The sequence below is a fragment of the Antennarius striatus genome, chromosome 16 (genome assembly GCF_040054535.1).
Source record: "Antennarius striatus isolate MH-2024 chromosome 16, ASM4005453v1, whole genome shotgun sequence".
Classification (NCBI taxonomy): Eukaryota; Metazoa; Chordata; class Actinopteri; order Lophiiformes; family Antennariidae; genus Antennarius; species Antennarius striatus.
This window is the reverse complement of record NC_090791.1, coordinates 6,544,654-6,759,757: the sequence shown is the minus strand read 5'-3', so window position 1 is coordinate 6,759,757 and position 215,104 is coordinate 6,544,654. Positions and strand designations below refer to the sequence as shown.

General features: G+C 41.6%; 13 protein-coding genes, 1 long non-coding RNA gene and 1 other non-coding gene across 23 annotated transcripts; 8 read left to right on the top strand and 7 right to left on the bottom strand.

Annotated features, from left to right (window-relative positions):
* The first annotated feature begins 2,312 nt into the window (after positions 1–2,312).
* On the top strand, positions 2,313–3,967 carry LOC137609926 (pleckstrin homology domain-containing family F member 1-like). Its single transcript, XM_068337287.1, has 2 exons — positions 2,313–2,654; positions 2,996–3,967. Exons 1-2 carry the CDS (start codon positions 2,411–2,413, stop codon positions 3,520–3,522), a joined length of 771 nt encoding a protein of 256 aa, XP_068193388.1. The 5' UTR covers positions 2,313–2,410; the 3' UTR covers positions 3,523–3,967.
* A 2,609-nt stretch (positions 3,968–6,576) lies between these two features.
* LOC137610153 (pleckstrin homology domain-containing family F member 1-like) lies at positions 6,577–7,744 on the top strand. The gene is made up of 2 exons (XM_068337625.1): positions 6,577–6,847; positions 6,978–7,744. The coding sequence occupies exons 1-2, from the start codon at positions 6,601–6,603 to the stop codon at positions 7,460–7,462; spliced, it is 732 nt and encodes a 243-aa protein (XP_068193726.1). The 5' UTR covers positions 6,577–6,600; the 3' UTR covers positions 7,463–7,744.
* Positions 7,745–12,413: 4,669 nt separating this feature from the next.
* Positions 12,414–17,176, top strand: wbp11 (WW domain binding protein 11). 2 transcript variants are annotated; one of them, XM_068336447.1, is made up of 12 exons: positions 12,414–12,593; positions 13,239–13,325; positions 13,401–13,432; positions 13,519–13,612; positions 13,818–14,014; positions 14,117–14,250; positions 14,344–14,504; positions 14,609–14,839; positions 15,059–15,184; positions 15,280–15,558; positions 15,698–15,883; positions 15,990–17,176. In XM_068336447.1, the coding sequence occupies exons 2-12, from the start codon at positions 13,262–13,264 to the stop codon at positions 16,658–16,660; spliced, it is 2,175 nt and encodes a 724-aa protein (XP_068192548.1). In that variant the 5' UTR covers positions 12,414–12,593; positions 13,239–13,261; the 3' UTR covers positions 16,661–17,176. The 2 variants fall into 2 exon arrangements, with proteins under 2 accessions (XP_068192548.1, XP_068192549.1); XM_068336448.1 differs by lacking the exon at positions 12,414–12,593 and having other exon boundaries at positions 13,252–13,325; positions 13,401–13,431; positions 13,517–13,612.
* A 439-nt stretch (positions 17,177–17,615) lies between these two features.
* On the top strand, positions 17,616–22,636 carry ddx47 (DEAD (Asp-Glu-Ala-Asp) box polypeptide 47). Its single transcript, XM_068337074.1, has 12 exons — positions 17,616–17,751; positions 17,956–18,049; positions 18,354–18,542; positions 18,635–18,706; positions 18,936–19,054; positions 19,374–19,445; positions 19,563–19,679; positions 19,790–19,936; positions 21,091–21,228; positions 21,318–21,388; positions 21,570–21,699; positions 22,281–22,636. The coding sequence occupies exons 1-12, from the start codon at positions 17,623–17,625 to the stop codon at positions 22,461–22,463; spliced, it is 1,461 nt and encodes a 486-aa protein (XP_068193175.1). The 5' UTR covers positions 17,616–17,622; the 3' UTR covers positions 22,464–22,636.
* An 888-nt stretch (positions 22,637–23,524) lies between these two features.
* LOC137610272 (myosin-10) lies at positions 23,525–68,586 on the top strand. 2 transcript variants are annotated; one of them, XM_068337805.1, is made up of 42 exons: positions 23,525–23,751; positions 24,725–25,102; positions 30,791–30,947; positions 46,448–46,475; positions 48,208–48,310; positions 48,888–48,917; positions 51,002–51,094; positions 51,509–51,572; positions 52,044–52,142; positions 52,554–52,697; positions 52,802–52,897; positions 53,225–53,343; positions 53,473–53,625; positions 54,320–54,493; positions 54,622–54,795; positions 56,531–56,645; positions 58,688–58,881; positions 59,138–59,259; positions 59,403–59,472; positions 59,685–59,845; positions 60,352–60,460; positions 60,604–60,735; positions 60,821–61,027; positions 61,131–61,268; positions 61,377–61,500; positions 61,661–61,832; positions 62,375–62,587; positions 62,669–62,813; positions 62,900–63,106; positions 63,485–63,589; positions 63,678–63,830; positions 63,915–64,163; positions 64,254–64,466; positions 64,549–64,761; positions 64,849–65,010; positions 65,094–65,222; positions 65,354–65,442; positions 65,921–66,044; positions 66,241–66,449; positions 66,547–66,655; positions 66,938–67,110; positions 67,201–68,586. In XM_068337805.1, exons 2-42 carry the CDS (start codon positions 24,758–24,760, stop codon positions 67,352–67,354), a joined length of 5,970 nt encoding a protein of 1,989 aa, XP_068193906.1. In that variant the 5' UTR covers positions 23,525–23,751; positions 24,725–24,757; the 3' UTR covers positions 67,355–68,586. The 2 variants fall into 2 exon arrangements, with proteins under 2 accessions (XP_068193906.1, XP_068193907.1); XM_068337806.1 differs by lacking the exon at positions 48,888–48,917.
* A 4,749-nt stretch (positions 68,587–73,335) lies between these two features.
* Positions 73,336–77,352, top strand: LOC137610341 (serotonin N-acetyltransferase-like). Of its 3 annotated transcripts, none has more exons than XR_011038461.1 (6): positions 73,336–73,458; positions 73,678–74,047; positions 74,421–74,575; positions 74,658–76,076; positions 76,723–76,866; positions 77,213–77,352. XR_011038461.1 is itself a non-coding variant. In XM_068337930.1 (4 exons), exons 2-4 carry the CDS (start codon positions 73,894–73,896, stop codon positions 75,024–75,026), a joined length of 678 nt encoding a protein of 225 aa, XP_068194031.1. In that variant the 5' UTR covers positions 73,336–73,458; positions 73,678–73,893; the 3' UTR covers positions 75,027–76,493. The 3 variants fall into 3 exon arrangements, 1 of the variants encoding a protein (XP_068194031.1); XR_011038462.1 differs by having other exon boundaries at positions 73,350–73,458; positions 73,831–74,047; XM_068337930.1 differs by lacking the exons at positions 76,723–76,866; positions 77,213–77,352 and having other exon boundaries at positions 74,658–76,493.
* Positions 77,353–77,393: 41 nt separating this feature from the next.
* LOC137610342 (uncharacterized) lies at positions 77,394–80,803 on the bottom strand. Its single transcript, XR_011038463.1, has 3 exons — positions 79,385–80,803; positions 78,071–78,176; positions 77,394–77,532 (listed from the first exon to the last, which is right to left on the bottom strand). It is a non-coding gene; the product is annotated as an uncharacterized lncRNA (long non-coding RNA).
* A 1,949-nt stretch (positions 80,804–82,752) lies between these two features.
* evplb (envoplakin b) lies at positions 82,753–97,664 on the bottom strand. Its single transcript, XM_068337675.1, has 22 exons — positions 97,519–97,664; positions 95,345–95,444; positions 93,011–93,165; positions 92,720–92,843; positions 92,511–92,639; positions 92,388–92,429; positions 92,126–92,287; positions 91,740–91,847; positions 91,544–91,639; positions 91,340–91,450; positions 90,843–90,989; positions 90,574–90,728; positions 90,389–90,486; positions 90,105–90,271; positions 89,820–89,998; positions 89,402–89,540; positions 89,095–89,288; positions 88,827–88,977; positions 88,616–88,699; positions 88,395–88,523; positions 88,179–88,271; positions 82,753–87,996 (listed from the first exon to the last, which is right to left on the bottom strand). Exons 1-22 carry the CDS (start codon positions 97,551–97,553, stop codon positions 84,493–84,495), a joined length of 6,102 nt encoding a protein of 2,033 aa, XP_068193776.1. The 5' UTR covers positions 97,554–97,664; the 3' UTR covers positions 82,753–84,492.
* Positions 97,665–100,500: 2,836 nt separating this feature from the next.
* LOC137610198 (probable ATP-dependent RNA helicase DDX5) lies at positions 100,501–105,574 on the bottom strand. Of its 2 annotated transcripts, none has more exons than XM_068337682.1 (13): positions 105,414–105,574; positions 104,617–104,788; positions 104,406–104,502; positions 104,197–104,330; positions 104,027–104,092; positions 103,793–103,934; positions 103,541–103,701; positions 103,257–103,429; positions 103,059–103,169; positions 102,903–102,964; positions 102,748–102,807; positions 101,397–101,618; positions 100,501–101,237 (listed from the first exon to the last, which is right to left on the bottom strand). In XM_068337682.1, exons 1-13 carry the CDS (start codon positions 105,458–105,460, stop codon positions 100,834–100,836), a joined length of 1,851 nt encoding a protein of 616 aa, XP_068193783.1. In that variant the 5' UTR covers positions 105,461–105,574; the 3' UTR covers positions 100,501–100,833. The 2 variants fall into 2 exon arrangements, with proteins under 2 accessions (XP_068193783.1, XP_068193784.1); XM_068337683.1 differs by having other exon boundaries at positions 101,003–101,237; positions 101,384–101,618.
* Positions 105,575–106,907: 1,333 nt separating this feature from the next.
* Positions 106,908–148,278, bottom strand: smurf2 (SMAD specific E3 ubiquitin protein ligase 2). The gene is made up of 19 exons (XM_068337681.1): positions 147,666–148,278; positions 131,258–131,296; positions 129,673–129,781; positions 125,352–125,485; positions 123,437–123,502; positions 123,024–123,108; positions 122,722–122,805; positions 122,002–122,216; positions 120,627–120,711; positions 118,386–118,544; positions 118,208–118,255; positions 114,123–114,324; positions 112,723–112,826; positions 112,385–112,499; positions 111,984–112,162; positions 111,380–111,638; positions 111,088–111,289; positions 109,457–109,532; positions 106,908–109,187 (listed from the first exon to the last, which is right to left on the bottom strand). The coding sequence occupies exons 1-19, from the start codon at positions 147,715–147,717 to the stop codon at positions 109,088–109,090; spliced, it is 2,313 nt and encodes a 770-aa protein (XP_068193782.1). The 5' UTR covers positions 147,718–148,278; the 3' UTR covers positions 106,908–109,087.
* Positions 148,279–150,417: 2,139 nt separating this feature from the next.
* Positions 150,418–154,664, bottom strand: kpna2 (karyopherin alpha 2 (RAG cohort 1, importin alpha 1)). The gene is made up of 11 exons (XM_068337684.1): positions 154,615–154,664; positions 154,273–154,376; positions 154,051–154,191; positions 153,834–153,922; positions 153,474–153,742; positions 153,295–153,389; positions 151,879–152,142; positions 151,498–151,731; positions 151,199–151,381; positions 150,974–151,120; positions 150,418–150,893 (listed from the first exon to the last, which is right to left on the bottom strand). The coding sequence occupies exons 2-11, from the start codon at positions 154,327–154,329 to the stop codon at positions 150,801–150,803; spliced, it is 1,572 nt and encodes a 523-aa protein (XP_068193785.1). The 5' UTR covers positions 154,330–154,376; positions 154,615–154,664; the 3' UTR covers positions 150,418–150,800.
* A 907-nt stretch (positions 154,665–155,571) lies between these two features.
* Positions 155,572–176,913, bottom strand: LOC137610196 (nucleosome-remodeling factor subunit BPTF-like). 4 transcript variants are annotated; one of them, XM_068337677.1, is made up of 31 exons: positions 176,178–176,913; positions 174,290–175,112; positions 172,599–172,819; positions 171,519–171,686; positions 171,143–171,334; positions 169,114–169,308; positions 168,879–168,964; positions 168,357–168,709; positions 167,989–168,120; positions 167,707–167,836; positions 167,338–167,473; positions 166,964–167,242; positions 165,348–166,845; positions 165,022–165,146; positions 164,734–164,862; positions 164,492–164,642; positions 164,285–164,408; positions 163,966–164,206; positions 162,911–163,041; positions 162,725–162,824; positions 162,430–162,638; positions 161,327–162,290; positions 159,835–161,231; positions 159,675–159,757; positions 159,368–159,593; positions 158,781–159,262; positions 158,483–158,659; positions 158,153–158,345; positions 157,865–157,949; positions 157,602–157,788; positions 155,572–157,186 (listed from the first exon to the last, which is right to left on the bottom strand). In XM_068337677.1, exons 1-31 carry the CDS (start codon positions 176,686–176,688, stop codon positions 157,171–157,173), a joined length of 9,744 nt encoding a protein of 3,247 aa, XP_068193778.1. In that variant the 5' UTR covers positions 176,689–176,913; the 3' UTR covers positions 155,572–157,170. The 4 variants fall into 4 exon arrangements, with proteins under 4 accessions (XP_068193778.1, XP_068193777.1, XP_068193779.1 ...); XM_068337676.1 differs by having other exon boundaries at positions 155,572–156,381; XM_068337678.1 differs by having other exon boundaries at positions 155,572–156,381; positions 159,865–161,231.
* A 2,891-nt stretch (positions 176,914–179,804) lies between these two features.
* Positions 179,805–179,886, top strand: trnas-aga (transfer RNA serine (anticodon AGA)). The gene has a single exon. It is a non-coding gene; the product is annotated as a tRNA-Ser (tRNA).
* Positions 179,887–181,027: 1,141 nt separating this feature from the next.
* Positions 181,028–204,414, bottom strand: grb2b (growth factor receptor-bound protein 2b). The gene is made up of 6 exons (XM_068337513.1): positions 204,277–204,414; positions 202,465–202,718; positions 187,299–187,396; positions 186,070–186,192; positions 183,777–183,945; positions 181,028–183,135 (listed from the first exon to the last, which is right to left on the bottom strand). The coding sequence occupies exons 2-6, from the start codon at positions 202,540–202,542 to the stop codon at positions 182,941–182,943; spliced, it is 663 nt and encodes a 220-aa protein (XP_068193614.1). The 5' UTR covers positions 202,543–202,718; positions 204,277–204,414; the 3' UTR covers positions 181,028–182,940.
* Positions 204,415–206,755: 2,341 nt separating this feature from the next.
* mchr1b (melanin-concentrating hormone receptor 1b) lies at positions 206,756–208,188 on the top strand. The gene is made up of 2 exons (XM_068336321.1): positions 206,756–206,822; positions 207,158–208,188. The coding sequence occupies exons 1-2, from the start codon at positions 206,756–206,758 to the stop codon at positions 208,186–208,188; spliced, it is 1,098 nt and encodes a 365-aa protein (XP_068192422.1).
* The last annotated feature ends 6,916 nt before the right edge of the window (positions 208,189–215,104 follow it).

The window sequence follows — 215,104 nt, the reverse complement described above, 5'->3', positions numbered from 1 at the left end:
CATAGGTGGATCATAGGTACTTTTACTCCACTGGAGCATTTCTGTTTGTCTTCTCCACGGCTTACCTACAACAGAACTTGTTCATATTCTCCTACCCAGTGAAAATCATTTATAATAGCTTAACCATTATTTAAAACCACGAGGACTACCTGAAGACGGGTGGTCCTCAGCTTACGAACAGTCGCCATTAATATGCGCCGCCATGTCTGACTATTGTCCTGCAGTTCCGCTTTCTGCCACAGCCTCCGTGGGGGGCAGCACTGCTGTGTTCACACAGCTCCAACACTCATCTCACTTCTTGTTGTTTGTTGTCGTCTCTTTGAGCATCTCAAAGCATCAAGGTTTGTAACTCGGAGACTTTACTCTTTATCATGGTTGATGAAGCAAAGGCTAGTGAAGATAGTGGTCGTCTCTATGACGACAGCTCTGACTCTGACCCACAGAAGCTCCTTCCTCCTCCTGCACCCCAAAGGTAAGCTACATGCTAAGGTATCGTAGAGTGGCTGTAAAGACGTAAACAAAGGGGATCCACGTATCTGTTATCACAGAAAAACATTACAATATTGGTAATAATAAGTGTCCTGGATATATAGCCCTGCCATCAGTCACAACCCAATATTTACACAACTGGTGTGAATGTGGTGTGAATCGCTGTTTTGACAGGGTATGACCACTAGATGGCGATGTTGTTGCAATAATAATAAAACAACAGTATTGATAACAATAATAACTGACAAAGGCAGGCTGATCCATCCAGTAGAGTGAGACACCACCAGCCGATGAAGCAGACAGAGGTCACCGATAGCCGATGATCCACCACACAAAGGCCTGAGAGAGAACAGGAGAGGGAGGGAGAGGGAGAGAAATAGAGAGAGCAGGGGTGACAGTGGTACTACAGGGATCAAAATGGCAGAGGATTAATGAGAGGCATGGGCCTAAAAAAGAAAAGAAATCCTAGGACTCGTCAGCAGGACTAGGCTGAACCTAAACACTGAGACTGCCCCCCCAAAATATTAGTTATATGTTAGAGAGAACAGATATGTTTTGAGTGTAGATTTAAAGATTTCTACGGATTCAGACTTTCTAATATCGAAAGGGAGATTATTCCAGAGGATATGTGTGATGCTCAATATTCTTATACGTTTTAATCTTTTAAATCTGTCCTCCGTGATGACATAGCGCTCTGTATGCTGCAAATTTGATCTGTGCTTTGATAACTTATCTGTGAAGTGTGAAATAGTCATGACATGAAGAGACCTGTGGCTGATCGTTCTAACCTGGTGTTACTTCTTGATCTATAGTGTTCCAGCAAGCCTCTGTGCCTCCCAGTGTATCTAATACGATAGCATCTAGCCAAACAAGTTTGACATGGACTTACAGGTGTAAGAAGTGTGTCTGTTTTCTCATTTCTTTTCCTGTATTTACATATAGTTAGGACAAAGGGACTATTTTTGTTACTTGATTATTCAAAATCCAAAGCCTAAAAGCTGCAATCATCTACCAGAACTATCATTTGCCATTTGTGCCAAGTTATTTCTTGTATTAAATAGTCAAAATCCTGGATTGGTGTCACTACTCTCAGTCAGAATGTTTGTCTACTTGTAGCCCCCTGGGTTTTTCCACTAACAGAAAGAAAACATGGCTGAGTGATTACTGGAAGTGTGTTGTTATATCTGTATAATATACGGTCAGTGTCTGTTTACTGCAGGAAAAACTGCCCTGGCAGAAAAAAACACATGTGAGTTTGACAGGAGATTCATGAAGGGTTTTCCACTCAGCCACTGGGTGAACTTGTTCAACCTGTCTAACAATTTCTTCATCTTTTTTTTGCTGGCTAGCCTATGATGGAAAATTACAACACACTTTTTAGTTTTACTGTAATTCACAAACAAAGACTGCAAGAAAGTGTATTTGTTTTAAGCATATGTCAGTTCAGACCCATCTACCAAACAATTTATATCAAGAACTGCTGAAAGAAAAGACACTCATCGCCCTCAATGAGTTGCACTTGGGTTTGAGGTCCCGTTGTAGTCTACCGCCATCATTAACTCAAAATTTCAAGACTCAAATGTGTGTCTCATATGAAGAGACACACATGATGAAAAGCAAAAGGCTGCACTTTAAATTTTCACTACCTGATCATGTTTTCATGGAAATCAGCTTTGGAATGATGTTATTATAAGCTTAGAATTTGCAAAAATAACTTTTTGACTTCCTGGATTTGTATAATTTCAGCATATAATTTAGCATTCTGCAAAATGCTGATCCAACCCATTCCTGACAACACATTCGTTGGAAAGTCCCACGTGACGTCATCTCAGCTGTTGAAAAAGTCACTGAGCCTGAGTTGCGGCAAACACTTCGTCACTCTGGTGCTCTGAGAGCGAGAGAAGCCCGTTGACTCTCCACGATGGACCAGGTAGTGTTTGATAAGGAGAACTATAATCGAATTAAAGCAGTGGAAAAAACTTTTGGTGCATCAGGGAAGCCCCTATCCAAACCAGGTCGGTTCCTGGTGGGTCAGGGTTGTCTAATGAAGCAGGGTCGTCGAAAGCCAGAAACCAAGGTTTTCTTCCTCTTCAACGATGTTCTTGTGTACGGCAGCATCATTCTATCTGGACGCTTGCACAAAAAGCTGAAGATAATTCCTCTGGGTAAGAACTTTATCTCTAAATATGTACTTTTCATTGCCTTCACTTTGCCATTTCAAATCATTTAATGGGTTAGATAACAAATAAATACATAAGTAGATATTTACTTTAATTATCCCAGACTGGAAAATTCAAACATTGCAGCAGCATAATAATATGTAATTGATCATTGTGACCCAATACTAAAATGGAGACCAAAGAATATGACAAAAGCCTTTAAAATAAAATGTTTGCGGACGACCATCACCACAAATTCTTGTACCTCCATCATATTAAAGCGGCTGCAGAATTTTCAAAGAAACTCCTCCAACATTGAACTCATATTTCTTTCACTGTCATTTCAGAAAACATCTTGCTGGAGGACATGGAGGACAGTTCGGTGCTGAAGAACCAGTGGCTCATCCGTACGCCGCGCAAGTCCTTCTTTGTGTCTGCCCATTCGAACGAGGAGAAGGAGGCCTGGATTGAACATATCAATCTCTGCCAGTCAAACCTGTTACAGGCTGGCACCCTCCGAGGTTCTGCCTTTGCCTCAACCTGGATCCCAGACCGAGTTACTCACAAATGCATGCGCTGTTTCCACAACTTCTCACAAACCAAGCGTCGCCACCACTGCAGGAAATGTGGCTTTTTAGTGTGCAATGCGTGTTCTAAGAAGAGGATGTTGATCGAGCACATCCATGCCACAAAGAAACTCAGGGTCTGCAAAATTTGTCACGCTCAGAACCAGGAAGATGAGACTGCTCGCCGCAGGGGAGACAGTGCCGGAAAGAATAGTTTAGAGGGTGAAGATATGCTGTCCAGTGATGAAGAAGATGGAGAAGAGATGTATGAGAACTTTCTGGAATCTGGCTGGCTAAAGCGCCTGTGAAATTAAAACACAAAGACTTTCACTGCTCCGCCACTTTTGGATTTTATGCTCAGATCTGCCCACCGACTCCTTACTTCTCTGTGTTGTGTAAAGACACCTTATAAGAAAATATGTTAGAGTTGGTTATCTGTGTCTTTTTTTATGTGTTGTATTTCTGTTAGGCACTGAATATTGATCGTTTTGCATCCTCGCGGAGGATTGGTGAATAACAAGATGAAGGATGTTCAAGAATCCTTTTAAATGACACAGAAGTGTGTTGGGATTCTATCCATTAAATCACATGTGAATAATGTACATAGTTCCTAATGTTAAAACTAAATGTTAAAGAGTTAAATTATTTGATGTCTGAGAATGTCTAGAAACAAAATGTATTCGCTTTTTGTTAATCAAATGAACATGTGTTATGTGCTTTTTATATGGAAGAAAAATTAAATAAAATGATAAATTGAAATATGAATGTGGTTTTTTTTTTAACCTTTTGTAAAGTGATTAATGATATCACGGTTTCTGTGTCTTTGAGTCATTACATTTTCATTTCAGAAGTTTGATATCTATGTCTGGAACAATCAAATAAAGAAAGGAAGAAAGAAAGAAAGTCAACTTTAATGATCTCCTATGGGGAAATTATCTTTACACTCTATGCATTACACTCTTTACAGTCACAGGCATATAGACATACATTGTTGTGTAGAGGCCCCTGAACAAACACACTAGTGGCCTGTAGGCACGCAATCACAGCAAACAGTGTAGGGCGAGACAGAATGAAGAGTCACGTGAGAGATCGCGCCCCAAATGAGCAGCTTGTGGGGTGGGACGGCGTCTTGCTCAAGGGCACCTTGGCAGTGGCTGGGAGGTGAGCCGACACCTCCCACCGTCAGCTCGCACTCCGGAGGATGTCTTGGCGGGAGCAGGAATCAAGCCAACGATAGCTGGGCGATGGCTGGTCTTCAAGACGTCTGCTCTACCGCTGAGACACTGCCGCCCCCAAAAGAATACAAATATCGGTCACATATGGCGGAAAATTTCTGCTTGTGTCACAGCTGCACCTTTAGAGACTGCCTGTCAATACTTCTGTGTTTTCCTTTTCCCCTGTTTCGCAGTATTTGTCTGACGCAACTTGTTTCCTCAAATGCTCTCTCTCTCTCTCTCTCTCTCTCTCTCTCTCTCTCTCTCTCTCTCTCTCTCTCTCTCTCTCTCTCTCTTTCTCTCTCTCTCTGTTTGGAGCAGGGGACATGGAGACTAGAGCCTCTGTTTTTAGTTTGATAGGTATCAAAAGATTAGATGCTTTCTTTGGTCAGAAAACACACAGTACTGTTGAAAATCCTACCGTTGTTTGTTTTTAAGATGTGAATTTTTTATTTCCTATATTTCCTATATATTTATAAACTAATATATACTAGAGTGAAAAATTTACCCCATTGAGGGATCAGTAAAGTATAATAAATGCTAAATATCAGTACCTGTTTTTAAGTCATGGGGATTTTACTGATTAACAGGAAAATAACTTTTACTTTAAACATTCCAAAAGAACTGTGGACCTTAAAAGAAAATGTACATATTACACAAGCAGCTTTGAAATACTGTCCAACAGAGTACAGTTCCTCATATTTTCAATTCTCAAGAGATTCACGAAAGGAAATGACAACAACTAACTTTGTCCTTTCAAACTGTGACCTCAACAGTAATCCACTTCCTTCAGATCAACCTTCAAAGATCACCATGATATGAATGAATGACAATCTATCAACAATCAACAACACTGAATTATTCTCAAATAGAGAAAACAAGATGCTACACAGTTAGTGAACGGTCTGCTGAGCCAGATGTTCATGGTAAGCCGCTGCAGTGCCACTAACAGCATTTAGCATTAGTGATGTAATAAAGACCCCCAAATCTGAAAATGTATGACCAAGACTAAAGAAGGAAGAAAACAAACTAGGAAAGTCTGAATTAGTTCAGTTTACAGTAAGAGATCAATGATCACAGGTGTTTCTCAGACGCTTCACACCCATTCAGGTCAGAGTGACTGAACAAAACAAAGATGGCCCCGCTGACTGGAAGTGTTTTGGTTCATTGTGTCGTATCTGCCTGTTGGTATGTGGGCTGGAGAGAAAACTAGGTGAACTCCGTAGGGGATAGATTTTTAAAGCAAATATGCTGTGGGTTTCTCCAGGTGACAGTAAGTTGTCGTGATGTGTATTCAAGATATGGCTCAAGATTCATGCTTGCTTCGTTCATTTTTTCCGCATTTAAATTGTCACAAAAATACATATGTTGGCAAAAAAATGAAGTTTAATCAAATGACAATGTACTGCTCATATACAGCAATGTAGCTAGTTAATGAAATATTGTAGTGTTCAATCAAGCAATCAATCAATCAATCAACTTTTATTTATATAGCGCTTGATCACATCAACAGACATTTCAAAGCGTTTTAACAGACAGAAAAACCCGACGGAACCCTCCAGAGAAAGCATAAGCGACGGCGGCGGAGAAAAACTCCCTCATTGAGGAAGAAACTCCGGGCTGGACCCGGACTCTGGTGGGTGGCCATCCGCCTTGACCGGTTGTGTGGAAAAGAAATACAATGAAGATAAGGACAGAGTAAGAGAAATAGAGAGAGTGGCAGATAGGTTAGATAGAATCTGTGTTGGTTGTTTAAACAGATTTATTTACAGTAGTTGCTTGTGGGCTGTACGGTGGCGCAGTGGGGAGTGCTGTTGCCTCACAGTCAGAAGATTCTGGGTTCAATACCATTTGTAGTTTATATGTTCTCCCCATGTCTGCGTGGGTTCTCTCCAGGTTCTCTGGCTTCTTCCCACCTCCAAAAACATGATATTTAGATGAATTGATCCCTCCAAATTGATAGCATTGTGTGATGCTGTCTTCTTATCTACAAACTATAAAAAAACATTCTACATTTGTCTTTTAATACTGATCCAATCTTCTTTTTTGCTAATGTTTTATTAAGGAAAGTCCCATGTGACGTCATCTCTGTCTTTAAAAACTCACTCAGCCTGACCTGCAGCAGTTTGTCACTCCAGTGCACTGAGAGTGAGAGAAGCCCATTGACTCACCATGATGGAGCAGTCAGAATTTGATAAGGAGAACCATAAGCGAATTAAAGCGGTGAAGAGATCATTTGGTGCATCAGGGAAGTCGCTATCTAAACCAGGTCGGATCTTAGTGGGTCAGGGATGCCTGCAGAAACAGAGTCGTCGAAACCAGGAGACAAAGGTTTTCTTCCTCTTCAATGATGTTCTCGTGTACGGCAGCATCGTTCTGCCTGGACGCTTGCACAGGAATCTGATCATAATTCCTCTGGGTGAGAAATTTGTCTGTAACTTTGTCACTATTCACATAATGAATGTATAATTGCTCATGATACAGTATATTGCTTCTGGGTGTCAAAAGAGGAAAACGTTTTCATGCATTTCTTAATGCTTTAATTTCAGAGAACATCCAGTTGGACTTTGTGGAGGACGATGTAGTACTGACTAGTCAATGGCTCATCCGTACGCCAAGCAAGTCCTTCTTTGTGTCTGCCCATTCACATGAGGAAAAGGAGGCCTGGATTCAACAGATAAAATCCTACCAGTCAAACCTGTTCAGGAGTGGCAGATTGCAAAGTTCTGTCTTTGCTGTCACGTTGATCCCAAACCAGGTCGCCCACAAATGCATGCGCTGTTTCAGCATCTTCAGGGCAACCAAACGTCGATACCACTGCAAAAAATGTGGCTTTTTGGTCTGCAAAGCATGTTCCAAACACAGAATGCTGCTCACGCACATCAACCCCACAAAGAAAGTGAGGGTCTGCAGAACTTGCCACATGAAGAAAGAGGAAGATGAAAGTGCTCGCTGCAGGGGGGATAGTGCTGGAAGGAGCAGTTCAGAAGATGAAGACATGACGTCCAGTTATAGCAAAGCTTTCTCAAATTAACCTCACCCTGACTGCTCCACCACATTACGTGTTTACTCTGATTCTGCATCCAAAAACTCATTCTGTGCTTGCCATGCCAAAATCTATTTACCGTGTTGGATGCTGCTTCTCTAAGACTTTTAATATTTTAAATTTCCCAGTTTGGGATAAATAACGTAAATCTATCTATGTACTTATTTAAGTTCACTATTCCTGTAGTGTTAGTTAGGTACTGAGTACTAATTTAAATTGTATCCTCACAGAGGAGTGGATAATGAAAATGAATCATGTTGAATGTGATTGATGAACAATAAAACTCACAGGAAACAGCTGAATAATTTGTCCATGTTGTGATAATTTGAGTTTTGACTCTTTTTCTCTCACAGTTTTAACATTCTTCTTCCTCATTGAAAACTCACTAGTAGGATTACCATTATGGAATGTTCAATTATGGAACAAATATAAAGCACAGAATCCTGGAAATCATTCTACTTCAGCTTTTTATTGAAACATTTCATTATTTCAGAATCAGAGTTTCATACACATTATACATGTTATACACGTTTTACTCGAGTGCGATCAGAGTACTGAACACAGCACTCCGAAAGTAAAGGTTTACATGGTGGAAGTCCGTCCCAGTAAGGAACCCAGTGCAATGCCCTCGTCACAGTTGCTGCTACTGAGCCCTCTGCAGCACAGTACATTGTACAATCTTGAGGGCTCATTGTAAATATATTCTCATAATTGCTTGTTTTTGTACCTGTTTTGTTTTTGTTCTGTTTTTGTGTTCATAGTTACTTTATACTTGTTTTGCATTAAGTATCATTTCAAAATATAAATATATATCCTGAGATAGAGGTAGTCGGATGTGATCAGCGTCCAAGAGAGAGTGGGTGTGGTTCCTGGAACTGTGCCAAGAAGAGATTTTTATCGCTGGTGTTTTGTTTTACAGGTGTGTTCAGGACCTGAGCAAAACTGGCTATGGCAGAACTCCATGTGAGACTGGATGGAACAGCTATATAATCTGTTCATTTGAATTGAGGCTAAGAGAACCCACAGTGTTAACACCCCAAACTGATCCTATTTATGCTGACCCGCTGGTCTCTGAGAAAGCAAAGGTGGAATAGTGATTGCTACACTGCAAAAGCAAAGGGGAGAACCATCTGAAGCCAAAACCACAATTCCAGGGGTTGGTCACCTCCACAAGACCTCAACCTATGGATCATACTATTGGCAGCCCTGTTTGAACCATCATGTGGACGAAGTTGGAATCCACTTTGGCTTGATGGAAGGAGGAAGGTGAAATATTCACACATCAGCTTGAAGTTTACAAGCGGACAAAGCAAATAATAAATGGAAAGAAGTTACGATCAGCATGATGACACAACAAAATGACAATACCTGATTAATGAAGGAGGCGCAGGGAAACATTCAATCAACATGTCAGTCAAAGCTTTGGCTCACAACAAACATGCATTCCATCTGTCTCACATACACATGCACACACAAACACACACACGCTATGCTATAACACATGAGGCCATTAACTCTACAGAACTTTATAACACACAGGGATGTTCTGTGTTTCTGTGTTCTCGCTGCTGTAATAACACAAATCTAGTTTGCAGAGCTCACCTGGTTTAACATCTGTCTAAAAGATTTACACACTTCACCTGATCAAGGATGAAGACTTTTACCTGCAGCCTGTCCTCCAGAGGAATCGTGCTTTATCAGAGATCCACTTCTGCTGATATACCTATGAATACTCATGCTGACAAACATGCATCTTAAACACTGGCTCTAGATCAACTTTGTCATTTGAGAGTCTTACTGAAAAGAAATGATTTTTTTTTATGGTAAGATGTTTGTGTCGTAACTAATCTTAAACAAAATTGATCTGTTTATGAAAATTTTCTCTGTCTTCCGGTGCTTTCCTAATATATAGAATTATTGATAACCTCAAACAAATATGGAGTGGATATTAAGGAGAAATATAGCAAAAAAAAAGGTCTACATTTGGATTGCAAATAAATCCCTTGAGGCCTGTAACAACACATTGTAAAATTTTAAAAAAGTTTGCTTTTAGTCTGAATTGCAATATCACTTCAAAATGTCGGTTGATGTGATTAAGAGCTTTATACATAAAAGTTGATTGATTGAACTGAGCTTAATATTCACTTCAAGATGGAAGCACAGATTAAAAAAGACATTTGGATATTTTTCAATACACACCAACTGGCAAGCTTTCTGTCCAGTCACCTCAGTCGTCAGGTTTTCAATATACTGTAATCTTTTCTTTTTATACATAACGCCATCTTTCATGCATGCTGTGTGTCTCTGTGCCATAAACTTCATTTAGCAGTCAATGTGAGCTGTGTAGCAGCAGCAGGACCAGGTAGGCCTTCAGAGCGCTTCAGGGCTGGCTGTGATCTGTCTGTTTTTAGTTAAGAAATTCTTGGTGAGTCATACTTCATGAGTGAGTTATGTTTTGATTGGAGAGCACCTTTTTCTCGTATCACACCACCACTCAGCTATGCAGTGCTTGTGATACAACAAGTTTGATGATCAAATGAAACGACAGATACTCAAAATATGTACATAGCAAAGAAGCAGATCCCTAACATTACAGAGAGGTGGCAGTTTACCAAAATATATTTTGAATTTATGGAGTAATCTTTTATTTTTTGATGACACATTTCCTGATATAATTTCTTTTTCACCTCACTCTTAATCACCCTCAATCTGTCTGACTCATCTGTTGATGGACGGAAAAAATAAAGAAATAAAGAAAATAATAACGAGATGCACACCTTCATGGTTCAAACACATTAATGCGTTTTATTGGTGTATTAAAATGTCAAATCCACACTGTTCTTTGCAGATATAAATGCATGTGGGCCTTGGTAGGGTAATTTTGAACTGCTACTTTCAACAATAGTTTAAAAAAAAAACAGCTGTCACTCAACTAGACAGGTAGTTGTATGAGGAAGTTTGTTTTCACAAATTCTTTTTAGAAGGAAGGAGGCGGCTTGATTGATAACTTGAACTAAGGTGTGTTAATTTCCATCAAAAATACCAGACTTTTCTTGACAAGAAGATTACAGAAAAACAAACTTGGTGAAACTTTCCTGGTATAATGCCCTGACCTCATTCTACTGTCGATTAAATGTCTTATGCAGGGCACCATACAGTATTCAAAAAGTCACTTCAAAAAAAAACAATCAGCTGCAAGATGAAAGACAGGCATCATAAATTAAGTAGGTTTTATGAGGACAATGTATTTAATTGATACCCCCCATTTGTTTATGCCAAGGTTTTAATTTTCCAATGCGGTTAATTTTCCAGTAAGGTTAATCAGTATTTAAAGAATAAAGGGCATTGGGTGAGTTGTTTCTTTGTCAGATCTGTTTGACTGTTCTTACACGGAACAAGGAAACTAAATGTTATTGAAAACTTACAACTTTACACATGGTAAACATGAATCAAGCTGCCCCAGTCTTTATACAGTATTTCTTTGTCTAAATGCTACAGGTACCACATTATATGATTTACAGCTGCCTTTTGTATTGTGTGGAGGTGTCACGATGCTGACACCTGATGTTCATAATGTGGGGTTGCATTGTACTATAGAATGTGTTTAAACGGAAGCCCTCAAGACATCACTGAAACATAATGTAATGAGTTCTCATTTGTCACAGTCCTAAACATAGAATATTATGTGCTATATTCAGGGTTGGTTAATGTTGTTTTGGAGGTTGCATCATTTAATTCTTCCAGTAATTAAAAATATCCATAAACAATTAAGTCTGACATAAGGATCAGAGAGGTTTTCAATTCAAAGTATAACATGAGCATGAAGAGAGAGAAGGTTTGTGCAGAATGCTGCACCTCAACTGTAATAATTACCTGTGGATTGTGCACTTTCATGTGGAGCATGAGGAAGTGGCTTCTGTCATTTCATTGCTTCTCATCTCTCACTTGATGTTGTTTTTCTTATTTCATCCCTTCACTTGAGGTGGGATTTGTCTTCATTGTCTTTTACATAAATAGTTGAATTCCACAGATTTGACTCCCAAGGCAATTTCTGATTTTTCTCTCCTGTACACTTCACTCCTCCTTGAGTTTTCCTGCTGTAGTTTTCATCTTTTGTGGTTTAATAGAAAGGTCTGAAGGAAAGATTTGTATATGTAGCCCTACTCAGTGAAGAATGGGAGACCCATTAAGAAACCTCTCTCCCTCCTAGCTGCCTCTTAAGATGATCTTGGTGAAGGATCGCAGAGGCTGAAGCTGCTGAGACACTGAACAGTAAGCTCCTCTTCATCAGAGGTTATCTGAAGTCACTGAGCGAAGGAAGACTGAACTGACTGGAATAAGCTTTACATGACTGAATGAACTCATTACACTGCTGAAAATAACTGCAACTTCTTTTTAAAACAGGAGAACACATTTTACTGACTTGCTGTTTTACAGTCCAGCAACACATATCTTTTTTTCTTGTTAAAATGAGTCTCAATATATACTTTTTGTTGTATTTTATATATTGACGTTTTTGATTTTCAGTAAAGAAACTTCAGTGAATCAAAGCTGACAACGAGCTCGTCTTCAGTTTGACGCATTACCACAGGACGGCGCTGTGCTGTCATCGGCGGGTTTACTGGTTATCACAAAAGTAATGAATTTAGTGATATGTTAATAGCAAAGAAAGGTGTGTCTGTGTGTGTGTGTGTGTGCGTGTGCGTGTGCGTGTGTGTGTGTGTGTGCGTGCGTGCGTGCGTGCATATGCATCATTATGCACAAGAATTACATTACATTTTTATATTATACTGTGTGTATATATATATATATATATATATATATATATATATATATATATATATATATATATATATATGTTTTCTTTTTTTAAAGCTCTAGTTTCCTTTGAAACCAGTAAGAGGCGCATTGTGATGACATCACAGCAGCCGTCCTTTCTGCTCTTGCGCGCGGTTGTAAACATGGCGAGCTGGTGTGGCTAACGATGCCGTAATATGCATTCAATTCTGAATGGTTTGACTTTATCCTTCAGAGCTTAAACTACAATTTTTTAATTCATTCACTATACTCAGAAGTGTCGACAGGGCGCTGCGCTCTACGGAGTTTAATTGAATCCGAGGTAAAATCTGGTTTTAGCTTTTGAAATGCTCGTAATGCTAACGTGGCCTAGCTATAAGTGAAAACTAATTTTTCCGACCAATGTCAGCCAACTGAGGCATGGCTGCACAAGATTGAGACATTTATCACTGGCTTATGAGTGGCAATTCACTTAAGATAGTCATTTGATTTGTATTTCGTGGAGAGAGTTTTCATTGTGTAATCATAAGTTGGGTAGCAGTGTTGGCTTGTAGCTAAGAGCTACAATGGCTAACCCTCACAATCAACACTGTCAACACATACTTGGTGCTAAATGGGTTACATTTTTAGCGACACCTTTTCTCTGTTTGCAAACAGGATTACTCAGATTTCTGAACAGATTTCGGTAAAAGTTTGTGGAAGGATTGTTTCAGAAAATTTTCGTCCCAGTCTGACTGAAAAGCCAGATTCGGATTTTATCCACCCTCTATAGTCAACATTGCGAGTGTTATCACTTAAAGGGTTAATCGACGTTTTCTCTGAGGTGGATGGAAAAATTATACATATTTAGGGGACTGATGTAGATCCATAGAAAAATCTTCTGTTCAGAGTGGTGACAAGCTTTTTTAAAAGATTCTAGTTGATTGATTATATGTGTCACCATCAATGGATTTTTAATGCTTTGCAGGGTGCAGAAAACACACCGGCACTATGGGGCGACGTTCGACCTCCTCCACCAAGAGTGGGAAATTTATGAACCCCACCGACCAGGCCAGTAAGTACTGAACATGATGTAGAAGAAAAATGTGCCTGATATCAGAATGATAACTAGTGTTGTTCTACTTTACAGGAAAGGAGGCCAGGAAAAGGGAGTTAAAAAAGGTATTAATTGTCAAAGCAAATGCAAACTGTGCTTTCTTTGTACAATGTTAATAATGTTTTGCTTCATTCTTAACTACTCCAAATAGAACAAGAAGCAGAGAATGATGGTGAGAGCGGCAGTGCTAAAGATGAAGGACCCCAGACAAATCATCCGAGACATGGAGAAGCTGGATGAGATGGGTGAGTGTCTAACTTTGTTACATTTTCTAAGTCAACAACAAATTCTAATGCTTTATTAGTTTATGATTTTCATGTCATTGGATTTAAGTCTGTTTTTACTTTTGCATCACTAATTTATTCCAAGAAAAGAAAAGAAACTATTCTGAAAATATTTCAAATAATTCACTTCTGTCACTGAAAAATCAGTTTTTTTGTAATGCTTCAGAGTTCAACCCAGTTCAGCAGCCCTTGCTGAATGAGAAGGTTTTGCGGGACAAAAGGAAGAAACTACGAGAGACTTTTGAGCGTATTGTCCATCTGTATGAGAGAGAGAACCCCGAAACCTATAAGGAGCTACGGAAACTGGAATTAGACTATGAGACCAAACGAGGGCAGCTCGCTCTCTATTTTGACTCTGTCAAGGTTTGTTTATGTCTGGATGTATGCTTCTTATTTTATGGAGAATATACTGAGGCTTTGTGGGGCCGCCATTAAAAATCACCAGTGTTATGTTCTTTTTTACAGAATGCAGAGTCAGTTGAAGTGGATAGTATCCCTTTGCCAGATATGCCTCATGCGCCATCAAATATCCACATCCAGGATATTCCACTACCAGGAGCACAGCCTCCCTCCATACTGAAGAAAGGCACATTGTTTGGGTAGGCATTATTCTCCATCTCTAAGTGGTTTCTATAGGAATTCTCGATACATAAAGCTCCTGTCAGGTAATTCTCTTCTTTCATGTCTCTCAGTAAAGGACCTCTTTCATCTGGACCGATTTTGGCATCAGTGCCAGGTGTGCCACGTTTACCACCAGGCAAGAAACCCCCTGGACCCCCACCTGGACCCCCACCTCCACAGGTCCTGGCTCTGTATGGCATTCCTGCTCGACAAAACTACACAGCAGACCTGGGTAATATGCACAACACTGCTGTATTCCTAAATCTTATTATTCTCTTAAAAACACAACCTATTTGTGTCGTTGCTCAACTTCCTGTTTATTTTTTTCCTGAGCAGAACCTTCCATTCCTGGTTTTGAAAAGGACCCTGCCGGGGAGTTGGGAAGAGATCGAGACAGCGGTAGTGACAGCGATAGAGATCGGGACGATGAAGATGATGATGAAAGCGACTCTGAGGAGGACAGCGAAGACGAGAGAGATGAAGGAGGAGACGGTGACCAAAGAACGAGTGCTGGCAGGCAGGATGATGAAAGAGAAGAAGATAGAGACCGGAGTGAAAGACATACTGGTCAGTGCTACAGAGGTGGCTCACTCTGTTTAGCAAATCTTCATCTTTTGACAGTTTCCTTAATTTTATCAAATGATTTGGGGTTTCTGGTGTAGAAGTTAAGTTTAAAAAAATGTTATAGGTTTGGGTATATCACTCAGAATTGTGTGAATCTGTACTATTTGGGTTCTTTCAGTAATGAACTGTCTTTGTGAATATGTTAATGTCAAACCACTTTAGGTCGCAGTGTACGTTTCGCAGACATGCCTGCAGACTCCTCCCGTGACGGAAAGCGGAAGAAAAAGAGGTTGGTGAAAAGGACGAAGGCCATCACTCCCCTGCAGGCCATGATGTTAAGGATGGCAGGTAATGACTCATGTCTCCCCTGTATAATGGAAGTTAGCACATCTAGTTTTCTATTTCTGTTGACATGATTCTGATTTTTTTTTTTTAATCTTCAGGACAGTCAGTTCCTGAAGAGGAGGAAGAAGAAGTAGAGGAAGAATACACAGATGAGTCAGACAGCTCAGATGTTGAAGACAGGGGACCAGTAGGGGACAACCAACCACACATCATGGCTAATCAGCGCCTGCCACCTCCTGCTGGGCCTGTAGGACAGCCGGGTCCCCCACACCTGCAAGGTCCACCAATGACTGGTCCTCCACCAATGGGTCCACCCCCCGGTCCTCCAATGAGACCTCCGGGTCCTCCCTCTGGTCCTCCTCCTGGTCCACCACCAGGTGAATTAAAACATTTACCAGTTCAGTGTTATGATTCACCTCTACACACTAGAATAGAACAAGTCCCTGACCCTGTTTCTCAGTTTTGCCGGTCAGGCTCTTTGTCCACGTATTAATTACTAAGACAATTCTGTTTCAGGTGCCCCCCCATTCTTGAGACCTCCTGGTATGCCTGGAGGCCTGAGGGGTCCAATGCCTCGTCTTTTACCACCTGGACCTCCGCCAGGTCGTCCCCCAGGCCCTCCACCGGGTCCTCCTCCTGGCCTGCCTCCAGGTCCCCCGCCACGAGGACCCCCTCCTAGACTACCTCCGCCAGCACCACCAGGTAGGCAAATGTGTACGCTGTAGTACTTATTAACACATGTAATCATAATTGAAGTGCACAGAAGAGTGTGTCTTCATTAAAATAAGTCTCTTGTTATATTTTACAGGTATCCCACCTCCTCCTCCAAGAGCAGGAGGGCCCCCACGCCCACTGGCTCCACCACTTGCCCTTTTTCCTCCGCCTCTCACCGCAAATGTGCTCAGTGCTCCTCCTAGCATTGTCCAGCGACAAAAAGGCCCGGGATCCAACCCAGATGGTTCACAGAGCAACATGCCACCCCCTGCCATGCCAATGCGACCGGGTGTCATGCAGATGCCTCCTCCACCGGGGACAGCTGCCGCCGCTGCAGGTGGCAATCCCGGCAGCAACCCTGCTGGCCACCACCACGCAGCCACCATCGAAAAGCGAGCCAGTATCACCTCTGTGGCAGCGGCTGGAGGCAGTCTGGCAGCAGGTGGTGGTTCTGGTGGAGCCACCATCTCTGCTAAACCTCAGATCATCAATCCAAAGGCAGAGGTCACCCGCTTTGTGCCCACAGCGCTTAGGGTGCGTAGAGACAAGAGCGGAGCAATGCCCGGTGCAACAGTTGGCCCTCTGGAGAAAGCAGGAGGAAGGAGAGGAGATGAAGGCATGGGAGGGGGGCAGAAACAGCAGGTATCGGCCGCTCACATGGGCTTCATCAACCCTGCCCAGATAAGCGCTGTGTCTCAGCCCACCATGAAGACTAAAGACCAGGTGTATGAAGCCTTTATGAGGGAGATGGAGGGCCTCCTCTGAGGCTCAAGAGAGAATTGGAGCAGAATATTAAGTGCACTCTGGAAAAAAAAGGAGTGCATTAGCTCTGTGTTTAATGTGCTGAAGTGTAGAGGTAGCTGTCGTCAAGCCAGTCAGCTATATCAGTCTCTCTTTAGTAAGACAAGGATAGGCTACTCTATCATTTTGTTTTAATCTGAACCTTTATTTGTCGTGTCACAGAATGTGAATTTATTTCAGAAATCTGATTCCTTATTATGGAAATTGGTCACTTTTTCATTAGACGAGAGCACAATTCTCTGCACTCAAAACCCTGTTTTGCCAGACAATACCAAGTGTTCTTTCTTTTGTGTATGGGTTGTTTTTTCAAACATGTATTATGTCCCGCTAGTTATTTTTTATTTCGACATGACCAGAAACAGCATTCTGTATGATTTAATGGCTGACTGTTTTATTGGTGAACTCTTTGCCATGTTGGATATCGAAAATAAATATGTTTGAAACCATTTGCTGCAGCTAAATAAACACAATTAACTGTAACTCTGCGAGTTCTCTTGCAATATATCAAAGCAAATAAGGGCAACACGTGGATAATCATATTCATACTGAATAGTTTTGCAGTTGGGAGATGTAGTAGAGTGATATTGATGTGGGATTGCAGGGCTGTCCTTTGGGGGTGGCAGCACAGGTTGGGGAGTAGTGAGGGTGGAGCTTTAACCTTTGACCTGTATATATATATGTGTCCTCCAGGTGTTAAGGAAGTGGGTGTGTAGGTGTGTGCAGTAAAGATTGAAGCTAAAAACGTACCTCCCGACTCTGTTCCCTTTTTCTTATAATATCCCAAAGATATTACAGGAGAATAAGCTTTTCTAAAGCTTTTTAGCAAGAAGTAATGAAGAACAGCAACTCCCATCACTCTTTGCGAATTTGGTCTGAATTTGCTTCCGCATCTGCGCAGTGTGCAGTGACTACACGGGGCATAAAGCATGGCGGACGTTGTGGAAAGCGTGAAAACGAACAGCGATGAAATACTAGAAAATTCGAGTTGTGATGATGACAACAGTCAGTTTAACAGTGTTGAAAACGACGAGACTGTGAAGACCTTCAAGGATTTGGTAGGAAAACTTCATTATAGTAAGAATAATGACGATTGTAGCGACAAGTAGCAGCGGTTTACAGTAGCAGTTTGAGCTAGCTAAACGTAACTCGGCTATTATCGCTTGTTTTTTGTCAAATGTAATTGGAATATTATACTTTCCGTACAAATATGATTTTGAATCTAAACTGTTTAAGGTTTCGACTTGATGTTTTGCTAACAGGGTGTTACTGAAGTTCTCTGTGAGGCTTGTGATCAGCTGGGATGGAAGAGTCCAACGAAGATTCAGATAGAAGCTATACCGGTAGCCCTGCAAGGTAAATGGAACCCTTCTGTTTAGCTTTAAAAAGGTTAATACGTAATTATTTAATTGTTTTTAATGATGCACGTACACATAGACAGCATTTAAATGTTGGATTTTGTTACACTGAACATAAATCTAAATACATTCATTTATGTGTTTACTGGCCACTGATCCAAATGGAGGGGTTAAATGCAAAGAAATTTCCTTATTCAGAATTAAACTGAAGCACCGCGGTGGGTCAAATGTTAATAGCTACATCCGTCTTCTATCCACTACAGATTAGTAACCTCTGTCTATACCTTCTTTGTGAACTTCAGGGAGGGATGTTATTGGCCTTGCAGAGACCGGCTCAGGAAAGACCGGTGCCTTTGCTCTGCCCATCCTTCAGTCACTGCTGGCCTCGCCCCAGAGGCTTCACACCCTTGTCCTCACACCCACCAGGGAGTTGGCATTTCAGATATCGGAGCAGTTTGAGGCCCTGGGCTCCAGCATTGGTGTAAAGTGCGGTAGGTGTTTCTTTTATTATAAAGTAGTTTACAGTTATGCAGATGTCTTTCTTGTGGTCAGGTGTCTGAAACTTGTCTCTTTTATGATGCAGCCGTCATAGTCGGGGGGATTGATATGATGTCCCAGTCTTTGGTATTGGCTAAAAAACCACATATTGTAATTGGTAAGACCAGTTGGTATTTTTTCCAAGTTTCTCATGTCTTGTGTCTTTTTTGCTCAGAACGATGTGTTTAAAATAATTTCTTTAACATTACAGCAGTAACACCTTCCATTACTTTATTTATAGGAAAGCTATATATCTGCGTCAACATCAAGTCACCTCAGTGTTCATGTATTTATACCACTGATCATTTCAGCATGAATGTAATGATGTAAATTGAATGCATTTACAGCCACACCAGGCCGGTTAATCGACCACATGGAGAACACTAAGGGCTTCTCTTTACGAGCTCTGAAGTTTCTGGTCATGGATGAAGCAGACAGAATCCTCAACATGGACTTTGAGACTGAGGTGTGTTGTTAGAAAAGCTTGATGCTGCTGATTTCATCAAAAATTCAAAATTTGTGATTATACATGTAATGTATAATCACAAATACATACATGGAGGATTATCATAAAGGTATTATCTGTATGGTGTAATCGTCTCACATCTGCATAATGTCTATAAGTTTTTATTTAAAATGTTTTTTCTGAAAGTCAGTGATGGCATCTATAATTACTCTAAAGAAAAAACATTGCTTGAGTGGAAATGTTGCTTCTTTTGTAATGTTTCAACCAAACTGATGAACAACTGAAGCTGATAGTTCAAGTTTTATTTTGTTCTTTGTAGGTGGATAAAATCCTGAAGGTGATTCCCAGAGATAGACGGACCTTCTTGTTCTCTGCCACCATGACCAAAAAGGTAAATAATCCTATCTTTTTTCTACCAATGCAGAAGGTTTACGGTAAAAAAATGAATTTGATTTCATTTGAAGAGTTTGAATTGTTTTTCTCATGCAGTTTTTCATTTGCTTCACAGGTGCAGAAACTCCAGAGAGCAGCTCTGAAAGATCCTGTGAAGTGTGCAGTATCCACTAAGTACTCAACAGTCGACAAACTACAGCAATACTATATCTTTATACCATCAAAGTACAAGGTAAGGTCATACATCCTGCAGCCTCTCCATTCTGTCACTGGAACACTCATTAAGAGTATTTATAAGATAAATGTTGAAGTGTGTGTGTGTTTGTGTTTGTTTTGTTGCAGGACTGCTACTTGGTGTCCATCCTGAATGAACTGGCTGGAAACTCCTTTATAATATTTTGCAGCACTTGTAACACTGCCCAGCGGGTGGCGCTGTTGTTGAGGAATCTTGGTATTACAGCTATCCCTCTTCATGGCCAGATGAGTCAGGTAGACCTTCAGTGGAACACACACACACATCTAGTTGATCACTGGAGCTCAGTTTTTATCCTCTGAACTCTTTGCACCAAGTATAAACTTTGATGTTTGATAACGTTGATTTATTTCAGAGGGGCAGTGTTTCACGTGAATCATTTGCATGTTCTGTTCCTGTCTTTGACACATTTTATGAAATATTTCATATTCTGAATTTTCTCACTGATGAGCACCACAATTCACAAATCCACAGATTATAAAGCAGCAGTGATTTAGAATAGTACTGAGTCCAATGGTCCTTTTTTAATTCAGTGAAGCCTCCAAAAGTGCCCATGCAGAAAAATCAAGAACCATTCTGTATTCACAGAGAAATGAAAACCGTTTCTTCTTCTTCTTTTTTTAAACAACCTTTCTCATAATGTTAGAGGGTATGAAAAAAAAAACTTCAGGATGGCTCCAAACCACTGACATTAAGTTTCATAGGAACACATTCATAGAGTCGGGGTAATACTGATGACAAACCAGCCAGAACAGGGACAGGAGAGAAAACATAACCTCCGATAATAAATGGACTGAGCTGTTACCTGAATCCTTCCCAATAAAAATCACATAAAAGTCTTTTCCTCTTTTGTTTTGAACACAGCAATCAAAATTTTTCCTGGTGTACTCTGGGAAATTGTGTTTGACCTTCTTTGCTGTGCTCCATTTCTATAGAAGGAACAATCAAGATTTTAAACTGATAACAGAAATCGTCATTAGTTACAGCCTCAACGTATTTCACTGACAAGCATCAACGGATCAGATCAGATGCATTGTTGTCAGGAGTATTACAAGTACAGTAGATGAACCTCTTTGAATCAGACGTGAGACCACCAAAATCTTTTTCACATCTGTGAGACATTCTCGCTTTTACTGGCTGTGATAAACCCGTCTTCTACTACAGATAAGTAGTAAAGGTATGTCTGGTGGTTCATTTGGATGGTAGAACAGCATCCTTCTCTGATTCTGGGACATAAAACTTCAGGAACGTGATGTGACAACTGCTCCTATCATCATAAAAATTAATATGATGTAATGACATGTCATTCATAGAGTAACATGCTATTTAGTCTTTGCGAAACATTAACAATAGTATTACACACTGACTGGATCTTGTTTTAAAAAATCAGAATAAACGTCTTGGATCGCTAAACAAGTTCAAGTCAAAGTCTCGATCGGTGCTGCTGGCGACCGACGTGGCGTCAAGAGGACTGGACATCCCTCATGTTGACTGTGTCATCAACTACGACATCCCCACTCATTCTAAGGTACCTCTTGGTGATGGTATTCACGTTTATTTGGATTTTATCAGATGATTTGTTTGAATTGATTTCTGGATCAATTTCTGCCCTCACAGGACTACATCCACCGAGTGGGACGTACAGCCAGAGCAGGGCGTTCTGGGAAATCCATCACTTTTGTCACTCAGTAAGAACTTTCATTACTCATTGATGACAATGCTGCCATGCCTCTGTCTTAATTAAAATGTTGTTTTCTGTTATCCAATCCAGTGTCTTTATCTGCCTTCCTTTTTAAGTCGTGCATTTCTGCTCACGCTTGTGTGAAAATAAGTTGACAGCAATGAGCAGATACGTTCTCTCTATGTCAGGTATGACGTGGAGCTTTTCCAGAGAATCGAGAGCTTGATAGGGAAGAAACTTCCTGCTTTCCCTACCCATGAAGAGGAAGTGATGATGTTGGTGGAGAGAGTGAGCGAGGCCCAGAGATTCGCCAGACTGGTGAGTCATCTCAGCTGCGTGATCGCATCGATCCCAGACAAACCTAAATTCAAACTGAGTATTATTCATTGTAACAGCTGGAGGAAAATGGGATAAAGTTCATTTTAATAAGAATTTAGAAGATCAATTTTCTTTTTTTTCTTCTTTTTTTTTGTATTTTACATATTTGGCACAGTAGCAGAAGTATATAAATATTGTATGCCTGGTTCTTATGTCATCAATGGCAAAACACAAATTAGATTTATTAGATTGCTGCTGTAGGAAAGTTAACTTCAGTTTATTCATCAGTGACGTTGACCTAAGACACTAGACATTTAATGTCATGTGAAATGGGTCTTGATGGTGTTCAAATGTTAGAAATGGTCCTTAATCCTGTCATCAACAAATGTTTACTTTTGTTTTTTATGTGAACTTAGACTTGTTAAATGCAAAAACAATAAGAACAGCCAGTCAGTTCATATGAACATGAAGATCAACTGAGTTCTACTGTTGATCCGTCTCAACGAAGAAAAGGAATATCAAAAAGAAAATCAACCCAATAAACATTAAATTAAGAAAAATAACCGTCTCATCTTTTTCAGGAAATGAAGGAGCAGGGTGATAAAAGGAAAAGGCCCAAAGTAGGAGATGGAGATGACGATGACACAGAACAAGCAAGCGGAGTGAGGAAGAAGGTTAAAGGAGGACCAGGAGGAAGAGGAGGAGGTGGAGGACGAGGCGGGATGAATAAAAAGGGCAGAGGAGGCTGGAGAGGCGGACGCTGAAGCCGCCAACATTAAGAGACTGTACTTCGACGCCATGCCTCTGTAGTATTGTGTTAATTATGAAAGCGTGTTTTTTGACATTTATTATGGAAACAAACTATAATAATCACAGCAAATATTTCCTCTTTGCTCTCTTGAGACTTTTCCATTTGAAATAAACATACCTCAGTAAACTGTGATTGTGTTATGTATGATTACATCTTACAAAGCGGTGATGTATTGTAATTGTCAGTGTTTGTGTGTTCGTCCGTCCTTTAGTCCACCATGTATTTTCACAACCGTTGCAGATAGGATGATGAAAGAAAAAGTACATTACTCTGGCAGCAAAGGGGATGAAAATTGGATCACAGTCTTGACCTTGAAAAACTAGGTCAAGGTCAAATTTTCACTTTTGTGCCTTTTTAGGTACACATCTCTGAAACCTGATGATATATAATCACAAAACAAAAAGCATTTTCGGGAACCAGGGGCACAAAAATGTGTAGGTCAAGGTAACATTTTGAATTCAGGGGTGTTGCTGTCTCTGACTGCCTTGTTTTATCTGTACTAGTTTAGTTTCAGGAGGTGGGGGGGATTAATTTCAAACATTTTCTTAGTCTCTCTTCGAATATTTGTTAAGAATGAAGATCTGTGATGATCCAGTAGGAATCAGAATGTCCAAAAAGCAACTTCCAATTTTTATTTTGGAAGTTATTGGTGATTAAATTGGAAATACTGTACTCTATACAGTACGTATTTTACTTTAGTGTTATTTGCATCAAATTGGAGGTTTGGTTAATTCCAGCCAATGAAGGAGGAGGGCAGAGAGAGAACGCAAAGTGAGGGTCCAATTGTCGGTGGGGCGCCTCTGGTGGGTGGGTGGAATGCATAGATATGTGTGGAATAGATTTTAAAAGAACTTGCCGCTCTGTAAAGGCCATTTAAATGTCTTTCCTGACGCATTTGTCTGTGAATCAACAGTATTCTGTGTTCCGACACCACCTGAACCCAACCCACGTCAGCACCTCGGGGACCCATTCCACCGTGTCGTGACGCGGTGTATTGATCCGCGTGGTCATTCTATGAGAACATAGTCCGTCGTAGGCGGGAGCAGCAGCGGTCACGGCTCTGTTTAGGAGGGGCCTCGGTTGGGGAGGCAGGTCTGACTGTGGCGCATACCGAACCCCGGATACATGCCCGCATTTCAATTGCGTGTAGCCGCCAGTTGCGCACAAGGGTCGCGCCAGGGGGATATAGGACAGCTCGGAGAACCGGACCTGACCGCTGCTTCGCGTCATCACACCACCAGGTGAGTCATGTCTGTCAGGTATCAGCGCGCGTGGCGACTGATTCCATCACCGAGGATGGAAACTTAGTTAAACCGGATTAATTGGTTAACTTTGTTAAGAACCTGACCCTCAAACCGGCACCGCGCTGACCGCTTTTTTTTTTTTTTTTTACACCTTGACGCATCCTAATGAGGTAAACTCCCAGAAAACAGTCGAGCTGGACCGAACCGGGTCTGAAATGTCTCTGAGGAGAACTTCCATGGGTGGACTTTATCCTAAGGGTCTCTCTCCGGTGATAACGGGACCCTCAGCGGCCAGCGCCATTCATCATATCGCTGCACATTCCGGCTGAAGCAGCTCATTGGGATAAACGCGTTAGTGTAGTTGTGCAGGTTTAATTACCTCATATTTTTATATTAGACATGCAGTAATCACCCCCCCCCCCCAGGGGGGTTGTTTCTGTCTTGTGGAGACTTGCCAATGCACAGTCATTGTAGCCGTTGTATAATCTTCATCTGTGCAGCTCCATTATTATCAAGACATGATTATGTACCGCATCAGGTTATTTTGTATTCAGCAATATTTCTATAAGAGCACCAAGAGAGCTAATCACGATGTGGCTACGACCCAAATTTTTTCTATCCTACGCAGAATGCGTATATACATGCGCATTACTTCAAGTGGAGTCGTGCAGAGCTGCAGCCCTATAATAAAAATGAAGCGCAACTTTTAATTCCAGTCACCGCTCGATAAATACCGCGATCGAAACTGACACCATGGACCGTCTCCTTCTCAATGGTTTCTGTTCATATCCTCTGTTATAGAATGATCATTATGATATTTGTCGTAATTACATGGGAAATTCTAATACTGGAAAAACTTTATTGAGGCTGTAATAATCACAATTGGTGAAGTCTTACTTGATTAAGTTGTGGAGTCCATCTCTGGTATTTTTTGTTTGTTATTTATGACTTTAACCCTTTTGTGTTCTAGGTAGCCACTCAGCTCTGGTAAACCCAAAGTAAGATGTCTCATCGGAGTGGGCAGGAGGACCCAGAGCGGTACCTGTTTGTGGACCGGGCTGTGGTTTACAACCCAGCCACGCAGGCGGACTGGACGGCCAAGAAGCTTGTGTGGGTCCCCTCAGAGCGCCATGGCTTTGAGGCGGCCAGCATTCGGGAAGAACGTGGGGAGGAGGTGTTGGTGGAGTTGGCTGAGAATGGCAAAAAGGTGGCTATCAACAAGGATGACATCCAGAAGATGAACCCGCCCAAGTTCAGCAAGGTGGAAGACATGGCCGAGCTCACCTGCCTGAATGAGGCGTCTGTGCTGCACAATCTGAAGGACCGCTACTACTCTGGGCTTATATATGTGAGTGGCTTCAACCTGGACCCTTCAAAGATTGTCTGTGTATTGATGTTTCATACTCTCAACACTGGGAATGATTAACCTTAAAACTCACAGATCCCCTGGGTGTCACAACTTTACAGAATGTCAGTCTAGCTGTTATTGTGAAATGAAGGGTGTCTTTTCTGCTTCGTTGCTTTGAACTTCTATCCATCTGTCTTTAGCAGTGTTACGTCATTAAGATCTCTTATCTATCTATTTTTGCTAGGGTAATAGAGAATGCATTGCACTTCTGTTGTTAGAAATTAATCTTGACAACGGACATGCGTACACGGACATAATGTGAGTGAGAGAGTGAGTGAGTCTTTTTAAACATTGCCAGGCCTTTACCTCCTCTGATCATCATTTTCTTTGGTGCCTCTGGGTTAGATATACTCAACCCCCTTGTAGCTTCTCTCTCACCTCAGCTACCATCGCCCCTCTTCCATCTAAACTCATGGTTTTAGTTTGTTTTAGTCTTGAGCCATTCTCTGTTTGTGGACCTTGTTTGCTTACAGAGATGGGTTGACCTACATCAGTCACTTCTTTTGAAATCTCAGTGGATAAAATTAGATGCATTTGGCCCTAAATTGGCTGGTTATTCCTGCCGGTCATAGGTATCAAAAGTCTAAGACTACAAACAAGTATTGATAATGTCTTTCATTTACATTCTGATCGGTCTGTCACCACTCCTGCCCCCTCTCAGCACTCACCATTTGTTTATTAATGAGGACTTTAACACAAACTCTACTATAACACGCTGGATTCTTTTGATCGATCGTCCTCGCCTTGTTGTACACAAATTCGCGGGTTTAGCTTGTAAAAAAACAATATTTTGTTTTTCATTGGACGAGAGGAGGTCATGACCCGAGTGCATATTTAATGATCGGGAGCGTTCGGGTCACTTTGGCTGGCGCTGCTCCCTAGCGGAAATAGCGAGCGCCGCTAGCAAGCGACAAAGTTTTAAGTTTTAGCCTTTTTTCCGTAAAAATAAGAACGCCACTGTTGCTACACAGTCTAAAAACCTTCTAGCCAATCTGGAATTTACTTCGCCTATGGCGAAGTGGCGAATGGCTAGCGCAAGCCCAGCGATTGCCATTGGATATACTTTCTTGCCTGATCTTGTGATGGTTTGTCACATCTCTGAATTTATCACAGGCGATGTCTGTGTTGCTGTGTTGAAGCATCGAGTTTCTCTGCTGAAGGATCTGCTCTGTGATGTTCTAGTTGTGATCTTGACCCATTTAGTGACATGTTTTCCAGGAATAGAATGTGGGTTGGTTTTCACCTGAGAGACTCTGGTTCAGGGACTGCAGGCCAAAGAACAATTATTTATCCCCCTAGTCACACATCACGGTAAAACATCATTATTGGCTTTAGATTTTCTTTTCCCATCCAGGTATTTTCACATTTTGCATGCTTTAAATTTGCATTCCAGTTCTCTCCTGCATTCCTCTTCATTTTCTGTCATACCACGGTGTCGTGGCTTCTACTTTTTGGTGGTTCAGAATTGGCTTTGGAGTTAATTTGCCCCGTGGCCAAGAGGAATTGAAAACATGTGTCCGACTGTTTTGGTTTTCTATCAGGAAGAGAATTTTCCCATTCAGTATACCCTTATAATAAGAAACTGCCTATGTTCTAACTTTTTCCAATGTGTTTGACTTACCCCCAAAGCACAGCTGCATCCACTGCAGACATAATATAAAGCCTCCCCCAGGCTGTGGTCTTACTGCAAGTTAATGCGAACACTTCCTTGTTTTAACTATAGTGTGAAAATCATGTAGTAGATCTTTTTGAATCTTCTAGTTTATATGTGTACGTTTACTTTTTTCAGGTTTGGTCTTCATGGATCATCAATGCTGAAGTCCTTCGTCATTAAGTCATTAATTTAATCTCAGTTATTTAAGTCATTCTGCTCATTGTCTTCCTTCTGAGGAGGCTTGTTTTAAAAGCATAAACAAATCTGACCAAAATTAGAACTGAGTTTTTAAAGAATTATCAAAGGTGTGATCATTCTCTGTCTTTCTATCCTCTCTCTCTTTCTCTGTCTTCCTCATTATGTTTTTGTCTGACTCATAATCACACAATCGCACAGGTTCACAGGCCAGCCACAGAAACCTTGAGGCTTAGATTTTGAGCCAGGATGAGTGAATGGTCTATCTTCTGCTGGCTCGCTCCATCACCCCTTCCCCATCTGACGGCTCCATACGTGTGAAGTCACTCAACCTGCTTGGCTAACTCAGTTACTGTTACGGTTTGCTATCTGTGAGGTGGTGAGTCACAGGCTTACCAGAATGCTACATGCTAGCGGGGCTACAGGCAGGCCTTTGTGTCATCAGATAAGCTTCAGCTGTCAGAAAGCCTCAGCATTCTTCCATGGCAAAAAGATTGTGCGTCTGTCGGCCTCCTGCCGCCCACTTCAGCTCTGTTGCTGCTCGGTGTCCATCCTGTCTGCAGCGACTGTTTCCCACACGCTGTCTTTGCCTCGCTGTTACGGACACCAGCGATATCCACTCTGTGTTTTGTATCTGGATCATACCTGATTTAATATTTCATGCCATTTTGAATGCTTCTATGATTCAAATGTTTGTAATATAAAATCGTCCCACTTATTGATTTACTCGTATTCTGTATTATAACACTGGACCTGTAAACCGGGCAGCAAACTAAATCAAAATCTCACTTTCCTTCCTTGAGGGTTTTTATGTGTTAGAATTAAAATAACATGCTGACCTTGTTTCTGTGGGACATTATGAGTATCCTAATCTAACCTTGGATTTCTCTTTACTTTTCATGTAATCACAATGTTGACACACAGTAAAAGTTTGACTGGCTGACATTGAATAAGTAGGTTGTGGTATTATTTTTTTTACCACATCATCCATTCCTAAACTATGCTCTGAAATGTATAAAGAATGTCAAACATGATAGATTTGCAGAAAATCAGAAGATGTTTTTCTGCTGTCGGTGTGATTTTAACATGATCAGACATTTAAATATTCTGTTCATGCTTCAAAAATCACAAGGAATGATCATGAATTTTTGAAACGCTATGATGGAAGTGGTCGCGGCCTCTTATTAGTGACATCGAGGCTGCATCTGCACATGGATTGCCCTTTCCAGCCTCTGCAGTGGAGCTGCACCACGTATCCATGCTGCCTGACGGATCAGAGATGGCAGATGGAATGGGCTGTTGTGTCTGCTGTTGGCTGTGTGTTGCTCAGCTGTTACTAGGCCACGGCATCCCATCTCCTGGATCTGATTTCAGAGTGGAAACATCACCTTGTCTTTCCTGGACTGGGCTAGACATGCTGGCTTGGCAGGCAGTGTTGAGGTAGACATATGCTCTGTGAGCTGGCAACAGTAGTAGTAAATGTTCTATACTATGATGATCCTGGAAAATCATTCAACAAGCATGTAAGTTAGGAGAGAGAGTTCCTGCACAGTTCTGTTACTTGCAGAAACATTTTAGACTTGGCGATTCAAGCATTTGTCTTACTTCTTCAGGGAAAACAGAGGGACAAATTACATGCCAATTCGATGAGCCAACCACCCAGCAACATGCAATAAGTACCGTTCTACATGCTTTGTTTCATTTTGAAGGCACTTTTGTGTAATTGGCTGCTCATATTGAGGAATTAATAAGAGACCCCCAAATGACGTCCACTGTCAGTTTCAGTCTCTGCTGTCTTTGCAGATTGTTTCCCAAGCAGACACTGATGTACAATTTCAGCCCTGTTCAAGAAGCACATTCCTGCATTAGTGCTCTGTGCAGTTTTATCCTAATTAAAGTTGCATAAGAGAAACAGTGCAACATATAACAATGTCCCCTGTAGCCCTTTAGCTCTCTGAGACTGCCCAGTTTGAATATACAGTCCAGGTATCCCTGCGGCTTCACCAGCTGCCTCCGTGCTGCTTGTTGCAGCGCCAAAGAGAACCGAACAGACCCTTTTTTATAGCAGCTCTAGGTTTCACATAAGGGTGAATTAATTTTTCATTACCCTCGAAAAGGAGAGTGTAGAGTTTGAATTACGGCAGACCTTCTGTCTTTCCTTCCCTCAGGTTGAAAGCAATTGACAGGGAAGGCTGAGGATATGGTTCCCGGTTTGTCACACCTCTTCTTCTGACTGGATTGGATCCGAGAGAGTCCTGTCACCTGGACTCCTCTTCATTCCTTCCTTCCTCACCATTTTTTCTCACCATTCTAAATTCCCACCAAGATCCCAGACTCTCTCCAGCGCCTCGCTGCTTTGGTGCCTCACTCTGCGTATGATCTGATATGAAGTCATCCCCAGTGGACATAGTATTACTAATTTACTTCACTTTCCTGCTTTTAACCAATGCTCTTTAAAACAGAGGCTCAGTCATTCATTACAGACTGCAGCTTGGAGAGAACATGCGTCTTTTTATGAACTCAAAGTGCCATGCTAGGACTCACTCCTCACCACAAACATTTCACAGATTGCCCTTCTACGTTTCCCTTTTCTCCGAGTTCTCTGATTTTTGTTTGTTTGTTTGTTTTTTGTGATGGAAGTGTTCCTGGTAAGTAAACGTCACTGTAGAGTGTATTTGTGGTGCGGTTGGAGACAGAACAAACAGACACGTCTGTCATTGTAACCTTGAAATGGGCCGGCTGCCTCTGATTCCTGGGGCCTCAAACCAGATGGGCCCGATTGCTTTATAACATGCATCAAGCATGTGTCTGGACACGATAAATGTCAGTTGGTTGGTGATGGATTGTATTATCTATTGGACAATCGCTACTTTACTGACTGGTTTCCAACTTTAGGACTTCAGTATTAATATGACCCTCCTGTACTCCTCTTCCAAATTAAGTTCTACACATATTTGTATGTATTTTCATGCTGCTTTAGTTAAAGAGCACATGTAATGAATACATACAGCTGATGGATGAGATAAGCAGAAGTTGATATTTGCACGGGATTCTAGGATTAGCTGCACATACCAGTGATGAAAGTCATTGTGCCAAGAAGCAGCTCTTTCCTTGTGTCTTCTATACGTGGTAAATAAAGCCCATGTAACATCTGCAGAATGCTGTGGGGCCGTGGCCCCAGCAGGGCCTCACGCTTAGTCCAGATGGCTTTGTTGCCTGGTTGTGTCAGTCTGAAGCACAGCTTACTAGTGATCATACCACGCATATTCCCTGGAGAGAGATCTTAGGGCTAATTACACAGCTAACTGCATCACAATTCGTAATAGACCAGGCTAAACGTTTCCAGTGGAAGCTACTTGCTTCATCTTAATAACATTCACACACTCTTTGTTCACATTATGTCGCGCTGTATTTGTTTAAAGGCTGTCATTAGGACTCTCAGGGCGTTGTGTTTCTTGACAGGAAACAACAGTGTGTCGGTCTGTTCAGTGTTTCATTCACTCAGCCTGCCCTGTGTCTGTCACTGAGCTGCATGCCTGCTGTGATGATGTAAGCCCCTAAAAAGTGGGTAACGACAGGTCCTGCTTTACAGGCTGATTTAAAACACCAGACACATGCAGGTTCAATTGGAATGTAACAGCCATTTGTGTTTTGAAGTTTGTCTTTATGTCTGCTTCAAGTTCTTTCTACTGTATTTTACACCTCTTCAGATGCAGGTTCTTTCTTTACTTGGTGGTTTTTCATTTTCTCTTTTTTCTGGTTTGTGTGCTTCATCGCAGACATACTCTGGCCTGTTTTGTGTGGTGATCAACCCCTACAAGAACCTTCCCATCTATTCAGAAAACATCATTGAGATGTACAGGGGAAAGAAGAGGCACGAGATGCCTCCACACATCTACGCCATCTCTGAGTCAGCATACCGCTGCATGCTACAAGGTACGATCAAGTTTTATCTTGCTGTTTTGATCTTCTGTGTTAGATTTATGAATATGCTACCCCATGGAGATCTTAAATCATTATGTATTATATCTCCAGGAAAATGCAAACATAAACAGACAGTCAGTTGACAGGCAAAATTGTAGATATTGGTATTTATGGGTGCAACTGAACTGGAAACTGACGTGGGTTGTGTTTGCTCTTTTTGTCCCGAGTTTAGCTCACTTGCAGGCAGCAATGGGCTCGACCGCATAACCCAGCAGATTAGTGTGTGAGAAAAGTGTGTGAATTGTGTGAAAGGTTATAACGTCAAAGACGATGCAACACTGTTGAGACCTTAAGAGACCTGTTTATATGGTTTTCATGGTATTGTGTGGTAAAGCATTCATTCAACTTCATTGATTTTTTTTTACCTGAAATGGAGAGATGGGTGACTCTGCAAACTCGCTGCCAATAGAGAGACTCTCTGGAAGACTTGTTGATCCCATGCAGGAAACTGGGAACTATGCCGGCAGTCTTGACAGTGCAAAATGTCAAAACCCAGTATTGTCCTCCCACACCACACCACAACCCCTCAGTAATTCCCGCAACACCTGCTTTGGACAGGAAGCGGCATTAATTACTTCTTCTTTTTTCATTTTGAAATAATAAGTTTGATTTTGCTCATTTGTTATTATTTATTGTGGTGCTCTCTATTTTCTTTTTGTACCCAGTCGATTGAATACTGCAGGTAATTGATGGAAAGCAGATTTTCTGATACCTGAGATTAAGAGCCTTTAATAGAAACACAGAGAAACAACCCTGGTGAGATCAGTTCATCCGGCACCAGCCTTCAGGTTGTCATTAACGTCACATGCTGCTGTGATCCTGCACACGTGTCTTCATCCTAAACTTGGTCGATCCATCAACTGGAAGATGATTCATATGCAAACTCTGACTCACACATAATTTGCCATCAAAGCATCACAGCCCCGTCCTGCCCCCTGCCTTCTCAAAGATGTGTGACAGGTGGAACCAAGCAGAATCCAAAAATACCTCCTTTGCGTTTATAAAGAACTTTGGAATAAAGGCAAACCAGTCCTGCCGTGAAAGAAGGACTATGGGTGACCTTTGCAGCTGCAATCATGAAGCTCCAAGAACTGCGTTTGTTGACTGATGTGCTGGAGGCTCCCTGTCATTACTTATCCTCTAGCTGTGTTCTGGGCTCTAGTCTCAGCTGCCTGGATCTCCACACTGCTCTGAATTTGATGGGAACCTTGGGCCGATCAGAACCAGAAAGTGAACAGTCAATTGTCAACATCTGACTCAGGACCAAATTGTGTGTCTGGTGAATGCTAACACTTCAGTGGTCTGGAATATTTTCTCCTGTTATCATCCCTTTTGTTCTACTCTTTATATTCTCCTGCACTAAAAATAAATATAGTGGGAGTCAGAATGGCATACCCATCCCATTATCTTTCTACAGGACATCTCTTTTTTTGGGCACTATTCTTTCCTCAGGACTTGTGTCTCTAAAAAGGGGAGGGGGTTCAGAGCAGACAATGTCATGGGGTCATTGCGGTCCCAGTTTTCCTACCACACTGTGCTAAATTCTATGAGCTGAGTCATTGTCAAATGCTCATAGTTGTCTGAGTAGCTCATTACCCGCTGCAGGCCTCTTGAGCAAGGGTGTATCAACATGGATACCTGTGTGTGTGTGGAGGGGGGGGTCTCACATAGTGATTTTTGAGCTACAACAATGCAGGACTTTTTGTGCTTTTGATCTCCTTCACCTGTAGCATGTGGCTAATTTCCTGCTCTGGCTTTTCAAAAGCCTCACAACTATTGAAAACCCTTATTTCCCACTCTTTAGTAATTGCCCCTCTTTTCTCAGTGATCGCTTTTCTCTTTTCTTTACCTACTCATTCCGTCAGACTCCTCTATTCTGTTTTTCTTTCCTTCACCCAGAATGTTCTGGCTTGAAAAGTAAAATTCCCCACATCCTTGAAGGCGTTTTGGTCGCCTTTCACCCAACATAAGAAACACAAACCACAGCTCTACTGGAGGCTTTGTGGTGGCTCTAGTTGCTTTGCTCCTTCTTCTCCTACTTTTGATCCGGAAACACGGGAGGACAAGTGTTTGGAATGTCCACCTTTTCCCCACTAGTCCCCATCTGGGTACAGTCAGGGTTGCCATGGTTAGACCTCCGTTTGTCTCTTATGTCACCCCTCACCCAGCAAGACCACACCTGTCTGGACTGGGTCCAGATTTATTTGTTGTGGATTTGCTTTGTGTTGTGTTTTTTTCCACGTACCTCATCCATTAGTTTTTCTGTGTCTGTGTAGTACTGTTATTTCTCTGTGAGATGGATTAGATAGCCCTGCACCCAGGTGCATTTTTGCTGCAGTATTTGTGCAGAAATCTCAAATCCTTAATGGGATGAATCTTTATTTTTGAATGGCTTATACACATTCACACGAAGACTTGTGCCAATCTTGCAACACAAGTTATGGCTGTTGAAATATGATACGGTTAAATCAGAAATCAGGAGCAGCAAAGATAGCAGGGAGAGAAAGCAGATATCAGATATTTTGGTTTCTTACAGGTTGGTTTTCTAACATTGCTGCTCATGTCCTCGTTATTGAGATGTGGATACTGTAAAGAGAATCCTGTATGTGCTGGAACTATACTGATACTGCAGTATTTATTTCTGTGCCCTAAAGTAGAGAAATGTTCCTAGAAAACCTAACTACACACATTTGTACAAATATCATAACTAGTAGAGAGGGCTGTACTAAATATTTTGAGTCCAGTGACAGTCATAGGTGTCGCCTCACCTGATGCACAGATATTCGTAGATATGAAACATAATATCCACCAGAGAACCGAAGGTAAATCAACCAACAGTTAGTTAAGTGGAAAACATCTTGAACTCTGATGCAACAGGGAAACTCATGCTGAGAGAATGTAGAAGAGAAGAAGACATGCCGAAGGACTTAATGTGGAGGGAATAAAAAGATTTTTTTAAAAAGAGGGCAGACTTCTACAGACACGATTACCAGGATGGGTAGTAGAGATTTAAGAATTAAGAGAGGAGAATCGAACATGTAGGAGAAAGAGGGAATCAGGCAAATGCAAGAGGGGCAGAGAGGAGAGAGTTATGGGTGAGACAGAGCAGAGGGTACAGGGGGAAGATAGAGGGGGTGGCCAGCATTGTACCTCACAATGGGGGCTTTGTGCAGTCTGAAGGGGGCTGGCAGTGTGTGTGTGTGTGTGTGTGTGTGTGTGTGTGTGTGTGTGTGTGTGTGTGTGTGTGTGTGTGTCACAGTGCTCGTCTCTGGGAAATTAGGCCTCATTTTGGAATAGTGAGAGCCGGAGAAGGGGGCTCGGTGGAGGGCTAACCAAGGGACTGAGTGACAAGACAGGTGTGCAGGTTAATGGGTGTACTTTGTGTGTGTGTGTGTGTGTGTGTGTGTGTGTGTGTGTGTGTGTGTGTGTGTGTGTGTGTGTGTACGCGCGTGGGTCAGATGTTCTTTGACAGACAGCTTTGCAGGGATTGAAATGATGTTTCTGTTTGTTGATTGTAAACGATTTTCTGATTTTCATTCCTCAGTATACAGATATAGATCACAGACTAAGTGTGAGTGTTAAGAAAGTAATCTGTACACACACACACACACTGTGCTCGTCAGTGACAGCGGAGACACGATGATTTAAGGTGTCTGCCATGTATTGCCCTCATTCTTGGACAGTGTTATCATGGCAGACACATAGCTCTGATACCTCATGCCAGCATGATAGATTGGGTTACCCGTGACTGTGCTCTCGCCGACACCCATAACCTTGCAAACCCGGCCAGGGTGAAAAGCAGCTGGGTGATTGGTTGCCTGACCTGCTGCATCACTCTCTTTTATGAGCAACTGATGACATGAGTATATTCATTAATGTGTTCTCCTAACATAGTCAGAAAAGTCCGGCGCTTCTTCAAATCTCATCTGCATTTTTAGGCAGTTTATTTTTGTTTCATCCCCGCTTGTCGCAGCTACAAAGTTTTGATGCAAATATAAGAGTTTCATTACGTTTCCGTTTTAGTATAAAATTTTATGTTCTTTCACTGCCCTCATAAAAATTAGCGCCACACATTTTGTGACCACACCCCTGCTGCCATTTATTTGTCTAGATTTATGTGGGGCTGCAGCCTTAGGTCTGCGATATGAGAGGTGCCAGCATAAACACACATGTGCTAAAACAGCCTTGTCCTGTTGGATTATGGTGGGCCTAGACATGACAAAGAGCCACTGTGGGCCAAACAAGCCACCCCACGGCTGCCATCTGCAATCGATTACATTGCCAAATGCTCCCTGCCATAACTCCTGTGACTGCTTCCTGTTCCCTTTCATTGGTTTAAAGGCAACACCCAAAAGCACAAGGCTAATTTTACACTTGTGGTAAGCATTCTGTGGTGCAGCATTCATAATCTGTTAACACAAACAAAACTGTGTGTATGTGAGAGACATAGCGCAAACTGCAGTTCAAGCCATCCTCTGTCTGGAGCGCATTTGGGCGATAACTACACTGATAATGTGGATTGTGTGACTGCAAGGTGTCTAATGCTTAACAAGAGTTCATCCTAAGTAGGCGAGATGAAAAACCAGAGAGCTGTGTAACTTTCTTGTCATCTAATTTTACATAAGTACATTGGGAAAGAATTGACATCCACATGCCAGTCTTTTTCCTGCAGGATGGTAGCATACCACACTCATTCATGGGAGGGAAAACATTTACTCAGCTCACATACGTCATTACATTTTTGTCATTAGATTCTCAGCCAGAAAACTTTACAGACTGCAGTGAACCACTGTGAATTCAAACCGTACAGGAAGTAATGTTTCTGTAAGAACTGAATGCAAATTTACAATGATGATGAAATTCAAACTAGGTTTTGTAAAAAGATGCGACAGCTTTGATAGGTTGATGAGGATAACAGAACTGTTATAATATGGAGAAATTGCTTAATTGCACTTGAGTTTAGGACTGACATACATTGAAAGCTTAACTAGGCTAACGGGCAATGTTATGAATAGTTTTGTGTGTATCAGAAGCACAAAAAAGACTTAAAATCCCTTTACTATTGTGGGAAACTGAGAACATGTGCGTCTGTGACCTGCTGACGTCTGGTGTGACGTCTGTGTTCGCTGAACTACATGTGCATTGTTTCACTTGTGCATACTGCTTTTCCTCTGCACCAAGCACAGTATGCAGGTACTACAGCTGTTTAAGCTTTATGGATCTGTCTCAAACCCAGCCTCACCAGATGTTAAAGTTCCAACTATTGGCTCCCAACTCGAAACTTGAACCATGGATATCCATTCCTGGAACTCATATGTTGTCTCTGTCTCTGCTGTGCCGCCATATAGCTGACATGCATTTTCAAAGCAACACACATGAACTACGGCTCACACAAGGGGAATAAACAGATTAGATTTCAAAGGCTCTTCAAATTATCCCAAGAATGTTTGCCCAGAATCTCTCCATGAGAAAAATGTGGGACCTGGTGCTACACCTCTCCTTCCTCTCAGTCGCTCTGTCTTTCTTGATACCTGTTTATCTCTTTCAGACTTTTCTCATTTCACCTGAGATCAGAAGCATTTTAAAAATGTGACTTTTGGGACTTGAGCACAGAAGGCCGTTCTGACTGAGCATCCAGCTCAGACATTGTCCTACAAGTCTAATTCAGATCCACTGACAGGCTGCTGAGAGGCTGAATTTAACTAAACAAGAGACACTAGGAAACACTAGGATCCTTTTATAACAGCCAATTCCCATGAATACCAAAATTTAACATCACAAACTTCCAATCTATTCAATCTAAGTATTAATATGTGATCCTTCTTGGAAAATATTCGACCCCTTGTTTTCTCTCTCCACTCTACCCATGAGTGGATCAAGGTTTATTTGGCAGTAAGTGAGCATTTTATCCTTAAAGCTGATGTGTTGGATATAGGAAGAGGGCAAGTAGGAGCTTCCTTGTGACTTTTACATGGTCAAAATTATGACAACTTGGTAGGTAAGAGCATCTTATAACGGCAGGTTGCGTTGGGTGTTTCTTGTCTGCTGTGATTGGCGCTGATCAAAAGTGGTCTAAGGAAGAACAACTGGTGAGCCAGCAGGGTCATGGGTGACTCCACATGTGAACATCCAGACATACCTTCCATGGGCACGTAAGCGCCAGACGTGGACCAATGAATAATGGAATAGAATGGTTTGAGGAACACAACAAGGTCAAGGTATCTTTGCACCCTCCAAATTGCCCAGATCTCAATCCGAACAAGCTTCTGTGGGACTTGTTGGACTGGCAAGTTTGATTCATGGAGAACCAGCTTTACAATTTATAGCACTTAAAGGCTCTGCTGCTAATGTCTGGGTGACAGATACCACAAAGGTCTGGTGGACTCCATGCTTCGATGAGTGAGAGCTGCATTGGGAGCAGAAGGGGTCACAATATTAAGCATGTGACTGTAATATTATGTGGTCTTTAGTTTGTTTAAGCTGTTGCAACACTGAAGTGTAAAGGAGAAATGTGTGATTTTATGTGTGGTTTCTGTTTCTTTGCTGGTAGTGCTTGTCATGTAACCACTGAACACTCCGGGAAGCTTAGAAACAACCTTGTGCAAAACCCTTACTGTCACATCCGTCCATGTTTAACAGACAAGTATGTTTTAGTTACTGATTTTCTTCTCTAACCTCCCCACAAAAAGTTACACATTGAAAATGATCAAAGTGTTATAATTACTATTGAATTTATTTAATAGAGATAGAGAGTAGAGGAAAGGGCGCTAACAGATGGCGTGCATGTGCACATCAGATTTTATGTGTGGCCTTCATTTTAATGATAGTTCAAAGCCAGTGATATCATAGACATTTTTTTAAACTCGCATCAAAAAATTTGGGTCGAGTTAATTTTTCAAAACAAGTGAAATGGACATATGGCGAACATGAACGAAGATCTTCTGTTTCGTAAGGATCAAGTGACGCATCTAAGTTATGTAGTGAAATCACAATGTGTGAACATCAGTGTTTTAGAGAACTGCACACTTTGTCAGGTGGTCCCCGTTACACTTTGCTGTCATTTCCGAAAGGCTGGGGATGTTCGCTAACGTACAAAGACAACCTATTTCTGTCTGTGATCTCAGCTGCCAACTGTCGTCACTTCCCTGGAACCGAATCACAAGTATTGAAGCACACTAAGGATTTAATGTGCAAGTGTGTCAGCGGGCAACGCCATGTTATTTATAACTTTGTCGGAGTCCCCTGTGGTACTCTGATCTGTCCCTCTGCTATCACCATTTTTCCTTGCTCGTTTTTCTCCCACCACACCCTTCTCGTCTCATCTGGCCAGCCTGGGAAGGTTTCATTTGTGCCAGATGCCCAGGCAGCTTGTCTGACTGTCGAGAGGATTTAGAACTTTCTCCACCCATTTGTTCTGTCTTTGATGGTGTAAAAATCACACATCCCTTTTGTGAAAGCTGCATTTTTCTCTTTTCCCTGTCAACACATTTGTCAAGCGTAAGGCTGTGCAGCTAATGATGAAATATAGAAGTAATTACCATAAAATCTCCATATTTTCATTCCACCACAACTTCCCCTGAATCCCTCTTAACACCACTTGTGCTGCACCACCAGTCTGCTGAAAACAAAGCTTGTTCCACACCCAAGAGGCCCCAGCGCTGGTAGGGAGGGACCCAGGGGCATCCGAATTCCAGCACATAACACTCACACACACACAGACACCCACAAACACACACACACACACACACTTTCACACACGCAAATGGCCAGTCAGCTCAGAGGGACTTTCTGGCCTTCTGTTCGGAGGCTCATGAATGACTATGAATGCCTCCCTGGCAGCTGGTTCAACAGCAGTACAGTGAATAACGCAGTTGATCTGTTTAGTCACTCAGCAACTCTAAATGGCCATTTGACCTGAAAAGTGCATTGTAGTAAATAAAGAGTTTTATCCGTCAGCCAATATATATGAAATACTGTAGCTCTTCACCACAGCTCACATTTTAAATGGACTTCAATTAATTATTAAAGGACTTTTCAGTTCTGTTTTTTTTTAAAATCTTGCTTAAACTGTCTCTGTCTACCTCCTCAGCACCCATAAGACATTAAGTCTGATTTTGAAAGGATCGTAATAGCATCCTGAATTAAACTCTTTTTGGGCAGAGTCCTCTTGTCATCTCTGTTGACATTTCACAGTACCGATTGGGTCTTGACATACAGTACATGCTAGTGATATTGTTACGAAGCTTATGTTAAAACAAAATCTTTCTCACTTTAGTTGATCTTTCATACTCGACAGACTGAAGAACATTTGCGTGCTGCTTTAACATAAGTGGATGGGGAAAGTATTTCCATGCATTTTTGCAAGTTTTTTTGTTACCTTTATATTACCCAAAAGACATTTTAACTGATGTTTTGGCACTGATTTCTACAATGAGGATTGTAATTTATGTGTGTGTGTGTGTGTGTGTGTGTGTGTGTGTGTGTGTGTGTGTGTGTGTGTGTGTGTGTGTGTGTGTGTGTGTGTGTAGCCTTAAAAGTATGCCACCAATAAATCATTTCCTTTTATTTCCTGAATTAACTAACATTAACACCAGGGGTCTGAGATTAACACCCAGAAAGGAGCAATTGTAGAGAGAAAATCTCAGAAGGTATGTGCCATTCTGGCAGGAAGTAATTTGAACCAACCATCCACCATTTTTACAATACTTTTACACCAGTGGAATCACCATATGCATGAGAAGGGAGGTGTGTGTGCACTTTTTTGTTTAGCTGAGAGTGAATCTCACCTCAAATAACGGTTTGTAAGTGAGCAGCCTACTGGCTATCACTCAAAATGTCTTATATGTTTGAAGTCGTTGCCGTGGTTTTAGGATTTTCACTGTGTGCAGTTGTACTTTACAACTTCTTTTATGAAGCAAACTGAAAAAGCTTGAACTCCAGGGTGGAAAAAATGTGTTATATCCAGTTGTAAAGACCCCAGACGAAGAGTATGTAATCAAGCCAGCTTCTGTTTTTCCAACACTGTTCTCTGTAGCTTCATCTTCCTGATCAGAAAACTGTTTCAAATCAAGTTTAGCCTCTCAATTATTGTCGTTCAGTGTTATGACAAATGAGTTTAATGAGAATGCATGTAAAATAATCATGCATTATTTCACAGCCGACTGCTAAGAATGTTTGTGAATACTGAAGTTTGGTTTGAGCACAGTGTGGAGAATGATTTTGCTGGTTGTGGTTTGAAGTCCTTAAATGTTTGCAGTAGTCTAAAGCCAAATTTTCTACCACCACATCATTATAAACAGGAAAAATGAGACTGCTCAGCCTTTGGTAACCATTACAGATGTTAACGTCACTGTTCTGGCATGCTCTTACTCTTTAACTGTAAAAATTGTCACATTAATGCAATTGGTGCAAAACGTTCCATGATGCACATGTTAGCTGTCACACGATACCCCAACACTAAAGGGTTAAATGTCAGGCTTAATTTGTTTTTGGAACACCAGCACGCTGCTTAAAATCACACGTCAGAGTGTCGTTGTTCTGTCGATTTTGTATTGTTCAGTGTGAACAAAAAGCCTTTGTAGAGAAGGGACTTTGTTTTGGTGCTGTTGCCTGATCTGTGTGAAAGTGGCGTCTGAATGGTATCCCCATGTAAAAATGAAATGAATAGATCATCACATGTACAGTACAAGTATGAAAACACACTGAGAAACTGACTGATAATTGGTATAGGGTACCCAGGCTGTACACGGTTAAATTGGGGCAATAATAAAGGGTCACGATGAAGTTTGGGGCTTGTTGAAACAGAGGGAGAGGGGGAATGCTCTGGAATGTGAAGAATGAGGGTTTGTTTAATCCTCACAGGGAATAAATTATTAGCAGCAACAGGAACCTTGCCGTGCAGCCCCATTCTCCTACTATTGGGGATCTGAAGCAAGATGTATGCGAGTATTGGTTCTGGTTTTGTGCGACCAACTTTAATTAATTACGTTAAATAACTTCAGCGTCACCGTAGTAACCAGTAACGGCTGCTGCATTAGTTGTAAGTGTTGGATTTCACTCCAGTGAATGAATGTATGTCACTAGGGAAATAGTTATATGTCTGAAAGTTGATTTTTCCTGTGTTGTCATTAAGGTTAACATTTAGCATGTATTTAAGTTGACACTGAACTTTGGTCCAACTGAAATCCTAATGAATGATTGGGCCAACTTATTTCCATTTCCCATTAGCCTCGCTTAAATGACAGGCAGTGAGTTTTTGTGGTGGAAATAACATTGCAACCAAATGTTCTGATGATGTGTGCAAATGTAAAACATCTGCTGGTGTGGAAAGTGATTGTACTCTGTAGTAACCTAAGTGAACTGAGTTTGCATCATTCATCGGGTGAGGGATTCAAAAATGAGAGCAGCAAAGAAAAAGGAAAACATAACTAGGGTAAAGACTATGGGATGGAGGGAAGATCTGAAAGGGAAGAGTAACCCCACTTTCGCCACCATTGCCTCCTGGGTAAATATGAACCAGTTGATGGTTGTCGTGGTGATCTGGGATGTAGCAGCTGCCAAGTGGGCCAAGGTGGGAGCACAAAACACACCCACTAATATCACAGGTCACTAATAAGTGCAAAGTGAATTTTATAAAATATATCTATCTCAAAAGTAACAAGTTGAATAAGACTCATGTATAAAAGCTCATAACAACACATTTATAAATACCAGGCTCAGATACTGGGTTCAGTCAACTCCATCTCTGAATGTGACCTCCAGGGGGGCATGATAATATCACTCCCTTCTCTTGTGAAGACTATGAGGTACACAGAGGATAATGATGCTGGTCCAGAAATGCTTCCATTCCTCTCCACGGAAGCAGAACTGAAACATCTTTCTGTAAACACAATTTGAAAGAGAGACTGGTGTGAAAGATATTTTAAAAAGTAGCCCCCATTCAATCTGAGCTTTTGCTCATCAGGGACGTTGAATAAAGCCGGCGCGAGCAGCAGTGAGCACACACTAACAGGTTCAATCAGTACAGGAGGTCTCAGAAACAATCACACCATGTCAGACCCGATTCGCATTATTAAATCCGTACTGCTTTCAACAGTGCTGTCTCCAACTATTTAGATTAAAGCTGATATCTCAAAATGTTATAGAAGTAATATTGGATCTGTTAATGGTTCGGCCCGCTATATGTACAGTATGAATGAGCATAGTGTTACATTAAATGCTATATAAATCAGACGTTTAACATCTGCTAGAATCTGTTTGTCTACTGCTTCTCCAGCTCGTTCCTGACATCAAACATGACCGAGTAGGAAAAATATGAAAGACAAAACTGTCCCATCAATGGGAAATTAGTTAATCATATATTTTTTTTATTGATTTACCTATTTACATAAACTATGCATGATCATTTCAGTGTGAAAAGGGTTTAAGAGTCTACACAAAAATTAAAGATAAACTGAATGGGTACTAAACAGGAAGATGAAGGGATACTTTTTGTTGTATTGCCTCTCACGGCAGTGGAAGTTGCCTGATAGCAGTCTGATTGCTTTCTACCTGATGGACATTTGTTTAATGGAAAACAAAGTTTTGTCAAAACTTCCTTTTGGGTTCTGGGAAGTTAAGTTTGTGTCTACTTTGTGTCTGACTGTGAGCATGAATGGAATCCTGAAGAGTATGGTGGATTAAAGGCATGATTTGCAGAAAGAGCCAACAGGTTTCGATGTGGAGCTGATAGGTTTCTTCAGAGGGATCAGTGGCCAAATGAAGGGTATAAAGAGAGAATCGGAGGTAAGCTGGGTAAATAGATGTCTGAGCAACAGAGAATGAACTGAGAACATCGAAAATTGTAATGCATTCCAAAGGGGATGTGTATTTCTGTTTCTTTTTTTTTTATCTTCACAATTTTTGTTCGGCTATTCCTTTCCTATCAGTCAGGTGCTGGAGCCTGTGTACATGTTCCTCGACCACATACACACTGTAACACATCCCAACCTCCATTTCAACATTCATCTCTTCTGTAATTTTCTTTCCAGGGACCAATCTGCCACATCAGTGACCTCATCAGTCAACGGGGGTCAGCTGAGGTCACCTTATCTTCCCCGCTAACCAGCTATGTCATTGTAATGAGACACAGGCGCACACTTGAGTATCTTCACAGATTTTGAAAGGCAGTCACGCAGTTTTTCGGAAATTCCTTTTGTCTTTGTGTTGTTGGTTCGTCCATTGAGCCGTGGTATCTGTTCCTGCTCATCCAGCTGCAATTCCAAACAAATAACTGCTGCTGGAGGGATAAAGCACAGTTCCCGTACACCAGAAGAAACAAATGTTCTTCAAATGTTGTTTATTAAGGCCCAGAACAACACTTGAGGTAATTGTGTGAGCATTCGGGCTGACTATATTTGTTGGGGACTTGAAAGGAGAAGCTGGGGAAGTTTAGCAATTGTGTATTTGGTTTTCATATTCATGATAACTCACGCAGCGTTGCGTGCCAAGGCCCAGTGAGACTGCATGTTGTTGTGATGAAAATCTGTGAGACTAATTAGCTTCAGGCTAATGTAGATGCGACTGAGAAACACTTATCGGTAATGGCTCCTCCACCTTCTTACTACTGGCCGAAATGTAGATTTTGTTACCAAACAGCATGTGCTGTTCTGTAAATATATAAAAGCGATTATAATAAGCAACTTGTTTATTAAGTAACATGGTATAGTAAGTCCAAAATGTGAAAATAGTGACAAAGAAATAAATGTGCAGTGGATCATAGAACTTGCAGATAATCACAACTTTGCTCTCTTTTTATTACTTAAAAAAACAGACAACTTTTCCCCAAAGTCTTAAAGAAAACATTATAAAGATGCAAGTTGCAATATAAACAAGAACCAATGCAGTCAGAGACTGCAACATCCCACGACACCCCTGAACAGTAACAGTTCTGTACAGGACAGTCAAAATGCAGGAGGATTTATTCATCCAGTGCCCATGAATATATGTCAGATACTTTACAACATGCCCCATTCACAGCTTTATTTTCTCACCCTTATGTTGTTTGCTAGTATGCTTGTCATTCCGCTTTTGTGCCAAATGACATTGGAGATTTCATAAAACTTATTCACAGCATCAACTGACAAACTAGGTCCTTCCATTCTTGTGACCTGTCACCTCTGGTGGAAAACAGAGGAAGGCCAAGGGTTGTCTGGGTTTGAAGATTTCAGATTCCCTGTTTTCACAAAGCTGACAAAAATGGTACAGATTGTGAGAATTATCAAGAATACATGAAGAAATAACAATTAACCTCCTGATGTGACTTCAGTATACTCTATTTTCACCTCAGACTTTCAAAAGCTCCACATTGCAAGTAATTAAACTTCTGTGCAAGTCTCCATGGCGCCATGGCGTCATCAAGGGAGATGACACCAGTTAAAAAGAGCAGCTCATCCAACACAGGTGTGCATCGTTCCTGTGAAATGTCATGTCAGCATTCATCATTTTTGATAAGAAAAAAACAAGTAATTTCTGGAAAAAGAGAAGAGCCAGTCTGTCAATGATGAAATGTCTCCAGGTGCAAAAACACAAACCAAAAGCCAAACAGTATGTGTCACCAGCTTTCGTTACCCGCAGGATATTCACACTTTAGTGCAAGAATAAATGGTCATTTGTGTGATGAAAGATAAGACCTTTAAGTCTGTCTGAACTGTCTGAAAGCTGACCCACGTCAGCAAGTTAATGAGTTATAGAAGACAATACTCACCGCAGTGGATGCTGCAAGTGAATATGATCTGTCAGAGGGCCAAAGAGCTATTTTACTATATAGAGAGAACTATATCTAAGGATTTCCAGGTTTCAGATTCAAGGGGAAAAAATGAGGACATTTCACCAAACACTTCATTTGTCTTGTGTCCCTATATATATTATCTCATACAGTATAACATCTAATGGTACATTAGTTCCCCGATTCCACAGCAATGCAGTTGAGAAAAATGTGAGTGCAGGGTGGCCCCATTCCCTTCAGTTTTACTGAGTTTAGGAATGTGGAGTTGTGCCCAAATTTGCCTATTTCAGGAAATGAAAATTTTTCTCACTTCCTGCCACAAGAATGTCAGCCAATCGATGGACAGCAGGGGGACTCACTCTCTGACAGCGGCAGGAAGCATCATTTAAATCAGATCTGTCGTCGTCTCGCTTTTTAATGAGTTTAGAGGAACCGAAACACTGAAAAGAGATGATGTTTGTCTACAGAGCTCCTGTATACCCGTCACCTCTGACCTGTGCCACTGACCCATCAGGCAGGGTCATTTCAAATACATCACCTGTCTCTTAAAAAACTGATGTGATATCAGGGTTCATCCACCACATTAACCTTACTGAACAACATGTGTTTTTTGTCACATTTTTTTCAGTGATTTTATGAGGTTGAATAATAAAAATAGTAGATTTATTGAATGCTTAGGCCTATTTGAAACTACCGTAGAGTTTTAAAATCATATAGGTTGAATTTAAATTAATAAATTATTGTATTTGGATAGAACATGATGGAGTTAGCAAAATTTTTAGTTTTTTACTTCAACATTTTGGGGCTTTTTCTTAATTTGTTCATTCAACATACAGTATTTTACAATCTCATGAGATAATTTGTTCATGGTCTTTATGAAGAAACCACTTCAATAGAATTAATATATGTAAAGTTTTTATATTTCATTGATTTGAACACATTTGGAATGAAAGGATTTTCTTGATGAAGGGTTACTTTCAAAACCATTTGCTCTTGACAGAAAATGTCTGATAATTTGTAGAGAAATTTACATAGTAGCACCTCCCCTCTCATTATGAAACAAATACACTGTGTACATACTGTTTTCCTGTGGGTATCTTAAATTATGGTATGCTCTGATTTTTTATTTCTGTCAGCAAATAAACAGGTCAGATCCATGTCGGTCCTGGTCGTTGCTGCTCTTTGTAGTGCGCAGCGGGACTTTTGGAGTTAAGGGTTCACACTTGAGTGGGCAGAGATAATCCTGTCATCTGGAAGTGGGTCTGAATTCCTCTGATGAAAGGTGTCAGGGCTTTGGTTACTGGTATGGGTGTCGGTTTACTGCCGTTACGCAGCATGGCTCTGTCGTTGTCTGGATGAAGGAGGCTGAAGAATGGTTCATTGGCCGTAAAATGTATTGTTGGCACAAACACACTGTAGATTAATGAGAGCCCGGCGTCCATGTAGCAACATCTCAGTTTTTCCTATTATCCTCTGAAGAAATGAACACACTTATGTCAGAATTGATTCTACTGTTCAGTCTGACCCAGCATGCTGTAGCCACCCACGGAGGCTGCTGATGGTGCTTCCTAAGTCAACAAACAGAAGTTTAATCACATTTTGATGTCCAAAATCCAACCGCATCATTCTGTTTCAAGTGAAAGAAATGGTCAAGGAAAGATTCTAACTGATTTTTTTCTCTTAACAGATCGCGAGGACCAATCAATTCTTTGCACGTAAGTAGTGTTTTTTTCTCTCTCTCCTGGAGTGTATTCTCTCTTGTTTCTAGTAACGCAGCAGCTCCACGGGCTGGAAAATTGGAGATCAAGATTCTATATGTGCACCTCTGTCCAGTTATTTCATGTGAAGGCAGTGCTAGAAGCCTTTTCTTGATGTTGAATTGCTTACCTACAACAAATCCAAGGGTAGGAAGGAAGAAACAAACATGAAATAGAGAGTTGTTGGATGGACTGTCACTTTTTCAGTAGATAGTGGTTGTGTCTCCGTAAAATATTGTTTTCTAAATCTCCTTTTATGTTTCTCTCATCTTGAGTCAATTGGCCAACTCCCATTATCTCGCTGTTTTATTTAAAGACTAGTTTCATAGACTTCTTTCTGGGCACTGGGCCACAAAAGTTCTACCCAGTACTACTGGAGTTATGAGTGCGGTTGGGTGCCTTGCCTTCGTCTGCTTTGACAGAGTAATTAAGTGCCGCGCTGTTGGTCTTTGGTTGTCGTAACCGATGAACTACTGCATAATCCATTCCAAATTGTGAAAACAACACCCCCTGTTGTTGAGAATGGAGCCATTTCAACTTTGTCGCCTCGTTATTTAAGTTTGGTGAAGCTGTTAATCACAGTAAAGACATCTACACTGAATTAGGTACAACACACATGCAAGTAAAAAATCATTATTGAAGAAGCTACAGAGGCAACTTTGTAAAAGCTTCGCTAATGTATTAGGAATGCGAACACACACATCCAACAGTCAATGACTGCCAAGTATCTGAGCAAAAAGCCCAAATGGACCATGAGTTAAAATCAGTAGGTCTGAGTTGGAGTTTATATTTTACCAGTTTTCCAGCGTGTCAGGACACAGCATGTGTTAGTGAATAGAAAGACATGTCCTCAATATCCCTGTCGTTAAACTGAGACGTGGGATCATCCTCAGGTGCACTGCAGTGGTTTGGGTCAAAAGATATGGTTGTGACTCAGATTCATCAACTCATTTTGACAAATAACAAATATCCTGAGATTATCACTATTGGGGGGGGAAAAAATCTCAGATGGTTGTTCAACAGAAAAGAGTGTGAGACCTATAGGCTTTGTCTGTATGTTAGAGGAACCGCCCATTGAGTTCCAGGGCAGCAGCTAAAAGTGCAGTGCTCTTTGTCAAAATAGCTAATAACCAGCTAGACTAAAGCCACTGGTATGCAGCTAGTGTTGCTGGCCAGGCCTCGGTGTTGGCCCTGGTTTTTGGGGTACTGAGTCCTGACTGTGGCAGCTGTGGATGGTCATGCCTGAACAGAGCCATCATTAGAGAGAGCCCAAAAGCTTGGAAACTTTGGACGTCAGCCCACCAAACTGAAGGGTTCTTCTGTCAACAACGAAAAGCTTGATGGATGTTCAATCTTTCCTTCTTTCTGTCTTTATTATTTCCTCTGGGTTCGTCCATCCACTCTTTACCAGTGTAATGAAGAGGAAGACCTGTTTTGGAAGAGGATTTGCATGCCTCCTAAATTTTAAACAACTTATATAGATTTTTCCTTTTAATGTTGCTATGACTCACAGCTGTAAGCCTGCAGTTCATGATTGCAGAATGTTGTGATTACTTATAGGAACTAATGAGGAATGCAAAAACCAAAGTTGAAAATGTGTTTGTTGATTTTCTCTTTTTTGTTCTTCATGGAATCACACTTTTGCTCCCTCTGCGCGAGTCAACACACTATCCATCACATTTGTTTTCAGAGGTGAATCAGGCGCTGGCAAGACGGAGAACACGAAGAAAGTCATCCAGTACCTGGCCCACGTTGCCTCCTCACACAAAGGACGCAAAGACCACAACATTCCTGTGAGAGCTGCACTGCCTACATGTTTCCTTCTCTTCTCTCCTCTAATCTTTGCTAATAGTCCATCATTTAATTTCTTTTTAAAAAAACTTAGAGGCATCTTTTGAACCCTTATATGTTCTTATTCCTTTTGTGCAGGTTAGTTAATGCCACAGTATTAGAGGATAAATACGCCTCTCATATCTGTCCATCAGCCCATTATCTTAGCTTAGCACAAAGACTAACGCAATGCCTAGCAGTCCTGGTAAAGCCTGATTTGATTAAACAAATCACATATAAGCCTTTATTTGTCTCCATATATTTGTTTAATCAGTGCATAAATCTGTTGCTAATCTAACTCTGCTAGAAAGCAAATAAGCGTGCTTCCCCAAATGTCAGTCAATGAAAGTAATAATATTATGTAGTGGCACAAGTCACATATGGTGTAGTAATCTACTGCTAACCTGCTTAATGTCATCCAATGCCATTTTGTGCGTCCTGATGCTGAGCTAATGTACTGTGGTTCTGTTTCCTGTGGCTTGTGTCTGACATGAGCGCTTCAGGATCTAACACTTGCATTTGTCTATCCATAACAAACAGCCCGAATCTCCCAAAGCATTCAAGCTCCAGGCAAGTGTATCTCCTGCTTTCTCAAACAGAGTGTGGTGACTGTTGTGTGTACGTGCATGCCCCTCTATAAATCTCAGCTGCTTCTCTAATGATGTTGACGGATTAATCTGAGCTTCTCTTTTTATGAGGTATTTGTTTGTGCTGGCTCAGTCTCCTCACATGATTATTGAAGCCCAGTGAATCAGCCGTTAAAACAGCAGGGTGTGATATTAAAACACTTTGTTCTATCACTTGGTTTCTGGTTGAGCAGTTTATTTATTGATAGCTGCAAATTGAGAAAATTTATCGGAAGCACTCGTCAAGAAACCTAAACAAAAGTATTAAAAACATTTTTGCATTAAATGCTAGCTAATGATGAACCCAGTAGCGTTTTTGTGGCCTGTTGGCCCTTTATGTTTTTACATGGGGACATGGACTGTAAAACCAATTGGAAAATCAAACCATGGCCACACTGATCATCACTCTCATATCTTTTATGCTCATCTTTTACATTTTATTATAGTAATTATGTTGTTCTTTACGAGCACATGTAAAATAGAAATATCAAATATAAATCATCCTTGAAATGACGCTTGATAAAATCTTTCATATGTATATGCATGTTTTTCATTGGCAATGAATTCCAGATGCATGTGCGTAGTTTCAGTGGTATTTCATAAATAATCGGCCTTTTCTTCATCCCTGGTTGTGATAATCTCATTTGCTGCCCGGTCAGTAACTAGACTAAGGGAAGCTTCTGTGTTGTTGTTGCCTCACCTGCAGATTATAATCCACAGTGTTTTGTCCTGGAGGAAACACAAATCAGACTCTGCTGACATTGTTCTTATTTTGTCTCACCATTGTCTTTCTTTCCTGCTTTCTATGAAACATGATACATCCAAACTTGACTCTTCATTGTTGAATTTATCTATCGACCATTTGTTTTCCCTGAATCAACTCCCTGGTGTTTCTTTGTCTTCTGTAAAACTAGCACCAAAATCCTGGGTCTCAAGTGAAACCTTTGACCTGGACTTTTAGGCCCACGCAGTCTTAATGAATGCCTGTTTAAAACACTGCATTTTAGCATCTGAGAGCTAGCAGCTGTAACTCGAGGCTTGAGTACTCCCCTGTTGGTGAACGCCATCCACACTGACCTCCTTAATGCTGCTTCCCCTCCTGTGTTGCATTATGGTTCCTCTGAGCACAGGCCAGAGGAATGTAGAACCAGGAATCGAGGCAGAACGAAGATGTGGTGAGGGAGACAAGTTTACAGGGGGTGAGTAGAGGAGAGACGTACAAGTGTAGAAGAGGTAAAGCAAACCACAAAGGGCCAGACTTTCATATTGTTATCAGTTAGGAAGTCATGACCGCCTGTTTGTGTCTCTACTGAAGGCAACTGAAGTTCCTCTCAACAGCTAATTCTCACTGGCCTAAAGCATCACTCCAAGGAGTGTGTTGGAGACAGAACAAGACTGGGTCTGATATTCTATAGAAGCTATTTCTGTACGCCCAGTGCCCTGGAGAGAAGAGATTGTGTCATTTGTGGAGAAACTGGAGGTTTCATGAGCTGCAGGGAATGTCCCAACCACCAGTTCACCCACATTTTTGAGATTTAAGAGGAGGCCATCATTACTGTCGTAGTCATACAGCCTTTTGATATATAAGGTATATCATCACAACCATAGGAATGCCTGGGCTAGAAGAAGGCTCTCTCCAATCTACCCAAAAGCAAAAACTCACTGTAGAGCATTTGTCAGAACACCCAAACTATACGGCTTTTGCGGCTTCACAAGTTCCTTCGAACTATTTGGTAATCTTGGTCCATTAACATGTCGAGCTCCCCTGACAAAAATCACATTGTCCTGCAGTTGACATTAGTAAATCCAGCAGAGCCACAAGGAACTGCTGACTGTCTGAGAGATTGGTTTGGCAGATAACCTTGACCACATTTTTTCCAACGAAGAACTGATTTTGCCTCATCAGCTTATGTATGTCTTGGCAGACAGAGAAAAATGTGCTAAATAGTGATAAAAGCTTCATTACATGGTGCCAGGCGTTGAAGGTTTGACGGCCAGTAGACCTCTTACCTCTTTCTTTCTCCACAGGGTGAGTTGGAACGCCAACTCCTGCAAGCCAACCCCATTCTTGAATCCTTTGGCAATGCTAAGACAGTGAAAAACGATAATTCATCTCGCTTTGTGAGTCTACAATTCCTATTAAATCATCATTCTCTGACTTTAATTGATTGTGCAGGTGCTCTCCAGAATGAAAATAGATTTATCCTGTTCCAGTTTCACAATTAATAAAAATTGGGGAATCAAAAGTGTAGCTATTTTACAATATTGGAATGCACTAAACACATACATTCACATTTATGGACTGGAAACCTCAGACATGCCTGAGATTTTTTTGTGACCTGTCAATCTAGCTTCTCCTAATATAGAAATTATATTGTCCACTGTATCCACATTGTGATTTTTAAAATACATCAGTGTCTGAAGGGAGAAGAAATATACGACCCATACAGCGAAATCAAAGGCTTCTTAATGTGTATTTAAGTGTCAACCAGCCAAACTGCTGTTTTTAACACATACGTGTCTTGTTTCCTGCAGGGGAAGTTCATCAGAATCAACTTTGATGTCACGGGCTACATTGTTGGGGCCAATATTGAAACATGTATCCTCATTACTGGGAGAGGCTTAAGGAACAGGAGGTCAAAGGATTGTTTCAAACACAGTTGGAGTGTAGAGCTGTGGTGGAACCACGGTTTATGCTGACCTCAAGAATACCATTCTGCATATTTCTCAGACACCGCCAGAACCATGTATTTTTGTTGGTCCTCCATTTTTATTCAGGTTTATTTATGCTTGGTGAGATATTAAATGGAAAGTCCTTAGGATAACACTTGTAGATAAAGATTTGATACCCTATGATTTCTATTAAGACTTTATGAAAAGAAATGGTTTTGTTTTTGAAAACACTTCATGAAAAGTGCTTTCCTGTCCAGCTTTGTGTGATAGTGGTTAGATAAAATGACCTGTTCTACTGTGCAGAAATTTTACTATCTGTTTTTTAACTCACTTTTTTTCACTTGCCTTCCTATTTTTATGATGTCATAACCTGGGAAGTACTTAACATTTTCTTCAGACCTTCTGGAGAAGTCGAGGGCCATTAGACAGGCCAAAGATGAGAGGACCTTCCACATTTTCTATCGCCTGCTGGCTGGGGCTGGGGAGCATCTGCGAAGTAAGCATCTGACAACTGCTATGAGAAGTTAAAGCAGAGAACAGTCAAATGGAGGTTTCTTGTTTGTACTAATTTGCTTCAGGCAAGCAACAGAGCTAAAGGAAGCTGGTTTTAATTTGCATCACGTAAATTTTCCATGTTGATACGTTGATTCCTGAGGATTTAAAAAATGTTTAGACATTTCAAGCCAGCACTTTTTGCATGTTTCTCTGAAATAGGTGATTCAAAAGTCTGCAGGATATTTTCTTTACTGATCCACTTTCTGTAGAGCAGGGCTGGGCAGGTACTGTATTTTCCAGATGAATGTAAGAATAATGCCAAAATCCGCATACAACATGGTTTTAATGCTCATTAAAAAACAGAATTTGATTAAAGTAAGTCAAAAAATACTGTTGTTCTCTCCATTTCTAGCGGACCTGCTCCTCGAAGGCTTCAACAACTACCGTTTCCTGTCAAACGGTAACATTCCCATCCCTGGCCAACAGGACAAGGATAATTTCCAGGAGACAATGGATGCCATGCACATCATGAGTTTCTCCCATGACGAGATTGTCTGTGAGTAGTACAATACTTCCAGATGTGCCCTAAAATGTAATGTAACCTCATTCTCGTCTTTCTACAATTACATTCCATCTCCACCATTACCTTTTCCCTTCCAGGCATGTTGAAAGTAGTTTCTGCAGTGCTGCAGTTCGGAAACATTGTCTTTAAGAAAGAGAGAAACACCGATCAGGCCTCTATGCCCGAGAACACAGGTAAACACCCAGTATTCACACAGTTGTGTCAGTCAGCAGGAAAAACAATCTGTCCAAAAAATTTCCCCTTCTGGAATTATTAAAGGGTTGATTATTATGTTGATTGTTATTATTTGGGGGTCTCAGCCCAGCCAGGACCGTTGAGTTTCTGTAATTTATTCTAGGTTGGTGGAATGCTTTCAGATTTACTGTTTTGATTTAATAATGTGAACATAGCATCAGACCTACGTCTAAGTTCTGGTGACTGTACACAACACAAAGCTGGAGCCGTGTAATGTACATGTTGTGAATAATAAATTTCTCACTGTCTAATTCCTTGTGTCCCAGCGGCACAGAAACTCTGCCACCTGCTTGGGATGAATGTCATGGAATTCACCAGAGCTATTCTTACCCCAAGAATCAAAGTGGGACGAGATTATGTCCAGAAGGCACAGACCAAAGAACAGGTAACTGACCATTTAGCTCTGTCAGTGAGGGCTGTGCATTCATTACTATTGAATAGCTGAAAACATCCAACCTGCTTCAGCTGGTTTGATGTCATAGCATGATAACGATGACTTCTTTCTTCACCCCAGGCTGACTTTGCTGTTGAGGCCCTGGCCAAAGCCACCTATGAGCGTCTGTTTCGCTGGCTGGTGCACCGCATCAACAAGGCTCTGGATAGGACCAAACGACAGGGGGCTTCTTTCATCGGCATCCTGGACATTGCTGGGTTTGAGATCTTTGAGGTGCGGATTGTTGTGTTTTAATTTCCACAACATACAGAAATAGGTGATGTTCAGGCAGACGGCCAGAAGTTGGCAGATCTGGTCAGGGTTGAGTTTTTTCTGTCACTGAGGATGTTAGCCTGTAAAAGCCGTTATTGTTTCCACTGCCTCCATTGTGGGAACACATGTGAACAGGGAGGTGACATCATAGGACACCATGGTCTCATCTGTATCCAGTCTCAATCCTCTCACCTTTTCCACAAAGTCTATAGAGTTCTGTATATGGAAGGGATTATTCCCCACTAACTGGGCTAAAATGGTGGCTACATGTTTGGTGAAGTTGTATGTGATGCTGCTGACGGATATGTCTGAGGGCGACTCTTTGTTTTTGAATTCTGTGGAGGCCATACATGCATGGAATGGCTTCCCCAGGGTACAGGTGAAGGTACTGCAGGCAGTTTATAGTTTCATCCTTCTGAAGCTTCTATAGATAATCCACAGACTTCTTTTTGTAGCTGCTGGTTAGATCGTTCTTCAGGGACTCATCAGTGCTGCTGTCTCTGAGTAAAGACAGTACCTTGCCATGGTAATCTGTCGTTTTCAGGATTACAATCAATCTATCAACTTTTATTTTTCAAGCACTTAATCACATCAGCAGACCTTTCAAAGCGCTTTTACAGACAGGGAAACCCAACAGATTTCTGCTTCTTTTCAGCTGAACTCCTTCGAGCAGCTGTGCATCAACTACACCAATGAGAAGCTGCAGCAGCTCTTCAACCACACCATGTTCATCCTGGAGCAGGAGGAGTACCAGAGGGAGGGCATCGAGTGGAGTTTCATCGACTTCGGCCTGGACCTGCAGCCCTGCATTGACCTCATTGAGAGACCTGTAAGTATTTTCCATCTGTCTGTGGGACTCTATGTGTCTTCACATGCGTCTAGTTAGATATATAAGTACTGTTATTGATCCCCATGGATTTTTGGGAATGTGTTATACAAACTGTGTTTCCTCCTCAGACAAACCCACCTGGTATCCTCGCTCTGCTGGATGAGGAGTGCTGGTTTCCCAAGGCCACCGATAAAACCTTTATAGACAAGGTGCTGCAGGAGCAGGGAACTCACACCAAGTTTCAGAAGCCACGTCAGCTGAAGGACAAGGCTGACTTCTGCATCATTCACTATGCTGGCCGGGTATGGATTTCAAACCATTAAAGTGTCTCCTGTTCTGACGGCTCTCTTGGGAACTCTAGCTCATTGGATGTTCTGCTTCCTTGAAAGCAGCTCATAAAAAGTGCAAAAATGCTCAAACATAGAGATCAGCTATTCCACGTCTTGATTTTAAGATTTTTTGGGGGGCACAGACTTGTCCGAAGCCACCATGAACCAGGTCATTGCCTGAGAACAATGGTCCAGTTGTCGTACTGCTGCTGTAGGAAGCCCACATCTGGTTCACATTGGTGTGTTGTTGGGTCTTTGGTGTCTCGTGGTTACATAAGAGCGTTTCAACTTTTCCCTGATGTGATGGGCTGCCGTCTGCAAAGAAAAATTACAGGCCTCTGCATTCCAGAGAGGATGCTTGACAGTCACTCTGTGAAAGTTGATATCATCCGCTGAGTGATTGTATTTATTTTTATTTACCTGCATCTTTTTCTTTTCTCCCACATTTGTATGAACACAAACCTGAGCTTTACCATGACAAACAAGTAAAAGCCTGAGAAACTTCCAATATTTGACTTTGAAACCAGCAATAAATTTAAACTTCGTTAAATAAATCCTCCATGACAAATTGAAAATAAGTACAAACACTCCAAGTTTGCTTTTCCAGGATTCTGATGAAACCCATCTGGAGATCTTACATTCCTGATCTCAGGTTGCCGGCTGTGTCAGTTAGTTCCTATGCTCTCCTCTGATCCAACATTCTTCACATACATTAAATGTTTTCTAAACACACATAAGACTCATTCTATCAACAGAGTATGGTCCATCAACAGCTTTCGGTACCGCCAGCCAAACATCAAGAGTAAATGTGATTTTTTTTTTTTTTAAGGCCAGCGACACCTTTTTTCTCCTTCGCTGTGTGAGTTAAATGGTACTCAATAATAATTAGTAATTGTAATTAATGATTAGTAGTGTAATTAGTATTGTAGTAATTGTAATTAGTAGTACAAGCAGAGCTGTTTAAATAGCTGCGCAAACACGCGCAGGCACACCTGTATTTTTAAAAGGAAGAGGAGATAACACAGGTTCATCTGGAATAATTAAGGGATTAAGTGCAACCTTTTTGTGTCTTTCTCATCATTTTGGAACCAGATAACATGCTATTCAATAAGATGAAGGGAATCAGACTCTCTAAACTTCATCATTCACTTTAGACTAGTTCCTTCAGACTGTTTAAACAGATCCCAAAGTCTATATATTAACTCTAGTCCTCAGATGGATGAGGCACAACCCAAGAATTATGCTTATTATGTCGGCATTGTCTGTCACTGATTTTTGGGAATTCACCTCTCTATAGAGTGCAAAGCACATCTGGTATGACATGTAAGGTAAACAGCTGCTTGGTATTAGGAAACACTGTTTGAGAACAGGTGAGCCAAACTGCTCTGACTGGTGAAAAAACAGACCAGATACACCTTGAGTCCCCTCAAGGTGTCTATTTAGATCATTTCATCTTTTACACTGGGCGGTAGCTGTAAGATGGAAAATGACTGGATGACAAAGAGCAAAAATCATGAATAAATTAGTCTTTTTTGACCAAATTATAGCTAGACATGTATAGTCATTGTTGATGTATACATTATATGAAACACAAGTGTAGGTTATTAATTTTTTCATTGGTTGAGATAAGTATGTGTTTTAGATTTTCAATGCAGGAGACTTTGTTGTCTGACTGAAATAACACTTGAGAATCTCCCTCTTTGTTCAGGTGGACTACAAAGCTGATGAATGGCTCATGAAGAACATGGACCCCCTGAATGACAATGTGGCCACACTGCTTCACCAGTCAACCGACAAGTTTGTGGCCGAACTCTGGAAAGACGGTGAGTTTATTCATGTTTTCCTTTGTCCCGGTACATCCTAATGTACTGCATAAATAATCTTGAAACTACCTTCATCAATCAGGACTACTCCAGTATTGGATAACCTGTCGTTAGATTTAGGGCAGACGTACATGTTCCTCTCCAGATGAACCAGAGCGTGTGATCTAGCACGTTTACAGCTTTGACCAAATGACTGGAAGGGTTTTTCAGTCTGTTAAACACATGCATTGTTTGTGCTGAAATGCTGAATGAGATGATGATCATACCTTCTAAACATCATCTTGTTAGCATTGCCACTGTGAGGCTGATGTTGCTAGCATTTAACTCAAAAGTTCTGTGTGAGCTTCATGAAGTGCAGGAGATGCATTTAGTGCTACTCCTGTATTATCTTTATCTGTTGCTGTTAATATCTCAATCACATTATCTTTATGATCCTAATTTTAAGTTTTCTGGGTTTGTTAATTTGTTTGTTTGTTTGTTATAATCATTGAGAGATCAGATGGAACACAAGATGATCACATAAGACATTATACTAATCTTATTCCTGATCAGTGATTTGGTATTCCAGCAGCTTTTATCATTGTTACACGCATGTTGTGATAGTCCTACTCTTCAGTCTCCTTTTCTATTTTAAACACTAATCTAGGCTTATATATGTTTTTGTGTGTGGATGACTGATGCGTGTTGTTTGCATGTTTGCTCTTTTTTTCCTCTCTCACTCTCCTGTCTTCTTCCTCTGTCCATGTTTCTGTTGCTGTAGACATACAGACGTTTCAGAGAGCCTCTTTCTATGACAATGTGTCTGGGCTCCATGAGGCTCCAGGTGAACAATAGTAACATTCAACCTCTGTGTACCGGCGGCCTCTCCTCATCCTCTGCACTGGAGGGTTCTTTGCATTCCTGTAGTGTCCTGGTTGCACTGTTCTACTGTCTAGAAGCTCCCATCTGGCTTTGCATGGCTTCCTGTTGTATTTAAAACCTCTCACATTGAAGCCCTTTGGATTGCTGCCATTAAAATAGTCCAACTATAGCTTGAATAACAGGTCATGCAAGACATTTGTTTTTGTGATGGAGGAAAAAAAACATTTTTGTTTTCTCCTGCAGACTGAATTCCATCTTCTCTGCCTTCAGTAGTCTGAACCCAGAGCATGTGCTTCAGAACAAACAGCAGATGGACTGAAATTTTCCCAAAATTAGCTCTGAGGAAAAGAGGTAGTGAATGTAAAATTGATTCAACATTCTATTTAGTTCTTATAGAGATAAGGACTGGAATACATGGAACCTGAAGATCATACATCTCATTCGAGTCTGTGTCGTGAGGACAGGTCCGCCCGTCACAACGTGATGGTATCACAAGACAACAATCTGCATCGTGCCAGCACAGGCAGAAGAAATATAGATTAATACTCTTAGATTTTAATAATTTATGTGAAATAATTCCAGATAAAATATGTAAAAAGATTTTTTTGTGAGAAAAGAAATGCTGTCAACACATTTTTCAGAGCTAAATGATGCACGTTGTGTATATTATGGTAAGTAACATAGCATGAAATTAAAAGGAAAAATGCATATCCATTCATACAGTGTATCCAAAAAGAATTCTTGTAAAATGTGCATTTGAAATCATTGTTGAGTGAAATTTTGTTCAGCAGCAGACTAGCTGATGGAATCCAGCTCTGTTTGGCAGCCTGTTACGTTGCCTCAAATATCAAACCTGCTGCTGGAGGAACATTGTCTGTCTCCATTCTGTATCAGAAAAGAGCAAATCCTGCTCGGTTAAACACGTGAAGTTTTCTTTTCTTAGTTAACCTGGTGAACATCCAAATACTTTTGCATTTAAGCTCCAATGAAAGACTCACTTCAAGGGCATTTTTTTGGCTTTTCTCTTTTCTACATTCATGTAAATGAGACACTTTGATGAATTTTACATTCATCCGTAAATTCAGCATCACAAAAGCCGCATCAGTTACCTTCACATCCCTGCATTAATATAGTCATCTCTGTCTCTCCCTCTTTGGTTCTTCTTCATTCTTCATCATCAGTGGACCGAATCGTGGGTTTGGACCAGGTTGCGGGCATGAATGAGACAGCATTCGGTGCTGCTTACAAGACCAAGAAGGGCATGTTCCGCACTGTGGGACAGCTGTACAAGGAGCAGCTATCAAAGCTGATGGCCACACTGAGGAACACCAATCCCAACTTCGTCCGGTGCATCATCCCCAACCACGAGAAGAGGGTGAGTTCAGAGATGGTCACAGTGAATTAACGAGAGTTGGGTTCACATTCACTTTCAGTTGCGACTATCTTCATACAACAGTATATCCTGAGTGTGGACTTACTTATGCAACTTCATTATAGGTGGTGCAATGTTTGCCACAGATGTTATTTAAATGCAAATTAAAATGTGAACTGTTCAGTCTGAAGTTTACTTACACAGAACTTAGTTGATGTAAAATCATGCTGCGTGTCTTCTCCTCTTCCCCCTTCTGCAGGCAGGCAAACTGGATCCTCACCTGGTCCTGGATCAACTGAGGTGTAATGGTGTGCTTGAGGGGATTCGCATCTGCAGACAGGGCTTCCCCAACCGCATCGTCTTCCAGGAATTCAGACAGAGGTGAATCTTTATCAAGTCACTGTGACCATGATCTCTCCCACCTTTGTCTCGCTCTTGTCTTTGTAATTGTAGCTAGTAGGGATTCAACACTGACTTAGTGATGGTGTGTCTTTATAATGTTTTTCCTCCTGCTCCACGTCCAGGTATGAGATCCTCACTCCTAACGCCATTCCCAAGGGCTTTATGGATGGCAAGCAGGCCTGTGAGAGAATGGTAAGGTTTAGGATCTCGCTTTGGGGCAAATAATCTCCATTACCGTCTCACACCCACAAGGCCCACATTTATAACAATTGTCTTAATACTTTTTTCTGTTTTATTATAAAAAAATAGCATGACATGAATAAATATTATTAATTTGAGGTAGCCGTTAAAATCCTTCAGTTAGGTCCAGTGTCCCCCTCACCATTCTCTTCCTGTCTGTGTAGATTAAAGCCCTGGAGCTGGATGGAAACCTGTTCCGCATTGGCCAAAGCAAGATATTCTTCAGAGCTGGAGTTTTGGCCCATTTGGAGGAGGAGAGGGACTTGAAGATCACCGACATTATCATTTACTTCCAGGCCGTCTGTCGGGGATATTTGGCACGCAAGTAAGAGAATGTCTACCACTACTCTCTGCACCTTTACAAACCCTGATAAAGACTTTAGCAAGACAGTTTTGCATAAAATAAAAGGACATCGGTGTGATTTATTGACATGTGTGTGACCCATAAGTAGGAGATTTCAAAAGCCGCTAGAAGCAGGTAGCTTTAACTCTAAATCCAGGAAAAAGAGTCCTTTGAACAAAGCACAAGATCAACCACTGTGTGACAGGGAAGGTAAATGATTCCTGTTGCCATGTTATTATAGTTACAGCTCTTGTGATTGAACAACACCAACATACATAACCCAAAGAATCATCTTTTGGAGTGACCACCATTGCTTTGTTCTGTGTAAATCTCTCCATTGCAATGATATTCTTCAATCTCTAAGTAGAAGGAGATATTGATTCACTCAAAACTAACTTTAAGCGTTGTCCATCATTTGTCATTTCTGCATGTTTGATGACAGAATGTAGACTTTGAGATTAATCAATCACTTTATTCTGTTGTGTCAGGGCCTTTGCTAAGAAGCAGCAGCAGCTCAGTGCTCTAAAGGTTCTCCAGAGGAACTGTGCTGCATACTTGAAGCTGCGTCATTGGCAGTGGTGGAGACTCTTTACCAAGGTGTGTGCTTGTGTGTTGATGTTTGTGTGAATGCTGCTAAGATTGGTTTTACAGTTTCTGACCTCCAGAGGTCAGCAATCTCCTTTCACCTCGTTGGAGTGATGAGTAGAGGTCAACCATTAAAACGTCATCTGCACCTGCAGGTTAAGCCTCTGCTGCAGGTGACCAGACAGGAGGAGGAGATGCAGGCCAAAGATGAAGAGCTGGTTAAAGTCAAGGAGAAACAGACCAAGGTGGAGGGAGAACTGGTCGAGATGGAGAGGAAACACCAGCAGGTCAGGTTTCAGCCATGCACTGTAGTATGGTCAAAAAGATGTAAAGTTCATCACGACTCAATGATTTGTTTTTATTTATGTGTAGTTAATGGAGGAAAAGAATATCCTAGCAGAACAGCTGCAGGCAGAGACAGAACTGTTCGCAGAGGCCGAGGAGATGAGAGCTCGCCTGGCTTCCAAAAAGCAAGAGCTGGAGGAGATCCTGCATGACCTGGAGTCCAGGCTGGAGGAAGAAGAAGAGAGGAACCAGAGCATGCAGAATGAGAAGAAGAAGATGCAGACACATATCCAGGTGGGTCTCGGGGATGTGGAAAATATGTGTTAACTTTTCCTGTAATTACTATTTTAAGTGATATAAATAAGAGTATGTCTTTATTCTGGTGTGTTGTCTGTAGGACCTAGAAGAACAGTTGGATGAAGAAGAGGCTGGTAGGCAGAAACTGCAGCTGGAGAAAGTGACAGCTGAAGCCAAAATGAAGAAATTCGAAGAGGACATTTTACTACTTGAAGACCAGAACTCTAAGTTACTTAAGGTGAGAGAGAGAAGGGTCTGAAGGCTACGGGTTCAAAGCTGTGGGTAAATAAGCTTAAATAAGAAGAGATGACTTGTGTTCTAACCTGTCTGCGTCTGCTGTTTTTAGGAAAAGAAGCTTATAGAAGACCGAATCAATGAGATGACCTCAGTGCTGGCTGAAGAGGAAGAGAAAACCAAGAACCTGGGAAAAGTCAAGAACAAGCAAGAGATGATGATGGTCGACCTGGAGGGTAAACTTTTAAACTAAACTAAAGCCTTTGCACAGAACAAATAGCTTTGTATCAATTTTTGTTATCTGTTTTCAACAGCAGATCTATTAATATTTTATTCATGTCGCACCGTGACATTTCTACACATTCAACAACATTCCTGTACCGTAATTTAATCTAGAGAGACTGAAGAAGGAGGAAAAAACACGTCAGGAACTGGAAAAGGCTAAGAGGAAACTGGATGGGGAGACGTCTGACTTCCAGGACCAAATAGCCGAGTTTCAAGTCCAGATGGAGGAGCTGAAGAGTCAGCTGAGCAAGAAAGAAGAGGAGCAGCAGCTGATGCAGGCTAGGTAGGGCAAAGTGGCACCACCATCGAAAGACAGGGTGTTATTAACGTCCTTCTCTCTGACATGCTGTGGAATCATTCATGTCACGTGTTGCATTGCAATGTGACTGTGACGTGTAATTTGTTATTAATTGTCCTAGTATTCAGGTCATAAGATTTATGAAACAGTGATCATTACAGCACCGTGTTGTATTTCTCACATATGCAAAAGTAATGAGTGGTGTGAAGAAATCATTTTTCAAACAATTAAAAGCCTTTTCCAGTGTCACATCACTGATATACAGTATTTATCAAATGGATGATGCATCCCTCAATCCTGCGAGAAATTTAAAAGGAGCCAGCTGTCACAAGAGTCCATTAGTCCTTTGCCCCTATATCAAGATAGGATGACTAATTCTAAACTCCAGCAGTTTCCTCTGACTTCGCCCTAACCAGAACCAGGGTTATAAATACACTAGCAAATGCTCTAGATTTCCACATTAGCACTAATTTATACCTAAACAAATGTGTAACTGTACCTCTAATGTTTCTCTCGATGGCTGACAGGAATGAAGATGAGGTTAGCCAGAAGACCAACGCTTTGAAACAGTTGAGGGAGCTGCAGGCACAGCTGTCCGAGCTACAGGAAGACCTGGAATCAGAGAAACTGGCCAGAAACAAGGCCGAGAAACTTAAGAGGGACTTGAGTGAAGAGCTTGAAGCCCTGAAGACTGAATTGGAGGACACGCTCGATACAACCGCTGCTCAGCAAGAGCTGAGGTCCCCTACTCTGCTTGTACTGTTCTATCAAAGGCAGACGGCCATCTAACTAAATAATAATTGTGATATTCTTCTTTGCAGGACCAAGCGTGAACAGGAAGTCGCAGAGCTGAAGAAGACAATTGATGAAGAGACTAAAAATCACGAAGCTCAGATCCAGGAGATGAGACAGAGACACGGAGCCTCTTTGGAGGAGCTGTCTGAACAGCTGGAACAGGCCAAAAGGGTAACTCACCGTGTTCCACTGACAGTCTAATATCACAGGATTAATGTCAGGAAGTCACTTATCATCTGGTTTGTCATTATGTTCAGTTCAAAGCCAATCTAGAGAAAACTAAGCAGAGCCAGGAGAACGCCAATAGGGAGCTGGCCACTGAGGTCAAAGGTCTCCAACAGGCTAAGATGGAGTCTGAACACAAGAGGAAAAAACTGGATGCTCAACTGCAAGAGTTCATGGCCAGAGCCACTGAGGGAGAGAGGGCCAAGGGAGAACTGTCTGACCGCACACACAAACTGCAGGCGAGTGGAGGAGATGCAAAAAATTTAAATATATTCACGTCTCCGTAAATTATTCAAGAGTGGATTGATTTAGATTTACTCTACCCCAGAATAATTGGTAATTTCTTGATTGTCATTTATAAAATGGAAATGATGGGGCGGGGGGGTGCCCTCTTTAGTATCAATTTGTATGAATGAATGAAACAATCAATCATTAAATATATTAATGTTCTCTTCATGGGGAAAATGTTTTGGTTAGTTTGGTTATTTTTAGATAAATTACTTTATATAGTGTTTAATAACCGTTTCTTGGTGAAAACACAGGATTTCTTTCTGAATTAAGATCTATATTTCTTGTATTGATAACCTTTTTGAACTCTTTTTGATCTCTCAATGCAGACGGAGTTAGACAATGTGTCGGCCATTTTGGAAGATTCTGAGAGGAAGGGTATCAAGTTGGCCAAAGATGTTGCTGGCCTAGAAAGCCAGCTGCAAGACACACAGGTGACCTAGAGGATCTATGGGATTTCTGGATCCACACTCAGTGCGTCTGTTCTAACTAACTCCTTTTAAAACATTCCATGTTGTGTAGGAGCTGCTTCAGGAGGAGACACGTCAGAAACTAAACCTCAGCAGTCGTAACCGGCAGCTGGAGGAGGAGAAGAATGCTCTACAAGAGCAGCAGGAGGAGGATGAGGAGACACGAAAAAATTTGGAGAAGCAGACGTTGACACTACAAGCCCAGGTCGGACATGAAGTCTTTGGTGTGGGAAATGATGTTCAGATCGTGTTTTTATTTGTTTTTGTTCTTTTCTCTTTTCATTGGTAGCTGTCAGACAGCAAGAAGAAGCTAGAAGATGATGTTGGAACAATAGACGCTCTGGAGGAGACAAAGAAGAAGCTGCAGAAGGACCTGGAACTTGCTAGCCAGCGCCTTGAAGAGAAAACCATCGGCTTTGAAAAGATGGAGAAGACAAAGACCCGTCTGCAGCAGGAGCTGGATGATCTGACTGTTGACCTGGATCACCAGAGACAGATCGTCTCCAGCCTGGAGAAGAAACAGAAGAAATTTGACCAGGTGAGGATGAATGTTCTCTTGACTTTTACAAGTGTGTCTCCTGAAAAGCAGATGGAATATTTTCAAATTTGCAATCTTCTTCCTGTGTAGATGCTGGCTGAGGAGAAAAACATCTCTGCCCGTTACGCAGAAGAGCGAGACCGAGCCGAAGCCGAGGCCAGGGAGAAGGAGACCAAAGCTCTGTCCATGACCAGAGCTCTGGACGAGGCGCTGGAGGCCAAAGAGGAGCTGGAGAGGGTGAATAAGCAGCTTCGTGCCGAAATGGAGGATCTGATGAGCTCCAAGGATGATGTGGGCAAGAACGTGAGTGTTAGGATTAAAACAGGATTTCTATGATGTTTGAGCTGTCGTCTGACCAACCGTCTGCTTTATCGCCTCTCCTCAGGTCCACGAGTTGGAGAAGTCCAAACGCACTCTGGAGCAGCAGCTGGAGGAGATGAAGACCCAGCTGGAAGAGCTGGAGGATGAGCTGCAGGCCACAGAAGATGCCAAACTGCGTCTGGAGGTCAACATGCAGGCCATGAAGGCCCAGTATGAGAGAGACCTTCAGGGCCGAGATGACCAGAATGACGAGAAGAAGAGAGCGCTGGTCAAACAGGTGCAGAGCAAAACATCATGTAAAACATCATGTTTAGCAGCAGTTTAGTTCCACCATGCAAACTACTTGTACCCCCCCCACACACAGGTGCGAGAGATGGAGGCGGAGTTGGAGGATGAAAGGAAGCAGAGAGGTTTGGCTGTAGCTGCGAAGAAGAAGCTGGAGATGGATCTGAAGGACATAGAAGGTCACATAGAAGGAGCCAACAAAGCTCGAGATGAAGCCATCAAACAGCTGCGCAAGTTACAGGTCTGGATCGAATTGCTTCTGTCTGAGTCCGACACGCTGGCATCAGCCAGCAGCCGTTCTCAGCCGTGTGTTTCCTCCTGCAGGCCCAGATGAAGGATTACCAACGGGAGCTGGAAGACGCTCGAGCGTCTAGAGACGACATTTTCGCCATATCTAAGGAAAATGAGAAGAAGCTGAAGAGTCTGGAGGCTGAGATTGTCCAGCTGCACGAGGTACTGGAATGAGTCTGCGTGGCTGATGTGCTGCATGGATCCGTTGTGCAGATCCATGTAGCACATTTTTACATGAAATGTTTTTTGCATTTAATGTAATAATAAATGCAATAATTGACCTCCCCTTGCAGGACCTGGCAGCCTCTGAGAGAGGACGGCGTCACGCAGAGCAGGAACGGGATGAGCTGCAAGATGAAATCTCAAACAGCACCTCTGGAAAGTAAGGCCCCCCCTCCCCCCATAACCCCTCACCTCCATCACCATGTGACCACACATCTGACTCATTTCATTGTTGAATTTGTCTTTCAACATGCAGCAGAGCTAACTCTAGCTGTTTGGCTCTGCTTTGTCATAACTAACCGTAGGTAGTGGATCCAAGTAATGTCCGAGGTCTAATGTTCTATAATTTTTAGATTCGTAGTGCTCACTGAAGATTCACTGCTGTGAGATAACAAATACTAAGAATGGTGCCGACTTGAGCTAAGATCAAATAAGATGAGATCTGGGCTTAAAACAAACCTTGGTACTAATAATACTACTTAAAAGTCTCCCACATGCAGTGAAGCAAAACATTCCAGAGCAGTTTACATCACATCTGTGGATCTGTAGCCGGTTCATGGGGTATTTTTGGGGTCTGGGTCAACATACAGAGGTGATGAATGTCGTCACATTGTCAACTGTTTGACTTTGTGCTTTAGATCTGCTCTGATGGATGAGAAGAGGAGGCTGGAGGCTCGCATCGCTCAGCTGGAGGAAGAGCTGGAGGAGGAGCAGGGCAACATGGAGCTGCTCAACGACCGCTTCAGAAAGACATCCATGCAGGTTGGTTTATGCTGGAATAGAAGTGGAATAATTGGGGAATATCATCATCAGTTTATTTCTATTTTCATATTACCAGAAACTTCCAACTTGTCTTTGTGAAAAACAAATACACATCATTCCCAGCTGTGTACACAATGGTTGTCTTCATAGTTGTGAAGATGAGGAATGAAGTTCTCCTCTCCTCTCTCCTCCTCAGGTGGACACTCTGACTACAGAATTGAGTTCCGAGCGCAGCACAGCCCAGAAGAGCGAGAACGCTCGTCAGCAGTTAGAGCGTCAAAACAAGGAGCTGCGGGCCAAACTGGCCGAGCTGGAGGGTTCTGTGAAGAGCAGGTTCAAGGCCTCCATCACCGCCCTGGAGGCTAAGATAGTACAGCTGGAGGAGCAGCTGGAGCAGGAGGCCAAGTGAGAAATCAATACTCTAATTGCCTTTGTTTGCATAAATGACCTCATTTATGTCCAACTGTTTAAAAGAAACACAAATTTTTGTTCTGTGCTGAAGGGAGCGAGCCGCAGCCAACAAAATTGTGAGAAGAACTGAGAAGAAGCTGAAAGAAATCTGCATGCAGGTGGAGGATGAGCGACGACATGCGGACCAATTTAAGGAACAAGTATGTTGGATGGTGTTGACGTTAAAACACTGCTAGAATTAGTGGTTTTCATGACTTTACTCCACCCTTTGGTTTTAAAAGACAATAGGTGTGGTGACCTTCAGGGCAACTCTCCTCACAGCCAGTTCTCAGCCTCAACTGCTTCTCTAATTACATGTCTGTAATTATTCATAACTCGTATTACAGTCACATTTCTATCGTCCTCATAAGAACCCAAACGTGGATTTGAGTATGTTTTTCAGTTCTAATCAGCGTATGTTTTCTCTTGTCATGTGTGTGCAGGTGGAAAAGGCTAACTCTCGTATGAAGCAGCTGAAGCGCCAGCTGGAGGAGGCAGAGGAAGAGGCCACGAGGGCCAACGCCTCACGGAGGAAACTGCAGAGGGAGCTGGATGATGCCACTGAGGCCAGCGAGGGCCTGAGCCGTGAGGTTCACACACTGAAGAACCGCCTCAGGTGTGGTAAAACATGTACCGTGGTTATGTCAACAGTTTTTAGACCTAAATTAGATGAGCAGACTCTTTATCTCTGCTCCTCCTCCTGCAGGCGTGGGGGTCCCATTAGCTTCTCCTCCAGTCGCTCCGGCAGACGTCAGCTTCAGGTGGAGGGAACTTCCTTGGACCTCCTCTCTGACGATGAGCTGGAAAACAAGACCACTGACAGCAACGCCAACGAGACGCCAGCAGCCCCGCCGGAGTAAAAGACAGCCTTCATCTCTGCTCTCCCATCTATGTATTACCTCTCAGCCCCCCCCAAAAAATATGTGGCGTCTCCCAGCTTGAATTGGGACCCTCAACTTGTCCCTGTAACCCAACATTAGCAGACACCAGCAGCTGGACCCCCTTCCTCCCAGCCTAAGGCTGAAATAGGCACTGCTCGGCCTTACCTCTCCTCAAGTCAAGAGCTGTTGAATGGCAGCATGCATGAATAGAGACTGCTTCAATAACCTGAATGGGAGAAAAGCTGTATCACAGGTAGACGTGCTTTTCTTCAACAAGATGCAGATGAATTGCACAAGCACAATCCAATCCATTCATGCACATGTTAAAAACACAAAACCCGTCTGCTTGACTCAGTCCAGCGAACGCACATGTCTGGATGATCTTCATCCTCCACTGGACCAGTGTTAACCCATCCAACAATCTTCCAAATGCTAACATGATAGCATTTCAGTATTTGAACCAATAACAGAATCGACCCTCTGCCTTTATGTTTTCATCAATCTACCTTAGAGAGTATGTCCTTCATATTAATCAGTTTAGTTTAGTTCTCTTAGTTTAACTCTAACTAAATAGTATTTCTCCAATCCTGTCCTAGGATTATTTGCTTGCATATGAATATAAAAACGTGTCTGTAAGCCGCCTTGTTACCTCTGCGTTACAAACGTTGCTCTCCTGACAGTATTGGTTTCTCAGATATTTTGACAGTAGGTCAAGTGTTGACTTGTAATTTTGGTGTGAGTGTTGAAATCAGCAGTCATGCATGTTCCTTTGCTTCCTTCTTCTGTGCCTTCCGCTCTCAAACCCATTTATGCCACATACACTGTTCATATATTGAACCATCTCATGAAGAAACTTTCAGAAAATAGAAATTTGCATATGTAGTAAGATTTTAGTGAAGAACTGATTTTATTTGATTTGTACGTTGTGCTCCATCTTTTGCGTCACCATCATGATGGACATGTCAAATTGTGCAGGATTCTTTGTAGGTGGGTGCTATGACTTTTCTTATCGATAACTTTTTTACATTTGAGTTATTAAGATTTAAAAACAATCCAATAGACATCATCTATATTTATATGCTATTGTATACAGTACAAACTCCATATTTCAAGAAGCTCTGTATTGCACATCAATGTACTCCCAATGCTCATTATGACGTGTACAGTTTATGAGTTAATAGGAGCTTTATAATACATTAAAGTCTAATGGAGCCAAATCTGTCTTGTGTGTTTTATTCCACCTCCACAACTCCCTTTAGACTTGATGGATAGCTTCACATTTTGTTTTAATCAGGAGCAGAGGTGGACACAGATGAACAGTCATAGGTGTAAGAGCCGGAGGGGATGGGGGACATGTCCCCTGCAATGCTGGAGACAGCCTAATAATTTTTTCCGCAGGAGAGAAAATTATTAGATTTTTAAATCTTGAACTCACATGCTTTTATTTTGAAAGTGTAACACATCCTCATGTTACATGTTACCCTTCCTCACCTGTTCTGAAGCCCCAAAAGGACCAAGGATCATAAATCAATTTCCAATAATATATGTGTGACTACCCTGCTTTGCTGGTTGGACAAGGAATGGCTCAGGAGTCGAGGTGGATGGATCAGTTGTGTATTCAACTCACCAATCACAAGAATAAGTTGAGTGTTGCTCGGGACACAGGCTCCAACAACACCACCACATGCCAGCTTCTCTCTGCTGTAGGTTGTACACAGTGATTGTACAGTGTTTTGTGTTTAATTACAATTACATACGCCCAAAATAATCACATTCAACATTCACATCCAGTCACATATACAGTATTAGTAAATCACAGTCAGCTCAACCTAACTCCATGTTGTAGTGCTCTGCTGCCGCCCTCTGGTGGTCATAGAACATAGCAGGCACCGTCTAACACAAATGATGAACTAACAACAAATCCAATCACAAAGACTAATGTTCTAGGACATATTCTACATTCAAGGTGAGCTGAAATTTCATAGGAAATATAAGACCAAGAATTTATCATAAAATATCAAGATAATGTGTTTTGACATAGGGTGGGGCAAATACGAATTAGTTCCGTCGATTAAAAATACTTTGGTAGTCACAACCGGAAGTAATTGATAATCTAACAACGTCTAACTTTATTTCAATGTTTTTGTAGTTACCCACTGTATCCACAAGAAGGCATCACGATTACAGATCCTTCAAGATTGTAGAATTACATTAGAAACACGTCTTCCGAAATAACTTTGTTGTGTGGTTTTACACGGAATAGTTTAACCGATGTAAAGCTATGGAAATAATCATAAAACCGCTTGAAATGCTAACTAGCAGTAGCCCCCCTCACCCTTCTCGTTAGAATTTCCTAAACGGTCTTCGGAAGCGAAGACTGAATAAAGATAAAGTGTGTAATATGGCCATCGGCCGCAAGAGGGCAATGTCCCCATTTTGTGTTCGATTCGGTGGTCTCTCAAAATAAAAGCATGAAACGAACAGGAAATATTCATTCATTTATATATTTGATTCAATTTAACGAGAAAAACACGATCAAATCACAACCCTACCCCTAACCCTAACCCCTAACCCTAACCCTAACCCTAACCCTAACCCTAACTCCCTACCCCTAACCCTAACCCCTAACCCCTAACCCTAACCCTAACTCCCTAACCCTACCCTAACCCCTAACCCTAACCCCTAAACCCCTAACCCAAACCCTAATCCCTAACCCTAACCCTAACCCTAACCCTAACCCTAACCCTAACCCTAACCCTAACCCTAACCCTATATCTATCTATCCCCAACCCTGTCAGCCAGGAGCATCACCCGAAAACCACCAGGGGCACCGAGAACCACGTAGACCCAGAGACCCAGAGGAAGCAGCGGCCGAAACCGCCAGGGCGCACGGGACAGGACCAAGGGGCACAGGACCTTTGACCCCTGATATTTTGGCCTTTGACCCTTATATTTTGACCTTTGACCTCGACGCTTGACCTTTGACCTTATATTTTGACCTTTGACCTCTGACCCCACCGCTTGACCTTTGACCTTTTATCTTGACCTTTGACCTCGACGTTTGACCTTTGACCTTTTAGCTTGACCTTTGACCTCGATGGTTGACCTTTGACCTCTGACCTTATATTTTGACCTTTGACCTCTGACCCCGCCGCTTGACCTTTGACCTTTTATCTTGACCTTTGACCTCGACGTTTGACCTTTGACCTCTGACCCCGCCGCTTGACCTTTGACCTTATATCTTGACCTTTGACCTCTGACCCCACCGTTTGACCTTTGACCTTATATCTTGACCTTTGACCTCTGACCCCGCCACTTGACCTTTGACCTCTGATATTGACCTTTGACCCTTGTATTTTGACCTTTGACCCCTGACCCCAATATTTGACCTTTGACCTCTGACCCTGTTTTTCGGCCATTATTTTAGTCTAGCAGCAAAATCTTTTATATATTTTAACACGTGCATGTGACTGTCACCAGTCCTCTCTGGGAACTAAATTGTCAGTCTTTATTAGAATTTCGTATTCTCAGTCAGAGGTTAGTGCTGGGCTGAGAAAACACAGACAAGGTGGTGGATAGACAGTAATCTGACTTGGAGTGAAAAAAGTTTAGGCTGTTTTATCATATCTTAGAACTGATACCTGAAACCAACACCCAGATAGGCTACTAGAACCCAGCAGGGCCATTCTAGCTGAGTACCCCCAACCCTGTCAGCCAGGAGCATCCAGAAGCCATCACCCGAAAACCACCAGGGGCACCGAGAACCACGTAGACCCAGAGACCCAGAAGAGGGTCCCTGGCCGCCATTGCCAGGGCGCACGGGACAGGACCAAGGGGCACGGGGCAAGGAGGCCCCCCCATGGGGAGGATGCAGCGCCCTAGAGCACTACAATCCGCCCTCACCCCCATCCATTTCCAAAGCCCTAACTGTACCCTATATGTGCCTATAAGTTATTATGTTTTGTGCAGCGTGAGATATTTGAAGTGAATATTAGGAGGCAATCTGGTGTGGGCCCGGCATCACACCAGCCACTCCACTCCACTCTTGCCACAACCAGGATTCGAACCCAGGCCACATAGGTGAAAAAACCCTAACCACTAGACCACATAGGACTCCTGGAAGACTCCTGTTCCGTCAGGACAAAGGCCGGCAAAAGTTATTTGTGAATACATTGCCCCCAACCCCAGTGTACCCCAGCCCCTCCATTTTTTGGATTCTTCTCATGTAAATGTTTAAATGCATGTGTGTCTGTGGGTTTTTTTCCAATAATGACATATGAAACATTTTTGTCTTTTGACTCTGAAATGAAACGCACCCTGAAATGAAATGCAGATGTGTCAGAAACAGATCAAATGTTGTGTTTAGGCTCAACCATTGACTGATATAATTAGCATGTTTAGCTAATAAGCCAACTCTGTGCTGCAGCAGCCAACGCCCCCCCCTCTTTCCCTAACCTTCTAATCCCCAAACCCTTCCTTTTCTTTTCCCTCACCCCAACCCTTCTGAATTACATAAATTATTTTCCCATTTTCAGTGTAGCCCCAGAATGGGTAGAGGTAATATCGGCACCTTCCAACTTGAAGTCGAGGGTTCAAACCCCAACCGGACCACATCGCTTTTGAACATGCTTTTAACCAGCAGTTTACCTCATATCTGTATCTCCCCCAAGAAGCTACAGCTCAAGGCTTTAAACACAAGCTTCGCAATCAAGTCCCATTCTTTACATACTCCATCTTCCTCCCAGAAAATCTGTAGTGTGTTTTTATTGTGGACCTGATTAACTATTATTTTATTCCATTATTTTACTCAGCTCTTTCTCTCTCTCCATAGAGAAGGGGTCACCTAATGGCAGACCGCAGTCTGGATCTGGACCGGTTCTGTCCGGACCCGTGACCACTCCATGATAAATTCACAAGAGCAGATTTTCTTGGCGCATTTTTACTTGCAGTTCACGGCTACAGACTGTGGGCGCTGCTCCTCCAGTCAGCACGGTAATAGCGACACTCAGTTCAGCCAATCAGATCGTTTGTCTACCCTGCGCTGTCAGTGCACCAGGAAGTGAGACATCTTGCTACCGCTGTGAGTTTATCGCTACTGCGGAGCGCAAGAGAAGGGAAACAGCATAGCTCCAAACGAAGGGAGGTTAACGAGGAAAACTGCTGGTTAAGAATGAGTGGACGAAACTTATATTTATTCCTCCATCAGGCAGTTCAAAACCATTTTACCTCATATGGTCTGAACATGTAACATGAATTAAAAGTGGTAATATGAAGCGCCACTACAAAACAAAGCACAGATCTTTTGCGCAGAATTATCCCCTGAAGTCCGAGCTGAGGACAAAATGACCTAGAAAAATGCAAACGAATGTTCACTAAAGGCATGGTGGAGTTTGGGGCAAAATAAAACATCTTTTAGTGATGGGACAGTTGTGAATAAGTGCTTAAAAGCTGTTTTGTTTGGGGGAAAACAGAAAGATGAGATGTGTGGAAAAACTCCCAATGTCAGCTTCAACAGCAACCAGAAAATCAGAAATATTAACAGCTTGATGCAGCTATTCAGAGAGCACCATGCATATCTGTGGACATTGATGAGTTGTAGCTTTTGTGTGTGTCAGGTTCCCTTAGAAAGATAAGGAGCTCTTTGCAGAGTGTAACACCGCTATGAAACACACACAAGGGGAGAGGACATACATGCAGCAATGAAAGATGCTGATCAAGTCCAGTGGTCTCTTTCACCAACATTACAGAGACCACCACAAGGTGACCACCACAAGGTGTGCACAAGTTGATAAGCCTGTTTATATGGTTGTGGATTCCTCTATTTGGACCTTCTGTTAAAAGGATTATTTTCACATTTAAACTGTTTGATCATATTAAATGAAAGCCTTGACTAGTTTCCTGGTTGTGGAAACATCTTCTGTAATCCTGCATCGTGTGACTCATAATAATAATCACTTCATGATGTAGAGAGACGTGTGTGGTGACACAGAGGCAGAAGAGGAGCTGAAAGCCGCTGACACCTCACCAGCCCCGGTCACACACAGACGCCTTTTACCGGTGTTGGAGGAGAAAACTTTGGGAAGGTTGGTTTCCTTATTTTATGGTTCTTTTTTAAAGATTGGAAAAACAATAAATTGTAAGTTAATTACAGTGAACTAAAATGTAGTGAATTTTGAGCGATTTTGCGGCACTTAATAAAATTAACTTAAGAAGTTTTGTCCTTCCTTGCTCAAGCGGCACAGAGAAATGCACGTTCTTCAGGTTGCTGTTGGTTCTTTTTTTTTCTTCTTCTTTTTTTTCAGATGACATGTGCACTTGCTTCATTTCAATGGACCTACACCTTCGTGACCTTCCTTCGTTCGTGTCGTCATGTATTCACATGCAAATAAGCTGGTGAATCACAGGCGGTCAACTGTCCTATAAATACGAGCACAACCCGTCCCGTTGTCCCACAGGGCCCGACAGACTTGATCCGGCACTGCTGAGGCGTTTCAGGGGGACAGAGCCGAACCCGCAGGATGTCTGTCGCTGGCGCGCAGCCGTTCATCAAACCCATGCAGCAGCCGCCGTCTGTGTCGCCCGGTATCCAACGGAGACACACGCTCCCGGCGAGCGAAGTCCGACCGCTCAACACGCAAGATGCCATAAGCGTCTTTGAAATAGAGCGAGAGGGTGAGTGACCTTTGTTTTCATTTAAGTTGACGCAGAAAAAGTATTTCGGAAGGATTTCAGGAAACAAAAGTTTAGTCGAGTCAAAGAAAAGCGTCGGGTGACTTTGCGTAAAACGAGTGTGGCATCAACGCCTTGTTGTCAAGGCTCAGATATTATATTAATTTCCATTTTACTGACACTGTGTTCCATTAGTTCATCTTTATTTGATATGTATAGTCAAAATTATTGGGCAACCTGCGCGGACTGATAATGTGACGCTGTAAAAGAAGTGCCAAACCACTTTTACGCACAGCCATTCACATTCGGTGAATGGCTGTGCGTAATAACGGTCCTCTCTCTCTCGCCCCCCTCCCCCTCTCTCTCTTTCTCTCAGCCTTTATCTCAGTGTCAGGTGATTGTCCTCTCCACCTGGATGAGGTGCGTCATTTCCTGACACTGTGTCCGGAGTTTTCCATGGGTTGGTTTGAGGAGGGTCGCCTGGTGGCTTTTATCATCGGGTCTCTTTGGGACAAGGACCGACTCACAACAGTGAGGCATCAGCACTTTTCTAATTTAAATATTCACATAGATACAAGAATAGTCATCAAGTTCTCCATCCACTTTGCTTCAGGAATCACTGACTGTTCACAAGCCCCGTGGATCCACTGTCCACATCCACGTCCTCGCGGTCCATCGCACCTTCAGGCAGCAGGGTAAAGGTCCCATTCTGATGTGGCGATACCTGCAGTATCTCCGCTGCCTACCCAACGTGCGTCGGGCCGTGCTGATGTGTGAAGATTTCCTCGTTCCGTTCTACCGCAAGTCGGGCTTCAAGGTTCTGGGACGCTGCTCCATCACCGTGGCCAACCTGACCTTCACAGAAATGTGGTACCCCATCAGCGGCCATGCTTACATGCGACGCAACAGCGAAGCGATCCGTTTCCCGGAGCATCCCTTGACTGTGCCCCTGGTGAAGACTGATAAACATGCTGACGCATGACGGATGAGACTCCTGCTTGTTTTTCATTCAAAACCAGTGTCGTACAATTTGTAGGACTACGTTAGGGTTTCCTGTTTTCTAGTGGTCCTCATCCTGTTTTGTTGGACTCTTTATCTCCATGATGATGTCATTCTATCGTTGTGAAATTCTGCTATTGTACACCATAAAGGAAGAATCTACTTTAGATCAAGTTAATTCTTTAGACTCTTGTCACCCACCTGTAGGAGTAGTAGTTAACTATTATTAACTGTGATGGTATAACGCATTTGGACAGATATTTCGCTTAGCACCTTTCTGGGGTTCCAATAATATGGACTCATGTTGCTGACAAGGCTTGTGAGAAATTTTTCATTAAAGTTGTGGGAATCATTGTGCCTTCTGGGCTGTGACATAATTTTACAATGACCTGAGATAAAAGGATTGTAAATACAGTAAGGGGCATGTCACTTCACCTAGAAAAGTGGTGACCCGTCCTGAATTGCAGAGTGTCCAGGAAACCAAGAAGTCTGGGAAACCAGGGGTTAAACATCTGTGTACTATAAACTGTAAATCTGTTGTTGGGCTAGGCTTGAAACAGGTATAAAACATCAAATACTGTACCAATTGTCAGAGTATCACTCTCGAAGTGCTCGGCTCTATACTGGTATGTATTAAAGGTCCCATATTATGTATTTTTTAACTTAATGTCATTCAGCTGCCAGATGTCCAACTAGGCTGTATTCCAAATATTTTGACCTAAAGTGATCTGTGGTCCTAAATATCAGCTTTTCAAAATCGCTCATCTGAGCTACTCACAAAACATTTCTTTTCAGGCCTCCGTCTGCAGTATGTTAATGAGCTCCGCTGGTCCACGCCTCCTTCACCTGGGCCACGCCCCTCTGAAGGAGAGCGTTAGGCTAACGGGACACTGACCGGCATTACGTCTGTTATCATTATGGCGTTTGGAGGACCCATCGTGTCGGCGTACATTTATGACCCTGAGTCGGACCCAGAAGCGGGGGCTCCTAAAGAAACACCGACTGTGCGGCTGCAGCAGGACGTTTCTGAATGGTTAGTACGTGTGAACGTTACTTAGTTGGTTCCTTGTTGTGTTTTGTTGTGTAACCTACGTCATCACAGGACATTAGCATCGTCCGGTAGCTACTTTAGCTTCTACTCCCGCCTCTCATCACACAGTAATAATGTCAAATCTGTCTTATTATGTATTTTGTATATGAACAGATGTGTTTACTGTTAAAATGTTGCTGTATTTCTATAAGTGACAGTAAAGTCTGATGGTGGTTCTGATAGTTATTACCATGTGGCTAATGCTAGCTTCTGCTCACGGCTAAGTTACTTTATTTTTATATCACATTGATTTAACCCGTTACTAAGCTGCTAAATATTTGAGGCAGTCCTCTGTGACAAGACACACGAAGCTAAAACCTGCTACCATCACACCAGGTTAATGGTGAAATGATGTAACCATATTGCAGTGATGCCTTTATCTACTCTATTTTGAGGTGTCTTCACCTGTTGTACAGGTGTTCCTGTGGACACTGTGAATGTATGCCAACAGAAGCAGAAAACATCTGCTGTTTGGAGACACAAGTAGCAAGCTCACAGCTAAACCACAAAGTTATGTCTCTACGCTATTCGGCTACTTTTACAATTGTAAATTTAAATGACCTTTACCATGTTTTTCACTGTGGGTTAGGAGCCGTCTGCAGGTTGATGAGGTTCCGTGCATGACTCAACATCCTGGGTTCCAGCCTGTGTGCCTAAACGTGTACACCCTACAAATGGCCGGTCATGTACTGAGGGCCGAGTATGGCCCTTCACGTCTGAGACCAATACATCGGTAAGTCGTTCTTTGAAAAATGTCGGAATAAAAACTAGTTGTCTTATTTTGCTTCATTAGGCATTCCTTCATTAATGCAGTAACATGACAAATATAGATACAACAAAGTCAAATATATTGTATTTGCGACACCTTGATTTTTATCTTATTAACAGACATGTTGAACATTTTTTTGGTATTCACAATCCATTTCTGTTGACATATACAAACATTTATTTACATAAAACAATACATCCAATAACAATAATGAGAACACAGAGCCATCCTATCAGGAAATCAACAACAGTCGTAATACTTGGGATTGAAAACATTGTGAAATAAATAATTTTGTGTCCTTTTTCTGTAGACGGTGCAGACATCTGGCCTATCGCACCTTTGTTGGCTGGTGCTGAGGCTACTTAGGACGCAGAATCCGGGTCGTCATTCCAGCCTGTGTGGTCCTTCGCATACGCCGAGTTTCCTGAAGACAAAGGCCACTACGCTGGATTTAGACAGAGTCTTGGTTGAACCTGGTCGTGTAGCTGGCAATGACCTCCTCCTTGACCGGACGCTCATACTGGGCTGACAGATTCTCGGGGAGAGGAATGGCCAACATCTCAGTTGTGTATGGCATGGGGTCCACCAAGACTTTGTCACATATGAGGTCCAACATGTCAGATACAAAACCTGTTCAATAAAACACAAAGATAGATTTTTACTGTTATTGATATTGTTTGATTCATTTCTTTGTTTAGAAAAATTGTGTTCAAAATACATCCTGGTACTTGCTACTAATTTATTTTTTTTGTATGGTTACTTTTTACTGTGTTTTGTTGTGGGCAATTACCAACAGAATTTCAAAACATGTTTGTTTGAAATATTAAAATATTGCAACACTAACAGAATGTTGGCTCTGTCTTGTGAGGTTTGACTGTGCATTGTCCCTTCAAAAGCCTTTGGAAAGTGGATCATGTAGAGGGGTAAACCCAACGTAACGAAATAAGGAGCCAAAACAATATATGACATACATGAATCTGTCTCAAAATTTTTATACTAAAGTCTTCACTGTTTTGCTGGAAAATTCTAATACACAACACTCTTATTTTTTACTGAACTACTATCAACACATGTGCATTCACTAACACCTATAGACAACTATATTTGGAAAATTAGTGTATTTTACCAATTTTATTAAAACATTGTATGGAATATGACTTGTACATACCTTTACTTCAATAGTGGGAATGAAAAGTCCTGCAGGACAGCTGTGTACCAACAGTATGGGTGTCCACTGGGTCAGTTTGGCCCCCCACGTCCCTTGAAGCTGTAGGCTGAAAGGATGCACAAGGAAGAGGGACACTAATTTCAGGACACCAATGTTCTGATTTTAGATGATAAGGACAGACCTGTGTGCCTTGTCGCTATGACGACCAACAAACAATCGACTCTAACACGTGCACGCACACACAATACGAAACAAAGCACAACTCCCTACTTAGCCTAGCATAAGTTGACTTTATTTATGCTGACAGATAATAGGAAAGAAAATAAGAGACCAACTTACTGTGTGTTTTAGCTTTATACTGTAGGTCCGGCACGCACACACGTGTGGGAGCGTGCAGCACACACACAACACGCAAACTTGAAACAAAGGAGACCTCCCTACATAGCCTAGCATAGCATGACTTCATGCTAACAAACAATAAGAAAATATGAGACTAATTTATGTGTTGTACCTACTGTAGGTCCAGCACACACACACACGCAATACACAAACGTGAAACAAAGGAGACCTCCCTATATAGCCTAGCATAACATGACTTCATTCATGCTAACCGACAAAAAGAAAACAGATAAAATGTGAGCCCAACTCTGGTGCGTTGTACCTACAGTAGGTACTGTAGGTTTAGCACACACACGTTGTACCTACAGTAGGTACTGTAGGTTTAGCACACACACGTTGTACCTACAGTAGGTACTGTAGGTTTAGCACACACACGTTGTACCTACAGTAGGTACTGTAGGTTTAGCACACACACGTTGTACCTACAGTAGGTACTGTAGGTTTAGCACACACACGTTGTACCTACAGTAGGTACTGTAGGTTTAGCACACACACGTTGTACCTACAGTAGATACTGTAGGTTTAGCACACACACGTTGTACCTACAGTAGATACTGTAGGTTTAGCACACACACGTTGTACCTACAGTAGATACTGTAGGTTTAGCACACACACGTTGTACCTACAGTAGATACTGTAGGTTTAGCACACACACGTTGTACCTACAGTAGATACTGTAGGTTTAGCACACACACGTTGTACCTACAGTAGGTACTGTAGGTTTAGCACACACACGTTGTACCTACAGTAGATACTGTAGGTTTAGCACACACACGTTGTACCTACAGTAGATACTGTAGGTTTAGCACACACACGCAAACGCGAAACAAAGCAGCACCACTTAATTAGCCAAATAGCAATTGATCACCCATGCTAACAGACAGCTGCTAAAAAGATAAATGTGGTGAGACTAGCCTGTAACCGGGGTGCAGGTCCTTGGTCCCGTATGGTTGGGAGTGATCCTTCAATGAGGATCAGTCTCAGGCAAAGCCCCGTCTGGACTGACCCTCATTGCTTAAACAGGCTGGAGTGAAGTGGTTCACACACAAACGTGCGGGTGATGTAGCTGCACAGAGCCATTAAAAATGAAATGCAACCACGGTCTCTTCTGTTCTGCATTGGATGGGATGAAAAATAAACACTGGTGTTGATTTGTACAATCAACAACTGCGCAACTATCATATCTCCCTGTGACGGACGCCATTTCAAGAGAATGCTGCCTCACGTCTGACACAAAGAACTCCGTCTTGCGGATTGCCACGCCCTTGGGCGTGTCAACCAGTACATATCGTCCACGCCCCTGAGCATGTCCACCAATCCATATCGTTCAATACTCTGTCCAATAGCAGAGTGCAAAATCTGACGTCAAGAATGCCTATTCTAGCGCTTTGTGGTGGGATCGAGTCGTTCAGAGCCATGACTTCCTAAAAGTCCAAATATCTATTGATGCAGGAAGTGTTTGTTTACCAGATTCTAGGAGTTGGTCGGGTTAGGGAGGACCACTATGTATATGTAGAGACCTGAAAAAGTGTGATTTTCATAATAGGGCTCCTATTTATATAGGGGCCCCTCTTTATATATAAAGAGGAATGACTGATCACACCTTGTCCGTAATTCATAATTCTTCAGAGTATTCTCCGGGACGAAAACGCAACATTTTGAAAACGCTGGGCAAAGTGATTTTTTCTGAAAATGCCGGGTCAGCGTTGATGGTGGACACTGTAACCGAAACTTTTTCTACCCGGGGGGCGTGTCCCTGTGAAAAAAAACGCTGTGACGTCATTGTGTGTGATGTACACACAGAATGGATGGAGTTAAAACCGGATATGTTCTGACGTATAACAGCTCCAAGCCAAAGACACGTTGATAAACATGCTAGACAGTTCAATATCTGTTCAACTGTTTCTTTCTCTATTAATCATTAAGTTTTATACAGTCCACCCCCGTTCTTTGCGTTAACGTGTTCCAGGAACCACATACGAATCACAAATTCCGTGATATAGCGACCAACTATTTCACTTATTATTTACGGTAATTTAAACATTTATGAACCCTCCCCATACTGATATTAAACCACCTTCTATCTGTATTACCTTTTCCCACACTCTTACAGACTGCCTAAAGCGCTTTTCTGTCTCACTAAAGTCCGAGACTCACGGAAGGGATCGCACTTCCAGATGCCGTCAGCCAATAGAATGCGCGTACGGTATTACGTGACTGCCTACCAAAATTCCGCGATGAGGTGGAGTCGCAATAGTTGATGCGCGAATTCGCCAGGGCACACTTTATTCATTCATTCATTCATTCATTCATTCATTCATTCATTCATTCATTCATTCACGTTCCTCACCAGAGACGCCAGTTCTGGGTCAGACCGAGGCGCGCTGTCTGCTGGTGGGAGAACTCTGTGATGGAGGTCGTCCTTCAGGAGGAATGGCGTGAATTTCTTCTGAGTTGTTCTGTTTATAAACATGTTGATCAACGCACTCATGAGGTTGCGTGTGGATGGAGATTTTTAAAGAAAAAGCTGTCGTGTGGACGCAAATTTTTTTCTATGCGGGGTGAAAAAAGTTGTGTTTTCGAAAAGATCCGGCTACGTGTGGACTGATGCTCCAGCAGCATCTCTGCTACCTGGACAACGTCACCATCTGGTGTGATGTTCCTGTCCTGTGACTCACATCTATGGACTGACGTCAGTGACCAGACTTTAGCTGCTCAACTACAGCTCCTCCAGCGCTGCCAGAGGTCTTTAGTCGCTGTAATTGTTGGAGGATTTAGGATGGGATACACTCTCCTGGAGAAGTGTTGGTGTGCACCAAGTTCTCCACTGGTTCCTGCAGCACTCCCTCCACAAGTGAAATTCTCATCTGGAAAATGACACTTCAGTGCATTGTAGTCTCAAGAGTTGACCATTCATCAGCTGTAAATTAATGTAAATTAGTAAAAGTACACCTAATCAGACACCTTGAATGCCTCATCATCACCAGTATTGGTCACAAGGTTCATTAGGGTCCCTGTGGTAGAGTCCTGTTTTTAATGGAGATTTAATCCACAACTCAGTCTCCGACTCATAATCCACTCTAATCCACTAACATGCTCCTCTGAAGGACAGACTTGACAGTCATCATCTCAAAAATGATCCAGATCTCTAATCAGCATCAGTACACAGTGAGCATGCTAAAGATGGTGTCCACTGTTAAATGAAGTTCAAATTACAGGTTATTGATTGGAGGAATTTGGATTCCAACGTTAAATTGAAATCAGACTTCATGCACGATTCAAATCGATGGCATTTTGTCTCAGGATTCTAAAGTCAGCCAAGACGAATCCATGGAGGTTCATTTCATTCATAAAGGAAGGAAGATTAATCAGTTTTTCCTGCAGGAATCGGTGGAATGAAAATCAGTACGCTGATCTTGAGCCAAGCAGACAGATTAAACAAATTCATTTTTTCTGGCGTTTGCTAAATTCACCATAGAATCAAAGTGGTCAATGCTTGCTTAGAAATGACTCATGTTTTATCTGGCCATCATAATCTTATGCATTCTGATATATTCAACATCAGTAGCAATAATAAAGTGCCTGTCTGACTCATGTCATCCTGATGTTGAGGGAAGTGCAGCTCAGTCCTCGCTGTAAGCACTTTAAATTTCTAATGATATGTTATTGGCATGATTACAGGGCAGATAACATTCAGAGAGATTGAAAGAGACAAAAGCACAAATGCTCAACCTCAAGGTTTTATCCATCAAGGCCACATTATGACAGTCACAATCCAGCTGACCAAACACAACCGCCAATTAGCACTCACAAAGTAGTAGTTAGTCCAAACGGGCTTTTTATGTTTCCACGTGCTGTTGAGTTCGGATTTATTTAGACAGCCTTTCATTAGCCAGGTTGTCAAGTTAGCACACATTCGCTTCAGCGGCAGAAATTATAGAATTTAATTCAAATAAATAATTGTTGAAAAATGAATTTTAAAAAATAAATAATAATAATCATATTAAAAGATATTGCCAGTGGCCCATGCTGCAAGATGGTTTAATCACTAAACACGACCCCCCCCCCCCAGTCCCCAGACAGGCTCATGTGGAGTAATCCAACAAAGTCCTTCCACTCACCAGGTAATCTGGCAGGCAGACATCCCAGCAGAAAAGCTGCATGTTCCCACAGCAACACCATTTACTGTAACCTGGGGTCTTTTAGAAAATTTACTGAATGTCATTTTTTAATTCTTTCCAGGAAAAACGAATTTAAGAAACATGTTTATATTTATAGAACAGTTTCTACGACGTTCATTTGCTGCTGACAAGGAAGTTCACTCTGATTAGCAGTGGGTCCTTGTCTGAATAGTTCCGCTGTTTGGATGTTTCCACCATCTGCATCTGTGAGCAGTCTATTAGTGGACACATGCCTCAATCGTGTTCTGTATGTCTGAATATGACCTCATTAACAAGTCACATGACACTCGTATATGAGTCATGTCTAATCTTCATCCTTAATCCATTATTTCCAAGCATATGACTTGTCTGGATTTACGAGCATTGAGTATTAAGTAAGGAAATCTCTTAATATTTAATAAGTAGCAGCAATAGCAAAGTTAGCTGGCAATCGTTTTTACTAAGAATTCCAGGTCAACATGTCAGTAATCTGACTTGGATTAATTCTTAACTGAAGTTTTGTTGATGCTACATTTTTACCTTTGGGTATTTAACATGAGAAAGATTTTCCTTTGCATTTCAGAAACGTTCTGTATTTGTATGACAACGTTGTGGAAATGATCATTGTAGAATGCAAGTCAGGCCAGTAGCTACAGCATAAAATTGAAAATCAACACCACAGAATGGCAAGTGTGAGACTGAAGTGAGACAAGTGTGAAGGTGATTTGAGATAAATGCTAACATTAGCAAGAATGTTAAAAGGCTCGGTTTTAAACACAAGGAAAACCTGAGGTTAATGGGAAAGTCATTAGTTTTGGTACTGGGTCACAAAAAACCAAAAAACCAATTTTTTTCCAACAGTTATTAATTCTACACATTTAGGAATATGTACAACCTGCAAATTTGATGGAAAACTTTCCTTTTCAAATATTTCAGTGTGAAAAGTACCTGGAATACCCCAACCATTGCCTATTTTATTTATTGAATTGACTATTTTTCAACTTTTTATTCTATCTTATGATTCTCTGTATGTAAAAAAAAAAAAAAACAGGACAAAAAAGAGTTACAAACTTTGTTGAGTTTAATTAGCAGTTATGAAGGATTTAGCTTCACAGTGTTGAAACTTTAGCATAAAAAACTAAAAACCTCAAACGTCACTGGAAAAAAAAAAGATCGACAAAAACAGCTCCCAATTTCTTCCCCAGATTTCAGAAAGTACACAAAACAAGTATTTTTTTTATTTTCATATGTATAACTGTTACGCATGCGGAAACCAAAGGAGTTAGTAAAGATAATTTAGGGATACCTGGAATCTCTCCCTCCCTCCACATAAGAAAGTGTACAGGATGCAACATTTGTTCTCAGGCCAAAGAGTTCATAAGCAGAGGAAACACTGACTGTTCTAACGATGCTCCAGCCATCAGTGTGTAGATGTGAAGAAAAGAGAGAGAGAGACAGAGAGAGAGAGACAGAGAGAGAGAGAGCGCACACACACACCGTTATCCATAAATAGTCTTTCCTTGCTCCCATGGGTCCTGAAGGCATGCAAACAAGTTAGCATGCCTCCATGCTAACTTGTTTGCATTCCACATCTACACACATCAGTGTGTAGATGTGAAGAGAGAGAGAGAGAGAGAGAGAGAGACAGACAGACAGACAGACAGACAGACAGACAGACAGACAGACAGACAGACAGACAGACAGACAGACAGACAGAGAGAGAGAGAGAGAGCGAGAGCACACACACCGTTATCCATAAATAGTCTTTCCTTGCTCCCCTGGGTCCTGAAGGCATGCAAACTAGTTAGCATGTACTTCACCCTCTAGAACCAAATATACGGCAAGACACTTTAAACTTTCCATCTAGAAATTCCCATACGGGAAACTGAACCTATAGTTTGCGTAGGACGGGGTATTTGAGGCATCGGTGGAGGTTGCAGGAAGTAGCAGGAGTCCCGTGCTGACGTCTCTCTTACACCGACTCATTGCCTGCTTGTATGATATCTTCTCTTTAGTAATTGGATCAACAATATCTTTTAAGTCAGAAGCCTCATCTTCCAGCTCTTTCATAGTTATGCTGTCAATAATATTAGCATCAACAGCCTCTTGGAGTTTGAGACGGCCTGTTTTAGAGGGATCCACCAAGCCACCAGTCAGGTGCTGTGCCTCCATGTACCTCATGGCACTTTCTTGAGGCATATACCCTTTCTCTGCTGCCTGCCCAACGGCAAGTCGCTCTTTGGTCACTGGATCTTCAACTCCAGTGAAGGCTTTCTGGGCATTGAGGAGCTTGTACATTTGATTTTGGTCGATTAAACCGTGTTCAACTGCCTTGTGGACAGAGAGTTTTTCCTTTTTGGCAAGATCAACAATTCCACCAGAAGCAGCTTGAGCCTCCAACAGCCTCAGAGCTGTGTCAGCATCAATGAGTGTGCGAGTCAGCGCACTTCGGACTGACATTCGACTTCCTGTGGTAGTGTCAAAAACACCAGAGATGGGGAAGTGTTCATCAATAGGTGAAGCAATGGATTTGGTTGAACTATCTGTAGTTACCATGTTGAGGCTGTTTTGAGAGGACCTAAGAGAAGCCTGCATAGAGCTCAAAGGAGAGATTGTGGTGGGTCTGGTAGGCGATTTTGGCATCGGAATGGGTATGGGTATGGGAGGAATTTCTGGCTTTCTTGTTTCTCCTGCAACAAGTAGCGCAAATTCAGAAATGTGCAACTTCCCTTCCCTGTAGCGCTCCAAGTCATATTGACTCAAGCGCCCATCCCTCAGAGCGTCCTTAACGGAGTACTGTTTTCCACTTTTGCAATCTTGCAGAACTGTTGTATCTCCATCTGGACCAGTTGAAGTAATTTCCTCCCAGTCACACTCCAACTCTGACAGCTGGATGTAATGTTGGCGATCAATTAGGCCTTGCATGTAGGCCTCATAGGGAGACATGTCTTTGCCCGTCTCTGGATCCATGATGGTGATCTTTGTGGAAAGATTGGTCTCTCTGGTGTGAGTCTCACCTTGGTCTTCTCTTTGAATGCTGCTATTGAGCTCAATGATGAATGCATCCTTCTCGTGTATTTTGTCTTTTTCATTTAGGATTTCTCTCTCCAACCTTTGCACTTCTGAGGATGCTTTGAGACTCCTCTGCCGTGCAATCTGGGTTCTTTCACTAGCCAGCCTGGACTGTTGTTGGAATGTTGTAGAGATGGTTATTCTTTCAGTCTCCCTTGTTTTGAGCTGTCTAAGGAGATCCTCCTTTTCTCTCTGTAGAGTATCTCTGTGTGCAATGAGAGAGGCCTCCTCCTGAGAAGTCATAGTCTTCGATGTCTCCAGATGGGTCACTCTAATGTTGATGTTCTGAATGTTATCTTCCACGTCACGCCTGAAATTCCTCTCCTGTGTGACCAGGTCTCTTAGATGTTCTCTTTCAGCCTCCAGTGCTGGGTCTTTCTCTACACGAACAACTTCTCTGTAAACAACCTTCTCCAATGATTTCTCTTTCATCAGAAGTTCTAACTTGACCTTCAGGTTGCGGATATCTCTCTCTAGACAAGTGATCTTGGTTCCCTCAGTCTCTAAGTTGGCACGTATTTCATCAGTAAGTTCTTCCAGCTTGGGGTCCCTCTCCACTTTCAGGATGTCCTCAATGATTATCTTTTCCTCAATAGGTGGAGGCGCATTTTCAAGTTCAAGAATACGAGATTTGATCTGTCGGAGCTCTGACTCGACTTGGATCCTCCTCTGATGATCATCCATGTGAGCTATGGTGCTTTCTTTTTCTTGAATCACGGCTCTGAGCTGTCTGACCTCTATGTCAAGCTTTCTACGGGATTTCATTTCCTCATCCATAGTCTTGTTCAACTTCTCATGCTCAAGGATCTGCTTAGGATCTTTCTGTAAACGCACCACTTCCTGCGTTATGATCTTCTCCTCTGGCTTCTGCCTTTCAAGGATGATAAATTGATTCTGGAGATCAAAAAGACACTCCTCCAGATTGCGGCGTTGTTGAACCTCTTCTCTTACATTCCTACGATATCTGTCAGCTTCTTTCTCAATTAGAGGATCATTTTCATATTTAATAAGCTCTCTATTAACTTGCTTGATCTCAACTTTGGATTTTTCAGCTTTCAACTCATCTCTTTCCTTTCGTAGGCGAATCAGCAACTCCATGGTGGTGTCATAATTTAATTGCAGACGAGAAATTTGGTGAGTTAGTCTTTGCATTTCCCTGATGATTTCTGGGCTTTTTTCTTCCTTGATCACTTCTTGGGTTACCTCCTTGTACTCCACTTTAGGCTTCTGGGCACGCAGGGTTGTCAGATTAATCATCACTGTGTGAATTTCTTCATCTATATTTGTGCAGTTGCGGCTCAGATCCTGTAGCTCTTTCTTCAGACGCTTCAGCTCCACCTCTGTCTCAGGATCAACTCTGTAGATTTCATTGACAATCTCCTTGATCTCAACTTTGGGCCTGAGATTCTGCAGTTCCTCGTAACGAAGCTGAAGGGTGGTCAGGTCCTTCAACATGATAACATTCTCATCTTTCTCTTCTTCCAATGACATTCGTAGTTTCTTTGAATCTTCAATCAGTATGGGATCCTCCTGGATTTTTTTCACTACCTTGGTGACTACCTTTGGTTGAATAGTGGGGATGAGCTGCTGTAGTTGGTTTATCTTTGCCCTGGTCTTAAAAATGCTTTCATTTAACAATGTGCACTCGGATTCATCTGCTGCAATATCACCCTGGAACACAACAACAGCTTTAAGCATTTCTGGGTCTTTTTCAAGCCTCACCACTTCCTTCTTAACAATCTTCTCCCTGATTTTGGGTTTTTGTTGAGCTAGAAGTGTGAGCTCAGTTTTCACAGTAACCGTCTCGGTATCTTTTGTTTGGAGCTCCAGTCGTAGCCTCCTTATCTCTTCTCTAATTCTGGCAGCTTCTTTGTCTATCTGTGGGTCTCTCTCATATTCAGTCAAGACCTTGGTCACCAGCTTGGGTTCAATTCTGCTCAGTTGGATTTCCAATTTTAAAATCTTCTCATTCAAAATATCAATTTCTGATTTAGTTCTTGACCTCTTAATAGCTTCATCCTGGATCCGGTCTTTCAATGACTCTATTTCCAGCTCCAGCCTTTGATCACGGTAGTATTGCACCACTTCCTTCTCCTCTACCCTCTCCACTCCTCTCCTGTTCTTTAGAGATATATATCTCTTGTGGTATTCTTCCAGGTCTTTTTCAGCATGTAAGCGCTTGGTAACTTCCTCACTTAAGTCAAGTTTCAGACTGTCAGCCTCCTCCAGGTCTCTCATTTGACTCTGGAACTGCAACTGTTGATTGACGACGATCTGACTGACTTTCTCTTCATTCTTGGTAGCAGTAAAAAGACAGAGGACAAAACAGAGAGGAGGTAACTTCTTAAAATCTGACAATAATAATTTTTGGAAAAGATGATTCTATTATTAATATTCTTCAATACTGGAAATGTTAATTTTATGATTCTGCTGTTGCTACTAGCTATAAGTGTTGAATTTATCCAATAATGTCATACCATGGCCTTGATTTTCTTTGAAGTTTCCAGCTGTCTTAGAAGCTGTTCGTGCTCTGCAGACTTTTCGGCAAAACTATTCAGTAGATTTTTCTCCTGTAACAGAATCAGAAGTCAAAATGAGATAAAGAAAATTAAATGTTAGAAATTATGAGGCTAAATTAGAAAACTATAATGAGTTGCCTGCTGTCCTTGGCTAACTTTCCACTCTAACTCTACCTTTCTCTGCACAGCCTGAGCCATCTTTGAAGGTTTAAGTATCTTGGGGATTGGTTCATCATCATCGTCATCATCGTCGTCAATATCATTTAGAATCTTATAGTAAGTGTTAGACTTAGTCTCATGCTCCTGAAAGGAAAGAAATGCAGTATATAGACATTTAAAGAGTGGTATTTCATTTTCTGGGGATGGGGAAGAGTCATCATGTGTTCTGAACTCACATTTAAGAGGTTCTGCAGATCAGAGGAAAAACGCTTGACGTTGTCTAAATCGCCTGATTTCCTCTGGATATCCTCCACCAATCTCTAAAGAACACATGCAATACAAAAAACAGATAAGACAAAGTCATGAACCTGTTGGATCAGATATGAGTTATTCTTTATATGGAAGTTGGAGACAGAAAAATGTATTTCAAGAAGCACTGCTTCTCACCTTTTGAGAGACCTGCTTGACAGCTATCTGCGTCACGTTATCAGCAGGTTTGATGGAATAATCGGGCAAATTAACCAAAAAGAAATCCAGTGACTGAAGGGCATTTTGGAAATCTTGATTTTTATTACTTGCATTCTTTATGAGAGCAGCCCTAAATCAGATATAGGTATATAAAAACATAAAAGTTTTTTTTTAAAAAGCATCACAAATGAAATTTTCATGTTCAAATAACAAATATTTGTTAGATACATTTCTAGTAAAGCCTCACCTTTCCTGTAGCTGATTATCCACAATTGTATAACGGTTGTTCAGGTTTTTCACCTCTGTCTCCTGTCGCCGGATGTCAGGACAGTATTCGCTGAAGCTTTGCTCCAGGGAGCTGCATGCTTGCTTTGTTTGGTCCAGGTCTCTACCTAATTTAGTTATATCATCCTTATGTGAAGCAAGATCTCTAATCAGAACCTGTTTTGTGTCATAAGAAAGAGCAGTGAAGAAAAACGTTCCACCCCATGTTCCACCTCTTCATGTAAGTGATGGAATATTTAATATGTTGTTTGCTAAATAAAGAACATCACCTGCATCTGCTCATTGCGATCTATGAGGGCATTTGGTTCATCCATAATTGCTCCGTCTTTAGCCAATTGCTGCTCATACCCAGAAACAATCCCATCCACTTTCTGTGTCTGCCTCTCCAGGAACATGGCGGCTACAGCTCTGGGTAAGAGGGAGAAGAGAAACACATGATAAAAGTATTCAAATGTGATATGAAGAGGACATATCCACCAGATGTGGACAAAAAAAATTTTTTGTAAACAAATATGTCACGGAAACTATGACATAAGTGAAGAAGAAGACCATATGAGACACAGGGACCTGTTTCACAAAAAATGCTTTAATTTTATTTGACAATATTAACCTAAAATATGTTAACATTAGCATAAATTGGAAAAAAATCTTCTTTTGTGTCAGTAAGGGTGTGTCTTGTTCACTTACTTTTTATTGTGAAGATCAATAAGGGAGTTGATATCATCAAACTTATCACTGGTGGATCGAAGTTTTGAGGGGAGGGTGGAGGCGATGGGTCCAAGGGGGTTTTTGGCCAGAACCGGTCCCAGCTCTCTCTGGACTGCAGACTTCTCACTCTCCAGTTTTCTTAGAGTCTGAATAGTTTTCTAGAAGAGATGTCAGAGCCAAATCAGTGCTTCTAATCACTAATCAATCGAGGTAAGGAAACTGTCACAGGTTGTTTCACTGGAGGGTAACGTCACTCATGCTCACGTCGTGCTCTTGCAGTCGGACCTCCAGGTCTCCGATGGGGTTACGGTTGTCCAGTGGTGGTCTGAGTAGATTCAGGATTTGTTTTTTGCAATGATCAAGTTCTCTGTTGATCTCGTCTAATTCACTGGCCAGCTCCACAGCTTTAGGATCCACAGGAGAACTCTGAACTGTGGCAGAAAATGTGAAAAGACAATATTTCTACAATGAAAATTTAAAGTCCAAGACATGCGTAGTCTCCAGACAAGAAAAATAAAACATCTGTTGATGAGGGTGTTTCCTCTCACCTTGCATCTTTGAGTGGTCTACCTCCACAAGAGGGCTCTTCAGGGAGCTCAGGAGTGCTGCTCTCTTGTTTTTCAGGTCCCACAGGGTTTTGTCCAGACTGAACACAGACTTACGCACTTAGTTTTTAAATTTAAAAAACCCCTTCCAAACAAAAAAACAAACAAAAAGATTTATACATCTGTACCTGTTCGCTTTCTCCAGGGCCTCAGCATCAGGAGGTTGGATCATAAAACATGCCCCAGGGAGGGTTTTGAGCATCCCACTGTTGGTCTGAAGTTGCCAATTCATGATATCAGAGTTGGACTTCAGGTACAGGGTCTCACCGCCCCTAATGTTGTCCTGAAACAGATGAAGATGAGGATCAAATGACAGTAACAACCACAATATTTCATCTATATGCATTGGTTTCTGACTCTCTTATGTTTGTATACCAGACTGGGGATCATATCCTACCACTTCATTTGTCCAGTCACACAGAGACACTGTACTGGTGGGTTTGGTGGGATTTATTCGGCGTAACTTCAGAGGCACGATGTTCATGCTTTGGTCCCTGAGGGTGGCCAGACTCTGTTCAGTCCTACTTATGGCCGGTTCATCTCCCTGAAGGTATTATTACATTAGAGCAGAAACAACAAAAGCAAACAAGGATCTGAGGCATTATGAAGCCATGATGTGATGTTATATTTCATATATACTTTTATTTATTGCTACAAATTTTATTCTGAAAAAACTTGGGATGAACTGGAATGGAAAATAATCATTTTCTCTGTGCATTTTGTGTCCACAAATACATCCTAATTATTTTTCCCTTTCCCTCTCAAATTTAAATACTTCGTATTATTATTCTTTCAGAAAATAAGATTTGTTTGGCAGATTGACAGAATATCACAGACTAACGTTTCAAGATCCAGAATTTTATAAAAACACGGCATCAGTAAAGCCAGCTTTACCTCCAGCATCAGCAGCACCTCAGGGTTGCTCCTTCCGGCCAGAGATTTGGGGTCGATGTTGGCGCTGAGTCTCTGCAGGGACTCGGACAACCTCTCCGCATCAACCTGGAACTGCATGTGACAAAGGGCCACGTCTTAGCGATTAGCCGCGGTGAACTGGTGGGTTTAACAGAACACATTTGATGGCAATCATAACCTCTTTACCTTTTTGTAGTCTTCAATGTTGTCCAGGTGAGTTTCCTGCGCTAGACACAAGTTGAGGAAGGCTTGCCACTCGCTCTGCACAGACTCTCTATATACCTGACAAAGGCAGTTCAAGTCAGTTTGGTTATGATTCATTTCAATGTATGCTGGGTGCTACCACACAGTTTCTAATGAGCGACGCAGCAGACTGACGCACCGTTATAGCCTCACTACCGGGGTGATTCTCTTCCAGAAGCCGCTGTCCTTCATCATGCAGCTTGTTGATCTCACTCTCATGTGCAAGGAGACCATTATTTTTGAACCTCTGCACACAAGAAATATGAGCATGTCATCAAGTCAGACATTCCAAGGAACTAAGGTGCAGTTCATGTGTTGGTTGCAGAACTGGTTCCACCAGTTTGTTCCCATTCTGGTGTAACAAGTTCTTTAATGCTCGAAGGCAAGACGACAAACAAAATTGCGACTTGTTCTTTATGAACATCTTCCCAGTCAGCATCTCACTCTGATCGCAAGATGACACAATGAGTGAGGAAATGAAAATCATCATGATGCTAGCATTAGGAAATTCCCTCTAGTTCTCACCTCATACTCCATGCGGACGCTGGGGGGGTCAGTCATGAGATCACTCCAGTCCCTCTGGAGGATTCTGTCCTGTTGGCCAGACAAGTAGGCCAGTTCCTTACTGCAGCTCTGCATGTAGTCGTACAGAGATGCCAGTTGGTTGCGTCTCCGCTGGGAGCTCTCCTGCAGGACGTACAACACGAATGAAGGACTTCTGTTTCTACTTATTTGTGCTGTATGTCTTCAAAATGCACATTTGTCAACTAGCAGAGATAAAACTCACAAGAAGTTTGGCATATTTGCCTTTAAGTGTGGCGTACTCCTCCTAGAATAAAGAGGAAGAACATACATGAGTCATCCTGCGTGCGTCCTTGCAGGGCATGTGTTCATGCACCTGTTCATGTACCTGTGATGTGGTCTCAGGGGTCAGCTGGGGGCCGTAGGCCTCGATCTCCTGGTGCAGAATGTTATGTGATGCAATCTGCTTCTCTACGTCAGCCAGGTTAGGACCATAAGCACCAGACTTGAACTGTTTCTGTAAATCACAGCATCACACATTCAGATAGATGATGATCGTCTACAGTCAAGAAGTAATGGATTAAAGCTCAAATTGACCTGTTTACAATCCAGGACAGGACCCCAGCCGATCCTGTTTTTCGGATCCAAATCTAGCATCTGGTTGTAGAGTTCCCTGTAGGTGGCGCAATCCTTCGCCCAGCGATCGTGCAGGTTGCTAACGCTGACAATTGAAAGTCACAAAAGTCATTGGAGAGCAGAAGGGTGGGGATCAGTAAAAGAGAATCTCAGCTATTTTCTGGCCTCAGTTTCACTTCGGTATGTAACGTATCGGGTTTTAGGTGTGTCGTCTGGCATGCGCTCATGCGCCTGTATATCCGTGTCACTCACTCTTTCTCGATCTCCTGGCACTGCGGGTGGTGGAGCTTCTTGGACTTGTCCACGTCCATGAAGAGGTCCTTCAGCAGCCCTTCAGCCTGCGCCAGGTTGTCTGCATTCACCTTCTGGTGGATCAGGTTCAGCTTCTTGTCATCACGCACAGCATCCTACACAGGAGTTCAGCAATGCATTTATCAGATCCAAGGTCCACTGATTCTGTTTTAAAGGCATCAAGTTGTGGACCAACGGTCTCCCCCTCCAGCAGTGGGAGTGGAATGTGTTGTGACCCCAAAGCCTCTACCATCCCAGACTCCTCCGTCACCAGGTGCTTCCTCCCTCAGATTAAGTAAACCTATCTTTGGTGGTTTATTTAAAACATGACTGCAGGTACACCTGAATGACTGTCACCACAATCTGGATTTAAAAACTGTGGTACTGAGAAATGCTTAGTGATTCACCGAGTTGTCATCTCACCCAATTTAAATCTTGTTAACTCATTTGTCAGGGGTTTTTGTATGCTCAACTGAAATGTTACTCTGTGGATTACATATTTGTACCTCAGCCAAGCCTGAACAATCCCACTTGTAGGGTTTTATATTTAGAATGTTTGACCTTTTAATGAAGTTTCCTGGAAATCGATTGAGTAGTTTTTACATAATTGAAAAGTCCAATCAAGCAATGGTAATAAAAAGACAAGAATTCCTGGATCATTTGCAGGCACATTCCCCATCCTTCCACCAGATTTTGTGAAAATTTGTTCAATATGTTTTTTTAATAATCCTCCAGACAAACAAGCAAACAACCAATGAATACACAAGGTGAAATATTCACCTCCCGGCTGGAGGTGATAAAAGAAAACAGGATCATTCGCACAATGACATCATGGTAGCCTAAAAGACTTGTAAATTCACTGAGATTTTATGATTGTGTTTTACAGGATTTGTCTCTTCCTGGTTGGAAACATTCCATTCAAAGATGTAGAAAATGATTCCGGAGAGAGTTGTTGGGTCTCATTCCTCTCTAGTCAAATACCGACTCTTCAGCAGATTGTCACGTTGTAGAGCCACAAAAAAACGCAAGTGGTTTGCCAACCCTTAACTGTCGAGATTCAACAATCGACAATCTTTCTACAAAATCATTAATGCTCAGACACATTTTCAGGATGGCAAAATTCTGTAAAAAATCTCAGATCCTGCAGAGAATCATCTCTATCGGTTCACCTGGTTCAAGATGCACAGAGGGGCAATCAGATCTGAAGACTGACAAACTGGTGCAACTTCGATTCACAAGTGTGTGTGTGTGTGTGTGTGTGTGTGTGTGTGTGTGTGTGTGTGTGTGTGTGTGTGTGTGTGTGTGTGTGTGTGTGTGTGTGTGTGTGTGTGTGTGTGCGTGCATGCTGGGGGGGGGTCATTGTCTGTGTCATTAGTCTCAATCCTTGGAGGATGCTGTGAAAGGATGTTAGTACAAAGAGTTGAAGAGGTCACAGGTCAACGACAGGAACGTTTCATGGGGTCATTTGACATTGAGGCAAGAAGACTCAAGAGTTTTTCAAGTGGAAATGTAAATGTGCAAATATTCTGTCAGATTACTACCAAAACAGTTTCTAACAAAACAAAAATAATCACCACTAAATATGATGGGAGAACATAACATTAGACATCCAGCTTATGGGTTATGGCTTTTAGCTTAGTCGCTATAGCAGAGAGATCCTGACGTGACACATTGACAAAGTAATTGATACTGTATTTGAACAGTAATTGAACAGTATTCAATTAGTTTTATTTTCTTTCATTCAGAATAAAGAACACACATGATCTTTCCTTTTTATGTGGTCTCCATGCTGTACTGTTACAGACAATGACTTATTTTATTTACCACAAACGAGGAGGAGGAGAACATGAGACACAAAAACCGGTTTCACATTTTTACGTGAGCATTCAATATTTATTCTTTCACAGTTTCAGACTATATCAAAAAATTCTTATAAATATTCATTTATGCATTTTATATATTTATTCTTCTCAGAGTGGTAATTTTTATGAAAGAATTGTAGTTGGACAACTGAAGTAACTTCTTTGGTTACAACTGGCATGGTTTTTCATATCTGGTTTTCATTGGAGGGATTTGACAGTCCATATATTTTGGCCGGAACACATTTAGGGTCTGTATGACATCACAACTCCACAATTCCATTGGATATTTAGAAAATTCAGTAGGATGAACAGGTGAAACCCAACCCGGTTCTCCCCTCCGTGCATCTTAAATACCATCAAGCATCCAATCATGTAAAGCATGATGACCCAGACCAGGTTCTTAGTTTGGTGCCTGGGTTTTTGGGCTTCTTACCTCAGACAGCAGCTCCTCCGCCAGCAGGATGTTCTTCTCTACTTGGTCTGCATTGACTTGCATACGAGCAATGAGCGCCGACAGGTCCAGGGCCTGACTCCTGACAGGACGGATAAAAACACACGGGACAGTCAGAACCCACCAACAACCTTCTGCCCTGAAGCTGGAGATGCTTCTGGGCATAAGTCAAAGACAGATGGTCAGTTTGACGAAGTAACTTTTTATTTTATTTGTCTGCTTGAATTCCTGTATGTATTCTAAGAGCAATTATACACTTGCTTTGAATTGTATACTCATGCTTCTGTGTCTCCAGTTATCACTCGGTGTCTCAGATGAGACAATAAAGGCAGGCAGAAAAGATTCCTTCAGTGTCACTGGGTGAGAAGAGACTCCTTCACTTATTACTCATGAAATGTTCCTCAGACCTGTTTGAGCTCTGAGAATTTGTTCCGTCATGCCTCCTTTACTATGATATGAAAGCCAACTATTTATTCCGACACACCCCGATCAGGAGCAATGGACACGCTCCATAGGGGTGGGGAGGCCGTCAGGAACGCTTGTCTGTGAATGAATCACACAGCTCCATTCAGCTCTTATCGAACCACCGCTGTGATTAGCATCCAGAAGGGCCGCCAGAGTCGTATCAGACTTTATGGCTCAGGGTGGGTGGAGTGCTGGAGGTGGAGGATCTGCCTGTAGAGACTTTATCTTTACTCTGTCCTGTGGTGGAATGTGACTGAGTATATTCTTTTTTTTTATTTGACATATAAAGAATTGACTCTTTTCTTTCTCGCTGACTCGCATATTTAATTCACTGCAATTTAGAGCGAATTAATAAAGTTTATTCATTTTTAGTGACTGGGTTTCGTCCAGCAGGAGCCGGTGAGGGTTTATGTCACTTTAGATAGAATCTCTGTGTGTATTTTGGAAACAGATCATAAGCACATTTGCCTGCTTTGTTAGAGATCAAATTTTACAGCATTGTGCACGGTTAGAGGTGAAACAATTAATGAATGAATAAGTGAGAGTGTGGAATCATTGTGCTTCAACGACATTTAAAAGCTTTGGCTCTTGCTTTTCGATTTCTTTTAAGTTTCTCTTTTATTTCAAGCTTGAGTTTTGAACAAAAATACAGTTATGTCAGCTGGGGGTCAGGTTTGCTGTGATGGTGTTTGTCCTGTTTAAGAGCTGCTTTCCAAATGATTCTATGAATGAAAATAATAATCAATCAGCTGAGACAGTTTAATGACTAAGTGGCTAGTCTTATTCTGTACATGCCTACCATCAATCTTCTTGAACAAAATCAAGTTTCCAGACGACTGCTGTGAAAATCATAAAAATTTGAATGCAGACTTTTATGTGATCAGCACCAAATTGCCCAAAATCGCTATAAATTGTGAAGAGAAATTGGGCAGTTTCCTTTTTGACAGGTAATAATGTCCACAGCATTAACTCCACATGAGGTTGGGGGTGCTTTGGGTTGTAACGGAACTTTTTAAAGCACTTCCTCCCCCACCTGATTACTCCAGTACTCTTTTCTCTGCCAACGAGTGAGAGACATCCGTGCGTCCTACCCTCACCGGCTCAGCGGTGACAGTTCTCCGGCCTGCCGCTCCCTCTGACCGCCCTGTCCTCTGCTGCACCCCCCACCACCCCCCATGAGAGGACGTAAACACCCGCTCCTTCATCGTGACGGGAGCAGGTCGAGGTTTCACAATCAACCCTGTGGCAGCACACCAGTTTATTGGCAGGTGCAACTTGATAAAACAGGAGTGAAGGCGTGAGTCACTGCGCTCCGACGCGCACCGCCTGCGCGTCACGACTGCGGGCGGTGCGCCCCCACTCACGATCATCCACTCGCGCAAATAACGTGAAAGTAAGGTGAAGTGTTACGGAGCATAAAGCGAAAGGAAAACACCGTTGAGATCGTTTCAAAGTGTTCCAAAGAGCCGCGCTTTCCCAAAGGCAAACATTTGAGAGTAACTCAAGGGAAACCGGAGCAGTCAGATCATCGCTGCTTTCTCATGGCGCCTTTCTGCTTCTGGGCTCTACTGTGCAAACACAAACGGGATCTAGGTATAACAACACTGCGAGCAAGCAACAGAACAAGAGTCAAGACAAAGAGGAGAGTCACACACACACACACACACACGGAGGCGAGCGGAAGGACTCACTTGCTGAGCTTCACCGGACTGTAAAGTTTCGCCATTCCGGCAGAATGTTCAGGCCCGTTTCTGCAACCCGAGTCCAACCTGCGATCCTTCCTAACTCCACACTCTCTCCTTCCAGCACCTAGTGGCGTCTTCCCCCCCACCCACGCTGCAGTTAAGGAGCGTCCACCTGTCTCAGCTCCTCCCATGGGCAACAGGTGTGTCGTCATGATCGCAGCGGAGCCGCAGACTGGGCAGACTGGTTCCACCATCCTGTCTCCTCGTTCTGACTTCAATTTTAGCAGCTCAGAGATGAGTTCAAATTATGAATTGTGAATTCATCTTTTTCTTTTTTTCCTCCTTTTAAAAATATATTGTATGTGTAGAATAACCTCACTTTAATCATTACTCAATAGTTTAATTTTCCACTCATGTTTCTTATTGTCTTATTACGCATTATGCGTCTTGTTACGCATTAATTGTGGAAGTAGATCCTTTTTAAAATGCATCTTTATGTTTTTAATCCTAATATGAATAAATGTACAATGATATATTTTCTTCTTTATCTTTTATGTGTGATTCTCCAAGTACAGGAGATTTACTCTTCATAGGATTTCATACATTCTATTCGCTGCTTCCGTGTGACTCAGGAATGCAGCAGAACTGACACCCCATGGCTGATTGTCACAGCTTTGCTCCCATTGTTCATTTAAACATGACTCGTACACGTCTGATCCCCCCCCCCCCCCACTGTTTCTCACATAAAAATCTGTTTGTGGCACATAATAAAGAAAATCTGAGAGGAAATGGATAGAATGACTTCTAAAAATACACAAATTCTTTGCTCCACTGGGTCAAATTACTAAGATGATTATTCATTCATTCATTCATTCATTCATTTTCCTATCCACTTCATCTGCTTGCGTGGGTTAACTTTATTGAAAGTATAATTTCCTGTTGTGTCACAGGTGATCGGACCTGCTTGATGTGAAATAACCTTGGGGGCATTTCTAGAGTTGAGGTCCAATGTGGGAAATTCACCTTGTGCAAAAGCAAGTAAACAAAGGATGACAGCAAAAGATTGTATGCAAATCTGCAGGGTATTTAATATGCGGTGGTGCAAAACACAAATATGTATAATGCTCAGTAAACAGGGTGTAGGAGTCCAGCATGCTGCTCTGGCTCATGCTTGCAGTAGGTGTGTCTCACGCACACCCTTCACCAACACCCTCATACCTGTGGGGGAGAGAGGGAGTGAGAACAAGAGGTGAAAAGAGGAGTGACTGACGACAGAGTCAAGTGTTATTGATTGAGGAAGGGGAGTCGCCTCCCCTAGCCTTGACCTTTAATCCCTAATGCTCAACTCTTCTTCAACAAATTGTATAAAATTATTTTCCAGTCTGCAACTTTAACAATTTTCGAATGATGTAATTACAGGTCTGACATCCCTGATTCAGCCACATGTAGTGAATGTGGTGACAAATGACACAATAAGTGTCACAAATGTGATGTTTTCCATCTCATGGTACAGGTGTTCGTGTAAGTGTCCACCTGTTTCTCTATCCAGCACACCTGTTTAAACTCCACATTGTGCAATCCATCTGAGATAAGCATGGTCGATCTTCCTCCAGTGAATGAAGCGATGAAGATCCCACGACGCTTTGTTTGATCTGTTTCTCAATGTCAAGTGTTTATCTCCTAAAATCAGAAACCACTCATGCAAATCTAACATTTTTGTTCATGCGTTCCAACGACCGGGCGTGGCTGTTGCATATTGGATTGATAACAAAAAAACAATTGTCTGACCCATGATAGAGAACTTTAAGGAGTATTTACAGGTGAACGTTCCACACATACCTCCAGCCCACGGGTCTGTAAATACTAAGAAAGTATTTAAGATCAGCCGCACCTTCAAGGCTGCTGGTCAGAGCCCTTATCTCTGATCAGATTGTTGACAGATTGATGTTCATCAGTTTGTTATAACATGGGTGGATTTATGGAGGGGGTGGGTAGTATGATTTGACCACGAATGACACTTGATGACCAAAAGCATAATCCAAGGAGTAACTGAACATGTGGCTGTCATCACCAGGAATGTCCTATCAGATCTTCACAGGTGTTTGACTTTGAAAGCCCACTTTAAAGATGCTACACTGAATGTTTAAGCAGATGAGCCGTTAAAAAGTTTTTTTCATTTTGAAAATGAAGCAGATTAGATTTGTTATCTGTTCTTCACCCTCATTTCCGTTGGCCTTGAAGTAGGTTTCCCTCTAAAGTTAAGGCTATCATGAACAACACCAGCCACCCCCTACACACCACCTTCTCCCAGCAGAGAAGCACCTTCAGCGGCAGACTGCTGTCACACAGCGCCTCCAGAGAGGCTGAGGTCCTCCTTCGTGCTCCATGCCATCAGGGGGTGCCAATGACTCTCTCAGGAGGAGCGGGGGGGAGGTGGCGAGGTCAGCACGCAGTTGAATGAATTTCATTTAATTTTATACTGTTTATATTTTAATTTATACTGTTTATATTTTAATCTAATTTTATACGGTTTATATTTTAGTAGTTATATTTTTTTAAATTTTATTCTGTCTAATTTTATACCTTTTATATTTTAGTTATAGTTTAGTATACAAGTCCTGTTAGTGCTGCATGTGTCTGTTAGTGTAGTGTATGTCTTCCTGTATGTCCTGTGATGTTTCTTTTTCTCCTGGTGTTTATCCAGTATTTATTTATTATGTAATGCCTGACCAGTGGATATATACAATTTCCTCCGGGATTAATAAAGTATCTATCCATCTACCTTATCTTTAGCAATGTTATCAATTTAAATGATTAAAGCCAATGTATTGTGCAGTTACGCCCCTTCACCAGTAGGTGGAGACAAGACTCCATTTCCCTACACTTTTGATAATTTTTTTTAAAAGCCCTATGGACTCTGATTAAAACCTCATGGGTAGTAGATTCAAATAGGAAATTCCACTTTAGTACAAAATTAAGACAAACAAATCTTTGTTTTCTCCTTTAATTTGAAAGATCATGCAGTGCACTTCCAAGATAGGACATCACTTTCAATGGTACACATGACAAATCAATACATTTGTAATTACCTAGTACAAAACATAACTAAACGTTACCAAGGAATGTAACAAATTAAATATGTAGTAACGCAAAAACAAGTGTGCAACACCACTATTGCTGCACTGCAGATCTCACAAGGTTGGATAGAGGCTTAAATTGTTTGTAACCCTGTCGTGTAAATACAAAAATCTCTGGATTAAATGTGGAACTTAAAAGACAAAAAAAAAAGCAATAAATTACTTCTTTCAAGTGTAGGTGTGTTTACTGAGAGAACTGAGGCATGGTGTAGGGCACCAGTGGCGGAGGATGCTGCTGTGCAGCCTGTGTCTGGGGGAAAGCGAAGCTCGCTCCCGTCTGCGCTCCAGCCTTACTGGGAGCAAACTGGGGGGTCTGGAAGCTGTTCTGGTTGCCGAATGCTCCCGTTTGGCTGTTGAAGTTGGACTGTCCGTTACCGTTGTAGCCATTTCCATTGTAGCCGTTACTGGTGCCGTTACTGACCCCGTAGCTTCCATTCTGTGAATTTGTGCCAAAAGTCTTGTTCTGGCCACCGTCAAACCCTCTACCGTTATCCCTGTCTCTAAAACCACCGAAATCACGCCTGCCAGAGGAATATCTATCTCTACGGCCGTCCCGGTAGTCACCACCTCGACCTCCCCTTGAACGACCTGGAAAGGAGAACAGCAGTTAGAAAACTGTAACAGCCATAATGAGCAAATTCAAAATCTACAAGGATCAACTCTTCTTCTTCTCAGCAAAGGAGAGCAGCAGGGAAGAAATGGCTGCAATTCACAGCACAGATTCTGTGTCTCACCAATTAGATTTACCTCCTCTGTCTTCCGCCATTTGGAGGAGCTTGGGGTTGATCGCCTGGTTGGCCTCGCGAAGGACAGAGATGAGGTCACTGGCCTGCCTCATGTTGTTGGGGGTGAAGAAGGTATAAGCTGTGCCTGTCTTTTGGCTACGAGCCGTTCTGCCAATGCGGTGAATATAGTCCTCTGAGTTGTTGGGGTAGTCATAGTTGATGACAAATTTGACGTCTTCAACATCTGTAAGGTTGCGTTGAAGTGTGGCAGAAAGGAAAGGGAGGACAGCACACAAAACGGTGCGCCAGTGCCATCACAACAACCAGATCAAAAAACAAAAATAAAAAGTTAGTATTGCTATGACGTAGGGGCGGTGAACAAATCCACAAGGCTGCAAAAGATTAGAGTTAAAATAAAAAACAAAACATTTTATTAAACTGTCAAGTGACCCAGGTGTCCCCCAAAGAAGGGACGTCACATGACTGCGTCCTGGTGTACTCAAGCTAACACTAACCAAGGTCCCATAGTCACACTTGAGACGCTCTTTAATTTCTTGCCAGGAAACTGTAGATCTGAACCAATTAGCAGGATGCCCACAAAAAGTACATCCCCCAGCCTCCTTAAGGCAAGACTTCCAGACCCAGTGTTCACTTGACCATAATGTCTCTCGTTGGCAGGTCTCGACATGACTTGGAAACGCAGGCGAGGGAGGAGTGCGAGCTTGGATTTAGTCCAAGTGTGTCCAACTTAGCATGTCCCACTGTCACCAATAGCGCCAGTAGCCATGTCTTTACAGAGGTGAAGGTATGACCGATCTGACAGACTGCTCTTCCGACAGAAGTTTGGGAAACTGCAACGTAAATGTCACCCACACTTTACGAGTCTACGCAATAAAAAGCAGCCCCTACATGACTCGCATGGCTTGCATTGCAGTGCCCAAAAACATACATGCAAGACAAGAGGAGACAGAGCAGCTGAGATTTGAGCCGTCGACAGTTACAGAGCCTGGGTGTGTGAAGCAGTCCAAACCATTGCCAGAGAACAGGAGAGCAAATGGGGGAGGAACTGTGGCCAGCCCTCAACTCTCCCCCGTTTTTTTTTTTAGGCAGGCCAGAGCGTTATGCTGCACCTGGGCCTGGTCACCTCTGTATATCTGCATGACTGGGAGAACCCTGCCTCGCCAGTCAGGACACCTCCAAGAATCCTCCTTCCCCCTCTGGAGACCTGGGCTTGTCATGCCAAGGCCCTGCCACACAGACTGCTCCTTCAGGCCAGGGGAGAAACTCAGAAAGAAGCAGAAGAGTTAAAGAAAGCAAATATACTTTCTTTTTGAAATACAGAGTGTAAAAACAAAGAAAAGCACAATACTGACCTAGACCCCTGGAGGCAACATCTGTGGCAATGAGAATTGGAGCCTTTCCATATTTGAACTCTAATAAATAAAATAAAATCCGAAGATGTTTGTTTAGTAATCAAATTGTTCTGCTTCACAAGTAATGGAATTGACTGGTAATAGAAGCGTCTTACCATTGAGAACCCAGTCTCTTTCCTGCTGGCTTTTATCTCCATGGATTCCCATAGCTGGCCATCTAACAAGAGACAAGGGCTCAGAGTTGATCCACAGAAGTACTTTAAGATTGGCACAACAAACAAATACTTAAAATCTGTAAATTAATGTCTTACCCATCCCTCCTCATCCTCCTGGTGAGGTCATCACAGCGCCTCTTTGTTTCTACAAAGATGATGGTCTTATTCTCTTTCTCACTCATGATTTCCTCAAGCAAACGAATTAGTCTGGGGAAGATAAAAAAAATAAATAAATTACAGACCAAAACTTTGAATATGCAAAGAAAATATGACAACCGAAGATCAGGTACTTACTTGTTCTCTTTCTCTCCATCATTACAGACATCCACAATCTGCAGAATGTTGTGGTTGGCACTGAGCTGCAACGCTCCAATATTGATCTGGACGTACTCCTTTAGGAAGTCCTCCGCCAGCTGACGGACCTCTTTGGGCCACGTGGCGCTCCACATCAGAGTCTGACGGTCAGGCTGCAACAACAGCGATAATTAACTATATATACACAAGTATATGCACAAATGATTTAAATTTTTTTGGCAGTTACTTTCATCATGTGACGAAAAGGACTTAAAAGCACATACTCTGATTTGGTCCACAATCTTGCGAATCTGTGGCTCAAAACCCATGTCCAACATCCTGTCAGCCTCATCCAGCACCAGATAAGTGCATCTGCGAAGGTTTGTCTTTCCTGCCTCGAGGAAGTCGATAAGCCTTCCTGGAGTCGCAATGCAGATCTCCACACCTTCAATGAAGAGCCATACGGAAAAATTATGACCATGTTATATTTAGTTTATTCCCGAGTTTATTAATCCAGAAATCAAGCGCTGCAGTACCTCTTTCCAAGTCACGGATCTGAGGCCCTTTGGGTGCTCCTCCATAGATACAGGTAGATTTGAGGCGAGAAGCTCTGCCGTACTCAGCAGCCACCTGTTGCACCTGCTGTGCCAGCTCACGGGTCGGGGCAAGTACCAGGCACTGGGGGGAGGCGGGGGGTACAATTTACAATCAGAAACTTGAGACATAAATGTATGATAAAATAGATGCAGTACATCATTACAAATACTTACAATGGGACCATCACCACGCTCCAGGAAAGGCTGGTGGTTTATATGCACAATAGCAGGGAGCAAATACTGCAAAACACATAAAATCATTTAAAAATGAGAATGTAATCACATCCTTACTATATCTGTCAGATCTGTCAGCACAACTCTACAATAGAAAAAATATGACTTACAGAAAGTGTTTTGCCAGAGCCAGTCTGGGCAATGCCAACCATGTCCTTGCCACTGAGGGCCAGAGGCCAGCCCTGAGCCTGGATGGGTGTTGGATCAGTCCAGTTCTGTTTGTTGATCACATCCATCACATAAGCTGCAGAAAGGTAAGCCACAGTTAATCAAAGAGAACAAAATGTGTGACAACACTTCCTGTGTTTTCACAACTTACATGGGAAGCTGGCCTCTTCAAACTTCATAATAGGATTTGGGCATTCTCTCCCCTTAAACGTTATGGTTTTGGATCTTCTGTATTGTTCAACCTCTTGCTGCAAGATACAAGTTTTAAAGTTCACTGGCCTTACATAACAGAGACACGTGTATTGTGGGACACGTTTCCAGGAGAGTTGCGTAACATTTTAAGTGTCACGCCGATTACACACCATAGATCTACGGGCAACGTCGGGATGCTGTTGATAGAAGTTCTTTTCAAACTTTGGGAGCTCGTCCAAATTCCAGTGTTTCTTCCGTAATCTCTCACCGGGATTGCCGAACTTTCCTCCTCCACCACCTCCGCCGCGGTTTCCACCGAACCGTGGGGGACCACCGCCATAGCTGCGTTATAAAAATCAACATTCAGTCGTGGTTTCAAGTTAGACAGCCCTCAGTATTGTTGTCAACCATTTAAAGAGGAAAACAATTCATGGCACATCTGATATGTGGCATTCTCTCATATCACGGTTGCTTAGCACCTTCCATCCAGCAGAGGAACAATGGAAAAACTGCCGGCATTTTGTATCCGCATTGATGGTGCCACATGGCGAAAATTCCGACCAGCCAGATGTGCTAGCAACGCGGATTTGTAGTTAAATAGTTGGTCTGTGATGATTTCCACGAGAAATCATCTGATAACGAGGCGTGTGTAGCGTGTTAGCGAAAGTGTTCCGAGTCGTGTTCCGCGTGGCGGTTTAACGGAGCTAGCTTAAAGCTAACGAGGAGCCGCCGTACCGGGACACGAGGCCAAACTAGGCCTCGGGCCAAGTCGACGATCTCCGTTCTCCCGTAAATAAAAACAAATCCGTGGAAATTAATAGGTCCTTGCAGGGGAAATAAAAAGCGAACTCGTTTGGCTAATAATAATACTCCACTAGCCAGACTTATTTTGTGACGTTTTTTTTACCGTTTGAACAATCGTTGACAAAAACTCGGTTAAAATCGGTTTTTAAAAAAAAGTACTTACCCTCTATCTCTGTCTCTGCCGCGGTCTCTGTCGGAATATCCAGGCATCTTGTAAACAAGTTGTATAATTTAAAACAAGATAAATAACCTAATCTGTTGCTTTTCCACCCGTCTAAAAAAGCCCGGCCGGCAGTGGTGGTGCTAAAATGCCGGTAGTGTAAAAATGAGACCCGATATATATGGAAGAGGAAGTCCTTCCGCCCATGTATTCATCCGCTCCTCCGTCGTTTCCACTGTACAGTGTGTCCTGGCCGGTGTCTGTAGTGCTCAACACAACTAACATACAGCGGTTAAACGTTTCATAACAGTGAATATATTCACCAAAAGACTGATTTTAAACCATACGCTATGGGTCTCGAAACAATCTAACAGCTATAACAATAAAATATTTTTTTCTGTCTGCTCTACTTAATCCTCTGAAGACGTTTGCAACCAGAAAAAAAGTTTTCAGACAGAGAACATTTTTGATCACAAGTATTTCATATGTAGAGCAGGGAAAAAAAAAATCAGTACTATTATGATTTTTCAAAATATTTTAAAATGTCAGAATGAGACTGAATTTAATTTTCCAAGAACTGGCGGATGGAACTGGCGGATGGATATGTACCAGACAGAAACTGGTAACACGGTTTGAAGTGTGCATCCGACGTAATGACGGTAAGTGACGTCATCTGGGCCAACCCAAACACGTGACGGGCAGCGGCGCCCCCCCTTGTACAGTATTTTTCCGATAAGACCTCACAGTACATGTGGGATAATTTCACACATATGTTGAATCAATCAGGCAAGTGTATCATTGTAGATCACTATTACCATTAATTTGGATTATTTGAGGGTTTTATATTTCATACTTGTGGAACAAAACTTTATATCATGGACTACACCACAAAACAATTACAGAAGTGTAGCAACAGTTTTCATTTAGGATGAAAATACTAAACAGTATCTTGATAAAATATAATCTATTTTCTCTCCAGTGAGGGAAAAACAATTTTCAATTCACATGCAAATGCTTTTTAGCCCAAAGATGACATTACTTTTCCACCAGTTTGGTAGCAAGAATTCATTAATAAATTCATTTAATTAAAGTAGGTGCTTTACCAAAGGAAAAAGTTAAGTACATCTCAATTTTAAGTAGCCTGACTATAATTCTGTTAATTACATTAATATTAATAATAATAATAATAATAATGATAATGATAAAATACTTTATTTGTCCCCTTTAGGGGAAGTTAGTTTTCCACTCTAGTTAAAGCTTTTCTCTTAGTGACATTTAAAACAACCATTCAAAAATAAAAAAGGACAGGGCATAACTTTGTACAAGGCCTTACATTGTTAGACAAAGGCAAGTTTAATTAGAACTAATTACACACAAAAATAAAATACTCTTACAAAATGATACTGTTAACATACATCTAATTGCATCAGTCAGCTATGAGAGATATAGTCCTGGTAGTGGATCATGCTATCAAAAGACAAACAAAAGCGGGATCTGTCAACTTTGACTTCTTTAATAAAAAGTTAAGTTCTTTAATGAGAGGCAGCTACAGGGCAACGCTGAGCAATGTAGTGTAGGAACAGACAGTAGGGCGATCAGCCTGTGCACTGGACTTAAAGGCAAATGAATATCTGTTACAAGTCCCCACTGAAGACACATAGCGACCTCATTCTGTGTGTGCAATTCCTCTTTTCATTTCAAGAAAATCTACTTAAGTTAAAGATAAATTACAGGTTGCTTGATCCACATATATGAACAAAATCCTATTACTGTACAAAGCACCATCTGAGGACACTTTTCACTTTGCATACACATTAGTCCAAGAATGAAAACAGTTTTTTTTCTTTTTATGTGTATGCAAATGTATAGAACAGTCCACGGTCATATAGATTGCTAGACAGGCAGCATCTTTTAAAAACATTCAAGAATTTCATTTTATTTGTAGAAAACAATCCCCCCTTTCTCTCAAGAAAAACATCACTGATGTGACTGGAGCAGGCCAACAGTCTCATTCAGTTCCCTTTCAACCACAAGCACATATTGACACATGCAACATTTACTGTATGTAAATGGCCTGCTGTGGGCAAAACAATTTAAATGACAAAAACTTTTCAACTCCTTTAACATTCAGAAAATAAAGACAAATTGTCAGAATTAGCATCTTGCAAGTTCTCAATGGACAAGCTACATGTGACATCTCCTGAGAGTGTGGCTAGGTAGAGCTCTTGACTTCTCAGATACGTTTTGCAGCACGTGCACAAATAGTGCATCATGCACTTTACACTGCACTATGTCAATGGGGAAGGTTGTCAATATAAGACAAACATTAATTCTATTTAGCACCACATGGCTAGAAGGTAGTAGAGGTTTTTCTTCCTTTTTCCAACAACAATGTGGAGACAGCACAAAACAGAAATGATGGGCTTTGGACTCATTTGAACAAATTACCATTAAAAAATTAATGGTGGTTTTCATATTAGTGACGTTCATTTAGCCCAGCTACAAATGACAAATATTTTTAAAAAAGGGGCTAAATGGATGTAAACATTAAATCACAAATGTAGAATTTAAAGGGTCCACTTAATATTGGCGAAAATCTATTCTTTCAAAATGATTATGGCACCCGTCTATTTAGGATTTTTTTTTTGCTCTTTAAGACATGCCTCTCCTTGTACATTATGACTGAGGTAATGTCAACAAAAAATGTTCGACCTTTCTTAAGTGAAATTCTGTTTTCACTAACGGTTGTCTATAATTTAAAGAGTAACACCTAACATTAAAAAAAATTAATTTTTTAGGAACAATGAATGGACTAGGGGTTTCTGAAATATAACGGTAATAAATTATATATATTATATAGACTTTTATTGTTTCTTTTTCAATTATCCCTGTTATATAAAAATAACACATTTCAAGCTATTCATTCATGTATTCATTCTCAAGCAACAACTTACTGTTGGAGGTGTGAAATGGGTTTCTGGGAATATGCTAGCTGTGGTGCAGCGACTCAGGAGCAGCGGTCCTGCTGTCGTCTTTGGAGAAGATTGTTAACAGTCAGGCTCTGCTTGGTTCAGTCTCGAGCTCTGCCTCCTCACCTGCACACATCCCATTTTCCAGCCCTGGCATTGCTAATAGTCCCAGTGTGATCACTCCGAGGTACCAACCAGCCTGAGTCATGCACACTCCACCATCCAAATTTAGTGTTTCCAACAGGCTGTGGTAACCATTAATAACCCTGTTCTGTTAGTGTTGTTTCAGAGTGGACTGACCTTGTGTTCTGTTTGGTAAATGGAGCATTGCTACATGGAATAGTCTGTTTTTTAAAAAATGCTATAATAAACTTAAAAAAAGGAAGAGCCAGCAAATTTTGCAGGTTCCACAAGTTAGTAAATAGTCTTGAGTTACTAGCAGCTGAAGAGATTCTTTTCAATGATAATTAAAAAACAAAAAACAAAACAAAAGAGGGCTTCAGATAAACAGTCAGATGACAGGTTCTGGTCTTCTCTGATAACCCTTCCTTATCTTGGCCACATGTCCACAGGAAGTATGGGTGTCCCTGGGTGAAGCAACTGTGGATGACTCCCATCTTTTAGTGACTTTTTTTTTATAAGGGGAGGCTCATCCTGGCCAAACCACGTTGCTTCTGGTTGTTGCTGAGGTCTGCATATGTCACTGACTCACTCCACAGCGAAGCCGCAAGTCTCCTCGATGGCAGTGAGCAACTTGTCGTACAGTTTGTCATAGTGCTCGTAGGGAGGAATGTCGATCCGGTTAAAACTGGGAAAAGAAGACGGGAGAACTTTTTGTTGAAAACACAAAAATTGTGTCAATGATTACACAGCTGCATAAAACCACACCAGAGTAAAGAAAGGGAGCTTTGACAATATTAGCTGCCTAACTACCTCAACTGTAGAGTAAAATGGATGGAAATACGTTATACAGGTGCAAGTACTTCAAGCTGCAATGGGACCTTTCCACTTCATCTCAAAGGCAGGCATGTTATCAAAAGAACCTGACGACAGTTCAGTGCTAACAGGTTTCCTCACCAGGTGTGGGCTTTGGGCAGGTTGTTGGTGCTGGCATCAATCTGGTGGATGGTAAAAAGCCGCGGGCCGGCAGCACCTGTGTAAACGCAGCAAGTTTAGTCGACATGGATCGTCACTCAGCTGCTCTGCATGAGAACGAATTTAAACTCCAGGTCCATAATAAAGATTTAAAGTCTGGTTGCTTAAAGTCAGTCGGTCATTTCTGAGTGTGAAAAGTCAAATCAAGATGAAGACAAACATTCCTAAAACATTAAGTTGGAATTTGAAATACATCGAATTTAAAAGCCTTAACACTTGTATCTCTTCCATAGATAATACTGATGGTACTGCAAGTAAAAAGTTGATGTTTCCGAACAAATAACCACACTTGAAGGCTGCTCTACTACGGCCAATGGTCGACTCTACTCTGACAGAAAAATCTGCAAACTCAAGACCCAGCAAATGTTTGTACTTTATTCATGTTATTATTTTTCCATGGGAACATTTCTGGGTATCCCTCTTGAAGTTGTGGGCTTCAAAATGAGTAGTAGTTTGTATATCTGCACTCTGATTGGGACACATCCAAGAAATTTCACATTGTACGCGCTTCCGCCTGAACATCATGCCAGTGTTTTTTTTTCTGTGATCCTACAGAAAGTCAGACAAAAAACCAGACTGAAAATACAACCTCATAGCAGAGGTCATTTAAACATCAGTGACAGGTGGCTTTCTTTAGGGTATTTACCTTTCAAAATACAATCTGAATTCTGTATATCCAGGTGGTGATGTAAATCACAGCAGTAACTGCAATGCTTTGTTTAAATTTGGTTAACAAGTACCTCATTAGCAAAGTGCAGCCAAATGACAGTTTTGTGGTTGTTTACGGCTTTGGATCCGTTTATTTAATAAAGTCGCTCAGAGCTTTCTTCTCTGATGTTGATATATCATCAACAAAGACCAGTGATCAGGTCATAATGATTATTTGAGTGTTGAAAATCAATTTTGCATTTTCATGTGAAGAAAAGATATGTTGTAGAAGGATGTGGAAGAAGAAAAACAAACTGTTGAAAAATTAAATGATTCCATAAAAAGTCCACAAACAGTACTGTACCATATTTAGATATTAAGACTTTGAAAGCTTCCTTGGGGTCTGAATTTTAGAATCAAAGAAATGACAGATAGTTTAAGTTCAAGCAAGTGTGTTTGTTCCTTTTGAGTGCCTTCAGGCCTTGAAATGATAGTCATGATAGGTGTGTATGGGTGTTGGTCTCTCTGTAGACAACAGTACTCTCCTCAGCAGTGCCTCTGACCAGCCCTGCCTGCCAGGATGGACCCACTGAACCACAGAACTGAGCCCAGACTCAGGGTTCGTTTCAGGCTGAAGAAACCCACAGACACAGGCACAAAGAGAAGCCAATAATCCCAACACTAAAACTCAAATGTGTTGACAGAGACCGTGAATGTGAACATAATAAATTAACCTACCACACCTTTTGTACATGATGGATGTGAAAGTACATTTTGTGCCTTGTGCTCACTTGTTCTCACAAAGACAGTTGTTTTAGAAGTGCTTTCATATGTGGAACACTCCTGCATAACAATTGCAGCATACAGGGGCATCGACACAACAAGACTATCCAGGATGTTGTTACCTTGGAGGGCCTTGAAGCCTTGCAGGGGAACTCTGGAGGAGCCGGTGACAAATTGCAGCAGGCGGGCTCTGCGCTCCTCGTCGAAAGACTCCACAGCTTTCCAGAACCACTTTACAATGTTGCTGTCTGGAGTGCAGTGTTTGAGTCGAGTGTTGGACTTCCAGTCGTTGATGTCAATTTTGCCCAGGCCACAGACAATGAGCTGCAAGTGGAGGAAATGAGGTGGATTTGGCATGGTGATCTGAGGTAAATCAAGCAACGTGATACATGGATGTACGTTCACACAAAGTACCTCTAACTCCTTCTCATCGAAAGCCTTCAGCAGATGTTGAGGGATGACCTCATTGAAGCCCTTCTGCAGAGCCAGGAACTGGGCCTCTATTCCTCGCAGGAAGCGCCAGTTGACGTAGAGCCGCACATATTCCTTCTTTGTGTCCTGGGTGACAGAGATGCTCTTGCCGTTCGGTTTGAGTTCATGCTGGATGATCTCCCCATAGGCATTGTGTTCTACGCAGAAGGTGTGGTCCAGCACACCTGTGATATCATTGTCCCTGAAGAGAGATCAAGGTTTTAATTACTGTGACAGATGCTGCACAAGCAGTATTAGTAAAGACTTTAGAGCTCCTCTTTTGGTTTATTGTGATCAGCAAAGTCAACAAATGTTAAGTTGAAAAGGAAACATGGTTTGAAAATATGAGCTGATGTATTACTGATGTAAGAAGCAGTGAAAAACCCTGAGGGGGTGCTGTTATCCAAAAGAGTTTGTGCACAGCAACGCATCATGTTGTGTGCAAGGTGTGTATTTCATGGCATCCTTTTTAAGGTTTCATTCATATACAAATATAAATCAGGTTATCAACTCATTTTAAAATGTGTTACTGTTGTCTTGTACGTACAGGATCCACACGAGGCTGTTGTGCAGGTCGGGGTCGACCGACTCCATGTCGTCCAGGGTGATGGGTTTACCCAGCAACTGCTTGTAGAAGGGGAGAGTGAAGCCACCGTCTATATAGTGGCCGTGGAACACCGCCATCCCCATGATACGGCCAACAAAGTGAAAGTATGACAAGTGTTCCTGAAGGGAGAAAAACACTTTTGAGTTTCCAAATCATAAGGCAGCTCACGGCAGAACTCAATGGTTTAAAATACAGCAACACTAAAACACTTTTGCACTCATCAAATTAAATTTAAGATCTTTCAAAACTTGAACAATGACTTCTCAAAGTTTTTGTTTTTATTGTACTCTCGTTTAGATATCTGAAATCTTGGTGAGTTATGAGAAACAGTTGTAACTCACAGGGTTGACGGCGGAGTCTGGGTTTATCTGCAGTGTGTAAATGTCGTCACGGGAGTACTGGAACAGGCCGTAGTACGGGTTCAGCATCTCATGTGACAGCAGATAGAGCCACTCCCTGCAGAGAAAACAACACAGATCCACGGGTCAGGAGGTAGACAGGGAGGAAAGACAGAGAAACTCCAAGTTCCTAACATTCTGATGAAAAAATAATTACACCAAAGCTGACAAAACAATGCTCTGTAAGCAACATGCTTCATCTCCTCCACTAGGAAGCAGACTGCTGGCGACTTAACGCAAACAAAGACTGTGGTTTCTTCCACACTCTTGTGACGTCTTACCTGGCCACTCCTCCATAATCGAGCCCCTCTTCTCCTCTGAACTTGACCATTAGCCTTTTCCACAGGTCCTTCGGCCTCATCTTCATCACTTGTCGATACGATTCCTGCAACATGAACACACATCTGGTTGAGGATGATGACTGCATCAGTCAAGCAGCTGCTCACTCTTCTGCTGACGTAGAGCGATTTGCTTCAATTTGTTTTTTAGCAGACTATGGGGAAAAAAAAGAGCTTGATGCCTTTTAGAACGGGGCATGTTAAAAAAGTCAACTGTATGAAAAAAGGCAGACACTGATTTTCAGAGATAGTAAAAGAACAACATTTGCTCCATGATGCCAGTTCTGTAGGATGTGCGATGGATGCAATGCAGCCTCACAGCACTTATTTCCAGTTAGTTCCCTGTGGAGAGGCTGAGACCTCTCTGCCTCGATGTTCATCCCACATGCAGACGGATAATAGTGTTAGAAGCAGGGTTCATTTAAGTGGATTAGGGGCAGTAATAATAAACACAGTCATCAAACACGTTCCAGTGCCCTCCAGATACAATAATAAGGTAGTGTCAGAAGTGAGAATGTCTTATCTACACTGAAGAAGTACACCTTAAGACACGGCTGACGGTTAACACTACACTGTCAAGTTGTAATGTAAGGCCTCAGCTAGTCTGGAGATGTTATGAAGTTCTATGTCAACCTCTAGACGTCCTCTGCCCCCACACAGCCGGCCCTCTTCCCGTCTAACTTACACTGAGATCAGCCAACAAAAATGTCTTCGTTCAGATTAACAGACATGGCCGTTCCAGCACATTCCAGTGCACATTTTATGAGGGTCATGCAGTCTGCTGCAGGTGTTGTAACTCTGATGAAGACCCTGCACCTCCTAGATGCACACAAAGAACCTCCCCAGCTGAGAAGCAGCGCAGTACTTACGAAAACCTTTATCCAGAACAACAGGTCTGCTTTAGATTTTTAACAGACCAGCTTCGCACATCATAGATAACCATGTGTGAGCGAGAAATCAGTCGCAGCCAAACTGTTATGGGCAATGACTTTAATGGGAGTAGACAAAAAGAAGGGGGGGTACAAACCTTCAGAAAATATTTAACATGGCTGGACTGTATCTATAAATAACTGTGAAATTACAAGCAGCTCTCCAGGCATACAGAGAATGGGAGTTTATGCTGTTTTGCTTCTTTTAAGTCGTGCAATGGAGCGAATAAGATGATTTTCATGTTTTCCTCCCATTTTGTTTGCATTTTAATTTCTCTCACACATGCTCTGGCGGGGACGACTGGAATTCCCTCTGAGTTAAGTTATGTATCGTGGGCTTATTTCTCAGTCATTTTCAACGAAGGAATTCGTTAGAACGTGATGGCACAACAGAGTTTTTCTTTCCAACCTCACCTCAAAGATCTCCTCGCGGGACACCTCGATGCGGCAGTGGCCAGCCTGAGGCTGTTGCTGGGACAGCTCTTGGCGAAGGATCTTGAGCTTTTGAACAAGATCTCTCTTGTACTTGGGCACCGTGAGGCACTCGGCCTCTTCAGGGAGCTGACCGGGAGACACCAGAGCCTGCTGGGCCTGATCCTTCAACTGGTTCTGACGACTGGAGAGCAGAAAGCAGGGAGACAGAGAAAGGCAGAAAAGCGAGACAAAGGAGGGAGGAGAAAAAGAGAGGGAGAAATGAGACATAGGGACGACATGAAAGTCCAAAATGAACTAATACCAAATACAATCAAGCTCAATACTCAGAAAAAGTAAGCAAGTCTTCCTATAAAAACAAGAGGAACGCCAAACAACCCAGAATCCAGTTTGTGTGAACAAGTTCTTTCTGTGCCTTTGCTGAGTGTGAGGAGTAAACACACTGAGGTCATCTGGGAAGCACATCTAGTTCAGCAGCTGCCCTGACCCCTCCTGGACAGACCGTCATAGATGGGAGGGGGTGAGGGGGCTTATGGAGGCAAGACATTCTCTCTCCTCAAATTCTATCATTCAAATCCACAAAAATGGTTTGTCCAGTAGGGGGCAACAAAAACAAGCTGTGAACAGTTATGGACACATTCGTACAAGTGACTACAGCAAACATCGAACAGCCTCTAGGAATTTTTCCACTATTTGGTGAAAGTAGAAAAATAATAATCATCTTTCTCATCTCTGATTTTGTTCCTTGCCACCTGTAGGAAGTATCTTTTTTGTTAAATGCTTTATAGACTCACTATGAAATTAAATATAACGCTATTATAGGAAATAAGTAATTCTGGATGCACTGAAATATTTAATATTGACAGATTATAGTCAACAAAATGATAACACATTTCTTTTACCATGAATTCATTGCTTCTGAATTTTCTGATCTCACCTTTGAAGCACAGTAACGATTAAATGTAGAAGTCTTAAGAATTCTCTCAGCTCTTACTATCTGTGCATCTGAACATCATCTGCGGTTAACGATGGCTCAAGAACACAATTTTTGACGATCGCTGTGTTTAGGAAGTTGGCCTCAGAGGGTGGCATAGCAGACAGACAGACAACACTCTCACAGAATCAAAAGAGCCTTTATGAGAGCAGCACTAAAGGATTATTTGCACAATGGCCTTTTGCACTCCAGTGGGGGGTAGCAGGCATGCTTTGCCCTGAGCAGGGTCATAAACACTAGACTCCAGAGGTGAACTCAGAGGGTGGTGGAAGGATGTCTGTCTGGAGCATTCAGTACGGAAGTGTGGGCTGTAAAGTGATTCCAAGGTCACGATAAACATTTTCACAAAGACGATTTGATTAAGAACCTGTTGGCAGTGAAGCCAATAAATACAAGAACCCTAGAAGTGGATGCTCACCTCACCACAGAACAGATATGACAACACGTCACTATAAATTTCACACTCTCGTCTACCACACCGACCACTCCACTCTGACTGGAGTTCAGTTTCTAGTAGAATGCACTTTGGCTTTTCAATCACTTCCTGTTATCCCAGAAAGCCACAGGGCCCCACAGGACACTCGAGACCTCCTCATGAATCCCTTTATTTCCTGCAGACTAGACTCAGAGGGAGGGAAGGCAAGGGAGGGCAGGGCACTCCCCCGACAGCACCCACAGTCTGTACATGACTCAGAGGGTGGGAGAACAAGGACAAAAGAGGAAGCATCATTTCATGCACTTTCACCCATAAATCAAACATTCCTGCTTTGGTTCTGTCTCTAATGCTGCAGACGAACCGACATGTTACTACGCACACATCTCTGGTGTGTTTTTTGAAAGACGCTTACCTCAGGGAGAGGTCACTGTTAAAAAACAGAACAATGACCACAACAAATCACATATGTCGAAGGTATTTCTGCTGCAACTACAGCAGACAGGGATATTACACACTTTTATTCTTGATAAAAGGCAGATGTCCTTATGGCAATCCATGACAATGGAAAGCTGTTCCAGAATTTTGCTGCAATCTGCAGTAATAGAATCTGACAAAAACTGTGCTGAAGAGGTAATAGTTAATTATTATTACAGGATTCATGTAATTAGAATGAATTGCGGTTGGCTCAGGTGAAATAATGGACATGCAGTCATGGATAAATTCATTCAGTAAATTTCAAGCCAAGCTCAACGGGCTCTTCTCCAGAAGATTTACAGCACTCTACAGCCCAGATCACATTATTTAATATTTAAATTCAGAATAAAATCAAGCCACAAGAATGTGGAAACGTACTTAATAAAAACTTGCATGACTGTGGAGGAAATAAAAAAGTACCGGTAATAGCTATATACAGACAGACTTTCCATTCTGTGTAAAATGATTTCCGTGATATCATCTAAAATCACATGACTTTCTGGGTTTGAGGTGAAGGAAAGAAAATGTTTTTACTGAGCAAATCTTCACAAATTATTCAAATGGGTATTTTTTAAAGTAAAATTCAGTAAGTATCACCAGCAGTATTCCAGTGATGCGTGGAATGATGTTGGGGAGACTGTTTTCCTCCCCTTAGGACAAAAGGCTTTACAGTCCAGATGGAGGCTTCTTGCAGTTCCAAATTTTGCAGGCGGGCCGCCATTTGGTGGCCCTCCCTGTGCACTAATCTGACAGCCGGCTGCACATGGGGACCAATGGTATTCACCCATTGGAGGACGACTTGCTTTTCCTGAAAATTACTTTCTAAGTCATGATACAAGAGAGGCATTTTTGACATTTCCCTCAAGAGTTCTTGATTTTGGAAATGTGAATCAGTGAAAATCTGTCCAACTTGACTGCAGTTAACTTCATTATCTGCCCAACAAGTTGACTCTACAACAAATGCACCCAGTGGCTTTGTCTTCCTAGTCTACAAATGGACATTCTCAGAACATTCAGGAATGTGAAATATGCCATGAAAGACACTTTTTTCCCCCCTTCTTCTTTCTCTGGTCTGACAACCAAAGTCACAATGGCACATCATGACTTCAAAGAATACTGGACATAAAACACATTTTAATCAGGACGTCTTGAAGACAGAATACAGGAATTAAACTGCTACACACACACACACACACACACACACCGATACGTATATACATATTTATACACAGACACATACAGTACATACACATGACGAGCGTTTGTTCATACCTCCAAATGATCGTATGTATATATAGGATCACTATAATAATAATAGTGATCCTATGGATGACATTTTCACACATGTAGGCAGAATCATGCTCATGAAAAAATTCCTTCATTAATAACAAATGTGGAACGCTGGGCTACATTTTTAAAACTATTCAGAGGGCCATAGATGGAAAAAAGAAGCAATGTGAGTACGAAATCTTAAAGTTGTTCTTTGATCCATCAGAGGAGGAAAAGAAAAAAGAAACCTGATCTCTCAGTCAATGCATTCCATCTCTCTCTGCACGGGGAAGGAATGAGATCAGGCACAGGAGGCCCAACAAGTCACCCATATGCTGTGGAGCAAGGACCTATGGGTAATTTTACAGCTATCACTGCAGAGTATGTGTTTAAACAGCTGCACAGGAGAAGAGATTCTGAACACGTGCATCCATGCATACAGGCATGCATCAAGCACAGAAAGACTGAACCCCACACACATGAAGCCACACAGACTCGCACACACTGCTCATTCATTGACTTGTGCATCCGATTTATGCTCCGTTTCCTGGACGTCAGACCTCTCTCAGCCACAGAAAAAGCAGCCTCGGTTTACACTCATATCTGATGTCTGGCCAAAGCAAGCTTTGTGACGGATTGTGTGGTGAGATGCCTTCATGATTAAAATGGATCAGTAGAATTTGAATTCTTTCTGCGGAAAGGAAGGTGGAATGTGTATATGTGCAATTTATTTGTTTCTGTGAGTGTAAAAATACCAGCATCTACTCAGTTGAAGGGTCTGCTTCATCATCGTAATACATTGAAAGATTGGGAGGGAAAGTGAGTAAGTCTGCAAATGTCTGGGAGTGTGTATTTTAGTGTGTTAGGACTACAAGTTGGAGGCCCAAACCTTACCTGACATTCTGACTTTCCATGCCTCCTCGAGAACCATTGGGGCTTGGACTACAGAGGCGAAACAAAGAAAAAATGAAGACGGAAAATAAATCTCTCTGCTTTTACACTCCTTTCCTTTTTGTCGTCTAATTTACGTCACTACTGAATTTTCCTGACTCGAGGGGAATGCAGTACTCACTTTAGGACTAGATGGAGGTTGGCTGAGAGGCGCGGGTCAGTGAACTGCGTTGTTCGGTTATTGTGGTCAACAAAGTAAACTCTACCGGTGGCGGTGTTCCGTATCTCCCATCCAGGAGGCAGAGGACCTAGTTCCTCACAGTTCACATTACTCAGATCCCTGAAACACAGCAGACATGCACACAATTCACAATGAAGCATGCAAGAAAAATTGAGGCAACGCAGGGTGGGACAGAGGAAGAGAGACAAAGAACATACACTTCAAGTTCTAGGTATAAAACATACCAGAGCACTGACTAACTGGATTCAGGCGGACAACAGATTCCGAGATGTCTGAGAAATCACTTTTATTCTGTTTTTTCCTTCCATCTAAATTATTTACTGCTGCCCTACAACCCCTTTCAGCTGGACTCCATGGAGACACAAAAGTTCAGAAATTACAGAAGGATTGCAATGCTGGCGCTGTCTGTTTTGCAGCATTAAAGCCAAAAGAGACAAGAGCCTCACGAATCGTGATCGATTGGCCGCTGACGCGTCTGCTTTGCTGGAGTTGTCACCCAATAAGGTGTGGTGTGACCAATGGCCTCCAAGCAAGAGTGATGAAAATATCACACAGACAGAATACAAAAGAGCAGAAGCCAGGTACTACAACATCAGTCATGTTTTATTGATATCATTTGGAGTGCTCTCAAGACTGTTTTTTTGACTGTATGGTTGATAATTTGTTTTTAAATATGGTAATCAATATAACCCACCTGCCTAAATGACAATTGCCACTATTATGAACACTATTATGGCCAACTGCCCGCAACAAGTACAGCTAATGATCTTTTTTTGTCTCGTTAATCCCTTGTTTACAAAGCACTGACTGACATGAGATGTCTCACTATATGCAGATGATGCTACGCTATTTAGTTCTTCTTGAGAAGCACCAGCTCACAATTTGCCAATTGTTCTGTCTTTAGTCGGGTCAGTGTGAAGAAACAAAAGTAACTTGACTGTGGTGCTGTTTAGTGATCTCAGTGTGAAAATAGTTTTAGAGTACTGTAATGTAATTTGTCTCAGTAGCAATATGACAGAGATAGGATCATAAAATTAAGTATCTGTGGATAGTCCCACTTGGTCCGTTAAGAATTATTAAAAAATTCCTCTTGTTTAAAATTTTTTATCTTGTAACATCACAGTAATGCACTAGGACCAGGGATATTCAATTAAAAGTCACGGAGGTCCAGTTATTAAAATTTCCTCTTAGTATAAGGTCCGAACCCAAGACCAGTTTGTGTCTTGTAGCCAGCCCCTATGTCCACGTTTTCAGTTATCAATTTTTAATGCAGGATATTATTTAACTGAGTAACACCAGCTCTTACCATAAATAAAAGTAGATGCAGGCAAATAAATTTAAAGCCTTTATGTAAGATTAAAGAGCACACACAAACCTCAGAATTAAAAATAAACAAACAGAGCGAAATAACCCTTTTTTTCTCATAAATTAAAGAGGTCCCAGCCTAAATAACTGAAGGCCTACTGAAGGCCTACATTTCAAGTAAAAAGTAAATGACTGGCCTGACAGTCATTTAAATCTTGGTTGGAATGGACGTTAAGCAGTCCTTCACAACGGTCCCATCACTAAAAGATTTTTTATGTTGTCCCACAAATCCACAATATCGTTAGTGAACATTCGTTTGCATTTTGCTCAGTTATTTTGCCCTCAGCTCGGACTTCAGGGGATAACTTTGCTCAAAAGTTCTGTGCTTTGTTTCGTAGTGGTGTTTCACGTTACCTCTGTTAATTAATGCTACATGTTCGGGACATGTGAGGCGTGAGGGTTTTGAACTGCCTGACGGAAGAATAAACATTTTCTCCGTACACTCACTGTTAACCAGCGGTTTTCCTCATTAACCTCCCTTCGTTTGGAGCTATTCTGTCCTTACCGCCTCCCTTCCTCTGTTCTGCTGCAGCGGTAAACTCAGAGCGGTAGCGGCAGCGAGCTGTCTCACTTCCAAGTGCGCTGACAGAGCAGGTAAACAAACGATCTGATTGGCTGAACTGAGTGCAACTATTACCGTATTAGTTGGTTCGTCCATCTGTAGTCGCGACCGTCAGAAAAAAATTCTCCAAGAAAATCTACTCTCGTGAAATTTATCACGAGAGTAGTTCTGTCCGCGATGGTCTGGACAGAATTATCATGCGGTCCGGTTCCGGACCGCGGTCCACCATTTGGTGACCCCTGCACTAGACGTACCTTGGTACTCTTGGGTCGTGCCACGTGCTGACACCTGTCTGAGTGTGAAGAAAGTACACTTGGCCTTGTTGCGTGGTCCTCTGCTCTGTAGGAAGACATGAAAATGACAATACTAAATATGAGATTTGAAGCATCGTGATCAGTCAATGATGAGAAGGGCTGACTTTTTTTTCTCTTCGCTTTAGTATAATTAAAAAAAGCAGATGATTTAAGTACAACAGAATTGACACAGACTGACTAAAAAGTCAATAAAGAACCAAAACGGCAGCAAGGAGAGATGGAGGAAGGGGGTGGGGTGAGGGACAGTTGGAAAGCATAGGAGAGCAGAGATGGAGTGTATGACTTTAGATTTGGTGAGCTCATTTATCACAGCGTCACACACACCTCCATGGAGCATCATGTCAAACGGCTCGTCTCTGGCATCCCTTTGGATGTACCACCCTGCTTTAATAGCCACATAACCTTCCACACCCACAACAGCCAATGAGTACAAGATTTACATTCAAACAAAGGGTGATACCTCTGGGCTAGAGGAGTTGAATAACTGGTAAAGTGTTACGTATCACCTCCTTATCTGAAAGACTGCAGGAGGATATGCTTCTGCTCTTCTGACTTTCAAATCCTGTGAACATAAACTAAACTCTGTTTGTCTGCATGGAGGACTGCAGCTACTGTGTGTATATATGTGTTTGCTTTCACATGAATGTGTCTGATTGTGTGCATAAAAGGAGAACAGAGGGGGAAGTGAATGGCTGCCGCCAGGCTCTAACAGCGACATCAAATTCAATTAGATCGTCTAAAATGGAGCCAGTATTTCAGTCTCCTTGTGTGGAGCTGCACTGAATGAAGCTACAGTTTAACCGGGCAGACAAGAGGCCGGCCGATGTCATTAACACCGCAACATTACAATCATGATACGATTCAAAGTGGAAATAGGGTGTTTTTATTGAGGATAAAAAGCCCCAACAAACTCCAGTGTAATCAGGATATGAAATATTTATCTGTCTCATGCAGTCCTCATAATTTAGTGCTGCGATTTCCAAATCTGTTAGTTTGAATGATTGCACAATGAATGCCATTTAACACTTTTGCATACTGTATAAAACAAGTTAAAGCTGCCATTTGTTTTCATCAAACTAAGGCAGTCTTTTGGTTGGCTTGGTCAAGTTAACATCTGAAATTCTGCAAAATCTTAATCCATGTGCAGTAAATTCCAGTATAACTGTTTAAAACCTGATTATATTCGCTTATCTAGTAATGCATAAATCACCCATTGGTTTTACTGTACCGTAATTATAACTGAGCAATAGGTTAAATGTTCAACATATATATACAGCCTGTGAAGTCCACCATAAGCTGGTGCTGCTCTACTAACCATATCCCTCAGGAAGATCTGGAGGTGTGTGCAGGTGGGTTCTGCTCATGTAGTTTCGGTGCCTCTGGGAGCGGACCCTTCTCTCCTGGGCCCTCTGGTCGCCACTGCTGGGAGGCAACGCTGTGGTGGGCGTGGCCCCATTCGTGCTGATGGGAGTGTTCTCGTCCACGATGCAGCTGAGTGGCCGACCGGGGCTCGAGTACTCTGATGCGGGCCTGAGAACAGTAAGATGCAAAAAAGAAAGGTAATGGGTTACAAATGAAGACAGTAAAGCTTAAAAGATTGAAAAGACAGAAGTCATTATTACAAATTCCAACAAATCAATAAGTCTTTGAGAAGTCTTCATCTGCTCAACAGGAAATCAATACAACGCAACTTACGAGCAGTCCATCAAGAACAGTCCATCAAAAACCGATTTGATGAAAGTAGATGAAGTCAAGCTTTGTAAGAATAAAATGATAAAGAAAGTAAAAGAAAAGACAAAAATGGAAACAGCAGGGAGACATTGTCTCTATCTCTCTACTCTGTCAGCTTAGTGACTTTTCTTAAACATTAGCAGTCTGTCTGAGACCTTTTTTGAGGAGCCCACTTTGGGATTTTTTGGACAGGTTTCCCCAGGTTGGGAGTACTGAGGGAAGAAATGAGCTCGTCCATCACCCCGCTGCTGTTTGATTTACAAGGTCTGGGTTTGAGTTTCTGTGGGCTGCAGAGAGCACTCACCTGGTAGGCCTCTCCCACTGTGTGGTGCGAGTGATGTGGTTCAAGTATTGGATTCGTCCAGATGCTGTCCTCCTCTCCTCCCAGCTGGCAGCAGGAACATACAAACACAGGAGTGAGCGAACATAGTTAAGCAGCCACAGAAACGTCTAGGAGTGTTCGGTCTCCCACTGTCTCGCCGCATGTAAATATTTTTTTCCATAAATCTTAACTGACGCACTTAAAGGCAGGGTTTATTAGGATTTGCAATCGACCTCTGAAAAAAAGTTTCCTCAGAGAAGATAAGAGGTTTTCCCCAAACTCACCCATCTGGAAGATCATTGTCAAACAGACGACTGCAGTCCACCACGGGGCCTCCTGTGCCTATCCGGTCCCGAGACTGCAGGCTCACTGCAGCAACACATGGAAGACAGATGCACTTACTAGATGACGGCACAGCAGATTACGGCACAAGTACAAATATTTTATCGAAGGACAGAATTGAATTGTATCTCTTTATGAGTTTGAGAGATTCCTTTTATCAGTGGTATCCTGGGGAGACTGTAAAAGGGAGTTTAAATTTTCCCTCAGCAGGGACAGTCTGGTATTGTGAAATTGAAAGATTTTCCGCTGTCATCGGCTTTTGGAACAACTAAACAATTAAAAAAACATAACTGAAGGAATGATTCTTGTAAATCTTTCTGTGCTACGACATGATTCTTTTTTGATCAGTACTCACCTACTATCTGGCCTCTAACTGTGTCGCTGTCATTGGGGCTCAGCTTGTTCAAGTCTAGTCTCTGGTCTGTGGACAGAAGTGCCAAAGGTAGAGACAAAGAGAAAGAAAGACAGAGGATCCATCAGTGTCAGAGACCTGCACTATATATTTTGCTACACTAGCATGTGTTGAGATGCATTTTTTTCCTCCAAGTCCCATTCTCTGTATCATTTACATCACTCAAGTCGAGTCCTCTCCCCTTTATTATCCCTCTCTCATTCTTCTGTGTGTAGACCACAGCTTGGCTGTGCCCTGGAACAGATGGTCTGGTCTGTGGAACAGCCATGGGCTGTAAAAATCTCACTGAGCATCAGTACAGAGCATGCTTCAGTTCAAATGCAGAGGTCAAACATTTGACAAATTTTAGTACAAAGCCTGCACTATTCCACTCAGTCTTAGCATGGACATGAACTTCTGCCAAAGTCTGGAAACTCTTTGTCTGAACTTCTTACAGTCTGGAATTTGAGAGTGAGGGAGAAGGAGAGAGACCAGGCAGGAAGAAAAAAAAAAAGAACAGACAAAAAAAAAAGTTGCCTGCAGACATGAGAAATGCCACTATCTGCACTCTGTTGTCTGGGTGTCATGCAGATCAGCCCAGGATGTCTGTCTAGACTAAACAGGGACGAAAACAGGCAATGGTCAAACTGTTACAAGGCTGGCCGGAGGTCAGCAGCCACAGAGAAAACAGAAAACACAAGACAGTTAAATGTATGGTCAGGAGTGCACTCACGGGTACCTCCCTTTATATAAGACAAGAAACACAGACACACTGCAATTAGAAATAAATGTTACCGTCAACCAAAGACAGTGTGCAATTATACACAAATATTCTAGTCAACCAAATGCCCGCTCCAAGGTCTGTGGATGGCAGAAAACTGCAACTGCTGGTGAATTCCACACAAACTAAAAGAAACAGAAGAATGACAAATACTCACAGGGAGACAGAAACCACAACAGAGAGAACACTACAAATCCACACTTACACTTAAATAGCTGTACAATCATGCATGTCTGCGTGAAATGACCGGTTGTCTAGATCGGCAGACTGAGATAGAGGGAAGTTAGTCAGTGATATTTCATGTGTGTGTGTGTGTGTGGATGTGCTGCCAGTCTACAGAGGAGACTGAAGAGGAAACTAGAGGGTGAGGCGGAGGCCAGGAGAGAGGGGAAATGCAGAAGCAAACCACTCACAGCTGTGGCACAAGGCTCAGGTTTCCTGTGTTCCTCCAGGAAAACAACAACGTCAGGGGCTTCTAGGAAAAGCAGTGGGATTCTTTCCCGCTTCTGCTTACAAGGATGCGGGCCTAGAGAGCAGGTACCAGACTGCTTTTACCAGGAGCCGCTAACTAAAGCCTTCGTCTCATCTATCCAGTTAGTTTCTGACAGGAGGTATTTTTACAGTAATTGTGGGGTGATGTTGATTGGCTCTTCCTGTTCTGGCAGGCGGCCAGAGTGTTGACCCCTCTGGCACACAGGTCTGGCCTCTGTCAGACCTAGTAAGGGAGACAGGACACTAAACGGAGCTGCTCCACATCTGTCACTTAGCCTGACGGCAGTAGAGTGCTCCTCACTCCTGTTTCTGCTCACAGGGCAGGTAAGAGACTGGGTGAGATGCACATGCCCTCATTTAGCCGTTTTACCTGTTGATCAGCTCCAATGCTCTTCAAAAACATCCCATCAGTGGCGGGACATGACCACACAGAACCAACCTGGGACCACTTGTAAATACATTCCTTTGCAGTGCTACTGGTGGAAACAATCCCGGTTTCTTTCTTATATAACTTTGGTCTTCATTACACCAGGTCCACTGGTCCGATACAGCACCGAGATTTCACAACATGATAAGAAATGACACCAGTGTGTCACTGACACTTACAGCCTGTGTCTTTAAGGCGATTGATAGCGTTTGACAGGAGGCGGACGCAGCCCAGGAACCCGGCCCCTTGTTTCTTGTGAATCTTCTTGTGATTCCACACGCTGATTGTGACAGAATCTGATTTCCCAATGTACCTGAAGGGAGACACCAAAAAGACGAGCAGCATTTAATATTAAATATGGACAACAAAATCATGAGAATCACTGTTTGAAACATGATTACTGAGTGATAATGGAACAATCACACATTGTAACTAGGGCAGAAACGATTTTGTCGAATAACCAGATCACCAAATTTTAACCAGACGGGGGGTGCTAGATGAAAAACATGATCTAGAGTGTACCAAATTTATAATCTGCAATAAACATACATTTCACACCTTACATAAATGTGAGATTCTCGTGTCTGAGAGGCAACCAGAAGTACAGTAATGTCAATACTGTTGCTTCCTGCAATCCATTAACCAGACATCATATAAAAGACTCTTGTCGATGAACTAATGACGCAGCAACCTCTACTGTTTAATACAAGCTTACAGGTGCTGTTGTTTTAGTGCACACAGCTGGCGTGAGGTCATTCAATAACATTATTTTGACTGTTTGGAGCCACCTCGACATGGGAGCTCACCTGCTGTTGTGAAAACAGACTTTGGGGTGAATAAAATGAGTCATAGTTTTGGGTGACTTCATTAAACATTGTGGGAACAAAAAGTCAACAAAGTCGACACAGGGAGAGAAAATAACGAGTCGGGTGTGTGTGTGTGTGTGTCTGTCACAGTCATGATCTCAATCAGTGGGAAATACTGTAATTATATTCTGTACCAACAGCCAAAGTTGTGTAGCTAGATAAAACAGACAGATTATTTCCTGACTGTCTCCATCCGTCTCCTTCAGTTTACTCGTGCTTTTCTCTTCTCTTTCCCTCCTTGGGTGTGATAAAATCTCATCATGTGAACCTGTTGCGGCACATCTGCTCGGGTGGCCTCCTCTCTTCAGTCTAAAGCTAATCATTTGAATGATTTGCAGAACTGCATCCCACTGTAATTATCACGCCGCTTACCAAAAGGGATATGAAACAATGGGCTGTGAGTAAGACGTCTGGACATTTTGAGACAATGCCAAATGCCTGTCTGGGGTGCAATGTGAGAGAGCTGCTCTGTCAGACAGGCTGTACGGGAGGGAAGCATTACAACCAAACTCCAGTCATCTGGATCACCCTCAATGTAATAAACATCATTAGTCAAGCTTGGATTTTTTAATACCATTCCTAGGCAATAATACACACCCCACATAAAAACAATGGAAACTGCAATAAAAGCAAAAATATGCAGATTTTAACAGTGAGATGCAACAAGTCTCTGCCAGGAACAGAAGGTCCATTTAAAAAAAAACACAAGGCAACAATGACATAAGAGATAAAATGAGAACAAATCACTGTGCAATCCTGCTTCTAAACCAGGGCTCTTTGCTTATTCCTGCATTACCCAGTAAGTACATGAAATGGTTGTGGAGGAGCTCAACTGATTTGATGTAGAAAAGAAAAACAATAAAGCTAAATCCTGACATTAAGTCAGATGTTACGTCTGAATACTGAAGAGCTAAAGGTAATGAGTATAACTTTATTTATCCCTTAATGAACACTTTAAGAAAATCACGTAATTAACAGATAGTCATCAGTTCATATTATCCTGAATTATCCAGCTAACACAAAATCACAGTTCTCCCCCTTAGCTTGTACCCATCCGTTGTGTTTTGTGCATCCCCATGTAGTGTAGTGTGTCCCGTTTCTTGAGGGGATGGAGGGGTAGTGGTCAACTAGAGCTACAGATGAAACTTCAAACAAATTGCTTTCAGATGCTGAGTCAAAATGGAGGGGTAGAAGGTAGTGGTAAAAAAAATCCCAGAAAAATTGTGAACAGAGGCAGCATACATGAAGATGGCGATCGTTCTAGTGAAATTTAAAAAAAACAAACAACTTTTATACATCTTCTCAAATAATCTAATTATCAGATATTCAAAGGAATATCTGATAGTACAATTTCCTCCGGGATTAATAAAGTATCTATCTATCTATTTAATGTACTGTAGATGCAAAGGAATATCATTCATTCATTCATTTTCTGCCGCTTTATCCGCCATAGCAGGTCTCGGGGAGCTGGATATCATGAAATATGTAATGGGATTGTTGCAAGACTTGACAAAAATCAACATTTACACTTTCTTACCAATGATATTCTCATGCATAGTTTGTGTTACTTTCACCTATTCTTTTGTTCTGTCCTGTAAATTCATCACCAGTTGGTCATGGCAGCAGGGACAGACTTATATAGAACCATAATACTTTCATGTTTTCAAGAGACACGGAACAAACAAGGAATCTAATCTGATATCCAGAAGAAGATAAATCTGGTGCTGAATAGCCTGACTCTTGTATTTGTTTGCTGTGAATAAATGTCTGTTATATTTATCTTAACAATGTAATCTTATCTACTGATGATATGATGAGAGGCATCCCATTTCCTAGATAAACAATTTCAATCACTATCCCTTGAAACTCTGTTAAAAGACAAACTGAGATTGGTCATTAGTCAAATAAAGTCCTTAATGGTGGTACGTAGTGCTTCAAGAGAAAACAAGGCAGTCAGGGACTGCAACATCCCGCGACACCTCTGAATTCAAAATTTTACCCTGATCTACTTGCATAGGTTAAAGATCAAAGCTAGTGCTCTGACCTACTGTCATTGATCAAAGCACTAGCTTTGATTTATGATCTTACTCACACTGGCCTTCTCCCTCGCCTTTCTATCTTTTCCAGTTCCTGAGTGTACAAAAGTTGTAATTTGACCTTGATGTACTTTTCTCACGGTCAAGGTCATCATCTCATTTTCATTCCCTTTGCTGCCCAAGTAATGTGCTTTTTGTTTTATCTTTCAATGTGCAATGGTTGCAAAGATATTTGGTGGACTAACGAACGGATCAACGGATGAATGGACGAACAGATGAACACACGAACACTGACAATTACAATACATCACTGCTTTGAAGTGGGATGCAATTACAATACATTGCGGGATGTAACCAGCTCAGATGGTGGGAGGAAAAACGGACATAAGTGCGCATAAAAGTGTGAGTGAGTGCTTTCCTCATTTCAATCATGTCCTGTAATTTTATTGATGGTGCAGACAGAGTGATCTTTGTGAGAGACAGACAACCAGATAGACTGTCTGCTATCCTTGGCATGCACGCACACCACACACATGCACGCACACCACACACATGCACGCACACCACACACACAATACACTCTCACATGAACACAAACAATGAATGGAAAGGAGTCACTGCCAACAAATTTAATGCAGTAATCTGTATTCTTGACACCAGGTGTTGCAGGCAGTATTTTCATTGTGAGCCAGCCAGACGCTCTGGGCCCTCAGTGCCCTCCTCTGACACGCCGCCTGAGTCTGTCAGGAGGATAAACACTGACACATGGCTACCTGATAATGATCTTATCGCTGACACAGACACCCAAGCAGTTTCCACATAAACTCCACTCAGCCCCATCTGAAAATTCTTTGAGGATATTACTATGGAGAAGCTCCTCCATCAATCAGTCTTTAAGGTGGGTGCTTAAATTTTTTCCCTCTCTTGTCAAATGTGACAATTTAACAGCCATGTAGAGAGAGGTGTCCTGTAACCCCGGCAACCAAACAAACGGAGACATGTGCTTCCTTTCGTTGTTGGCTACGCATGACTGTTGAATAAACACAGAGGCGAATACTGGAAACTTTCACTCTCACATTTTCACTCACGCGCTCAGATTTTTATTTTTTTTTCCAGGTTGCTTTCACAGGACAAACCATCTTAGGGAAAGGCAGTTGGGAACAACAGGACAAGCATGTGTTTCTTTTAATGGAAGAAAATACTATTGAAGACACCCCTCCTTTTTTGTTTCTTTAAATACTGCTCCGAGGGACATTTTTAGACTCCTTGCTGGAGTTGGAGCATTATGTCATTACACAGCATCTAGATAAGTGAGACAGCAGATGCAAGAACTGTTTCCATCTGTTATTGTTTAGGTCTGTGTTGATGACACAGCCTGATGCTTCCCAGCATGCTCACTTATTGAGCTTAGAGAAAGAAGACATAAAAGCTGTGAGACACCGTAAAAGCCCAAGCAGGTTCTCAAACTTCTGTTTTTAATTGGATTAAGTCTTTAGGAAGGCAGGAGGTATTCAAAAGGAAGGAATCAGATTTTTCTTTCTAAGTGAAAACATGTCAGACGGTGCTTCATGAGAAATATCACAGTGTCTGGGACTCACAGGTCATAGTGTTGATTCCACTTGGGGTCAAGTGTGTTCCTCACAGTGTCTGTCGAGTGGCATTGCCCTGAGCCGTCAACAACAACCTTGGCAAAGGGATCAGGTAAGCCTTCAGGGAAAAAAGGAATCACAACAACCCAGTTACACAGATACACCAATGAGAAATAACATTGCAGAAAACGACACAACCGACAGAGGTTTTTTGTGCTGTCTGTAACACTAGACTAAATGAGATTGCTTGGTGATCAAGGTTTAATTTTGGGTGACTAAATTTACTAATTGAATAGCATGCAACTTTATGAGTTAGCTAGCTTGTGTAAAATAGTTCCTTAGTTCGAAATGCCATTATAAACACAACTTTTTATAAAACAATTTATGCATTTGAAGCCAGGTTCACATCAGGTTTTTCATGTCTCACGTAATGAGAATCTCCACAGGTTATCTTTTCTCGAATCTCAAACATGTACAAACTACAAGGTTCGAAATTAACAGGGCATCGTATAATACGGGATTCCATAACAATTCTCACCCGTAGGCAGCAATAAATGCACCACTTCACCTGATTTCACAAGAACCAACAGCGGGGACATAACAAAATGACTCAGACTGTTGCCGTCATGATTGACCGGCTTTGCGGTGTGAAAACAGGAGAAACCGTTGTGGACGAGGATGCGGTTGGAGAGATGTGTTCAACAAGGGATGCCGATCCTTTGATAAGATTTGAACTTTCAGGTTACAGTGGTATGCTAGCTAAAATTAGCATAAAAGGTACAATGTTACTGGTTGTAGCGCTCTTGATCAGAAGGTACTAATGGAATCATCCACATTGCACCTCCTAAAAATCACTCATTTGAATATGCTTATCTGTAAGCAGACTGGAAGATATGAGATCTGTAAACGCCTCCCTCCACCAGATAATCTCGGGATATAGGACCGGCTGAAGTACCAGACCGGATTTCCCCTCTGTCTCTCAGGAGGGGTGAATCAGGACAAAATCAGGGTGTAAAAATGAGCTTAATGTAAGCAAAACTGTCACATTTATGGACAGGCACAAAGACTTTTACTTCTGGTTTCAATATGCTCTCCATCTACCCCCCTAACTGAGTGTTTGCTCAGCTCCTGGGCGTTGGAATGGCAGGAATGGGCACCACAGAAACCACCTGAGTGAGCAGAAGGCCTATAACATGTTCATTCACCATGACAGCCTGAGCCAAACACACCCAAACACTAGCAGCACGTGAGATGGAGTCTTCAGTGGACAAAATGTGTTAGATATTTTATGTAGCGTGTTTGTGGGAAAGCGCCCCAAAATCTATTCACTATATCATATTCATTATGCAACGTTGTAGATCCAGTATGTCAGGAATTATGCCAGAGTGATTTTTTTTAAATAATGTGATGGGGTATTATGCAAAATTGTGTGTCTCTGAGGGCTTGTGACAGCTGACAGAAAACACTCACCCATCCCAGAGGGATCAAAAAATTTATATTGCTTGCATCATGTACCCACAAAACCATAAGCACAAACAAAACAGGGTGTGAAAAGCAAATATAGGGTTATCAGCTGTGATTGGCAGATACTTACGGAAGAAATCTTTTTTCACCAGGTTTTTGGCACAGAGTACTAGAAAAAGAGAGAAAAGGGAGTGAGTGAAGGACAAATTCAACATACTATATAATGAATGGTTGTGCATGGGCAGGACATGGTTTATGTCATTCAGGATTCAAGAAAGAAAACACACTGCTGATATACAACCACAACTGGAACAGATCACACAAGCCACTTCTGACCTATAAGTAACATTTTAAAGATATTTTCAATAATGTTAGAGCACAGAATCACTAAAATGTGTATGAATACACCCGCAAATTAACACCTATGAGCATAAACTCATCATCAATAAATTGAGCAATCCAGCTAGAGGACAGGACATTTCATCCCACTCAGGCCTGCCTGCTGCAGGGAAGTTCAGAGCCATGGAGGCGGTTGCTGAGGTGACGAGACAGACGGTTGGAAGAGGAAGATCAGTCACCACCTGGGCGTCTGGAGTTACAGTTTCAGTTTGTTAGTCAGACCCATGGAAATACAGCCTCGTTTTGATATGTGAAGTTATATAATGTGGAAACTTTAAATCCTGTAATGACACACTGAGCTCAGACTTTAACTCATCAGTATTTGAATTTGTCAATAACTTCCTGAAAAAGGTACACTTTTTACTTTTATTTCTAGATTTAAAATTGACCTCAGAGCTGGGAGAAAGGGTGTTGCCATGTTTATTTTATGTTTTCTTTTGTCATAAAATATGTTATAAATTTGTTTGCATAGTTAAATGTTTAGCTAGGATTTTTATGCTTAATTTTAACTAATGAATTCTGTTTTCTCCAGGCACCAACCATTTTCAGGATACTGAAATATATATTCCCTTGGATTTTTTCACATGATTTAAACTGATTATATTTTGTGCAATAAGAAGCAGCAGCTTGTGATGCTTTTTTTTCCGTGTGTGAGAGTGTAAGTGGAATCTCTTAGGAGATAAAAATAGTTGCTTTTACACAACAACTGACGAGTTAAAAGACCAAAGGCATGACTGATCACTAGGAAATAGCAGATTAATCAATGCTGGAAACAGTTGTTAGACCGAGCTGCACGGGAAGCCTCCTTGCTGCCATGTCTTGCTGCTCAAACTGGTGAGGACACTGAGCATTTACTTTGCTAACAAAAAGAGACAAAGGCAATGCATAATGTCCGACTGCAGGTTAAATCACACAATCTGCAGCCGCCTTCAAATTCATGTGTCCACTCTGCCCTGAGCCACATAAACAGCAACACACACACAGACACACTAACACATGTGAAACATCACCTCGAATCACTTTTAAGTCTAAGCTGGAACAATTTTGCCCAACAGGAAACAGAGGGAGGAGGACATACCGTCTGAGTGCTGTGTCGACAAAATTAAATACACAAGTCATTGGCTTCACCATTGGCAAATACAGTTACAGTTACATTCGCTTAAAGATACACAAGGCACACAGGGACAAACACGCGGTTATGTGTTTAATGACAAGAGCCTATTTTAGAAAAAAAAAAAAGAGGGAGGAGCAAAGAACAGATGATTGAACTGGGGGCAGAACATGCTCGACAGATGAAGAAGAATTTCTTTCTGCAAACATCCCTGGGAATGTGTTACGTTCCAGTGAAACCCACCTCATTTCTAAAACATCTGGTATGCATCATTTCAGGCTGCGGTCTTCCTGAAAACACAGACGAGCGTGTGCATTAACACACACACACACACACACACACACACACACACACACACACACGCACCTCTCCACTGCAGTGATCTTATCAATCATTAGCAGGCCCAGAGGAATGTGGCTGTCGATGTGTATGTGCTCCAAAGCTTTAGGAGAAGTGAGACACTGGAGTAACACAACAGGTGACACTTTATATGATGCTTGTGGCCACAAAATGAAAAACAGGGACACAATATAATAATATAATTTATTTTATTAATAAAATGTGTCTAGACTGACAAACCAGTTCAGCAAAGGATGTTATGTAATTTGTCTGGTCTATTTGTTTGCAGGATTATGTAAAAACTGAAGAATGAATTGGCATGAAATTGTCAACAAAGATTTATTATCCTAGAGGGAGATACATTTTGGTGATGAACCACATCAGGACATTTTTAAAAGGATTCTATAACATTGTGAATAGGTAAGCTTTTATTGTTTAGAACCATGCAAAAAACACATCTGTTAGGATAAATCTTACAGTAGGACAGACTACTAACTGTATGTATTGAGAGTGTGTGCTAGGCAGGTCACTGAATCATAAAGTTTAGACTGAAAAATGAGTGAACAAACCAAATCACTAGCCCAACCATTCAGATCCACATGTTGCTCATCACCGCTGACATGGCAGCAGGTTGGTTTTGTAACAGGGGATGTTGCTCAAAAGATCGTTGCTGCTAACCAACTTCACAACAGACTGTTTCAGCATCCCTTCTAAAGTTGAGCTGATCATTGATAAGTGTTCAAAGACATACAGACACACAGACACACAGACACAGACACACACACACACACACACACAAAATAATAAACACCCTTTGTAGGACACATAATACTGTCTCACTATTGTTCAAAATGAAATCACAGAAAATAAAGATATATACAATTTTTATGTCAAGGCCATAGGAAGAAATACTACAAAATGTAGAAAAGAAGACAGAAACTACAAGTGAGAAATGCAGAAAGCATGGTTAATGGAAAAAAAAAAGAATTGTGCCAATGTGTGAAGATAATAACAAGCATCATGGGAATGAATGTTAGCAACAAGCAAACAAACGTCAAAATCAAGTTCAAAATGAGTCTAAATATTTAAAAATAAACCACTTGAAGGAATCAATTGAGACATACACTCTAAAACCTTTATAGTGCATAGATAGATAGATAGATAGATAGATACTTTATGTAAAAGTTGACCAAGTTCTGCAGAAATTCAGACAGACAGTAACCCACTGCAGACATAATCTACAGAAACGATTAACACTGCTTACTCCCTTTGCATGACATGACCCACATGATAGTCGGTGCATCCCAAACCCAAACCGAGCTGAGAAAAAAAACCCCCCAGAGACCCTCCTGAGAGTACATGAGCAGTTCTCAGCTAGCCACACAGCAGGAAGGCAGCTCTACAATTATACCTATATAGGCTGCTTATGAAAACAGACATGAGACCGAGTTACAGCTGAAAACAGAAAATGGGTAGAAAACCACTGGAATGGTTCATGTAGGGAGACAATAGATGCAGGGAGGCAATTAGATTCTGGAGACGAAAAGGGAAGAGCGAGGACAGCATTCAGCATAGAGAGTCCAGACATCAAAATTTAGTTCTCACTGGAAAATGATGCAAGACAGACAATTATAAATCATTATGATATATATTTAGAAAGAAAATAGACATGTATGCCTGCTGCAGAGAAGTAATCCAATGTATGTTTTGATTTTTGCTATGGAGAAGGTGACCAACCTTCAGACACCTTTAAATTATTTTTCAATTAAAATTGTGAAAATTGGATTTGCAGAAAGAGGATGAGGGTGCCTTGCTTTCTTTTTTGGGGATAAAACTTTAAATTACTTCATTTTGTTGGGGCAGGGCACGAGATTCCCACTGCTTTTTAATCAGTCTGTTAATTGCATCAGATTTGGTCGTGCACACAGCGATGCTCCACAGGTGCACCCCCCCAGCAGCCAATGTTTGTGAAGCCCTGTCCCTGTAGAGTTGGGTGTCTGTGGGATTGAGGCACACAAGCAAAAACTACACAGGATTTAAACTGAACCGAGTACTTTGGTTGAGTTATCGGTACTCTTGGTTGGAGCTGCTGTGTTACGCCCAGCCGAAAGATTAGTCTCATGTGTTTGATCGAGCACCAGCAGGGTTTCTGCTTCCTTCGCTGAGACTTCTTCTTTTCAAAATGCCAACTATTTCTAATGCTGTAGTTTTAAGTGTCATTTTACAGGATAAAAATAAATCAAACACAATAAGAAACAATGAATGATGTACAGTATAGCCTCAGTAATGTCTTGACATCATCAGCAGCATGATGACCGACCATACACCAAAGAACATTACATATTCTTTCCTGACGTAAAACATTTATACAATGACATCAAGAGAAATGTTGATGCCATTATGGTGTTCAGAAATGCCTCAAAAGTATGTGACATTAAGGGAAGTGGGTGAGCTTACACCTCCTGGGCAGGGCTGTAAATCTGTTGTTTTATTGGTCATCCTGGACGAGCTTTCTCAAGCTCACAAACCGACAACACACGGACTCAAGATTTAAGAAATAATGGGAAAACTAGAAACATTAAATGGTCATTCCAGATGCCAGCTAGGATCACATCATTTCTGTTCCATGGCTACACTGTTTTCAGGGAGGGGCCATTTTTAGCTCAACCAAACAATATAGTCGGTTGCCAGCGTTAATATGGGGTGAAGGGTTGGACAGCATAAAACCACAACATGGATTAGAACTGCAGGTTGAGATTGTATGGAATCTGCTTGATATAGAATATTAAAAATACATTTAAAATGTCTTCAAACGGTTCCAAGAAGTCAAAATAAAGCAGAGAAACCCTTTTAGTTTGCTGTCTGTCGTACCCCAGAACCAAAGGAGCAGTGAGTGCATCATCGCACTTTTCGATGGGCTTTTAACAATCTTCTGTCACAAAAACACAGACGCAAGCTCCGGAAAAGTATCACATGACCCCGCGGATCACAGCCCATCTAAAAATCCTCTGTCGTCATAGAGACGGCAAGTATGGAGACGGAGCAGAGAGAAGGGTTCCTCTGTGTCGCCTGTGTTTCTCATTCTGGACACACCGCCGCCTCACACAGCCAGCGACGAGCACACAGCCAGGGATGACTATTAGACATTGAAAAAGACAACAAACAAAGGTAGCAACACCAGAGGGTTTCACTCGGACCATCATTTAGACTAGTTTGTGCATGTGAGAGGGATGATTAGTTCAGTACCCAGGTTTACACTGACCACTTTGTGGCTCAAGTAAAACAACCGTCTGCGTTTATCGCCTTCATCTTTCCTATCTGTGGTCATTCCACTTTACACTTGTTAGTGGGAGCAGGGATGACATACTACTGCCTCCCTCTGATGAATGACTCAAACCTTTTACTGAGCATGGCTAGTTTAAACAAACCGCAGAGAAGGGTAAAGAATTTGAGGATGAGCTGGCAGGCAGACAGGCTAACCCATACAAGACATGAAAAGATTTTTTTTTTTTTTTAATGTAGCATTGTCTGAGGCACATTTCCAGCCTCACAGACAACCGGTGGAAGAAACAAATACATGAATAAGTCCTGGTGATACAGGAGTTTTATCTTTACTTTCTTGTGGCTGCTCAGCTGAGTGTAGCTTATTAGTCTAATGGCTTTTCACATTACAACCCTAAGAGAGCTGCTTCCCTTGAGGACAGCAGGGAAAACTAAACAAGCACCTCATATGGCTGATTATCAGCCCGGATTTGCAGCTCCATTCTCTGGCAGCTTGTCTCTTAATGAAAATCAATTCCTCTGAGTGGCAACAGAAGCTCAGTGCAGGCAGAGGCAGAGACCTTGGGGTGAAGTTAAAGTTCCACCTGTGGAGAGAGGATGGACCCAGTTTCTCACAGCCTGGAAAACAAAGAGCCTCACTGTGTAGGCGAATCAATGAAGTCCGCCAAACGCAAGCCAAACACCTGGGATGGGAGATGGTCACATGATGAAAAGAGGGGAGGGAGGGAGGGGAAAGGGCATCACCATGGTAGCAGTCAACGGTGGAGACAAGATAGAATGGAGTGTCTGGTTTTATCAGCTGTGGACTGACTTCAACGTTCTCGTTCACACACCACAGAGCTTGGGGAAAAAAAGGAGCACCGTGGGGAAGAGGGTTTACACTGCCTGTGGTCAAATGTTACACTGGAGCCTATGTGGTGGAGGAAGTGGGGGTGTGGGAACTGAGAAAACCGCCTGCTAATATTCCACCATCACCATCACTGTCCCAAGTATGAGCTGTCTGAAAACAAGCCCTAACAAGAGGGAGAGGAGGGGGCATTTCAAAACATCAGCCCATCTCCTCTTTGCATGGAATCTCAACAGTGTGTGAACCTAAACATCTCTTCAGGCTCACTGGCTCAGACTGACCCTGTTCTGAACCTCCTTTCCTGTCCACTTGGTTCCTCCAGTTCAGTTTGTGACCCTACCTGCCAGACAGTCTGACACATCTTCAGGGAACAGTATCCCTTCCCCTCTCCTCCAGCCCCCAGCCATTCCTCCGCCTGACTGCCTGTTTGTCTGCCCTGTTTTGACTCCAGGCTCAGCACCAGGCGCTCTCATGCAGAGCATTGTTCCTCTATAAACAGAAAAGCTTCCCTTTACCCTATCTACATTTGTCCATAACCTAAAGAGAGGGAGCAAGAATGTGAAAATGAAGGCTGAGCTAGTTAACCTCTTTTTATTAAACCTGTCTCCTGCTAATCTCTTAATCATCATTCTATTATGGTCTTGATCGCTCATCACTGGGGCTGCAGTGGTAAAAGGATGACGCTAGCTGGATGCTGGAGCGTCAATGCATCACAGTCTCAAAGGCAGGCACTCAGTCACACAGTGGAATTGGATTTTGGTGCAGTTGAAGAGGAATATACTCGAGTTTACGTGAAATCCAAGAAGAGAGAAACACCTGTTGAGTATTTTACATTAATACCACATCTGAAGAACCATGACGGTCTGAGGTTAAACACACAGACAGGAAGAAACACCAGTTGTTGGGGCCTACTGTATTGATCATTTTGTGAATATAACATTATATTATGCAGGAATGGAAATCTTATCTTTTTGATCACTGTGAAACAACAAGACATTTTGACCACTGAATAAAACATCCTTTCTGGACTACTTCCCTGTTTTATAAATGAAACAGCATACAAACTGTAGTTGCTCTCAGGTATGAGATGATGTAATTTGTAAGAACTAATGCCCAAATGTAGAAGAGCAGTTTAACAATCACCATCGTGCAAAAGCGGAACCAGACCATCAGCTCTCAAAAATCCCCAGTTTCATGGAGTACTCCTTGCCAAAAAGGCAACCAAACCACACATTCACTGCTGCCCCATACATGACAAAAGTGGGTTACTTTTTAAAGATGTCTATACACCACTAAACTTTAGCCTTTAACTGCTGTCAGGGGGTGTAGAGTAAAAAAGCAGAGTAGAATTTCAGGAACTCAGCCCAGCTCTTCACGGGGCGCAGGCTAACTGTGGAAATGTGGTGAAATGCATAGCAACTTGTAAGGACTGGGAAATATCCCAGCTTTGGCAGATTTTTATATTTGAGCAAATCTACTTATGTAATATGCAAATCTGATAAGCCGCCTTCTGGTCACAGTATACAGATATTAGGTTCATTGGTAGCACAGCACTCATGGAATGACTAACTGCCAGGAAAATCTTCTAATACCTCTTAAAAGACCTGCAATTTCCGAGATTTAGAAAATTAGAAAAGGAAAAAAAGCAGCAAAATCCCCCGTGCATCATTTAATGCTGAGGAAAACAGAGAAAAAAACTTCACAAAAAGGAGGGGGAAAAGATCATGAAAGTCTCTTTTCAAGTTTAAAAAAAGAATTACAGAGGCTGTCGATGATACACTCCAAGCTCACGCGTATCCCAAATGAAGACTGGATAAGAAACCAAGAAACATCTCCCGAAACGTATGCTACCTATGACGTGCAAAGAGAACACAGAAAAGAAAGATTCCCAGGAGTCCTGTTACACAAGGACATCTGGGGACATCTGTTGCACCAAATCACCATGACCAAAAGCATAAAACAACGGTGGAATGAGAGGAAAGAACAGACAGGAGACATAATATATCTCCCACGGGCTTCTTTTCATAAAAGGACAGAAGGCCATGACTGACAGAAGCTGTATATCTTCATATATCACACTCAGCACCTGCTGGACAGTGATGAGAGCTCTCACTGAACACATTGAGACATGAGGTCAATCCATTGAGGGTCAGGGTTTCATAGAACCGACACGCTGCAGTAAAGATACGTAGCAGGATGATTAGGTTTAGACACCAAAATTAAAAACACTGGAAGCTGTGACTGAGGACTTTAATGAAGTGATAAATGTACCGTCATAAATTTACCAGGACATTAATGACAACATTACGTGTGATCATAATTACAACAGCAGTGGCTGCTTTAATTATTTATGATGTTTTATGATTAGAAAATAATGAGCAAGTTAAATGACATTTAATAAATAATAGTGAAATGCAACCCTGAGGAAGATGTGAAAGAAGAGTTACTCGTCTGTCCACGTTTTGTTTATAACCAAACCAGTCTTTAAAGAGAAAAATTGCTGATGCAAAGACAGACAACAGCAAAAAACCCACCAACTAAAGACAACAGCTTATCCTTCTTTGCAAAACCTGCTACAAGGGGCAGCTCACCACACACTGGAACATGTGAGAAGAGGCTGGCAGCTTTCTGTGTGAGAACATTTCATCCATCTCACGTCACCTTTTCCCTGCATGATACAGTCCACTGTAATTGCATAATAGAAGCGTCCACCCCAACTATTTTTGGATCCAAATAGTGGGAAACCTTTCCACAATGGCAATTTTTAGTAGCATTCCTCTTACCCTTACATAGTACATCACTGTCTTTCCACTCTGCATGACACAATGCATCTTACAGACAGACATCCTGGCGAGTAAAGTCTTCCACAGCACCTTCACCACTGCCACTAACAGAGAAGTCAAAACAGTGAGCGAATCCAAGCGTGGCACAGCTTGGGCTTCTGCAAGCTTGCAATACTGTTGGCTGGAGGACTGAGTTGATTTCAGTGGCTGCACAGCTCTCCAGCTTCTTGGCTCCATCGCCCCATGTGATGTAATGGAGGGGAGAAGACGAGAAGCTTGGATCGAGCTCCAGTGGAGAAAGTGGACCGCATCGACCTGTTTAACAGAAGTTGAGGACCACCACACTGCTGCATTAAATGCCAGAAATGTTGCTCCCAATCCCACCCCCAGAATCATGTGGCGTTTCAGGTTCTAAGAATGATTTCACAAATTCATCTGGGCCCAGTGTTACATCATTGCCACCCAGCTGTATTTTTCCTTTTCCACCAAGCACCCTGCCAATGAATGAATTGCACCTTGGCCACTTTAAAGAATCAGGACAGCAACCATGTCGTAATCCTAGCTGAAAACACTGTACAGACACGTATGGCTGATTTCTAACACTGCACGAATTTTATTCAGTGTACAAAATCATCAACGGAATATTAAAGCAACTATTTTTATTATGCAAATGTAATATAAAAGTATTAATTATGTTACACATTTAAGGTTAAGTTGAATTATTTCATATTATTTACATGTTCATTTCAGCTATAACCACCGTCCCAAAGTCTCCAAAGCCCCAGAATCCTGTGTGCTGTAAGTCACGTGAAACATGTTTCTTTGCGGCATGTCCTGTTATGTCTGAAACACATTTGACCATATTTAAAGTCTCTCTCTTGGGTTGTTAAATTAAGCTGTACATTTCTGGCAACACTCAGTTTTAACAATACAACTATAATAACGCTATTAACTCTGTGGGAAAACACTTTCAGGTTAAGAAAAAAAAGGTTCAATGTGTGGAGAACATGCACAAGTCAAAAAAAAAAAAATTACGTTATCCAAAACCAGAAACTGATTTCATTCAACCATTGGGGAAAAGTCAAATCCGGACTGGCTTGAAGAAAATTAATCCTGACTACAGAACTCTTTTAGCCTCAAGCTCTGGAAGTAAATCAGTACATAAGGTGTTGTGCATGTAATTATAATGCATGCAAAAGAATGTAATAATGTCTCAGAACTTTTCCAACATGACTGTCGTATCTGCCTGGAGATGAATCATCAGGCACACCCTGGTTTAGATTATTAGGTTCGTCTAATAATAAATTTCCAGCAAATAAAAATGTGACTCTTAAAAGAAGACAACTATACATGAACCTGAAGAGTCAACAAGATCGGACAATGGACAAGGTCAGCCTGTGAGTCTCCACAAATATTTAGGATTCTTCTAAAGTACGTGTGTCAAGGAACAGGAGTGCTGTAATATCACATTTGCTTTTCTGTGCATGTGCAGTCACTTTTTTTTGAACTACAAAGGAATCCTGTGGTGTATTTGTTCAACATTGGCAGAGGTGCCATTTGAAATGTGAGCTGGTGTGAATATAAACATCTCTCCTCTGGCCCCGTCTCCTCAGAGGACTCGAGGGGCTCAAACGTCAGGCCGAAGCCCGGACAGACGTCTGCGCTCAGCTGTTGGCGTCTTGCAGCTTTTGTGCTAAAACCTCCAACCCCCTCAAACCTCCAACAAGTAACACTGAACACTTGAGAGCCCCCCTGCCACCACCAATCTGCTTGAGGTTAGCCGGAGTTAATCGCATCAACCCGTGTCCATTTAGGTTTAAAGCAAAGACGGCATGTCAAAGAATAATTCTCAGGTTACGTCCTCCATCAGACAGCTGGCAGGAATGCTCTGACCACCCTGCCGCCACCGCTCCTTCTAGAGAAAGTGAAACAAGCGCCGCATGTGTGGGTATTTATCAGGCCTAATGAGGCTTTGTGCAAACTTGCTGAGTGATCTCACCTGGGCAGACTGCTGAGAGAGCATAATAATCACAGACGTCCCTACAAACAAACAAGGGAGACATGACAGATCAAAACTGGAATGCAATTGGAGAGGCCTTCCTCTCACAACCAGCATAATGATAAAAGAAAATACCAGCACACAACTGTGAAGCAGCCAGGAATGGGGAAAAAACACACTTTCTCACCAAAACAGAAGCCGTAGATGGTATGAAACACTTAATGTAAGCTAGCAAAGTGTAGATTTATGAGAATTGATACCACTTGCAGCACCAATTTATACAGAAACAATTCAAGGAGCTGTTCAGTTTTCTTGTTACATCCCTTTAAGGAACTAACAGTCCTTGTGGTTGAGAAGATGTTTACAAAGTAAGACCTTGCACCGCTATTTTATGTGTGACCGATTCTAAAATTGTAATAAAGAAGTAAACAACCATTTGAAACTGACAAACACAATACAAGACACATCAATGACCAAAATAAAACAAAAATCACTGACATACAAGCAGACACAGACTGTAATGTTCAATATGCTACCGGTTAGTTCATAATGATGACTTTTCTGGCATTGTACTTCTGTAACATTGTTGGATTATTGTCTTTATATTATATATGTGTCTGGGCACGCACACACACACACACACGCACACGCACACACACACACAGTAAATAGCATGTAAATCACTGCAAACATTTTTATTTATTTTATCTATTTCCCTTCCTACATTTCCCTCAAGTCAGTGATCCAAACTGCACTCATTGATTAATTAAGACTTTATGCTGGTAGCAACTAGAGGAGCTTTGAGCAGCTAGCCTCAATCTGAGAGTCTCAGCTCCAACTGTAACAGATTGTATGACATCACTTGACACAAAATTTCCTGCAGCTCCCGATGACGACATAAGATGCAATCATACGGAGAATCCATACTAGAAATGATGGAGAAGTGTTCGGGACAGAATGGAGAACCAATTCTCTCACACTCACTGCTGTTCCAATTCTGTACCATTAACCACCGCCAGGATATCAAAACAGGCCTTTGAAGGTCTTCCCAAAACAACCAAGGATTAGCACTTCCTTAGACACAACACACTCCTCACTGCTGACTGTCCTGAAGGAGGCACTCTACCAGAAAAAAATAGGTCCAGGACTTACATTCATCCTGACTAAATGAAACGGGGTGGCACAGCGGTGCAGGGCGCAAGTGACCCCGAAGACAGGCAAGTGCAGAAAATACCCCTCTAAAACCCAAGCAGCTCTGGTTGGAATTCACTGGTCTTCAGCAGTGGAGAACATCGTAGATTATTTCCTCAGTTCCTTCAGCCTCCAAATTAAACAGGGTGTGTGGCTACAAGAAAATATTATCTGTCACTAATGGAAAAAAGCAGCTCGTCTGAAGTGTGATGATCTACCACGAAGGAAGAGCCAATCTCCCCAAAACTCCCTATTACACACCACAGTAACACAATGATGGGGCAAAGATATCAGGCACCTGGCAACAACATAACCAGCACAAGTCAGCCAACACCCTGCTGAGTAACAGAATCTCTCCTTTATTATGAAAGGGGAACCTCAAAAGGGTGTGTGTGTGTCCTGCTCTGCTTCCCACCTGTCAGGGGTGACGTTTGGACAAGTGTTCAGGTCTTGGGAGCACTTCCTTTCTGAGAAGCGCCCCATCTCTGTCTCTCTCCCCCGGCTACATCTGGCCTCCTCCAGGCCGGTGCTGGCGGCAGTAGAGCAACCGCAGAGGGCTTTGTCCTCATTGAAGAGCAGCTGAACCAACAGGAAAGCCAACTCCATCCAGCCAATTAATTGATGGAACAATTTAAAATTACGTGTGGGTTCCCTTAGAAAGAAGGAAAATGTTTACAAATGATTGAATATAAATGCTCGTTATGTTCCTCTTATGATTTTTCTACCCCGCTTTCTTTTCTCTTCTCCTCTGCGACCGTTATTTCTGTTTTCTTTCACGTCTCGTTAAAGTAAAATGTGGAAATGCTTGCTCAGAATGCATGTCCATGTTGGGCCGGTAGACTCAACAGTTCGCCACATGGAGCTAATCACTGTGTATTTACAGTGTATCCTGTCTGAACACCCAGATGAACCCAAATCACTTCCATACAGCCACTCTGTAAAAATGGCTCAGAGTTAGACCACATGAATGCACCGAGTGCCAGCTCAGACCACATTAAAACCATGTTGATCATCAGGTCCTCTGCCTTCACAGCACCATCTGCGTCCAGCTGTGGGGGTTTTGCCATCAATTATCCAACATCCTAAGACCCCAGTCTGTAGACTACAGTCAGACTACACTGCATTGAAAAAAATGGGCACAAGCAATAACAGGAGGGAGCTCAGTCTTTCATTCAAAGCCAGACAGAGGGGCAGTGTGAAACCCCAGGGTCTTTGTTGCATCTTCAAAATGAGACTTCTTCTCAAGTAGCTTCTGTGTCCATTCAACTGTTTGTCATCTTACAAGGGACAAAACTGGGAAATTTTCCAGAACTTTATAAAAGTGCTGGCTCTGTTACTTGGGGATTCAGCTGCAGCACCATTTCATTTATTTAAAACAAGCGCTAATCACATTGAAAGAGAGACACACAGCTACCTACAGAGTGTATATTAGAAGGAGGTTAAGGCATCACGGAGGAAGCTCAACAAGGGTGGGAGTGAAATGTGCTTTGGACTCGGTCTGAGGGGAAAGGAGCTTACAGTCGGAAAGAACAGGAGTGACTCAGAGAGGAAGAGGTGGGAATGCGAATGGAGAATTCTAGGGAATCCCACTGAGATAGCTCTCTTAGCTCGTCTGCGTCGTGCCAAAGAATTCAAGATGAGCAAACCATATGTTTAACAAGTCAAACTCAAACCAAAGGCTAAAATGGCAACGGACACCTAGAATCTGAATCAAATTAAACAAATATCAGTTAATTTATCATTCTTCTGCACATCTTCCTGGGCAGAAAATAGCAAAGACCGGACATCTTTGATTCTGACAGGTCTGCTTTGACTATATGACAGACAGGTAGTGATTCACAGTTTGTGACAGACTGGAGGGATTGTTGAAGCAACTCTGACTTGGCGTTCTACAGCAAGTCAACAGATGTGTGATTGCATAAGAAACTGCAAAATTATACCTTGAACTATGTCTGAAGAATGATCAGACAAAGCAATGAAGCGTGACTTCATGATGTAACTTATGACTCGGTGGATCATGTGCGTAATGCCATTAGCTGTGTTTGTGTGTCACATAGTTTAGGGGTGATCATCTGTAGAGTATAATGGAAACCTGTCCCGTGTAGTCAAGGGGCAATTCTCACCCCAAGTGTTAGTTTTAGCAGCTTGTTTGCCATATTTTTCCAGTTTAATAGCTGGCTAACATCTGCAACATCTGCTTCAAACGGACAAGGGGGGTTGTCAACGAAGAGAGACGCCTAGAGCACAAACAACTACAGGCCTGTTTGAAAGCAGCAACTCATCATCTGGGACCTGCCTGGAAATAAATTCATCAGCGACTATGTGTCTAAAAACCTTAAGTACAGATGACAACATCCAGCTATAATGTCACAATAATGGACCCATTACTACCCGGTGCAGCAAACCAATCAACCCAGTATACACAGCTGTGCTGTGCTAAACAAAGAAATGCATGACAATTTATAGCTTATCTCCTCTGACTTCCTATAGAGCTTCCTTTCTGAACCTTGCTTTGCTCTGCTCTCCACGCTGGAGGCCAGCAGAAACGTCACAAAGTGAGCTCAGCAATGGCAAAGGACTGATGATAGGGCATGATATTACATAATTATGACAAAAAGTTTCCTGAGGGGTGCTTGCTAGTGGATAGGAAAAAATAAAAACGTGTCAATGATGCAGCAGAAAACAGTTGTGTAGTTGTTAGATGGTCAACATCACATCTTATGGCGTGGTGTTACTCTTTATGAGATAATTTCAAGGCTATTTTAAGTGCAGTTTGAGCAACATCACCATTGCATAGCTCTTTCTTTTTCTCCATGTTGAGAAAAGTACTGCACATGCCCTGGAGTGTGAATTAACATTAAGCAACAGATATTGATGCTTCATTCATTCAGAACAAAAGCTGGCATAATACAATCCCAATGTGTTATTCTTTACAGAATGCTGGTTTTCCACAAGCAAAAGAAGTGCAATGTGTAACAAAACAGCATTGATGTCCAGTGTGGTGTAAAACATGGAGAACATTCTCAACAATGGACAAACAACAACAATCGCTGACCATCCACGTTTGTGGAGCTTGATTCTGTTCTTGACTCAGCAGGCAAGGAGCTCTGAGAACTCAGGTTGTCTAAAAAATTTGCAAAGACTTCCAGGTTCTTTTCTTCCTCTTTATTTTAGCTGCTAACTGCTGATAGTTGCCTTCACTCTCATGTTTGTGGGGCACACAGGTAGCGTGTCAACCAAACATCACACCCATTCTGCACTACGGCATCATGCATTACCAACTATTTCGCTTTTGAACATTTCAAAGAACAAGAGGCAACACACGCTTAACGGTTTTGTTTAGCTGTCGAGGATATGTAAAAGAGGCTTCAGTCAAGTGGGATGTTCAGTGTAAATTATTATCAGGATGTGAGGTGGTCTGTGAGGTCCTGCTGCTATTTTTCTTTCCAGTGGAGTCACATTTATAGAACTCCACTAGGAGACCATCTCAACCTTCAGAGACAAGCATCCAAATTTTTTTCAGTAACACATCTCTGGGGGAAATCAATGAATAATGAAGCATTATCAGAATAAAGCCGGAAGGTTGGAGGTTTTATAGTCAGAATTTAACCACCTGCACTGATGTCAAATCATATTCACATTCATTGATGGCACACTAGCATTTCAATTCAGCTAGAACCAAGCTGTTTTCGCTGTGCATACTTTCTGTTGAGGTATACGCTACAATTTTTACAAAATGTTTTCACATGTTTTTTTGTATTACAGCTTGTTGTCCTTGTCACCTTGCAACTGCACTTCATTAAATTCTTATTCTTATCAATATTCATATTAAAACACCTCCTTTGTGTCTCCACTTCTTCCAATCAGAACGAACAGCGGGTTTTCAGATATCATGTTCGAGCTGCACGTTCTGTGCTGGGATGCAACATAAAGGTGATTTTTTTTTTTTTTTTTTTTTTTTTGCTGCAGCACCAGTGATATCCAGACAGCTGACTGTTAGCAGGCCGTTTTGGGACATTGCTCAGGTGCAGTCTCTTATGGCAGCTGCCTGTCAACTGAACCGAATCTGGTTCTGTTCTGGACTGTAAGCCGGACTGAAGCTAGCTGGAAGGCTGTGTGGCTAAGCTAACGTCAGCTAGCCAACTTTATGAGAGCCTGTGTCAGCAGTGGGACTTAGATAGCACTCGTACACTCTTTGTAACAATAAATATTTAAAATGCAGGTTGTAGAATATCAGAATTTATTATTTAAATTAAGCGACAACCAATTCATACAACATAGCGATACAATTCATAGCTACAACATCCCAAGAACTGTTATAGCTTGTGAAAAAGGTTAAGACTATTTCCAATACCATATTCAGGGTTACCTACAAATTGCATTCGTCCGGTTTTCAGGTATTAGCCAGTTCCGTGAAAACAGCTCATGCTTAATAAAAGAATTGCAACCGTTACCAAATATGTGAAAATCACGGATGAAAAAGCCGGCGGTGAGCCAACTCATTGGCCCACGGGAGCTGTGCTTATCCAGCAAATACACCGTACCTTCCTAGCTAGTGTGGGGGGATTTAAAATCCTTGCTAGCTACCTGTTAGTCGCAGCTTCACAGGGCCATTCCGCCGAACTCCTTGGTTAGACATGTCCTCCCGGGTCCAGCCTTCACCGTACGCAAAAAAAAATGTGTTAACTGTTAAAATATGACAAGGTTTATCAACCCTTACGCCAGTTTTTAGACAATAATGGAGTCAGGGCATTGTGGCCCGGATGTGGAATACAGAGCCATAGCGGTGGCTCACCAATACAAAAAAAATTAAAAAGATAGTAAAAAAGAAAAGATGATTAACGCTGCTACAAAGTGCATGGACTAAAAATGTCTTCTCCCCGGTGAAAGGAGGAATCGAGCTGCTGCAGAGCCGCTGGGGTCTTCACATCTTCGTGAGGAGCTCCTGCCTCGGACTGAGTCCTCCTCTCCGCTCGGCGAGAGTGGAACTGTTGCGTCCTCCAGCGTGGATCCGGATCCCACTTCAGGAGGCTGCTGGAAGGAAGGAGCTGACTAGTGACGACAGCACGGGCTGGGGGAGTGGGACCTATCACCAGCGTGTGTGTGGCGCCTCACCGATCACGCTCAGGTCATCGAGTCCCGGAGCCGGAGGCGAGACGCTCCGGCTGTCTGTCTGCCTTAAAGCCAATAACGGAACCGATAATAATACATTTGCCCATTTTTGAAATATAAAAAGACAATAACAAAAAAGTCCTGAGTCAATAATGTAATAACTTTTGGCCAATAACGTAATAATTTTGCACTAACTAACCCTAACTCCTAATTAAATATTACGTTATAAAACAAAAGTTATTCTGTTACCGTTTCAGAACTTTTACTGCGTTGTCGGCCGTCATTGCGTTTTTGGCTTCTTCACACCTAAATGATAATAAAAGTAAACATGTGACTATAATTTGCTGAGAAAATTCACTTCCACAAAGTCTGTCTTATTTGTTTATTTGTTTGTTTTTTGTCAGAGACAACCTGACATTTTTAAGCTCATACAGTGTGTTGTTGTTGTAGTTGCACATGTTTGAACCACTTCCACTGACTGCAGAAGACGTGGTGGGAGTGATGAAGCTGAAAAAATAAGTCTCTGATAGGTACTAGTCTATGGACTTCATCTTTTTTTTTTATTACGTTGTTCTTTTGGACATAATTGACCTGACCTGATACAGACCATTGAGGGATCTCCGCTATTCATAAAACAAAACAGTTTGCATTGAAAGAGAATCGCTGAAACATTAAAAAAAAACCTTAAAATGTTCTAATAAAACTTAACATTTTAGACAATGCTTTGGCATTTCAACTAAAGTCTTGGTAAAAAAAAAAAAGTTTTGTTTGCAAACCAGAGGAAATTGAATTTTGAACAATATGTATCTTTACCAGTAGGGGGCACTCTGAGGTACAAATAGTAGGCAGAGACTATGCAGTAGAAGAAGTCGGGGGTGAGCGGAATAAACCGGGTGTACATTTAAGATTACTGTAATACAAAATCGATTGCACTGTGAAGAAACCTGTTAAACGCTGCAAAACAACTCTGATGAGATTATTTGGATATTCAGTATTTACTGATAATTCTGGAACTTTCAGAATGTCAGTTGTCCTTCAATTAGAATATTATTATTATTATTATTACTACTATTACAAGATTAATGCTTCCTTTACACTTACCTATACGTAAATAATCATTACTGAAATGATTTTAGACTGCAAATTTTATGTCATAGTGTTGCGGTCCCGTCCATACAACGGGATCTGTGCAAACTCAGGTTTGGACGATGGGAACGTCATGCTCAGAAAGACACCGTCATTGTCAGCTTTTACAAGATGATCACTTTTGAGGCAACAATTTAAAAAAATGAAATACATTTATTTGATGACCACCAACGAGGGTTTTTAAAAAAAAAAACTTTTGGATGTGTTGTGGGAATAAACTAAAGTTCAGAGGAACACAAACACTTCAGACATCTTTGTTAACTTTTTGTTAGACACTCTAGCTTTAACCCTAATCTTCTCCAGTTTAATATTTAATAGCTCTGCTCCATTGGCTGTATAATGGAGGTTTCAGGTCTTTCCATTGATTAAATTTCCAAGTACGGTAATACAATATCACATTTCTGATCTTCTTTCTTGGCCTTCCAGAGCTCAAAGTTTACCTCCACTCTTCTGCTTCGAAGGTCCTTTTACAGGAAACCAGGTCACACATATTGTAAAATGAAGCCGGTGGATAACGTAACATGTGAGTCACATGTCTTTCAACTTTGTTTCATGCTGTATCTTTACTGTGACTGCTTCGCTGGATCATGTTCAAATACACTGAGGCTGACTGGGGTCAAAGGACTACTTAGACATTTCTTAAAAAGCTAAAACCATTTAGCTTCCTAAATGGTTATATCCATCAGCATGTTTTGTGTCAAAGATCATGCATGAAACGTTACCAATGTTCCATATATGCCGTCCAAATTTGCTGTCCAGCTGCAGGGTCATCAAGGTCAGCCGAAAGTGGATAGACTGGGATGCACTGTGGTATACTTTGTGGGGGTCCTTAGGAACACTAAGTGTCAGTCTACAGTTTGGTTCATCCACATGTTCTGATCTTACATCTTCTTACATCTAATGCTTCTTTCAGGTTCCTTTGCTTCCTTTTTTATGTTAGGTTTTTCTGTTGTAATAATGTCATTATGTTAATTATGTAATTAATGTAAAGTCTTTGCCAGTCACTGTTATGAGCATTTATTTGCATCTTTTGTGAGCAGAAGTCACCCTGAATTTCCTTTGGAATTATTAAAGTATATATCTATATCTATCCATCATTTCCAGAATACCATTTTATGCACGGGTTAAGATGTTCCACTACCCAGAGAATTTTACCTTCTTAAAAAGCATCATACAGCAACTAGACAAAATTTGAAATTCCAGTGCTATGGAATTACACAAGATATTACGTCACATGGAAAACTAAACTGCATCTTCCCTATGTTGAAATGTGCTCCTTTAACTCTGTACAATCAACATTTGCAATAAAAGATGTCTACAAATATTCTCTAGTGGAACCCCACACACATGGTCCAACTTTATTTACACATGTTAAAAACAATATGTACAATACAAACAAAGCTCCATTTTACAACAAATAGAAGGACAAACTATTTGAGTAGGACAGTACATTAAAAAAGGGATCTAGAAATTGAAATTGCTCTGGTTTTCACCAACTTGGAATGCATAACCATCAGTGGTTGTATCTGGGGCCTCACACTGCACCACCTCCTCCTCCTTCAACATGATAAAACACAAAGTAAGAACAAGAATGGAAAGGGACAAAAAGTTAGTTTAATAATCTTATAGACACTTACATCTGAGAAGTATTTCTCTATCAGGTTGAGAGCTGCTTGGTACACCATTTCATTCTCATGAGTCTGCAGACTCTCGATCTTATCCAGTCCACCGCATTCTTCAATCATCAGACTCAGCTTCTCCGATTCTCCAATTTTATCCCCAGCCTAAAAAGAAGTCAGTTGGTAAGGCAACAATTTCTCAGTTCTGGCAAAAGACACACATTTTAATGACAATTTACTCACCATGAAAATATTGGTCAAGGCATCCAAAATGACCAGGACGGTTTTGCCGTCCTTAGAGGAGAGCAGATTCAGAAGAGGCTCAAGCACATTGGATTGAACAAGAAAAACCACCTGCTGAATGCTGCCCCCACTGGTGAAGTTTGTAATAGCCCACACAACCTCTTTCTGGGTTTTGTAGTCACCCTGTGGGGAATAGAAGGAAATGGTGACCCCACACTTGATTCAAAACGCTAGATGTAAGCATCAGTTTTAAACAATGAATTTTAAACATACAATCATACCATCAACAATTAACTTACCCGCACAAGCAAATCAACCAGGTAGGGAATGAGGCCTGCATTGATGACCTCCTGGATCTGAGAGTCTCGTCCTGCAGTAATGTTGGACAGAGTCCAGGCTGCCTCCTTCTGAATGTTGGGTTTTCTGTGCTGCAGCAGCTTGGGGAAAACAGCCAGGACCCCCGCATCCAGAACCGCCTGAGTCTGCTCATCTGTACCCGTCACAATGTTGCCGATGGCACGAAGCGCAGGGGTCTGAAGAGGTTTTAAACAGGTCAGTTCATAACCTGGAGAACCTACAAAGCTTCTTCAAGGCAATGTACCAGATAAGAACTGACCAATTTCATTGTCATTTCATAGATGTTGGAATAACAACAAAATCATGTGAAATTATATACGTACAAGGACAGAGAGCTCATCAAATCCCAGTAGCTGCTGCAGGCGAGGCATTAAGCCGGTTTGGACCACAACCTCAATGCGTTCATTAGAGCCATCTGTCAGGTATGAAATAGCCCAACAGGCATCAGCAAGAACCTCCAGGTCATCATAGTGCAGGAGGCGGATGAGAGCGGGCAAAATCTGTTGGACAGCATCCATGGGAGGCGAGGGGTTTTTGTTGCGGCAGAGGTTTGAAAGAGTCCAGGTCACATTTCTCAGGTAGCTGGCCTGTAAATAAAAACCCAAGACAATACAGTGATACCTCTACTCACGAATGTCTACACACGAAATTTTCTACTTACTCAACAGGAAAATATTGCCTCCAAGTTACGAAAGAAATTTCGAGTTACGATAGGTAAAAATACAGAATGGGCTGCTACTCGCAGCTCCCACAGGTTCCTGAACGCAACATTCAAATAGCTGCTCTGCCATTGGCCATTACCTAGCATCCCATTGGCTAGGAGGGACCTCTGTGTAGCTAGATAGGCATCTATGCAGCGTCGTCAATCGGCTCTCGACCCATGAAGTGTTCTGATAGTTTTACGTAAATGTATTAACTTTTAGAGTATTTACTATGGACCCCAAGAAAGTGATGAAAAGAGGTAAAGAAGAGTTTGTTGTAACAAAGCTAGAGATAATAGAAAAGCATAAAAAAGGGATGCGTTTGGTTGATCTCGCCAAAGAATATGGCCGTAATGCATCCACAATCGCCACGTTATTAAAACAAAAGGAAGTTTAAGGAGTTTAAGTCATTGCGTGGGTGGTTGGAGAAGTTCAGAAGGAGGACAGGAATTCACTCCGTTGTTCGTCAAGGTAAGGCAAGAGCGGATGAACCAAAGAGGGCAAAAAACAATGAGGACAGCAGTGAAAAGGTATAAGACAGTAATTTTTACTGTTTTTTACATTATGCACAACTCATTTGTTGTGTAATAATCTAATTGTAACATGTATTTGTTACATGATGCATTTTCATGCTTTATAAAGCATTTCTGTCTGAATTTTGGGGGGCTTGGAACGGGTTAGGGTATTTGCATGGAAAACGAGTCTCTACTTACTAAATTTTCTACTTACGAAATTAATTGGTTCTGGGAGAAATTTCGTAAGTAGAGGTACCACTGTAAAGCGTTGGCATTTTGCTGACATATGGCACCCCCTAGTGGACAAAACTCCTGAACAAGTGTGAAATCTGAACCTTCAAGACAGCATTTCATTGAAGGAAAAAGTTTATTCAAGTTAGCAATAATAAAATTCACCATTCCAGTGGTTTTGCTGTCTAACAAGGTTTGTGAAAAAATAATGATCCAGTAAACTGCAAATAGGTGGACAAAACTCCTCCTTTATATCAGAAAATTGGGGGGGGGGGAAATCAAGATTACTTACATTAAATTCACACAAGTCAGGGACTTCCAGCAGATGAAGCAGGGGAGCCAAAACTCCATGTTTGAGGACCTTGTCTCGAAGAGCTGATCCATCACCTACAGATAAAAAAGTAATCACAGTCAAAAACATTTACTTCTAATCATCCAGTATGATTATAATTAAGATAATCCATAACTTACCAGCAATGTTTCCAAGGGCCCATATGGCTTGCTCACTAATGTGTTGTTGAGGGGATTGGACCAAGGCAACAAAGGCAGGAATTGCCCCGCCTTCGACAACAGCAGCAGTCTGATGAGCTGTCCCAGAGGCGATATTTGTCAGAGCCCAGGACGCCTCAAACTGAATTGGAGGACATTCCAGCCGTCCCAGGAAGCCAACAAACTTGGGGATCAGTCCAGAACTGATCATCTGGTCAATGGGAGGATGTTTGTCACGAGACAACAGTTTTCTGCAACCAGGAAAATTCAGGAAACATAATTTACTTCACTGTAGTTATAAAGTAGTGTACAAATGTAGATTTTTCTATAATCACACATTACCGTGCAGCCTGTGTGGCCTGCAGCTGGCTGATACCGTTCCCACTGTTCACTCCTGTGATGATCTCCTCCAGTGTCCACTGACGGGCAGCCTGTCACATGAAAAGAACCTCATGAATGCAGTGATTTTGTTAGACCATCTACAGTAGTGTTGATGTTGGACCAGCGTCGAACTTTAACTAGTTCAACACCAGCTAAAGAGACCAGGTGGTAAGCTAACCTGACAGTTCTGGGTTCTTTCCTGGAGAGGAGACGTCGCATCCTCCGGTAACGCAGACACGTTCCTTCTCTTGAAGATCTGATCTTCCTTCTTGGCTTTACGGAGCTCAACGTTTACCTCCACTCTCCTCCTTCGAAGCTCCTGTGCGGATTTAAAACAGGAAAACCGGGGTCACACATGTTCCAAGATGAAGCTGGCGGATAACGTTAGCATGCGACTCACGTTAGCGTCTTTGCCTTTGTTCTTGAACTTGTTCAGACGCACCGCGTTTTCAGCCATTTTCGAATATCGAGAGATATACACAACAGCGATATGAAGTTTCACTCCTGCAGACAAAGTTGGAAAAAAGTTAGCTGTTTAACACTAAACTTGAATCGGGCCGCCTTGAGACAGAAAGATGCCAACGACGTGTCAAGCTAAGCAGGCCGACGTGAAGGAATAACTGTAGTCAGCTAGCTGCCACTGTTTAAAAAATTAACCACGTACTCAAATATTAACGCTAAATATTCGAAACAAAGTAATACTTACTTAAAACTACTACAGAGATAGTTAACGTCCACTTACCTCGAGTTTACGTAAGCTCCTGTCGTGCGTAGCCTTGCCAGGCAGACCTTTAAATATCTGAATCGAGCGTTTTGATTGGCTCTTGGAGCGGTCGCGCACATCCGCCGCCGTCGATTGGCGCGTTTAAAAAATCAAACCCTGCAAAGGAAATGTCGTCACTATCCTAAAGTATCGCGAGATCTCTGAGCTTGGGTTTTATACTGTATGTCCCAAACATCAGTATGATGCACTAATGTCAGAGTCTGTGACCTGTCAGAGAGAGAGAAGGCCAGTCAGAGACTTTGTAGGAGTTGAATCAGTCCAGTGCCGTGTCACTAATCTAGGACCAGGACTTGGGGATCTGTTTCCGCATGGATTTATTTTGCTTTCATGTTTCATGGACTAAGGCGTTTATATTTCTTTTCTTTTTTGCTTGCATTGTTTAAATCAACATCCTCATCACCATGCTGCTGTTTTATAGTTGTTGCCACCAGTTAGGCTGTCTTCACTTTCAGGGGCAGAGGACTGATCAGAGGGTAGGGAATAGTCTGGATCTTAATTGTATTAAGTCGCACGTCTTTATATACATTTAGCTTGTGCAATTTCCTCTGGGATTAATAAAATATATGTCTATCTTGGTTAGAAAATAACCACATTTCTGAATACAAATTTTATTTGCAACTACTACTTCTACCAGAATGGATGAGAAGTGAAAATCTTGTTTTCCTGATAAGCAAGAAATTGTATTTTAGATGGATTGCAATGAATATACAATTTTGCGTCCTTGTCAAACCGGAATTCTGAGCCCACCACCAGCACTGGAGGACACTAATACACATTTCATGTTCTGTAAATTCTCTGCCATACACTGCAGTTCTTATCCCACGTACTGCACAAGCATTTATTTCATACTAAAAGCTTTAAAAGATTTAAGATGCCAACAACACTCCCACATAAACTGCCCACAAAAAACACATTAGTCTTTTCCATTTTATTAAGTTCCATATACATCAATATTTCTTCAGATGTAATACAAAATAAGAAAATGAAATCCAGTCAAAATTTGACAAATTTTTACAAACAGGGCAGGAGCCTTCAAATACAGTTTTTTTCCATCTCAGTCACTACTGCAGAGAAAACCATTTACAATAGCTTATTACCTTACGTTCAGTAGGTTACAGAAGTTTAACCAAGCAGACTACTGATATCTGGATATTTAGCACGACTGTCGTTCATGCCACTTCAGACTAAACAATGAGTGGAGATGGGGGGGAAAAAAATGTTTTTCCACTATATTTGAATTTAGACACAAAACTCATTGATACATTATGCTCAGTAAAACCCAGCCATTGTGTGTTAGCATTGAATTTTCTACTTCCCATTGGACTCGATGACCAAAAAGATGGCCTTTGGGATTTTTAACAAGAAAAAAAAAATACTTCAGATAAAAAAATAAAGAACATGGAAATATGAGAGGTCCTTAAGAGTCTTTTCTTCGAGGTAAACTTTCTTTTGAAATGCCTAAGTTGTTCACACTCCCCAGTACAGTCCTCTGATGAAAACCAGGTCCAAAAAGGTCCCATAGAGCTCAAGTGGGCAGGCGGTAGGTCTGCCGGAACGGTTCTGTGGTTGCACAGTCGGATGAGCAGATCCCAAACGGGATGAGGCAGAGGAGTCTTTCAGAGTTACAGTTCAGAAAAGCCAAATTCTTGGCTAGTGCATTCTGTCTGAGCAATGTGCGATGCTTTCTAAGAGGCTGAAGAACACTGTAGCTTGTTGTTATGAGACCTACAGATGTGGAGAAAGGGGAAAGGTGAGAACCCTTCACATTTTGTTTATTGTTGTGACATTTCAACAGACAAGAGGAAACCAACAGGTGAGCAGAGGATCCTGCAGCCATGTTTTGTGTAACGTACAGGGAATGCATGTATTTATTAGTGAAGACGTCAGTCACAACTACCAACCGAAGCTTGCTGGCGAAGCGAGGATCTGGATTAGGTCAAATTCCTCACTCTGTTGTCCATTTTAGATTTATAAAATAATACTCTCTAAAATGATTGGTTTGGTAATTAAAACATCCAAATAGATATATTTTGTTACTGTACATGATTAAAAAATATGTACATTCAAGACAACCACCACTGACAACCAGTTAAACTCAGATGGAACCAATATACAAAACTTTATAAATATTTGTTTTTATTAAAATAAGAATCTCTTTATATATTTATGTAGTTTAATACACTGATCAATCAAACTCAAACAAACATGCAAAATAAATCAAGCTATGGAAACAAATTGTTAGAAAAGGCTAGTTTGTGACGTGGTGAGACAAAGCATGTCCTTCCATGATTTGATGAACACGTCATCATGGCTGTCATGTCAGTTACACTGATTATTATCATTACAACACCATCACCGAAAATCTTTCATCGGTAGATTTGGTGTTTATGAGTTCTTGTGGTGTTTTGTTTCTCTTTAATCATGATTTTTTTTTTTTTTCTGTTCTGGAAACACAAAGTTTCCATGTGAAAATTGTTAGAGACCCCAGTATCCAGTCCATCCAGACTGGCCCACTTAAGAAGCTGACAATCTGTAAGAAAAGGAGAAAATGGGATGGCATAAATAAAAGGCATGCAGCAAAGGTGAAACACAGACGTAAGATGAAACACAATACAGATGTAACATGGCACAAAGTCCTGTTAAGATGTCTTTAAGATGTCAGCTCTATAGGTTTTAGTGCAGCCAAGCACCCTTCAACAGTGTACTATTAGACTCTATAAGCACATTCTACAGCAACAGCACACCTACTGGATATGCTAGCAGTAAAACAAAAGTAAAAAGTGGATGATGGGCATCCATCATAACTGAGATGAAGACAAATGAAACTGATGCAACAGCTGATGTAGTCAGAGTCAAAGCTTGGAGCATGTAAGTACAAGAATGGAAAAGAGCAGAGAACGTTGGGAACCCTCAGCGTCTGCAGCAGTGGGAGCATCTAATCTTACCTGCTCGCTTTGAAACCTTTAAGCTTCTGTACAAAAAAGGCTTCCAGCACCTCTGCACACTGAAAGAACGGGGTGTCGTTGGGGTTGTAATAGCGGCAGTTGTCGAATATTTTGGTCACGTCAGCCACAAACTCTGTCAGTTTGTGGTAATGTCGCTTTTGAAGACGGGTTTCCATTGTGGAGAAGTCTATGAGACAGAAAATGAACATGTAACTAGGGTACAGAGAATTAAGTCACTGAATGTTGGCATCATTGGTTCATACCCATTGGCTCCTTGATTACACGATAATAATCCGGTGCGTCATGAGGATCCACTGGTTCAAGGAAAGGCCAAGCCATTTTGTGAGACTGTTGAAATAAGAAAATAGTGTTATTACATAATGATAATGAACTCTACTAACAGCAACAAAGGAATAAACAAAGACTATATATTTGGATTCAATCATTGCCCTCACAGCTATAACCACTAATGTCATACATCTATATTGTACATTTCACCGGTTGTCACACAATCAGAGCTTGTCTAACACACATTTGACGTTCTATCATACCTGTAAGGAGCGTAATATTCGTTTCAACCCCTCGTAGTCTTTGTCAGTTAGCGGTGTGAGAACTGTCATGGCGTCTTCTGTGGACTGACACTGTGGGCAGACGTACACGTCGATGTGATTGGCCTCACTCTGCAGGATGCCCACACAGCGGCCGTGGTACCAGTTCTGGCAGCGGTCGCAGCCGATGTAAAACCTGTGGGTGTAAAGGTCAGAAGCTTCCTGGTAAGCTTGACATTTGTAGAAAAAAAAGAAGACTAACGTTCTCAAAACAAACACTGCTAATATTTAAATTTGAAAAATTGAATTTAAGCATGTTGGTTTTTTTCATACTGTGATTCGTCGTACGGCGTCCGACAGATGCAGTAAAGCTCCTCGTTGCTTCCACCCTCCTGACCACGCTTGCAGTCATTACACACAAAGTCTTCCAACTTCTTGGCCTCTTTCTCTGTGATGCCAACACAAGCACCGTGGAACCAGTTGGAGCACAGGTCACACCCTATGTAGAACCTGAGAGACACAGATCATTGTGGATTTAGTTTGTGTGATAATAGAGCTTCAGAACAGCATTTACAACGTGTGCAGTGGAATGTTCTTGTGGCGACAGTGGACGTGTTTTCACCGAACTTACTTAGACTCGTCATAGGCTGTTTTGCAAATACAGTACAATTTGCTGTCCTTCTTATGATCCTTTGAGGTAGAAGAGATTTTCTTCTTCTTCTTGTGTTTGGCTGAACTGGACTCTCTGTCCTTGTCCCTGTCCCGATGTCTGTCCCGCTCTCTGTCCTTCTCCTTCTCTTGATCCCCATCTCCATCTCTGTCTCGGTCCCGGTATCTATCTTTGTCCTTATCCCTGTCCCGTTTCTTGTCTTTGTCATGATGCCTGTCCTTGTCTCTGTTTCGGTCTCTCTCTCGCTCCTCTTCCCGCTTACGTTTATGGGATGAGGAAGGTGCTGGCCCGGTGTGGGCACTGGGAACGGAATGTGTAGAGTGAGAAGAATGGGAGGAGTGCGACGTTGCTGCTTTGACTGTTGCTGCAGCAGCCTGCGTGATCGCAGCTCTCGCTTTCTCCCTTTCTTTCTGTAGCCTGGTGATGTCCCGCCTCAGCTCCTCCTGAAAAAAGGGATGCATAAACGCATTCATTTGATTCCACATACAGAATAATTCCTGGATATTGTGACACAAACATTACAGATGAAAGACTGGCCATACGCTAACCTGTACTTGCAGCTGCAGCTCCTTGTCCAGCAGGGCCCTCTTCTTCAGGATCTCAGCCTTCAGCTGCTCTTTGTGCTTGTAAAGCAGAGCAGTCAGTTTGGTAGCATTCTGCTTGGAGCGCTTCTGCTCCACCACTTCCTCCTTCTTCCTCTTCTTAGCTGCCTGTTTCTCATCCTTCTCAATTTTGTCTAGGATGAACTTCATCACCTGGTTGCACACGATCATTCTGAAAACAGAGGGAAATGCAGTGAATACCACGGGAAAAACACATTATTAGGACGCATGAATCTAAATTTATAGCCCAAACCTCTGGTTCTCCTCTCGCTCTGCAGCAGCCAGGGTTTTCCTCTGTTTCAGCTGTTCTGCTGAAGCGTTCTGCTTCATCACCACCTGACAAAACACTTTATTAATATTTACAGTTTTTTTGATGCTTTCAGACATGAATTGTTGTTCATGGGGATTCACACCTGTTTATGGATGCCGTCCCCAGGACTAACCATCTGTAGGTGCTCCTTCTGTTCCCTTTTAGACTCATGGTGCTTCTTCTTCCTGGGTTTTGGTTGCTGCTGTGGTTGTTGCTGCTGTGACGGATGTTGCATCCTCTGGAGCTGCTCCTGTACACTCGCTGGTGCCTGTATGGTCACCATGTTTTGTATCTGGTGAGCCTGAATCTGCCCCCCTGCCTGCTGGATCTGAATGGGCAGCTGTAATTTGATCTGCTGGGGAACCGTGCCACCCTGCTGCTGCGCCTGTGCCTGGATCTGGGCTTGGATTTGGGCAGCAACATGGGGAGGCAGAGCAGACAGAAGCTGGACCGGCTGCTGGAGACCTGGAACTGTGATGAGCTGATGCCTGATTGGAGACTGGACCTGAAGCTGTGGCTGTCCTTGAACTTGAGTTTGGGTCTGAGGTTGGAACTGGACTTGGAGCTTTGCTTGGACCTGGGGTTGGCTTTGGACCTGAAGATGTTGCTGGACCTGCAGCGGTGACTGCATTTGGAACTGGGCTTGAACCTGTGGCTGAGTGTGGACCTGGGGCTGCTGTGACGCCTGAGGTTGTGGCTGAACCTGGCTCTGCTGCTGGAACTGGACCTGTGGATGGAGTGGGGTTTGGATCTGGGGCTGGAGCTGAGTCGAGGCCTGAGACTGAACCTGGGGTTGAGGTTGGACTTGATGGTGTTTCTGTGCCTGGGGAGGGGTGTGAGCCTGTGTTTGAAACTGTACTTGTGTCTGGGGGTGGTACTGAGGTTGGACTCTTGATTGGAGTTGGGCCTGGGGCAAAGTTTGATTTTGGCCTTGGATTTGAGACTGAAACTGCAACTGACGTTGATTTTGAGCGAGGGGTTGTCCCTGGACTTGAGGCTGTTGCTGAGTTTGTGGTTGAAGCTGAACTTGGACCTGGGGGTGGTTTTGGGCTTGTGCTTGCGCTTGAGCCTGAATGTGTGGCACTTGCTGAACTTGGCCGTAGGATTGGACCTGAATCTGTGCACAGATCTGAGCTTGATGCTGGGGCTGAAGCTGACTGTGGGTTTGGGGCTGGATCTGAGGCTGTGTAGGTCTCACAGTGGCAACAACGGAAGAGACAGGCAACCCCTTCATTTGAACCTGAACTGCTGAGACTGGAATTTGGGACACTTGTTGCATGGATACAACGGTAGGATGCTGGACTTGTGCTTGAGCTTGTGGAGGAAGAGATACGGGTGCATGTGTAGAGACGGATGTCGGGGCAGAGGTGGGTGCGGTGGCCAAGGCAGTTGACAGAAGAGGTCCTGCAGCGACCTGAGTGGGCGGAACATGAGTCTGAGCTTGAGGCGAGGTCGGTGTCCAGACCTGGGGCTGAGCTGCTCTCTGCTCAATCAGAGCTACTACATGATGGAAAAAAAGAAAAATGTGTAACGGAAAGTATTTGTATATCAACAGTATTATTAAGTACTGGTGTGAACTGAGGTGGGTTATTTACCTGGCACTGATGGTGTTGTAGAGGTGGCTGTAACTGGGGTGACCACAGCATTGGCCACAGCAGCATGAAGGGGATTGGGAGCTGTGGGTTGGATCTGAGTTACAGCTTTCACTGGGGATGGTGCAGCGATTTGAGTGGACACGACAGAAATGACAGGGGCAGAGACAGGAGCAAGAGCAGGGGTGGGAACTTGGACAGGTGAGGGAAGAGACCGAGAAGCAGGCATTTGGCTCGAGTTGGAGGGGACTGAAACAGCGGCTACAGCCGGGGCCAAAGCAGGAGCGGTGACATGCATCAGGGCAGGGGCCGAGGTTAAGGAGGAGGAAGGGCTGAAGGCCTGCGACAGGTGCTGAGGAGGACCTGGTGCTGGGACAGGTACAGACACTGCAGCATGGGCTTGTGTTGGGAATGAGCTGGGGGTGAGGGTGGAGACTGCATTTTGTGCTGGGGCAAGCACTGTTCTTGCCATTTGTGGGTGTGTGGGAACAGAAGCTGGCATGGATGGCAAAGCCTGTGTGGAGGCCAGAGTTGGCAAGGTAGGCACGGCAGAGGATGTTTCAGATGGAGTAACGGTAGGAACTTGGGAAACAGGGACTGAGGTTGGGGCGGGGGTCATACATGCCATCTGTGCTGGAGCTGGGGCTGCAGTATGTGTTGGGGTGGGCACAGGGGCAGTGATTTGGGTTTGGGAGAGGGCCGAAGGAGTCGTTTGGACTTGGGTTTGAGGTGTTTGAGCTACACTGGGCTTTGTAGGAGTAGCAGTGGGAGGTGTTGTAGCTGCAGCTGATGAGGATGGAGGCATGGGGGTGAAGAGGAAGCGTTGGACCTGGCCGTTTGGCATTGCTGCCTGCATGAGCTGCTGACCAGGACCAGGGATGACAGTAACACCCTGTGGGATGATCTGTAACTGGCCCTGGGTCTGGCCTTGACCCTGGATCACCACCGTCAGACCCGGGTTTCCACCCTGCAAATGGAGAATAAAGGCCTTCAGGTGACAGTAACACACCTATAAACACTTGCTATTTTTTTAAATGCATGCATGACTTACAGATGTTTCATGGATTGACAAGGGAACATGACAGGAAAGCAAACCATCCCCTCACCTGAGCACCCTGCGTTAGCTGCATCAGCTGTGCCATCGTGAGTTTAACTTGACCCTGCTGTGGCCTGTTAGCCTGGGACGATGCTACAGACTGTCCAGGTATGGCGGTGGCTGTTTGAGATGATGGTGCAGCACCTGCTGTTCTCTGACCTGCATTTGCCTGCCCCAGACTGGAACCAGGCTCGCCGTGGCCCATATGGGTCGGCTGGCCTAGAGAGAATGGAAGAGGAGTAAGAACTTTTTTTTTGTTTTAGATATTTAACTGAGAACTGGGAATGCCCAGTTGAACAGAACACCTTGTTGAGCTCTGACCACCGATGCGCCCACTGAGGTAGAAGGTGTAGCTGACTGGCTCATCGTAGTGTCAGGATGCGTCAGGCCTCCTGCTGCGATGGCCTGAATGAGAAAAGTGACATCATGAGTCATTATTTTGAAACCTTCCATAAGCTTAACTGACAGCAAAAAAAAAAGAGGCAACAGACCTGATGTGTTGAGGAAGAGGTGGTGGCTCTGAGGTTGATGTTGCCAGTTGTAGGATGTAGTGTGCTGTATGTCCTTAGGTTTGCAGGGGGCCCAGAGGGGAAGATTCCAAGGACTTTCTGTTGGACTACACCTGTTGATAAGGATAATGTAAGTATACATATCTTGGCTACACGCAGTAAACATCAATTATGCGCGAGACAAGTCAGGGCATGCATCTTGAAATGTGTAAAGCAAATGAAAAAGCTTCTGTTTATAAGACAACAACAGAAAAAACAGCAAGAAAACCAGTTGCTCCAACCATCAAAAAAAAAAAAAAGCGCTGGTGGCCTCATCCATGCTCAACTTATCAAAGGCATATTGCCTCCAACATGACACTCATGCATCCATTCCAGCGGGTGTAAGCCCAAACCAGTGGAAATGGATGCCACTCGTGCTCCCTACCTCCGTGTGTAGTGGGCATGCTCAGAGTGACAATCTTGCTGTTTGCGGGGAGCGGGAGTTTAGCGGCGAGGACCTGGCCAGTCACAGTCACTGGGCTGCCAGTGATCTGGAAGGCTTGCTCTGAGCTGGTGTTGCTGCTAGCCCCGGTGGCCACCGAGCCAGTGGAGGCTGCAAGACACACCACGCCACCTCCAGTCACGCACAGCCGTAAGGGCCACCACCACCACAGCCAGTCCACGGCTGCGGTGTCCACTAGGGGGCTTCAGATTTTGAAAATCTGGGATAATTTCTATGCCAGGTGTTTATATTCTGATTGCACAAAGGTTGTCCTATAATCCCGTTGGATGTAAAGGAGTAATGCAACTTAAAAAATATAATTCATAGAGGACTGCAAGTGGACACCACAAGCCAAAAAGCCATTTTGGCTGGCCAGTCAGATTTACATTCCAGAAAATTGCCAACAGAACACAGTTGGAATTGATGGAGGATAAAATAATTTAAAGAATGGAAAAAAAAAAAAAACAGTGGATGAGAAGTTCTGTGTGACCTTTCCCGGCCCGCCTCTTAACAGAACATGATGAATGAGAAGAACAACTATCTGATGTTAGCTTACCCGAGCTGTTGTTGGTCTGACCTTGCTTGACCCAGGAAGCAAAAGACTGATGGAAGTCTTTGTCTTGCTGAAACGAAACTGGAGAGTTCAGTTTGGAGGCCAACATCATCTTCGCCCCAGACGGGACCTGACCCGTCCTCTGACCCACGGACGCTGGGGTACTGGGTGTGTTTGCGGAGGTGGTGGTGGTGGTGGTTGTTGTGGAGGTGGTGGCCATTGTTCTTTGCTGCTCCAGACGTTTCTAGAAGAGAAATATTCCAACAAGTTAAAAACCCACACAACACACCTCCCATGTGTAAATGGAGAACAGCATTCCCACCTGTTGAGCAGCCATTCTGGCCTGCTTGAGCTGATTCTCTAGATGGGCCTTAACATCCTCTGCTGTCTTCAGACTAGCGCCAGTCTTTGAGGGATCCAGGCCCTGCGACTTTTCCCTCTCTATTCTGTAATTCCACAACATTTGGTAAACAAGAATTAGAAGAATTCAGAATTCAGTGCTGTTGGAGGTTTGGTGTGTGTTTCTGACCTTTCAGAAAAGGCTCTAATCTCCCACAGCTCCAGGTCCTCCTCAGGCACCCACGTCTCCACAGCAATAGGTCCAGTCAGCTTCGCTGGCTCCTGCTTCTTCGGCCTCAAAGCGCTGGATCGTAAGCCTTTTCTCTGTGGAGTAGGAGTCTCTATCAATGGGGAAAGAAGAAATAAACTATTAATTACTTCAAAACATAATCATGGTCAGTCTTCAAGTTTGCTCTTCTTTTTTCTTTTTACCTTTGGGAGTGTCTCTGTTTCCGAGGGGACAGATGATCTTCCTGATGCAGTATTCGGAGCGGATGCCATAAGGCCCCACATCTCTTCGTTTAATAATCTCTGTTGTTATGACATCCGTGTCCGTGGTCTCTGTGATGTAACACAATTATTTAAAATGGTAACGTTTTGTAGGCAGAAAATTAAGTTGTTTGTTAGACTTGACATGTCAACGAATGTGAGTTTCCTCCAGAGAACATCGAACATCCACAAAATAAAAGGATGAAAATGAAGTGAGTGGCATTTCCTCACCTTTCCGAGTCGTCCCCACAGCAGCAGAGGGCTTAACGGCCATGTCATCCCACCGAAGGCATGCCCACAGCAGCCTCAGCATCAGGCTGACTCCTGCCAACGACCTGACGGTCTGGAGACGGTACCTGCACAGGAAAGAGCCATTTCAAACAGGATCCATGTTTTCTATCAACACCAAGTACATTTATACTTGTTCATATGGGAATATGATGTTGTGTGGAATAAATATGAACAATGATTTTATCATGAAGAAATTTTCACCTGAATTCTGTGCATCTATGCTGAAAATTAAAGTATCTTAAACGACTTTATAATTTGTTACCAACCTCCATGTGATCCCAAAAGTGGGCCGAGGTGACGGGTAGGGCCATATGTCTGGGGCGGGCTTGGCGTTGTAGTTGAAGATGGGCACCTCTCTGATGCTCGCCCTCCTCGCCAGCCTCTTCAGGTCATCGTTCGGCAGGATGAAAATGCTTTTCTTGCTGCTCTTGGTGACAAACTTGCGGTACGACGGTAGAGCTGTTCCTGAACGGGACTTCCTGGACTTGAAAAATCGAAGAAGGCTGACCCGATCTCTGGTTGAATACTCCTTACTGATTGTCATTGAACTGGTTGTTGATGCAGAAGTTTGGATCTTAGTGTCTGTGACTGGTATTTTGGTTTTCTGTGGGACAACAGTCCCAGAGGTGAGCTGGGAGGTGGTGGTGGTAACAGAGGTGACTGTGTTGCTGGCTGCTTCAAACTTCACATCAGACTGGAGTGCATCCTGACATTCTGTGGACTTCAACGTGTCACCATAACTATTACTACTATTCACGCAGGATGGGTTAGAGGATGGAAGCTTAGAGGGTGACATTCCTTCACTGTTCATTTTTATTTCATCCTCATCCTTAATGGGGTCTCCTTTCTCGGCTACGTGGTTCTCCAATTTTGGGATTTTCAGTGGAGGTGGATGACAAATATCTGATAAATCTTTTTGTGAGAGATTTCCATTCATCAGAGACTTAACAGGTTCCTTTATATCGCCATCTTCAGTGGGTGGATCTACCGAGTTGCTGTCTGATTCTGCAGGGGTGATGAACCCAGCTCTCCCATTCACCTGCGGCAGACCGCTCTTGTTTTGCTCGATCTCCACGCTCTCTGAGTCACTCTGTTCACCACCTCGCTCAATTTCCTCATACTCTCGTTTCTTAGCATTCTCTCCCACACAAGCCACCTCTGGCTTCTGTGTTTTTCCTTTGCTTTCCATTGCATCTAACAAACTATTGCTTTTACTGCTGAGCTCAGAACTCACAAGGGCTTCTCCATTCACCTCTTTGTGAGCTAAGGCCTCCCCACCATTCCCCTGAACCATATTTAACTCCATCTGTTTGCTGTTGTTGGAAGTGGTGATGTCTGCCTCCTCTTGCTCAAAGTTAAGTTTTTTGACTATTGGGTCTCTAACTGGAAGGTTCTCCTCCTCTTCTTTTAAACATGGGGTCACAGCAGGCTGTGATTTGTCTGATTTTGATCCTTCGGTCTTAACTACAGGAGGCGGCTTTGATGCAACCATTTTAGACAGAAGAGTTCCCTGTCTCACCCGCTCAAGTCTTTGCTTTTCCTCCAAGGTGAATTGTTTTATTCGGCGCTCCAAAAGTCCGTCCATTTTTGAGGGTTTCACCTTCTTCTTGTAAGCGGTCCGTAGCTGGAAGCCCTCACTGACGTTCACAACATCATAGTACGGCTTGGATGAAGTCTTCGCCTCCTTCTCAGATTGTTCAACCATTGGGATTGGTACTTCGCTCACTGGTTGCACAGCAGGCAAGGATTTGTCTTTGTTTTCAGCTTTATGAAAAACAATGAATCACAGATTTTAGAGAATGAGACAAAATCTGTATAATAAACAACAGTAACAAAAAACCCAATTCAAAAGACAACAAAGAGACACATCGATTTCATTTACGTTTCTCGTCACTTGAAGAAGAAACTTCTGGGAGGTCAAACTCCATCTTTTCATCTACTTTCTTTTCTTCTTCATCTGTTTCATGCTCTTTCTCCATGAGGTCCTCTTTAGACGTCCGAGTGTTGCAGTCCTCCTCTGGAGACGCTCTCTGGGGTGATGCAGCAACGGATGCTTGTTCGTTGTTCTTGCATGATTTATTATGAGTAGTCTGCTTCTCAGAGTCTGCTGATATTTTCTGCTTCTTTGTGCAAACTGCTGCATTTTCATTGCTCATTTTGGCTGTTAAGAAAGCAATAGTCCAAACGTGAGCCCGATGTGTCATAGCAGCATGAAGATACTGTATGTCAAGATAATTACACAAAGTTAACTCTTACCCTCCAGCTCTTTGCGGTAGTTTACGTTGGTGTTTCCTGGTAGCTTTGGAACAAATCGCGGCACTCGAGTCTTACTGACCCAACACCAGCCACCGTACCCCGTCACTCTGTACTCCTCCCCTTTCTGCTTCCACACCTTAGTAGAAACAACACGGAAATAATGAAGCAATGTGGAGATCTGACCTAAACAAGCTAAAAAATACCACAGCAATGTTCACATCAGACCAATATTAGCGTTTGAGTTCAGTGTTAAAGCTAGGAATCTACACATAGGAACACCGTATCCTGCTACCAACATGGGGTCGTCTCTATCCCGCTCCTGGACTTGAGTGTGTAGTTAAATGGCAGATTTAAGTGCCTGCTGTTTACCTGGTGCTTGATGGGAATGGTGTACTTCACCCACGTGGCCTGTTGCAACGTCTCTTCGTCCTCCAGCTTTTTCTCTCGTTTTTTCACCTTCTCTTTCTCCTCTCGCTCCATAGAGGTCATGCGATGTAGCCTGAGCGGGGAGGTGCGGTATATAAAAAATGTAAGGAACACAATGTAAGTGGAAAAAAAAAAATCTTTAGTCAGATTACTGAAGTTATGACTTTGTACAACCAAAAGCTGTTTCGACTGCCATTCAGTTCATATATGGAGTTCTTTCTTCACCTTGTGTGTCCAAGAGAATCTTTCCAGACAGGCAGCATGACCACCGGCTTGATGGCACACTCCAGTATTGCCAAGGCCAAAGCGAATTCTCTGGCTTTGCTGCACATCTGCACTGCTTTGTTCCAGTTGGTCCTTTAGAGCAAACAAAAAACAAGAGATAAAAACTGCAGTAGAAGAAGCTTTTAGTGTCATCATACCATTGTACAACAAAATTGCAAGGTTAGTGTGGAGCGCTGGTCCTGAGCCGGTGCCACTGCAGGCCAACATAACCTACTGGTCCTAAGAGGGATGTTTTTCCTGATGATGGGGAGGAAACCAAAGTATTAACGAGAGTTCTAACGAGTGAACATCAGACGTCTCCACTGTACCTGTGTGACGCCCAGTTGGGATGCATAAATGGTCCTGGGACGTTGGTCTCCAGCTGGATGATGGTGAGGCGCAGGGTTGAGACAGTCAGGCTTCGAGAACCATAGATGGAGCCGTTCCATTTGAACTCGGACGCTGTGGTCAGGCTGAACTTGTGGGACAGGTGACGTCTCTTGTCGTGGTCCTCGCGATGCTGATGCTTGTTTAGGGCCAGGACGTTGGTGCTGTACTGGTTGTGGTACACCCTGTATTTACCCTCTTGTCCAAGTTTGAAAAAGCTATTCAAATTCACAGCCAGGTCCCTTTTGAGGAAGCTGAGACGTGACGATTCACCATCAGAGCGTACAGGTGACGACTGAAACACGAGAGGGAACATTAGATTCTAAAGTAGATTTAAATGATCAGAACATGAACATAAAAGTATTTTTTAAATGATCCAGATACATGATCCATCTGTGTGCATAAATTAATGCAATTTTTTCAAATATTAATTAAGACTCATCAATGCAGTGCTTATGCCTCACCTCTTTGCTGCCTCTTGGTGTTAGGCCATTCGATTCCTTTCCTGCTGCTCTGCCTCTATCACTCTTGAGCCTTTCATTGTACTCATCTGTCATCCAGAAAGGACATGACACGATTAACACAACAAACCCCCCCTGCCTTCATTCAAACAAAGAATAACAGACAACTTGTTCCATAGGGTCCAAAGCTTTCATGTGTCTATTATGAGCAAGAATGTCTACCATCGCTGGCGTTTACCTGTCCCATCATGGCTGGTAAAAGAGGACTGAGAGGATCGATCAGCCAGGTCAGGCTGCTCTGGTTTCCTGAGGTTCCCACATCCAGAAACCAGGCCACTTCCACAGCTCTCCTCTGACTGCTGAGGCCCGTCTTTGGAGGCCTGCATCTCCTCAGGGTGCTTGTCTTCACTAGATTCTGTTTTTTCATCTTCATCTGAAAAAGAAGAAAACTCCTGAACTCAGAGGCATAAAATTAATTATCAGGGATAAAACGAGTTGCTTTAAGCAAAGAAGGCAGCTGTGCAAACACATTTACAATAAGAGAAGAATTCAACACCCGCAATAAATTACTTCTCCTTGTAGCTCAGCCAGATCTTATTTTATTGTCCTAGGACTTGAAATTTGCATATCAACAAAGAAACTTCTTCAGTCCAGCATGGGCAAGAAACTAATCAAATTGACTAAAAACTAGCTGTGCATTTGCTGCAAAGCCCAATAAATGAGACCATATCTGCTTTTGAGTTTTAAAAGGGAGATTGTGCTGCATATATATGCAGCTCTTTGTTGATGAGGCAGCAGGTGTGGCTTCCAGGCAGAGAGCCTTTTGTCTGACCGACAGCAACTCACCCAAATGCCCACAAATTGGAAGCAGAATAAGGAGCTTGTTGTGACAGACGTGGAGTTCCAGCTTTTGCCAGAAACGCTGTCTAGCTCAGTGCCGAAAGCGTGCTTTTCAATACCATGATCGCAAAGACAACAAATAACACAAGACATTAAACAAAAGCATCGAAGATAAGCACAAGTTCTTTAACTTGTCCCTGTGACTCCAGTTCTTGTTTCTTGATAAATGTCTCATTTTCAAAATTTTCTTTTCCAGAAAAATATTGAATAAGATTATGTCCTAGTAACACCCATAGCAAAAAATCTCACTGACAGTGAGTTTAACTAATAAGCATGGAAATTAAAAAAGAAAGAAATGAATACAAATGAATAAAGTCCCTCAACCGGAAAAGGATGCACTTCAGTCATTTGTGGTCGTGTTTCAAAGATTCAAATGGTTCTTTCTACTTCACAAAGGACAGACAGATGGAACCCTTTCCTGTTTCCCCTTCTCATATTGTTTGAGACAGGGAATAATTAGCAAAATGCTGCTGTCACAGCAGCATTTATTTCATGCAACACAAGACAAATGGCAGAAAAAGACTGGGAAAACACTTGATCACTATCTAAGGAATCAATACCATCGCCAAAACTGCTTAGTCTGAAAAGGCACTTTTGTTCAAGACAAATAAATCCAACCCATTTAAGTCCTCAATCACAGCGTGTAATATTTACTGAAACTGAATGTGAACCTCAGCTGAGGAACGATCATTCTTCACCAGAAAGTATACAATGCAGTATGGATAGAGACAAACCAACAGCCAGCCAACACCATAAGCAGAATCAGTTTGAAGAAAAGCAAGCGTAAAGCATTTGTTATTAGCTCAGCCACATATACTGTAATGCTATAACCCTGAGGGAACAGCCATGCCGGTCCATCACACTACATTTTGCAGTAATACCTAAATTCTTGCTGACAATGCAGAGGTGTTAAAAAAGAAAGGCATAATGCAATAGTTTGAATTCAAAGCACAACCTTTCCGCAATAGGTTTACAGTCTGCTTGTTCATTACAATTCATTTAAACCCCCCCCCCCCCCGTGTAACGCGATAAAATAATGACTGTCAATCTAAATGGATAATTAGCAATACAAGAAAGAGGAAAACAGTATTGTAATCCGGGGTGAACTATTCCTTTAAGCCAGATTTGATTTTAGTCTCCGAACCAAATGCAAGCTGCTCTTTTCATTACAGCTGTGTGGATGTGGGTAAGAAAATCACTGCAGATGCCAGTGTAGCAAGACAAACACACAGAGCAAGTTAGAGGCAACAGGTGGAGATGGATTTACAGCCAAACAGCAACATGAGAAGCGATAGATGAGTTGAACGGTTTAAGATACCGCTGATGTCAGGACACCAGAGCGTAACATGAGTCTTGTCTTGTTCTACCTGTCCTGTCCTGCTTTGCTAATGGAGAGGACTCCCCACTCTTTGGGCTCCTACTGTGAGCAGGCAGAGCTTCCTTGTTCATTTCAAGGGACTCCTTTTTATCGGCAGCTGCGTCCCCAGCGTCCGGGCCAGGTTTGGTATCAGACAGGCAGCTGTCCTCTGACGCAGGGGGAACTGCTGCTGCTGTTTCACCTACATACACAGGACCGAACAGCACCAGTGGAGTCAGACAGCTTGTCTCGATAGTCACAGTTCCACCATGCAATATCAGAACTGTATTTCACCTTACACGTGGGGGAAATTACAACTACTGGAGTCGTGACCAGAAATGGAAGGAATAAGAGGAGAGAATGGTGGAATGGAAGTTAACTGTTACCTTGAGAACTCTGCTCAGTGTCTTTATGTTCTCCGTTGTCGAGCTGAGGATTCAGCTCGTCTTCCGCTGTCTTAACAGAGTCGGTTTCTTTTTCCTGCTGGGTGTCCTCTGCTTGACCCCCAGATTCCTGTCCTTCCTGCTTGATTTTCATGCGTTCCATGATTACATCTACAGACAAAAGGAAACAATAATTATACAGAATCCCCAACCACAAGTGTACCATATTGAGGAAATATGGTCATGACAAAAAAACTTTCTTTCAACTCTATAGCAAACAATTTGGATCCCCTGTAACAGACAACTGCATCATAATCCAGCCAAATCAATGTTCTTCAATTTCGATCAAACTCATCTCATACAATCTAATAACGTTTGAACCCAAAAGCTGGAATATCTGGATGCTATGACTCAGTTAATTCAGCAAAATATAAAAGGTCTACTAAAGGGCAGAATTTATGAATGTGACAAAGATCTCCAGTGAACCAGCCTACAGGAAGAAGCTCACAGTGCTGCTGCAGCAATGGGCTTTTAACTGATTAAATAAATCAGCACACCCATAAGTCACTTATATTTAATAAAAACTAAAAACAAAAAACACAGAAAAAGGTTTTACAAATACGTTTTCCTTCTGTTGGGCTGCAGAATACTTCAACAGACAGTTGTGACTGAGGGAAAATCAACAAAGGAGAGCAGAGTACGCTGCTTTCCTTCTGAAGCTGGCAGTTATGCTGGTAACAAAGGGAAACTGTTCCATATGTCAACCTATCAAACACACACAGGAAGCAAAGGCGCAGTAATCAGAAAGTCTTCTGAGCCCTTTGCTTCGTTGGAGAGAGGAAGAGGTGGCAAAACAGTTGGTTGTCTGTGTGAATATGAAGCAGGAAGAAAACTCAACTGTCATCATAACAGTGCACTACTGCCAGACGATAGAACCATGTTATAAAGAGCATATGGAGACTCTTCCTTATTGTAAACAGAACCCACATGGACATGTTTACTTCACAGCTTGAATCACACTCATGTCTGATCGACACCATAAAAACAAAGGTGTAAGTGTCAGTACTGATAATAAATATTTACCGTTGACTGCGGTGAGGTAAGCTTTATTGTTTCCTCTAGCTTTGTGTGTAAGGTCCTCTGTGATTGCCATGTGAGCTTGCACTTCCTCCTTCATCTCCTCCAGGGTGGTGTAAAGGTCCATTTCCCAGTACTCCTTATCCAAGTACTCCATGAGATCCTCCAGCTGTGCTTTGGTGCTCCAGTACCAGATCTTTTTCGTCTCATGTTCCCCATCCTCCTCGCTGGAAGGTGAGAACAGAGTCTCTTAAACGTCAGAAAAAAACATGTCGCTTATGCTACCACTTCTCTCCAAAGTAAATTTATAACATTTAAGAACAGACAAGAAAATGAAATGACATAAATAATGCAATGATGCTCTTAACAAGCCATCTGAAAAACTTCCATTTCAGGACAGGAATTCAAACGCAATTGGAAGTCGTTTTTTTAAATGAAGACATTAACAATTAAATAACAGTGAGAGTCACAGGCAGGTAAAACCAGATGAATAAACAGGCTGTTCATCGACTCATTGTCAATGGTAATGTCCGTGTTCTGACGGAATATCAGTTTAGGGTGTGGGTGAGACCATAATCCAGAACAGCATTGGTTCAAGTAAAGAAAAAGGGGTTAGACTCCATGCCTTTTCTATAAACTCTAGTCAAACAAATCCTGGAATGGAATTCATGTTGCTTTTTGCACGCACAGTGATCGTCCAAGCTGCAAAAATGTCCCCATTTCTGTTTCGAATTTCAGATAGGAACTGCACACACGCACAAAGCATCAGACAGGAGTCTAGTTACGTTTAGACTACCTTAAAGGAATCTGGTTTTAGTTTTGAGTTTATCCAGATTTTGCACAAACTTTTTCATTATTTACGGTAAAACCCTAAAAAAACCCTTTGGGTTTAAGTTGTTTCAAAAGACTATTGATTATATGGCAGGTTGCTGTTTACTACCCAGCTGCTTAGGATTCTGTCTGGTGACATGTACCTGCCTCAGTGCAGAGCACTGGGTCTTTATACTGCAGTGCTAATATTAATAATTTCAGTCATACTTTACCTTGAAACCTTTTTATTAGTTGAGTAAGAACTATTTCTACAATTGAGACTGAAAAGTATGATGATGTAACAGACCCACATACAAAACTCAAATGAAATTGACTTGACATTCAGTGAATGGACGTGTGTTCCAGAAACATGTGCCACGTCCGAAACACGTCAAACAAAAATTTCAATGATACACTCATTTAATTTTAGTTTAGTTTGTTCAATGCTTACTAAATTACAGCTAGAGCCAGAACAGACCATCAGTGTAGGACAACACTGTCTTGTCAGACAGTACCTGCATGCACTCAGCATGCATGAAATGTTTTTCTGTAAAACCAGCAGGACAACACTAGCTGGTGTTGTTAGATTTGTATCTGCTTTTCTTTGTTAGAATGGGATCATTTTTGATATGGAGCATTAAGAGTTGAAAAGTGATGTCATACAGTATGTCATCCTGCAGTGACTGTACCTCTTTGATGCTATAATTCCAGTAAAATTTGACAATACAAGTCTGGCTCTCAGTGTATTTTCACCTATTTAATAAAAACAACTTCATTATTTCCTATAGGTTTGTATTTGTGGTGTAAACTTACTGCACATTCGCTGTAATATGTATTTTTGGAAAGCTACTACGATCGGAACCGATAGACAGTGAGAGACTACTTACACAATAATCCTTCTGTTGAGGAACCAGTATTTCCTCTGGTGTCGGTCGTATCCAATGGGCTCCTGACGGATGTATGGCCTATTCTTCTGTGCCTCTGTCACACAGTCTATGACACCAGACACCTTGTGTGCCACACAAATCTCACACTGCCACTCATCCTCTGGAACCTCCTCCAGTGGTGGCTTCACACACTCCAGATGGTAGACTGCTGAGCAGGTCTCACAGCACAGCAGGTCGCCCAGGCGGTGGCACACACGGCAGTGGTCGTCATATTGCATACTGCCATCAGACATCAGTTCCTCACGGGCAATGTTGGTGGTGAGAAACTGGTCCACCAAAAACTGTAACACCTTGATCTTACCTCGAAGTGGACCGTAGGGATACTCATCCACCTCCTGATATGACAGGACATGATGGTATTCCCGGTCACTCTCACAGTACGCTCGTAACACCTCTGGCCATGTCATTCCATCCAGAAAGTACAGAGTAGAGTGAACACTATCCTTGAGGTCAGCAGGACCAAAGGTAGTGTTGGACGAGTCCTCCTCACGCAGGATGGCCTTCAAAAGGGATATATGAGTCTCGGCGATTAAAGTGCACTGCTCTTGCCCTACCAGCGCTGCACAGAAGTCCTCAAAGCGAAAAGGGGAGAGACGCAGCACTGTGCTGAAGTTCCGTAACACCTCATAGATGGAAGATGCATTGAGAAGCTCCTCATTAGGCACCAGGAGGTCCTCAGAGCTGTCAGGAAGCACAAGAGGAGGGATCTCCTTCTCCTCAAGAATGGGAGTACGAGGTCGTGGAGCCTGGACTTTTTTCTTCCCTATAGGTAAAAGAAATGATAGAAAATTGTATAATTCTTACTGATACAACACAGCACAGGACAATATCTTGAAATCCTTTCTGTTGGTTATAATGAGAAGTATAAGTGTAAGTACTATGATATTTGCTGTCATTAATTATCCAGTTCTGTCTTTACACCAAACACCATACTTCAATTAAGAACTTGTCAATATTCACTGAAAATAGTTGTGATTCACATAATTTTCACATACAGGTTTTATGAGATTTCCATTGCATTCAAAATAGCAAAGGAGTAGAAGGACTATTCAGCAAAATCATGTGTGCTTTTGAAGCCGAGCCAGTTCAACACATGGTTAGTGTCATAGCTGGATGAGGTTGCCTAGTCCTGTTTATAAAGTATTATCAGTTAATTTGATTGCAAGTCATTCAGACCACACATTTAAGCCATTTATCAATGTTAGATCACCAGAGACAGTAGCTGTCTAACCACAGCAACATAAAGCAGAGGGTTAAACGATAAAAGACTAAGTAGTGTAATAGCACAGCTAAGTGAGCTAGCTAGCTTGTTTTTATTTTTTTTAACAAGCTAAATTAATAAAATATCGCTTCTTATTCAAACAGAAGGTGTATAATTTGGTGATAGCTAAGAACACGTGTAGTTTTTACCTCACCACTTCAGGATGACATTCGGCCACAGGAGCTAGTTCCCTTGCTAACGTTAGCGCGCTAACGGGAACATTATCGAGCTATGCAAGTGGATATTTCTACTTCAGGACGCAGTTATTGTCCCAGTACGTGTGGCTTGACTGAAATACGTGTTCTGATGTGTATTAACTGACAGTGATGGCTAGAAAACAATCGTGCATTCCGCTACCGATTCAATCCACCTGCAGTAGCATTAATGACTGCGGCCTGTGTTCGTATCCTCTGCATTCTCCATTTTGAACAATAAGCTTATCTGCTTCTAGCATTGACAAAAAAAAACAACCAACAGAAGCATCGACAACAGTTCGGGATGCATTTGCTAACACCTGCAGTGTGTGATGAGACACGGTACTATCGACCGATCACAAGGTTCAATTACCCGGAGTGCTGGCATGTGTGCTCTGACTCCGAAAGCTACTCTCTGAGCAGTAGCTGGCATCCTCCTCCTCCTCCTCCTCGTCCAGTACATCATCTTCAAGGCAGTCAGAGTCCTCTTTGAGGCCCTCGTCCTCCTCGGACTGGTGTTCCTCTTCAACATACTCTTCCTCCTCAGATCTTAAACTGACAGCATCGTCCTCATCCTCGCTCTCGTGGTCGTCGTACACGATTGTTTTGGACGCAGGCGTCCTCCTCCCTCCGCGACCACCTCTGCCTCCTCTGCCGCCGCCGCCACCTCTACCCCGTCCCCTGCCTCGGGGTGACGTGACAGACCCCCTTTTCCTCTTTCTAGCCGGTTTAGGGGTCTCTCTTGTAGGGCTCTCAACGTCCTCATCACCGCTGTCCCTCAACCTAGGCTTCAAATTCCTCCTGGGTCGTAAGCCACGGGCCGTGGCTGGCGTGTTCTCCTCGGCTTGTAGCGGTTTGGGCGGCCTGCCCCTCTTCCCTCTCATGATAAAGCGAAAGCTATTATTTTACTAGCCCGATTTTTTTCAGTTGTTTAGCCAAAGCAGACACAAGCGAAAACAAAACAGCTGTACAGTTGGAGGAGTGAGGATTCAGACGGTGCGGTAACTCCGAGAGGCCCCAGTGTCTGTTTGGGTTTGAAAGCTCAAAATGTTAGCCCGGCGTCCCGTCCAGGTTCGCCTAGAGCCGCCATTTTTCTTCTTCTCTGCCTCTCTGGCTGAACAAACAGCAGCTCGCGCAAGAGGAGTCACGTGACCACACCGCTCCAGCTCGGTGGCAACAATGACCGAGATGTACGCCCTCCCAATTACTAGAACATTTAATCTAAATTTGTTTAAGTGTCGAGTATTATTATTATTATTTTATTTTTTATTTTTATTATTATTATTATTATTATTATTATTATTATTATTATTATTATTATTATTATTATTATTATTATTATTATTATTATTATTATTACCATTGATGATGATTAATTAACAGTAGAGATGTTTAAGATGTGTTGTTATGGTTGAGCGGTTAAGACTGTAGTTGAGGAGAGACGCTGGGCTCTCCCCGCGTAAGTTCGAATCCTGCCGGTAATATCCTGAACTTTTTAATTTCTATCAGAGCACGCAATGTAAAAGCACTAAGAAAAATCAGGCAATGTCCCACTAAATCGATGAGATCACCGAGATGTATGTTTTGTAGGTTGGAAATCAAATCTTCCAAATATCATTGTCATTATTAATCGTGCTAAAAAAGTTACGTTATGAATATACTGTACCACACACTATACTGTATTAACATCACACATATCAGATAAAGTTAAGCATTAAATAATATTAACAACTAGTAATTTACTCACATATTACTTGACTTCCAATTAGGAGATAACTTCAGCATACTGTATACAGTACTGAACAATTCAAGTTCCGGTAATTAATAGTTCCAATTCTCTGTTCTCCTCCCTAGTTGAGCTGTAAATGATAACCAGATACAACAGCGCCCTCTAACGGCCAGCTCCCGGATGTACGCCACCTTATTTCCGCATTTTAAAACAAGGCTTTGAACCGGTCCACCGAACGAAAACGAATATCAGAAACTTTTTGTTTTTAATGTTCTGAAACATAATCGTTTCTTCAAAATGATCGTAACTGGTTAATCCCAGTCTTTTTTTTTCGTTCTTGAAAAAGGTATATGACCAGGTGGTTTACATCTTATCGAAAAGATGTGAACCATCATATCATATCACCAGCAGTCATGGAAAAGGCAGTCTCCCAATCTCAATTATATTAATTGTAGTCTATCAGCCATTTTCAGAGCAGAAACGTAACTGATGTCTATAAACTGAAGCCAGTGAGTTAATTTCATGTGTTTATTCAGATTTATTTCAAATTAAATTTTTGCTTTGTATGTGCTCCCTAACTGTCAAAACCAATGCCCTTCTATCATATGAGAACAATGGGTCTGTCTTTGCATGTAATTTTTTCCTTGCTATTGGGGATCAGAGGAACCCAACTAGTCTAAAAATGAAATGTTAGCTTTCTACAATAAATGGTTATCTCAAAAACCAATGTTGTCATATGAGGGTATTGGGTCTATGTTGCTGTATGACAATAACAACCTTTCAGTCAGTGTTATTATTTACACATGTATTTTACAATGTGTACATATACACTGCTTTCTGCCCAGACTTTCTGAATGACACAATGAAGACACCATTGGTTAACAAAATACAAAAGTGAATTTTAAGCAGTCACAAACACATATGTGTAGATTAAAGTGTGCAGCTTTTGCATGAAAAAGTGCAAAGTTTATGAACATCATAGCCATAGTCAACTCAAATAAGTCATTCAAATAGTCCTACTAGCCTCTGTGAAAGGCTTCACAGCAGTTGTGCTTACTTTGCAGGCAGAGGAACACATTGCACGTTGAACAGTGTTAATGGTAGCTTCAGCTTCTCTGCTATGTGAAATCATTTTTTTGGTCACTATAGTCAATTCTTAGGCTAGGTGTTCAAATGGCAGCTGCAACTCTGCTTCTGTTATTTCTTCATACAGTATTGAGCTATGGGAGAAGCACAATCAGGACCTACTGTTTGACAATAAATGTCATTTTAGAAATTATTCTTGTCTTATTTCTTGTAGTCTCTATGGGACGTAGGCCTTAACTACAGTTATGTAATTTGCATGAAGCAGGGGCCTAGTGCTGTTTGACTGTTTGCTGTAAGGAAGGGATATATCTATAGTATGTAAACTAATAAACTCTTTTCAGAACAAACCAATTGGCAAAAAATTCTATTTCAAAACCCTGTTAGACTTAGTGAAGATCAAGTAAAGATTAAGCATTCCTCAGTTGCAGCTGGAATTTAAAAAGCCTAGACTCCACTGACTGTGTCACACTGTGGAGCAAGTAATTAAAAAAGATGGAAAACACTTTGCAGCTCAGACATGAAATATTAAAAGAACAAGTTCTACATTTAATATGAAAAACACGTTTCAGAGTTACATTAACATCAAATTACCAATATAAATTGTATTCAATGTAAACATCATGAAAATATTCTGAGATATCCCACTTTATTTTAGTTTTAATCCAGGCATAATTTGTGAAATCTGAAATAATTGTCTTTTTAATAAAAAAAAAAAATCTGTAGTGGATGCACTGTGCTGCTGTATTGATCTGTGATTACTGTATCATACTTGATTTTCATTTTCCAGGGTGTACAGTATGGAGACCTGCCAATGGGTGGCAATGATATCTCATAAATGACCTTAACTTGTCCCCCTGTACAAGTCAGCTTGAACAGGTTTGGGCTGATGCCTGTGACACAAGATTCTGAAAATATTTTGCAGTTTAAACGTTTTTCTTACTAATTGAGTGACTGACTTGTGTGTGTCACACTTCATTTCTGCAGTACTTAATGCCACTTTGCAGCCAATTTGTACCCATATTTTGCATCAATTGCGCTGATTTGTCGTCTTTATTTGAACTACGTAAGTGCCATTTTTACGCATGCAACGAAGGTGTGAAAAATACACAAATTAAACGTTAGCATTGCACTTACGTCATTCAAAATATCTTTATAGTTCATAGAGATCTGATCTCATGACGCAGGGTTGTCGTGGCCGAGTGGTTAAGGCGATGGACTAGAAATCCATTGGGGTCTCCCCGCGCAGGTTCGAATCCTGCCGACAACGTAATGTTTTTTTATTTCAACCACAACATGCAATGAAAAACCACAGACGTCAGAAAACGTCCATTATTCTGATTAAATCATCGACATGCATGGGTGTAAATCGAATCTCTCAAATGACTTGTCTTTGCCCTTAAAATTATGCTTTGACGTCATCATCCAATAATATGCAGCGCTATCTATTAAGTGAATGAGTTCAGGTTGAATCTGAAGCAACTTTTAATACTTCAGTGACGGAAATCCATTTGCGTCAGATTAAATTGAATAATGAATATGCCACACGCTTTACCGTATAAAAAGCACACATATCATATAAAGCTACACGTTAAATATTGTAAATAACTAGTATCCTATTGAGGTCAGTGGTGATTTCAATAAAAATGGCTCAGAGAGGACAGCAATTCTGTAACAGTGAAGTTAAAGTGTCTGCTCAAGGCAGTTCGGAGCAGCCGGATTGAAAAGAGCTTAAGTGGCACTCTGAGTGCTGAAAGTGGAAATGTGGAGCAGACGGTGCATCAGACCATGGCTAACATGGTGTTGAAGACCTCCCTGGGCTGCAGCAGAGAGCTGCATGCAGGGCATCACAGACTTCATCAGCTTCACACCAACTGACATCTTCACAACAAACATCTGAGATTGGATTCGTGCTGAAACATAGCCTGAGTCAGTAGGTGTTTTACCAAACCCAATGACTCACTGCCACCACTCTAGTGTGAAGAGGGATTCCCCATTGGTACTTGATGCTAATTTAGTAGTTTGCACATTTCCTGTCGGCAACAAATAAAAATAGATGCACTGCCTTCAGTTATGATCTTTGAGAATGGGTGTTGAGCACAGCTTCGAAGACCGGCCTGAGGGAGGGTTCGGTCCTCAAAATGATCTTTAACAGTAAAATGAAGTAACAATATAGTCTAGCATCATTTCATAAAATTAAAATAATCTCAGTAGGTATACCTCTGAAATTTGTGAATATTATTTAAAGAGTACAACCACTAATGCAGGGAAACAGGTCCGTGATGCAGATCTGAATTCTGCAGAAAGTCAGACTCAACATCGCCTCCTAGTGGAGAATCTGCAGCATAACTAAAATCCACCCGTGTCTGTGAATTCTGACACTTCTAAAACACACACCACAACAAAACCACTCATTTTTTAATAATCGATTTTATTATTTGAAAAAACAAAACAATAAAAAAAGCAAAAACGAAATGGTATCATTAGATAAGACGAGGCGAGAGACACTTAAATAAGAAGAGTTCTATGTGGTGAGGATAAGAGCAACAGTGGGTTGAAGGGGAGGTGGAGGCGTTGTTGGATGGGACAGGTTGGATTATATACACCGTTTCTCACTGCAGGACTGGCAGGCCCCGTAAAGGGAGGGGAGGGGGGCTCAAAGTAGCAGGTCGGAGACACTGAAACACTAGAGAGAAAGGCACTATCCAGAGAGAACAAGAAAACAGACATCAATAACACACAGTTAACAAGCACGCACACAGACAACAAAATCTAATGTTTGACAAAAGTGCTTTACTACACACCACATGGGACACAGGGAAAAAAAAAAACCTTTTACATCATGTATACTGATCTCTCAACATTAAGCATGAAATACAATCTCTCAGTTTGGTGAACTGCTAATCCGCACCAGCTGCAGAGGTGCACTGGTGACTACACAAAGTGATTATCCAAACTCCACCTGTTTGCTACGTGCAGGTATAACAAAGAGGAGAGCGTCTGCCGATGCATGCAATGAAAGTCTGCAAAAAACGCATGTTAACTTCCTGTACAGATCCTCATACGTCATTTTCCAAAGAAATGAATATCGACAACATCACTGTTTCAGCATGTCTTAGAATCCCTTGCATGGTTGTGTAGTTCAGTTCTCCGACCTTGCTTCCCTCATGTTAATGTTTACGGACTCAGCTACATTCACTGCCCAAGTAAAACGGCTGAAATAAATACATTGGCTTGAAAAGGTGGCTGACCTCTATACAAGGATTTCTTTTTTTTTTAATACAACTGTTTCTGCGTCATTCATGGCTCTACTTGCTGGTCAACACTAGCTTGATGGACAGGACTAGCTTCCTCTTGGGGAACTCACTTTCCTTGAATTTTCTTTTTTTTTTTTTTAAATGAGAAACTTTTTAAAAATGGAATGTCCCCTTAAATATCATGCCGTTTTAGCCGACATCCCTCAGATTCAGAGAGAGAAAAAGACAATTCAGCACATTCTAGAGCTACTAGGTCTCATCCAAACTAATGAAAGATTGAACATAATTTACAGATGAAAAAAAAATACAATTTGTGATGAGAGGTAAAACAGACAAAACACATACAAATATATAATATATATTCTTAAAAAATGGATTCTCTCTATAGTTGATTTATTTATACAGCTCATGGCTGATGTACAATGCTCACGTGCCAATGATCTTAGACATGGAAACTTGCTGTACTGTAGATTGCATTTTTTTTCCTCTTCGTTTTTTGTAAATTTTTAAAACCATTTCTTTTTTTGTAAATTTTTTTTAAAAACATTTTTTTTTTGCTTTAAAACAAAGTTAGGAGTTATCGGTAGGTATTTCATTTAGGTGATTAAAACAACATGCGGCAACAAAACAAAAACAAAATAAAGGCAGAATGTTAAGATAAGGAGAAGACAGAAGCAGCTGTGGGAGCGATGGAATAATTTGGTTATCTTCATGGTTGGTGCTCTACTCTTTAGTTTCTCTGCATTTACGTTTCCCTCAAAAGTTCAATCCTCACTGAGGTGTTCAGATGGGAGGTGAACATTCTCAGCACGTGTTAAAGTTGATTCTGCTCAGCTGCCACCCACACAGCATCGCCTACAACAGCACTACTCCATTTTTTTTAAATCTGTCTATCTCTCACTCTCTCAGATGGTTGCATTCTTCCTGTCTGCTCCTGTTATCATGGGATGGCGAAGAAGGGTGGAGGAGGTGGTTGAGGGTTGTATGGGGGCTGATGAGATCTAGGATACTGATGATGATGGTTGCTGTTGTGGTGGTGGTTGTTGGAGAATGCATGGTCTGACTGTTTACATGTTCCGATTGAAAGGAGCAACGTAGTTGCGGGGGAACATGCCCGTTTGGCTGTGACAGCCTCCTTTCCACCAGTTGGGGTCAGAGTTGTCCAGGACTTGGATGACGTCGCCGCGCCGGAAACCCAGCTCTCCTTCCTCTTGGGGGTCGAAGTCAAAGAGCGCCTTCACGTATGTGGGATGCTGTGCACACTGCAGAACAAGGAGGGTGAGGCACGAGTTAGCAACGGTGTGAAATGATTCAGAAAACTAAACGGGGATGCAAATCAAACATACTGAAATAGTCACTCCTAAACATTTACACTTTTAGAGTTCATGGTGCCCCTTGGGAGAAAAAAATATTATGTAAGGTTGGAGTTTGAAGCAGACAGCCAAGAAAAATATGAAGGTATGAAACTGGAGTTACAGCGCTGCACACTGTTCCGTGATGTAACCTAGCCACCCCTCTATAGCCATACTGAACTCTCTTTTGTCTCCCAAAAAACAGGCTTGTCTCCTTTCTGTATCCTTCTCTCTCTCCTCCTCCCTCCCTCTCACTGCCCTACCTGCGACTTTCTATCTGACATTATTGCCCCTGTGGTTTCCTCTCCTTCCTCTCTTCTCCTGCAGCTGTCTCTCAGCTCTGCAGGCAGGCAACTTCCTCCTACACGATGTCTAAATTAGCGTAAATATCGATGTTTAAAATCAGGTTTAGTGTCAGCTCTGCAACATTCAAGACTTACTTCTCCAATTTTAGATGGATCTCATCTGTCTCGCCTTACTTCAAGTTGTAATTTTCCTGTTTTTTCAAAGGTTTAGAAAAAGGGTCCAAAGTCAGAAGTGTCAGTTCTCACCTGGCTGATCTGCTCTATGTCTCGCAGAACAATCTGCTGATTGCGAGAAACAGAGTTGGTGCGGTGGTATTCTACCAGTTCGTTGAGGGAGTTGAACTTCACCACCCATAGAAAATACCTCCCAGCCCCATCACGAAGAACCTTGAAGTGTTGGACATCGTTTCCATACCTGCATAAGATCACAGAGAGAAAAACCATAATGTTAAATTTTGAAAATTAAAACGTCCCAACTTCTGTATGTTAAAAGGCAGTAATCATTGTCAGCACAAGGATTGGCAGCTGACTTTTTAACACAGACACCTGAGCATGATGGCCTATACATAAGCTGTCGAATGCTTACAACACTAAATACTTTGTAAAGGCAGCAGTAGCAGATTAATTAAGTTAAGACTGGATGATATAACCATCACATTTCACGAAATTTAGTTTAAACAGCCTCCAGTGAGGATTCATTAGTTGGTTACAAATTACGGTAAAATTACTGTATAAACAAAGCTCAGTTAGGGCCCTAGGTCTCCACTACCTTTTGTTCTTTATTGAATTAACATTATTATCATCATTATTATTATTATTATTATCATTAATATTATTATCATTCATATTATTATCATTATTATTATTATTATTAGGGCCTGAGGACTAAAAAGTGTGAAGATTCTTTTGTTTGTACTGGAACTTTTATTATGGTGTGTATATTTCAAAATGTATTGTGTTTTTGGAGACCTAAACGTCCTCAAAAACGAAGAAAAAAAAAACTTTGGCTGTCACGTACTGTTGTCATGGCGCTACCTTGAATATTTAAAAAGTACAGCTCTAAGCTTTCATCGTACAGTATGGAATTTGGTAGATGTGTATGTTGTACCAAGATCGTATCTTTTTTATATGTATGTATGTATGTATGTCTCTCTCTCTCTCTCTCATATATATATATATATATATATATATATATATATAGCGTACATAACGTGTGTATGTATATATATGTGTATGTGTGTATGTATGTATATATATACATATATATATATATATATATAACGTACATAACGTGTGTGTGTGTATGTATATATATATATATATATATATATAGAGAGAGAGAGAGAGAGAGAGAGAGAGAGAGAGAGAGAGAGAGAGAGAGAGAGAGAGAGAGAGAGAGAGAGAGAGAGAGAGAAGAGAGAGAGAGAGAGAGAGAGAGAGAGAGAGAGAGAGAGAGAGAGAGAGAGAGAGAGAGAGAGAGAGAGAGAGAGAGAGAGTACTGGTGGTGTTGCTAGGATGTAGCTGGAACAAACTAAATAGGCACCAACTGATGGTGCCAATTAGTTGATGATGCAGACATTCTCAATATTCATTCCATAAATATGTTTACATTAAATACCGCAAGGTACAGCAGACCAGGCATTGATTTTATTGGTGACAAGTTATTGCAGGCACATGCCATATTTGAGCATATTTTTCTTGTATTCATTGAACCTTGCTGTGTGACAAACAAATGAAAAATGTTCAAAGTTCATCATCATTTAATACATAAAACTTTATTGGATCTCCTATTGTGATTGAAGTCCTAGCACTAAAAGTCAACATGAAAAGCCTGATAGTTCGGATTGGACACCACAGGCACAAATACTGTGTTTTAAAGCATCTGTCTGGTACATCGGAGCTAAAAACATTATTTCCACTTTAGTACTTTGGTGTTATCTGTGGAAAAATATTGAATAGCCATGCTCTCACTTGATTAGTGGAGGGAGATAAAAGTACACAAGTTCATATGTAGACATACAAAAGTAAATACAGTGGAACACTAAATGATAAAAGCCCCGATTAGAAACATGAGGTGTTTCTGTGACTGACGTGTAAGTGTTAATCAGATGAATCAGTCCTCTCAATAACAAGTTGACATTTAACTCTAGCAGAGTAAGCAGGATCATGATGGTTCAGCCTACCCTGTCATTAAGAGCTGTATCTTTGGAAACAATTTCAAATGTAACCTGCTGGGAACCTAAAGGTGTCTTTTGAGAAAATCAGAACTGACCAAGACAAAACAGGAATTTAACTTTGTTATTAGCCAACAAAAATAAGAACTAACACGGCTGACATCAAACCACTAACCCGAAATCGACTTCACTAGAATAAGGAAGAGGCTGGGCTTATGACTCACACTTATCATGCATGGATTTCTAATGCTTATCACTTCTGGGTAAACTGTATGACGTAAGGATAATGCAAAAATATAATTTTAGAAAACAGCATGAGTGTGAATCACGTTTTTTCCCTCAGTGGTACTTCAGTGGCTGCTTACTTGACAGAGAGGGAGAAGTCTCCTGGTGCACTCTCGCTCTCTCTGATTAGGAAGGCACCGTCCTGTCTCTGTTTGTTGAGCATCTCCTCAGCTTTGGCTCGAGGGATTTTGCCAAAAAACCACCTGAAAGGAACGTAGAAAAAGTAGTAAGAGAGGGTATAACCAAATTTTCTTCCCGCATCAGCTAATGGCATGCAAGCATAAAACATCATGCCCACACCGGCTGTCAGCTTTAATTTGAGACTTTGTGCACGAAAAAGAATCTGTGTTTCAATGTTTCTAAGTAAAAAAAAAGAAAGAAAAAAAGATTCAATATGAGATGGTGCTCTTCTATATCCCTGTGAGAAAGCCCCGACACAGGGAATAAGTGAGAGCCATAAAGATGGATGGAGAGAGGAAAAGACAAAGCCAGTAAAAAGCTCTTTACGAGTGTAAATAATTAAAAAGTATAGTGCACCAAAAGATATCATCCTGGCTCTTTTACATGCAGGTGAAAATCAATAATGAAACGTTCAACTCTTGATCTGCTTTTGTGTCCATGCTTGGTAACAGAGAGCCAGCACAGTCGATTTTCCTGTTTGATAAATGTGATAGAAAACCAATGAATGAAGCCAAGAAACAAGAAGAAAACCACTGGTAGTACTCTGGGATTTGAACACGTATATGTCTGCCTCTGTTAAAGGGATGGAAAGAACAGTAGCTGCTTCTACCACACAAATAAAAGAATCAGCCTTGACAATACGGTTAGCTGCATATTGTATTTGTACTGTACAAGCAGAAAGGACTAAGAACCAATCATACTCTGTTCTGTTCTATAGCTCAGCATCAGGTCTGTCGGGTCTCCATCAGAACAGATGAGACATTACGATTAGTTTAGAGGCACGTGGAGGACACAACCAGGACAGTATCATTGTTTCGTCTGTGCCCCCCCCCCCACACACACACACTGTATAGTTCCTGGATTGGGGGCGACAAGGAGGTGCAGAGAAGCTTTCTCCATCTACTACAACAGTAGGGAGCATCTCCTCTCCAGTGTTCTAAAAGATCCAAAAGTCATTTCTAATGAAAAAATGCTCAATAAATATTTAAACTACTATTACCACTAATATTAATAGCATGAGAACTTGTCTGACAATAAATGTAGGCCTGTAGGTAATGGCATATTACAAAGACTTATCTGAACACAGACAGTTTGATATATAGTATAGAAAATTAGATGGAATACTTACGGATGTGGCTTCATGACTATGTAATTCTTGGGGATGAAGCCGTCTTTTCCATTAATTTCTGCCTTGTACCAGTTCTGATCACACTCTTCATTTAATACCTGATGTTGACAAAAAGAGAGTGACAAAGGACCCAGGGTTAGTTCCATTGACAAATGTCAACCTGCCAAAAAGAGTCCCTCTTTTAATTTCCTGTGACTTCAGAAGGTGCAGGAACTGCACTCTATGGTAGTAGCTGCTGGGTAAATATTAGTACTACGAAGCTAACAGCTGAGGAGAGGAACAAGTACATCATCTGACAAACAATTGAAGTGCTGACAAAAAAGCATCCTTTTCTAACCAACCACACCTCGAGACAGATGTATTCAACAATTCAGCATTTAGTGACAGCTATGAGGGAACTCTGGTCTGACAAAGTGCCCATAGTGCAGCCTTACTGGTGCAAGTAATCCATCAGCTTGTCCCCTTTACGGATGTCGCCTCGCTGTATAGGTAGAGCATCTGAAGTCATTTTTGGCAAAGCGTAATTTCTTCTAAAATTTATGATTTGATGGTCAATTTAAAAAATAAAACAAAAATAACAACAAATAAAAATTAAAATGAAAAGTGATAGTGTCGCACATATTGCGTTTAGCGAAATCAACACATTTCCAAAGTCCACAGACAAATGAGGCAATAGATCTGTGTCAAGCAGTAACACTTGAAGTTTCAAAAAGCAAGGAAAGTCTGTTTGATAATCTCTGCCTCCCTTATTACACTTAAGGCCAACAAATGAGAATAAAGGACAAGAAGCAACAGTAGAGGAAGTGATACATCCATCAAACAATAAAAGTGACAACTGCTCAGTTTCTATGAGGAGTTTAAAGAGGAGAATATGATTTCAACGCTCTCTTCCAGCCATGTAGAAACTTGCTGAATGACTCAAGTGTTACCCAAAAGACAGACGTTAGTCAATTTCGCTGAAACAATTTTTCTTCTGCTTTTGATCACAACTCATTTGTTGCCTGATTCATAGAAAAAAGTACAATAAATAAATGTAAATAAGTACTGGATATGAACATGTAGCCATTGATCCATTTATCTTCTAAATAGTATGCTTCCTTGCATCATTATTCCTCTCACTCACATTATGATGTAGTGTGAGACACCACTGGGTCATGTGGCTGCTGTCTGAATCTACAGAATGCCAGCTGTCACTGCCCCCCCCAGCTGTCAACCCCACACAAGATCTGCATTACTGGCTCAGGGAGTGGTCTTGAACCTAAAACATTAGTAGGCGGAAATGTGTGTGTGTGTGTGTGTGTGTGTGTGTGTGTGCGTGTGCGCGTGCATGCATGCATGAGTAGTATCGGTCTACAACCCCTGGCAAAAATTATGAAATCACCAGATTCCATCATCATCATTTGTTTAATTTTCAAGGACAACTAAGCAGATTACAGACATGAATCTTGTCTTTATACTAGTTCTCTTGGATCTTAGTGCAGCTTTTGATCCAATCAATCAAAATGTTCTTTAGAAACGACTGCCGCTTCCAGTTTGTTAACGTTAATAAGGACTCCTCCCAGTCCACTACAGTTAACTATGGAGTTCCTCAAAGCTGAAAGTTGATTCTTGTGCCTCAATTGTGGGCCTGAAGGAAAAAAAAAAAGCAATTGGGAACTAGCCTTCAGGATATAAGGACCACCATCATCATAGGCACAGAGGAGCAAAATAATGAAGACTATGCGCACTGTTGTGTGATCATCATGAAAAAATGGCTAAAAAATAGGAACTGGTGGGAGGAATCGTGGAATCTTAATCTATCACCTGTTCTTTTTAAATTAAGAATCACTTTTTCAAATTAAGAATCATTCACTTTTAGCTTTGTTATATTGCATTTTATTTATAATATAATAGGTGTTTTTTTACTTCTTTATCTGACATTAGAAGTAGGTGGATTTTCTTACTATGTAACAGAATACTTATCATTTTATCAAATTTGAGCACACAGTTTTCAGTGACCAGAGAAGGTATGAAAAATTGTAATTACAACTTGGGAGAATTGTTGGCCCTTGAGAAAAAGCAGAAACAATATTTTCTTGGCTGTCTAGATTTTGTAACTATGCAAGGAGGAGACAACCACAGCACTGTGTCTGGGCTGTGGGTGTGCTCCAATGCGTGCTAGCTTTGCCCTAATGCACTTCTCTTGATGATTTCAATTCCCTCCCTTTCTCTGAAGATTTTTTTTGGTCTTTTAATCTGATTGAACCACAATAGTTGTAGGAAATTCTATGTGGGAGGCTAAGATCCATGCCAGGGATTATTTTCTCTCCAGCTGTCGCTGCTGACTCCACGGTCGCACACCTCAATATTGTCACGCTTCCCCCCACAAAGCCTTGTGATAATAAACACGATTAGCTGGTATTCACAAGAGACCTATATCTACAAATACCAATTAAATATGTCTGTAAAACCATTGAAGTATACATCTTGCGCAAACGCATCTAATTAACAGATATGCGCTGTTTTGGGGTGAATCATCTTCGCATTCTAGGTTGTCGTCATACTAAGGAGACGAACAACATAACAGGATAATTTTAGTTCTGCCATTTAACAAAAAGCCATTGTAGCAGCATACTGTACATTATTGAGCAGAATTTTCAACAATACATGTTTCTGTGGGGCTCATGAATACACAGGTCCATACTTACACTATTTATACCAAAGCATTGCAAACATGGATTTTTAACGGATTTGAATCAGACAGGGTGTTGAGTGGCAACCATGAGGAGGATTAGATTGAAATCCTCACTTTTACTTACCTCACCAGCCAAAATAGAATAATAATTCTGAAGGCAATTCTATGTATAACTTGTAAGAATGTGTATAAAGAAAATAACAATGTTCATGAACTCATTACTGCATGACGTGTACATGGGTTCGACTTGGAAAACATTTCCTGGCATGTGGTGGAGGCAGAAAGGAACATGGGGAGACAATGGTGGGGGAAGAAGATGCTAAATAAACCACAAGCCTCCACTGTGCGCATGGGATTGCAATAAATCAGGAGCAGGGATTACCCCAGGGTGTGAGTTAATCTGAGCGTGCAGCAGTTCAGACAGATAGAATGATAGCCAGGATAAAGCGTCATCAGAAGCTCAGAGGCCACAGACTGTTGGGTCTGCCACCAGTTTAATGGACCTGATAGAGACCCCTCTATGTTTGTTCTCCAGACAGCAGCCACGTCAACAACATGGTTATATAAAGACACCGCAGTTAATCTCAGTTATAAAAAGGTAACTGCCAATATGCAAAGTCAAAGAGACAGTGTACAAGAATAAATAAACTAAAAAAAGTCTGCCTGGTTAAAGCAATAATCATAATCACAATCAGAAATCGTGTGATCAAGCCATCAAAATCAGGTAGATTATGCAATGGTGTAATCATTCTAAATACCATGGAACTACTGTGTTTGATAAATACTAAAACTGCCTTACCCAAATATACACAAAAATCATGTTTGAGGGAGTGAGGGAGCCGGGCGTGGGGTGCAAAGACCCACAGTAGCACACTCTTCAGTTTGTTTAGCAAAACAGATCTATAAAACACAAAGCAGTTCAAATGACCCCCTTTTGCCCCCAGCAGGTAAGCTTCAGACTTGGATCAGGGAGGATTGAAGACCACCCAGAAATAGAAAATTATATTGGACTAACAGGAACCCGTGGAAATTCCACGATAAAACAATAATATCAGACTTCATGGTATTATAAACCAAGCGCACCCAACGTAATCCAAAATCAACGTGGTGACATCACGACTTTGTGTTGGCAAACCATGGATTGTGCTGGGAGGGCATTGTGAAGCCGTAGATGAATGTTAGCAGGCTAACTGTGAGATTGGAAAGGAGCTAACGTGAAGGGAAAAGGCAACTGTCAAAAGAACAGGTGGAAAAGAAATTTTAGAGAAGTGATAGTTCTGTTAGCTGACTATATGAACAGAACTGTACTGAAAAGTAGGATGTGCAAAAGTATTGGCCCCCTGTTCTCTCAGCTCAGCTAACCGACTCCAGAAGTTCCCTGATGACCTCTGAATGATCCAATCTTGACCTAAATGACTAACAATGACAGATTGCATCTGTGTGTCATTTGGTCTCACATTTGCACATCCTACTTTTCAGTTGTTTATTTGTAAACACAATATAAAATGTTGAATAAATTTGGTTCCACTTCATGATTGTGTCTCACATGTTGTTGATTCTTAAAAAATATTTTCAGTTTGTTATCATAAAGATAAAGTTTGAAGCCTGAAATGTGGCAAAATGTCAAAAAGGCTTGGGGGGGGGGGGCAATACTTTCGCAAGGCACTGTAGTTACTTCAAGATCGTTTTTGTCAGATGCCCTAGGAGCATTTTGGATACTACATCGATTGTCCCATTCCAAATAGAAACCATAGCTGGACAGACTGTTCGTGCTAGCCAGCTAGTTTCACGCGGAATTCTTTGCCATTTTCTGTGTCGTTCTTGCTGTTTGGACTCTCTGCTCAAAAACATGAGTATTTTTTGAACAGTTATGACACTCTAAAATTATGTTAGCTGGGAAGTCCATCTATAGTTATTTCTTCTCCTAACAAAGCAGATGGCTTACGCCATATTGTTCATGTGATTCTTTCTGGCAGATGCGCCATGATTGGTTGGGCGCTTGATTGACAGGTAGTGGGTGGAGTTGGTGACAGTGTGACAGCATGTGACTTTTCAAGTGAGCTTATTCAAATATATAAATGGGGATATATTCTCAGAAATGGCAGCTTCTAACACCTGTAAATCTGTTTGATGCCACAATAAGTGGTTAAGTTTTATTGGTCAGATTGTTCTATGTACAACTTCTTGAGTTTTCCCACTTCAAGCCATCCTAGAATAGTAACTGAACGGAGCAAAACATAGAAGGAGGTAACTTTGTTTAAATACAGCTCACAGTGACTTCATGGCACGTCAGGGGGAAGCAGAGATGAGAAGTCTGAGATCTAATTACAATTCTCTGATTTAACACTCAGAGGAAGATCAGGAAGAATCAGAAGAGCAAGAATAGAAATGAAAAAAAAAAGTCCAAAAACCATGACAGAACACAGATCAAGACACATGAATAGGACAAATACAAGAAAGTAACAGAGCAAAAGACGAAGACATAGAACCACGTTGAAGACTCAACCTCCTTGTGATTAGATTAGGAAAACTCTTTAGGGGAAAATAGCACAAAAGGACTGCATCTCTTTTTCAAGAGTGAAATTAGCAATATTTTATTCTGTGGAGTGCACTGTACTCCATCTGCCTTATCAGAAAGGCTAAATGCTTTTTGTGACACCCCAGCAATCTAATGGAAGTGAAAGTTGTGGTTTCCCTATGCTGTCCTTTTCAGATGCTAGATCTAGCCCCAATCCACTTTGGCACTGAAATATCTCATTTTTTGTATAAGCAATTCACAATATGTAAAGAAAATTCTTTTTTTCAACACAAAAAGAGAAGAACAAAATAGTCTGCAACATTACCTTGCATAAGATCTCAATGGCTGATTTTGTGTGGCAAAAAAAAGTTACATCAGTGTGGTACGTATGTTGGGCGGTGATTCAAGACTAATTGGTTGCTTAAAACAAATCATAATGGCGGTCAATTGTGCATATTTCCTCCAGACATACTCTGTACATATACAAGTACTTTTTATCTTTTAATTAGATAGTATGCTCACACTTACAAACACAGAGACTCTTGGGTCAAAGTGTCAAGCTAATGTGCCTCAACCTGCAGATTTGCGTTGCGCATTCACAGGTCCTTACAAGAATTTCAGTCTGGCTCCTGGTTGCAAAATTTCCATTGACTTTGCATGTAAGTGTGTGGTTTACAACCATTTCGGTTACAACACATTATTAATGTGAACATATTTATTAGGAAGGGACAAGACAATTATATAGAAATATTCTCATGTCAGTTCAACATTCAGAAAAAAAATAACTCTGCTAAGATCACTGTAGTACAAATCACAAGTGAAAAACTGCTTTTCCAAGCTCCTAAAATATCTTAAAATAGGGTTTTTTTCTATTCATGATAACAGTTGCACAATGATGCCTTCCAGTTGAAGTATATTTGGTAGTTTTACTTTGGGCTGACAGAGCTGACTCTAGCATCAAGCACAAGAGCAAAACAGACAGTTGGACGAGAATGGGGTGAGGAAGAAGCTGCATAGTTTGATTGTGTTTTGAACAGACCTTGTTCACATCATTCAAACGCCTTATGATGAAAAAAATGTAAAGAATGATGCACTTTTTAAGTTTAAAGCAATCAATCTGGTTGTTGAAGAAGGAAACAAATACTGCACATAAACTTGGCACAAATGATGGTCCAACGCTGGAGATGGCAGCGTCGTTTTACTAACGTGTTACAGGCACTATTTGGAAAAAAGCAGTAATTAAACATTTTTCACAATTTTTTCTGTGTACCATATTTCTGTGTAAATACTCATTTTACAACACCTTGACACCTGCAACATATAAACAGGTGTGGCCTATATATATTTCTTCTATGCTGTATGTTGTGCATATATGGTACATTTGAGAATAAAGTTGACAATGACTATATTTACCAAGTTTTTTTCTTTTAAAATAATGTTGGTGCGGCTTTTATTTAGGTGTGTTCAATAGTTTTCAAATTAGGGTATTAATTCACTGCACATAGAAAATTTTACTGTAGTAAATTCAAATATCTTCAGATATCTGTCAAGTAGAAATGTTGTCAGGTAGCATGAGTAATGTTGCTGCTCTTGTTAAATTTTAGACTCTTCAGGTGCAGCTGAGTGCAGACAATTTACTGAGGCTTGCTTCTGAAAGTCTCAATTGAAGGAGAGTGGCTTTTGATGGTTAGTATGAGTGCTAACATTTTAATTATGCCCAGTTGGGCAGCTACTGGGCTACAGTGAGTTGTTGCTGGGGCAAATACATGTCGAATTGTTTAAGCTGCTTTTGTATTTACTTGGAACAGATGTCTCAAATAAACTGACATGCACAAAAAAAAGATAGTATACAACAAAAAAGGAAAAAGGCAGGGAAAGGTTTATGCAAACACACTTTCCTCCATTACTGAGCTGAGGCAATATTTGCAGTTTCCACGTTTGCTTCCATTGCCCTTTAAATAGTAGGGCTGTCACTATGAGGTCGACTAGTCACAATTATGTCGACTATTAAAAATTGTCGATAACTAATTTAATAGTCGAGGCTTTGTTTTTTTATCTTTGTTTGTCTCTCGAAGCTGCTGCACCTTCCACTGCCGGTTCTGCTTTTCTGTCTTAGACAGACATGCGCAGGAGTGGTAATGGAGGTCAGCCATGACGTCACCCGAAGTTAGACCAGACGGGGCTACCCAGCAGAAATGTAGCTCAAATGTGTAGAAGCACATTAAGAAAACAAAAGAGAAAAATGTGCAATGCAATATCTGCAAGACAGAACATGCTTTCTACGGCAGCACAACTGCAATGCATGAGCACCTGAAAAGGAAGCACGTTGTGGTTTGCGACAACGATGAAACGAGAACTTAGTCTCTGTAAGCTAACCAGCTAGTTAGCTGCTAATATTAGCTTTAAGAGTTAACTTACTACTTACTCATTTAGCTATAAATGCTAACATTAGCAATGAATTGATTCATTAGCCATCCTTAGCACACATATTTCATGTGTTTTCTATAACTTTAATAATAATCTCTTAGTTACAGGTGCGTACCTCATTGTTGCAATGTTTGATGCCAATGATAACATAAGCAAAGGAAAAAATCTTTAAAAAAACCCTAAAGTATTTTTGTTTCGGCAAGTGCCTTTTCCTTATTTTATTCAGCTGTTCATTATTCAGCTCATGCCAGCCGGGCAGCTGTGCACGCACCTTAATAAAGGACAAACCTTATTTTGATAAGGCAAAAGCAAGTGACTGAAAATGTTGTGATATTTAAAAGTCGAATCATGATCATGCACAAACACACACACAAACACTCACAGAAAATATTAATTGAATTTACTGACATGAGAATTAATTGCAAAACGCCAAAGAAATATCACCCTAGACGTTGGTTTTCATTGATTTTTGGTTAATTGCCCAACCCTGCATTTTCTGAAAGGTACTACATATTTCCCTTAATTGTGGCAATTATATTAAAGAATTCTAATTGTCTCTGTGCAAAGAGGACCGGTCTCGTGATTTTCTGTATGAATTCAGAACCGTATTATGGTAGGTGCACAGTGCTGGGTTACTGGGGTTTGCTGTGGAGACACAGGAAGTTGCTTGGGGGTTGGAAGAGACATCAAACAGGATGTGAAACAGCTACGCTGCAGCATTATTATAAGCACACAGGCACTGGGACACACCAATGTTGGGAAAGACTAGAGAACTACAACACAGATTGTAAGCTCGAATCGACCAAGTTGAATGTGTGGTTTACAACCTAGTTTAAAAGAAATTCAGTTACAAAAACAAAAGTTTAAGCCAATAATATGAACATGTATTTGAGTCGGTCAAGTATACTTTTTACAATCATTTTCAAATATTATCCTTGACCATCTAAGTTTCTTTTACTGCCAGTTTACTCTTTTGTTTTTTACAGTTTCTGCGAGCTCAGCCCAGATTACAAAAAAATTGGACGCCTCGGTAAACTGTTTGATAAAAAGCTATTTGCATCAAGTTGGTTGTGCTATGACATGATACCCTCAACCCATTCCACTATTTCTCTCCAAAGACTGGGCTTTCAGGGATGAATCTTTCAGACAATTAACATTAACCCGTTTCCAAATATGATTTAGAAATCACGTTGAGGTGTTTTTATATTACAGCGAGCAGCAATATTTAATTTCTATAAGCCCAACTGAGTTTCTTACTGATCCAGTATGACTCTATTACTAATATATCAGAAAAACTATTTCCACTCCTGAGTTGAATTTAAGTTGGAACATTAACTGTCATTATGTAATTAGTGGCTGAAGTGTAATAGTTTAAATAACAAATGTGAATATAGATAGATACAAATATAGACAAAGAGATAGACAAACAGACAGACAACAGAACTAGATAACAGAGATAGGTAGATCGAGCTAGATAGACAGCTCGATAGATAAAGATAGACCGACTTTAATGATCCCATACTAGGAAATTCACATGTTGCAGCAGCATTGAAGAAAAACAACAAGATGAGAAGAATGAGAGTAGAATTAAGAGGAATAGGTTTATATTAAATAGGGGGAAAATATACTCTAGTTAAACATTACAGGCATATGAGAAGTATTTCCTGTGAAATGTACAGATAGAAGTTACTGATAAATATGAAAGGTAATATGTGGATAACAGCAGTGATTAAATGGAAGGGCATATTTTGGACACTGCTATACCAATAGAGTTCAAAGATATGTTGATGGGTGCTAATTCTGTCAGCCAGCAGGGCTGTTAATCTTTATTTATTTAAGGAGGAAATGAGAACAAGTGTACATTGCTCAGGGCAATGGCAAGATTCGAGATTGGCCTCCACTTGCATCCTGCTTTGCTTCTAGATCACTTTCAAACTGTTTCAGCAATTATCGAACAGTTAGCTCATTGTAAGAAATTTCATGTGAAATCCACATATTCAGTGAAGCATTAGTTGTAAACCTAATGACTCAAATGTAATTGACTAAGTCGTATGGTTTAACATGCTGCAATGACCAAAAAAAAGGTACATTCCAAGGCTGTATTAATGTTTTAACATTCACTATTTTGGAAACATATTTCTTCTTGTCTAATGTCAATCAATGGTCTTTTTACATTGACACTACCACCAGTTCCACAATATACTCTCCTATGAATGCATTTTGATTATTTACACAGAAAAAGGCAACGAAGGGACAACACAGCTCTGGTGTGAGATTCAAATGACCTGTGGCAAAGTAACTACAACAGCAGCATGTTGGAGAAGCTACTACAAATAGCTACCTGTCAGAGAAACGAATAGTGAGAGAAACCCGATAGAGAGCTGACAGCAACAGCAGCTTGTCAGAGAAGGTATCATCATTGTTAGCTTGAATACAAGACAGACACAGGATAGAGTTTAGGGGGTTGCTTCTAGATTTATCTTTAAAACTGAAACTAAGACCCCGTCCACGCGATGACAGATTTTTTTAAAACGCAACTTTTTTGTTGCGTTTACGCCTTCCGTCCACACGACAACGCAGATATCCGGAACGAAAACGCAACTTTTCAAAAACGCTGGCTGAGGTGGATTTTTAAAAAAAACGCTGGGTCTGCGTTGTCGTGTGGACGGTGTATCCGCAAGTTTTTAAAAATGCTGACGTCTTGCCTGTGACAAAAACCTCTGTGACGTCATATTTATGGGCCCGTGTGTTGTGATGACAAAACACGGAGGATTCCTATTGGATAAAATTTGAATCAATACTGCCACCACATGGTTTGGCATGCTTATAGCCATCTTCGAAAACGCACTGGTGATTTTACGTGTGGACGGAGATTTTCTTGAAAACGCTGTTGTGTGGACGCGAATCGTTTTCGATGTGTTTTTAAAAAGTTGCGTTTTCAAAAAAATCCATCATCGTGTGGACGGGGCCTTAATTAGGATGTGAAAGTTATTTTTCTGATGAAAACAAAGGTTATCCTGATTTTTATTTGACAATTTCATAATGTTCATCTTTCATATTCAATGCTGTAAATAGAATGTCATATTACCTATTGTTACCTACTTTCCTTGGAATTTTTATTAATGGTAAATATGCTATTAGATTAGATTTTTATTGTCCCCAGGGGAAATTCATTTTCATAGCACTGAAAGTACAGACAACAAATATCATAACAGATTATTTAGGCCAGCTGTGGCTACAGGTTCTGAACCTTTGCCCAGAAGGTTGTGGGGCGAGATGCTGATTTAGTGGATGAAAGCAATGTGTGAGAGGGCCCTGTTTAATTCTGTGAGATTGGGTGAATTGGGTCAGATTATCAGCAGTTTTTGTGATGTGGGGTTTAGTACAGTTGCTAACCGTTAGTATTTTAAAGAAGTAGGAGCATCAGTTCATGAATATGACCTGGATTAGGCACTGCAACAGCAGTAGGAGAAGATGGTAAGCCTTTGTTGATGGTGAGTGCAGTCTAAATGTTGAGATGGTGTAGTTTCTGGATCATGGGGTTAATTTTAAATGGTATAGTAAGCAGAGATGAAATCCATAAAAAGGATCCTGACAAATTTGCTTGGGGGGTCCAGGTGCTTGAGTAGAAGGTGTAGCAGACAGGCCACAGCATTTCCTATCTTTGTAAGCAAACTGAAGTTCAGTTGAGGAAGGATGTTGAGCAACGGTTTCCCCAGGCACTTCACAACTATAGAGATGAGGGCAATGGGATGGTGGTAGTTGGGTTCTCTGGGCCAGGGTTGATTGGATACCAGGATTTCCAGAGGGTGGGTACTGTGGTAGTGCAGTATAGTATATATGAATGAGTGACTGGCGAATAGACGTTAGTACCAGGGTACAGGACTTCAGTAACTTGGCTGAAATGTAAACCAGCCCCAGGGCTGTGCCTAACCTACACTGAGTTTACGCTGTACCTTCTTTGTTGTTGTTGTTACAGGTGTACATCTTCTGCAAAGATGTCTGTTGGAGGGAGATTTCTCTACGCCCCACTTGGTGCTGAGGAAACTTGTTGGTCAAAGTAGAAAGTGTTTAGTTCTGCTGAAAAGAATTCCAGATCATTAAAGGTTTTGGGGATTCGTTTTGGTTTCACATCCAGTTAGAATTGTAACTTTTTGAACTTTCTTGTTCTATTTTTAAATTCCCTTAAATTTTAATTTGTCTTTTAGCCAATTTGAGGCTGTAGGCTTTATGCTTTGCTTTCAGGCACTGTTTCATTCGAGGAGTGATCCAGGGTTTACAGTTAGGATATTTTTTATTACTTTAATTGGAATGTGATTTAATCTGTAATGATATAAATCTTATTCCAATTTCGATCAAAACATTCTCCATGCCGTGACACCAGGGAGCCTTAGTTATGAAAATGGAAATCTCCCAACCACTGTAAGGTGCTGAAGTTGTAGTCTCCATATCCTAATGGGAGATATGGCTGAGCACTGAATGTGTTTGTGATATTGCCGTAACACTATTTCAGTGTGTTTTTGTATACATGTATACAGGTAATCAAAACTACACATCGTAAGCTGAAAAAGAGAAACAGTTTGCCATGTCTCAAAGACTACCTATTTATTTCACCAGTAACAGACTATTGGATAAAGCTTATAAAAATGAAAAGCTCTTTCTAAAAACAAATGAACAACGAACGACTACAACCACACTAGTGCTGCTGTGCGGTTGGTTTGACATAAAGCCAGAACTGCCATTGCGTAATACCTATTTGGACTTCATCACAGTGAATTTAAGTGTCTCACTCAAACTGTAACCAGCTGTACTGCTTGTGCCATTCAAACTTGCTACACTGCCCACTACATGTCCATACTACCAAACCACACTGGCTTCTTTTCATCTATGTGTAGCAAATGCAGATTTAAAAAAAAGAATCAATGCCCAACCATTCTTTGTGGAAGGCACAAAAAGTGATAGACTAATATGCTGTATTTGTGACAAATTAGCCAACACAACCACAATATCCCATTGATACTGAACATAATGACAAGTTTAGGAAGCAACATGAAAGCAAAGCCTTAACACAGGCTTGCTCTCTCATGAGAGGAACTCTTTGTCCATAGAGCAGAGCTGTTTAGTATTAGTATCAGCAGACAGACAGCACTGGTGATGGGAGCAGAAGAGTCAATATGAACCCAGCACCTTAGAGTCTTCTCCAGTGTCTTCTCCAATGCTTAGTGTAAAATGCTCAGAGCCAACTTGTCAGGCAGATGGCATTTACTTATCTGCTTATAGTGTGTTCTTTTACTTCTGGTAGAGTTGTCCATTTAGAGATGTAGTTTTGTACTAGTGATGTTTAAACAATCATTATGCAACAAAATATCTAACTGCTCCAAACAGCAGGGTACAAAGAGCAGAGTGAGATAGTCCACTGGAGATTATAGTTTTATTTTGTACGTATTACTTTGAACTATAAAATGTTGTGAAATATGAGAAGAAATGGTAACAAATTTGATTGAACAAGCATATCTTGAATACTATGGAGACAAGATCACCATTTACAACATTAACCACAAAAAAGTCATAAATTTATCGCTTTTGAGGACTATCTACATATTGTCTTGTAGTATCTTAAAATCTTGATAATATGCCATCACACCACCGAGACAAAAATAATTTTCAGCTGTAAATTAAAATGCCATTATAAATAAGCTGAAATACTGACCCACCCCTGCTTGTCTTGGTGAGAGACAAGAAATTGTACAATCCTGTTTCTTATAAATTACCTGAGGGGACATATTCAGATTTGAGACTAATGTCTCATTACTGCTAGAAGGAACAAAAAAGGAAACAGGATGAAAGACAGAGGGGGGGATGGTATCTGACAAATAGGCTGATTTTTTTTTTTTTTTTTTCAAAAAAAGTTTTTTGGGCAAGGTGGTAAGAAAATGATTCCGATGAAATATGGACAGTGCCATAGGCAAACTTCATACTGGCTTTCCTTCCCCAATTCAGATTCATTCTCCCTCTATCAAAAAACTGCAGCTCTTAAGGATGTATACACAGCAAATTTTGCTTGCTGAATGAAATATGTCAAGCCTGGGTAAATTAAAAGCTTTAAATTTTAAAAACCAACAGGTGTAGCATTAGGATCAAACGTCACACAATGTCCAACATCACACAGCAGTTTTAATAGTTAAGTTAATATAGCATGTCAAATGATAGGTGGAGTTGGTGTTACATAAGACAAGCATGTGAAAATTTGATATGGTTTTGAATATGCAATGTAATCACAAACTTAAATCACACTAAGCAGTGACATTTCTATTGAACTTTAAATTGCCAGAATCGGACTTCATACACAGGATTACATTGAATCTGCCTCTTTCTTTCCATGCAACCATATAGCTATGTCTCAGGAAAAGGAGTTTGTTGCATTAACAGGAAATAAAAGCAAGAATTGAAAGTTTAAAAAAGGTTGTGAATATGGGGAACTGAGAAGTATAATTTTGTCATTCAGTTGAACAGAGTAAGTAAATCCTTAGCCTCTATAAAGAATTTAGAAAACATCCAAAACCATGTTTTTCTGGTTGTACTTTTCAAAGTATCTTTTGCAACTATAACTACATATGTTAAATGACCAGTATCTTAACAACAGTATTTAATGTACTCGTCTTATTTAAAGACATGTGGAGGAAAAAGAAAAAAAATCTCAAATTCCTTCTTCAACAATATAACAGTTAAATCTGAGTATTCAGCCACACAATTACAGAAACATTTGGAAACATGCACTGCCAACTCTACATCCAATGACTCTACAGAGAAGGATTAGGATGAATTTTAAACCAAAAGAGATTCATTATAGTGGAAAGATTGTAGTATGCACTGGAATATCTTGGCTATCTCATCAAGGTCATAAAATGACAAACACTGTTAAGTCAACCAGAAAGCACATTGCTTTGAATAAGCTGCTCATGCCTGGGGATCTTTGCAAGCCTGATGCTTCAAAGAGAGCACTTTAAGTATTTCATGATGGAATGAAAGCACGGCATCTTTCGCCTCTTTAGTCACCTGGCAATTATCCGATGCAACATAAGCATTGCTCCTTCAAAATGCTAGGACGAGATATAATGCATCATCATCATGGGCCTAAAAAACATTTGTTGCTCTGTTTCCACTTCTAATTACCATGACTACTACCATCACATGATGGAGTAGAGATTTCGATTTCAGGCTTTAGTACAAGCCTGCTGATTTTCCTTTTATTGTTTTGAATGTGGGTTTTAATCACAGACAAATCGCATGCCTTTGATATCACACGATATGAATGACACAAACACAATGTAAGATACAGACAAAACACTTCAGTTGGATGAATATCTCAATCTGATAGACCTTTTTAATTAAAATAGCATCACTATATTTAATTCTATATAGTGTTGATGGTTGATTTGACACAGGATGGGCATGATGAACTTCAGATTAAACATAACGCAACATTGAGAAAACAGTTTCAGGAATTCCATACTTTTGACATAAAATATAAAATAGTTGTCACTTACTTTAAGGATATCTCCACGTTTGAAACTAAGCTCATCATCAGCAGTAGCTTTGAAATCGTATTTGGCACTGGCCTCCATGGTTGCTGTTGTGTGTAGGAAAACTGCTTGGCTGCAGCTGTCTTTCAGGATTGAATAAAAAAAGAAAAACACTTATCCACGCTTCTTTGGCCAGATGTTTGTCTCCGAGTCTCTCCTTCCGTCTATGACCCGCTCCGTTAGGGTTTGGACCTCACATAAAGGTTAAAGTAAGGTACCTGCAAAAAAAACAAACTCACTTAACTGTTGTGTAGAGCTGAAACTGCACATGTAACACTGTTGTTATAGGTGTACACTATCTGTGATGCACATGGATGTTTCATTATAGACAGATCCATCCTAAGTATTGAGATGCACTGTGTTAAAACACTAAAACAAATCTACTTAACCCCCAAAATTTTGCAAGTTGGTACTTAATTCAGTGGCACTTCATCATACACATATTTTTGCCCCACACAATCATAATAAAGGTATTCTCTCAGCTACATATCACATGCTATGTCTTCTAAGGCTTTTACAATGTCCGAAATATTGTACAGTAGCCATGACTGTAACTTTAATGGCAATCATAAGTGGACAGGGATCAAGGCCTGAATTTTCTTACTGCCAGTACTGTTATCAACATTCTTGCGACAAAAAAAAAAAAAAAAAGAGATAATGATAACGTTCACTTCAACAAACTACAATTACTGGAGAATTTTTGACCATCAAACACCCGGTCAGATCAGAGTTAAGTCAGTTGACTACTTGGATGTGACAGTGATACACTAGCTAAACCAAGAGCTGCTGAGTTGAAGGGATAAAGCTGCGTTATCTCATTACTCTGTTCGCCAATATGCTACGGTGTAGCTCTGAGGGGTTCACACCAATTAGCATACAAGTCTAAGTCACGTAAGGCTATTAAATCTGTCAGTGAGACAGATGACAAAGAAGAGTAACTGATTTATGTTAGATGATCTACATGTGAACATTTTCCGAATAATTTAGAAATATAACCCCCCCCCCACTATGTTTTTACTTATGTTCAAAGGTACAAGCTAGAACAGCCAGAAGTCAGCTGATTAGCAAGAGAACAAAAAGTACCAAGACTGGACCGCAGTCAATGTTTATATTTATACGTATTTATACAACCGTCAACAATGCAATCCGTGGTCACCAGATCTGAAGGCTAGCGAACAACGGAACACATCAGTGGCACAAATAACGTTACAGAAGACAAAGTGGAGAAAGGGGAGCTGGAGTACGCAAGGGGACACTCTGTTAGAGCCCCCATATAATTCACCACTTTGTCGTTTCCTGGTGTAAAATACTGAAGAGAATATCTATTAACGTGATATGTCGAACTATGTAACGCATTGGAAGAGATTTGTGGGGATGGAATCTGTTTGAGCCCACAGCCTGCGCCCCCAGTTCTAGAACGCCACTGCTAGCATGCCGGCTAACGGTCGAGTAACAATAACTGCGATGTAGGGTGTTTTGTCAAACTTAACCCAAATAATTTATCGCAACAGGTAAACTAACAAGGGCTTAACTCACAACATATGTCACGTTAGAAATAAATATGAAGTGTTTATTTACGTCCGAGGCCTACAGTCCTGTTTAACGTTGTCAAATGTGGAAGGGAAGAAAACACCTTTTTTTCACAGCGCAAGCTGTTGTGCTAGCTTAGTGGCACAGTTAGCCCAGCTAACTGGACTTGACTAGCCTGCGTCGTGAAAGAAAAAAAAGAAAAGAAAACAACTTTTACCGAAAGAATGAGAACAAATAATGCCTCACCACTCAAGATATTCCGTTTCAATCCCACCACCGTACCGAACAAACAATCTATCGTGTAATAATCCAATCCTCTTGAGAGGCAACAAACAGCGTAGGTCTGATGTCGCTTCTACACCCGTCCTGAGCCTCAACGTAGCTGCTAGCATAAGGTTCATTTCCGCTTCCTACCGCTGGGAGGGTCTGCCTGAAGCTGACTGGACCTCCGCCCTGTCAGTTTGCTCTAAATACGAGTTTCTGTCTTTCTTTCCTTCTATCTTTCTTTATTTTTATCCATCTATCTATCTATCTATCTATCTATCTATCTATCTATCTATCTATCTATCTATCTATCTATCTATCTATCTATCTATCTATCTATCTATCTATCTATCTGTCTATCTGTCTATCTGTCTATCTGTCTATCTGTCTGTCTGTCTGTCTGTCTGTCTGTCTGTCTGTCTGTCTGTCTGTCTGTCTGTCTGTCTGTCTGTCCAGGATCTATTTATTTATTTATTTATTTATTGTTGCTTTGTTTGTTTGTTTGTGTGTTTGTTTATTTGTTTGTTTATTGTTGACTTGTGGTTGGGTTTGAGTTTCCTTCTGGTTGCCCTGCTTTCTTCTACAGTCCAAGAACGTGCCCCAGAGGTGAACGGGTGACCCTAATTGCTTGTCTTTTTGTGTGTTGGCCCTGTGATCATCCAACGATTTGTCCACTATGAACCCCGCATTTTGCCCCGTGTCTGCAGTGACAAGTTTCAGACCCTCACTAGCATATTAGATGATGGATGGATGGATGGATGGATGGATGGATGGATAATTTCCATCACACATTTACTGCCGGTGCATGATAGTGTAATATGCCACATAAACCACCTGCTTCCAGTCGTTATCCTGTTTGCGGTTATTCTCATTAAATTCGTGTTGTTGACATATATGTTGTTTAATTCTAGATTACAAAACAGCTGAAAATATTGGGCAGATATTGTACAAAAATTGTAGCCTATATTTAACTTATTCTACATGTTCTATGGGAACTTGGTGTCACCTTTAACCTACTGTAAAACGCACTATTCAGCAAACATTTTCCGCCTAGTTTTCATTCCATTGACATCTGCTTTAAATTCTGAACCGTCATTCTGTGACAAGGGCATTTCATTATAATATAACGGACAATGCTGACACCTAGCGGCGAGTTAGAGAACCAGCGCTCCAGTTCCCATCAGGAGGACACGGATGCGACGGAATGAGGTCTTCATAGGGCAGGAGAACAATTCTAAAGTACATATCCATTACTAGGAATTGTAGACAATACAAAAATAGATGTTCAAGCCTGAAAAAGTTCTCTAGTGGAAATTAAAGACAACGGCCTTTTTTCAACAATGGAATACCAGCAATGCTGCAACATTGACAAAGTTGTGGTTTTAGCACCAATCTCTGCTGTTAATGATTAAAATCTAAACTGTGAAGTGATGAAGAACAACTTCAAGATAAAACTCAAACTTCAAACCCTTGTTCGTATTTTATTATTTAATTAATGTATATGTATTATTGGACTGGTTCAATTCTCAAGTGAAAGTAAAACTTGATCCCATAAGAGTTCTGTAAACTTAAACCGAAAAGGAAACAACGAATACATCTAAATCAATTACAAACATTGCTGTCTTCAAAATTCAAAGAAACAGTCCCTGTTCAGTGTTTGTGTGCATGTTTTTGCATATGCACTTTTTATTTAGTGTATAATGCATGCATTATGTGTCAACCCTTTTTTCACGTAACAGCAACGTGGAAAACCCCCATCAACATAGATAATACAAAAATTGTTTTTAAAGTCAAGTATCGACGTTTGTAGTTCTATAGAACCAAATGCACACTTTGTGTAGACGCACACACCGCCTGAGATGGTGTCTCACCGCATTTCTTTCGCAAAATGTACGACAAACCTCACTTAATTCTTACCATAAATTTCTAATTTCTTTGTGTGTATTTGTTTAACTTATGTCCAAAACCTTGCACAACGCGTGGATGATGAGACTGCAGCCCATCTCCCTCCTTCTTCAGCTGACTACACTTTATAACAGGTGTTTGCTCGGGAATTTTTAACAGGAGCGACACACGGTCATCTTGCTTCGACCCCCCCCCCCCTTTATATAGACGGCTCAAAAAATATAACATATCATTATTCTCTTGAAAAGGACCATCCTAATAATAAATTGCTAAATGATGAGTATTATTAATCTGAAGTCATGAAGCGCTCCAGATCTGACGGCTTTCAGAGGGACATGGTTTTTTTTTTTAAATTTATTTTATAATCTTGAATAACGCAAACACGCGTGGATTTACACCTCTGCTGTCAACTCCACACGCCTCCTTTGATCCTGCAGTTCTACGTCGAATTTGTCTTCTTTTTCGCTTGAAAACCATGATTTAAGTTGTATCGTGTCCATTATTAAACTCTACATTGCCGATTATTGCAGAGACGCACTAACAAAAGCTGTTTATGATGGACTTCGCCCACATTTTGAATTCATCGTCCTCCTTATTCAGTGCGCCTGAGGATACGGAGAAAGGTAGGTTTTCTTTTCACCCCGTCTACGTATTGAATTAAATTATCGAAACTATTATGACATATTAGGAGTCTATCAAGAATTTTAGATTATTGCTAAAGGTATGTGAAGCTTCTCAGTCATTCAAGTCATGATAGAGCTCAGTGTGGAATGAAGTTAGCCGGACTTGAAGGATTTGCCTGATTGATCTGAGATTGGTGCCAAAGTACTAGAAGAATTACATAAAATTCATATTAACACCAACTGGTTGAAACATGAATTGAAACACAGGATATTTATGTAAAATAAGATTTGCTATTTTAATAGTGTTTGACAGTGTTATATTCTTTCTTTGCTAGAACGTCAGCATTACAACAATGTGCTCATGCCCAGCATCTTTGGTGCCATCTGTTTATTGGGGATCCTTGGAAATGGCATTGTAATCTACATCATTGTGAAGAAAACCAAGTTCTTCTCCCAGCAAACGGTACCAGACATATTTATCTTCAGCTTGTCCATTGCAGACCTCCTCTTTCTTCTCGGCATGCCTTTTCTCATCCACCAGCTTGTGGGGAATGGATCCTGGTGCTTTGGTGGCACCATGTGTACAGTCATCACAGCGCTGGACTCTAACAGTCAGATTGTTAGTACCTACATCCTAACTGTGATGACTCTGGATTGCTATTTAGCTACCGTCCACCCTATCCGTTTCAAGCATGTTCGAACCCCCTTTGTGGCCAGGGCAGCAGTAGCTCTGGTGTGGGTGTTGTCTTTGGTTTCCATCACGCCGGTCTGGATGTACACAGGACTCATGCATCTCAAAGACGGCTCGGTCAGCTGTGCTCTCCTTCTGCCCGATCCAGCCACAGACACGTACTGGTTCACCCTCTACCAGTTCTTCTTGGCCTTCGCTCTCCCTTGGGTGCTCATTTGTGGGTTCTTCTTCAAGATTCTCCAAAACATGTCAGCCACAGTTGCTCCGCTACCCCAGCAAAGCCTGAGGTTGCGAACGAGAAAGTTGACCCGCATGGCGGTGGCCATATGCTTGGCGTTCTTCACCTGCTGGGCTCCCTACAACATTTTACAGTTGGTCCACCTTGGAGTACAAAGGCCCACCTTTGCCTTCCTGTACGCTTACAACATTGCTATCAGCATGGGCTATGCTAACAGCTGCATAAATCCATTTATCTACATTATATTAAGTGAAACATTTAAGAGACAGACCACCACTGCATTTCGGCTGTCCCACAGGGGTTTCAGAGTTGCCCCTGCCCTGGAAGAGGGCAGTTTGTGCTTGAGGATGGCTCCAGACAGCTTGCGTCTATCTCAGTTACACTCATCAAGAGAACTGCTTCCAAACACACCACCCGTCACAGTGGCTGTGCATTGAGATGGACCATTAGCCATCTATAAGCACTTGCCAGTATGCTAACAGATAGCCACCTTGATTCTGTGAGCTAGCGCCTCTGCTTCAATGTTTCCTTTCCAAATGAAGTAACTTTAACTGCAAAGTAATCTTTGAAAGTGTGACCTTTTAAATGCTGTAAATGACTATATATTGCACAAAAACTACGTGAAGGATCATTGAAATTACTGTTACATTGTGTTATCCGTAAGAAGAAAAATATAAGAGCGATAGATGACCTGTTGTTTCTGCGAATGATATTTTCATGCTGCTGCCTGGGGGCAGGAAGACAGGACAGATGCTGAGCAGCAGATGAGCTGATGTGGGTGGCATTAAACAGAATCTGCTACACAAAGACCAACAACAGAAAACCATAGAGACCAACTCACAATTTATCATAATGAATTACTTAAATCTCCATGAAGAGTTGTAGCTTGATTTCTCATTATGATCTACAGTATATGTTGTATCCATTAATGAGCCACATTTAAAGTGACAACAGTTTGTTCTTGCACTATTTATCAAATTTAATATTATAGTTTAACTTACTGTGTCATTTCCACTGTGCAATATAACATTAATGACTTCTGCTAACATTGTTTCAGTATCTGGAATATTATTAGAAATGTGCAGTTTTAATTTTTGTGTGTGTTGCTTTAATTGCTATTTGTGTTGAATGTTGTTACTCCACACGAATGTGTTGTGCATTACCTATGGGATTATTTAAGTGTAGTAAATATGCTATATCAGAAAAGTTGTGTGTCATTTGACATATTATCAGATATTTCTACATATGAAGCTGGGTATCTTTACTACTATGTGAACAAAACTCTCAAATTCAGTATGTGAATTGTACCTTGTTGAATGTCTCAGGACATGAAGAAGACATTCCATACAATGGTCAGAATGACAGCTTTTGTATCATCACCTATGTAGCCCGTAGAACCTCATAACTCCATTGTGAGTAAAAAGTCAATCATAACTGCTTTCTTAAAATTTTATGCAAGCATTTTAATGTTTAATGTGTGAGCAGAAATTCAATAAAGTGTTGAATGTAACCAAAATGTCATTAAATGTCAATGTTATAAAAAGAATGAAAAGAACAAAACATATGCCACAACAACCTTAACAGTCTTAAACAGCACACATTCTTCGTTTACAGCTTTTCTCCAGCACACCGTACTACTTATCAAAATGTCAGCTATTTAGCTAGTATCCATTATGATGAAGAACACAGAGGAGGAAAAGCCTGAATGACGTATTGATGTCATGAACAGGCTACTGTAAGTACATTTTTCTCTCCTTCAGGTACATCATTATTCTTAAAAGGTTTTATTTGTCACAGTCAGGTGCTAAAATCAGAAGGTGAAATTTTTTTAGTCACTGGCATTATTTTTAACTACTAGTATATATATATATATATATATATATATATATATATACACACACACACACACACACACACACACACACACACACACACACACACACACACACACACACACACACACTGTATATATATATACACATACACACACACACTGTATATATATGTATATATATATATATATATATATATACCTGGATGAATCTGGTTTGTTGTTCAGGAGCTTGTTTTTCTTCATCATTTTTTTTTTGGTCTTTATTCTTCAGACACACACACACACACACACACACACACACACACACACACACACACACACACACACACACACACACACACACACACACACACACACACACACACACACACACACACACACACACACACACACACAAAGTCCGCCACTTTTGGGGACAAACTTGATATTCTGAAAGTTTTGTTACTGAATCACTGTTAATAAATAATGCAACTGTAATGCCTCCAGTGCTTCACCAGTCGGGCTTGTCATGGGTTCAGCTGAGGATCAAGAAAAGGACAGATTGTCTGTGAATTGTAGAGAAGAACTTCAGGTTTTATGAAAGCTGTTGAGGTTTGTCACAAGAGTGACTAAATTTTCCGTGGTGTGGAAAAGTGTGGACTTTAACTAAGCAAAGAAAAGATGGGATATTAGCAGACTTCTACAGACATGACCACAATACCACGGCAGGTATAGGATTCTCTGTCCAGACTTTTAATCTGGTGCCTAATGAATTTCAGGGATAACTGTCTTAGCCGTTTTCTAACGGAGCTGATAAGCGAGTAGGCTGCTTTATTGCTATTTGTAACGCATGTACTTTGATTGAAAAAGTTGTTCTATATCTCTGGATAAACAGTCATACTTTGATTGCTGTAGCAGAAGTTCATTGTGCAAAATTGGAATCAAAAGAGTCAGAAGCAGCCCTCTAGACTCACACATTTTACTTTGTAGATAAACCATTAAGTTGCAAATTGTAAATGATTTGAACTCTTGTAAACTTTGAACGCCTCCCAGATAACATTATATGACTTGTGTAGGTGTTGTATGGGTTTCCAAAAAAGAATTGAGATGTGACATAATAATACTGTGATATTTTGATTTAAAAAATGAAAAAGACCTATCATAATCAAAAAAAAAAAAGTTCTTCAGTAAGATTTGTTTATGAGAGAGTAAAAAGTCAATTGTCTGGTTGTTGGGTCAGAGCATCTTCAGGGTAGTCATTTAGAAAAGACTCATATCACGTGTGGATATGAGTCCCAGCCTTGGACCTAACAAACACCGTGCAGAACACAAGTGAAATTTCCTCCCAGTACTCGGTGATTCATATCAGAGATAATTTGTGCAGAAACAACAGGACCCTCCGTTTTGATCAACCCAGCTTCTTTTTTAATTTAGAGCGTTCAGGATCAAAAAGGTGTGTCTCCTGTTAGAAGAATATGTCTGAGCCTAAGGATTTTCACAAAAAACTATTTGAGTTCTTTTTAAGAGCTATAATGTCACATTTTATCACCTGTAATTTTGATTCCAAACCAGAGAGCAAGAAATCTTCATGGACTCCAATGTTTGTTTCCTTTATTATTCATGACAACATTAAAAATATGTGTAAGATGCATAAAGACCCCATCTACGCACAGACTTCTAACTTTATTTAATATGTTATACAGTAGAAAACCCCTTCATAATAGCTCCCACATTGATTCAGCCCTGTTACCTAAATCAACATTGATGGTGTTTTAATATCCTTTAATGGCAGTATCAATGGAGGCTTTCTACAGAATCCGTGATCAATAGCGAATGTTGCTCAGCAAAGGCATAGCTTCCTGGCCTCATGACTGTCTCTGTGTTTTTCCAGTCTTCAGAAAATTGTTAATGATGAAATCAATGTGAGCCGCAAGAGCAGAAAGTCATGAAGTACAACTTTTTCATCTTTACAGGAAAGGAGAACTCGTCATGAAATGGTGACTGAAAAGAAATAGGCGCCGATGCGAATGGCTGAAGATAAAGAGAGCCTCTATTCCAATTACAAATACTATATATCAGACAGCTTAAAACGTAAGGAAAGCATGAAACAAGAAGAACACAAACAAAAGGCAATAATTTAAATGATTCACACGAACAAAATGCAAAATGACTACAAATTAATAAAAAAACAACTTCAGAGAGATGTCCAGAAAAAGAATGGCCCAAGACTGTGACACACAGAGATGGAAGAAAGAAAGAAAACATGTAAACACTTCACCAAGAGGTGAAAATTAACCAAGAAAGAGATGTCAAAGAAGCAACAAAAACATTGATTTTCATCAGTTCAGAAATGAAGGTCAAGGTTTAGGAGCCTGCGGAACTTCAAACAGCAGCAGCAACCGCACAATTAAAAGGTAACACACCAATAGTCTCACTGCATGACTTCTGTTACCAGCATCCTGCTCTGCTGTATCCTGCTGGTACCGTTAAAGTACAATGATTTATGCTTTATCCTGATAAATCAGGTGTGGACAACCAAAACAACTTATTATTCTTCCAGATGTAAGCAAATCAAATTGTTTATAGCAAAGTTTAAAGGGATTGTTCATTTTAAGAAAATAAAATGTGAACATTTTTCTTGCATGAATCATTCAACAATGTCACTCTTCACATTTCACCAAATAATAAAACAGCATGTACCAACACCAGTCCTAGCCTGGTGATGTGCTTGAGTCTGATTAAACAGTAGAGGTGAAGCCGGTGCAGCGCTGAAGGGTCAAGACTTATCTAAATGAAAAATCACACATGGATTTTTTTTTCAGTGTGTCTGCAATGAATCGTCATTTTGTAATTATGATTCTGTATGCTGTCCGTCAGCAAAGCCAACGAGTTCAGTCTGATGAAAATGAAATGATGTGCACTGAAAGGCATTAGGAGCAGTTTAACCAATTTTTCACTGTCAGCAGGGATTAGTGTATTTCCTGTGCAGTTTGTGTTATGGATAGACGCATTGAGAAAGCACAGAATACTAATCCTGCATTATGAAAGTGATAATGGTGATGAGTCAAATGATATTATGTTAATATTAATGATATGATAGCATTTCTTGCAGTAAACTGCAGTAAATATTAATTTCACTGTATTTTATTGGTTTAATTTCCATATTGTTAATGAGAATTATTTTGGGCATTTAAAATTGATATTCCAACAACAGTTAGATCCACATGATAAACTCCTGCTTCTAGAATCGCATTATCATTTTTAGTGTGATTGTTTCTAGAGAAAAGCAATAAAGTGATTAATGGTGGTTTTCTTCATGACCCATCAAATCTGATACTGTAGATACTATAGAGACAATTTTAAAAGTCCTTGAAAAAACATTCTAGATCAGGGAATGGATCTCTACCCATATTCAATCCCCTGATATAACGCTGAAAGACAAACAAATGTCAGCAAAAACATCTTAGCTGAAAGTTTAAATTTGGGACACACTGTGATGCAGAGAAAGAGGAAGGACACAGAAACTGCGACAGAAATGTGCTTTGATGTCAGGTCTAAATTGTAGTTTTGAAGTCTGGCTCCGAGCCGACAGTCGCATTAATTTACGGAGTGTATTCAGTGTTTAGCAGGCCTTTGAATTGTTGAATTAACCAACTACAAAGGTACGCCAGAGAAAACATTACAGCCTGTTAACTCTTAAGTCTGTGACTGCAGAGAGACTTTTGTTCAATGTCCTTTTGATCAGCGTGCTGTCCTGTGAAGCTGATCCTCCTCCTGCAGGTCTGAACAGAATCAAAAAGGACATCTTAGGTCTTTGGTCACTTTTTGATGGTTTTTATGACAAAAAAGTTGTCCATACCAAAACTGGAGAGAGGCAGGGTACGTCCCAGATGAGAAACCAGCTCATCGCAGGGCCACCTTCAAAAACGTGCAATTTAGGTGCATATCAGTTCACTTAAAATGCATGTTTTTGAAGGTGGGAATAACCCAGAGAACCTGAAGAGAACCCATGCAGACACAGGGAGAATACAATGCACAAACTCCACACCTGGTACCCTCTTGCTGTGAGGCAACAGTACTACCCAATGCCACCGTACCACCCACATGGTGAACACAGCATTTCTTATTCATGAGGAAGATAATCTGATTACGTTTGTGGCACTGAACTGCTAAAATTTGCATATTGAAAGGTCATCCTTTTAGAACAGCGTCTTGAGTAGCTAAAGATGAAGCATATCCAGATGGTCTAATTGATGAAACGTTAATCTAAACTCCACAGAGCCGAACCTTTTCATTTGTATCATGTGACTCTAACAAACAACCATATGTATCGGTATGTGCAAACCACTTTGAAATATACCAGGAAGTACAGTCCAGATAACTGATTGGACAAGGATCTGCTAACAGAAGAAACACGCTGACAGTGATTTATTTGATGGTGAGATTACATCACACTATAAATAATCAATCATTCTGGAAATGTTCATTGTAAAATAATTCTGTGGATCATTTGCTGACTGATCCTGATGGTGTGGCTGTTGAACGTGACCTGTTGCGCTCCTGTATTGGACAACAGGTTGGCCTCTGGAAACTCTTGTAAGTTTGAAACACCTTGTCAGGATCAGATCCATCTATTGATCAAATGAACTGGAGATTTGTTCCCACAAAAAAAATTTCATTCGGGATTTGCTCCACAATGTGGCTTCATAGTTTTGTTGAGTCCCAGCTTTTTTAAACCACGACATCATCTCAAACAAACCTACAGGTGATTAAATAAAAATAATGTTAAAGGTAACTGACGCTAGAAAGCAGTGGGTCCTCCATCTCCTTCACTCATTATTTCTTTCTACACCATTATGTAGCAGCCAAAAAAGAGTACTACAGATGCAGTATTTGCTTTGAGGATGTTGATGGGGAAGTACAGAGAAGGCCAGAGGGAGCTGCATTGTGTTTTTGTAGATCTGGAGAAAGCTTATGACAGGGTGCCAAGAGAGGAACTGTGGTATTGTATGAGGAAGTCTGCAGTGGCAGAGAAGTATGTTAGAGCAGTGCAGGACATGTATGAGGACTGTAAGACAGTGGTGGGGTGTGCTGTAGGTGTGACAGGAGTTCAAGGTGGAAGTGGGACTGCATCAGGGATCAGCTCTGAGCCCCTTCTTGTTCGCTATGGTGATGGACAGGCTGGCAGATGAGGTTAGACAGGATTCTCCATGGACTATGATGTTTGCAGATGACATTGTGATCTGCAGTGAGAGCAGGGAACAGGTGGAGGAGAAGCTAGAGAGGTGGAGGTTTGTCCTGGAAAGGAGAGGAATGAAGGTTAGCCGCAGTAAGACAGAGTACATGTGTGTGAATGAGAGGGACCCAAGTGGAAGAGTGAGGTTACAGGGAGAAGAGATCAAGAAGGTGGAGGATTTTAAGTACTGAGGGTCAACAGTCCACAGCAATGGAGAGTGTGGAAAAGAGGTGAAGAAGCGTGTCCAGGCAGGATGGAACGGATGGAGGAAGGTGTCAGGTGTGATGTGTGATAGAAGAGTTTC

Excerpts from the sequence above, each read along its gene's own strand:
- LOC137609926 (XM_068337287.1), top strand. The coding sequence starts at position 2,411 with ATGGACCAGGTAGTGTTTGATAAGGAGAACTATAATCGAATTAAAGCA. Across the intron at positions 2,655-2,995 it reads GCTGAAGATAATTCCTCTGG|AAAACATCTTGCTGGAGGAC; the intron begins GTAAGAACTTTA and ends CTGTCATTTCAG.
- LOC137610153 (XM_068337625.1), top strand. The coding sequence starts at position 6,601 with ATGATGGAGCAGTCAGAATTTGATAAGGAGAACCATAAGCGAATTAAA. Across the intron at positions 6,848-6,977 it reads TCTGATCATAATTCCTCTGG|AGAACATCCAGTTGGACTTT; the intron begins GTGAGAAATTTG and ends CTTTAATTTCAG.
- wbp11 (XM_068336447.1), top strand. The coding sequence starts at position 13,262 with ATGGGGCGACGTTCGACCTCCTCCACCAAGAGTGGGAAATTTATGAAC. Across the intron at positions 14,015-14,116 it reads TCTATTTTGACTCTGTCAAG|AATGCAGAGTCAGTTGAAGT; the intron begins GTTTGTTTATGT and ends TCTTTTTTACAG. Across the intron at positions 15,185-15,279 it reads CATGATGTTAAGGATGGCAG|GACAGTCAGTTCCTGAAGAG; the intron begins GTAATGACTCAT and ends TTTAATCTTCAG.
- ddx47 (XM_068337074.1), top strand. The coding sequence starts at position 17,623 with ATGGCGGACGTTGTGGAAAGCGTGAAAACGAACAGCGATGAAATACTA. Across the intron at positions 19,055-19,373 it reads ACATGGACTTTGAGACTGAG|GTGGATAAAATCCTGAAGGT; the intron begins GTGTGTTGTTAG and ends TGTTCTTTGTAG. Across the intron at positions 21,700-22,280 it reads CCCAGAGATTCGCCAGACTG|GAAATGAAGGAGCAGGGTGA; the intron begins GTGAGTCATCTC and ends CATCTTTTTCAG.
- LOC137610272 (XM_068337805.1), top strand. The coding sequence starts at position 24,758 with ATGTCTCATCGGAGTGGGCAGGAGGACCCAGAGCGGTACCTGTTTGTG. Across the intron at positions 51,573-52,043 it reads TGGGGCCAATATTGAAACAT|ACCTTCTGGAGAAGTCGAGG; the intron begins GTATCCTCATTA and ends CATTTTCTTCAG. Across the intron at positions 65,011-65,093 it reads AACAGCTGCGCAAGTTACAG|GCCCAGATGAAGGATTACCA; the intron begins GTCTGGATCGAA and ends TTCCTCCTGCAG.
- LOC137610341 (XM_068337930.1), top strand. The coding sequence starts at position 73,894 with ATGTCTGTCGCTGGCGCGCAGCCGTTCATCAAACCCATGCAGCAGCCG. Across the intron at positions 74,048-74,420 it reads CTTTGAAATAGAGCGAGAGG|CCTTTATCTCAGTGTCAGGT; the intron begins GTGAGTGACCTT and ends TCTTTCTCTCAG. Across the intron at positions 74,576-74,657 it reads ACAAGGACCGACTCACAACA|GAATCACTGACTGTTCACAA; the intron begins GTGAGGCATCAG and ends ACTTTGCTTCAG.
- evplb (XM_068337675.1), bottom strand. The coding sequence starts at position 97,553 with ATGGCGAAACTTTACAGTCCGGTGAAGCTCAGCAA. Across the intron at positions 92,430-92,510 it reads CCCCTGAGACCACATCACAG|GAGGAGTACGCCACACTTAA; the intron begins GTACATGAACAG and ends TCTTTATTCTAG. Across the intron at positions 88,978-89,094 it reads GATAATCAGCTACAGGAAAG|GGCTGCTCTCATAAAGAATG; the intron begins GTGAGGCTTTAC and ends TATCTGATTTAG.
- LOC137610198 (XM_068337682.1), bottom strand. The coding sequence starts at position 105,460 with ATGCCTGGATATTCCGACAGAGACCGCGGCAGAGACAGAGATAGAGG. Across the intron at positions 104,331-104,405 it reads TGAAGAGGCCAGCTTCCCAT|CTTATGTGATGGATGTGATC; the intron begins GTAAGTTGTGAA and ends ACCTTTCTGCAG. Across the intron at positions 104,093-104,196 it reads GCTCTGGCAAAACACTTTCT|TATTTGCTCCCTGCTATTGT; the intron begins GTAAGTCATATT and ends TGTGTTTTGCAG.
- smurf2 (XM_068337681.1), bottom strand. The coding sequence starts at position 147,717 with ATGTCTAACCAAGGAGTTCGGCGGAATGGCCCTGTGAAGCTGCGACTA. Across the intron at positions 122,217-122,721 it reads CAGTGGGAGAGGCCTACCAG|GCCCGCATCAGAGTACTCGA; the intron begins GTGAGTGCTCTC and ends TACTGTTCTCAG. Across the intron at positions 120,712-122,001 it reads AGATCTTCCTGAGGGATATG|AGCAGAGGACCACGCAACAA; the intron begins GTTAGTAGAGCA and ends GTCTTCCTACAG.
- kpna2 (XM_068337684.1), bottom strand. The coding sequence starts at position 154,329 with ATGGCTGAAAACGCGGTGCGTCTGAACAAGTTCAAGAACAAAGGCAAA. Across the intron at positions 153,390-153,473 it reads GGCCCTTGGAAACATTGCTG|GTGATGGATCAGCTCTTCGA; the intron begins GTAAGTTATGGA and ends TTTTATCTGTAG. Across the intron at positions 151,121-151,198 it reads CCTTGACCAATATTTTCATG|GCTGGGGATAAAATTGGAGA; the intron begins GTGAGTAAATTG and ends ACTTCTTTTTAG.
- LOC137610196 (XM_068337676.1), bottom strand. The coding sequence starts at position 176,688 with ATGAGAGGGAAGAGGGGCAGGCCGCCCAAACCGCTACAAGCCGAGGAG. Across the intron at positions 164,863-165,021 it reads TGTGGGGACGACTCGGAAAG|AGACCACGGACACGGATGTC; the intron begins GTGAGGAAATGC and ends GTTACATCACAG. Across the intron at positions 159,758-159,834 it reads GGGACGGCATCCATAAACAG|GTGGTGATGAAGCAGAACGC; the intron begins GTGTGAATCCCC and ends GTGTTTTGTCAG.
- grb2b (XM_068337513.1), bottom strand. The coding sequence starts at position 202,542 with ATGGAGGCCAGTGCCAAATACGATTTCAAAGCTACTGCTGATGATGAG. Across the intron at positions 187,397-202,464 it reads AACGTGGAGATATCCTTAAA|GTATTAAATGAAGAGTGTGA; the intron begins GTAAGTGACAAC and ends TGTCAACATCAG. Across the intron at positions 183,946-186,069 it reads GACTTCTCCCTCTCTGTCAA|GTATGGAAACGATGTCCAAC; the intron begins GTAAGCAGCCAC and ends GATCTTATGCAG.
- mchr1b (XM_068336321.1), top strand. The coding sequence starts at position 206,756 with ATGGACTTCGCCCACATTTTGAATTCATCGTCCTCCTTATTCAGTGCG. Across the intron at positions 206,823-207,157 it reads GCCTGAGGATACGGAGAAAG|AACGTCAGCATTACAACAAT; the intron begins GTAGGTTTTCTT and ends TTTCTTTGCTAG.